The sequence below is a fragment of the Pinus tabuliformis genome, chromosome 9 (assembly GCF_031772625.1).
Source record: "Pinus tabuliformis cultivar Carrire ecotype Pingquan chromosome 9, CPIR1, whole genome shotgun sequence".
Lineage (NCBI taxonomy): Eukaryota > Viridiplantae > Streptophyta > Pinopsida > Pinales > Pinaceae > Pinus > Pinus tabuliformis.
In genome coordinates this window covers 1,203,398,023-1,203,686,380 of record NC_142307.1, presented here as the reverse complement: position 1 = coordinate 1,203,686,380, position 288,358 = coordinate 1,203,398,023, and the positions used below count along the sequence as shown (strand labels likewise).

The following is a 288,358-nucleotide window of genomic DNA, read 5'->3' as shown; positions in this document are numbered from 1 at the left end:
ATTGTAATTTGTTCAATCATGATTAAACTATATGATTTGAACATAACTTTTAGTCATTGTGGCATTCAAAAACAACTTGCACACAACATTATTTGATAATGAGCTAAAAAGAACCAACTTATCAGTAGTGGCATTTAGACTTGCAGCGCTTGCTGTATTATTTTGTATTTTTTCTTTTGTCGGGTTCTTATTTCCTTTTTTTTTTTTTTTTATCTTTTTAACATACCCTCTTTTCATTTTCTTTTTTCATATATTTTTGGAAATCATTTGAACATTTGAAAATTTATATACAATATGAGATTAAAAATACAAAATACTCAATCACCTTGAGGTCCTATAATTTATAGGACCCTAACAGGAGATAAGGGGGTATTGCATTTGGGTATAACCCTAGATCAGTCAGACTATAAGATATTTGGGGTGGGAATGGCTCCATTGGGGCTGATATTTTCTCATCCGACTTGGGCTTAGAGCTTCGATTGATTAATGTATATGGCCCTTGCCATAATAGAGCAGCTTTCTGGGAACACCTCCTCAAATCATCTCCTCTACAAGCCGATAATATCATTATGGGTGTTGATCTAAATTTATCCATTAGACACGTTTAATATTGGGGACACAATGCCCAGATTGATCCCTTATCTAATACATTTGAGGCCCTTCTTGAGGATCACCAGTTTATTGACATTCCCATGGCACGACTCCAACCAACTTGGAGGAACAGAAGGATAGGAGAGGCAATGTTGGCTCAAAGGTTGGATCGATTCCTCATTAAGGAGAGACTCATTGGAAACATCCACAATTATAGACAGTGGGTAGGATCAGGGGGATTATCAGATTACTCTCCTATTTATCTCGAGATCAATGGACTAGACTGTAAACCAAAAGATCCTTTCAAATTCAATGCTACTTGGCTGAAGGATCCTGACTATATTCGATTAGTCTTTGACTATTGGAAGGCATCCTCCTGGTTCGAGTCAATCTATTTCAGAAGGGTTCTCTAATAACCTTCTTAATCTCAAATGATTAACTATGGGATGGGCCCATAATAAGCGACTGCAAGATGAAAACACCCTTCACACTATTGAGCTTGAGATTGCTAGTCTAGAGGATGAACATGGAAGGGGGTTCCTGTCTGCTGATGCAAAGACACACCTCATCACCTTAGAGATTGAACGAGACAAAATATTAAAGGATAAAGAGGAATCTTGGAGGCTCTGGAGCAGAGCAATCTAGTTGAAAGAGGGAGATGACAATACCAAATTTTACCATAAATTTGCCAATGGGCATCGTGCAATCAACACCATTTGGCAGATGACAAATGAAGATGGTCAGAGAGTTCACACCTTTCATCACTTGGCCTCTCTCGGCTCATCTCACTTCAGAAATATTTATCGAGCTCCTCGTGAAGTTACATTGGCAGAAATCATAAGGGTGGCAGGCCTATTTCCTCGCTTTGTGGAATAGGAGGACGCTGTAGAAATTTTTAAGATGATTTTGATGGGGGAGCTGGAGAACACTCTCAAATGGTTCAAGAAGGAAAAAAGTCCTGGTCTAGATGGCTGGATGATTGAGTTCTATCTAGCTTTCTTTGACATATTGGGGGAGGATTTACTTCGTATCATTGAAGAATTTTGTACCAATGGGTGCATGTATGAGGCCTTCAACTCCACCTTCATAGCTCTCATCCCGAAATTTGACTTCCCTGAATCCTTTAACGATTTTCGACCTATCTCCCTCTGCAACTGCATCTATAAAATCATTGCCAAGATCATTTCCAATCGGCTTAGACCCATACTCTCTGCTCACATCTCTCCTGAACAATTTGCCTTCCTTAATAATCGCCAGATACACGATGCCATTGGTATGGCCCAAGAAGTTCTACACTCTATCAAAACAAAGAAATTGAAAGGCATGATCCTCAAGATAGATCTCACAAAGGCCTTTGATCACACTAGTTGGCTATATCTGCATATGCTATTAACTCATTTGGGTTTTCCTCTAGAGTTTGTGTTAGGTAAACTTGACTCAGGATAGAGTCAAAGTTGACTAGGTTAAACAGTGATGGTTTTGGGGCACATGGTATTGTGCACCCATAGTATTCTGCCCGTGGTATTATATGTAATGGAGCTTATAAAAGGCTGGAAGGACTTCATTGTAATGCAAGACATGGAAGTGAGCGGTGAAGGCTCACTTGGTCAGGTTAGCTAGGGTTTTAGCCAAGGATAATGAAATTTCATTATGGTTGGGTTTTTCCCCTGATTTGGGGTTTTCCGGGATAAACTTATGTGTTTATATGTTTATGGTTGTTGCTGGTTATTTTTTATATTTATTCCTCTCAGTAATTATTTATGTTATGTAGTAAATGTCTTAACAACTGGTATCAGAGCTAGATATTGGCTTCAAAGGGATTCTTTGATGCCATGGTTTTATAGTGTCTGATGAGATCAATGCTGCCTTTTTCCAGATCTGGGTCTGGAAAATAATGGTGGAACAATTGTACGCGGAAGAACCTCGAGGAGAATGTGCGGAAGATAGTGTCGTAACTGCCAGGGATCGCAGTGCATTTGCGATATTTACCGGTTTGGAACATGCTGATGAATTGTTCAGGATTCATGCGGCTATTTAAAGAAGGTTGAGAGATACCTTTGGTAATATTAAAATTCAAGGCTGATTTTGTTCAGAGCTTTTTTCATAGGGAATCGATAAGGGATATTTCCTGTGTGTTCTATGCCATGTTGAAAGATGGAGTAGGCGTGGGCTACATGCAGGTCAACAGAAGAAAATTGTTCATGCGACTTCGAAAATTGTTCATTTTTTGCTACGTGAGGCCACCGGTGCTGGAATCTATGAGGTTCTTGACGGGCTCGCAGTTGGAGCAGTTTGATAGAAGTTTTTGAGCAAATCAAATTGAAAGAGGATGGATCCGAATCGCAACAGCAATAAACAAAAAAAAAATTAATGAAGTCAAAATTATTGCATGTAAATGGGCATGCTACTGTAAGACCTGGTAACGCATGTGTACCCCTCGGTGATCACCGGCAAAGTCTGGGTTAGACCTAGGTGATAGGGGGGATGTCCCGTTAACAATACCCCAGGTAAAAACTCTAAGGGGGATAGGAGCTAGAGTAAGCGGGATTGTCTAACTTAGCAGGTTTGGCTGGAGTTAGTCAAGGAACCCCAAGTCAAGTTTAAGGGGGGAATTGTTACGTAAACTTGACTTAGGATAGAGTCAAAGTTGACCAGGTTAAACAGTGATGGTTTTGGGGCACATGGTATTGTACACCCATAGTATTCTGCCTGTGGTATTATATGTAATGGAGCTTATAAAAGGCTGGAAGGACTTCATTGTAATGCAAGACATGGAAGTGAGCGATGAAGGCTCACGTGGTCAGGTTGGCCAAGGTTTTGGCCAAGGATAATGAAATTTCATTATGGTTGGGTTTTTCCCTGGATTTGGGGTTTTCCGGGATAAAATTATGTGTTTATATGTTTATGGTTGTTGCTGGTTATTTTTTATATTTATTCCTCCTAGTAATTATTTATGTTATGTAGTAAATTTCTTAACAGTTTGTCAATTGGATTATGTGCTACATCACCAAGGTATCTTAAAGTGTTCTCATCAATGGATCCACATCCCCCTTTTTTCATGTTGAAAGGGGTCTTCGACAGGGTTGTCCCCTCTCTCCTCTCCTATTCCTGCTCATAATGGAAGGCCTTAGTTGGCTCATCTCCGAAGATCGCAGACTAGGACGGCTACAGGGCATCAAGATCACCAATAATTCTATTTTATCGCATTTACTATTTGTAGATGATGTCTTAATATTCCTCAATGGAGGTATTGGGGACCTAACTTCCCTACATTATGCTATGCTCCTTTTTTGTACAACAACAGGAATGGAGTGCAATGCTCGAAAGTCTACCATTACATCTTCTGGATGCTCACCTCATGAGATCCAATTTTCTCTTCATAGATTCCCCTATTCTCTTCTATCCTTGGATTTAGGATTAAGCCCCTTCATTACAGGATTGCATATTGGACTTGGTTGGTTGAAAATATCGAACACAGACTTAATATTTGGCATCATAAATACCTCTCCAGGGTTGGAAGAATGGTATTAATTAAATATGTTTTGGAAGCGACTCCAGTTTACTAGATGTCCATGGCCTGGATCCCAAAGGGCATTCTTGCATGAATACAACAACTGTGTTGCATATTTTTATGGAAGGGGAGACAGGATGGTCATATTTATGCATGGGTTCACTGGGATTTGATATCTCTCCTGAAGAAATGGGGAGGATGGGGACTAAAAAATATTGAATCTTTTTCCATTGCTCTGGCCGCCAAAATGGGCTAGAAAATCCTCACGGCTCATAGTCTGTGGACAGAAGTTGTATTTCATAAATACATTTGGCCCCTTCGTACACTTGAATGGATCCGGCTTCCCTCTTGGAACAGGACAAGAATATCAACTATATGGAGAGCGGTATTAAATTCAATTCCATATGTTCGTGACAGACTGACTTGGAGGATTAGGTTGGGCTCCTCAGTGCGTGTGGGTATGGATCCATGGTCCGGCAGTGGTAATGCCTTTAGAATTCCACCTGATTTGATCAACTTTTTATCTAATGCTGGTATCACATATCTTGATCATATTGCAGATCCAGGGAATACTAATATTTTTTCTCAAGCTTGGAAATCAACAATACAACTTGGTATCCCTAACATATGGCACCAAGATTGGCTCAGATATACAAATGCTCTTACTGAATCACATGTCAGGATTATTGATGGTGAAGACGAACTAATTTGGGCACAGGAAAAGCATGGCCAATACACTCCCAAGGATGGATACCCTGTCATTTTCTCTACCCACAAGCCACCAATCCTTGACTGGTGGTGGAGCTTACTATGGAAGCTGAAAGACCCCCCTCACACTAGACTCTTCATGTGGGCAGTCCTTCGTCATAAAGCACCCACTGGGGAAAACCTTATGAAGCGATATTTCCATGGACCCACATGGTGTTGTTTATGTCGACAAGCCTCTGAATCTATTGAGCATCTCTTTCTCCATTGTCCCATCATAAAGGATTTTTGGGCCCAGATCCTCTCCACCCTCTCCTTATCTATCAAATGGCAAGGCAATACCATCCTCGAGGCTTGGAAATCATGGTGGACATCGGTTAGGCCACATAAAGCTAGGAATCTCCCATTACTGGTCTGTTGGGCTATCTGGCTCGCTCAGAACAAATTCATATTCTGTAATACCATACCCCTCTGGCATCAAGCATCTGCCCGTGTCTTGTCCATTTACTCCTATATACCTGATGATGATAGACCTACCCCCCATCGTACCATCACCCCTGAAGTCATTAACAAAAAAATCCCATGAGCATATTTTGACGGATCTTCCCAAGCTATGTGCTGTTGGGGGAGCCTTATTACACCTAATCTTGATTAATTAACCACTTTTCCTATGTTAGACTTAGGAAAATAATTAAAATAGCTAATTGTGATGTCCCTTAGCTTAATGATTTGATTGTAATTAAATGTGTATATGTTTATTTTCTATTAAGTATGCTACTTTGAAAGACATGTTAACATTTTAACTATCAATAATTTATCATTGATAATAGCCAGTTGTAAAGTTACAATTATGTTTCATTTTTGTGAATAAAGAAAATATGGGAAATTAATGGTGAAGTAAAAATAGTTGAAAGAGAAAAAGGTTGCAATTTAATTGTGGAAAGTTATTATCCATCAATAATTCCTAGACATCCAATCTGGGAGATTGGATTTAATTAAAGAATTATGATATTGGCCAATGAATTGTTTCCTAGAAGACAAGAAGTTGTCCTCAAATATGGTAAATAGGAGCTCATAAATGAGCTAACAACTACTTGCCACTTCTTCGTGAGGTGGAGGCAGTTATTAGCCACCAAAAGAGTGGTAGATGGATAATATATGTTGGTTTTTACTTGTTTTCTAGTCTCATTATTATGAGAACATAATTTGCAGAGACTGAAAGAAAATAAGAATTGAGGAGATGTAAGAGGAATTGTAGGCTTGGTATTGCTCGGGGGGACACTAGCAAATACTTGTGTCAAGGTTAGGAAGAACCAAGTACTTGACTCTTAATTTCTCAGAAAATATTACAAGTCAGTGCTTCTAACCCATGCGTGTTAGTATTTATTTAATTTATGAGGAAGATAAATAATTGTTGTTGAAATTGTTTTATTGTTAACTTATTTTTATACAGAATGATGAAAGGATGTTCATTTATATTCTGAATAACGATAATTACTGTACAAAATAAAGTGTTATCATATTTTGTTATGAAGGGAAATTTTAGTTGTTAATAAAATATTTTTATAACTGAATGATATAAAAATAAAGTCTTACGAGAGCTAGACGGATATCATAGAAGTACTCCAAGTGATCATAGATCTCCGAATGATATATATATATATATATAAAAGAGAATTATTTGTATTCTATGAATAAATCATTAAGGAAAATTAGATAAGGTATTGGGCTTTAAACCAGGGAATCCTTTGATATGGGAAAACCGCAATATACATATGATTACATATATAAACCAAGCAGAAGTTACTCGTAGCCACAAGGAAAAATTTAAATGAGAGAACCTTTGCCTCAAATGGAAAAAAAGATTAGAGAAATTATAACATAAAAGTTTAATATATTCCCTAACCCTTTATATATTACAAAAGATATAACGAAAATATATCATAAAAATTAGCGATTCTACACATATAAATAAATAACACAAAGAAAATAGAACCCAGTTACTTTTGAATAAATAGGGTAGAACAAAAATTTTAGAAGAAATCTTGTAAACGATATACGTAGAGTGGCTATACAATATGATAATAATTAATCAGAAATAAAATTATATATTTTTTTTTGAATAAAAAAGTCAAATCATCAAATTTGAGAAGTCATGTTTGGAAAAAGTAATCACATATATAAAAAAATCATTATGATAATTGTTATAGTACAGTGAAATTTTTTACTCATATAAGTGTACATGATTCAACTCCTCTAAATAAAAACTTTAGAATTCTTATAAATATACATTCAGAATAATGAAAGAACGAATATAATCCTCAATGGAGGTTTTATAAAAAAATGTAAGATTATGTCTAACATTGATATATACACACACAGTGAAGGCTTAAAGCTTGCAAAGAAATAACTTTCTATAACTGAATCTTATGAGAGTTTAGAAAATAAATTAAAAAATAAACTACTTTAGAATCTGTTGACGGTGCTAGAAATTTGTCAACCAAGGGGATCTCCTCAATATGAAGTCCCAATTAGACCTCACATTGTTTGATGTGGGAGTCCTATCCGGTATAAATGTCTGATTGCGAAATCCTCAAAGATCTGCCTTGGCTCTAGCTGCCAACACAGGAGAGTGATGCAATGGTATCTTCGAACAACAAGGTAATGTGTATGGTGAGTGTGTAGCACAAATGTGTCTAGGTTATCTTACTACAAAAGGGGGGAGAAAAGTGAGCCTCTAAGTGAGAGGTAATAGTACTACCCAGGAAGAGAGACACATGAACCATAAGGACTTGTCTAACATCCAACAGAATAGTCCACAGCGGATGCGACAGTCGTTACAACCAATGAACAAGGGAAGATCCATCTAACATCCAGAAAAATAATCCACAGTGGATGTGATAGTCGTTATAACTGATAAACAAGGAAAGGCCTATCTAGTATCCCATGGAATATTCCACAAGGAGGAGACAACAATAACAACACTTATTCGCACAACACTTATTCACACTGTTATCACTCTGATATTTCTTTTGAAGTTAACGAAGAAAGAAAAATCAAAGGTAACCACAAACCACTTTTGGAGATCAGGATCTAGCCTTCCTAATGCTCAGAGAGGGCTCTCTCTTTATGATTTAACTTTGTTTTAGTTAAGATGATTTTAGGCTAGTTATTGCTTGCACTTGGGGTTTTGTTTTGAAATTTTGGTGGTGGGATCACTTTACTTAGATGGGCAGAGGTTTGATTTCTACCATTGAGCTATGGAGTCAGATGTCTGGCAAACAAGACCGGATTCAGTTCTAAAAACAGTGTATACAAGGCAAGATAGATGAGTTACTGCAAATCTCAAAGGATAAATGGTGAATGGCTTCAAATTGGATCCAGGGAGCAATTAAGGGTTCCTTAGGCTGGACTTCGGAAGGAATGAAAGAAGTCAACTAGGATGGGAGAGAAATTAAGGGTTCTCAAATCTGGGTATCAGAGGAAACCATGTAAATGACTAACTGTGCAAAACAAAGTGTAATTAAACAAATTCTGAGTGATATTTCCAGTTAATTCATTAAGATTTTAGAACACATTTAAAATTATGAAAACACATAGGAAATGTAACAAAATCACACAAATAAAGTACTTCACTGCAAATGGCTCATCTCATGAATCCTGTAGAGAAATGCTTTTATTACTTGCTCTAGTCTATTGACTTGAAAATGGTACAATCACCCTTAGGTCCAAGATCAAAATAACTCTACAAATGTAAAATAATCCACCCTAATACTTCGAAATTTGAAGTATTTATACAAAAGGAATTACAAAATATTTGAAACTAATTTTAGAACTAATCTAGGAAAAAATGAATATCTTCTTGCAAGAAGATAGAGACAGTTATTGAACTATTGCTTACTATCCCTCTTATTAAGGTTCAGTTGGCCTTTGCTCTTTGATCTTTTCCCCTTTATGCTGCTTGGCTGTTTAGTCTTCACGCTAGATGTTCTGTTTTTCTTTAACCTTTCACCTAATACTCTTTCATCTGATACACTTTAACCTTGCTGACCTATCAATATCTTTTTACCTTGTTGTTTCACTTTTTACCAGAGATTTATAATTTACTCTCCTTTTAAAGTAAATCATTCAATTTTTCCCATCTTTCTTCATCTGGTAATTGGATATTGGTCATTTTTCTATATATCTCATATGCGTCTGTATATTTGGCAAAAGTGGGCTTATTAATAAACAGTTGTTTTACCTCATGCTGGAGGTAAAACAAGTTTTCAAAAGTTTGGTACAAGACTTTTCCTATTGGCATGCCCTTCATAGATGAAGTGATCACCTGTTCTTTGGCCACTTCCCTGATCTTCTTGTTGTAATCTGCCTGTGTCATTAACTTGTCATTTATAACTAAGGGATTAGGTAATCCCTTTTCCTTCAACAACTCAAACTTAGCCATGAACCTATCAATGGCTAGCTACATGTTTTGACACTTATCTTCTAAATTCAACATCAAATTCCTCTTGGTGAGGACTCTTTTGACTTCCAAAATTGTACCTGTCCTATTAGGTATCTCAAGCTCTTGCAGTTCATATTTATTCTTGGAGTTGAGGAAGTGGATGATTCTTACTACTTCCTCTAGCATATCTCCAAGTTCTGTTTTAACCCTTTCAATGGCTTCTGTTGCCTTCTTAATCAAATCAAACTACTAAAAAATGACATGGATAGATGGCCAAATATCATTGACAGAGTCAATGATATTGGCCCATAGTTTATCTTTAGCCTTTCCTATTGGTTCAGTCAAGGTGATTTCTTTCTCCAGGCCTTTTATCCTTTCATTCATCCTTGCAACTTTTTGTTGTTCTTCCTTATGCATGATCTGGGAAAGCTTGCAATCTGTCCCAAGGCTGCTGAGTTTCTCCTTCAGTTTGTTCATGTCATTGGTCTAAATTGACATTTCTTCCATTGCTTTGACTAGACTGTTTTCTTCCTCACTTGTGGACGCCGTTGTTGTTGATCCTGTTGCTGATGTAGTCTGTGTAGATGTTGGAAGTGCAGTGGCCATTGGAGCAGTGGGAGCTAATGTTGGTACCAGAGTAGAAGGTACAACTATGGTCACTGTTGGAATGACAGTTGCAGGAGCATTATCAATGCTAGCTTGTTTGAGCTGGATTAAGGTATCCAACTCCTTCTCCATCTCCTTCAACTGGTCATTTAGTTGCAGCACCAAGTCCATCATCTCCTCATGATTGGTCTGGCTTTCTAGGACTTCTTTTGTCTGTGGATGCTGCAAGTGAGGCAATTTGAGCTGTTTCTTGAGGGCTGCTATGTCCTCATTTTTCTTCTTGATCAGTTTCTTTGTGGCCTTCAAATCATTTAGGTCATGGCCCAGTTCAATAACCAAGTCCTCCAAGGAATTTATCCTAGTTTCTTTAGCCTGTGAAGAGGCTCTCTCCAACTTGAATTGCACTATCACATTGTCTAATGAATCCTGTAACTTGTAGGCAACCATGGCCTTTTCTGTGATGGTGGAGTAGATAATTTCTCCAGCCTACTTGTGAAATTTGATTTGATCAATGGGATGAACATCCCTGGCCAAGACCTCAAAATTGGTCTTCTTGTAGTCTGCTAAGGTCTTCAGCTGTTGTACATTGGGCTGTAGGAATGAGACCTACATTTTTCCTTCTTTGATGTCAAAGGCTGAAATTAGTCTAGTTTGGTTTGGTGGTGTGAAATCAGTCTGGTTTGGTTTGGTGGTGTGAAATCTGTCTTTGATGTATTTTTCCTTGTTAGTTGGCCTGACATAGGAAGAAATCTCCATACTGGGTTGTCTATCTACCAACTGTGTGTTGGATGTTGAGGGTTGTTGTGTCTCCTCTGATGTAGCTGCTTCTTTTCCTTTCTGTCTCATTGCCTCAGTGTCAATTATTTCTTCTGATGCAATTTTATCCTCTTGTTCAAAGACATGATTCAATTTGGGCCTCTTGCTTGGCTCCATCAGCTCATTAGTGGTCTCCATGGTAAAGCTAGATGCCTCATCCCTACTCCTCTTAGGATTCTTCTCCTCATTTACTGGGGTCTGTATGATAGGAGGAATGTTCATTGGCCCTCCCTGTTCTAGAACCTGCAGGAAAGAGTTATGATCAAATTGTCTCTCCAAATCAATAAGTGTATTCTCTATGTCCACAACAGTGTTGTCCATGTCAATCAAGGTGTTCTCCACCCACTCATCCTGGTTAGCATACTGTTCAATGTCAGGCCTTGGGTGGTGTATGTAGGCTGCCAACTTGACCTTGAGTCTGAGCTTGTTTATGACCCCATGAGGGTCATAGTGCCAGATGAAACTATTTTTGAACTTCATTAATTGAAGTAACTTGTCGGCCTCTAGTCCAACTTCTCTGTTGTTGCAAATAAATGGGCCCATCTGGTTCTTCACTTTGAACTGGGTTTTCTTCCTATAAGCTAGGAAGTTGATGTCATCAGAGTTGATCATCTGCCTAAAGTACTTAAGAGCAAATATCCTCATTCTAAGGTACTTGGGTAACTTGTAGGGGGCTAGCTCATATCCATAAATATTGATCTCTGTGTGGTTTTGGTACAAGTACCAATCTCCCACCTTGTTGTTTTTGGCCAATTGCAGTACTCTTTTAATCTCTGGGCTAATTTTAGGCTGAGTCTTAGAAGTCAGCATGTTCATAACTGGGTATACAAAAGAGTCTATGAAGTCTTTGTAAGTGAAAGAGGTGGAAAACTTGTGGACCAAGGGTGTCCAGTAGATAATTGATCTCTCCTTTCCCTTGGTGTCCAATTTCTGAATCTTTAAAGGGAACTTATCTGTCTGGTAATACAGGAACATATGAAACAACACTGAAGAGTATTTGAAGACTCTTTCAGTGGTAAATCTAGTGAATTGTTCATGCATTTTGTCTGCAATGAACTGAGCATAATCATACATGACAACAAGAGACTTGCCTAGAGTGTAAATGGATAAGATGGCCACGATGACCTCATCCACATATTCATCTGATGTGAATCCTAGGATGCATGAAAGCATGGTGATTATTCTCCTGCCAGTCTTTGAAAAAATAGTGGCAACATAGGGTGGAATGTCTTTAGGAGTATGGCACTCCTCAATGATGAAATTCTGAAATATTTGTTTGATCTTGGTTGGGTCCAATGTGATGTACAGGTCCAATAGGTTTCCAATGGACAAAGGAGTCAAATTGGGACTAGGCTGGATTTGCAACATCTAGTTGATGGATTCAATAGTATTGGTGAATAATATATCATGGTTTGGTGCCTCAATAGCTCTATGGCCTTGAACATAATAGACATGAAAAAAAATGTACTATGTTTGGGAATGGGTTGACTTCTGGGAATGTATACTTGGGAAAATTGGATTCCCAAAGGTTTATATCATCAACATGGTTTAAGAACCAATCCTTGGCCCAACAGTGGATTCTCAGAAGGTGTACTGGGGTGGCTGTGTCTTTAATTTGAAAATACATGTCTGCCAGGGCCAAATGGTCAATGTCTAAATGAGGGGTTGTCACTGGTCTGACATTCAAAGAGGTTGGGGCAGTCATCTTTGTAACAAGTCATGGAAATTGGGTTTATACTATGTGTGGGAATGAAGTCTTGATAACTCTGGTACAGGGGTAGGGTATTGATAGTTTGCAGGGAGGAGTTTTGGTATTTTACGAGAGGGAATACTCTCAATTTAAGTGAATTCAATTAAATTCAATCAATTATTTCATGAATTTTACTGTACGTTTTATACTAAGAGGGTAGTTTTGGTTTTATGTCGAAATACCTGGAAATTATGGTCGGGCTGCAAACTGGTCTCTGAATGGTGATTGCAGAGGTTTTTTGTGGCTTCAGGTTTGTTGTGAATGGCTAAAATAGGTCTCTGGAGCTTCTTCGGGCTACAATTGGTAATCGGAACTGGTCGCAAAAGCTCGGGGGCGCATGCGGGCTTAGAACTCTTTCGTAGAGAAAATGTGTGAAAAAGGGTCAAAATGGGGGTCTGTGGGCTTTTAACGGGCAATGTTGTGAAATTGGCATGGAAAATGCTTTCATGAACAGTGATGGTTTTGCTATACAACGGGAAGGCAGTATTAGGGGTATATCGCAACGCTTATGGGGGTCGGGCGGTATTTTCTTGAGAGCACGCGACTTAGCGCAGTGCCACCACGTAACCCAAGGGGGCCTGAGCAATACCACCCATATCGCGTGCTCTCGGGCCAATAAAGGTTGGGCAGTGAGCGGGCGTGATATGGGCGAGGCCCATTGGATCTCGGGGTAGATGATCCAATGGTGATCGCGTGGCGGAGATGCACAGCGGGAGATGGGGGCAGGATTTAGCGGGCCCCATGGTTAATTACGATTAAGTGTAATATATCACTGTATATGTGCGGGGTTAATAAAGTAATGTAGGTTTATGGAACATAACAAACAAAAGTGAAATTTTGGGATTAATGAAGTAAAGCGGGAGGGGAAAATTAGTTAGGATATGAGGTTTAATGGGTTTTTCTGGGTTTCTAGGGAAATTAATGAAAGGGAAAGTGATTTTTCCTAGGGGAAAGGGATTTTTTGGGAAGGGGATGAATTTAGAAGGTAAATTGGCTAGGGAATGTATGAAACAAAGGGGTAGGAGTCAAAATGAATGGAAATGGTGTCTTCACAAGCCATGAAGGGGTAAAAGGGAAATTAGTAAGTATATAGTGTGGGGTGAAATACAATGGTGGAAAATTAGGCAAATCAGCTTATGTGCATCCTTTTTCATTCACAATTGCTCTTGCACATTGAAACACATGATTAAACATGATAGATGTGCTTATGCCTCAAATAGCTTGTATTTCTGCAACTTTCTTCTACTTACCCTAACATTTTTTCTTCACTTTGTTGGGTGCACTTAAGCTAGCAAACCCTTTTCTTTCCTTTTTCTTTTATGAAACAAACTATCTACTTCTAACCTTATATCTTCCAAGGGCTCAGATTAAACTGATGAGCTCCTTTTATTTCTCTACCTATCTACTAATATGTTAAGATTAAACTGTTTGGTCATATTTTTATTCTCTAACTATAAACATGAAATTCAAAGCATGAAGTAGTCAAGATTAAACAGTTTGACTATCATGGGTTGTGGCATGTATGACAAGCTGCACACAACCATTATTTAAGACAGTAAAGTAAAGAGTAGTGGCACTTGGACTTGCACACTTTCATGATCTGTTTTTGTTTGGGGTTCATATTTTTTCATTTTTTGATCTTTTCTTATTTTTCTTGTCCTTTGATATTTCTTTTAGGACATACCCTCTTTACATTTTTTAATTTTAATATGGAAAAAATTTACAGAAAGCAAAGGTATGTACAATATTACAAGAGTTGACCTCAACCAATTCAAAAATTATGAATCCTATCACTATAGGACTCTAACAGTGGCTCCACATGGGGATGGCATTTCCTGGTGAAATGTCAAGAACTCTAAAGACCAATAGCCCTTGAATTGTGACTGTAGTTACCTTGTAAACTGTCCTTCTGTGATTCTTCTTTATTGATACTTATGATAATGAATCCTTCAAAGCTCAGGGCCTTCTCTCCGGGCTTCAACTTCAAAGGATTACCATCCAATCCAATCTACACTCTGCAATGTTATGTACAATGATGCAAATTAAAGTTAACTATTATAAATCGTGCAAAAATAATGCTTCAGCATCCTACCATTAATAGGTCCTCTTGGTAGATCTTATCCATCTATCTCTCTCAAGAAAAAGGCATTATTGCCTCTGTAGCCATAAATGACATAAGGCCCCTGCCACAAAAAATCAAATTTTCCATGCTTGCCTTTGTCTTCTCTCCTTGAATCCTACTTAAGTACTTTATCTCCTATGTAAAAATCATGTGCTTTAGTCTTTTTATCAAAGAATTTCTTGATTTTTTCCTGGATTACCTGTGATTTTACATATATTTCTTCTCTGGTTTGTTGCAGGTGTATGGTCTGATTTATTCTTCTATGAATATCATTTGGTTCCACCTGTAATACTTGAATGATCTTCATCACTGACACTCCCAAGGATGATGGGAAAACTACATCCATCCGATAAACTAGCTGATAGGGTGATGTTCCAATGGACTTCTTAGTAGTCAGTCTATCTGCCCATAAGGCATTGACTAACTTCTTGTTCCATGTCTTTTTGTTATCTTCTAGCAATTTTTTAATGATATTGACTAGGCTTTTGTTAGATGACTCTGCTAGTCCATTACCTTGAGGGTAATAGGTTGTGGAATGGCCAAGGGTGATGTGGTACTTGTTAAAGAAATCTATCGTTCTCTTGGATTTATAGGCAGCTGCATTATCAGTAATGAGCTTCTGGGAACATCCAAATCTTGACAGGATATTACTCTCTAGGAAGGAGATTATGACAGTGTATGTGGCTTGCCTAGAAGGTATGGCCTCTATCCATTTGGTAAAATAGTCAGTGGATGTCAAAATCCACTTGTGCTGAGCTGAGGAGGTTGGGTGTATTTCTCCAATGAAGTCTAACCCCCATTGTTGAAATGGAATTTCAATGGAAATTGGTTTAAGAGGCAAGGGTAAAAGTTTTCTTTTTCCCTCAAATATCTGACATTGATTACAGGAGGTCACATGTTTCTTAACATCTGCAAACAATGTAGGCCAGTAGAAATCAGCCCTCAGGATTTTGTCAGCAGCAGTCTTCCAGTGCAAATTTCCTCCACAATCCCATGCATGAAACTCTTGCATGATTTTATCAGCTTCATTTTTCAACAAACAATTCAAAAGAATACCACTATTATCTTTCCAAAACAATGCATTATATATCATACAATATTTTAATGACTTCATCTTTAAAAATCTAGCTTTAGTTCTTCTCAAACTAGGAGGAGCTTGTAAATTTTGTAATACAAATATAATATCTGCATACCAGGGTGAATCAGTAAAAGGTTCATTGGTCGGTGGAGTCACCATATCTTCCTGATCATCAAGGGCACTAATGAAGTTTATATCAAGGGCCTGACAGTTCGATTTAGCCATGAGTTTGGCTAAACCTTGGCCTTTGATAAGCTTAGTTGGCTTTATCTCTATGTCATATTCCAATATTGTGGCAATCCACTTGCCTCTTTTCCCTTCAGGTCCATTTTGTGTCAAAATGTCCTTAACTACAGAATTTGGAACATAAGCAATAATGTGAGAATATAAAATGTATACTCTGAAGTCTTTGATAGCCTTTACTAAAGCTAATGCTTGTTTTTCCATGATATTGTATTTGAGTGTGGCATCTCTTAAGGATTTACTAAAAAATGCAATTGGTTGTTCATATCCTTGGTTGTTCTTTTGCAGCAAGACTACTGCAATGGTGTGTTTTGAAGCAAAAGAAAAAATTATAAAATCCTTGTTAAAATCAGGACTTATTAGGACCGGAGTCTTAGTTAAGGCTTCCTTGATGGCTTAAAAGGATTGTTTGGCCTCCACTGTCCATTTAAATGCTAAGTCCTTTCTTAGCATGTTATTTAACTCTCTAATCAGTTCTGCTAGATTTGAAATGAATCTCCTAAGAAAGTTTATCTTGCTTAGAAATGACTGTAACTCTCTAATGTTTCTAGGATGGGTAATGATCAAAATGGCCTCTATTCTAGCGGGATCTATTCTAATCCCATCTTTAGATATGATATGTCCCAATAGTTTTCCCTCTTCTAGAAAAAAGTGTCTTTTTTGGATTTAAAGAAATCCCAAATTTTCTACATTTGATAAATACTCTTCTCAAGTGGTCTAAATGTTCATTGTCAGATTTAGAGAAGATTGTGATGTCATCTTCGTATACTACTAGGAAATCATGGATATCCTTGGAAAAATCTATATCCATAGCTCTTTGAAATGTGGCACCTGCATCTATTAATCCGAAAGGAATCTTCAAATACATGAAGGTACCCCATGAAGTAGTAAATGCAGTTTTTGCTTCATCCTCAGGTTGGACTAAGATCTAGTTATACCAAGAGAATCCATATAATAGTGAAATCCTAGATGAGCCTACTACCCTCTGCAGTATATGGTCCAATTTTGGTAGAGGATAGTTATCTTTTAGTGAGACCTTGTTTAAATTTCTAAAAACTACACAAAGTCTAATTTCACCTATCTTTTTCCTAGTTGTGACTAAGTTTGAAATCCAATCTGAGTATCTAATGGGGGCTATTATTTGGGCATCAAACATTCTTTTAACTTCCTTCTCAATAGAGGGCATAAGAACTGGGTTTATTCTCCTAAGTTTCTGTTTGAAAGGTTTATGATATTCTTTTAGAGGTATTTTGTGTTGGATTATGCTAGTGTCATAATATTTTAAGTCTTCATAACTCTACGCAAATACATCCTGAAACTCTTTAAACAGATTGATGTATTTAACCTTTTCCTCTGGAGGTAAGGCTTTTGATATTTTAATGAGTTTTGGTTTATCCTCAGTTCCTATGTTAACCTCTTCTATGTCAGCTCTCAGAGGTTCCATCTTGGGTTTCCTAGCTACATCATTAGAGTCAAACAAATCTTCTAAAGGGACTAATCCCTTAGGAAAAAAAATTATTCTTCAAATTAAGAATCTTAGGATCATCATTCATTATTTCTTCAATCTCTATATTCTCTAAACTATCTATTTCTACTCTAGTAAATTTAGTTGGTTTAGCTATATCTAAAATATTTACATCTATGCTATTTTATATATTATTGTCTATTATACAGTCAGTATCTATCTTGCAATTATGAAACTCACCTTCATTGTTCATGAAATCGTAAATCTTAGAATCCTGGGAGAAAATCTGCTAATACTTCAAGTTATCTGGTATAATAGGCCTATGTCTGACTTCTGCAGTGTACTGATGGTTGGGTTGAAATGGAAATTTACAAGTACTAGCAAAAGTGGCCAAACTGTGGGCCTGCATATTTTGTTTTCTGGGAATGGCAACAAAGTTTGATTCCAAGAGGTCTTTGATCAAGTCTAGAACAATATCCCTATATCGACCAAGTCTAGGATTGTTCACAAATTATTCACCATTAATCTGTTTAATAATCAGCTCTAAGTCTCCCATGATGGAAACTCTTTTGGCTCCCAGTTTCCTAACCAATTGTAACCCTAGAATTAGGGCTTCATATTCGGCCATGTTATTGGTACACTTGAATTTCAATCTGAAAGCATGTCCCTCAGCATGATTATTCTCCATATTATGGATCCACACTCCTGCACCAGCCCCTAACCTATTGATAGACCCATCAAAGTCTAGATGCCATAGTGATTCATGGAATATGTTCTCACTGTCAACTGTTCTGTATTTCAGGTCTTTAGTTGTGATTTCCTTATTATCATTTTCTGCATTATATAAGATAAAAGAGTCCATATCTGAATGCATGGAGTATATGGGAAAGTTTTGTGGTTTTTCCTCACTACTCACCATGTATTTCATCAAGGTCTCCCTATACAGTTTTCTCGGTTGGCCAAAAATAGATATGATGGCATAAGACATATCCAACTGCAAGGATCCCTACAGTTTTGCTCCTCATGAACAAGATAGCAACATCCCATATTTTGGTGGGATGTATGCAACTACAATGTCCATTAGAATGCTCTTTGCAAGGCACTAGACAAGAATCACACATATGTCTTTGATCAGACCAAGGCATTTAACTTGGCTGGAATCAAAAGAAAATAAATCCTTATATGGCCTGGTAATGTCTAGGTTTAGTCTTTCCATTATTGCCTTAAGCATCAAATTGTGGGATGCCCCTGAGTCCAACATAGGGTTATGCAATATTTTGTCATGAATGTTTAGGCTAACGTAAAAAGGAGGAAATCCCCCTTGCTGATGAATACCATTGGCCTCAAGGCCAAACAATAATTCAGGCTGGTCATCATTGAAATTTATAGAATCCTATCCCTCTCCTAAGTTCAAAGTTTCAGTTATCTGTGACCTATAAGATTCATTCTTCACTAGTTCAGTCAAAGGAACTAATATATTTAATTTTGCTATTTCATTTTTGATGTTGAAAGGGAGATGAGGTTTGTTTGTTTGATTTAGATCTTCCTTAATTTCTGCAATTTGCGTGTCCTTATTTTGTTTCTCATTATTAGGCATTTCAATCTGTGTTTCTACTGTTTTGCCTTGATTTCTCTTATTTTGATTGTTTTCAGTAATTGTCTCTATTTGGGTTTCAGTGGAGGTTATATCTACAATCTTAGGGGTAGAAGTCTCCGGTGTTCCCCTAGGGAGGATTTGTAACACTTTGTTAAATGGAGCTTCTTTTATTATCTTAGTTTGGGTTTGGATGGATCTTTTAATGGGAGTCTCGTTATTCTTTTTACTTCTCAAGCTATATTGTTTGTGCATCTCATATATAGTTGACTCATATCCCTGTTTAAAATCAAAGGATTCACCAAATTCTAACTGTAACTGCTGCAACATATATAACTCCTATTCTTATTGAGTAAGAAAAATAGTGTCTTCCTCTTTGGTTTCTAGTAAGTTAATCTAGGTATCATCCTCTCCTTCTTGGTTCTGTGAATCCTCAACATAATTCTCTTGGAAGGGGGGCCTAATTTGTTGATTTGGTGTAGCATTCTTTCCAGCATTAGGGTTCTTCCTAAAATTGGGGTTTCTTATTGGGGGTTGTTGTTGTTGATTCTCCCATTGATTTTTCCTCTCCATGTTTTCTAACCTATCCATGATTCTTTCTAAACTCTTAGCTAAAATATCTACTTTTCCATCTGAAGTGGAAGCTTCCTCTTTAAATACAACTTTCTTTTCATTTCTCATTCGTGCTTTCTTAGCTAATAAGTTGGCCTCTACACTAACATCATTGCTTTGCATTTGTTCAAGTGTTTCAGGGTTCCTTTCCCTTAGCTGGTATGACATGTCAGCGTCAAAACCATCAGGGAACTTAATTAATGCTAGGTCAGGTGGAGGCTTAATATTGGCTGGAATTGCATTGTAGATACTATTAAACCTAGTGCAATAGTCCTGAACTAACTCATTTGGAGCTCTTTTAATGTTTCATATTCAGAAAGTATTTTCAATGGGTTTTTCTTTCTCTCCCATCTATCAATGAATAACCTATGAAAATTGGATAAGTCTGCAATATGGTTGGCAGGAAAGGCTTTGAACCATTTCTTGACATCCCCAATTAAAGTTCAGGAACACAATCTCATTTGGACATCTGCTTCATCTATTTCATGCAACTCAAAAAAGTCAGACACCTTGTTTACATGCTACTGGGCAGTGTAATGACGAGTAGCATCAAACAAGAAAATCTTACTCTAATAATCTGCATGCATGGCATGGAGTTGTGCAGGTAAAAAAAGAGGTGCATATTGGTTTGCCATTGTTGTGATTAATGTTGGCATTATGACATAGGTTTGGCGTTATGACACAAGTGTTGTCCTTAATGGCAACTCACTCAGATGTTATATATTAGTTTAGGCTCTCAGAATGAAGGAAAAAGAGATATACGCAGGTTCCCCTTGACCAAGCTGCGTATACATGCAGGTTCGTCGCCGACCAAGAGGCACGTATGCGTATACACGCACTTTCACAGAAGGAAAGGCGCGTACATGTTGGAGAACTTGGTTTTGGTCCGTGGTATTTGGTCCATGGTATTGAGATCCATGGTATTGGTCCAAGGTATCTTGTCCGACGTGTTGACCCCAGGTATTTGTTCCAAGGTATTGGTTCTAAGTGGTTTTGGACCATGGTATTGAGTAAGGCCTAAGCACTCAAGTATTGAATATCTAATGAAGGGCAAGATCTAGAATACTGGTCATTGGGTTATGGTGCATAGTTGGATCTAAATCAAGGAGGAACTTGAGCACTTGAAGAAGGATAAGTTCTATTGATGGGTCAAGATCTTAAGGCTTGAAGAGAAGTATCTTTGTGTGGTTTTGATCATTTATTGGCGCATGTCGTAATCTGTAAATCTAATGATTGAGTATAACTAATGTTTGAATAGTTGTAAAGGTTAAATCATATTTTACAGATCTGTACGCAGGTTCAGATAGCAAAGGCACATATACACGCTGGTTCGGCAATTCAAAACAGCGTATACGCAGGTTTGCCTTCATATAACAGCATATGAACGCAAGTTCAACACATTGAAGTAGTGTACGTCTCATAAAATATGTTTTAGCTACTTATATCTGTTGTTGCAGTGTTCTGGGTTCTGGATTGGGTTGTAGTTATTGTTACTGTATTCTGGTTACAGCATTCAGAAAAGTGATTGTTTGATTCAGTTTTGGTTGGTGCAAAGGAGATTGGTTAATGCAGATATATTTGATGTTTTATTGATGTTATTGATGGATCCAGTCTGAAAATTTTTGAAACGTGGTCCCTGGAAGAAAAGAGAAGGTTGTAGCCTTTTGTAGGTCAGCACCTACATACTAGTAAACACATCAGCTAGTACAAGAGCTAAGGGGGTTGTAGCTCCCTTCCAAGAAAAGCTGGAGAACGAGAGAAGATTGTAGCCTTCTACAAGAAGAAGCCTGCGTACTGGTATAAGGCTGCACCAGTACAAAACTTGTAAAAAGAAGTTTCTTATTAAAGAAAGATAGAGACGATTGCAGCAGGTGGTTTCCACCCACATTGAGTTTCCACCTTATATCTTGTGTTCATGTGTGTGATTGCCTGTTCTATTTACTGCATCTGATTAATGGTTATATGGTTCTGATACACGGATTAAATATCAACTAACTAAATTATAAGTTTGCAATGTATACGTTGGTTTCTCTAAACACAGTTGCATATACACGCAAGTTTCATTAACAGAAGTAGTGTATATAAATCTGTTTAGGGAAATGAAATATTGTTAAATTGCTAATACTGATTCACTCCCCCCTTTCAGTATTATTTCCAACAATTGGTATCAGAGCAGGTCCTTCAGAAGAAGCTTGATCGCTTGAAGGAAGATCTATCATCATGGGCAACTACAAAAGAGAGGGATCCATTAGACCACCAATCTTTGATGGGAGCAACTTTTTCTATTGGAAGGTAAGAACCACAACCTATCTTTAATCTCTTGGAAGAGATTTTTGGGAAATCGTGGAAGGAGGATATACATTTCCATCAGCAATTCGTACAGATACGGCAGGTAAAAAGCAGTATGAAACAAATGCCAAGGCTGTCAATACACTATTAGGGAGTCTATCACAATCAGAATTTGTCAAGTTATGCAGCTCAAAACTGCCAAAGAAATATGGGACAAGATCATTCAAGCTATGAAGGAGACAAAGGTAAAACGTGCAAAACAACAATCCCTCATAATTCAATATGAAACTATCAAAATGCACAATGATGAAAGTATAGATCATTACTTCCTATGTATAGATGAGATTGTTAATCGCATGAAAAACTTGGGTGAAGAGATAAAAGAAGTAACTTTATTTGAAAAGGTTTTAAGATCCTTGTCTTCTAAGTTTGAATAAAAAGTTTCTACCATAGAAGAAAAGCAGGATCTTCAAAGTATGACTATGACACAGCTGCACGAAATCCTAACTACTCTTGAAATGAGAAAAGGAGGTCCATCAGATATGAGAGAAGCTGCATTCAAGGCTTCAAGAAGAGAAGAGCTAAATGAATCGGGACACATTTCAGAAGGAGAGTAAGAAGTAAACTTTGTCAAAAACCTTCAATGAGGTTCTAGAAGATTCAGAGGTAAACTACCTTTCAAATGATTTGCTTGTGGAAGAGTCGGTCATTATGCCTCCAAATGTCCTCATAAAGATAAGCTTGATAAAGGTAAGGAACCGGAAAAATGGAATAGAAAATAGAATGTAAGTAAAAAGAGCTACTATATGCATGAAGATAGTGATGGTCTATCAAATAGTGATGAAGATGAATATGGTAATGATTATAGACTTTTGATGGCTTTTGAAGATGATGATTTCTTGGATGCTTTAGATGAAGATGGTCTCTATGAAGAAATTTCTAAACTTAAAATCTCTTTAGAAGAAAAAAGTATGATTCTAGATACTCTGACATTCCAACTTGCTGAAAGGGAAAAACACAATGAAAAGTTAGAATGTGAAATTGTGGGTCTAAGAAAAGATATTGAGAAAACAAAAGCTCTCGATCTTAGATTTGCGAATGGATCAGAAGCTTTAGATGAAATTATCAAAGTGGAACGTTCTCCTCTGATAAAGACAGGTCTTGGATATCCTGAAGAAGCATCTCAAGCACAGAAGCCATCAACCTCCAAAAGCTATCTTGATGCAGCAAGGAGAAGTGAACAGGTTGACAATCGTCAGCAAAGGCATAAAGCAGATCATCAAGTAAATCAGGTTCAATCTACTTCAAGGATGAACAGAAGCTATAACCAACCACAGGTAAATCAGTCTCAATTTTCTTCAAGAATGAATGTCAATGAAAACTACAATCATCAGGTCAGTAGATTCGATAATCACAGGAATTTCTTTAATGGCCAATGTTTTTCATGTCATAACTTTGGACACAAAGCTTCTCAATGTGTTGCTTACAAAACCATCATGACTAGAGAAGCACGAAATCAAAGGAATGTGACTGGGATCATGAAAAGGACCTACAATAACCTTTTTGCTCTTGAAAATGAAATAGAATGCTCTATCTGTAACAACTTCGGTCATGAAGATTTTGAATGCAGGAGTAAATTTCGGAAAACATCTCAGAAGGAGCAAGCTTCATTGGGTCCCAAAACATGGAGAAAGAAAGAACCGCAACCAGAAAGATGTGGAATAGCCTTGTATGCAGAAGGACAAGAAAATCAGTGGTATATCGACAGTGGATGCTCGAAACACATGATAGTTGATAAAGAAAAACCTCAGTCATATAATGCCTTAGAAAAGGAAAAGAAGGTCTCATTTGGTAATGACACTCTTGCAGTCATAAAATGTAAAGGCTCTGTTCTCTTAAAAGAAAAGGTTAAAGTTGGGAATGTTATGTATGTTGATGGTCTAAAGCGTAACCTATTAAGTGTCAGTCAAATGTGTGATCAAGGAAATGAAGTAGTATTTTGATCAAATGGATGTGTTGTTCGTGAGCTAGATACAGGAGAAATAGTGATCAAAGGTGTAAGAACCCCAAACAACTTGTATATACTCAAGGGAGGACAACAACAGTGTTATCTAAGAAAAAATGATGAACATTGGCTATGGCACAGAAGACTGGGGCATCTAAGCTTCCCTCAAATAAGAAAAGCATGCAGATACCAGGCGGTTCGTGATCTTCCAAATATTTGCATTCCAGAAAATACAATATGAAAATCATGTCAATTTGGTAAGCAAACCAGAACACATTTCCCTGAAAAGGAAGGATCAGCTAGTAAGCCTCTTGAACTTGTTCATACTGACTTATGTGGACCATTAAGGAAAAATTCACCTAATGGAGAAGAATATTTTATATTTTTCATTGACAATTTTTCAAGAATGTGTTGGATAGAACTTCTAAAGCATAAAGACGAAGCATTCGAAAAGTTCAAAGCTTTCAAAGCTTTGGTTGAAAATGAATCAGATCACAAAATCAAATGCCTCAGGTCTGATCGAGGAGGGGAATTTACCTCGGATGAATTCTTCGACTTCTGTGAAGAACATGGAATAAGAAGGGAATTCTCTACCGCAAGAACTCCTCAACAACATGGAGTGGTAGAAAGGATGAACATAACTATTCAATAAATGGCTCGTGCTATGCTAGATGAGTCTGGAACTCCTACAACCTTCTGGGGTGAAGCTGCATTTTCCACCGTCACTATTCTCAACAAAACAAATGTCTGGGTAAATAGCACTCAAACTCCACATGAAATTTGGTATGGTAAGACTCCTATTGTAAAATACTTCAAAGTTTTTGGAAGCAAATGTTACATCAAAAGGACTGATGAAAAACTTGGCAAGTTTGAACCTAGAGCAAATGAAGGCATTCTCCTTGGTTACTCTTCCCGAAGTAAAGGATATAAGTGTTATAATAAAAGACTTGGGAAAATTGTTGAAAGTATTGATGTTGTGGTTGATGAAGCAGGAAAAAATCCAAAGCAGGTAAAAACCAAAGATTATGAAGAAGATGAGGTCTATCCTTCCACATCAAATCAAACTAATTCTGAAGAAGAAACCAGTGAGGCACCAAAAGAACAGATAAGGGTAGAAGAAAAGACTCCATCTAGGTATATTCATAAGAATCATCCAGAGACTCAAATTTATGGGTAGAAAGAGGCAGGTGTGCAAAAAAGAAGAACTATTACATAAGCTTCAAGCTATCTAGCATTGCTTTCCTCCGTCGAACCGCAAAATGTAAATGAAGCATGTAAAGATGAATGTTGGGTCAAGGCCATGAATGAAGAACTTGAGCAGATTGAAAAGAACAATACTTGGGAATTGATTCCTAGACCTAATGATAAGAATGTCATATGAACCAAATGGATATTCAAAAACACGCTGAATGAAAATGGAGAAGTTATTAGAAACAAGGCCAAACTTGTTTGTAAAGGGTATGCTCAACAAGAAGGTATAAACTTTGAAGAAACTTTTGCATCTTTTGCTAGACTTGAAGCCATAAGAATGTTCCTTGCTCTTTCTAGCTTTCAGAAGTTCAAAGTATATCAAATGGATGTGAAATCTGCCTTTCTTAATGGAGACCTAGAAGAAGAAGTATATATTGAGCAACCAAACGAATTCATCCTTGGAAATGATCCAAAACTTGTATGCAGACTCAGAAAGGCTCTCTATGGTATAAAACAAGCTCCAAGGGCCTAGTATTATCGTCTTGACAAATACCTTCATCAACAAGGTTTTTCAAAAGGATGAGCTGATAGAAATCTATATATAAAAATTGGCAATGATAAATTCCTAATACTTGTTGTGTATGTTGATGATATCATTTTTGGTAGCAATGAAGAAGCCATAAATCAAAACTTTGCTTTGGTAATGCAGAAATAATTTGAAATGTCCCTTCTTGGTGAGCTCACATATTTCCTTGGTTTACAAGTTCAACAAAATAAAGATGGTATTTTTCTATCACAAACCAAGTACCTCAAGAAGATCTTGAAGAAATATGGCATGGAAGATTCTAAACTAGTATGTACCCCTATGGTAACAAGATGCAGCCTCAGCGCAAATGATGAAGCAGCAGTACATCAACCAACCTACAGATCCATGATTGGTAGTCTGCTCTATCTAACAGGTACCCGACCAGACATCATGCATGCAGTGGGAATAGTTGGAAGATTCCAAGCCAATCCAAAGGAAACACACCTTCAGGCAGTCAAAAGGATTTTCAAATATCTTCAAGGAACACAAAACTGTGGTTTATGGTATCCTAGAGATATAGATCTTACACTTAATGCATATACAAATGCAGATTGGGCAGGAAGCGTGGATGACAGAAAAAGCAATAGTGGTGGTGCATTCTACATGGGTTCCAGATTAATGTCTTGGTTCAGCAAGAAACAAAGTTCAATTGCATTCTCTATGTCATGTATATCTTTTAATATCAAGGTCATGTAACGACCTATTTTGTTTCCCCACTATGCCTGGGATGGATGATGTAATGTTCTTGTTTTATCATGTATAAACTTTTGGTGTATCCCCACTTGGTTGGGTGGATGAGTCAATCTTGGTATATCCCCACTTGGTTGGGAGATGGATGTATGTATGAGTCTTTGGTGATAGGAAGGTCATTTATGATGTATAGAGTCATGTTCTTCTTATAGAACATCTTTTTGAGACCTTTCTTATAGTCAGGGGGAGCATGAAACACACTTCAACATATCATAGAATTCAGCATGTACTCAGGGGGAGCATAACCCTTTGCCCTTGATGACAAAGGGGGAGAGTGACTTGGGGTTGCCATCAAGTCCAAAGGGGGAGATTGTTGGCATTATGACACAGGTTTGGTGCTATGACACAGGTGTTGTCCTTGATGGAAACTCACTCAAATGACAGATCTCAGTTCAAGCTCTCAGAATGAAGGAAAAAGAGATATACGCAGGTTCCCCTTGACCAAGCCGCGTATACACAAGGGTTTGCCGACAAAAAGGCATGTATGCGTATACATGCACTTTCATGCAAGGAAAGGCACGTACATGTTGGAGAACTTGGTTTTGGTCCATGGTATTGGTCCAAGGTATCTTGTCCGACGTGTTGACCCCAGGTATTTGGTCCAAGGTATTGGTTCTAAGTGGTTTTGGACCATGGTATTGAGTAAGGCCTAAGACTATAAAAGGAGAAGGAGATCATTAGGCAAAAGCACTCAAGTATTGAATATCTAATGAAGAGCAAGATCTAGAATACTGATCATTGGGTTATGGTGCATAGCTAGATCTGAATCAAGGAGGAACCTGAGCACTTGAAGAAGGATAAGTTCTATTGATGGGTCAAGATCTTAAGGCTTAAAGAGAAGTATCTTTGTGTGGTTTTGATATTTTATTGGCACATGCCGTAATATGTAAATCTGATGATCTGGGTATAATTGATGTCTGAATAGTTGTAAAGGTTAAATCCTCTTTTACAGATATGTACGCAGGTTTAGGATAGCAAAGGCACATATACACGCTGGTTCGGCAATTCAAAACAGCATATACGCATGTTTGCCTTCATATAACAACGTATGAACACAGGTTCGACACACTGAAGTAGTGTATGTCTCACAAAATATGTTTTAGCTACTTCTGTTTGTTGTTGTAGTGTTTTGGGTTCTGGTTACTGTTACTGTATTCTGGTTACAACATTCAAAAAAGTGATTGTTTGATTCAGTTTTGGTTGGTGCAAAGGAGATTGGTTAATGCAGATATATTTGATGTTTGATTGATGTTATTGATGGATCCAATTTGAAAATTTATGAAACGTGGTCCCTAGAAGAAAAGAGAAGGTTGTAGCCTTCTGTAGGTCAGCACCTATGTACTAGTAAACACATCAGCTAATACAAGAGCTAAGGGGGTTGTAGCTCCCTTCCAGGAAAATCTAGAGAATGAGAGAAGGTTGTAGCCTTCTACAGGAAGAAGCCTGCGTACTGGTATAAGGCTGCACCAGTAAAAAACTTGTAAAAAGAATTTTCTTATTAAAGAAAGATAGAGACAATTGCAGTAGGTGCTTTTCACCCACATTGGGTTTCCACCTTATATCTTGTGTTCATGTGAGTGATTTCCTGTTCTGTTTACTACATCTGATTAATGGTTATATGGTTCTAATACACAGATTAAAGATCAACTAACTAAATTATAAGTTTGCAAGGTATATGTTGGTTGCTCTAAACACAGTTGCATATACACGCAAGTTTCATTAACAGAAGTAGCGTATATGAATCTGTTTATGGAAATGAAATATTGTTAAATTGCTAATACTGATTCACCCCCCCCCCCCAATATTATTTCCAACAATTATGGCTTGACTAGGGGGTAAAGTTGTGGTGTTTGAGAAAGGACTTGAAACTGATGGAGGTGAACTAGATGATGATGAAGGTGGTTGATTAACAACTGGTTTAGGTGATTGGATGGTAGATACAATTGGTGAATTTGTGGTAAAGGAAGGGGTATTTACAGTGAGTGAAGTTTGTGCAGAAACTCCAGGGGAAGCAGTAGTAAGGGCAGTTGTTTCAACGGATTGTTCAATGTAAGAATCACCTATATTACTTATCAATATATGTAGGAATTTACAGGGTAAGTTCCTCAGAAAGAACACCAAAAGTACACCGCTCACAACCAGATCTCAAATCAATACACCAGTATTTTTGACGTGGTTAAAACCCTCAAAGTGCAAGGAGGGAAATAGTCCACGGCCTGTCCCAACGTGGGTACTACAGGCAATTTATTAATCAAAGAATGAAAATTTACATAAGCTTCTCTCATGCACGGATTACCCGAACAAAGACCCTCCATGCGCTTTAAATAGAACTCATGGACCAATCGGGTGTCAAGCCACGGATCAAGTGTCGGTAATACCGAGGAGAGAATGAACCGTCGGATCACTACATATCGTGACCGTCGGATTGTAAGTTACAAAATGTACAACGGTAAAGAAACACACTTTACCTAACTCTACACTAGACCAAGTTGAACTTAACTATATCCTATGTGTCGGAATATCCTAACATCCCCCCTTAAGAACAACTTGGGATAGGATTGAAGGATTTACAAATATGACACAATAGGAGAAGGAAGGAGGCACTAGAGCCTATCCCCCCTTAGTGACAACTTCCTGAACTCCAAGCATATATCGAAGTTTAGTGAACTTCGCCTCTGTGAGAGCCTTTGTGAAGATGTCTGCAACCTGATCATCTGTTGGACAATATTGCACTTCAAGAACATGGTCATGAATGAGCTTTCTGATGAAGTGCATGTGTAGTTCAATGTGTTTGCTGCGTTGATGCTGGATTGGATCTTTGCATAGCTGAATGGCACTTTGATTATCACACCAAAGTGTGGTTGGATGTTGCTGCTCAAAGCCAAACTTTGATAGGATCTGACGAAGCCACAAGGCTTCCTTACTAGCTTCCACGGCACCACGATACTCTGCTTCTGTTGACGAAAGAGAAATGGCAGCCTATTTTTTACAAGCCCATGTAATAGGTCCTGAACCAAGAGTGAAGACATAACCGGCAGTAGACTTCCGATCATCAGGGTCACCAGCCCAATCAGAATCAGTGAAACCAACTAATAGAGGAGCTGCTTTGGCACTGTAATGAATCCCAAACTGAACTGTACCTCGAACATAACGAAGTATTCTTTTAGCTGCTTTCCAATGACTTTCACGGGGGTTTTGCATAAAACGAGCAACAAGGCCAACAGTAAAGGAAAGATCAGGACGAGTATGGGTTAAATACAAGAGTTTTCCTACAAGTTGACGGTATAAGGTAGCATCAACTTCAGGAGAAGTACAAGAGACTGAAAGTTTGACTCCAGACTGAAAGGGAGAAGGGGCTGGCTTACAGTCTTCCATGTGAAAATGACGAAGAATATCACAAGCATACTTGGACTGGGAAAGGAAAATACCCTCCGTGGATTGCAAGACTTGAAGACCGAGAAAATAGTGTAAGTGTCCTAAGTCTGTCATTTCAAATTTCTTTTTAAGGCTGGTTTTCACATGGTTTATAAGGTTGGGATCACTACCAGTAAGAATAAGATCATCAACATAAAGAACAAGGATGATGAGATAGTTGCCCACTTTCTTGGTGTAGACAGTATTGTCAGAATGACACCTAGAAAAGCCAGATTCTAAAAGAAAGCTATCCATTTTGGCATACCAAGCCCGAGGAGCTTGCTTGAGGCCATAAAGGGATTTCTTAAGTCGACAAACAAGGCTGGAGTCTGGTTGTATGAAGCCAATGGGTTGTTCCATATAGATTTCTTCCTGCAAGTCCCCATGCAAGAAGGCAGATTTAACATCCATCTGATGGACTTCCCATTTTAAAGAGGCAGCAAGGGAAAGAACAAGGCGGATAGAGTTCATTTTGGCAACAGGGGAGAAGGTTTCAGTGTAGTCAATGCCTTCAACCTGTGAAAAGCCCTTAGCAACGAGACGAGCTTTATGTTTATCAACTTTCCCATCTGGTCCATACTTGGTTCTGTAAACCCATTTACATCTAACAAGTTTGCGTCCCTTTGGTAGAGGAACAAGATCCCATGTATCATTTGTCATCAATGAATGATATTCTTCATTCATAGCTGCTTCCCAATGTGGATGGCCTGAAGCTTCTGCAAAAGTGTCAGGATCATGATTTACTGGAGCTTGAGCCAGTAAAGAAGAGGCTCTTTCAAACTGAGAGCGTGTACGTCGCTGATCTGTAGGATCACCGGCAAGATCACCTGCTGCATCCCGAGTAGCACGGACCCATCTTGGAAGTTGAGGATCCTGAGAAGGTGGGGGAGGATTATCATCCTCGCTTTCATCATCTGAAGAAGAAATGTTTTCAAAAGTAGAAGAGATAGGAAGAGGTGGCACATCCGCCGGACTAGGCTCGCAGGCCGATTTATTTTCATCAAATTTTACATCTCTTCTAATGATAACATTTTTGGACTTAAATGGAATAAGTCTATAACCTTTTACATCTTCAGAATATCCAACAAAAGTACATTTCTCACTCTTAGGTTCTAAAGCTTTATGCTTTTCATCTGGAATATGGGCCCATGCTTCACTTCCAAACACACGAAAGTGACTTACATCTGGTTTAATGGAACTCCAAGCTTCTTCTGGAGTGATATTCTCTAGAACCTTAGTAGGAGTGCGATTGATTATATAATTTGGACAATTAATTGCTTCGGCCCAAAAACTAAGACTGAGTCCTTTAGATTGCAGCATACAATTAGCCATTTCCTTTAAGGTGCGATTTTTCCTTTCAGCTACACCATTTTGTTGTGGAGTGTATGGAACAGTATGTTGCATTTGAATTCCATTTTCGGTGCAAAAGTTGATGAATGTGTTTTTAACATATTCTCCACCATTATCAGTTCTTAGCTTAAGAATTTGATGTCCAGATTGTTTTTCAACAAAGGCTTTGAAGGCCAAAAATGTGTTAAATACTTCGCTCTTGAGTTTTAAGAAGTATACCCAAGTGCGTCTGGAGAAATCATCAATGAAAGTTAAGAAGTACTTGCAGCTAGAGAATGAAGCAACAGGAAGAGGACCACATAAATCACTGTGCAGAAGCTGTAAAGGGGCTGAGGCGTGCCAAGAGGCACGTTTGTCAAAACTGTCCCGATGATGTTTTCCGAGTACACATCCGGAACAAACACCATCTCTGCAAGATACCATAGGAAGACCTATCACCATATTTTCTTTACATAGATGCTGAAGGGAGCGATAGTTTAAGTGACCAAATCGCTCATGCCAAAGTTTGCTCACTTCATCATTATGAGCAACAAATACTGAGGGAAGATTTGATGACCCAAAGTTGTGAAACTTATACAACCTTGTGGAATCATCAGCAAGACCAGTAGCTAGAATCTGTTTAGGATCTTTTAGATCCTTGATTACAACATCATGAGGTGAAAACTCAACAATTTTACCTTCACCTGAATGAGTTATCTGATAGACAGATAGAAGGTTGCAGGATAAGGTTGGAACACATAATACATCATTAAACTGACCATTGTCTAGATGAACAGTTCCAGTCCCTACAACATTAAGAGATCTATCATCACCAACATATATATTTTTGGTGTTACAATCATTTAAAGAAGAAAACATGGCTTGGTTTTTGGCCATGTGATAAGAGGCTCCAGAATCAATGAGCCACTCATGAGAATGAGAAGAAGAAGAAGATACATTTAATGCATAACCAGACTGAGATGATTGACAACGACATGCAAAAAGTGCCATTCCGGAAGTTGAAGTTGAAGTAGGCTCCACATGGATGTTATGTTTCTTCATTGCGGCTTCCAAGGCTTCCATCTTCTTAAAGCATTTAGATTCTAAGTGGCCATCTCGATTACAAAAGTTACAATGTCTATCAGTCTTCTTCCATTTGTTTTTATTGGTCTTATCATTTTGCTGAAATGATCTTTCATTTTGAGGCTGAGTTGGTTTAGGACCATTCTTTTGAGGATATGACTTCTTAGGATTCTTTGAATTTGGTTGCTGCTGGGCGGCTAACGCTTTCATGGAAGAGTTTCCAAGATTAAGAAGACCAAGGTGTAAGAGTTTTTCTTGTTCTCTTATTAAGGAATCACAAAAGGAGTCAAAGGAAGGGGCCTTGTAGTCTTTTCCTTGACAAATGAAAGCTTCCCTTGTAGAATGGAAAGTGGAAACAAATACAGAGTAGGCTGGTCCCAACTTAGTAAGGATGGAATAAATAAGGTTACCATCTTCTTTCTTAACTTTAACACCTTCCAAGAGATATCTAAGGGTCTTGAATTTGGACAAGAAATCTTCAATGCAAGAAAAATTATTAGGATCCAAAGTAAGCAACTCATTTTCAAGTTGATGGGCTCTAATTTCATTTTTAATCCCAAAAACTTTAGCGAGTTTTTCTAATGCTTCATGAGGAGTCTCAAGGTCTGCAATGTGGAATCTAAGATCAGGAGAAATAGACATCCCTATCAAACCACATGCTTGATCTTGTCTATTTTCCCATTTTGCAACCTTGTCTTCATCTTTTGGTTTCTTCTCTTGGTCTGTGGCTATTCTGAAGAGACCTTTACTTCTAAGTAAATCTTCCATGTAGGCTACCCATTGGAAGTAGTTAGTGCTGTCAAGAATGACTTGGCATGGACTTTCCATTTTAAAAAAAAACTGAAGCTGAAGATGCTGAAAGTAAGTGTTCCAATGGATAGAGCTCGAAAAAATAGGCGGTTTTAAAAAAAACGGCTCTGAAAAAGGCTTCCGGATGAAGAATTTATGGCTTTTAAAAAAAAAATTGTTGAAGTTGCCGGCAAAGTGCGCGAATGTGCGGGAATGAAAAAATCCGCCCCCACAAAATGGAGACTTGAACCCAAGACCTCTACTCTCTTAAAATAGCTTTGAACCAATTGATCTATACAAAAAATTTGAGAGAGAGAGAGAGAGGGGGGGGGGGGGCCTTGGTTTGCGTGCTTGCCTTGAGAAAGCTCTTTTTCCCTACAAAACACAAAACACAAAACCCAACACGAATATGCAAAGAAAAACGAACCTTGCGGCTCGAAGTTAGCTTTAGCCAAAAAACTAGAAATTTTTAAAAAAAATCTCAAAGTTAGCTTTAGCCGAAAAACTAAATATTTTTCTCAATGTTTCTGATTTTCCGAGATCACACTAAGGTGCAGGGAAAAGAGCATACGTATGAGAAAAATCCTTCCTTTCTGTTTCTGATTTGCCCAGATCGCACAGAGTCGCAGGGCAAAGAGCATACGCAGAAATGAAAGGTATAGATCCGGTTAAAAAAAGGGCTAAATAAACCGAAACCGAAATAAGCAGAGAGAAAATAACAGTAAACTGCAAAAAAACACTATATACCTCCCGATCTGAAAAAATGACGCAGCTAGGTACCGGAAACCTTTTCGCGTGAAACGAAAGGGGTTCCTCACTGGAACAGATGCTCCGAACGCAACAGAGCAGTCCTCTCGGCCCGAAAGCTGTCAGAAACAGCAGATCTAGGAAACGACAGCCGCATGCAGTTCTACCGGCTTCAGATTTGGATCACCAACGGACGCGGCCCTCAAATAGCTCTGATACCATGTAGGAATTTATAGGGTAAGTTCCTCAGAAAGAACACCAAAAGGACACCGCTCACAACCAGATCTCAAATCAATACACCAGTATTTTTGACGTGGTTAAAACCCTCAAAGTGCAAGGAGGGAAACAGTCCACGGCCTGTCCCAACGTGGGTACTACAGGCAATTTATTAATCAAAGAATGAAAATTTACATAAGCTTCTCTCATGCACGGATTACCCGAACAAAGACCCTCCATGCGCTTTAAATAGAACTCATGGACCAATCGGGTGTCAAGCCACGGATCAAGTGTCGGTAATACCGAGGAGAGAATGAACCATCGGATCACTACATATCGTGACCGTCGGATTGTAAGTTACAAAATGTACAACGGTAAAGAAACACACTTTACCTAACTCTATACCTAACTCTACACTAGACCGAGTTGAAATTAACTATATCCTATGTGTCGGAATATCCTAACAATATAGAGGCCCAAGCTTCTATCTTGTCAAAAGTCTCAACGAAAAATTTATCTAAATCTGAATGAATAATCCTTTTTTATTCAATGAGTTGAAGAAAGTCAGGGTCTAAGACTGTTTCATGGATTGCATTCTCAAATTTACTTCTAAATAATGAGAGGTCAAATGAAAAATCAAAAGGGATGTCCTCTAAAGTTGAAAATTCCTCAGGGAGTGAATTGGATCTAACTAACCTGCTACTACTGGCTTGAGTTTTTGTTGTTTTAGGTTATCTTAAAATTATCTCTGGGTCATCAACTATAGTTGTAGGGTTTGGATCTGGGTTTTCCCTGGTATAGTGAATCTTCTTAGGAGCCAAAATTTTAATTTTTTAAACTGTTTTTATGAAATTTTTTGAGAATTTACTTCAGAAAATTACCTTAAGGGGCTCAATATTAAATTTAAGGTTTCCTTAATGTTTTATGAGATTGAGGATCGAAGTCCCCAGTATGGTCGCTAGAAAATGTTATCACTCTGATATTTCTTTTGAAGTTAATGAAGAAAGAAAATCAAAGGTAACCACAAACCACTTTTGGAGATCAGGACCTAGCCTTCCTAATGCTCAAAGAGGGCTCTCTCTTTATGATTTAACTTTGTTTTAGTTAAGATGATTTTAGGCTAGTTATTGCTTGCACTTGGGGTTTTGTTTTGAAATTTTGGTGGTGGGATCACTTTACTTAGATGGGTAGAGGTTTGACTTCTACCATTGGGTTATGGAGTAAGATGTCTGGAAAACAAGACTGGATTCAGTTATAAAAACAGTGTCTACATGGCAAGATAGATGAGTTACTGCAGATCTCAAAGGCTAAATGGTGAATGGCTTCAAATCAGATCCAGGGAGCAATTAAGGGTTCCCTAGGCTAGACTTTGGAAGGAATGAAAGAAGTAAACCGGGATGGGAGAGAAATTAAGGGTTCTCAAATCCGGGTATCAGAGGAAAACATGTAAATGACTAACTGTGAAAAACAGAGTGTAATTAAACAAATTTTGAGTGATATTTCCATTTAATTCATTAAGATTTTAGAACACATTTAAAATTATGAAAACACATAAGGTAGGTAACAAAATCACACAAAGAAAGTACTTCACTGCAAATGGATCATCTCATGAATCCTGTAGCGAAATGCTTTTATTACTTGCTCCATTCCGTTGAATTGAAAATGGTACAATCACCCTTAGGCTCAAGATCAAAATAACCCTACAAATGTAGAATAATCCACCCTAATACTTCGAATTTTGAAATATTTATACAAAAGGAACTACAAAATATCTGAAACTGCTTTCAGAACTAATCTAGGAAAAAATGAATATCTTCTTGCAAGAAGATAGAGACAGCTATTGAATTGTTGCTTGCTGTCCCTGTTATTAAGGTTTTGCTGGCCTTTGCTCTTTGATCTTTTTCCCTTTATGCTGCTTGGTTGTTTAGTCTTCATGCTGGATGTTCTATTTTACTTTAACCTTTCACTTGATACTCTTTCATCTGATACACTTTAACCCTGCTGACCTGTCAATATCTTTTTACCTTGTTGTTTCACTTTTTACCAGAGATTTATAATTTACTGTCCTTTTACTACAGTAAATCATTCAATTTTTCCCATCTTTCTTCATCTGGTAATTGGATATTGATCATTTTTCTGTATATCTCATCTGCCTCTGTATATTTGGCAAAAGTGGGCTTATTAATAAACAGGTGTTTTACCTCATGCTGGAGGTAAAACAAGTTTTCAAAAGTTTGGTACAAGACTTTGCCTGTTGGCATGCCCTTCATAGATGAAGTGATCACATGTTCTTTGGCCACTTCCCTGATCTTCTTGTTGTAATTTTCCTGTGTCATTAACTTGTCATTTATAACTAAGGGATTAGGTAATCCATTTTCCTTCAACAACTCAAACTTAGCCATGAACCTGTCAATGGCTAGCTGCATGTTTTGACACTTATCTTCTAAATTCAACATCAAATTCCTCTTGGTGAGGACTCTTTTGACTTCTAAAATTGTACTTGTCCTATTAGGTATCTCAAGCTCTTGCAGTTCATATTTATTCTTGGAGTTGAGGAAGTGGATGATTCTTGCTGCTTCCTCTGGCATATCTCCAAGTTCTGTTTTAACCCTTTCAATGGCTTCTGTTGCCTACTTAATCAAATCAATCTGCTAAAAAATGACTTGGATAGATGGCCAAATATCATTGACAAAGTCAATGATATTGGCCCACAGTTGCTCTTTAGCCTTTCCTATTGGTTCAGTCAAGGTCAATTCTTTCTCCAGGCCTTTTATCCTTTCATTAATCCTTGCAGCCTTTTGTTGTTCTTCCTTATGCATGATTTGGGCAAGCTTGCAATCTGTCTCAACACTGCTGAGTTTCTCCTTCAGTTTGTTCATCTCATTGGTCTGAATGGACATTTTTTCCATTGCTTTGACCAGCCTGTTTTCTTCCTCACTTGTGGAGGCTATTGTTGTTGATCCTATTGCTGATGTAGTTTGTGCAGATGTTGGAAGTGAAAGGGCCATTGGAGTAGTGGGAGCTAATGTTGCTGCCAGAGTAGAAGGTACAGTTGTGGTCACTGTTGGAATGACTGTTGCAGGAGCATTATCAATGCTAGCTTGTTTGAGCTGGATTAAGGTATCCAACTCCTTCAATTGGTCATTCAGTTGCAGCACCAAGTTCCATCATCTCCTCATGATTGGTGTAGATTTCTAAGACTTCTCTTGTCTGTGGATGCTTCAAGTGAGGCAATTTAAGTTGTTTCTTGAGGGCTCCTATGTCCTCATTTTTCTTCTTGATCAGTTTCTCTGTGGCCTTCACATCACTTGGGTCATGGCCTAGTTCAATAACCAAGTCCTCCAAGGACTTTATCCTGGTGTCTTTAGCCTATGAAGAGGCTCTCTCCAGCTTGAATTGAGTTGTCACATTGTCTAATGAATCCTGTAACTTGTAAGCAGCCATGGCCTTTGTTGTGAGGGTGGAGTAGATCATTTCTCTAGCCTACTTGTGAAATTCGATCTGATCAATGGGATGAACATCCCTGGCCAAGACCTCAAAATTGGTCTTCTTGTAGTCTGTTGAGGTCTTTGGTTGCTGTACAGTGGGTTGTAGGAATGAGACCTACATTTTTCCTTCTTTGATGTCAAAGGCTGACATCAGTCTAGTTTGGTTTGGTGGTGTGAGCTTGAGGTACTGTGCATATGTTTCTGCCTTCAGTCTTTCATTCCTCATTTTGATTTCTTTAAATCTGTCTTTGATGTCTTTTTCCTTGTCAACTGGCCTGACATAGGAAGAAATCTCCATACTGGGCTGTCTATCTACCAACTGTGTGTTGGATGTTGAGGGCTATTGTGTCTCCTCTAATGCAACTGCTTCTTTGCTTGTCTGTCTCATAGCGTCAGTGTCAATTATTTCTTCTGATGCAATGTTATCCTCCTGTTCAAAGACAGGATTCAATTTGGGCCTCTTGCTTGGCTCCATCAACTCATCAGTGGTCTCCATGGCAGAGCTAGATGCCTCATCCCTGCTCCTCTTAGGATTCTTCTCCTCATTTACTAGGGTTTGTATGACTGGAGGAATGTTCATTGGCCCTCCCTGTTCTGGAACATGTAGGAAAGAGTTATGATCAAATTGTCTCTCCAAATAAATAAGTGTATTCTCTATGTCCACAACAGTGTTTTCCATGTCAATCAAGGTGTTCTCCACTCACTCATCCTGGTTAGCTTAATGTTCAATGTTAGACCTTGGGTGGTGTATGTAGGCTGCCAACTTGACCTTGAGTCTGAGCTTGTTTATGACCCCATGAGGGTCATAGTGCCAGATGAAACTGTTTTTGAACTTCATTAATTGAAGTAACTTGTCGGCCTCTGGTCCAGCTTCTCTGTTGTTGCAAATAAATGGGCCCATCTAGTTCTTCACTTTGAACTAGGTTTTCTTCCTATAAGCTAGGAAGTTGATGTCATCAGAGTTGATCATCTGCCTAAAGTACTCAAGAGCAAATATCCTCATTGGGAGGTACTTAGGCAACTTGTAGGGGCTAGCTCACAACCATAAATCTTGATCTCTGTGTGGTTTTGGTACAAGTACCAATCTCTCACCTTGTTATTTTTGTCCAATTGCAGTACTCTTTTAATCTCTGGGCTGATTCTAGGCCGAGTCTTAGAAGTCAGCATGTTCATAACTGGGTATACAAAAGAGTCTATGAAGTCTTTGTAAGTGAAAGAGGTGGAAAACTTGTGGACCAAGGGTGTCCAGTAGATGACTGATCTCTCCTTTCCCTTGGTGTCTAATTTCTGAATCTTCAAAGGGAACTTATCTATCTGGTAATACAGGAACATATGAAACAACACTGAAGAGTATTTGAAGACTCTTTCAGTGGGCAATCTAGTGAATTGTTCATGCATTCTGTCTGCAATGAACTGGGCATAATCATACATGACAGCAGGAGGCTTGCTTGGAGTGAAAATGGATAAGAAGGCCATGATGACCTCATCCACATACTCATCTGATGTGAATCCTAGGATGCATGAAAGCATGGTGATTATTCTCCTGCTAGTCTCTGAAAAAATAGTGGCAACATAGGGTGGAATGTCTTTAGGAGTATGGCACTCCTCAATGATGAAATTCTGAAATATTTGTTTGATCTTGGTTGGGTCCAATGTGATGTAAAAGTCCAACAGGTTTCCAATGGGCAAAGGAGTCAAATTGGGACTAGGCTAGATTTGCAACATCTGGTTGATGGATTTGGCAGTAATGGTGAATAATATCTCATGGTTTGGTGCCTCAATAGCCCTATGGCTTGGAACATAACAGGCATGAAAAAAATGTACTATGTTTGGGAATGGGTGGACTTCTGGGAATGTATACTTGGGCAAATTAGATTCTCAAAGGTTTATATCATCAACATGGTTTAGGAACCCATCCTTGGCCCAACAGTGGATTCTCAGAAGGTGGCATGGTGTGGCTGTGTCTTTAATTTGAAAATCCTTGTCTACCAGGGCCAAATGGTCAATGTCTAAATGAGGGGTTGTCACTGGTCTAACATCCAAAGAGGTTTGGGCAGCCATCTTTGTAACAAGTTTTGGAAATTGGGTTTATACTGTCTGTGGGAATGAAGTCTTGATAACTCTAGTATAGGGGTAGGGTATTGATAGTTTGCAGGGAGGAGTTTTGGTATTTTAGGAGAGGGAATACTCTCAATTTAAGGGAATTCAATTAAATTCAATAAATTATTTCACGAATTTTACTGTAGGTTTTAAACTGAGAGGGTCGTTTTGGTTTTATGTTGAAATACCTAGAAATTATTGTCGGGGCTACAAACTGGTCTTTTAATGGTGGTTGCAGAGGTTTTTTGTGGCTTTAGGTGTGCTGTGAATGGCTGAAATAAGTGTCTGAAGCTTCTTTGGGCTGCAATTGGTAGTCAGAACTGGTCACAAAAGCTCAGGGGCGTAGGAGGGCTTAGAACTCTTTCGCAGAGAAAATGTGTGAAAAAGGGTCAAAATGGGGGTCTGTGGGCTTTTAACGGGCAATGTTGTGAAATTGGTGGGGAAAATGCTTTTATGAACAGTGATGGTTTTGCTATATGGCGAGGAGGTGGTATTAAGGGGATATCGCAATGCTTATGGGGGTCGGGCGGTATTTTCCCGAGAGCACGCGACTTAGCGTGGTGCTGCCACGTAACCCAAGGGGGCCTGAGCAAAGCCGCCCATATCGCGTGCTCTCGGGCTAGTAAAGGTTGGGCAGTGAGTGGGCGCGATATGGGCAAGGGTCATTGGATCTGGGGTGGATGATCCAATGGTCATCGTGTGGCGGAGATGCACGGCGGGAGATGGGGGCAGGATTTAGCGGGGCCCATGGTTGATTACACTTTAAGTGTAATTAATCATTGTATATGTGCGGCGTTAATAAAGTAATGTGGGTTTATGGAACATAACGGACAAAAGCGAATTTTCGGGATTAATAAAGTAAAGCGGGAGGGGAAAAATAGTTAGGATAAGAGGTTTAGTGGGTTTTTTGGGGTTTTTAGGGAAATTAATGAAAGGGAAAGTGATTTTTCCAAGGGGAAAAGGGTTTCACACTAGGGGAAAGGGATTTTGGGGAAAGGGGATGAATTTAGAAGGTAAATTGGCTAGGGAATGTGTGAAACTGAGGGGTAGGAGTCAAAATGAATGGAAATGGTGTCTTCACAAGCCATGAAGGGGTAAAAGGGAAATTAGTAAGTATATAAAGTGGGGTGAAATGCGATGGGAGGAAATTAGGCAAATCAGCTTATGAGAATCCTTTTTCATTCACAATGTCTCCTACACATTGAAACACATGATTAAACATGATAGATGTGCTTATGCCTCAAATAGCTTGTATTTCTGCAACCTTTCTTCTACTTACCCTAACATTTTTTCTTCACTTTGTTGGGTGCACTTAAGCTAGCAAACCCTTTTCTTTCCTTTTTCTTTTATGAAACAAACTATCTACTTCTAACCTTATATCTTCCAAGGGCTCAGATTAAACTGATGAGCTCCTTTTATTTCTCTACCTATCTACTAATCTGCCAAGATTAAACTGTTTGGTCATATTTTTATTCTCTAACTATAAACATGAAATTCAAAGCATGAAGTAGTCAAGATTAAACAGTTTGATCATCATGGGTTGTGGCATGTATGACAAAATGCACACAACCATTATTTAAGACAGTAAAGTAAAGACTAGTGGCACTTGGACTTGCACACTTTCATGATCTATTTTTGTTTGGGGTTCATATTTTTTCATTTTTTGATATTTTCTTATTTTTCTTGTCCTTTGATATTTGTTTTGGGACATACCCTCTTTACATTTTTTAATTTTAATATGGAAAACATTTGCAGAAAGCAAAGGTATGTACAATATTACAAGAGTTAACCTCATCCAATTCAAAAATTATGAATCCTATCACTATAGGATTCTAACACGCATGATGAAAACAAAATGGAAACACTCAAAAAGAAAGAAAGCAAGACAAAAGAAAGAAAACATAGAACCAGGAAATAAAACCAAAAGACAAGAGAACAAAATGGCTAAATCAAACATGGCGTAGAACCAGAATACGAAAACGAGGACAGACTACAAGGGATGAGTGCAAGAAGAGTGCAAGAAAGGGAAAACTAAGTTGTAGCTAATCCTACTACTAACCTAACAGCTAAAAGGTTGGGTCATGTGTAATGAAATTTCTAGTGAAGCCAGCATAATTGTGCCTGACATACATCCACGGAGATACGAACAATTAAGACTGATATAAAGCACTATACAATGAAAGAGAAAAAAACTTGAATAACTTGCATAAGGAAAGGAAGGTCTTGCCTGTGGGCAGAAAGGTGTGTCACAACCAATACTTCCATCCAATCCACATGCTTACCTTTTTTATGAATACCACTTTTCAACAAACCTCGGAAGCCTCTTGCGGATGTGTCTTCATTTACACTGAGCTCCTTAGCAAGCATGAGGAAAGGTTTAAACTTGTTGTTTGCTATAGAGCTTTCCATTCAGTGATTGGATCATAAAATCCATGATGGCCCTCTTGAAAACTTTGAAAAGATGAGTTTTCAATTAAAAGCATGGGATTATGTTGAGAATCTTGTAGGGGAAAATAGATCTGATCATACTCGATAGTCATGTCAAGGCAGTGAGGACCTACCATAACCATCAGCAAAGGCTAAAGTGCCTCACCTACTTGACAAAAATCTGAATAGAGAGATATTGAAAAATGAATATCAAGGGGGGTGGAATAACTGTCATTGGATGTGCTGATGAGAAAATGATAAGCTGGATGACAATCACCAAAGACAAAGAAATGATCAGATGAGCTAATTGAAGCATCAAATTCCCAGTTTTCAATAAATGAAGAAAAATCAATTTGAACAATATTGTGAATGCTCTAAACAATTGAACCAAGTTCCTTGCGAACCAGATATGACAGGCCACCTTCCTATAACTGGGAACAAATTGTACAAGCATCGTATTCATTGAAAGAGTTTAAGAAGGATGCTAGCATCACAAATGTATGAGACCGGTTGGGACATGGTGAATAAAAAATAACTTGATTCATGTGACAACTTGTGCATTCATTATCACTCAAGAATATTTCTAGTGCGATGAGAGGACAAATTAGCAATAAAAAAATTGCAAGAAGACTAAGGAGCTGACCATTAAGGGAAAAAATTGATAAGTATGATTCTTTCGGGAAAAGATAGTCCTTGAGATAATCCACTTCACAGTTCCATGAATCTATGAGAGATGCACATTCCCAACTCGAGTTTGTTGTGAGAGATTTGCATGAAGACAAATGAACTGCGACAGATTCACGAATTTGGTCATAAGTAAGATCTTGAAAGTTTAATAGGTCACACCCAAAATACCAAACATGTTTTATACAGGAACTCACATCTAGTGAAACCGTGCAGATAGATGGATTGTGAGAGAGAAACCAGATCTGACTTAGTTTGGGGGGCTTACCAGAGTCGTGAGATCTTGACATAACCATTAACAAAAGTTGAAGTGCCTCGACTCCCTAGCAGGTCCCAGAAATTTCCAGGATTGCAGAATTGTGTTTTGAAGCTTGATCCAGATCATGCATGGTTTGATGATATTTGTTATTGCTGGTTTCAGTATGACCACTTCTCATTGGATAACAGCCATCTCTGTCACATATTTTACCAGATTTTTCAATTTCAACAACCAGATTGCTCAATTGGAGAGGCTCTTCTGATCACAAATTAAAAGATAAATGAATCGGTGAGATGTCATGAGCAAGCTGATTTGAAGATTTTTCTTGATGCGGGATAATAGATGACGAGGGATGGGAAGGGTACTCGATGATTTGACTATTTTCAATTTCATCATGGACAACCTCACTGCCTTGTGTCAATCGAGGGGATAACTCATCGGATGAAGAAACTAAAGAGCATGGAGTATCTTCGTCGCAAGTAGATGTGTTGCAAATGGTAGGAAACAAGGGATAGTGAGGTGAAGGGGAAGTTTCGATATGATCATCTTATTTAACCGAACCAGATCCTAGATCTAAATTAAAATCTTCATGAGAAACCAAAAGATCATATGATGTGCTCGGGCATTCGTCATGGCATATGGAAACGGAATGATCACTGCCCAAGGTTGGTGATTGATTAAAAGAATTGATTGTATTGGATTTTCCACCGAGATTAACAAATTGAGAATCATTCAAGAATGGAAACTCATTGTTTTGACATGGAAAATTCTGAAATAGAGAGGAAAGATTGGAAGAATCTTCACCTTGCTACTCCTCTACATGGGTACTATGATTGCTTTATACTTGATCGCAATATGGGCCAACCACTTGAGAATCAAGAGAATGTGAAGAACTAGCTGGTGAAGCAGATTAACCAAGTGGATCATGGTATGAAGAGTCAGGATATGTAGATGGTAAAGGACAACATAAATCTGGATTAGCTTTGAGACCGGAGTTGTGAACGATGACATCATCTTTCAGAATGGAGTGAGTCTCCACCTTGGCTTCATAAGCTATTCTGAAATTTCCTCCATTAAAGCAGAAGAAGAGTGAGAAGATGGACTGGAGATTTGATTCACAAATTTCCCAATTTTACAATCACCGCAAGGAGGCACCCTCATCGGGACCAGAAAAGGAGGAGGACAAAGAACAAAAGGGGTAGTAAGTTCCTCCTCTGATATTTGAGGTGGCACATGATTTGTAAGAGTTGGGGAAGAAGGAAAATCAAGAGGTTCAGGCTCACCATATGAAGAGACATGAACCAAGCGCTCAAACTCTTGTTTCAAGAAATCCCAGTTCAAATGTTTTTCAGGAATTTCACAACAGAGGTGAAGGAACTGATCAGAAAAATCCTCAACTGATTCATCGGGATTCATTCTTAAATAATTGGTTCTTCCGCAAACATATCGGTAGTTATACTTATCAAAGGCTTGATGACACTCCCTAAGGAAATGATGAAGGGAATGGACAAAAGCACGTGGCAAGGTATGCCACCACCGATTAGCATGACCTTCAAGGGTGAGGAAGAAAAGAACACAAGAAAACTCTTCATCATCGATTTCGTAAGATCCGCAAAATTTAAGAAAATCATAAATGTGCTCAGTTATGGATGTTCGATCCTCACCATCAAACGTTAACTGGGACAAGTGATCGAGACTCTCATTAGGGAGTGAAAATTGATAAAGGAAAAAATTGGAGAAACATCCTGGGAGTACGATTTGTGTATGATCCATTTTAGATAAGAGATTCAAACTAGATGCAATGGGCTTAAATTGTCATGTGGCCCTCCTTCTAGCACCATTTTGTTGATGGTGCTCGAAATTTGTCAAACAAGGGGATCTCCCCAATATTAAGTCCCAATTATACCTCACACCATTTTATGTGGGAGTCCCATATGGTATAAAGGACCGATTTCCAAATCTTCAAAGATATGCCTTGGCTCTAGCTGTCAGGACATGAGAGTGATGCAATGGTATCCTAGAATAGCAAGGTGAGTGATGCAGCGCAACTATGTCTAGGTTCTCTTACTGCAAAAAGGGGGAGAAAAGTGATCCTCTAAGTGAGAGATAATAGTACCACCTAGGAAGAGACACACATGAACCAAAAGGACTTGTCAAACATCCAATGGAATAGTCCAAAGCAGATGCGACAGTCGTTACAACCAATGAACAAGGGAAGATCCGTCTAACATCCAACAAAATAGTCCACAGTGGATGTGGAAATAGTTATAACCGATAAGCAAGGAAAGGCTTGTCTAGTATCCCACGGAATAGTCCACAAGGATGAGACAATAATAACAACCATTACAACACATTCTAAACAAGGTAAGCACTAAAATAACCAAAATAGTTCAACTATCTTAGTACATGTGAAAGAAAACATGAAATACAAACATTTATATAATAGTCTTACAAAGATCCATAAGGCATGCATGAATAGAATAGTCTTACAAAGATCCAAGACACATATTTACATTGTACATCACTAGGCCTAGTAGTGAGACATTGGAGCCACTCCTTGCTCGTCAAAGAACTAACTGATCTCTCTAATTCTTTGCGGGAGGAGCCAATGTGAAAAGTCCTTTACTCATACAATGAGGGGGTATATATAACCAAGGGTGATGCTTCCCCCTTGTAACTCTTTGACTACCCTCGTGATTGTTCAAATTCCTATGACTTTTCAACTTACATGACTCTTCATATTCATGTGTGTCCATTGGACTTTCATTTTATAATACATTTGATTTACAATATACATGGCCCACAATAGTGATGTGGCATATCACAACTTGTGACATGACTTGACATGACATTGATGACATGGACTTACTTGATGATGTGCCAATGGCAAGTCACTATGTTTTCTAAGTGAAAGATGTGTTCTTGGATATTATTTCTTTTCTCCTCCACATAGCTTGATAATGCGGGATCTTCAATGATCATAGGTCTTGGAAAGTGGTTACACACTTGTGTTCCCTCGATTTATCTTGGTAGGTTCACTTGTTCATTCAGCTACAAGTGAGTCTTTAGACATGCCTCCCTCCTTCTTCTCCTTTTTCATCATATCGCCATGGCCTGATAGTGTACCCGTTCCTGTAATTCACTCATGATGGGATGACATCAATCCAAGAAATACCTAGTCTAAGATGATGCATTACTATCCATGAACTTAACCCAGGACAAGTGACAAGCTGGGAGATAGCGCCTAATGACTGCACATTGCGTAGTTCTAGGTGATAGGTAGATGGCTTGATTACTGAGACTGCACAGAGTGCAACTTAGGCTTGATTGAGGAACCTTTCAGCATAGTCCCCACTGGGGAGAAAAATTGTGCAGTCGCCACTGGGAGTTAGAATTATGGAGTTCAAGCCAATAGTAGCTGAAGCGGGATGAGCCATGAGGGGTCAATTCTTTGTAGTTTTCAAAGGCAAGGAGGACTGGCAACACATAAGCCTAGAGGACAAATCTGCATAGTTCTTGAGGGTAGTGAGCTCCGACTGAGGGAGGACACTAGGAGACACCTCTGCACAGTTATGGAGGCCAAGGGAGGATAGGTTCTTTGCACATTTCAGGGTTCCAATAGGCAAGGGGAAGCGAAGTGTATAGTTTAAGTCAGAATGGGAAGAATTGTTGCTCAATTTTGGGAGTTAAGGAAGGGTGTTGAGCTATGGAATTGTGAAATACAACTGCACTAGAGGACAGTAAATGTGCACAGCACAATTCCAGGAAGCAAGGTAAAAACATTGAGGGCTGAGACTACAAAGTGCATAGTTCAGTCAGGGTTCAGTGCAGCTAAGTTGCCCGGTCGAGGAGATTTTTTAAGAAAAATGGCTAATTGTGGGAGGATGATAGACATGTGATGAAATTCAATTTGTGATCGCACACTCAGCATACTTCGTCAACATGGGAACGTAGAACATTGGAGTAATGAGAAAGCATTTCCCTCTATGTTGTTGTCTCATAACAAGAAGCGACAAGTGCGACACTTGAGATAGAATTTAGGACGATCGTGACGACACTTCTGCGACAATGTTCAAGATTTTTTCCATTAGTGCAACAGATGTTTACATGGTTAGGAAAACTCATATACACAAAGGTGGACCTTTGAAACCACCAGAAAAGGCTCACAAACATGACATAACATCCAAACATGCCAAAAGTCGATAGTTTATCCAACAAGCGAACGGGAGAAAAACACTTAGAGGAAACACATGGAATGACTTTGAGTGTTTGCAACCATACATGTCATTGAAGACATAATGATATGACAATAATAAGCTACCATTCATCCTACGCTAAGAGGTGTATTTCAACTTTATGAAAGATGTGCTTTGTTTTTCATACCTACCCTCCAAAGGGTTGTGAATCAAATGGAGTCATCATGCAGTCCTGATCTTCTATCATACCCTGGGTTCCTTGGTCTTCTTATCTGATAGTTATATTTTTTCCTTAGCTCATTATTGTGATCTATCATGTCCTCGTTCATTATCATCTTTCCATAGCCTGGTAGTATTATCGTATCTGTAATCTACTCATAACAATACGACATCAATTTGATAAACCCCTAGTCTAAGATGTTGCATGATAATCCACTGACTGCGCTAAAACTCGTGTAAGGTAGGGGGGAGAAGGCTTAGTGATTTGGTTAGATTGAGGGATACAACTGCACAGTGCCTACTGAGGGAAAGATTTGCAAAGTGACTACTGAGGGATAGAATTGCATAGTTCAAGTAGGCAGTGGCTGCTACGGGATGAGGCCGTGGAGGAAAAATCTGCACAGTTTTTAGAGGCAAGGGGGACAGGGCAGCAGGGAAGCCTGGACGACAAATCTACGCAGTTCTTGAGGGAAGTGAGCTTCGGCTGAGGGAAGGTCACTAGAGGAAGCATATGTGCATTTTTGGATTCCAATGGATGATTGACTTTCCGTGCATTGTGCAGTTATAGAAGGAAAGGAAAAAGCTTGAGGGTTGTAGATGCGAAGTACAGTTTAGGTAGGTTGGATGAGGATAGGTTGCTAGGAATCCTTCGAAATTTGGCTAAGTGTGGGATCAGTGGAACTGATGTGAAAATTGATAGAAATTGAATGTGACCACACACTTGGATACTTAGTGATACAACATAGATCATCCAGAGCAGATGAAAACATACGTCGCTTAATACAACACCCTTTGTGGTAGCTTACGACAAGTGTGGCACTGACGATAGACTTTGTGAGGATAATGACGACATTTGTGTAATAGTGCGTGAAACTTTAGAAATGAGTGTGAAACATGTCTATATGCTGAGAACAACTCATTTTCACAAAGATTTCCCCTTGAAGCAAACAAAACTTCCCTTTGCATGTCAAGCGATAACTCCCAAGCCTGAAGATGACACTTGCTATATAAAGAAAAAACATGAACGACTCTTGAGATCAAAGAAGGGAGATTGAAATCATCAACTTGCCAATAAGTGACTAAGGAACGACCAAGCACAGGATCAACAATAGGCTCCAAAATCTGAGTGTAGGCCAAAATTTTGAGGGTGATGCAGCCGCTACAACAAAATCATGAGTTCTACAAGTTGTCTTCAAAAGAGAAGCAAATTGCCCTTGTAAAGAAGGAACCAAAGGGTGTGAATAAATTTCTCCGACCTAGTAAAAATAATAATCCTTCGATTAACAACGAGGCTTCATATAAGCCAGTGAGTGACATTAAAAAGGGAATAACTCGTTTTAGAGATAACCCAGAAAAACTAGTACCTAGCACCAAGAAAAAGTAATGAACATGAGTCAATGTACAGTGATAGAGTGATAAGTGATAAGTTGAAAATCTTGGATGTAAGGAGATATTTATACCTTATAAGAAACCATAACTCTGGGGCGACCTTCTGCACAACAAGAACAATAGTTAGGCCTGGTAAACAATATATATATATGTGCAATAAGTATAGTAATCAACGTTGATAACTTAAAGAAATTATATCAATTAAACAAATGCTATGAGAGTGAATTCAACGCTTTGACATTGGTCTATTATGGGGTTACTGTCGAAAATAAAAATAAAAAACCAGTAAAAAATTAACAAATTGTTCTAACATAGAAGTGAGGAAAAACCTCATTAAGGCTATATAATGGTGCAAGAAATCAAGTATGGAAATAAGAATCCATGGAGAGACTGATACCTCAATTGTATCAACAATGGAAAGTAATATTTTAAAAATGAAAAGACATAGAAATAAATCGAGTGGGATTACCCTAAAAAAATAAATTACAAAAATTGTTCCAAACCCTAGTTTTTCAACCGAAACAAAGTTTAAAGGAAACATAAATTCCTACATAGGAAATTTGTAATAGCCATGAAAGAAAATCGAGAGGGAAAACCTTTCTGAGAGACAGAACAAAAAATATTGTGATAATAATATATAAACCCTAAGGGTTTGGATAGGTGAAAAAACCTCCAAAACATTAGTAGTTCTTTATTGGTTTGAAAAACAAAATTGACAGAACGACAAATGAAAGCACTTAAAAACTAGACTTCTAGAGAAGGGAATAACAAACCAAAATGTGTACCATATAGTTTTCCAATTAATTTAAGGGAAATATGTAGGCAAAACGTTGTGTTAAGAATAGCTAGTGCCGAATTTTAGAGGAAAAAATTAAATGAATTACTCTGAGCGAAAACCCTCTGTGATAACTTGCAAAACAGTGAAGAGAATATTTTTACATTCCAATTATCTAACAAGGGATTTATAACTGTTGAAAATTTCAAATGGCAAGGGAATTATAAATAGAACTTGCCTTTGCCAACAAAATTCGACACATTGAAGAGGATAAATAGTTTTACATGAAAAAGCATGAGGTCAATAGGGTTTATTGAACAAATGTTGAGAAATTACGTTGTTAAAAGGATGTGACAAAACACCTAGTAAAGAAATCGTTAACAAAACCCTAGCCACATAGTGACTCTACTAGTAGGAAACCCCAGAGGAATGAATGTGGTAAAATGAAAAACTTAATGATGCCATTAATATGACCATAAAACCCTAAGAAAAGCTATATCGTCAATCAAACAACAGTAAATTCACTCCACGAATTCACTCCATGTGGAGGTGTAGAACCTTCCTATTATGTGGAAAATTCACTTCTGTGGAAAAAAAAATGAAATCCCTAGATCTAGTGCTATAATCTAGAAACAGCGTTGGAAAAAATATATATTCTTTCCTTAGAGACATTTGAATATGGAAAAGAGGCCTACCTAGAATCTATAGTAAGCCCTCCTCTTTTCCTTGCTTGTAAGCTCCAACTCTAGATCCAAGTGCTATAAATGGAACTTGCAAAATGACTAAAATAAGCAAGAGAACTACAATATTCTCATAACATAAACTAATATCTCTAATCATTGAGTCAATTGGCATTGAAATACATAAGCATCAACATGACACAAGTATAGGAAAATAGAGTGCTTTTTGTATTAATAAATGAAGGAGAGAGTTAAAACAATTTATAGATGCTTGACTTTGTGGATGTCTCCCCAGTTGTCTTGTATTTCCTTTCCACAAAGCAAACCTTCAACCTCAACCCTAATGCATCAATGGCTTATGATTCCTTAGGCTCAAAATAGCAGCATAAGGGCACTATTAATCTCCAAAAGCCAACCGATACTCTATGGGAGGCAGTGAATTTATATGGTAAAAGTGGTAGTTTAGGATTTACAAATTTAGGCTTTAGATCCACATATGAAGGAGGATAAGCTTCAAGGATAAGAGATAAGACATATAGAGTAGGAATTCACGATCTCTATCAATGGTTAAAACAACCTTAAAAGCTTTTGGAAGGAGAAGTTTCGTGAAAAAAAAAAAAAAAATTCTAAAATTCTAGAACCATTGCACCTATAAAAGAGAGCAACCTACATTGGCCAGTGTAGGTTCTCAGTTATGCAACATGTAACCATTGTAGGTGGATTGAAGTTTAGGGCGTGTTGGGGCCAAAAACATAGTTTTTGAGCTGATTGACCCAAAAACTGAGACATTTTGTAGAGATAATGATTAGGGATTTGTAAAGGGATAATGATAAGGTGTTAAGGATGTTGATTGATCTAGTTTTCGGGCATTTTGAGTGAATGTGAAAAAATGACATGTAACATATTGCCCCCTAAAGGACAAAGTCAGAAGCAGTGGTTGAGGTTTGAAGTGATTTACTTTGTGACAAGTCCGGATCAAGAATAGATTGGTCGATATCATCATCTATTAAAATACATATTATCATCATGATAACATAGTTGAGGGAGGCATACCCATACTCAACATATAAGCCAATATACATGTACAATGATCAAATGTTTCCTCCACCGATGATAGAGTGCGGACTCATGCTTGGATGACTGTCTGAATGATCATAGCCATCATACTTTGTAATTTTGTATGAATCTTGAAATTGCAATCGGGATGGATGGAATGTGATTCAGGGTCTTCTACCTCGTTACTCAATAGTACAAAACTATCCATGCAAATAAATGAGTTGGATTTCAACATAGTAGAAACCATATGATTAATGGTCAATGAGGTAAGTCTTTAACAAATGTGAGAGGAAGTACCAATAATGATAATTTCCCTCAAGGAACTATAGTACAATCTATGTGGTGTGAATAAATGAGTGTTGAGTCTTGAAAATGTCATTCATTTCCATTACACTTTCACTATTATCTCCATTATATCACCTCCATTTCACTACTATGTCACCACATTCATCCCACTTTCATTATCATTGGGCCACCTTTATGTTTTTCCAATATTTATTATTTCTAAGCCTTTTAAGTGAATTTGTGGTTAAAAATTAGAAAATAATGTGCATATGCTTATACCTAACAAATGGGTTGAGGTTGTTGACATGTGTAGGTTGAAAGGAGACTTCTAGAAGACCCTTATGTGGCACCCCAAGGCCAAATTCGAATTTGAGTGGAAAGAATCATGGGATCATGAGGATATGTGTCACATCTCCTAATTGTATTGTAACTCTAAGAAGACATGTGTCTTATCAGTTCCTATTTTGATTAGGACTCTAGAGGTAGAGGGAGAGATTCATGGACTATCATTAATGAGATGGCTCTCATATTTTTGTATAAATAGGAGATCTCTCTCCTTCATTAGTTAGTCTTTTTAGTCCTTTTTTTTAGTCTTTCTTAGTCCCTAGTTCTTAAGTTTGTAGTTCTTCCTTGATGGCTTTTGAAAGCTTTGGAGAACTTTGTTGTACTTTGCACTTTTGACGAAAATGAATAAAGCTTTGATGTTCTCAACATGGAAGGAGATGTGAAGTAGATGTCATGGAGCATATTAGGATGTAAGGTAGAGTAGATTTCATTTTGTAAATATTGCTTTGTAGAATGTAAGGTAGATTAGATTTTTCATTCATGCAATTTTAATTCATGCAAGTGTGTTCAATTTTGCTTTGATTTCATGACTAGTGGCATGTGTGATCATCTTGTCTATGTTGCTGACCTTTATTTTTCTGTAGTTTGATTTTCATTAGTATCATTTATTTAACTTGCACTTTACTTTCTGCTCTTAGATATCAAGTTGTTCATCTATTGATGGTTCTTTTTCCATAATCAAATAACTTTATTGGAGCCAAAATATCACTTAGTACAGCTTGGTTTAGTTTGCTTTAAGACTCACATTGCTGACTTGTTCATAACTGTTCTCACATGATAAATCTAGCTGAAAGGCAAAAAGGTTAAGAAAAGGTTAAAGTAGTGTGATTTGTCTCCTTTATGTAGTGTCACTTAGATTTCATATTGCTTAGATTAAGTTTTCATTTTCATTTTAATCAGCAGCAGAGATACTGGGCCGATGTCATTAGTCCTTTATTTGATGTCTTTATTTTCCTTTAAGCATTTGATTTCATAGGTAGTAGGAGGCCCCTGCCTTGTATAGTTGTCATTTTATTTTGCATTTTATTTTTCTCATGTATATTAGCTGTACATAACAAAGTTGTTTTGATTACTGTTGTTTTACATTTTTCTCATGTATATTAGCTGTACATAAATTACTTTCAAGTTGATTGTAGATTAGTGATGCACATAGCCTTTTAATGAACTAATGACGTGATAGAATCATCTTGTCCTTTTGTTGAAGTAGCAAGGATACTGGGTCTCATAGTCATTCTCTCATTATTTGATTATTGCATTTTAGAACAAAACCCCAAAAACAACATAAACTATAAAACAACGAAGTAAGAGAAAGGTTAACTAAGCACATATAGTGCACCACACTTCATCAGTTTACGATACCCGGATTGATAATTTATGTAGAGCAATTTAAGACATTAAATTGACTAGACATTTTGGCGCCGTTGCTGGGGAAGTGTAATTAGGAGACCTTATTTCTTACATCTGAAAAAAAAAAAGGTTAATAATTCTTGAGTATGCTCTCCTCTTGCACTTTGTGTGATCTGGAGGATCAGAAAAAGGATTGTTAAGTAAAAAAAAATAATAATAATTCTTGAGTATGCTCTCCTACTGCACTTTGTGTGATTTGGAGGATCAGAAAAAGAATTGTTAAGAAAAAATAGGAGACAAAATAAACTTCATCACTTCAATTGATTCAAGAAAAAAAAAAAGAGAGAGAAAAAAGAAAAAAAAAAAAAAAAAACACAATCTATGGCTATCTCCATTCCTAGTTTTCGCTATGGCTTCAATAAAAAATCTGCCTCCCTGATCAAGCTTTGGCCTTAAAACGAACCTGCAAAAGCATTACGTCTCCTTTAGTTGTTTTCATGTCTCTTGTAAACAACAGACGCTTAACAGGCAAGTACTTGGACTCTTTTGAGGAATTCGCTCTTCTTCTTAAAGAATGAAAAAAATTGAGAGTAGTGTTGTAAGGTCAAATCTGATAACTTGTTTGCAAAACAGAATTTTATTTTCTTCATTCGAATGTGCATAGACCTCACCAATGAGAAGAAATCCCACTGCCCTTCTCTAATTACCCAATGTCCAGGCTTGGGGAGCCTTATATGCTACAGGAATTCGTGCAAGCAAAAGAGTTGCAGCAGAATTAAGGACATATTGCTATAGAATACTGCTACAAAAAATTAAATAGTGTGCTGTCCAAGCCACATGGGTGTCACCATGGAGTTTTCCCTCAATTGCAAACTAGTTTATGAAGAGGGGCCTACCTTCTGGTCACAAATGAAAACAAAAGTGCAATGGTTTTAGACTGCCTCCAGTTGAGAACTCGCATTGAAACCAGAAAAAATAGATTATTGAAGAAATTGATGGAAGTTGTGGATTTCATCATCCATCTTGTCGAGAACTGGTTGCAAGGCGGTGTGTTGGTGGGCATATGGGAGAACAGATAGAATCACCATTGTCAAAAGCCTTACCATAAGATATTTTTACAAGCTACAGGAAACACAATGAGAGCTTGACATGTATGAGAATGCAAATTCATAAAAGGCAAAACAGTGAGAACAGTAAAACTCAGAAAAAACGTAAACACAGAAAAAACGTCAAACTTCAAACGTTCGATTTGACCAAACAGAGACGAATTTAGAAAAACTAAAACATGGGTTTTTTTCCAGGTGGGTTAATTAGATAACCCAGAAACCGTTTGAAGAAATTTGTGGCGGTCTGGGAGAAATCTTCGGTTCTTTGGAGCCTCTTTTTTGCCGCCGCGTGAAGAAAAACGTGAGTTAACTGATAGTTTGATGTGTTCGGCGTGCCTGAAGAAGGGGAATTCAAATTTGGTTCTATGCTGCCACCTCTACCACGTCCTCTGCCCATATGCCACCCATTGCAATTCATTAAAACCCGTTAAACAACAGTTTCAATCCAACACGGCTCTCCATTACGTGATCTGGTTGGATACGGCTCTTCACAGCCGATTGATAGACGTGGCGTGAACCAAGTGACCTAGGTAGCAGGAGTTTCAACTTTAGATTCTCTTTGTTATCTCAAAGCCTAATGCCTTCAGAAGTCCTGCATCAAATACCTACATAGTGTTTGGCGAAGCTAAGATTGAGGACTTGAGTTCAGTTGCAGACAAAAGTAGCTGAGAAGTTCAAGGCGCCTGATATGAGTCATGCAATGCTAAAAAAAAAAGAAAAAGAACATCTACAGCTGCACAGGAGGAAGATGAGGAATTAGATGACACTGGAGTGGAGCCCAAAGACATTAAACTGGTAATGACCCAAGCTGGAGTATCGAGAGTTAAGGCAGTTAAACCTCTAAAAGCTGCTAGTGGAGATATTGTTAGTGTGATCATGGACCTTACAACATAGGTGTATGAACTGATATAGGCAACGAGAATGGAAAAGGCTATCATATGGAAGATCAGTTCATTTACACCTTAACTTTCTTTTGGCTGATGCTATAAACTATTAATGTCACACAGCGTTTCCGCAGCTGAAAATTGTTTCTGCAGCTCGCACCAGTTTCCGCAGCTCGCACCAGTTTCCGCAGCTGATCCCAGTTTCCACAGCCAATCCCAGATTCCGCAGTTGTTTTCTTAAATGCTATGTTCCAGGTGTCCTCCGGGTAGAAGAGCCACATGGGCAAGTTTGTGGGATCAAGGACATGGTGTGTGTCCTTCCAGCTCATCCAAACCGGTCATCAAAACCCGTGGTCAACAAGGAGGCAAATACGGTCAAACTGAACTAAAGGCATAACCGGAAGGGCTTAAGTCTATGAAAGGGTCAAATAGTCATGATAATGGTTATAGACTGTGTTTTTTTCATCAATAAAACTATTTTGCTCTGCAGACCAAAAAAAAAAAAAAAAATTTGATCAAACTGCTTTCCGCAGCCAGCTCAAACTTTCCGCAGCTGTTTTGTTAAACTCTAGGTTGCAGGTGTCATCAAGCAAAACAAGTTACATGGGTAGCTGGGGGAATGTTGGTACATGGATGGTTTCCTATTCATTCGATCAAATTTGATGAAAAAGACCCCGGTCAAAGGGAAGTCAAATTGTGTGTTATCACAAAGTCGCCACACTGAGTCGCTGCATGTCAAGAAAAAAAATAATAATTTTGAATCAATGAAATGAACAAGTTATTTTCTCACTTTTCTGAAGGTATTGATTAATTTTGGATTGATGATGAAAAATGAATGGCTAACTTTGTATCCAAGATTTTTAGCTACAGAACTGTGCACATTCCGCAGCTAAAGTCCAATTCCGCAGCCAGAAAAACCTCATTGTTCAAATCAGCCTATCTTTCTCATACAAAATCAGATTTTGATGATTTAAGTATCATTGGAAAGATCTCAACAAGATCTATACAATGAGAAATCTATCATTAGAGTTTTAAATGGCAAATAATGAAATAAATTGCTGAAAAGAAGCAACATCAACTTGAGGCACTAATTCCAAAGCAGGTATAAATTCTTTTGATTTTTCCTTTGAGAACTTGTTTCATTAATACAAATTCTTAGTTTTGTGTGTAAATATCATAACTAGAGAGATTGATCACCTCTCTCCTTTGATAATCTTACATTCCATTGCAGAAGAAGTATTAGTTTTTTTTGCAGGTTTCAGGAGGAAGGACAAATGACTACAAGAGAATGGTGTCTCTCTAAGAGACCAATTTGTTTCATAAGAGGATGATCAACAACAAAGAGGAAATATGCTGATGCAAAATCAGATCCAAACATTTGAAAAACTTTCAGATGCTATTGTCTCCATCACATCCATCCATCACATCCATACTTCATAATAAACCATTCATCTCATTTCACTCCATATTTTCCATTCACATACACTTTCCATCTCTTTTTGTCCATTCATAACCCACAAATAAAAGCAAGAGGCTCATTCATATGCTTATTGCCCATTGCCATTTCTACTCTCCATTGCCATCTTCCATTTTCATCTTCCATTTCTTGTTATTTTCATTCCGCAAATAAGCCCTGCTTCAATGCAAATTATTGAGTCCATAGTCCTTTGAGTCTAATTTCTTTGTAAAAACACCTTGAGGCTTGCATGCCTTAATGGCAAGTCCTCATGCTGACAAACAATGGGAATACATTAATGTCCCTTGTTCGTTAGATCTTCTAGGTGACTCGACATCAACAAATTCATTCGTACCTAGCAAGATGTGTTTGGGCATCTTGACTCTCATTGTCATCAATGGTGAGAGTTCTCGTGTTGACTAGTGGCATCCATTAATGGCCACTAAGCCAACAATTTCCTACTATGTTCGACATCAGAACATCTTTTCACATAGTAGGAATTGTGCCAATGAGTTTTGAAGACATGAAGACTATTATTTTCAACATTTTGGAGCAGATTCAGCAAGTTTTAGTAGAAGCAATAAAAAGTCATCTTATCTCTCTATCCATGACTCCTCTTGTTCAGCCACTTAAAGAAGAATATGATCAGAAATTTTCAGCCACTACACATACAACTCATCCATTCCAAAGGGTAAGTGAAGGTACGGCATTTTCTAACTTTTGACCATAGAATTCCATAAAAAGCTAGAATGATAATTGTTGGAAAAACATTTCTCTTCCTCATTTCATAAAATTGCCAATACCATCAGTTGGGGGGGGGGGGAATACATTCATATTCATATCTTGCCATGTCCATATCATATTCAGGAGCTCACATACTTCCAACATATATTAATTATTACATTGCTATTATGAGCATACAATGGCTTTTGAAAAAGTGCTTAAAGGATAAATTGGATACAAACAAAATCATGGTTGTCACACAAGAACCAACCATCATGCAATCCAATAAAGATATACTTTGCAACAATAATCAAAATATCATTATGCAAAGTTCAAAGATAAAAATAGAAGGCAACAATAAAAAAAAAAAATGGTTGTAACACAAGAACCAACCATGTTGCAATTCAAGTGAAACACTTTGCAGAAATATGAAGTTATCAAATGATATCATACAAAGTTAAGCCAAAGCTCAAGGATCAAAGGAGTTAATGTAATATATATTGCATGAGGACATGCAATAGCTTCAGTTGGGGGGTATGTTGAGTCTTGAAAATGTCATTCATTTCCATTACACTTTCACTATTATGTCCATTATATCACCTCCATTTCACCTCCATTTCACTACTATGTCACCACATTCATCCCACTTTCATTATCATTGGGCCACCTTTATGTTTTTCCAATATTTATTATTTCTAAGCCTTTTAAGTGAATTTGTGGTTAAAAATTAGAAAATAATGTGCATATGCTTATACCTAACAAATGGGTTGAGGTTGTTGACATGTGTAGGTTGAAAGGAGACTTCTAGAAGACCCTTATGTGGCACCCCAAGGCCAAATTCGAATTTGAGTGGAAAGAATCATGGGATCATGAGGATATGTGTCACATCTCCTAATTGTATTGTAACTCTAAGAAGACATGTGTCTTATCAGTTCCTATTTTGATTAGGACTCTAGAGGTAGAGGGAGAGATTCATGGACTATCATTAATGAGATGGCTCTCATATTTTTGTATAAATAGGAGATCTCTCTCCTTCATTAGTTAGTCTTTTTAGTCTTTTTTTTTAGTCTTTCTTAGTCCCTAGTTCTTAAGTTTGTAGTTCTTCCTTGATGGCTTTTGAAAGCTTTAGAGAACTTTGTTGTACTTTGCACTTTTGAAGAAATTGAATAAAGCTTTGATGTTCTCAACATGGAAGGAGATGTGAAGTAGATGTCATGGAGCATATTAGGATGTAAGGTAGAGTAGATTTCATTTTGTAAATATTGCTTTGTAGAATGTAAGGTAGATTAGATTTTTCATTCATGCAATTTTAATTCATGCAAGTGTGTTCAATTTTGCTTTGATTTCATGACTAGTGGCATGTGTGATCATCTTGTCTATGTTGCTGACCTTTATTTTTCTGTAGTTTGATTTTCATTAGTATCATTTATTTAACTTGCACTTTACTTTCTGCTCTTAGATATCAAGTTGTTCATCTATTGATGGTTCTTTTTCCATAATCAAATAACTTTATTGGAGCCAAAATATCACTTAGTACAGCTTGGTTTAGTTTGCTTTAAGACTCACATTGTTGACTTGTTCATAACTGTTCTCACATGATAAATCTAGCTGAAAGGCAAAAAGGTTAAGAAAAGGTTAAAGTAGTGTGATTTGTCTCCTTTATGTAGTGTCACTTAGATTTCATATTGCTTAGATTAAGTTTTCATTTTCATTTTAATCAACAGCAGAGATACTGGGCCGATGTCATTAGTCCTTTATTTGATGTCTTTATTTTCCTTTAAGCATTTGATTTCATAGGTAGTAGGGGGGCCCTGCCTTGTATAGTTGTCATTTAATTTTGCATTTTATTTTTCTCATGTATATTAGCTGTACATAACAAAGTTGTTTTGATTACTGTTGTTTTACATTTTTCTCATGTATATTAGCTGTACATAAATTGCTTTCAAGTTGATTGTAGATTGGTGATGCACATAGCCTTTTAATGAACTAATGACGTGATAGAATCATCTTGTCTTTTTGCTAAAGCAGCAAGGATACTGGGTCTCATAGTCATTCTCTCATTATTTGATTATTGCATTTTAGAACAAAACCCCAAAAACAACATAAACTATAAAACAACGAAGTAAGAGAAAGGTTAACTAAGCACATATAGTGCACCACACTTCATCAGTTTACGATACTCGGATTGATAATTTATGTAGAGCAATTTAAGACATTAAATTGACTAAACAATGAGTCGAAGTCGAACACCACACAAAATCTTCCAGTCGAAATAAAATGATGAGAACCTATTGTCTAAAGTAAGGAAACTTGCCATTGAAGTATGCAAGTTCCAAGGAATGGAAGGGAGTCTGGATAATGTGTTGATATCCACAGGAAATGACCCGTCGCAGGAGGGCCTTGATGTATCCCTCATCAAATTCATGAAATAGATATTAAGATTTAATGATATTGATGTAGAGTTGGTTCAGGAATGACAAACATGAAAGAAGGATTAAGAGTATTGTAGCATATGTCAACTAAAGGAATTCTCTTAAACATATCGGTGACACTTTATGGAATTGGCAACATTGATTCAAAATCGATTACGAAGGCTTTTGATATGGTGTGATTAACTAAGGAGGAAAGCATATTTCCCAACCCAATAGTCACAAAGATGAAATGAAAGAGTGTCATGTTCAATAGAAACTCACTACCATTAATGGGTTTAGTACCCTATTTTCCAAATTTCCCAACCATCTCTGGACAATACCTCTTTATTTTTGAAAATCTTGAGGAGGATAACATATGCTTGATCTATAATCTCACCCTTTGGATGAATCCTTCTGATTATTTTTAATGAACCCTGAGAAGGAGTGGTTCGGTCCCATCATGCTTAATGAGTCCATCACTATTTAATAATTTTACGAGTCCAGTGAAGGTGTAACTCAACCCTTTTTCATGTTTAGAGAGTTTGAAAAAGGGGCGAAAAGGAAAACTTTGAAGGTTCATTTTCGTAAATTTAGGCTCTTGAGTCCGAAAAGGCATAAAATGATACTCATGAGAACCTTTTAGTCATGTTTGAATAAAGTATTCGTTTTTCATAAATAGTTTATCCTAGTCCAGAAAAGGGTTAAACTTACACTGGGTAGACGTCTTTTCATTTAATTTAACGAGTTCAAAAAGATGAGTGCTCGACAATATTTTCATATTTTGGGAGTCTGAAAAGAGTTGAAAGAGGACTCCAAGGGGTTCCTTTTTTTGTAATTTTACAGAGCCCGAAAAAGCGATAAAAGTGTGCTCTTTCATCAAAATGACCTGTATTCAACTTAAAATTTGCATTACATCCTTCAATTAATTATTAACCTACTTAGAACACCACAAAAGGATTAAAAATATATGACATATGGTAAAAATTAGGTCAAAATATTAAAAATATATTAAAATAATGACTAATTGACCATAAATAGTAAAAAGTAAAAACAGTTCTTTTACATTTTCATTTTTACCTCTTGTGAGCGATCTCTAAATGCATTTTACCCTCAAACTTTAGTAGACGATTGCAACCAATCCGATGGACCATTTTCAGTGCCTTCGTTTCTAGGTAGAATATCTATCCTTTCTCTCCTTTTCACGGTTTTTATTTTTCATTTGATGCAAATTATTGAGATTTCTCAGTGATTTAGGGTCTAAAATTTCTCCCTATGCCCATCGCACCCGCTGTGTATGCCTGATACACTGGGAAGAGTAGATCATCGCACCTTCCAGGGAGGCAAAGTGCATTGGGTATGCCTGATCTACACTGGGAAGAGTAGATCATCGCACCTTCCAGGGAGGCAAAGTGCATTGGGTCTCTCTGTCCATTGAAAGGCAGGTGTGATGGGCGTAATTTGAGAAAAAAGTGTATGCTTCTGAGTTAAATTTCTCTCAAAGTTTTGCATAAGGTTGATTCTAAGTGTTTTACTTGTGATTTTGTAGTTATTCGCCGGAGAAAAAATGTATTTAAGTTGGAGAGAAATAAAACATGAATCTTAAGATTTGGATGCTACAAATGACCCTACAACAATACGAGCCTTAAGTAACTATGAGCTCCTTAAGTTCTTCTAGATTCTGGGCATGAGAGCTCAACTTGATTTATTGGAATATTTTGTTAGGGCATGGGATATTTAGGGACAATTTTTCAAGTTCAGAGCACATACTATCACAATAGAGATGGAGAATATATATTTCTTGACAGGGTTATCCTGGAGAGGAGCTCCTATCTCACTATCTGGCATGAAAAGAGGTGGTGCAACTGTGAAGGACTACATAGTCGCCAATTGTAGCCCTCCTTCTCAATCAAAAAAGGATGGGAAGATAGAGATCGAATATGTCATTCAACTTCCTCCCAGGATGATCCTCTTCACTATCACTCGACTGGCTCACAGTGCTTCTTTGCACTTGGCTACCAAGTCCCAAATGAAATATGCATTGGAATGCATAGAACCTACTGCCTTCAACTAGAGTGAAGGGGTATTGGCTAACTTGAAGGAAACACTCAAAAAAGAAAAGGATGGGTGCTTGAAGAACTTTGGGTATGGTTCTATTATGATTTCTTTTGTTCTGGAGAGGATACCATTTCTCCATGCTCAACGGATTTCTTGTGAGCTTTTGGGACCTAGGGTTCCACAGATGAGGAAATGGGTAGATCTCATGTCTCATCATGGGGGTGCACCACTGATGAGATTTACCCCTACTTTCTTTCAATGGATGCGGGTACAATTTATCATGATTGAAGGCTATCCATATGTCGGGGTTGATTTCCGAGGAGACCCAAAGCTTGTTTTACCTTAAAGCAAGCAATGGGTTGATTTAGGTAAAACAATGTCATTTTGAATGTTTTTTGGTTTTTTGCATTTTGTCATTTTTTTATGTTTTTAATGTATTAAAGACTAACTATTTGTTTCACATGTAGTTATTGGACCTGTATGACCAATAGGTTCGTCATATCTTTAAAAATGGGGACAACCACAACTTGCACAGATTGTAGTTGCATTAGGGGCAAAGGAAGAGAAAGAAGATCCCAACATAGTTAATATTCTTTCCTAGTTTGAGCATCATGTTTAGGGTTTAACCCATAGCATGCTAGATATTAGGATCAATGAGATCCCTATGCGACTGTAGCAGTACACTATTGGAGTGTCAAATCACATCAGTTTGTTGTTGTGCAATGTTCCCGCACGGTTATGTGTTATTGCGATCATCATTGGGATTAATTTAATAGGAGGCCTTTGAGCCATATTTTGGCTACGTGCATTTTGATATTATAGGTCATGTGGCCATATGTGGCTCAAACAAAGTTTTTGTAGAACCAAACTCTATATATATTTATCTATCAATGTTTCATATTCGCTCTATTTTCTTGTTCAATGTTTGGTGTTGATTGAATTATTTACATATGTTGCAAATGTTTGTCTAAAAAATAATTGGCTAATGCATCAATTGCAATCAGAAATGACCATAATCTTCCGAAGCATAATATAGTTGCAAAATATCTAGACAGCTTGCACAGTTGCCAAAGCTAACTTTTTGATGTGAGAGTATTTGATTTGAGTATCATTTAAGTTTGACTCAAATAATATATAGGATGTTCGTCTCCTAGGTCATCTTCTTGGACCAACACCATAACGATGGTGGTAATAGTTGCAATGAGATATAGGAAATAGTCTCATTAATAGCCAAGAGGATACAATAATGATGCTCAAACTAGGACATCTTTCAAGGCATCAAAATCCTTTTGGGTTGTATCATCCCAATGGAAGGGAACCCATTTTTTCAATAAGAAAGTAAATCCTTTCATAAGTCGTGCATAGTTTGAGACGAAACTCTGTAGAAAGTTAGCCTTCCCTTAGAGGCATTATAATCGAACAAGTGAGGAAGGTCCAAGAAAATCAAGAATCTCTTGTACTTTGAGGGGATCAATGCAGATTCCATGTTTTGACACAATGAGCCCGAGAAGTCTACCGAATTGGACACAAAATACACACTTGTGTGGATTTAATCTTATATTATAATGTCAAAAATGTAATTAAATCTCCCCGGGATGCATTGGGTGATCTTCACGATGTTTGGAGTGGGCAGACAAATCATCCAAATAAGGTTGTACTATGTTCTTAATATCATAGAAGGCATAATTCATATCCCTTTGGAAAGTTGCACCAATGCTCTTCAAACCGAAAGGGAGTTTACGATAGGCAAACGTGCCCCATGGAAAAATAAATGTAGTCTTATGTTGGTTAGTAGGGAGTATGTCGATTTGAATGTAACCGGAAAATGCATCCATAAATGAAAATATTTTGCTTCCAACATAGTCATCAATAATTTGGTCAATGAACGAGGTTGGGTAGTCGTCTTTAGGACAAGAACGGTTAATATCCCGATAGTCGATGCATGATTGAATTGATTATTTTTTCTTCATTATATGGACTATGTTTGAAACCCAATCAATGAGAGAAACCGAGTAAATAAAACCATCACGCAAATTTTTTTTCAACTTCTGCTTTGATTGCAATAGCTTTTTTAGTGTGAACTGGACATAGGCATTGTCGAACTAGCTTAACATTCGAATAAGTTTTAATCTCATGTACCACGATATTCAGATCAATACCTAACATCTCTTCATATGTCCAAGAAAAAACATCATAGAATTATTGAAAAAGGGCTTTATAAATCTCAATTTCATTAGGAGAACAAGATGCGCCAATATGGAAATTTTCAATAACTTCGAGTTTAACTGAAATATCGAGAGGATTGGTCTCCTTAAAATTTTCTAAATTCTTCTCGAAATTTATGTCATGAATGGATATGGAATATTTAAATGTCTCAGTAATATTGGGTGAATAAACATCTCCAAGATTATTCTCAAGAGTTTCAGGTAATGAGGAGCGATGATGATTATCGTCCCATGGTGCTTCATCTGACATCATGATTTCCATGATGCTTTCGCCATTGGAGAATGTACCGATGAAAGGGTCTGAACATTAACCAAAATCTTGGGAATTATTGATCCAATTTATTGAGGAATTGACATCATAATTTGTCGAACATGATAAATTTCTTCATATTCAAGTTGAACGGTACTAAGCGGCATATAGTCGCCGAATGTATCAATGTTAGAGATGTTATGTACTATCCAGGGATCGGATGGAATAGTACAAGAGGAAATAATACTAAAAAAGACAACCAAATTGGGAATGTTAGGAGGAGGGAGCGAAAAGGTACCCATTAAGGGGGAATCTTTAAGCAATCCTACCCCAACATGTTGATAAAGTTGTGGGGATTCACCCACTAGTGGATTGTTTTTAGTAGTTTGAGAATCATTATCAAAAAAGGCAAGCTGATCGATGGCCACGATGCCTCCCTAGTGAGGGAAACTAATCATCCCAAAATAGGTTGAGCCCATGGTTGTTGTTAGCTCTCTATAATTTCCCTAGGATGAGGAAAGAAATTCAAAGGCAACCACAAACCACCTGGAAGTTGGAATCTAGCCCTTCCAAATTCAGAGAGGGCTCTCTCTGTTTGATCACTTAGATCTTAGTCTAGGTATGATGCTTAGTGGGTATGAGTTTTAAAGATCTACTGGTAGGAAAGAAGAGAGATCCATTGGGCAATACAGTCAATAAAGTTGATAATTTCCAGTGCGAGGATGAAGAGAGAGATGGATCTTCTAAAGGGGAAATGTATCTAGTATTTTTGGAGTTTTTTAGTCAAAATCATTGTAGAAGGGTGAGTGAATTATAAATGGAAAATGACATATAGAACATCAAACAACATGATTCATTCTAAATTTCATTTTAGCAGAAAACATATATGTTTAGCAAACTAAAATATAGCACTATTTTGAAGTGAATTTTGAGTTAATATATTTGTTTAACTAAACAAGAAGATACATTTAAAAGCATGATTGATACATAAGATAGCTTACAAAACCAAGAAGCACATCTTCAAAGCAACTATCACAAGAATTCCTGTAAAATTCGGCCTTTGTCCTTTCATTCACTGGAAAAATCAAGAAAATACAATGCACACAGTGTTCTTCCTTATCTAACATGAACAACCCCTTGCTAAATTGAAATTACATCATAAAAATATGAAAACAAATCATTTCCCACCTCTAGGGACCGAATTCCTCAATAGGCTTTCAATTTCTACCTAATGCAATGAAAATAGAATTGATTTACGAAAATTAGGGACTATTTGACTAAATATTTTCCAAGTACATTTTCATTAAATTCTCTGTCCAAATCAAGCATATGAGTCCTAGGATGCTTCATAATATTTACCATAATCATAAAAACAAAATACAAGATGCTTTGACTTGAAAAACTCGGTCAAAATGAAGACTGTGTGGAAGTGTGGTGCCAAAACGCAATGTAAAAGTGCAACAACTGTATTTTTTGAATATCTCCTAAACAGGAAGCTCGTTTAAGAAGATTTATTAACAGTAAGTTAATACCATTATAACCCTGCTCCACACAAATTTTGAGTCAAATCTGACTCACATATCTCGCGAAAATCCAAAAGTGGTTTTACATGATGTTGCCTCGTTTCTAAAAAAACATGAAGAATTTTGACTTGAACTTAAGTGGGTTTATTCATATCACCCCCATGCATCTCCTATAACAATTTCATGGAAAAATGGTCCAGGGTTTAAGAAATATGTTGAAAATATGGTGATTGTGTGAAAGCACAGTGCTCCAAGATTATACTATCTTTGACCATCATCTGACATGCTGAGGGTACTAGGATGGCATGGAATGGTCCATACAACATTTCAAACCCATGAGAAAACTTCTAGGCTGATCACAAACTTTCAAACCCCAAACCTTATTCTTGGAGCAAAAGCGTAGCTTAGTTGCGCAACGCACCTCCATCTTCATGACTTGACCAAAAATTGATCTTCTCAGTGATTAAAATGATTTGGAGCTGATCCAAATATTCACAAAAAACCTCCTACATGGAAAAAAGTGCCAAAAACCCCGATTCCTCATCAAAATTTGATGCCTTGGTAGAAATGCAGCATAAAAGCGCAATGAACCATGGTTGATGTAGCTTCGGTCACTCCCTGAGTTGCTTGATGACTGGTACACATGTGAAATGGTTTGGACATCATCAAATCCCCCACTATAAACCTTCTTTCATCATACCAAGCTACCAACTCTCAAAATTTCACCCTATGGCAAAAGTGCAACGCAACCTGTCCACCATGAGTCTCGACTAACACTGATATTTCTGAACCAGATAAACATCTTATGTATGATGTCAACATTATTGATACTTATTTTTCAAACCTCCACTCACTAGAAAGATGGAAAATTCTTGATTTCCATCAAAAAGCTAAGTTTAACGCTTGACCAAATACAAAAAATGTTACTTAAGTTGTCATTTAAACAAAGTTTCATTGTTTCTTGAGTTTAATTGATTGCACTCTCAAGAAAGATTTAAACAACACAGAACCCCCGTATACAACCTCTTTCAACCAAAAATGATCTCTCAATCCCAAAACAACAACTGAAATGTTGCTTAGTCACAATGGAAAAATTAAAAACACAAGCGCAGTGCCTCCCCTACCTCCTTTGTGCAACGAACTCCAATCACCATATAGAAATCTTTCGATGGAGAAATGAAAGGGCTCTGAGGTATTTATGAAGAGTAACCATGCATTTGAACTCCCAAGGTGGTTGCATGTGAATTTTATGGGCGATAGTTATGATCTTAAACTTGAATGATGAAAGTGCAACACTTGGCAAAAGCGCAATGTTGTCCTCTTGACCATTGTACCGATGATGATGTCATGACTGATAATGATTTAACACTCTAACTGACCCAAGGGACCCTACAAATATGTGCCCATGATGACAAGACATGAAAACATGACCTCGCTCATGATCTTTTGATGAAACATGACCCTCGACCCACTTAACTCAACCTCTAAAGGAACCAATGACTATTTTCATGGATTTTCACGCACTTTGACATAATTACATTGAATAAGGAAAAAATTATTCTAAACTAAGACCCATAGCTTGATCTTCTACAAGATCATAGCCAAACCTTTATACATTTGTCAAAATTTGAAAGATAAAACTTTTTTTTCTAACTACTATGGCTATAGGATACTAACAACTTCCATGGCATAAATCCATGTCTAGCCTCGTAGAAGGTTATAATCCAAAGGTCCATCTATGACTTCAACCTCTACTGAGATAGTTTTTCCAACTAATTCGACTTGTAATGAATTCAAAATCCCATAAGGTTTGAAACCTCTTCCATCAAAAGCCTTAATAGAGGTGGGTTAATAATTAATTTGTGGAGAACCGATAGCTTTCCAACATGAAAGCGACATGATACAAGTCGAGGCACCTTCATCTACAATTGTTCGATGGGTAGTTTTACTTCTAACGCAACTTGGATCATGAATTCCAGTTGGGAGTGGAAGTTTAGGAGTATTGTTCTCATGATTAAAGATGACAATATTAAAATCCAAAGGATCTATCCCTCCAATTTCTATAAGTAAAGATTTATTTTGAGAAGGACAATTATGCCATACCTTGAGATTTAACATAACAGAAGGATCTTGAGCTAAGTCTTCAAATATATTATAATTGTGTAAATCTCTTGCATGAGGATTAAATGTTGACTTATGAATTACTCATTTAGGAGGTTTAATGGTTAACAATTCAATTGGTATTACACCTGGAGGATGATCCAAAGTAGATTGAGAAGAGATGGAAGGTTGATCATTGGCCTTATGAGTCGATTAATTTGGGTTACCATAGTCTTTATTTCTGGTAGCCACCAACACATCATTATTTTGTTTGGTGGAAGATAACATCATTCCCTGGGAAGAGGAAGCTTAATCTCGTGCAACCATATCTGTCTCTTGGTTGGGAAAGTGATATATTAATACGTCGAGACCATTAGATGACGCCTTTAGGAATTGATTAACTTTTGCTTGATGTGGACAATCCCTAGTAAAATGTTCCTCATTACAAATAAGGCAAGGATAACAAGGCTTACATTTTTCATTAGGAGACTGATTATTTTGTTTTTCCTACGCTGATTTTATTTCTTCTTCTTTCCTTTACCTTCTTACTTCCAAGTTTCTAAGAATTGATTTTCGTAGATTGAACAACATTAATCTCAGAAGTAGTCGTAGGAGTCGCAGAGGATGGGTTTTGAGTAGGCACAGCAGGATATGAACCAGATATTTTAGTCATTACCTCTTGACTAGCAGAACAAATAACACCATCAGTGGCATATGATTCTTTAGTGGGAGTGGGTGGAATAGTATGCTGAGGTCGCAAAGCATTAGGTATATTGTCATGGAGCGTGCTGGATTGAGTATAAATCAAATCTAGATATTGGGCACGAGCAATAACTTTCTCTTCAATAACCACGCAACCTCTAGCAACATCTTCAGTTATAGACAAAAATAAATATTTGATAACCCATTATGCCAATAACTGATCAGGAATGAAAGTTTTGACCAACCGATGCCGACGCCTCCACTCATGAATCCGATGGGTAAATGAAAATGGGTTAGAAAAAGAGTTTGCAAGGCATTGAAGTTGTTAAATGAAGCTCGTGGAAATTCAACATACCACTTAGCTATCGTACCAGTGAGAGTTCTATGGAAAATCCACAAACAAATGGAATCATCATTTAAGTTGTTGGATGAACACCATAAATGATAAGTCAGGGTCTTCTCCAGGATTTTCGTTCAATTTTTGAATGTCACTTGGAAATTTGGTAGGAATGGTTAACCACCAAGGAGCATAACAAATGGGATCATTCATTAACCGAGATAAATCTGATAACTCAAGCATCGCAACAAACGAAAATTTCCTATTAAAGTCCACCTGTTGAGGTTGACCTTGTGGGTAAAGATTAACCTATGGTGGAGGATATCCTGGGTATGATGGAATGGGTTGAGAAACCGATATTTGCATTCCAGGATAAGGAGGATTTTGATAACCAGGAGAAGTGTAACCAGGTTGTCCAGTTCCATGAAAACCTTGATAAGGTTGAAAAGTTTGTGGCTGAATTTGTTGACCTTAATAAGGAATTTGCAGAATAGTAGTTTGGCCAACAAGTATTTGTGGAATATCTTGGAATGGTTTCCAAGAGGGATTTTGCATCATCCATACATTGGGTTGACTAGTTGGTACCTATGCCATGCCATGCACGAGTTGATTTACTTGCATATGAGATACATATTGAGCAAGTGGTGGAGTTTATAACGCACCCTGAAGAGGTTGGGTAGATGGGATTTGAGAGATCCCAGATACCGATGGAGTAGGTCATGTTTGAGATACACCCTGGACACTTGAGGTGAAACTTGGGTAGGTTGGGGTATAGATTGAATAGGTTGGCAAGTAGGAACCTAGGGTGTAGCCAAGATAGGTTGAGAAGTTGGAAGTTGATTTAAAACCAAACCATGTTGAACGGGAAACGTAGGATACCAAGGACTAGTAGTCATTCCTAGAAATGGAGGACCCGTAGGAAGAAGACTCGAATATGAGGGAGCACCAACTTGTGGCATTTGATTAGCATATGAGAAAATTCTAGCAACAGGTTTCCAACATGTTGAGGGATAAGGAGTATATGGAGGCAGCTACCCCCAGGAGGAGGGTACCTAGTATGACATGGAGTAGGTTGTTGTAGATGTCCCAATCCATTAATAAATGGCACGTATTGCTGCTCCAAAGAAGGATGGGGCACAATAGGATGAATAGGTTGTGAGGTGCTCATTAAAGAGGTACCAAATAGTATTCTAGATTAATATTACAAGGGAGAAGTCCATGGACTAATCAACGCACCAGAAAAGGTTCTAGACAGTGACTAGTAGTCAGGCGGTACTGATGGACCACCATACAAATGGGTTTCTAGCGAAGTTACAAACATAAAAGTGGTTGCAACTTCAGTTGACTTAGTCATGATAGAAAACATAGGTTGAGAAATCGTCGCTGGCTCATTCATGATTAAACTTCTTAAAGGGGTTTGTCGAGGGAAATTCAAATGTGAATTGAAACAAGGAGTCCTAGGTGAAGGAGCTTGTACTTGAGTATGAGGAGTAAGAAAAGGATGGGCTTGATAAAGAGGAGTCCCTCTTAAATGGATAGGAGATGAAGGTTAAGACTAGTCTTCTTCAGTAATTTCCCTAATACTAAAAAGATCATGTGGAAGTTGTTCTCCGTCAAGGCCAAAATATACAAGTTGGGGTTAAGACAAAGGAAAAGGAAGAGAATAATACGGCATTTGTCAGGCCAGGTAGTAACTCCACAAAAATTCAATTCATATTATTCCTTTAGGTTGGTATTTATTATATACATGAGGGAGACTGTTCACTTCATCTCTCGATGACTGTTCATATTACTTATTTATTTATTGACATTATATTCACCCAATCCTAATGATTAGGTGTCAACATTCCCCCCCTTAATCTGAAGGGATGTTGGTGAGTCTAAGAATCATTCTGAATCGTTCAAGCTTTTCTCTTCCAAGTGCTTCGGTGAAGATGTCAGCAATTTTCTCATCAGTGGAACAATGATGGAGATGGATTGTTTTGGCCTCAACATGATGTCGAATCAGATGATATTTGGTATTGATGTGCTTCGTTCGATCATGGAACTTTGGGTTCTTGGCCAACTTTATTGCAAAGGTATTGTCAATCATGAGTGGAGTTGATTGTACTTGTTTTACCTGCAAATATTCAAGAATTTTCCTGAGCCACACAATTTCTTTTGTTGCTTCAGTTGTTGCCACGTATTCTGCTTCTGTTGTGGAATCTGCTAGAACTAATTATTTGCGTGATCTCCAGGAGATAGCTCCTGATCCAAGACTCATAGCATATCCTGAAGTAGATACCCCAGTTTCTTTGTCTCCATCGAAGTCTAAATCAGAGTATCCAATCAAACTGAAGTTGTCCACCTATGTATACTTGATTCCAAAGTCTTGAGTTCCCTTCAAGTACTTTAGAACTCTTTTTGCAGCAGACCAATGTCCCTCACAAGGCTTTTGCATAAACCTAGAGAGGATTCCAACAGCAAACGAAATGTCTGGTCTGCTAGTAGTTAGGTAGTTGAGACTTCCTACAAGTTGTATATATTTTGTTACATCCTCAAATTCTTTTCCTTTAATAGATGTAAGCTTTAAGTTTTGTTCCATTGGAGTAGTAAGAGGATTGCATTCTGTCATGTCAAACCTGTTCAACAGATCTCCAATGTATTTCTTTTGAGAAAGAAATATGGAATTCAAATGTTGGGTTACTTCAATACCAAGATAGTAATGAACATAGCCCAAATCAGTCATCTCAAAACTTTTCCCCAATTCCTTCTTTATGGATGCAATGTAGCTTTCAATGTTCCTTGTCATCAAAAGATCATCTACATATACTACAAGATATACAACTATTTTTCCAACTTTCTTAACAAATAAATTTGCATCATCAAGATCATAATGTTTGAAATTCAGATTCAGAAGATGCTCAGTTAGTTTTTCATACCAGGCTCACGGTGCTTGTTTGAGGCCATACAAGGACTTCACAAGTTTGCATACTTTATGTTCATGTCCTTTCACAGCAAGTCGTTCAGGCTGGGACATAAAAACATTCTCTTTTAGATCTCCATTCAAGAAAGCAGTTTTTACATCCATTTGATGGACTTTCCAACCGTTCTAAGCTGCTAGGGCAAAGAGTGTCCGGATGGTAGCACATTTTGCTGTGGGGGCAAAAGTCTCCTCATAATCGACCCCTTCCTTCTGTGCAAAACCTTTTGCCACAAGCCTAGCTTTGTGCTTGTCAAGTGAGACATCAGCTTTATACTTGTTCTTGTAGACCCACTTGCATCCAATTGGTTTGGTTCCTAATGGAGGATCAACCAGCTTCCAAGTGTCGTTCTTTATGAGGGCATCATACTCCTTTTGCATCGCTTCTTTCCATTCATCATGAGAAGCAACTTCTTTGAAGGAACTTGGTTCAAAATCTGTAGACAAGTTCAATTCACAATCATAAGAAACATCCATATCAACAAGTGAATTAGAGTCATCTACATCACCTCCATTTTGTCGGTTTGAATTTCTAGTTCCTGTCTTTCCAACCTCATCAGGATGAACACGTTCAAGTGTCTTTGTCAGCCACTTTGGGGGACCTTTCTCAGATGGTCCAGGCTGCTTCATTGATCGAGTTGGGACTGAATCAAGATTGAGTCTCCCAATTCTATCAATCACATCACTTAAAGCATCATCTGTTGTTGGAGTTTCATGCGGGGGAGACTGTTCTTCAGAAGAAGATTCCACATGTTGATCTAGTATAGGAATCCCCCCTTCAAGATGTGGAATCTGATTATCAAATTCTTGAATGATTTTTCTTTTGCGAATCTATCCAACCGATCAAGTTGCCACTCAACAACATTCTCAGTTTTGGATGATTTAAGAAAAATTACATCTCTAAATATAACAAACTTTTTATTTACTTCATCATAGAGACGATATGCTTTGGAGGTGTTTGAATACCCCAGGGAGATACACTTACAACTTCTTGCACTAAGTTTGTTTCTATGTACCTTTGGTATCAAGGCATAACAAGTGGAACCAAAGACCCTGAGATGCTTTACCGAAGGAACATGCCCATACCACATTTCATATGGAGTCTTGTTTCTAATAGCATTAGATGGACATCTATTTTTTATATATGCAACACATAGAACAGCATCAGCCCAAAACCTTATCTTTACATTTTTGAAGAAGAGCATGGATCGTACCATATTTAAGATTGTCCTATTCATTCTTTCAGCTACACCATTCTGTTGGGGATTATAAGGTACAATTGTTTGATGTTTGATCCATGTTGGCGAAGATAGTTTTCAAATTCATTTGATGTGTATTCTTTTCCATTATCAGTGCGAAAAGACCCAATATGAGATTGTGCATAATTTTCAATCCATTTATGAAAGTTAGTGAATGTTTGAAAAGCATCAGATTTGTTGTTCAATAAATAAACCCAACAAATTCTGGTGTAGTCATCAATAAATGTCATCATATATTTATTTCCATTTTCAGAAGGAATAGGCATTGGACCACATAAATCTGAATGAATGACTTCAAGTTTTCTATGTGCTCTTGAATGTGAATCATGAAAAGACTGTTTGTTATGCTTTCCTAGAATACAAGCATCATATTGCTTAAATTTCCTAGGAATTGTAGGCAAACCAACAACACCATTTTTCTTCAACAAGTGGAGGCTGTCATAGTTCAAATGTCCAAATCTAGCATGCCATCATAAACTTTATGGAAGTGTACCTTCTTCATAATGAGAATTGTATGAAAAATGTTGTGTGCAAGCAGAGGTACCTTGTAGCTTGATAAGCCTTTCTTCTTCTATTCCCCTCATGACAAGTGAGTGGTTAGATGCTTTTCTCACCTCAAGCTTGCCATCAAACATATGAATGGAGTGACCTTGTTGGCGGATGTGAACCAAGGACAGCAAGTTTCTCTTCAGCTGTGGGAGATATAAAACATGGTGCAGAAGAAATTCTGGAAGACTAGGCAATTTAAGCCTGATTGTTCCAAGCCCTGATGGCTTAATTTTTTATTGGTCTGTAAAGTATACTGCTCCATCAACATTGTCAGTAAATTCTTCAAAAAAATCTTTTCTATGAGTCATGTGGCAAGTTGCTTCTGAGTCAAGCAACCAATCATTTTTCCAAGAAGCAAGTGAAGCATTAAAAAAATCTTCATTTACTCCAATATTACATTGTGCCACAACATAGTGAGCGGATTCAGGTGCTTTACCTTTGTCTGTATCATCAGTTTTACCTTTATGTTGGTTTCATTGCTGCTCAATTTTGTCCCATGGTAGCTTGCATGTAGAGGCATCATGTGATCCATTTCTTTTGCAGCGTATGCAGTGTAAATCTGCCTTTTCTCCTTGAGAGTGTCTGCCCCCCTGCTTTTGAAATATCTTCCTCTTCCTCTTCGACCACCTCTTCCTCTGGAAGAATCTTTAGCAGGATTCTTTTCTTTATGAGCAAGGCACACAGCCTCTTCAGAAGATTCAAGGGTTGTCTTCTTTCCAAAAGCATTCTCTCTTTCAGCAAACTCTTCATTTACAGATGCTGCGATTAATGCATAAGCTTTGTTGTTCTTGTTTTCCCAAATGACGAGCTCTTTGTCTGATGTAGGCTGTTCTGGCTCTTTGTCTCCGTCTCCAACACACACTGCTTTCCACAACTCATTGAAAATGTGCGTGTGTTTTATCATCCGGGACCACTCAGGATAGTTCTCTTTGCCAGTGAGAATTATTCCCACAATGGATATGATTGAATGCATACTGTAACAAAAACTTCTACTACAATTTTTTACTCCTAATGGGAAAAAATGTATTTCTGATACGACTGGACAGAAAATTCAAATGTTAATACGCAAGACTACAAATACACAAAACTATATAGCACATTCAACTGGACAGCGCTCTGAATTGGACAGCGTAAATACAAAACTTTATAGCGCATTCAAAAGAGATATATACAACACTCTAACAGATGTACGTTTTTTTTTTTAGCTCTCGGAGTGTAGCATCCCTCCATGTGTAGATCTGCACTTCATCTTTTGGCTCTTTGCCTTTAACTGAAATTCCTCTGCAATATGATGATTTCCACATTATGGAGGTGGAGACCTAGGCTCGAATCAGCGCAACACTTTACCAATACACCACCATGGGCTCGAATCAACGCAGCACTTTACCAATACACCACTGTGGGCTCAAATCAGCGCAGCACTTTACCAATATACCACCTGGGCTCGAATCAGCGCAGCACTTTACCAATACACCACCGTGGGAGGACTCGTATCCCAGCAGCCACACCATTCATGAGACAGAGACAGTGTTAACTTACAGGTCAACTAATACCATAGACAGCGTTAACTTACAGGTCAACTAATACCATAGACAGCATTAACTTACAGGTCAACTAATACCATAGACAGCGTTAACTTATAGGTCAACTAACAGAGAGCATCATTCGAGCAAGGTATCACAATGAAAATATATACAGCGTTGTCCTTTTTCCTTTATTGAGATCCAAATGTGAAATATATGTCAAAAACAACCGAAACAAACACTCTCCAGGTCTTTTAGCAGTAAGCTCACTAAATCAGAAATATGGAAGACACAAACATGAATATGAATATAGATATTGGAAGACCAGAATCTGAAAAGCCAGTGATAACTAGTACGGAAGCTCAATTTCAAGAAGTGGAGGCCGGAGTGGACCGAGCAATAAAGAGGCGCTCTGATATCAAGATAGTAAAAAATACCACTAAATTTCCAGCGATTCCAGCTAGACCACCGAGAAGAACTGTTAGAGGGCGGACTGGTCTATGCGCAGAAGATGGTAGAAGATGATTATGGCAGAAGCCACGCAGATAATGCAGTGTTTAGACAGTGGCAGTGACTGTGGAGGGGACAGAGAGCGCAACAGTGGACAAACTGCAAGAAACTAGCAGAAGGGAGTTACAAGACTATGCCAAAAATGGAGTTGGCTATGATACCATGTCAGGCTAGGTAGTAACTCCACAAAATTCAATTCATATTATTCCTTTAGGTTGGTCTTTATTATATACATGAGGGAGACTGTTCACTTCATCTCCCGAAGACTGTTCATATTACTTATTTATTTATTTACATTATATTCACCCAATCCTAATGATTAGGTGTCAACAGGATCCTTGGGTTGTATAAACTCAGGTTGTAAACTATATGAATCTGGAAATTCAGGTTCAATGACCTCAGTTTGCAACATTTCAAGGGATTTAGTTTCGATTGCCTTAAACTCACTCACTGGTAAGGATGTAATTTTGGGTTCAGTACTTATAAGAAGTGACGATTATGGTTGATTGATTTTAGTTGTAGTTCTAAAAGGGGAAGTTTTTGAAGTACCGGTTTCATTAGTTTTCATCTTTTTATTCTTACGTCGTCTAGGTGTTGCCTCTAGAGGTAAAGGAGACAATATTTACATTCTACACGAATGACAGGGTTGTTGAGGGAGTCCTTCCACGATGGATTAATCAATTTTAGAAGCTAACAACATCAATAAATCAAAACATGGGTAACTAAGCAAAATGGTTTACCAGGTAATTGTGAATTTCAATATACGATTTCCAGTACATGTAGGAAATCTCCCTAAATGTTGTGTTCGGTGTATCACAGTAGACAAAGCCTCTGACTCGATTACCTATGACAAGATAGCAACCTATAAGGGACTTTCAAAATATACAAAGAGGTACGTGCAAGCACAGTATGTGGTAGTGTTTTCTAATGCGTCATGTATAATATAAAGTATTATGATATACTTTTCATACGTGGAGCGCCATCCAATATACCCGAGGGTACGTGGAGAACAATATGCTATACTTATGTACGTGGAATACCGAATACCCCCAAAATGTAACATAGTTAAGTAATGACAACTCCTATGTTTAAAGACGTCCGAACATGTCTCTTGCCTAGATCTCTATGTGTGTCATTAATGTTCCAAATGCTCCTTAGGTTAATTGAGTAAAATTTTAAAGTTGATATTCAAGTATGTTTCAATTTTAAGGCTCATGGTATGAATTCAACTAAATTCCCCATGATGCAACTGGTATGATAACAAGAGCTCTTTCACTTTTCAATGAAGATCTATCTATGACAAGGAGGAGATAAACAATAATGCAATAATCAATGATGCAATGAACAAAAATTCCTAATCATATATTTTAATGCAACTACTCCAATGTAATTTAAAACCCTATATGTAATGCAAGTAATGAAAATTTTCTTTTCGTTTCTTTTCAATTTTCAAATGTAATGAAAATGAAATGCAGCTAGATTCTTGATCAAATAATTCACACATATTAGGACTCCAATATGGAAATTATTTTTATCGAATCAACAATCAAGCCAAGTGTTCACAAGAAAGCCTAATTGATAAGAAGAAAGAAGAAAAATCAAAGAAACTCTCATCAAAGGCAATCAAAATAAAATGTAGACACAATTATGGCTTTACAAAGACAGACACAAATTCAGAGACTCAAGAAAACCTTTTGGATCAAAGCAAAACTAAGAGCAAGGTAAATAAATGCAAATTTTTGCATTCTACGGGACCATTGCACTTCTAGAGATGAGAGACTTTGTTGGGTCGCTCTGTCTTAGAACAGAGAGTGTGCTAGGACTACTTTTGCTCAAAATAAAGCACAAAAACCCTACCAAGATCATAATTCTATTTTCTTAAGGCTAATTATTGTTTAAACAAGTCAATTTGGGTCACTTTGAAAGGTAAAAAATGACTAGGCCAAGGAAACCACTAAGGGAAATCTCGATCCCCAGTATAGTTTCCAATTTGTTATGTGGAAAATTCACTTCTACGGACAAAAATGAACGGGCCTAGATCTAGTATCCTGATCTAGAAACAACAATGGAAAAAATATGTATGTTTTCCTTAGAGAGATTAGAATATGGAAAAGAGACCTACCTGGAATCTATAGTACTCCCTCCTCTTCTCCTTGTTTGTAAGCTCCAACTCTAGTTCCAAGTGTTATAAATGGAACATGCAAAATGACTAAAACAAGCAAGAGAACTACAATATCCACATAGCATAAACTAATATCTCTAATAATTGATTCAAATGGAATTGAAATACATAAGCATCAACATGACACAAGTATAAGAAAACATAGTGATCAGGGAAAATTTTAAGAACCCCCCCAAATTTATAAATATAATAAATGGGCGAATCTCCATGGTATATAGGAAAAATGGAAGGCGATTTTAACAATAATATAATATGTATATATAATTTTTTGGCGAATCTCTCACCAGACATGGCGAATATTTTACTCAATTATAAAATCTTGTAAGATCTTGGCGAGTCTTTCACTAAATAATAAAACTTTGTAAAGTCTTAGTGAATCTTAGCATAGTCTACATGCTGGTTTAATTCCCCCATTTAAATAGGCTACATTCCAGGTGAATACCATGGGTCAATACCATGTGCCATTTTGATGAATACCATAGGTCAATACCATGTGCCATTTTTATTTTTATTAATTCTAATATTAGGGTTAATAATGGTTTTTTGCATGGTATTAATAACAATCTAGTCCATGGTATTTGTCCCATAGTATTTTGGCCATAGGTTTCACCTAAATATAACCCATTTTTTGAGTGTTTGTAAATATAAGGTGACTTATGGAGTAAATATAAAAAATGTTTTATTTCTTTACCATACCTCTCATTTATTTATATTTTTATTAATTTACCATACCTCTTTTACAAATATGGTATTTGGCCCATAGGATTCACTTACATAAAACCTATTCTTGAAAATGGGCGAATGGATTCACTTAAATAAAACCTATTCTTGAAAATGGGCGAATGGAAGGTTGTAAGTCCTAATTTCAAGGGCTAAATTTACCTTTTTTACCCTCTCCCTTAAAATAAGGTGGGCTATTTGAGGTGATTTGTAGAAATGTAATATGATACAAAATATTCGCCCACTAAAAATTTAAAACCCCTGAATTTCGCCAAAGGGCGCCCCTAAAATTATCCTTGATAGTGATTTTAGTATCAATAAATGAAGGAGAGAGTTAACACCATTTATAGATGCTTGAATTTGTAGATGTCTCCCCAATTGTCTTGTCCTTCCTTCCCATAAAGCAAACCTTCAATGTCAACCCTAATGCATCAATGGATGATGATTCCTTAAGCTCAAACTAATAGCATGAGGGCACTAGTAATCTCCAAAATCCAACCCAGACTCTATCAGAGGTAGTGAATTTGTAGGGTAAAATTGGTAGTTTAGGATTTACTAATCTAGGCTTGTGATCCACATATGAAGGAGGATAAGCTTTAAGGATAAGAGATAAAACCTCTTGAGTAGGAATTTTGATATATATATCAATGGTAAAAGGTTCAAACCACCTTAGAAGCTTCTAGAAGGAGAATTTTCGTAAACATTTTTTATTTTTCCGGAAATTCTAGAACCATCACTCCTGTAAGGGAGAGCAACTTGCACTGGTCAGTGCAAGTGCTCAATTATGCAACACGCAACCATTGCAAATGGACTGAAGTGCAGGGTGTATTGGGGCCAAAAAGATAGTTTTTGAGTTGATTGACCCAGAAACTCGACTTTTGGGAGAGACAATGCTTAAGGATTTGCAAAGGGATAATGACAAGGTGTTAAGGATGTTGATTGATCTGGTTTTCAGGCCTTTTGAGTGAATGTGACAAAATTACTTGTAACACTTCCAGATACAACACATTATCGCATGGCAATTTTGAAATGAAGGGTTAATGCAGTTGCAAACCAAAATAATACCACATTCAAAGAAACATTAAGAGTAGCACCATATATATAGCCATCATTTATTTATTACATTACAAAATGACATCTCCTTTAAGCACAATCAACCTTCTTTTTTGGCCCTTGGCCTGCCTGTCCTGGTTGTGGATCACCTTCAGGTTGCCCTTTAACCCCTCAACCATCTATTGTAGCATTCTCAGGCCCTCAACATTCTTCCTTATGTTGAAAAGTGTAACTAGGTTCGGTCTTCATAATGACATGTAATTATGATTTTATGTAATGTGATATAAAGAAGAAAAATAAATTTATTGTATTGCTTGCTTCATGGGTTTCATGAGCGAGAGATTTTATTTTTGAGTCAAGACTCCCATTGAGAGTCTTTAGGAATTATTTGTCATCTAGCCATAGAATATTAGAGTCATTGTCATGTAATGAAGTCATGTTACACTTTATAAAAGGTCAAATTTGTCTATGTAAAATATCCTCCAAGACCTTGTCACTTATCCTCTTCAAGTCAGCCTACAACGATGGAAGAACATGCTAAAAGAAATCGACCTAACCACAAGTGATAATGTCAGCCTAAATGACATGATGAAAGGTGTATATATAAGCCACACTCGACCTCACTTAGAGCAAACAAATCGACAAGCATTCGATCAAGAAGAAGTGCGAAGTAGAGTCCAACAAAAGAAGTGTGAAGAAGGATTAGCGAATGAGATTTTTCTGGGTATTGCGAAGTAGGGTTTCTTTTGGGATCATCAAAGGGAGATTCTTCTGGGTATAGCGAAGAGAGATTCTTTTGGATCAACGAAGGAGGTATTCTTCTAGGACAGTGAAGAAGGGTTTCTTCTAGGGCAACGAAGAAAGGTTTCTTTTGGGCAAGCGAAGGAAAGATTCTTCTGGGCTACCGAAATAGAGATCTAGAGACCAAGTTTCTCTAGAAGACCAGTAAAAGCCTAGAGACCGAGATTCTCTAGAGGAAGTCGAGAAGAAGCAGTTTGAAGGATAGAGATCGAGCTTCTCTAGGAGCCGAGGAGAGCAGTTCGAGATCAAAAAGAAAGTCGAGAAAGAGAACAGGCCGAGCATCAAGGTTGGTGACAAGGTTCTTGGGAGGATACTAGAGTCAAGGGTTTGTGTCATGGTCTTGGTACTCGTCAATTGAAGATCTAGAAGAAGAATTTTGATCGGGTTTTCCTCTCAAGAGGTGAGAGGTTTTGGCCCTGACTGACAAGCCTACATACCGTGTCACTTATCTTTTCTTATGCATATTGGTAATTGTCTTGATGAAAAGAACACAATAATAACATAACGAAGAAAAGACTATAAGTTAAGAAGTAAAAGTATATCACAAGAAATTATCAAGCAGAGAAATCTTTTAACTATTCATGCCCTAGATTTCTCAACATGGTATCAAAGCTTAGGTGTTGAAGTTAAGAAGGGGCATTCAAGCAAGTAGACACACGAGAATCAAGCTTCAAATATCGTAGCAAATCCAAGGGCTACCAAGGGCAAGATCTTCAAAACCCTAGGTCGAAGAAATCTACACCAACAAAAGTCTTGAAATTATCTTCAAGAAGGAAACAAGGAGAAAGACCGAAACCCAAGAAGCACTCTAGAAATCATACATCACCAAGGAAGTGGAAGCTCTTCAAATCTAAGGAAGGATAGATCGAAAGGCAATCTTTTCTCTATTGAAGCAAGGATCTCATTTGAAAAATGATCATCTGAAGCAACAAGTTCGTCATCATGTTGAAGATTCTATCTTCACAAGTACCTTTATTATAATCTAATCTAGTAAAAATGACTTCATGTTTCAAGGAGAACCATAAGCTGGTTGGGATATCAAACATCCTTGCATGGAAAAGAAGGATAGACATAGCCCTCGAAGTAAATGAAGTCATTGATCATGTCGATGGAAAGGTCTCCAAGCCATCCGAAGAACAAGAATTATCTAAATACATGGAAAAGGATCTCAAGGCTCAAAATATTCTTAAAAGATCCTTTAAAGATTCTCTCATTTCCTATGTAGCTGAGCTAGAGACATCTAAAGAAATATATGATAAGCTGGCAGAACATTTCTTCTGAAAGCACGATAGGAAAGATCATATCACTTAGATCTGATCTATATAAATTGAAGGTATCAAAGGATGAAGGGATATCATCATACTATAGTCAATTGGGAAACATCTTCCAAGTGCAAGAAGTAGAGGTCGTCATCCACTGGGATCATCATACTATAGTCAATAAGGAAACATCTTCCAGGTGAGGATATGAAAGATCCTCAAGTTTTTTTTTTATGGAATCCTCGTCAAAGGATTCACTGATCTAAAAGGAAGGCAAGAGTTTCATCAAGAATTTCAACTCGTGGGATTCAAGGGATGATGGTATGATGACATAACGAAGACGCAGGTCTAAAGGATAAAGTTCTTTCGTTCAAATGAAGTTGCTACAAGAACTCTGGATGACCGAAATAAAAGATGAGGTATGTATGTGTACATAGGATATTATGAAAGTCATGTCATATGGTTTGCAGATAATATGGATCACTATTTCAATCTTCGGAAATATGATCAAAAAAGGATCTCCTCCTCCGAAAGGTTGCAGAAAAGCATAAGTCGCACTAAATGAAATCAACATAATATTTCTCATATGAATCATGAGGAAGCTGACTACAATTAAAGAGCTTTGATTAGAAGCTCCTAGGAATGAAGTATGTGAAAAGAAAGGAAGAGATCGTAAAATATGCAACAAAGGTAGAAGGCATTCAACATCTGAAGTCCAAGAAGATTTGACTACAACATCTCCCGGAAAGATATGAAGACTCTAATGGAAGTCGGAAAAAGATGGAGACCCTTGACAATGGATATCTTTGGGAAATTTGTCAATCTGCATGCAGGATGTTGATACCTACAGGAAGATGTCATGATGAAAGACCATAACAAAGGTAATGTTTGATTTAAGTGTTCATTTGTCATTTTTGAACTAATATTTGGATGGGCTTATGTAGAACTGCCAAAGAGAAGATCTATGGATGACTTCCAAGAGGACCATATTGAAGATGTAAGATCCTTCCGGAAAATATGGCATTAAAGAAAAATGACATGAAGCAAAGCCAAATGGAAAAACTGATGGATCACTTTTTGATGAAATGAGGACATGACTAACTCGGAGATGAAAGTGATGGATGGTCTGTGCCCTATGAAGAAGTCCCCAAAAGATGAAGACTCCATGACAAAAGAAATTGATGACATCGAAGAAGAGAGGAGTTCTTCAGACAGCTTGTTGTTCCACATGAGTAGTTGTTGTAGATCCCTAATTAAGAGGGAGCTTGAAAAGAAGTTTCCTACTTGGAAGAAACTTGAAAATTCCTAAGCCAAGAGGGAGCTTAGGTACATTTCTTTTTCGATAGGAATGAGTACATTCCTTTATTGGAATATGTCCTCCCTATTTGAGAGGGAGAGATAGACATGTCATTCTAGTCTTCACCTGGGAAGACAGAATGGAAGATTGGGTAATCATTTGGCACTTGATACTCTTTGGGGATGAGATAGGGCATCAAATGGAAGAGTAGTCGTGGAGGACCGATATTCTTTGAGGACCGGGGAGTCCAAGATAAGAATAGTCCTCATGAAACACACCCTGAGTACTCGGGCAGGGATGTTTAGAGAGAGACAATGACGAGGGTGTCTATAAATCATTAGTCTCACCAACATTATATAAAGAGTTGCTAGTCAATGCCTTGCTATGTAACAATGTTGGTTGATATGATACTATACAAATGAGTTACCAATCTGAATTCTTCTTATGAGAAATTCTTCATATTGAGAAAGTCCAAGTACCATTATGAATACCTCCCTAGTTAAGAGGGAGTGTTGAAAAGTGTAACTATGTTTGATCTTCACAAGGACATGTAATTATGATTTTATGTAATGTGATGTAAAGAAGAAAAATAAATTTATTGTATTGCTTGCTTTATGGGTTTCATGAGCAAGAGATTTTATTTTTTAGTCAAGACTCCCATTGAGAGTCTTTAGGAATTATTTGTCATCTAGTCATAAAATGTTAGAGTCGTTGTCATGTAATGAAGTCATGTTACACTTTGTAAAAGGTCAAATTTGTCTATGTAAAGTATCCTCCAAGACCTTGTCACTTATCCTCTTCAAGTCGGCCTACAACAATGGAAAAATGTGTTGGAAGAAGTCGGCCCAACCACAAATTATCATGTTGGCCTAAAGGACATGATGAAAGTGTATATACAAGCCAAACTCGCCCTCACTTAGAGCAAGCAACTCGACAAGCATTTGATCAAGAAGAAGTGCGATGTAGAGTCCAACAAAAGAAGTGCGAAGAAGGATTAGCGAAGGAGATTCTTCTGGGTATTGCGAAGTAGGGTTTCTTATGGGATCAACTAAGGAGAGATTCTTATGGGTATAGTAAAGAGAGATTCTTCTAGATCAATGAAGGAGGTATTCTTCTGGGACAGTGAAGAAGGGTTTCTTCTGGAGCAGCGAAGAAAGGTTTCTTCTGGGAAAGCGAAGGAAAGGTTTCTTCTGGGGCAGCGAAGGAAGGATTCTTCTGGGTTACCGAAATAGAGATCTAGAGACTGAGTTTCTCTAGAAGAGACCAGTAAAAGCCTAGAGATCGTGATTCTCTAAAGGAAGTCGAGAAGAAGCAGTGTGAAGGATATAAACTGAGTTTCTCTAGAAGGAGCCGAGGAGAGCAGTTCAGGATCAAAAAAAAAGTCGAGAAAGAGAAGAGGCAACGCATCAAGGTTAGTGACAAGGTTCTTAGGAGGATACTAGAGTCAAGGGTCTATGTCATGGTCTTGGTACTCATCAATTGAAGATCTAGAAGAAGAATTTTGATTGGGTTTTCCTCTCAAGAGGTGAGAGGTTTTGGCCTTGGCTGACAAGCCTTCATACTGTGTCACTTGTCTTTTATTGTGCATATTGGTAATTGTCTTTATGAAAAGAACACAATAATAACATAACAAAGAAAAGACTATAACCTAAGAAGTAAAAGTATATCACAAACAATTATCAAGCAGAGAAATCTTTTAACTATTCATGCCCTAGATTTCTCAACACCTTAGACCTCGCATCCTACTCCTTGACTTTTGTCTGGCCTCGACCTCCTCTAACCAAGCCTCCCTTTTCCCTGCTCAACTTCCCTGTTCTACCCTTCGTCTATTGTTTTGGCTGTGACTTGTCCTAACACACTTGTCACCAAAAGCTTCGGTCCTCCTGCAACTCTTGTTTCTTGGGCTTGCAGCCCCTTCAACTAGTTCTAACTAGTCCTTGACGCTTCCTTAGGCCCTAAATCCTCCCTTGTCTATGGTCAATTTAAGACACAGTCCAACCCTCAAACTAGGGCTCGGATCCCTTCTTTATGCCAACCACTGTCTTCCTTGTCACGAGTGATCTAGCATAGCCAATGGCCTTCTCGGCCCTCCAAAACAATGTTGTGGCCCTATGGCCTCCTTAGAACAGTGTCGCGACACTGCGGCGTCCTCAAAATAGTGTTGCAGCCCTACGGCCTCCTCCATAAGCCCACGTCTACTCCTTTAGACCTTTCCTTAGAGCTCCACACATCCTCTTTGGTGGCATGCCTTGCCACATATATATATATATATATATATATATATATATATATATATATATATATAGACATGAGGGATGCAAAGGGGTGCGAGTAGTCCAACATGTCTCTTCAGTTCCTAGTTGACTCTTCATATGCTTAAGTTGACCTATGATTTCCTATCCGACCCAAAAATACCTTTCGATTAAGCAACATATCTTTAGCAATCCACTTTAGGATTGACTTGGGTACACAAATAAGGAAAGTTAGAATAAAAAATATTTGACTAAGTTGCACTTCAAAAAGACGTAGTCTAAAAGAACTTGGCCAAACAAACATTATGAAAACACCCCTTCACTATCTAATTAGCAGGGAATACAATAATAACAATAATAACACTAATATGAAGACAGTAAGCTGCAAACAAGCTTGCAATAGAGAATCCTTAAATTTGCCAAAATAAACATTAATATAATGCTCCCTACTCCCTTTATATTTAATTGGTAGGGAATACAGTAGTATCCCACACTAACAATAATACCATGACCTTGAGGGCCATGATGAGGTACAAACTTGCAATAGGTAGTCCTTCAAAACAGTAACCTCTAAGAAATCAAAACATCTTCACACATACATCTTCAATATAGGAAAAATAGGCATATACACAAGCACTTGAGAAGAAGCAACCAAATCCCACACTGTTGTCAAAGAATAGTCTACAAAAATGATATAGAAAATAGCAAAGTGAAGATTAAAGTTGAAAGATCTCGGAGGACATTGCATACAAGTGTTCAAAGATCAACAAAAGCACTTCAATCATCAAACCAAATAAAGTAGAGTCTATACACATATTGCACATCATCACACTTAAACAGGACAAGGGAATTATAGTGGAGAAACCCTCATGGGGTAGAAAATATTACTCTAGACAAACATTGGTATTTTCTTGTGTCACATGGTGTATCATGGTGCCACATCCGATGTCCTGGCAATGGGGGCTTGAAGATTCTACAATATTCAATATGATGGGAAAAGGATTGCAAAATCTTTGTTTAAGACACAAAAAGTGCAAGGGCCCCTGTGAATTAACCTTAGGAGGAAATTTCCCACTTCAAGGTAAAAAAAGAAAATAACCATCCAAAGGATTTGATTTATTATACTGAAAAATAACTATTTTTCATTAAATCACCAGAAAAAATAAACTTCATAAATGATGCAGGATATCCTTTATCGAAAACAACGTCTTTCCAGCAAAGTTTGAGGTGATAAATCCTGCAGAATTTAGATACTCCCTTAGTTTAATGGATCAAAGTTCCAGGGGCATAGTCTCTCCATGCCCCTAGGAATTATTAGGGCATCTTAATCATCCTCGAACCTTGGGAAATCCATAAACGATCTAAAACTATGCTTTCTCTAGCTTATTTTTTTTCTTGAAATATTCCAATGATATGGTGCTTTCCAAGTTGTTTTGGACAAACCCCTATTAACATGTCAAAAAACTGCAAAGAAACCACTATTAAAAAATTTCAGTGTCATCACACAAGATTGCTCGTGTTGAAAAAATAAAGGCCGGCCCAATGTAAACAAGGAAACTGTGTTGGAAGCAGCACAAACAAATCATTCACATGTTAGCTAAAATGATGCACAGCATGGTGGCTTCAAGCTCAAAGAACACTGTGCAAAGTCCAGCTCTTGCAAAAAACCGAAGTACATTGGACCTGCATTTATTAAAACAATGATATTAATTTATGTTGCATGCTTCCACAACAGCCTCCCACAAAGCCATGCTAAGGAAAGAAATCTACACAATAGAGGTTTGCTTCTATGAGATTGCTTAGAAAATGCACAAACAAGCACCCCCTAGAAAAGATGTTTTGCTGATGTTGCTTTTACCAAGAACTCAGGTTATATCCTAGCTTGTGGGCATGCCACTCGAACTCTTTGTTGAACCCAATATCCTCACCCCATGTTGCTGCTGTAACAACCTCAAGATTCACAAATTTCCAAGTCCATGAGACGATGGATGAGGCTACAACACTGAAGCAATCATGTTGCATCAAAGAGATAAAGAGATAAATACTTTTGTTATGGATATGTTCCACAAGCATACTTGGGATAAAGAGCTAGGGAGAAAGAGAAAGTACTATATTGAAGAGTTTAATCCCACTCGTAATCATCATCAAAAAGAGTACATAGGGGCCCATATCTCATGGAGAGCCAAAATTCTTATCGGTTAAGAACTAATTCACATCAACCCTGTTGTGAAACAGGGTGACGGAAAAGGCCGAAATAAGTTTGCAAAGAAAGAGTGTACTTTTTGCACTGCCGGAAAGGTGGAAACAGAAAAGCATATCATTCTAGAATGTGAGGCCTTCAAATACAGCAGGGACAGTTATGTAAATATCCTGACAGCTAGCTCTTGGGATAATTTATTCAGCGAAAGGACTGTTAAGAAATTGGGAGCACTCATTGTCACGCTGCATAGGAAAAGGATGGAATGCAGAAATCAGATGGCAAGGCAGTCTGTCCCATAGGCTATCTTTAGCCTCGTGGATGTTAAAATTTCTTCTTCTTCTTCTTCGAAGGCACGAATCAAGATGGGGCACTGAAGTGTTGTGTGCAATAGCATTGTTGGAAAGGAAATGAAGGTTGACCAGAAAACTATAGAAAATGTTGCAAGAAGGCCATGCTGAAGCGTAAAAATGCACATCTTGAACATTGCGATGTGCAGCTCAACCCACATAGAAATCTATGATTGTATGGAAAATGTAGTAGAGGTGGAAGGCAAATATGATTGTTATTGAGAAGTACAAAAGAACTAGACCGATGCCCAAAAACACATCGAAAATGTGAGCAACGAGCTATACATCACAGATTCATTTTCAAGCGTCTCAAGATTGACCCTAACTCGAGTATTAGGAGGCCAAAAACAATAGGGAAAGGACCAAAACATGCCACAAAAGGAACCAAAAAACTCTAGCTCTAGAGAACCAAAAATCCCACAGAATTTGATCCAAAAGCAATACAAACACTAGCCAATGCTTAATCATGCATAGAAAAGAAGTTCAAACTTCAAATCACTAACGTGAAAAAAACTTGACCAAAATAAAATGTTGAAACCAAAATCAAAATTAAAGACTTTAGGAGATCCGAGCAATGGTTCACTTGCTCTTTCGGTGGATGAAACCATGGAGATTTATAGCAAGCTTGAAATGAACAATGGTTAGATGTAAGTGAGGCTCGGTGCTATAGCCCTGATACCATGTTAAATTTAGAACATAAACACCACAAGGAAATTACACTCCACATGTATTGCCCCTCATCACAAAAAAATACCATAACAGAAATATAGTGGAGAAACCGTCTCACCAGGTAGTAAACTCGTTAATCGACCATGAACAACTTTATTCTTGAGTCACATGTATCAATGTCAAAGCCCATGTCCATACAATGGGGGTGAATACCTCTTTAAATACTGATTCGTTTATGCCAACTACCACATTAATTATGGATCATTAGGCAACCCCCCAACCACCATATTAATAATGAACCACTAAAACCACCTCCTAACCACCACATTAATTATAAACCATTAGGGTCTTACATCAATGGTACTTAATGTCCACTAACTGAATATTAGCCAACAAATCTCCAACAAATTCATTCACCAAAACCATTTGTATTTAATCTGAAAATGTACATAATGTCATAATATATTGCAAAAGAATTTTTCTTCTTCTACGACATTCAAATTCACAATCATTATTAACATTTCTGAAGTCTGTTTTTGGAAGCTGAACATAATCACAATCGGAGCAATCCCATTGAAAAAGAAACAGGGAAAAGAATATACAATTATTCACGCATCACGTCATATGAAATTGTGCTAGTTCTTAGCACAGACTTCCATGTTTTTAAGTTATTATTGCAGCATTTCTGCCATCATAGTGATACTTCAGTGCATAGCGATGTCAATAAACAAAGGATAAATTGTCATATTATCAAGCATCATCCACATCACTCCCAGCTGGATGTGAATCAAGGTAGAAGTTAGTCCCATCAGAATCCATCACTTTGGCAGAATCCATCACTTTGGCTCTGTACAAAAATTAGAGAGCCAGGCATTAGCATAAAACCAACCAATTGTTTTATTAGTTTTGAAAATAACAGCATGCCTCCATTGACACATAAAACAACTATGGTAGGTAAAACCATTTTTATTTACCTCTCTAAAATGAATTTTCCTTCCTTGTACTTTTGACTCTTTTCATGTGCAGACTCCTGTAAAGAGTAGAGTAAGTTGAAACAAACCAACTGAAACAGAAACCTTTAAGCTCAAAATGCCTCTTGAAATTAGTGCCGATATGAGATTAAAATGTATCTTACATATTTCCAGCCAACAATCTGTCCACAACAATTACAGAATATATCTGCAACCATGTGCATTCCTGTTGTCATCATCCTCTCCTCTTGAGGCCCCACACAAACATTCACACTGCAAAAAATGCAACATAGCAGTTAGACATACGGTATTACCATCTAAGAAAATTGCTTGTACCTCTGATATGGCCAAGACAAGAATGAAAACCACTCGAGACTTCTAATTGTTTATCTGAGAGTTCAGTTTGAAAAGGATATATACAGACATTGCACTGAAGCTTTAGGCTGCCAGAGCTGATCTGGCAATCATCAATGAAAGAAAAATGGTAATGAAAACTTATCCAAAGACCATTAACAGAAATTAGGTCGAGAAAATAACCTTCCACGAACAAACTAGAACATACACAAATCCATAAGACAGCTTAGTTTAGAAGTCATCCTGGGCATGTGCAATACAGGAGTGGACAACAGCATCAAAATGGAACTTCTATGGTAGAGAAAAGACTCCATTTGCAAACTTGGACTAGCAAACTAATCTTGATTCTTCACATCAAATTTAATAATTTCCTTGCTTGTGTGGAGACTATCTATGATCAAACGGAGCTTCTATGTTCAAAAGAAGTATTATTATTTCTCAAAAGTATGGAAATTTCATAAAATCTGTGCTTCAGGAAAACTCAGAAATCTTGATTCTTCACATCAAATTTAATAATTTCCTTGCTTGTGTGGAGACTATCTATGATCAAACAGAGCTTCTATGTTCAAAAGAAGTACTATTATTTTTCAAAAGCGTGGAAACTTCATAAAATCTGTGCTTCAGGCAAACTCAGAATTTTTACCTCAAAACTCGAGGTTCCCTGGATCTATTTTCTATGAGCTTTCAGTGTTATCATTGAATTTAAAAATAAATTATAGTGGCTTATATTACACTTCTGTCCAACCAAAATAAATAGGGAAGGCCAAGAAAATAAACACCGAAACAATCTATTTCATAGGAGAGAAGAATCACAGCCCTACAGGAAAAATCCCCAACACATCTTAAAATTACTTATGAATGGCAGATCTGTTACAGCCACAAATATGCCCTCTTAACTTCTGTTTCTTGTCAAATTACGCAACAAAGTCAACCCATTGTTTTGTTAAATCAACATACATAACCAGCACTAGAAACTACTTGATCACCATGAGAACATAAGCTGAAAATTTGATCCACAAGTACACAAGTTTGGATAGCAAGGTACACTTCATATATACATCAAATGAAGTTACAAGTACATACCAATCAGCTTATCACATAGCAATAAAACATATCCTTCAAGCTTATGGCAAGCTAGGACATTCCAAATGCTTCCAAACCCTATCATCCACCATCAGCAATAGACCCTAAACATCAATCATGACCTAGCAAGGCATCACACAAAGCTACTCCTAGCCACCTTAAAGGCTCAACAACAAAGCTAACATCGACACCAATGTGTTCCCTTTGATCTCCCACTTGTATCATGCAGATGCTAAGGAGATTCTTCAAATTTGCACCACACAAGTTCTCTAAGCAAAGCACTCCAAGTCTCTTCTAGGTATTCTTTGCCACAAACCCTAAACCTCACACAAGGGCGTTAAACCCTAACACATCATGCCTTCTTTAAGTTTTGACTCTCGCATGTAGAACTTTGGAAAATCACAGAATTAATGCAACTTTCAAAATTTCATCCCAATAATGAAATTTCCTGTATCTGTTCTCTGAGAACTTTCAGCCTTAGAGCTGATCTGAAATATTAGATTACAGTGGACCCAAGAGAATAAATACTCTGTAAGTTTTAAGAATACTTCAATACCACAATGCTATAGCCCTTAGGCCATACCTTTCTATGCATATAACAGATCTGAAATGTCCTGTTACAGCGAATTATAACTGCAGCAAATCTGCTGCTTTATCTTCTTGATGTGTGTTAAATCACTTAAGCAATCCAGCTAATTCAACAATATGTTATTTGAAAACAGAATGAAAAACAAAGGCTGAAATCTATTCAACCGTGAAGATAACATAAGTTGACAATCATCCCAGGGGGGCAGCTCAATTGGCGATTACCGTGATATGAAGTATTGTGTAATTTAAGAGATCCAAGGTTCAAATCCTCCTGGAGTAACCCAGCCTATGAAGTGGAGGACTGTCATAGGCCCCAAAGGTATAGTGGTAGCGGCCGGAATCGACGCTATGTCATGCGAGTACGAGCCCAACCTAGCTGTCAATTCCTTTGATACCAAAAAAAACATAAGTAGAAAATCAAATATGCAAGTACACAAAATTTGGATAGCCGAAAACAGCATATATGTATTAAAGATAAAGTACGAATACATATCATAGGTTTATCACAAGTTGGTACAAGTCAAGATCTCCAAAGTCCAAGCCATAGCTACCAACTCCTAGCTTAAAATCATTCTCAACCAAAGTTGGTCACTCCACCAAAGATCCTCTACATGCTAAGCATCAACACTAGCATGTCCTCCTTGACACACACAACAAGCTTGTATCACACAATCTCTCCACACTAGCACGGTTGTCATTCTTAGGATTTACAAACCCTAGCTATGTTACATCACACAATTACATGGCAAGACAACTCTAGCTCTAGCCTCCATATCTACATGCCCATCCTAGGGTTTGAATCCTCAAAGCCTAGGTCTTCAATTCTTGCATCAATATAAGCACCAAGACCTCCATAGAATGTCAAGGATACATTCACTAAGTCTTCTTCCAACAAGGCATCACACGAAGCTCAAAACCCATCAAGTTATTCTCTCCATGATCTTGCCCTAGGCTCATATTCCACAAGAATAAGGCTCCAAAATCATACAATGCATTCATTCCAGTATCCATGTCTTCTATTAGGGTAAAAACCATGGCGCTACAACAAGAGCCATAATAACTATCATCGTCACCAATGTCATGTTCTTCTCTAGGGTGTAATGTCCCCATTTTTATTTTTCTGCATAGTACAACCAAGGTGGATTTCCAGGGTAGGGGATGGCCAGGTCAGTGGAGCAAGTTTATGTCATCAAGGGTCCCGATGGAGTTTTGAGGACTTTTTATGGGGTCCAGTCGCATTCGCTTGGCATATTCATTATCATGAGCAGTTCCCAATGTTTTAAAAACCGGAACCGGTGACCAGATCAGTCCACCTAATGAACTGGGTTTCGAACCGAGACTGGTTAGGTCTAAAGTTTAAACGAACCAATTTTAAAAAAATACATTAAATAATTAATTTTTAATGAAAAAAACTATTTTTAAGATTTAAAACCATGATTCCAAGCCAATAGAAACAAAATATGCAAGGTTTGCTCATCTGTATACCATGTAAAGGTGAATATATCAAAATGGCATCGAGTGCAATACATATCCGCAACAAAATACATAATCAATGAGGCTCTAAATGGCCTCTAGAGTCCGAAAACAATGCTCTAAGCTATGGGGTCACTGACCTACTACAAGTCTACATATCAGTGATCAACAACATGATCACTCATCATGATCAAACTCATCACCACTACTAGACAAGAGATCATCAACATGAGCTACATAAATAATATGGCTCAGAATTTGAGGACTCCTAAAACTCCTCTACAACTTTAGTAGTAGTAGCAAAAATTGACATCAAAACTACAAATCACTGAGCAACATGGTCACTCATGAAACTCATCATTGATTCAACGCTACTTGAAATACATAAACATCATCAACAAGAGATACATAAACATCATCTAGCTCAAAGTCTTTAGACTTGGATTCCTCAACCTTATAACATGATAGAAATTGAAAAGGTTTAACATGCCTAACAAATGATTTTGGTTTGAGTGAAGGGTTCATCTCCTCATGTTATGCTCTTGACCTGCGAGAAGATACCAGAATACCAAATATGCAAAGAAATATACCCAGAACACAAAACAATAAGAAATAACAGCATGTATTTTATTATTTAGAAAGGAAAGCAATGTTCACTTGCCTCTTTGAGGGGACAACCTCCAATAGAGCTGGGCTCAATTACAAAATACGACACGACGCTCCTCAAGGGGAGTCTCTATCCTTTATATAGGATTCATACATGCAATACCATGGGTCAGTACCATGGTTCTTATTAATACCATCTGTCTAATACCATGGCCCATTTGCAACTAACTGTGGTCCCTTCCTTAAATGCGGGTCAACCACTTACAATTATTAATATGGGCTTTATTGACTCTTTAACTAAATATAACTATGACTCGACCCTATTACATAAATAAGGGGGTTAGGGTTGGACCCTAACATGCCCTCCCCCATAAAAATAGCCTTGTCCTCAAGGCTGAAGCTGCGGAAACTGCTGAAGAACAGTGGCTGGTTCCCAGGTTGCATCTTCTGGAGAGGTGTCTTTCCACTTGACGAGGACTTCCTTGATCGTGCGGCCGCGCAGGTGTCGTTCTCGCATGTCAAGAACCTGTTCAGGTTGGAGCCAGATTGAACCTTCTTCATCCAATTCCGGTAGACTGGTTTGAATTCTGCAATGGTTCCCAACCACTTTCTTAAGGCATGAGACATGGAAGACGGGATGGATTTTTGTAGTGGGTGGCAAGGCTAGCTTGTAGGCTACTTCTCCGATGCGTTGAAGTATTTGATACAGTCCGTAGAATTTTGGAGATAATTTCTGACAACCCTTGTCTTTGAGTGATGTTTGCTTATATGGTTGCAGCCTCAAGAATACCTGATCCCCTTCTTGAAATTTGCGCTCTGAACGATGTTGGTCTACCTGTTGCTTCATGTGATTTTGAGCTTGATGGAGATTCTCTTTGAGGTGGGCCAGCATGGTTGCACGGTTCTGTAGGACTTGATCCACTGCTTGTACCTTCGAGCATCCCTGGATATAAGCAGTAGGTGAAGGAGGGAGTTGACCATAAACCGCTTCATACGGAGTCATTTTGGTGGTGGCATGATAGTTAGTATTATACCACCATTCGGCTAGAGGTAACCATTGTACCCATAGATGTTGCTTTTCTAACGTAAAACACCTGAGGTAGGTCTCCAAACATTTGTTGACTGCTTCAGTTTGACCATCAATTTGGGGATGATAGGAAGTACTGAGTTGTAGTTGGGTACCTTGTAGCCTGAAGAGTTCCCGCCAAAAGTTACTGGTGAAGATCGAGTCACAATCAAACACAATGGAAGTGGGCATGCCATGCAATTTGAAGATCTGGTCCATGAAAGATTGAGCCACCAAAGTTGGTGTAAAAGGGTGGGGTAGGGCGCAAAAATGAGCATACTTAGAAAGTCTGTCCACAACCACCATGATGACTGACTTGTTGCCTGACTTCGGAAGACCCGTAATGAAATCCATAGAAACCTCCGTCCATATTGAGGCAGGGATGGGCAATGGTTGTAATGTGCTTGGGGATTTGACTGTTTCTCCTTTGTGGCGCTAAAACACATCACACTCAGCTACAAAAGTAAGAATGTCCTTTTTCATGCCTGTCCAAAAGAATGAACGTTGAGTGCGAGCATAAGTCTTCTGAAAGCCTGAATGGCCTACAGTGGGAGATGAGTGCAACTCTGCCAAAATGCAACTTTTGAGGGTGGATGTTGGTGATATCACTACTTTGTCCTTGTAGCAAAGAATCTCATCCTGCCAAGAGTAGCCTGCTGTGGAATTTGGATCCGCCTGCAATTTATTAATGAGTTGGGAGAGCAAAGGATGTGAAAACCATTCCTTGCGAGCCTCTTCAATCCACTCTAGAATGGGAAGAGAGATTGCTAGCAGAGTGCTTTCCTCCTCATATTGGCGTGATAAAGCATCTGTTACAACATTTTCACGCCCTTTCTTGTAAATTATCTCATAATCATATCCCAACATTTTGGCTAGCCATTTATTTTGTTGTGGCGAGGATAGGCGATGCTCCAAAAAATATTTAAGGCTTTGATGGTCTGTGCGGATTTGGAATGCCGCTGCATTAAGTATGGTCGCCAGGTATCCACTGCATGTAAGATGGCCAGCATCTCCTTCTCATAGGTAGATTGTCCCAGATTTGAGCCACTTGGTTGTTGGCTAGTGAAGGCCAAGGGTCGACCTTCTACATTAAGACAACCCCAATACCCATACCTGAAGCATCACATTCAATCACAAAAGATTTGGTGAAGTCAGGTAGTGCCAATACGGGAGTGGAGCACATGGCATGTTTAAGAGCTATAAATGCCTGTTTCGCTTCACCATTCCATAGGAATGAATTTTTCTTGAGAAGGTGAGTGAGGGGTCTAGCAATGTGACCATAATTGCAGACAAATTTGCGATAGTAGCCGGTGAGACCCCAAAATCCTCTCAAGCTCTTCAAGGTCTTTGGTTGAGGCCAATCCTGCATTGCCTGGATCTTTTTGGGATCCACCCTGACACCTTCACGCCCCACAATGTGGCCCAAATACTCAACTTCTTCCATGCCAAAAGAGCACTTGGACAATTTGACAAATAATTTATGTTTCCGGAGCAGTTGCAAAAGCAGTTCTACATGCTGAAGATGTTTTTCCCAGGTGAGGCTGTAGATGAGGATGTCATCAAAGAAAACAAGGACAAATTTTCTGAGATATGGTTTGAGCAGGTGATTCATGAGGCTCTGAAAAGTGGATGGGGCATTACAGAGACCAAATGGCATGACCAGGAATTCATAATGGCCTTCGTGAGTTCGGAAAGCCATCTTTGGAATGTCTACTTCTTTCATGCGAATTTGGTGATAGCCTGAGCGAAGGTCGAGCTTAGTAAAGAATTGAGCCCCATTTAGTTCATCCAGCAAATCATCAACAACCGGGATGGGAAATTTATCTTTGACCGTCAGCTTGTTGAGGGCCCTGAAGTCTGGACACATACGCCATTCCCCATCTTTCTTGAGCACCATGACCACAGGCGATGAATAAGGACTAATGCTAGGACGAATGACACCGGCTTCTAGGAGTTCCTTGATGATTTTTTCAATTTCATTCTTTTGGGTGAAAGGATATCTATATGGGTGCACATTTGGTGGTTGTGCCCCTGGGACCAAAGTAATGCTATGATCATGTTCCCCTCTCGAGGGTGGAAGCTCATGAGGCTTGTCAAAGACCTGCAGATGGTTGTTTAAGACCTGTTGCATCTCAGGATGAATATGAAGAGAAGTGGGTTCAAAGGCTTGGATGGCATTAAATTGGGCTATAACTCCATGGTGGCCCTTTTTTAACAATTTTTCCATCCTATGCGAGCTGATGATAGAAGGAGCACCTGCCTGGAGTCCGTGGAGGGTATGTGTGTGGTTATTCTGCTTAAAGCTCATATATAACTCCTGGAAATCCATTGTGATTGGGTCGAGTGTGCGGAGCCATTCAGCACCCAAGACAATGTCACACCCACCCATGTTGATGGCAAACATGTGGGTCTTTAGGTGATAATCCCCCATTTGAAGTTTGACATTTTCATAGCGGCCTTCACATTTCATTGTCCCCCCATCAGCAATCAGACTGCTCTGACAAAACAATGCATTGCTTCAGCGACTCTTTGATGGATAAAGTTATGCGTACTGCCACTATCAATCAAGACTACTACAGGGCAATGCTTAATAAAACCTCTAATTTTGAGAGTTTGGGGAGAAGAAATTCTTGCCAAAGCATGAAGCGAGATAATTGGTTCTTCAGGTGTAGCTGGGAGCTCATTGTCCGGCTGGTTGTCCTCATCTTCCTCCTTTGGTCCCTCAAACGGTGGGGCTTCCTCAGATGAACTGTGATCAGTAGCATCAATTTGGAAGAATTTGGGTTCCTTGCATTTATGCCTTGGGGAGTATTTCTCATCACAGAGGTAACACAATCCTTGCTTTCTTCTTTCTGCCATTTCCACTAGTGACACCTTTTGAACCTTAAGTGTTTGGGTAGTGCTTGGAGCTTGGGTGGGGCGTCCCTTGGCTATGAAATTTGGACGAGTCGACTGGGCCGCTAACGCGCGTTCTACTTCACAAGCTATCTTGCAAGATGCTATCCATGAGACTGAGTGTTGCAGTCAGACGTGGGCTTGTATGGCGTCTTTGAGACCACTAACAAAACATTCCAAGTAGAATTCATCTACTAGACCTCCTATGCGGAAGGCTAATGCTTCAAAGGCTTTAATATATTCTTGCATTGTGCCTGTCTTTCGGAGCTTAATAAGACGACCCAAAAAGTTAGATTCATGGTCAAAGCAATCAGAAAGGGCTTTTGAGAATATTTGCCAAGTCATTGGCCTTGCATAGCAGTGTTGATGCCACTGCCACCATTGCCATCTTTCTTGGTCCAAGTACAGGCTTCCCACACTTAGCTTAGTCGCATCATCTCTAATGTGATTCAATGTGAAATATTGCTCCATTTGTGCTAGCCATATGGCCAGATGGCTGACAGCCATCAAATTTATACATGTCCAGCTTGGGTGGTCGAGGCTGGGACTGTTGGTGGTTTCCATAGAAGTGAAGAGAATGGCTAGACTCGCCCTCAAGGTTTTCATTAAAATCATATGCCTCTGATTGTTCCCCCGACTTGCCCTTTGTGATTGTGTCATTTAAGGTCTGGATCTGCTTCGTTAATGTCTCCAACTTTTGTTCAAGGGTGTCTATCTTCTCATTGGCCATAGCTTGAGCTCTGGTTTGTACCATGCACAGATCCGGTGCACTTGTCGTTACTGTGAAAAAAAAATTGGGGCCACCCAAAATTTTGACGCTGCCAAGTGAATGGTACCACTGTTATGAAACCAGCTCAAGAAAAGATAGAAAAGATAGATCAACGCCTTAGAATTCAGCCTCTTTGAGGGGGCAACCTCCTTTACATTACATAAATGAACAATTCTTGGATGATACAAATGAAAAGACCTCCTTTCTATATATAGGAGTCTAAGGGGTCATAACATAATCAGAGCCGACATAACAATAATAATGTAAGGGCACAATAATAACAATAGTGGGCTTCTATGGGGCACAATAGTAACAATATGGGCACTACATGGGTACATCAATATAATAAGTGGGTTATACTAATAACGATAAGGGGTTACACTAGTAGTATAGGGGCCTAACATGCCCCTCTCCTTCAAAAAGCGTTGTCCTCAATGCTTGAGTAGTTCTTGATGCTTCTGTATAAAATTCTTGTCCTCCCATGTGGAATATTCAGCTGGTAAGTTCTTCCACTTGATGAGATACTCTGAAATTGATCGATTTCGTACCTGTCGGGTTCTTGTTTCTCTGACTGCTCCAGGTTCCAATATGATTTTTCCTTCCTTTTTAATTTCTGGCAATATTGTTTGAATTGGGATCTTTTGCAACTTTTGAATAAGTGGCCATACTTCTTCGTCCTTCTTCCATTCATCCCTTGCTTCGTTTATCCAATCTGGTTGGATAATATAAATAGCACAAAACAATGCTTCCACATCCTCATCCTTGAAGAGTCTTCCCATTCGGTAAGGTCGCCATTTTTTAAGTGCCTGTTGTTTCGTTTGATTTTGCACCGAAGTGGCGTTATCCTTTAAAAGTTGGAGAACTTGTTGTTGATGCTCGATGTGATCTTTCACTGCTTGAACCTTTTTCTTCTTGATATGTCCTTCTATCTCTAGAGTTTGAGGAGTGGTAATTTCTTCCAATCCTTTACAAGATATGGTCGGATTTATTTCTTGATGCTCGATGTGATCTTTCACTTCTTGAACATTTTTCTTCTTTATATGTCCTTCTATCTTGATAGTTTGAAGAGTGGTAATCTCGAACAATGAATTACAAGATATGGTTGGATTCATTTCTTCTTTCTCGATGTGATCTTTCACTTCTTGCACCTTTTTCTTCTTGATATGTCCTTCTATCTTGAGAGTTTGAGGAGTGGTAATTCTTGCCAATGCTTTATAAGATATGGTCTGATTCATTTCTTCTTTCTCTGGGGTGGGGTCCTGGCATATATCTTCTTCTTTTGTTGTTTCTTGATCATTTTCTTCCTCCTCTTCATATTCTATGTAAAATAATTTCTTCTCAGCACACTTATGACCTTTAGTGCATTTGCTATCACAATTGTAACAAAGCCCTTTTTCTCTTTTTTCTTCCAATTGTTGTGGTGTAACCCTTGTAGGTTGTGGAAGGCTAGGAGAAACAACACTTCCATCTTTATAGTTGTGAGGGGTACACTTCCTGGTTTCCATAATTTTGCTTTCCACTATGTCACAAAGCCCTTTTACTCTTTCCAATTGTTGTGGTGTTGCTCTTTGTATCCTCATAATGTGCTATCATTTCCTCCGTGAAAATTGACCACGTAACAAGTTGTTTATGAGAACAAAGCCCTTTGTACCATAAAAATTGATCTGGTTCTAAATATGAAGATGCAATACATACCTTTTGTAACAGTTGTACACCATGTATATCAAAATATTGCTCCATCTGAAGTATCCAATTTACCGGATCCTTGCCATCAAACTTCCTCATCTTGCTTTTTCTTGATTTTAGGAGCTCTTCTTTGAAACGACTGTAACTCTGTACTTTCGAATCTTTAAATTCTGAAATTGTGACCTGTAGTAGCCCTCTGTGTCCTCTTTCCAATGCCACCAGTCTGATCCAAATTGGATTCTCCAAGAAAGAGTTATGCACAATCTCCCAAGATGGCCTGATTATAGACTAGTTCAGTAGAGAGAACTTGTACGACGTGCCACGAGTCACTGTTTCAACCTTTGGATCTGAAAAATGCATACAAGAAACTACAGTCCGTCCTCTTTCTGTACCTTCTTACGAAATTTCAATCCGATCCCCAGAGAGAAAGTTATGACGATTTTCCCCAGGTCACCTGTTTTGAATGTAATTCAGGAGTCTGGAAAAAAACCAACTTCCTCAGATCATATCTCCACAAATATCGCAAAAGGCTCTAAAATTCGGACCCAAGGTTCAGCGCGATTTCTTCTCAAATGGGTTTTTTTTGCAACTTCTGAAACATCACAGAAAAAAAGTTATAGCGAAAATGCCACGATGACCTGTTTGGAGCAGCGAAACCCTAGAATCCAAAGCTCTGATACCAAATGTTATGAAACCAGCTCAAGGAAAAATAGAAAAGATAGATCAACGCCTTAGAATTCAGCCTCTTCGAGGGGGCAACCTCCTTTACATTACATAAATGAACAATTCTTGGATGATACAAATGAAAAGACCTCCTTTCTATATATAGGAGTCTAAGGGGTCATAACATAATCAGAGCCGACATAACAATAATAATGTAAGGGCACAATAATAACAATAGTGGGCTTCTATGGGGCACAATAGTAACAATATGGGCACTACATGGGTACATCAATATAATAAGTGGGTTATATTAATAACGATAAGGGGTTACACTAGTAGTATAAGGGCCTAACAACCACCTTGCTCAGCCTGTCGACCTGATTCTTATGGGCTAAGTCTCCTATAAGCGTCCTGGGAGGGTCTCAGACTCTTTTACTCTGAAAGGAGTTTTACTTCTCGCTTAGGAATACTGCAGTAGCCGATTCCCAGAAAAGTTAATTCTGCCCAATGTCCTGCGAGAATCACGCCCAAGTATAGGAGCCACATAAATAGTCAAATCTGTCGGCGAAACCCTCAACTGCAGAGTATGAGTTGGAATGTGGCAATGATCGAACCCCTGTTGCTATATATGAATAGCGGATCTGAGTGTTGTGACTGCTACAAAACCCAAATTGCTGGATCTAAATGGCTGATCTGATAGATCTGATTGGCGGATCTGATATATCTGAATGGCAGATCTGATAGATTTGAATGGCGGACTGATTGTTACGGTTACGATAGAACCCAACCTGCTAGATCTGATCTGGCAATGATGATGCATGATCTAGAGAGAGACAAGGGAACTATGGTCTCAAGGAGTGTCAGGTGCTACAGATTGCAATATACATAAGGGTCCGACAGTAGTACTCAGCCCAATCTTTTAGGGCACTAACCAAGGAAGATCAACTGTACCCTTAGCCGTACAACCCGACTACCATATCGTACGCACGAGTAATCTCCCAGAGTGTTGTTCTCAGTGTATTGCAGCAACAAGACGGCCGACAGTTTATCTATGGCGAGGTTTCAAGAGAGCCTAGGGAGCTTTCGATATACCTAGAGGGTACTTGGAAGACAGTCCGTGCACGGCTCTGTCTAATGTGCTACTACTCGAAGGGGTACCCACAAGGATTACAAGGGAGTCCAACAAGCATGACCACCTCTTGTATTTCCTGCATGCATGCCTCCCCAAATCCGCAGGTTTATGCACTCAACGACAGATCTCGTGGTTTAAAAGCGCTAGAACACGTCTCTAGCCAAAAAAAAATCTACTAAAAATGGAGATCCCACCAACCCTGGAAAGTGCTCTGATACCACTTGTTATGCTCTTGACCTGCGAGAAGATACCAGAATACCAAATATGCGAAGAAATATACCCAGAACACAGAACAATAAGAAATAACAGCATGTATTTTATTATTCAGAAAGGAAAGCAATGTTCACTTCCCTCTTCGAGGGGGAAACCTCCAATAGAGCTGGGCTCAATTACAAAATACGACACAACGCTCCTCAAGGGGAGTCTCTATCCTTTATATAGGATTCATACATGCAATACCATGGGTCAGTACCATAGTTCTTATTAATACCATCTATCTAATACCATGGCCCATTTGCAACTCACTGTGGTCCCTTCTTTAAATGCAGGTCAACTACTTACAATTATTAATATGGGCTTTATTGACTCTTTAACTAACTATAGCTATGACTCGACCCTATTACATAAATAAGGGGGTTAGGGTTGGACCCTAACACCTCAACCTTATAATGTGGTAGAAAAAGATTAGCATGCCTAACTTGTTGTTTTCCTTTGAGTGACGGGTGCATTCTTGTTAAGGACATGGTAGAGGAGTTCAACAATCAATACCATCAACATCAACAAAGTTCAACAATCAATGCCACCAACATCAAGGTTCTTAAAGGGCTTCATGCTCTTGATCAAATGCCAATATCATACCCTCACGTATGATAGAATAAAATGGAAACATTGCAAACCCCCAAACCATGAAATCCTGAAAACCATTAAGTCTGTTGAATTTTGAGTGAAATCTAAAATTCTAGTTTCTGCATATGAAATCCAATGTGGTCGAAACCACTCTCAAACATCCTGAGTCATTTCATGGTAATGTTAAAAATTTAAGTAAAAAGATGAAAATGAAAAATAAAGGAGAATGTCACTTTTACTTTAAGAATTTAACATTACCATTAATTCCCAACATTGCTAGGGTTGAGATATGTCAAGAAAATGAGAGGGTAGGCATGTTTTTCTTGGAGGGACAATTTTTGGAGGAAAACAACCCCAAATTTCCCTCAAAATAGCTTCAAAACTCACAAAAATGCATTATGTGGAGTTTATGGTTGCCCTGGCAATAAATCGGTCGGTTTATGATGGAACAAGTCGGTTTGACCATAAACTGGTCTGTTCCATCCTAAACCGGCCGGTTAGGACCGTTTTTTCTAATTTTTTGGCGAAAGGAGGGGTCAAACCAGGTTTTTCTGTCGGTTTGACCCGGTGGACTAGCGAACCGGCTGGTTTGACTGGTTACCGATTCAAACCGGCTGGTTTTTAAAACATTGGTAGTTCCGCAAATCTTGTTTTTGGTTCCGTGGCTTTCTGATGATTCCCGTAAAACAACGTTATTATTGGGCATAACTTAATTAATTAAGCTTAAGGTGGCGTTCCGAGAGGAATATTTTATAGAACACCTTAGTGTAATAGCTTGTTGGAACCGGAATGAGAAGATCTACAAGTTGGGACGCTGAGAAGTGATTTTCGATCGTCAGAGAGAGTATGGTGGGGTGATTTACCATTTTCCTTGATTAAAAATTACTTTAATTAGTCATTTAATTAAGGAAAAATAATTAATTGGAGGAAATGGGCCAAAAGTGACTTAAGTGAAATAAAATAAAATTAAAAGGTCACTTAAGATAAAGTCAATGGAGTAGCTTCTATAATAATAAAATAATAAAATAAGATGCTTGTAGAGGTTTGGAGATCTATCCATCAGATCTATAAAAAGAAAAGGAAGAGGTCATTTGGAGACATCTTGGATTTGTGTATTATCTTTGTGGTTAGGTTTCGAGAACTCAATTCTCTACTTCAACCGTAGCCCCAAGACGGAAACCCTCGAGTGATTTAGTGAGAGTGGGCGAGCACCCATCTCTTCCCTTGGTGGAGCCATTCAGGGTTCACAGGTTGCAGTTTATTGATTTTCAGTTTGTTTTGAAGGCCAATTGCAGCATTATTGTAGATCTATTTGGGGCCATCGTCTCAGTCATATTCCTGCTCTTGTACTAGCTTATTTACATATTAATAAAATAAGGTTGGGATCTTCTGCATGTTTATATTGTCTATTATTCTTGTAGATTCTATTTCATGTTTTTGCCTTAAATTTTGTGGTTTAATTTGTGCAAATTGTTTATGGCATTGACGGCTTAAATTTCTAAAGTATTTCTGAGTTGGAATTTCAATAAAACCCCAAATTGTACCATTTGGGACATTACAGTGGTATCAGAGTTGGTTTCCATGCCAACCTGAGGGTTTTAATTGCAGATTATTCGAGGGTTTTGTAATGTTCCAAACTTAAATAAATATTGATATGCAAAGCAAAAGCGATTTACAGCACAAAAATTTCAAACAATTAGCAAATGCTCATAAAAACTCTGGAATTAAGAACCAATTGAGCCATTTTATTAATCAATGGAGCAAGTACAATAGTATGGAGGAATGCACCTGGGTTTGCCTCAATGGCAAGCGTGACAAAACCCAAGTGATAATACAATGATCGCAAATGCCGGAAATGACAGCTTCTCTAATGCTTTGCGCTGCCTAGAAAACTTCACTGCCGCCTGGAAAGGAACTGCAAGAATCTCCTCTTATGCTCAGAAAATTATGAAACTTCAGCCACAGACTCCTTGGCCAAAACCCACAAAAACCCATAAATGGTTTGGCCCGATTTGAACTTCCGAAAATCGACCTCCAAAGGCATTATTCAATCCCCAATAATTCTACACTGTCTGCTGCAAAGATACAACTGAAAACCCCACCTCTGGTGCTCAGAAAATTATGAAACTTTATATTTGGGATCCTTGTCAAAAACCTAGAAAACTCAAAAATGGTTTGGCCAGATTTTGACCTCCAAAATTCGACCTCTTCTATGGCCCATGCCCTCCAAACAGCTCCAGAAATATGGCCTGCAAGGAATGACCACAAAGTCCTCCAAGCTCTGAAATGGAAGCAAACACCACTCCAAATATCTCCTCTAACCTCCACAGCAAAGCTCAGCCTCAAGGATTGATACTCTACCCACCAAATGAGTTCCCATACACTGCCTCTACACTTAGCCTAGGTAGTGCGAAAGTCACACTGCCAAGCCAGAAGCTCAATCAACTCCCAAATTCTCCTAAATACTGACAATCCTCCCTAGCCTCCTCTCCGGAAAATCTCACGTCAAATCTCCACTACTAAGCACCACCAATGAACTCGGCCTCCTCTCCACTGCGTCCCCCAATAATACGCACAACCTACGAAGGAATGCTATTGTTGGGAATCACAATGTGATCCTCCTCCTGAAGAAATGAAGAAAACCTCCCTACGGTGGCACTCGAAGTCCCTTGAAGAAAGGGTGAGCTCTTAGCCTAAAGAACTCATGCTAAACAGCCAGTGACTTAGCTAAGCAGCTCGAGCAACCAAAGAGAAATTAATATACTCCAATAAGATAAATGAAATGAGAAGAGCCTCCTCCTCCTGAAGAAATGAAGAAAACCTCCCTAGGGTGGCACTCGAAGTCCCTCGAAGAAAGGGTGAGCTCTTAGCCTAAAGAACTCATGCTAAACAGCCAGTGACTTAGCTAAGCAGCTCGAGCAACCAAAGAGAAATCAATATACTCCAATAAGATAAATGAAATGAGGAGAGCTATCTTCCTTATATAGATTTCGTGGAGCACTTTTCCCTCCAATTTTACCTCCATCGTGGGCCCTCGCTTAACCACCTACATGCAAAACGTAACCACCTTCATGCAAACCGAACTAGGGAGTGCGGATTTCCCTAGTGTGGGCGGCCCCCATGTGTAATTTAACCACGACAAAATAACTTCTCCTAAGTCTAAACTCCTAATAAAAATCGAATAGGCCCCACTATCTCCAAAATTGGCCCCAAAATGCAATAATTAGTCTTGTTCGAAATTAATTTAGGAAGGGACATGACAAGTTTATATTGGAGGTGCTGAAAGAAAATTATTCCCAGATGAAGCAAGATTAAATTCTTCTATTAGTCGAAGCTGTGATTTTGCTACAATAAAATATGTTTTGTTGGAGAAACAAGTTATTATTGTTCGTGGATTAAAATTGCTAATCTATTTGCCGAAGGATAATTGTTGCAAGTATGTCAAAAAAAAACTGTTGGACCAGATTTATTGCAGGGCTGAAATTATTCTACTAGGCCGAATTCATTTTGGAAGGCCAAAATTATTTTGCTAGATCGACTTTATATTTCTAGACCAAGGTTATTTTGCTGGGTCGAATTTATCTTTCTATACCAAGATTATTTTGTTGGGCCAAATTTATCTTGTAGGGCCAAAATTATTCTATTGTGGGGAATTTCTCTTGGTGAGCCAAAATTATTTGTTGGACTGAGTTTATTTGTTGGAGCCCAATTTATTTGCCTGAGACTAGTTTATTTTCCAAAGCCAAATTTATCTATTGGGGCTAAGTTTATTTGTTACACCCAATTTATCTTCCATATCCCACTTTATTTACCGAAGGTTTTGCAAGAGACTTCTCTCATTTGAGTCAGCGATTTTGTAGTAAATTTGCAAGATTAAAGAGTTGGAGCATTGTGGTACAAATTTCTCTTATTTGGAGTAGTGTGCAGATTTGGGCAAATTGGGAAACTCACACTAAATTGGGACTTTCTAGGTCAACTAGAATTTGCCCAAAAATTTCTGGGTTTTTATGGTCTTGGTGTGAGGAGCTCCAGGTTATATTTTCAAAATTTTCTGAGCATTTTAAGGGCAAAAACTTTGGTCCTTCATCAGTAGCAGCAATAGTATTTTCTGGGCAATGCATGCTACTAGCTTGAGCCATTTCCAACACTTGGGTCTACTTCTGGGTTTTGCATGCATGCATTATGGTATCGAATTCATTCGAGCATAATAAATCTCTCAAGCATTTTCCTCTCATACTTATTTATGTTGCAAGTGTTTCCACTTTATCTGCAAAGTGTTTGACAAAAGCACTACTTGCTAACTGTTTGTTAAAATTTCTCAAAGAAAATTTTTTATTTGTTGAGTTAGTGAGAGAGTATGGTGGGTCTACATGAGGTGTTCATATTATATTTGGACCTCTCTGTAATTGTTGAGTGTGACATGTGAAGGAATGTTGTACTATTATTGTTGTATTATCATGTACTTGTCCTCATTAAGCCATGGAGAAACTCACAAAACTCCTAAATAAATTGGAAAATTAAACAATGACCCTTGGAACCACCATGCATCATTGGACCAAAAACCCAAGCAAGACAACAAACCTTTATCAAGAGGGATCTATGCCATTCTTCAAAAAGAACAACCAAAGGATGTGCAGAAGGGGCAGGAAATAGGGCACAAAATATTTGCACTAGGGACAGATTTGAAGCACATGAGGGTCACATGGAAAGTCCTTTTCAAACTGGATGAACTGGATGCACTCACTTCTGAAGTGAACCAGTTAGAAGGGAAGAAACTCATTTGGGCTCTAAGACCAGCTATGCTTGCTCTCATACAACCCAAGTTCTTGGAGGAACCTTGTGAAGGGGTTAGACTTCCAGTTGCATCTTGTCTTAGTAACATCATGAGACTAACCACCCCTATAGCTCCTTACAATGATGATGTTATGAGGAGAGTTTTCAAGCTAATAGTAGATACTTTTTAAGACTTGGACAACAATGTAGGTTCTACCTTTGGGAAGAAGCTTGAGATTTTAGAAGTTATGGCTATGACTAGGACTTATGAAATCATGTTTGATCTAGAGTGTGATGGTTTGATCCTACAGATGTTCCAATGCTTCTTCAACATTAGGAAACATCATCCTGACACAGTCATAGCACACATGCAGTCCATCTTGTCATCATGTATGAGAGGTTGTGATGCCATTTGTCGGGAGTTACAATCTCGATTGTTGTCTGTTTGGAGGAGAAAGCAGTTGGTGTCACCTGCTGCTCATGAGCTAGCCGAAAGGTTGGTTGAGCAGAACATCGGGCTATTCAGGAGAGAGTTGACCAAAGAGGAGCTACTCAAGTTTGGGGGAGCATGCAGTAGGAATGAGCTGAGGAGGAAGGGACTTTGCTTCATCTGTAGGGGACCTTGGGGACATAACCACTCATGCTTGAGTGACACTGAGGAGATGACAGAGGTAGAGCAGGTGGAGATTCCTTCTGACCTTCAGGGCAAGGATTCTTCTTTGGACAAGTCCATGGGTTCATACGAGGACGCCTCCGAGGAGCATGAGTCATGTAGAGTCGTTGATAGCAGACCAGATTCATATGATGAGCAATCAGTGGACCCTATGGGAGACATTTGAGATGACGAGTCACCAGTGGTGATTCAGCATGAGCAGCGTATGGTGGAGCATGAGTCAACTGAGGAGGATGATGTGCGCAGTATGCATGATGAGCCTTCTAGGGAGAGCCAGTTGGAGGTTCATATTGAGCCCGTGATGGTGGAGGATGAGCAACCACCCTTGGGGTCAGCCATTGATGAGGAGCAGGCAGATGTACAGACAGCTAGCAGGGTGGCAGTATTTGCAGACACATGTCTTTAGGAGATGCTGGAGTATGACAAGACAGTTTTGCATGAGATTGGTGGACTGGAGGAGCATAGAGTTTCCTATCAAACAAGGGAGTTGGCAGTGCATCCATATTTGGGTCTACCCATTGATGAGGTGCAAATAGATGTAGTGGCAACCGACAAAGGTGCAGCATTTTCAGGCAGCAACATAGTTTGGTGACTCGTACCCATTGTAGGGAGAGAGGTAGGGTTCTCTTAGTAGATGTTATCGATTGATTAGGTAGAGCAGCACGAGTTGAGCGTGGACCAACATCAGCATAGTAGACTTGTTCCTTACACCGGAGTCCATGCCTTAGATTGGCGGGAGATCATGAGTTGGTATCCTTTTGATGGAGTATCAACCTTAGTTCGGGGCATAGTACAGCAGGGGCACTTAGATGAGGGGGTTACTATATGTTTCAATGGGTAGTGGGATGTGGACCAACAGTTCATCAGTATTTCAGTAGCACTAGCCCAGCATCAGCAGAGTGGGGTTGACCTCAGCCTATGCCCGAGGTTGGATTGGAGAGAGGTGATGAGTTGGTATTCGCTTGATGGAGCAGCAGCTATAGCCAGAGACATAGCACAATCTGAGCCAAGGGACTTGGGCGATGATTGGCCACGGTGGCATTGGGATCCAAGTGGATCTACTAGAAGCAAGTTGAGTCAGGGATGGGCATGGGATCCAAGTTTTAGGGGATCCAGTCATGTTTGGATTGCTTGGAGGCATGATGTGGACCAATGGTTCATATGGGATCCTGGTATCAGTTTGCAGATGCCTTTACAATGGACAGGTGTGGATTGCTTGACAGCAAGCAATCTTGGGGCGGGAGGATTTGTAATGTCCCCATTTTATGTTTCTGCATAGTACAACCAGTGTGGATTTCTAGGGAAGGGGACGGCCAAGTCAATGGAGTAGGTTTATGTCAACAAGGGTCCCGATGGAGTTTTGAGAAGTTTTTATGGGTCTGATGGCATTCGCTTGGCATATTCATCATCATGAGCAGTTTTGCACATCTTTTTTTTGGTTTCGTGACTTTCTGATAATTCCCGTAAAACGGGGTTATTATTGAGCATAACTTAATTAATTACGCTCAAGGTGGCATTCTGAGAGGAATATTTGATAGAACACCTTAGTGTAATAGCTCGTTGGAACCAGAATGAGAAGATCTACAGAATGGGATGCTGAGAAGTGATTTCTGGTGGTCGGAGAGAGTATGGTGGGCGATTTACCATTTTCCTTGATTAAAAATGACTTTAATTAGTCATTTAATTAAGAAAAAATAATTAATTGGAGGAAATGGGCCAAAAGTGCCTTTAGTGAAATAAAATTAAATTAAAAGGTCACTTGAGATAAATTCAATGGAGTAGCTTCTAGAATAATAATAGAATAATAATAAAATAATAAAATAAGATGCAACTAGAGGCTTGGAGATCTATCCATCAGATCTATAAAAGAGGAGGAGGTCATTAGGAGACATCTTGGATTTGTGTATTGTCTTTGTGGTGAGTTTTCGAGAACCCAATTCTCTACTTCAACAGTAGCCCCAAGACGGAAACCCTCGGGTGATTCAGTGAGAGTGGGTGAGCACCCATCTCTTCCCTTGGTGGATCCATTCAAGGTTCACAGGTTGCAGTTTATTGATTTTCAGTTTGTTTTGGAGGCCAATTGCAGCATTATTGTAGATCTATTTGGGGCCATCATCTCAGCCATATTCCTGCTCTTGTACTAGCTTATTTACATATTAATAAAATAAGGCTGAGATCTTTTGCATGTTTATATTGTCTATTATTTAGTTGCAGATTCTATTTCCCATTTTTGCCGTAAATTTTGTGGTTTAATTTGTGCAAATTGTTTATGGTATTGACGGCTTAAATTTCTGAAGTATTTCTGAGTTGGAATTTCAAGAAAACCCCAAATTGTACCATTTGGGACATTACATAGGGTCTACACACATGGCACAAACCCAAGCATCACAAGATTAGAACCCTAGAATCACACAATGGAAATCTCTACAAGAACATGCAAGGCATCTCTCCCTCTCTCCCTCCTTGTCTTCTCATCATGAATCCTAATGTTTTCTCCCTCCAAGGCTTCTCCAACAAGTAAGTTTTATGCAATAAGCAATGCACATAGATTCTTTATCAAACAAAAACATAAACAATAACATCCATACATAATATTCAAATATTTACCCTAAAAACCCTTACCCAAAAAACTAGCAAATGTTTAAAGCCGCACTTCTAATTCATTGTATTAAGTTTTAACTTCACCCTTTACAATACAATATATAGGATCCCATGGCATCTAAAACACTAACCCATTGACCTAGATTAAATTACAACCTCAATTCCTTAACCAAAATTAGAAAATCGTGGGATAAAAACACCTATGCCAATAACTTCCAACAAACCATCCAAAAACCACCAAAAAATACATGTGGGGTTAATCATGCAAAGAATATAATGCATACCCAACATTCTCCCACTTGCTCATTTTCTTTGCATATAGGGGGCCCAGGATTACATGATCAATAATCCAAGGTGGAAATGCCCATTTTTACTCTACACCAAGAAATATTCTCAATGTTAATTGACTTGGTCAATGAATCTACAACATTCTTCAAGTTTCCACCTTCACCAACAACACTTTCTTATCTTCAACCACGTCTCTCACAAAGTGACACTAAACATCAATATGCTTTGTCTTAGAATGATAAGTTGTATTTTTTACCAAAAAGATTGCACTCTCACTATCACAATCTAGCTTTACAGCTTGCTATACAAACCCAATACATGAACATAATATTTTTAACCATACAACTTCTGACTTGCATGAGTGGCTACCATGTATTCAACCTCTATAGTTGACAGTGCAACTACAAATCGTCTCTTGCTCATCCAACTTATTGCTCTTCCAAATAGGTTAAACACAATCATTTGTAGATCTTATTCAATCCAAATCTAGAGCCTGGTTTGTGTCAATAAAGTAATGTATGTCCAACACTTTGTTTTCTCTAGGTCTTCCTTGCTCTTAAATTCCATAATCTGCAGTGCCATGCAAAAAACTGAAACACTCTTTACAATTTTTCAATGCTCCTTCCTTGGTTTTGACATGTACTTACTCAAAACTGCCACTCCATATACCTCAGTACCCTCCCTCGGGGATGCCCTGATTTTGAGCAACTTCATTGCTTTAACTAAGACATTGCAAACACACATCATGATAATTTTGAGAATGGCCCTTGTCTAGAAAAGTTCGACCACAATATAGTAGGCCATCAGAGGAGGTTCAACAAATGCAATCCGTCCTATCATTGCTTATGGAAGACATCTTTTTCAATTAGGTGAAGCCCGTGACCTACTTTTCAATGGTCTACGAAGTTATCCAAATTTCAATAATTTCACTTTTTTCCCTCACAACAGTAGTGCTAACATGGTGGATTATTTACTACCACATCCATCTCTTCTTCTCCCTATGGCTAACCATGATTATATCACTTTCTCTGTCCTTGAATACCCCATCTTTCCAATCCCATCATTTTCCCAACAACTCCCTTCACATTACAATATACTTTGACTCCAAGTAGCCAACTCTTATGCTTCCCACCTCTCTCATTTAATCCCTCACACTAATTAGTTCTCACTTCCCACACCTGAAGCCAAATATGACCCTCTATCCATGATCCTTTGGGAGGCCACTCTCAATTCTTTTCCTCACACCATTTGTTTCACCCTCATATCCCCCACTCTATCGGTTTCTGCACCATGGATTTCCAATATAATGATGAGTGCAACCTTCTATATAAATATCCATGATCCTCCCCCTACCCCATCTAGGAGGAGAAAGTACAAATACCTCCTTCATCATAAAAAACATATTTTTATGTCCACGAGAGGTGAGTTCCTCTCATCTCTCTATCACTCCTCCAAAGCTTTATGGTGCACTCTCCTTTATAAGAAACCCAACTCTTTCTTCCATATTGATCCAAACACCTTGTTCCAACATACCACTTCATTGTATGATTTCATGAGCCAATCTCCTACCATTATCCACTCCCCTCCCTCTTCTTGCTAGCTCTTCTCACCTAGTAATATCAAGAGAGCCATCCAAATTCTCAACACCTATAAAGAAATAAATTGAGGAATGTTTCGAAGCCAACTTTTCCAAGCATGTCCGTCATTCCCTTTTTTTCATGTTGTGATCTTTTGTTGCTTGCATGGGTTTTCCTTCTTCATGGTCTCAATATATTATCCTCCCATATTCACTTCAGGGGACACTTCAAATCCTAATAACTACACAACCATCATGATTTGGAAAGCCTTTAGACAAACCCTATTCCATGAATCTCAACAAATTGCTATATGACACTTACAAAGGTTAACATTCAAGGCTAAGGTGCATTTTTTGTATAAAGAATTAAATTGTTAACCATATATTCACTCTCCAACTTATCATCGAAGAGGTGAGACAATGTTCTTCAAAGGATTTTTGTTGCATTATTGTCTTCAGGAAAGATTTTCACTCAAATTCGAGGGCAATACAATTTTAGAGGATGTAGGACATTCATATTTTTGAGACCTCCTTAGATGTTATCATGATATTATGAGTTTACCATCAGTAGACTTCACACCTCTCACGACCTATCCAATTTTATTTGAAGCACCATCGAGGACAAACAAGGTTGTCCCCATTCCCTGACCACAACTGGGTTCTATGTTGATGAGCCTAAGTTGATGTCAGAAAGCATATCCAAGAGGAGCAAGTATGTTTATTGCATCATGTCTTGATTTCCATTCATTTTACTGATCATGTGATCCTTTTGGCCTCTTCCATTGAGGGAATCTATAAAGAAATTGGTGCCTTAGCTACCTTGAGACGTTAGACACTTAACATTGAACCTTAGTAAAACTAAGGTTATGGTTCTCAATTGCCCCATGCTCTCCTAAGCAAATTACCACCTTCTCTTTATAGGTAATGGCATTGAGGTGACCACCTCATATACATACTTGGGGGAACAATGCATGGCCCCAATGTTTAGTTTGAAATAGTCAAATAGTCTTTGTCACCCAAGCTCAGTAAAGGCTATATATCCCTTTTTGTGCTTCCAAAAAGTTCTTTCAAAAACACTTTCAAGATACTTATGCCACAAATTACACCTTTTTAATGCCATTTTTAAGCCCACAATATGATGTAACTCTGAGGTTTGGGGACCTAGCCTCCTCTCACCTAACTAGACCATGTTAAATCTCCTAATACCAGCCCAAATTTTCTTGCAACAATTTTATTCCCAATAATTTATTTTATTAACCATATAAATTATGAATTTTTGAAAAAATTAAATCACTGGTATTTTAACTGTTGAATTTTCTATGCAAGAGTGCAGTGGATACAATTTTCTGCCAAATAATTATTTCCTAATGATTTTTCACATAGTATTTATGCCATTGTTATCATTGAATAATTACACTTGGAAAATTTCAACAATAAATGCAGCGAAAACAATAAAGATCATAGAAAGGCAGCCATGCACAATAGAGACAATAATTTTACCTTGGAAACCCAACCTTGGGAGAAAACCCAACAAATTTTCTTAGGATAAATTATTCTTCAGTAAGGTTTACAAATCAGCAATTTGTCTAGAAACATGTGCCAATATCCAAGTCAAAATCCCAGTCAAACTTGGCCAACCTATTGTCCTTTGAGGTCAGCCCTTTAGCCCTTCTTTAGCCCTGTTTCACCTATAGCCAACGGCCTTCCTACGGATCTTGCGGCCTTCCTGCAGCTCCTACAGCCTTCCTGCTACTCCTGCAACCTTCTTGCTCCACAAGTGCGGTTGTCCAAGAGGGATAAGAGAAATGATGAAGAGAGAGAAGAAACATGCTCTTGCGTGGTGGAGAAATTGAGACATCACACCCTTTATTTATACTTGTCCAATCACGTGAAATAACCCAAGTGACACACCCCTTCATAGGTTGGGCCGACTTGTCACTTCAAATATTAAAATTTTTCATAATTCTTCTAGGCCAACTTGAAAACCAATTAGCCATATGGGAATACCTCTTGATGCTACACAAAAATCAACACTCCCTCTTAGCGGGGAGGTATTCTCCTTAGCTAAAAACATATTTACTCTTAGTTGAAATTCTCCTCCATAAGAAAATTTCATGAGTTTGTTATGTTGATGTAGTGTCTCCTCAGATGCACGCTTAGAGATTTAGATCACTCCATCTTGGAGCAGGAAATGTGAGTAACGCGGCCCATTTACCCTTGGCCAAATCAACATGGCCCAGCCAAATCAGCATGGCTTCTCAGGTAAATGTATCCATCTCCCGTTGTCAAATCATCATGACCCAGTGAAATCAACATGGCTTCTCAAGGGAAGTTCTACCCTTGGGCCATTCACCCCTGGCCAAATCATCATGGCCCCACCAAATCAGCATGGCTTCTTAGGTGAATGTATCATTCTTCCCTTGGCCAAATCAACATGACCCTGTGGATGCCAAATCAACATGGCTCTAATCGAAGAATGTCTGCCCTATGCTGCAATTGCCCTAGGCCATTCAACCCTAGCCAAATTGGTATTGCTCATTGGTTAAATGTGTCAATCTTCCCTAGTCAAATCAAAATGGCCTTAGCCAAATCAACATGGTCCACTGGGTGAATGTATCACTCTCCCCTAATCAAATCGGCATGACCACGTGGGAGAATGTCTACCCTATTCTACAAGCTGTAAAAAAATCAACACTCCCTCTCTAAGAGGGCGATTTTTGCATCACGCCAAGCTTGTCTCTGAAATATACAAACTTCGCTCTAGACAGAGGCTTGGTGAGAATGTCCGCAATCTGATCGCCTGTGGATATGTACTAGAGCTTGATTGCTCCTTTCTACACCATGTCCAACTCCATGTAGCTACCGCAACACATGCTTTGCCGCATGCCTCAGCTCAACCATAAACTGGCTAGCTTCCTTCACTGGATCCATCACCACAGTTGCTTTCTAGTCACCCTGACTGGATGCTCCCTCTGACACTGAAGCAGATCTTCTTGTAGCAATCTTGGTTGTTCCCTTTGTCATGGAAGCACCCACCACTATTGCTCCCTTTGTTACTGAAGCATACCCTGTTGTTTGGCATGGTCCCCTCATAGAAGGCATACTACTTCTAGAGACCTCCCATCTCTGAGCTACTAGTCTAACAATCTCAACCCATGACATCCTCTTCGAAGGTTGCTTCTTCCACTCTGCCTGACTGTTTGCTCCCTATGAACTGGAAGCTCTTCTAGTCATCTAGCATAGTTTTGTACATCCTAACAAATTGTACAATCATCCCTCTCGAACACCAATCACTCCTGCTAAGTCTAATGTTTGAGCCCTAGGCCATACAAGAACCTGACCATTTGGCGACTGGAGCAAAAATTATCCTCGTAGTCCACTCCCTCTTTCGAGGAGAACCCTCTTTCCACAAACCTCGCTTTGTACTTATCAATGTTGCCATTTGCTACATGAATCATTGTCTTGGAAGCCTCTGCAATGGACTTGTTCTTCCTTTTCGCAAAACCCATTCAGGAGGTCATGGAAAAGGAAAAATCATAAGCAAGCAATCATTTTTTGATATCTAAAGTATACAAAATAAAAGGACATGAAGCTGACCAAAAAATCAAAGAAGAAACTATATGATTGGAAGTACTTATCTCTTGATCAAGAAAGAAATCATTGAGGGTTGTAGGGAACTGTCAACTCCCTCCTAATCCTTGCCTCTTAGCAGAAAATCACTGAAGTCCTTGGAAGTATACCCTCCTCCATTATCTGACCTCAAAACCTTGATATTCTTCCCCATCAATTCTACCTAAACCCTGAACTTTTGGATCCTATTGAAGACCTCATCCTTGGCCTTCATGGGAAAAAAAATCATTAATGAATATCAAAAGAAGTATTCTTTCTGAAGTCCGTCTACAATATGTTGATTTGGGGTAGCATCGGATGTGCTCTAGTCACAAAAATTGGTGGAGAGGCTAAAGCACATGAGATCTCCAAGACCTAGAAATGATTTGGGCAGAATCTAACCAGTTTGAGAGATATTAAAATAGTTAATATTTTTAATGGAGTTCCTAAGTCTAAACTTAGGGAAAATAAAATATTAATGTGAATTAATATAAAACTGAGTTAGAATGGCCCAAAAGTCATGGATCAAGCCAGATTTAATCTTAGTCGTTGATTAGAGACTTAATCTCGGTCGTTGAATCGTCAACGAGAAAAGTATAAGAGGAGGCTTGAGGGTTAGTTGGAGAACACACCGAGTTGATCATGAATTTGATTTTCTGGGGCAGGGTTTACTGAGGAAATCGAAGGAGTGATCAGAGTTGCAGCTGAGGGGCAGTGAATGTAGTAGCAGAGAACCAGAGATAGTACCGGGAGCATCAGCGCAGAAGCCGAGAGAGGGTTGACGCAGAGCCAGCCAAAGGTCATGCAGAGGCAGCCAGGAGTTGACGCAGAGCCTCGAGAGGCTGACGCTGGGCCAAAAAGGCTGACGCTGGGCCAGAAAGGTTGACGCTGGGCTAGAGAGGCTGACGCAGACCCTAAAGGCTGACTCTGGGAGATTTCGTGGGGCAGATTGGTGCTGGATAGGGTGACGCAGTCCCTATCAGGGTGACAAAGAGCAGCAGAAGTGCCGCAGTGTCGCTGTGGGATCATTCATCTGGAGATTTAGCCAGAATATCTGTCTCCGATTGAGAGGTACTACTGCCGAGGACATTCTCTGTTGGGTGAGCCATTTCTGGCACCCAGATTGTATTTTGAAACTGCTTAATAATAAAACCCTCAAATAGCTGCACTAGTTTTCCCGCATTGGGTTTTTTCGGGGACATTAGTCCAAAAATAACAGTGTCACTTGTGTGCTTGTTTTCCTTCAGTTGATGATCTAAATGTGTTGATACTGTACTTGTATTTATTTTCAGTATTTACATGGTAAATAACTTGTTAAGTAAATGAACAAGTAGGAAGAAATAAATCAAATAGTACAGGAAGAACTTCTAATGGGTAAAACTTAGAAATTCCAACATGGTATCAGAGCAAGGTTGCAGATCACAAGATAACTAAAGGCATCAGCCGAGCAGAGCAACAGCAACAGAAACAGTTGTCCCGAGTGACAGAAGGTGTTCCTAGCGGAAAGCAACAAGGAAAGGGTGACACAGTGCCCGCTTCATCAGTTCGAGCCAGGAGTTGGATCAGCGCAGTGGCAGAGGAGCAGATCTGACCTACGCAGTGCCTGGTCATCTTTCTCAATCGTGAAGGATTGACGCTTGTGGCCAGGAGGTGCGGATTTTGCTGGTGTCAGGATTGCGCAGAGCCTAAAGGCTCTAACCTTCAGATTGATGGGGCATAGGAGGCTGTGGGTAAGTTGCGGAGCGAAGCTGGTGAGGTACTGTGGTCATAACAGTACCTAACAGGGCAAGACCAAGGAGGAGGGAGTTGCTACCAAGGATTTCTAGCCAAGGAATCTGGATTAGCAGTGCAGCTACACTAACGACCGGAGTAGGGCATCTCGATATTGGCAGAAGGGTTTCCAAGAGGGAAATCGAGGCTCAAAGGGAGTCACACCGAGAACTTCCAGGAGGGAAGTAGAGAGACTCAAAAGAGTCGAAAGAGGAGCAGCGAAATGGAAGTGAATGGGATGAGAGATCAAGATAGACTGGACGGAGCTTCGAACTTCATAGTCTGAAAGGCCACGATCTTGTCCATTCTAGACAGGCATCGTCTCAAGCACTTCGCCTTGAAAACAATAGTGATCCCAGTTGACTCGGCTGATAATGAGAAGTACGAGGATGCAATGGTGAGGGCTAAGTGCATCATCCTTGACGAGGTCAAGGATCATGTGGTGACACATATTGCCAAGAAGAATATGGTAAATGAGATGTGGGATGCCCTAAAGAAATTGTACCAGCATACTTCCGTGCAGAGGAAGATGTTACTAGAAAATCAGATGAGGTCATACCAGATGCAGAAGGGTGAGCAAATACATCATTTCCTCTGTCGACTGACGGAGATCCGGGATCAGTTGACTTCCATAGGGGCCACGCCGGATGAGGAGATGTTGGTGAGGACCGCGTTGAATGTAGTCTCAGAGGATTGGGAGGTATTTGTCCAGAGCTTACTGGTCAGGTCGGACCTTCTAGATTAGGAGGAGCTGTGGGTGGCTCTTCGTCAAGAAGAGATCAGAAGGCTAACCAAGGCGGGAGGCAGCAACAAGGGGGTCAAAGTCAAGAATGAGGAAGAGGAGGATGCTGCCCTAGCATCTACGGGAAAGCAGGAGAAACGGAAGAAGAAGGACCTCTCCAAGGTCAAATGCTTCCACTGTGGGGAACTGAGTCACTATGTGAGCCAGTGTCCAAGGACGAAGAGCAAGGGAAAGGCTTCAGAGACCAAGGCTACACCAGCAAGGGCAGAGAAAGAGGTGGAGACAGATGATGACTGTGCCATGAGTGCTCATGCACCACTTGAGAGGAAGTAGGGAGACATCCAGCTGTAGTCAGACGGACTAAAGACGATGAGGGGCAAGATCTTTGAGGCACCCAACCTCTTGGATTATACCTTGCTACAGGAGCCTCGAAGAGGAGTAGCAAGACTGGCAAATGTCGGTAGAGACGAATGCGGATGGAGCGACAGAGAGTGCTACAATGCAGGAGTCCCAAGACAGCGTGAGGCAGCAGTGTGAGATGCATGGAGTTGTTGCAGCAGCGCAAAGGTCAGTAGAGGGAGCACTTGTCAGCGACAGAGGGAGCTTCAGCATCGGGAGTGTCTCTAGCCTGACAAAGATGTCAGAGTTGGGAGGATCAGTTACTTACTTCTCAATAACTGAGTTGTAGTTCAACAGTTAACAGTGGCAGTGCTATGGGCAGCACGATGCAGCATGATGAGAGGGGATGCAATGCAGATGCAGAAGTGGCAGTGGCAGGGCCATGGGCAGCAGCTTCGATGCAGAGGGAGTTGTCGTATAGATGCAGCAGTGGCAGTGGCTGGGCCACGAGCAACAGTACAGGATGCAATAGTGTAGAGGATGTTGGGTAGGGAGGCCTAGCATCAGCACAGAGACCGATGTTGGATGATCAGGGTGATACTCAGTGAGGAGTATTACAAGAGCACAGTGCTCGCTAAGAGGGAGTGTTGATTTGGGGTAGCATCGGATGTGCTCTAGCCACGAAAATTGGTGGAGAGGCTAAAGCGCATGAGATCTCCAAGACCCAGAAATGGTTTGGGCAGAATCTAACCAGTTTGAGAGATATTAAAATAATTAATATTTTTAATGGAGTCCCTAAGTCTAAACTTAGGAAAATAAAATATTAATGTTAATTAATATAAAACTGAGTTAGAATGGTCCAAAAGTCATGGATCAAGCCAAATTTAATCTTAGTTGTTGATTAGAGACCTAATCTCAGTCGTTGAATCATCAACGAGAAAAGTATAAGAGGAGACTTGAGGATCAGTTGGAGAATGCACCGAGTTGATCAAGAATTCGATTTTCTGGGGCAGGGTTTGCTAAGGAAATCGAAGGAGTGATTAGAGTTGAAGCTGAGGGGCAATGAATGCAGTAGCAGAGAGGCAGAGATAGTATCGGAAGCATCAGCGCAGAAGCCGGGATAGGGTTAACGCAGAGCCAGCCAGAGGTTACGCAGAGCCAGCCAGGAGTTGCGCAGAGCCTAAGGAGGGCCAGTTTGGGAGATGCAAAGGCTCCAAAGGCTGACGCAGAGCCCCGAGAGGTTGACGCTGGGCCAGAGAGGCTGACGCTGGGAGATTTCGTGGGGAAGATTGGTGTTGGAGAGCTGGATAGGGTGACACAGTCCCTATTAGGGTGATAGAGAGCAGCAGAAGTGTTGCAGTGTTTTTGTGGGATCATTCATCTGGAGATTTAGCCGGAATATATGTCTCCGACTGAGAGGTACTACTGCCGAGGACATTCTCTGTTGGGTGAGCCATTTCTAGCACCCAGATTGTATTCTGAAACTGCTTAATAATAGAACCCTCAAATAGTTGCACCGGTTTTCCCACATTGGGTTTTTCCCGGGACATTAGTCCAAAAATAATGGTGTCACTTGTGTGCTTGTTTTCCTTCAGTTGATGATTTGTATGTGTTGATACTGTACTTGTATTTATTTTCAATATTTACATAGTAAATAACTTGTTAAGTAAATGAACAAGTAGGAAGAAATAAATCAGATAGTACAGGAAGAACTTCTAAAGGGTAAAACTTAGAAATTCCAACACAATCTTCTTTTGAGGTTGATGTTCATCATCATCATCGACATCAGTTTCCTTCCTTTTCTTCTGAGGACACTCAAAGGCATAGTGTTTAAAGTCATAACAATTGAAGCACCTGATCTTTGACATATCCATCTTCTTTTAGTCTTGAACTGGAGTGGGTCTTCTACCTGTATTCTTCTTATCAAACTTTCCAAAATTTCTTCTTCCTTTTCCTTTCCCTGTATGAGCTACAAGGGCTTGAGTTTCTTCATCCTATGGACTCTACAAGCTATTTTTAGACAACAATCTGGTCTCCTCTTGGACACAATCAGTCCATAGCTTATCAAACTTGGACAAATTTTCTCATGCGCAAATTCCCTGAACAAATGGCTCCCATGAGGATGGAAAACCATTTAGAGTCACTGTAACAACTTTTGAATCATTAATAGTATCTCCAATGGCTCTAAGCTCATCTCTCAATTGCAAGATTCTCATAAGAGACAACAAAATTTGCTTTAGTCATCATAACACTACGGAGTCAAAATTTCAAGGTTAACTTATTGTTATTGTTGTTGCTCTCATATAATCCCACCAAGGCATCATACATCTCTTTGGCAGTCTTCAATTCAGCAACATGTGGAATGATGTGGTCCTTTATAGAAACTATCATGATTCTCCTCTCTTTGGCATCATTCTTCATATGCTTGCCTTTCTCCTCAACTCCCTCTGGCTTTGGAATAACTTCCTTCACATAATTCTGAATCTTAGTTTCTTCCAAGACAAGGAGTATCATGGTCTTCCAAGATCTGAAGTTAGGAGCACCATCCAACCTGTCTTCAACTCTAAGACTTGGTGCCATTTTGACAAGAGATCAAAAAGATCAATCAATTTGTTGAATACTTGGTCTCTAAGGCTGACTTCAGTGGTTGATCTTTCAACAAAGCTCCGATCCCATGTTGAATTTTCTATGCAAGAGGCAATAGATACAATTTTCTTCCAAATAATAATTTATTAATGATTTTTCACACAGTGTTTTTGCCATTGTTATCATTGAATAATTACATTTATAAATGCAGTAAAGATCATAGAAAGACAACCATGCACAATAGAGACAATAATTTTACCATGGGAAACACAACCTTGGAGGAGAACCCAACAACTTTTCTTAAAATAAATAAACCCTCAGCAAGTATTACAAATCAGCAATTTGTCTATAAATCTATGCCAATATCCAAGTCAGAATACCAGTCAAACTTGTCCAACCTGCTATCCTTTGAGGTCAACCCCTTTAGCCACGTTTCACCTACAGTCAATGGCCTTCCTGTGGCTCCTGCGACCTTCCTTATCCACATGTGCAATTGTCCAAGAGGGATAAGCAAAATGATGAAGAGAGAGAAGAAACTTTCTCTTGCTTGGTGGAGAAAATGAGCCATCGCACGCTCAATTTATACTTGTTGAATGAGGAGAAATAACCCAAGGGAGACACCGCTTCATAGGCTAGGCCAACTTGTCACTTCAAATATTAAATTTTTCACAAGTCTTCTAGGCCGACTTGAAAACCATTTAGCCATATGGGAATACTTCCCGATGCTACACAAAAATCAACATTAACTTCCATAAATTAATATGCAATGGAAATAAACACCCACAACATTTCTCCTTCATTAATTAATCTCAAGAAAATCAAGGTTTTGACCCACAAAGAAATTACAAACAAATGTGCATTGATTAGAACCTACAACTCAGACCCATTGGATGAATTCGGTCCTAGGAATTTTAGCCCACTAGAAATTAGACGCAAAAGAAATTCGGCCTGGAGAGTTCAGCCCACCTCTTCACCAACAACTTGGACCTGTGCCTTCCCCTCACACAACCTCTATGCCTCAAGAAATTTGGCCTCTCCAACAAATCAACATCCTTCTCGCTTCAACAATTCAGCCCTGCAATCTCCAACAATTCAAACTTCTAGAAACGCTCTTGAATTCACATGCACTCTTCCTCCTTTGTGCTAAAGTCTAGTTGAGCCACTAGCACTAGAGAAAAAATTCCTCTCTCCTTGTTGTGTCTTCACCTCTCCCTTAAGCTTATTTTATAATCTCCATCAAGCCCAAATCCCTAACCCTAATCTCCCTTATAAAAGGTCTAGGAGATCAATGATTGAGATCATTTCTAAGTCACTTAAATAATTAAGTTATTTGTCCTTAGAAATTGACTAAATAGTCCACAATAATTAATTGACTTTAATTCTTGTACTTTTCCTAAGTTAGGTTTAGGAAAGAAGACATAAATCACTTACTCCACCAAGCAAGTACCTAAAGAGGCAATAATCATCCTCTACATGCTAAGACACCAACCCTATGTAGAAAAGATTTTGAAACTACCATAAGCTTCAACACTCTCTCCTAGCAAGGAAGGGATTCTCCACTACCCCTAGCTTGTTTCTATACTTCACAAACTTTCTTTTCATTAAAAGCTTAGTGAGAATATTTGTCACCTCCTCCTCTGTGGAAATGTAATGCAATCTACAACAACTCTCTAGACTCTACTTCTAACGAAGTGATATATGATCTCGATATGCTTGGATTAATCATGAAACATAGGATTCTCAGAGAGCTTAATGCAACTCTAATTGTCACAGTGAATCATTGTTGGCCCCATCTCCAGACCAAATAATCTTGCAAGCATCTTGTGAAGCCATACTGCCTCACAACTTGCCATACTCGTTGCCATGTCTTCTCCCTCTAATGAAGTAAGTGCCACTGACTATTGCTTCTTTTTGTACCATGAGATCACGACTAATCCCAAACAGAAACAACATCCAAACAAGGATTTTCTATCCACAACACTCCCAACCCAATCAGAATCTATGTATCCCTGTAGCTCCACTCCACCATCTCCAACATATCTGAGCCCAAAGTCCATTGTTCCTCGCAAGTATCTCAGCACATGCTTCGCTGCCACCCAATGAACTTGTCTCGGCTCCACCATGGACTAGCTAAGCGTGTTCACAGCAAAATAGATATCCGACCTAGTGTTGATCAGATACATTAAGGAACCTATCAACTTACCTATATAGTGTGGCATCCACCAACTCGCCTTCATAAGCACTCACTTCTTCGAGTTAGTGATCATAGGTGCAGACATAGGCCTGCAATCCTCAATCCTAAACCTCCTCAAAATTTCAACTGCATACTACCCAAGGAAAATCTCTCTTGGCAACTACCACACCTCCAATCCCAAAATGTAGTGGATCAAGCTGATGTTCGTCATATCAAACTCAAAAGTAAGGTCCTCCTTGCACATCCCTATGAGCTTCTTTGATCGCGTCAAGAAAAGATCAACATAAAGTACCAAGATGAACGGTTCACCTTCAACAAGTACATAATACAAGTTGGTTTCTGCCTCACTCTTAGTGAAGCCCAAACCAAGAAGATATTCAGCGATCCCGACATACCATGTGCATGGAACCTGTGTCAACCCAAAAAGGGTCTTTTTTAAACTACACACATGAGATTATTTTCCATGAACCTCAAAGCCCTGAGGTTGCTCAATATACACCTCCTCTTCAATCACCACATTGAGGAAAGCAGTCTTGACCTCCATCCGCTGAATCCTCCACCCCATCTCTAAAGCAATAGATATAATTGATCTAATGGATGCATATCTAGCAACAAGTGTGAATGTCTCCTCATAGTCTACTCCCTCATGCTGGGAGAAGCCTCTCGCCACAAACCTCGATTTGTACTTCTTGACACCGCCATTAGTTGCATTTTGATCTTATAGATCCATCAAGAAGTGACCACAAACTTCTCTCTAGTCTCAGCACAATGCCCCACACATCATTCCTCATGATGGAGCTACATTCCACCATTGCATCACTCCAGAACTGCACATTTGCAGCCTCCTCAAAAGTATAAGGCTCAAACTCACTGATGCTACTCGACAAGGCCAAATAACTAGAAAATATTACTGGTGGTTTGCTCCGCGTAAAGAGATGCTCAGAGCCTCCACATGCGGCTCAACATCCCTCAAGGTATGCTCAGCCCATCCTGGCCACCTCCTGGTAATGCTCAAAGGAACATCTCACTCCTCCTCCAGATCTAAAGGTTTTGTCCATGTTGCTTGTATTGTTGGTCCATGCTCAACCTTAGGAGCCTTTTGATCCCAACCCTCTACCCCTTCCAACACTCTCTTATGAGACCTCCCAAAGGTCCTGCCATCATCGAATTTGACATCCTAACTGACTATAACTTTCCCTTTTCTTGGAATGTAGACTCGGTAGACCTTTGAGACTTCACTCTAGCCCACAAATATGCCCCTTTCTGACAAGGGATCCACTTTAATCCTTTTCTCCATATGAGTGTGAACATAAACTGGACTACCAAAGACACGCAAATGATGCAGACAAGGGAATGACCCTTTCATATTGATGTCAAAGGGGGAGAGAATGCAAACAAGGGGAGTAGTTGACAAGAAGTATGGAGAGAATGCAGACATGTGATATTCCCACTTAGCACTATTGCTAAGGGAAATATCAATTTTGTCAAATTCTGGATTACTACTTAGGAAAAGTGGGTTGTGGGACCCCCCCTTAAAGTTTTGCACTAAAATAAGGGCCCAACATAGGAGAAAAGAGGAAAGCGAATGGTTAATGCATGGTGGGGCCACCCCAAGGAAGGAATACGCTCCCCTCTTGGTAGTACGCACTCTTGGGGGGAAAGAGAGTGGGAAAATCAAAGGATGGGACCCAATGGGGAAATTGGAGGCTCAATGACAAAATAGGAGGGAGTGCTCATTTTGGGGCATGTTTTGATCATTTGAACATTCATCGTTGACTAGCACACTTGAGTCGGCACCCAAGTCTGCATGTGTTGTTGAGCATGCGATATTTTCAAGCGAGAATCTCACCCTACCTTCGGTGGACTTCGAGTGCCAGCCCAAGGAGGTAACCTTCATCACATTCGATCTAATCTGGGAGTCTATTCAGCGTATTTGAGGAGTTGGTTCAGCAGGTGGGATGCAAGAAGGGAAACACATAGTTATTGGAGGAGTTGTTTGTGGAGCAAGGGATTTGTTGGGCTTTCCAGGAAAATCTATGGCCATCATTTGTTGAAGATTTGGAGGGATTCCAGAGCTCCATTTTGAGTGAGTTGGCTGGGCAAAGACCATCATCAGCAGGGACTACGTGGGCTTGCGTAGTGGTACTTCGTGCCACACATGGGGCATTGGGAGAAGGAGGAGTTAGGAGCTGAGTTTTGTGGGGAAATTCTTGGAGGGGAATTGCTGAGTATTGCAGTCATTTTGGGGACCTTCAGCAGTGATATTTACAGGTGGACCAAAGTTCCAAGAAGCTAGAGGAGTGAGTAGAAATTGGGCCAAAATTCCAGGTTCAACATTTGGCCAAACCCTTTCTGGGTTTTGGTGGGTTATTGGAGGAGAGACTAGGGTTAATTTCCCGAAATTTCCTGAGAACAGAAGAAGGACCTCGCAGCCATTTCTTGAAACACAACACGTCAACACAACACGTCACAAAATAGCCTTACAAACTCAACTCTATCAATCAAAGGTGACAAAAGAAGACACTATAGCATCATATTTCATAAAGATGTCAAAGATTAAACACCAACTTCATGAAGTCGGTGATCAAATATCTAATTCAGAAATGATTACCATTGTAATTAATGCTTTATCTAAAGAATGGGACAATTTGCAAGTAGCATCTATGTTAGAAAAGAAACACCATCATTTGAAGAATTATGGGCTCAATGTACACTAGAAGATGTTAAAAAATGTGTAACTAGGTTCGGCCTTCATTAGTATGAAATGTATTCTTGTATAGATAAAATGAAAAAGAAATATTATTATTATTGGAGCATGGGTTTCATGCTCAAGTTCTTCTATTTTGTAGGTCAATCACCCATTGAGTGCTTCTAGGGTTCGTCTTAGGTATAAGAGTCATTTTCATATATGGAAGACCCTATGGGCACATTGTAAACTGTAAAAGAAAAATTATTTTGTCTTGAGAGTGTCAAAATACCTCCAAGATCAAGTCGACTTAATGAGCTGTCAAGTCGGCCTACATGAAGAGCCACGTCCACCCTTGAAGGAGCCTATATATAAGAGGAACTCGTCCTCCATTTGGATCATTCATTCACTCATCTCTTATGCGAAGAAGGCAGAAGAAGAAAGTCGAAGAAGGAAGTGCGAAGAAGAGAAGGACGAAGAAGTCGAAGTGTTTGGGTCTCTCTCCATTCTTCTGGAAGTGCGAAGTTAGGGTTTCTATGTTGGGCTAGTCTGAGGTTCGAATTTGGAAACCAACGAGAAGAAAGGCAAGTGAAGGTCTCTTAGGGCATCTTACTAGCCCTAGGACTCAAGTCAAGGCAAGTGAGGTCTAGCGGAAGGCAATTAGAGGAAGATAGAAGTCTCCTAGAGAAGCAACAGCAATTGTAGCAACTGCTCGGAAGCAAAATTTCGGATCTCCTGGGAGGTCAGAGATATTTTAGCAAGAGGCCAAGGAAGACATGATCTTGGAGGGTATTTTTCTGAGTCTAGATCATGGTATTCGTCAATTGAAAGATATGAAAGATAAGAAGAGATTTTATGGGTTTTCCCCTCAAGAGGAGGGATTTTTGCCCTGGCTTGCAGCGCATACACTGTGTCATTGTTCTTACTATTTTGGTAATTGTTTGATGTAATGCACTTTGGAACAAGAAAGATCAAAGCTAATAAGTAAAAAGGTAACACAAAGAGTTATCAAGTTAAGAGAATTAACATATACATTACCCTATTGAATTCTCAACATGGTATCAAAGCTTTGGTTCTCTAAGGGCATCATGAAGATCTCCTCTACAATGAGAAAAGTCATCAAGAAGATTGCAAGCCATCTCAAGAAAGGTATCAAAGAAGTATGGAGTCTCATATTCTCTTCAAAGAAGGTATCACTCAAAGAAAGGGATGAGGGACTCTTCTCGGCTCTCTCTGGGACATTCCAAGACGAAGACATCTAGGTGATTGATAGCGGTGCATCAAGGCACATGATTGGTCACTCCCACCAATTGAAGACCTTGTCAAAAGGAAAATCTGCATACTCTGTGGAACTTGGAGACAACAAAAGCTATCCAGTGAAAGGAATTGGATCATCATCCATAAAGCTCGAAGATGGAAGCAACATCCACCTCAACAACATTCTATTTGTTCTAGGTTTGCACAAAATATACTTTCTATTTCAAGCTTAGGAGATAAAGAAGATAGAGTAGCCTTCATTGATGGTAAAGTAGTTGTATGGGCAAAAGGCTCAAGCATAGAACAAGAAAAAGTGATTGGTATCCGAGAAGGAAGGCTCTACAGAGTAATATATCCAATAAACCATGCCCTACTTCACACTGAGATTAGTCCATGTGAACTTTGGCACCGAAGGTTTGGTCATCTACATTTCAAAATACTTCCAACTCTAAATTCCATAGTAGATGGAATACCAAATCTAAAGGAGGATCATGAAGGTGTTTGCAAAGGATATGCATTGGACAAGAATACCAAGAGACCATTTGGAAGTAGTCCTTCACGGTCAAAAGAAATCTTGGATCTCATTCATTGTTATGTATGTGGCCCTATGACTCCAAAATCACTTGGAGGACATCTTTATTATGTCACATTCATAGATGATCACTCAAGAAAGACCTGGGTTTACTTAATGAAAACCAAGGATGAAGTATTTACTAAATTTCAAGAATTCAAAGCTGAAGTGGAGAACCTTACAGAAAGAAGAATCAAGATACTAAGATCTGATAATGGAGGAGAATATACATCCAAAGAGATTATAGCATTTTGTAAGGAATCTGGGATTAAGAGGGAGTTGATAGTTCCATACAATCCCGAACAAAATGGAGTTGCAAAAAGAAAGAACAGATCCATTGAAGAAAGTGTAAAAGCAATGTTACACGATCAAGATCTACCTAAGTTTCTGTGGGGTGAGGAAACAAAGACAACAATCTACATACAAAATCGATGTCCTCACAGATCTCTAGACAACAAGACTCTGGAAGAAGTGTTCATTGGGAAAAAGCCATCCGTAGATCATCTTCGAATCTTTGGATGTCTTGTGTATATTCATATACCAAAGGACAAAAGAAAGAAGTTGGATCCTTCTAGTGTGAAGGGTATATTTGTTGGATATAGTAACTCATCAAAAACCCATAGAATCTATATGAAAGATGGACATCACATTGAAGTTAGTCGTGATGTCATATTTGATGAGAGCATAGCATTCAAGAAATCAAAAGAACTTTCTATATATTCTGATGACGAAGAACTTCTTATATTTAAGGAAGGAGAAGGATCTCACCATGAAGAAGAAGGACCTCGTGAACCTGTTCAACTCATGGTCATTCAAGAAACAAGGAAAATACCTAATTGGTTGAAGACTACACTACTTGATGCAGAAGGTCATGGGGCAGCGCAAGGATCACTTAGAGAAAGTAAAAGACCCAAGAAATAATCTGGGTATGCTGCATACATGACAAAATTAATAGAAGCAGAACCATCCACCTTTGAAGACGTTGTAGAACATCGAGAATGGAAGGATGACATGAATGAAGAATATCAATCTATAATGAAGAATGGAGTCTGGGATATCGTACCTAGGCCTGAAGACAAATCTATGGTTACTTCCAAATGGATCTATAAGATCAAGTATGCAGCAGATGGAAGTATATATAAATATAAAGCAAGATTTGTGGCTAGAGGGTTCTCACAACTTGAAGGCATCGACTATGAAGAAACATTTGCTCCAACAACAAGATATACAACAATTAGATCATTAGTTTCTTTGGCAGCATTGATAGGATGGAACATCGTTAAATTTGGCAAATAGGGCCAAACTTCACATTGGACGGCTCATATTTTTCTTGGATTCCTCTCTCCGAGAGATGTAGGATTAATCTAAAGATCATCCCATTCTGACATGTACAAATGAAGTTATGAATTTATTTTGATTATGGACAAATTGTCAAGGTCGGCCAGCAAACTCATGTAGGGTCAAAAGCCCAACAGTCACGTCTATTCATCCTCAACGTTTGCCTATAAATACATGATGCCTCTTCCTCATTTGGACACACTTCACTCACTCACATCTTCTCTCTCCTTCATTGGTTGGGTACGAAAATCAGAAGTTGCTCTCCATACGTGCGAAAAAAAGGAAGGGTTTTTCTGTTCTAGTCGTTGACCAAATTTGACCGAAAATTGCAGAAATTGTTTTGACTTGCATTGACCAAGCATTGACCTGTTTTGCTGGGGTTTTGGGTGGAGGAATTTTGTCCTAGCAGGCAGCAGTTTTGGGCATGAAAATCGAGGCAAACTAACCTCCTATTTGACAAGCGTTGACTATACTAGGGTTGGCTGTAGCATTGACTTTTATTGACCAGTTTAGACAAGACGTTTTCGGACAGTTTTGGCCTGATTAGACTCGCTGTTGGAGGCCAAAGTTGACAGGATTTGACCTAGCTGAATTGAGGAAGAAATCTGCCCTATTGACCAGCGTTGACTTTCTAGTTAGGGCTTTTTATTTCTGTTGTCTGACTGATTAGATTTTGTTAAAATTGGCAACTAGGGCCAAACTCCACGTGGGTCATCTTATTTATGGCAGCTCATATTTTTCTTGGATCCCTCTCATCAAGAGGTGTAGGATTGATCTAAAGATCATCCAATTTTGATAAGTATTCATGGAGTTATGAATTTGTTTGTGTTATGGGACAATTTGTCAAGGTCGGCCAGCAACCAAATAAAGTTATAAACCCCACATGTGCTCAACATCTTAGCATAAAAGGAGATGACTTGAGAGTCATTTCACACACAGTTCTATCTTGATTTCTCTCCACTTGTCTTGGGTTTTAGTGGAAGAGAAATCTAGGAGTGAAAGCCCTAGATGTTGGAGGAAAAGAGGCTGCCCTAGCCGCAGCAAAGAAGGCAGGCCAGCGAAGTGATGGAAGGGTTCTATGCGTTGACCTAAAGAAGCTCAAGGAAGGGCCCTAAACATTGTTCTAAGGCAGCCCTAAACGTTGTCCTAAGGAAGCCCTAAAACGATGTCCTAAAGGTAGCCCTAAACGTTGTTCTAAGGCAGCCCTAACGCAGTCCAAGAAGGCAGCCCTATCGATATCCTAAGGCAGCCCTAACCTACACTATCTCAAGGGTATCCTAGCCGCTGTTAAGATGAAGATAGACGTTGCCCTAAACATACCAATGGTGCCCTAGCCGTAGGTATATGGTTCCCTAGATGCAAGCCTAATGCGGCTGAAAGGGAGGACTTTTTTAAGGCCTAAAACAAGGCACCGAGTTGCTGAAAGGAGGTCGGGGGTAGGCCGAGTTGAAGAAGGGTTGTTTGGGGCAGCGAAAAGGTGGGTTGTAGGTGACAATGTGGGTCTGTGGTAGGCCACAATCCTAACCACCTCAAAACAGGGACAACATGGAGAGTTTGAAGGCTCAAACATGCCCAGGATAGCAGTGCTAGTAATTGGGACAGCTGGGCCACATGGTGCTGCTAAGACACATGGGACAGCAGCAAGGTAGGGCAAGGCTAAGGGGACAGCAGCGAGGGGACAGCAACAAGGTATAGCATGATTGTTAGGGACAGTAGCTACAACAATATATCTAGGCAGCAGTGGCAAGGGACAGTTGCATAGTAAATGGGACAGTAAAGGAATGCTAAGGCAAACATGGGGCAGCAGCAAGCATGGCAAGCATGGTGCTGCAAGCACATGAGACATGTTGTATGTCAACACGGTTCAGCATACCACATGGGACAGCAGTGTGGCAACATGATGCAGCTATGGCACATGGGACAACTGTGGTAGCATGGGACAACAATGGCACATGGGACAACAGTGTAGCATAAGGTTCAGCAATATGATGTGTACAGCATGGTCATGAGGTCCAACATTATAATGATGGGTGCAGCATGGTGCAACACAGTGAGGTGCAGCATGGTGCAGCACAGTGAGATGCAGCACAATGATAGGTGAAGGAGTCAACTTGGAGAATCAGTTGAAACAGCATGTCTTCAACTGATCTCATGTATCATCTTTTTAGAGATGATCTATGCTCTTATCTAGATAAGTCAAAGTGTTGACTTCTGTTGTAAATGTACTCTCTCTCTCTCTCTTTGCTAAACTATTGAAGAACATATAAGAAGAATTGATCAAGGGTTTCCCCACATTGGGGTTTGTCCCTGGCTAGCGCCACATCTTGTGTCCTCTTGTCTTGGCTTGTCTTCTGCAATTTATGTTTATGTTCTATCTGCAGTATACTTTAATGTTGATGTGATTGCTATTCTGGAAAAGATATTCAGTTAACTGTGAAAATTGAAATAAATTTCTCTAAGCATAGAACATACCTAAAATTGACATGGGATTAGAGCTGAGGTGAAGACAAAGCCCAAGCAAGAGTGAAAGAGCAATCACTGAAGACAGTTGGGAAAGGACAAAAGGATCAATGGATTCCTCATCCCTCTTCAAATTCACCAAGGGTGAAGTCGAAGCAGAGAATATTATCAGAATGGCGCAGTGGAAGCTTCTGATGACCTACCTAAAGATCACTTCAATGGGAAGTACGAATCTAAGGGTGGAAGGAAAGGCAGATGCCTTGTTTGTGATAAGTTCGGCCATTATGCGAAGGAATGTCCGAATGGTAGGGACACATCACTTGATGATGATAACAATCATTCCAAGGACATCTTCAATGATCAAAGGAATGACAGGTAATGCAAGTCATCAAGGAAATGGTCGACTCTTCAATAAAGCAAGGAACCCTAGGTATGAAGAATCAAATGTTGTTTCTGATAAGATAAAGAAGTGTTATCTTGTATTGGCCCTCTCCTTCAGATTCTTTAGGAATCTGGCTTATTGATTGTAGTGCTTCAAGGCACTTCATCAGATAGAAGGGTGCTCTCTCTCTAATTTGGTAGAGATGGAAACAATCGTGGGATTATACTTGAAGACGATGCCACCTATCCCGGAAAGGGTGTAGGGAATGTTACCCCTCAATTGAATGAGGGTAACTCAATTCATTTACAAGAATCTCTTTTATGTACCTAATTGTAGGAAGAACCTGGTGTCCATTTCGGCAATGGAAGTCAAAGGTTTCAGGGTGGCATTCATCGATGGAAAGGTACGTGTTTGAAAATAGAATTTTCAAAGATGCTTTTACTCATGGGTTCAGAGTTGGCAATTTGTATCAAGTTGCAGGATGGTCCATTAGGGACCATGTCAGTTGTCACATCTCATCTATAGCACCAAAGGTCTACTTATTATGGGACCCTACCCGATGTGAGTCAGATGATGACATGGATGCCTAAATCCAAGAAGAGCATGAAGGTACATGTTCGAGATGTACCGAAGGAAAATCTTACAAGGGGACCATTCCCCTCATGTCGCAAGTCCACAGGTTTGGAACAACCCGAGGGGTTTGAGATTCATGATCGGGAATCTCATGTATGCAGGTGGAAGAAAGCCCTCTATGGCTTGAAGCAAAACTCCCCGGGCTTAGTATGAGAGGATTGATAGTTGCCTGATGAAGCTGAGATTCACTAGGAGTGAAGCCGATCCAAACCATTGCTCGAAGGTTGTGAACGATAGACCTCTCATACCGGCACCTTCTATGGACGACCTATTTCTAACAGGTGCAGACCCTCTCATTTGCAGAAGTAAGAGGGAGTTGGATTTCGGATGTGGAATGGTAAACTGCAAGCACGTGACTACCTCGAGGATCTTAACTTTCAGAAGTTATATGGTGGTGATGCCGGACCAGATTTGGGAAATGCCTTTGAGTTTCATAAAGTCATTCGCATTGATGTTCTTGGTGAACTTCCGTCTGGATATATGTTTTGCAATTAGCACGTTGGGCTCATATTTGGTTGAGCCTCACTGGATTGGTGCCAAGAATCTTCTGAGATATCTTCGGGGAACTACCTCTCATGGATTGAGATACACTGCTGGAAATGTGAAGCTGCATGACTATTCGAAAGCTGACTGGGCAGGCACTGTGGTGTATCGCAAGAACACTTCTAGGTGCTGGTTCTCTTTGGGTTCTGCTTGATATCCTGGATGAGCAGGAAGCAGAAGACGGTTTCCATGAGCACCGCTGACACTGAATACATAGCTACGAGTATCATCTCGTGTGAAGCTGCCTGGTTGTGGAAGCTCCTCAGTGAGTTGTTTGTACACATGATGGATACCACCGTGATCTTCTGTGTCAACCAGGGGGGATTCGATTGTTGAGGAATCTCGTATTCTACGATTGCTCCAGTATATAGACATCAGATACTACCTTATATGGGATATGGTACGTCGATGAGCGAGGAGGCTCTGTCGCATTGAGACTGATGTACAGGTCGCAGAAATTCTATCAAAGCCCCGAGGAAAGGTCAAATTTGTGATTTTCCTGAACGATTTGAAGCCGTTGAGAGACCTTCTTATGAGGGTCCTGCATGTTGCATGCATTGAGCTCTGGGAGCTCCAAGGGGGCTTGGGGTACTTATTGGAGCAACAAGTGACCATAGGGCGACTCACCCTCCCCTAATGGTGCGTTATGTACAAGGTGAATGGCTCAGCCTTCCCCTGTGATACCCCGTGGTGACTTAGGGACAGGATGAGTGGTTCTACTGTCGAGGCATCCTACCCATGCAATCTGGGACTCATGGGAAGTACCTCTCATCTAGCCAATGAGCAGGGAAATCGGATTAGGGACCATAGTAGTACTATTGATGGACGCATCGTTGTATCTAGCATACTCCCTATGCTAGGATGACCTCCATTGATCAGGGATCAATGAAACTGACCTGGGATCAGTATGAGTGGTTTGAGACACTCTCTTTTGATATTGATCTAGGATCAATGAAACTAACTTCGAGTTAGTAAGAGTGGTATCACACACTCTCTTCATATGGAACTGACTTCGGGTCGGAAGAGAATGGTATGAGACATTCAGAATCAATTCTTCTTCTTCATGGTTGAGCAAAGCAAAGCAGAGCAGAGCACTGATGGCAGAGATAGTACAGTCAGACAGATGGATTAGCACATGGAGTTCTCCCTAGTTGAGAGGGAGTGTTAAAATTGGAAACTAGGGCCAAACACCATGTGGGTCATCTTATTTATGGTAGCTGATATTTTTTTTAGATCCCTCTCATTGAGAGGTGTAGGATTGATCTAAAGATCATCCGATTCCGATGAGTATTCATGGAGTTATGAATTTATTTGTGTTATGGGACAATTCGTCAAGGTCGGCCAGCAACCAAATAAACCCCACATGTGCTCAACGTCTTAGTATAAAAGGAGATGACTTGAGAGTCATTTCACACACACTTCTATCTTGATTTCTCTCCACTTGTCTTGGGTTTTAGTGGAAGAGAAATCTAGGAGTGGAAGCCCTAGACGTTGGAGGAAAAGACGTTGCCCTAGCCACAGCAAAGAAGGCAGGCCAGCAAAGCGATGGAAGGGTTCTATGCATTACCCTAAAGGACCTCAAGGAAGGGCCCTAAACGCTATTCTAAGGCAGCCCTAAACGTTGTCCTAAGGCAGCCCTAAAACGTTGTCCTAAAGGCAGACCTAAACGTTGTTCTAAGGCAGCCCTAAACGTTGTCCTAAAGGAAGCCCTAACGCAGTCCAAGAAGGCAGCCCTAACAATATCCTAAGGTAGCCCTAACCTGCGCTATCTCAAGGGTATCCTAGCCGCTTTTAAGATGAAGATAGATGTTGTCCTAAACATACCAATGGTGCCCTAGTCGCAGGTATATGGTGCCCTAGACGCAGGGCTAATGCGGCTAAAAGGGAGGATTATTTTAAGGCATAAAACAAGGCACCGAGCTGCTGAAAGGAGGCCGAGGGTAGGCCGAGTTGAAGAAGGGTTGTTTGGGTCAGCGAAAAGGTGGGTTGTAGGTGACAACGTGGGACTGTGGTAGGCCGCAGTCCTAACCACCTCAAAACAGTGACAGCATGGAGAGTTTGAGGGCTCAAACATGCCCAGGACTGCAGTGCTAGTAAATGGGACTGCTGGGCTACATGGTGCTGCTAAGACACATGGGACAGCAACAAGGTAGGGCAAGGCTAAGGGGACAACAGCAAGGTATAGCATGACTGTTAAGGACAGTAGCTACAACAAAATATCTAGGCAGCAGTGGCAAGGGACAGTTGCATAGTAAATGGGACAACAAAGGAATGTTAAGGCAAACATGGGACAGCAGCAAGCATGGCAAGCATCAACAGCATGGCAAGCATGGTGCTGCAAGCACGTGAGACATGTTGTATGTCAACATGGTTTAACATACCACATGGGACAACAGTGTGGCAACATGATGCAGCTATGGCACATGGGGCAACTGTGGTAGCATGGTACAACAATGGCACATGGGACAGCAGTGCAGCATAAGGTGTAGTAGTATGATGTGTACAGCGTGGTCATGAGGTCCAGCATTATGATGATGGGTGCAGCATGGTGCAGCACGGTGAGGTGCAGCATGATGACGAGATGCAGCACAATGATAGGTGAAGGAGTCACCTTGGAGAATCAGTTGAAGCAGCATGTCTTCAACTAATCTCATGTATCATCTTTTTAGAGATGATCTATGCTCTTATCTAGATAAGTCAAAGTGTTGACTTCTGTTGTAAATGTACTATCTCTCTCTCTCTGTTGAACTATTGAAGAACATCTAAGAAGAATTGATCAAGGGTTTCCCCACATTGGGGTTTGTCCTTGGCTAGCGCCACATCTTGCATCCTCTTATCTTGGTTTGTCTTCTGCGATTTATGTTTATGTTCTATCTGCAATTTACTTTAATGCTGATGTGATTGCTAATCTCGAAAAGATATTGAGCTAGCTGTGAAAATTGAAATAAATTGCTCTAAGCATAGAACATACCTAAAATTAATAGATTTTCACTGTAATTGGACAAGTGAATATTATACATTGTACTCTCTCTCTCTGCTGAACTTTTGAAGAATTGATCAAGGGTTTCCCCACATTGGGGTTTGTCCCTGGCTGGTGTCATATCTTGTGTCCTCTTGTCTTGGCTAGTCTTCTATTGTTATTGTTTATGTTCTATTTGCATTTTACTATCATGTTGATGTGATTGCTAAACTGATATTGATATTGGGCTAATAAAGAAATTGAAGTAAAATTGCTCTAAGCATAAAACATACCATTGTTATCCTAAATTTAACAAACATCCACCAAATAGATGTCAAGACTATGTTCCTGAATGGCATAATAAATGAAGAAGACTACATAGAACAACCATTGAGATTCAAAAGCAATATATGGCCTCAAGCAAGCACTGAGGGCATGGTAAGCTAGAATGGATGCATACCTTCAGAGATTAGGCTTCATAAAATGTTCTGCTAACTCAAACCTCGACATTAAGATAGTAAACAATGAACTTGAAATTACTCTTCCATATGTAGATGATCTTCTCTTGACAAGCATAGAAGGTCGAATTGAAGAATGTAAGAAGCAATTGGAAGCAGAATTTGACATGAAGGATCTTGGGCTAATGCATTACTATCTGGGACTACAAGTCTGGCAAGACCTAATGAAGTCTATTTAGGTCAGGGAAAGTATGTGATCGAGATACTGAAGAAGCTCGACATGACGGATTGTAAAACTATGACCACTCCGATGATCACAAACTTGAAAAGACTGAGTTCCGAATCAAGCCCTATAGATCCTTCTAGATATAAAAAATTGATTGGCTCATTGATGTATTTGGTGAATACTCGACCGAACATATGTTTTGCAGTAAATGTACTCAGTCAATTCCAAGTGGAGCCGAAGCATGATCATTGGATAGCAGCAAAACATATTCTAAGATATCTGCGAGGAACCATCAACTATTGCCTGAAATATGATAGAAGGAATGATGTTCAATTGACTAGTTATACAAATTCCGACTGGGGAGCGAGTGAACAAGATGGAAGAAGCACTACAGGAGGATGTTTTAGTCTAGGATCCTCTATGGTCTCATGGATGAGCAGAAAGCAAGACACCGTTGCTTTGAGTAGTGTTGAAGTTGAATATGTTGCAACATGCGAAGTTAGCAGGGAAGCAGTTTGGTTAAGGAAGTTGCTATCTGACTTGTTTGAAGGACTGATGAACCCTACAGTGATACGTTGTGATAACACCAGTTGTATTCGTTTGTCTGAGGACCCAGTGTTTCATGGGAAGACAAAGCATATCAACAACAAGTATCACTATATATGAGAGCTAGTACAAAATGGTGTGGTACAGCTATGGTATATCTCCATTGATGAGCAGGTAGCTGACATATTGACGAAATCACTTCCAAACAAGAAGCTTGTATACTTAAGGGACAAGCTTGGTTTGGGGGATTTGTCCCACCCAATTGAGAGGGAGAGATAGACACAACATTCTTGCCTTCACTTGGGAAGAAAGAATGGAGGATTGGGTAACCACCTAGCATTCGATACTCTTTGAGAATGTGGTAGGGCATTCAAGATAAGAGTAGTCGTGGACCGATATTCTTTGAGGATTAGCTACCCAAGATAAGAATAGTCCAATGGGAGGTCATACTCTGTGAACACCCGAGTGGGGTATGTACCTTGGAGAGACAATGATGATGGTGTCTATACATCATTGGTCTCCCCAACATTTTGCTCTGATCTTGTGGCAAGATAGAGTTGTTAGTCAAGCCCTTGTTATGTGACAACGTTGGTTATTATGATGCTAGATAGATGGGTTACCAATTCGGCTCTTCTTATGAGATCTCTTTAGATTGAGAATGACCATGTACCTTTTATGAATACATCGCTAGATAGAGGGAGTGTTGAAAAATGTGTAACTAGGTTTGGTCTTCATTAGTATGAAATGTATTCTTGTATATATAAAATGAAAAAGAAATTATTATTATTATTGGAGCGTGGGTTTCATGCTCAAGTTCTTTTATTTTATAGGTCAAGCACCCATTGAGTGCTCCTAGGGTTTGGCCTAGGTATAAGAGTCATTGTCATATACAGAAGACCCTATGGGCACATTGTAAACTGTAAAAGAAAAATTATTTTGTCTTAAAAGTGTCAAAATACCTCCAAGATCAAGTCGGCCTAATGAGTTGTCAAGTCGGCCTACATGAAGAGCCACTTCCACCCTTTAAGGGAGCCTATATATAAGAGGTACTCGTCCTCCATTTGGATTATTCATTCACTCATCTCTCATGCGAAGAAGGCAGAAGAAGAAAGTCTGAGGAAGTGCGAAGAAGAGAAGGACGAAGAAGTCGAAGTGTTTGGGTCTCTCTCCATTCTTCCGGAAGTGCGAAGTTAGGGTTTCTACGCTGGGCTAGTCTGAGATTCGATTTTGGAAACCAAAGAGAAGAAAGGCAAGCGAAGGTCTCTTAGGGCATCTTACTAGCCCTAGGACTCAAGTCAAGGCAAGTGACATCTAGCGGAAGGTAGTTAGAGGGAGATCGAAGTCTTCTAGAGAAGCAACAGCAGTTGTAGCAACTGCTCGGAAGCAAAATTTCGGATCTCCTGGGAGGTGGGACATATTTTAGCTAGAGGCCAAGGAAGACATGATCTTGGAGGGTATTTTTCTGAGTCTAGATCATGGTATTCGACAATTGAAAGATATGAAAGATAAGAAGAGATTTTATCGGTTTCCCCTCAAGAGGAGGGATTTTGGCCCTGACTTGCAGCCCATATACTGTGTCATTGTTCTTACTATTTTGGTAGTTGTTTGATGTAATGCACCTTGGAACAAGAAAGATCAAAGCTAATAAGTAAAAAGGTAACACAAAGAGTTATCAAGTTAAGAGAATTAACATATACATTGCCCTATTGAATTCTCAACATGGTATCAAAGCTTTGGTTCTCTAAGGGCATCATGAAGACCTCCTCTACAATGAAAAAAGTCATCAAGAAGATTGCAAGCCATCTCAAGAAAGGTATCAAAGAAGTATGGCGTCTCATATTCTCTTCAAAGAAGGTATCACTCAAAGAAAGGGATGAGGGACTCTTCTCGCCTCTCTCTGGGACATTCCAAGACGAAGACATCTAGGTGATTGATAGCGGTGCATCAAGGCATAGTGTTGGTCACTCCCACCAATTGAAGACCTTGCCAAAAGGAAAATCTGCATACTCTATGGAACTTGGAGACAACAAATGTTATCCAGTGAAAGGAATTGGATCATCATCCATAAATCTCAAAGATGGAAGCAAAATCCACCTCAACAATATTCTATTTGTTCCAAGTTTGCACAAAAATATACTTTCTATTTCAAGCTTAGAAGATAAAGAAGATAGAGTAGCCTTCATTGATGGTAAAGTAGTTGTATGGGCAAAAGACTCAAGCATAGAACAAGCAAAAGTGTTTGGTATCCGAGAAGGAAGGCTCTACAGATTAATATATCCAGTAAACTATGCCCTACTTCACACTGAGATTAGTCCATGTGAACTTTGGCACCGAAGGTTTGGTCATCTACATTTCAAAATACTTCCAACTCTAAATTCCATAGTAGATGGAATACCAAATCTAAAGGAGGATCATGAAGGTGTCTGCAAAGGATATGAATTGGACAAAAATAATAAGAGACCATTTGGAAGTAGTGCTTCACGGTTGAAAGAAATCTTGGATCTCATTCACTGTAATGTATGTGGCTCTATGACTCCAAAATCACTTGGAGGACATCTTTAGTATGTCACATTCATAGATGATCACTCAAGAAAGACTTGGGTTTACTAAATGAAAACCAAGGATGAAGTATTTACTAAATTTCAAGAATTCAAAGCTGAAGTGGAGAACCTTAAAGAAAGAAGAATCAAGATACTAAGATCTGATAATGGAGGAAAATATCCATCCAAAGAGATTATAGCATTCTATAAGGAATCTGGGATTAAGAGGCAGCTCATAGTTCCATACAATCCCGAACAAAATGGAGTTGCAAAAAGAAAGAACATATCCATTGAAGAAAGTGTAAAGGCAATGTTACACAATCAAGATCTACCTAAGTTTCTGTGGGGTGAGGCAACAAAGACAATAGTCTACATACAAAATCAATCTCCTCAGAGATTTGTAGACAATAAGACTGTGGAAGAAGTGTTCACTGGGAAGAAGCCATCCATAGATCATCTTCGAATCTTTGGATGTCCTGTGTATTATTCATATACCAAAGGACAAAATAAAGAAGTTGGATCCTTCTAGTGTGAAGGTTATATTTGTTGGATATAGTAACTCATCGAAATCTTATAGAATCTATATGAAAGATGGACATCACATTGAAGTTAGTCGTGATGTCATATTTGATGAGAGCATAGCATTCAAGAAATCAAAAGAACTTTCTATAGATTCTGATGACAAAGAACTTCCTATATTTGAGGAAGAAGTTGACAAGGAAGGAGAAGGATCTCACCATGAAGAAGAAGGACCTAGTGAACCTGTTCAACCCGTGGTCATTCAAGAAACAAGGAAAAGACCTAATTGGTTGAAGTCTACACTACTTGATGTAGAAGGTCATGGGGCAGCTCAAGGATCATTTAGAGAAAGTAAAAGACCCAAGAAATATTTTGGGTATGCTGCATACATGACAAAATTAATAGAAGCAGAACCATCCACCTTTGAAGAGGTTGTAGAACATCGAGAATGGAAGGATGCCATGAATGAAGAATATCAATCTATAATGAAGAATGGAGTCTGGGAGATCATACCTAGGCCTAAAGACAAATTTGTGGTTACTTCCAAATGGATCTATAAGATCAAGCATGCAGCTGATGGAAGTATAGATAAATCTGAAGCAAGATTTGTGGCTAGAGAGTTCTCACAACTTGAAGGCATCGAATATGAAGAAACATTTTCTCCAACAGCAGATATACAACAATTCGATCATTAGTTTCTTTGGCAGCATCAATGGGATGGAACATCCACCAAATGGATGTCAAGACTATGTTTTTGAATGGCACTATAGGTGAAGAAGTCTACATAGAACGACCCTTGGGAGTCGAAATCAAAGATAGGAAGCCATATGTTTGCAGATTGAAGAAAGCATTATATGGCCTCAAGCAAGCACCGAGGGCATGGTATGCTAGAATGGATGCATACCTTCAGAGATTAGGCTTCACGAAAAGTTCTGCTAACTCAAACCTCTATATTAAGGTTGTAAACAATGCACCTGTAATTATTCTTCTCTATGTAGTTGATCTTCTCTTGACAGGTATAGAAGGTCGAATTGAAGAATGTAAGAAGCAATTGGCAACAGAATTTCACATGAAGGATCTTGGGCTGATGCAATACTATCTAGGACTAGAAGTCTGGCAGGAACCTGATGAAGTCTATTTAGGTCAAGGAAAGTATGTAATCGAGATACTGAAGAAGTACGACATCATGGATTGTAAAACTATGACCACTCCGATGATCACATACTTGAAAACACTAAGGAGTTATGAATCAAGCCCTGTGGATCCTTCCAAATATAGACAATTGATTGGCTCATTAATGCAATGTTCCACCAAGTCTCCGGGACGGGGAGACGCGGGTGCGGGGAGACGCACAAAGGGGACGTGTGGGAGAACCCTGAAATTTTAGGGAAATTTAGGGGAGACGGGGAGACGTCGAGGTATATATAATATAATTTTTAATTATATATATTATAAATTTATATATATGTATATAATTTTGAAATTTTCATGTTCATATTCACTGTTCAATAATGCTAATTCATCAAGATTCAATACCATAAGATTCAATAATAAAATTCAATATGAAATTCAAATATTCAAATACAATGTACATTGATCCATATCAATTATCATTCATCAATCATCATTCTATAATTTACATTGAAAACCAAAATAATAACTGAAACTAACATATATTCCAAACAGTTGTTTCTATATGATTAAATCGAAAAGTTATAAATAAATTAACTTCTAATATATCTGACCAACCTCTGCTATTTCGCTTTGGTTTTCACTAAAAGAATGACAATAGATGAACCACATACCTGTAATCTTACAATGCTCTTAATTTGTTCACGGTCTAGAGGTTGGAAAACAATATACTCATCAATGCGATTCATGAACTCAGGGCGGAATGTCGTTTGAGCCACTTCCATAACCCTGTTCTTCATTCTCTCATACAGTTCCTCTTTTGAGCCAGGTTCATCATCAAGCCTACTTAGAATGTACTGAGAACCAATGTTTGAAGTCATAATAATGACAGTGTTGGTGAAGCTTACAGTTCGACCCTGAGAATCAGTGACCCTTCCGTCATCTAAAATCTGAAGTAGAATATTGAAGGCATCTGTATGTGCCTTCTCAATTTCATCAAACAAAATAACTGCATAAGGCCTTCTACGTATAGACTCAGTCAACTGTCCCCCTTCTTCATAACCCACATACCCTGGTGGTGCTCCAATCAGCCCTGAAACTGCATGCTTCTCCATGTATTCACTCATGTCAATCCTCACTAGAGCTTCATCAGTATTAAATAAATAGGATGCAAGAGCCTTAGCTAATTCTGTTTTGCCAACACCTGTTGGGAAACCACTGCTAAGTGCTAATAGCAAGCCGCTGCGTGGAGAAGAGTGAGGATGCGCTGAAGCTCTCGTGGGCGCAGTGAGAGCAGATGGAAGAAAAAAATGCGTTGAGGTAAGAGCATAATGAATGGCGGCAGAATGAAAACTTGAAAAGTGGAGTTAACCCTAACTTGTTCATGTAATTTTTTATTTGTAATCGTTAATTTAGTTTAATTTTATTTTTTATGTTTTTTTAATAAATTAATTTTCATTTTTTTAAATTTTTTTTGGTTTATAAAGGGTAATTAGACAAAAATGAAGGGGGGACGCCCAGAAGAACCCCATTTTCGGGGGGACGCCCAGAAGAACCCCATTTTCGGGGGGACGCCCAAAAGAACCCCATTTTTGGGGGGGACGCCCAGAAGTACCCCTTTCGGGGAGTCGAGTCTCCCACATTGGGGAAACGCACCCCCTTGCGTCTCCCCGAGTCTCCCCAAAAGGGGGACGTGGGGAAACGCACCCCCGCGAGTCTCCCCGTCCCGGGTGCGTGGGGTGCGAGGGGTGCGCGCACCCCACCCTGGGGGATGCGTCCCCGTGGAACACTGCATTAATGTACTTGGTGAATACTCGACCGAACATATGTTTCGCAGTAAATGTACTCAGTCAATACCAAGTGGAGCCGCAGAATGATCACTGGATAGCATCAAAACATTTTCTAAGATATTTGCGAGGAACCATCAACTACTGCCTGAAATATGATAGAAGGAATGATGTTCAATTGACTAGTTATACAGATTCTGACTGGGGAGGCAGTGAACAAGATGGAAGAAGCACTACGGGAGGATGTTTTAGTCTAGGATCCTCTATGGTCTCATGGATGAGCAGAAAGCAAGACACCGTTGCTTTGAGTAGTGTTGAAGTTGAATATGTTGCAGCATGCGAAGTTAGTAGGGAAGCAGTTTGGTTAAGGAAGTTGCTATCTGACTTGTTTGAAGGACTGATGAACCCTACAGTGATACATTGTGATAACACCAGTTGTATTCGTTTGTCTGAGGACCCAGTGTTTCATGGGAAGACAAAGCATATCAACAACAAGTATCACTATATACAAGAGCTAGTACAAAATGGTGTGGTGCAGCTATGGTATATCTCCATTGATGAGTAGGTAGCTGACATATTGACAAAATCACTTCCAAACAAGAAGCTTGTATACTTAAGGGACAAGCTTGGTTTGGTGGATTTGTCCTCCCTAATTGAATGGAAGAGATAGACACAACATTCTTGTCTTCACTTGGGAAGAAAGAATGGAGAATTGGGTAACCATCTAGCATTCGATACTCTTTGAGAATGTGGTAGGGCATTCAAGATAAGAGTAGTCGTGGACCGATATTCTTTGAGGATTAGCTACCCAAGATAAGAATAGTCCAATGGGAGGTCATACTCTGTGAACACCTGGGTGGGGTATGTACCTTGGAGAGACAATGATGATGGTGTCTATACATCATTGGTCTCGCTAGCATTGTGCTCTAATCTTGTGGAGAGATAGAGTTGTTAGTCAAGTTCTTTCTATGTCACAATGCTGGTTATTATGATGCTAGACAGATGGGTTACCAATCCGAATCTTCTTCTGAGATCTCTTCAGATTGAGAACAACCATGTACCTTTTATGAATACCTCCCTAGTTAAGAGGGAGTGTTGAAAAATGTGTAACTAGGTTCGGTCTTCATTAGTATGAAATGTATTCTTGTATATATAAAATGAAAAATAAATTATTATTATTATTGGAGCATGGGTTTCATGCTCAAGTTCTTTTATTTTATAGGTCAAACACCCATTGAGTGCTTCTAGGGTTTGTCCTAGGTATAAGAGTCATTGTCATATATGGAAGACCCTATGGGCACATTGTAAATTGTAAAAGAAAATTTATTTTGTCTTGAAAGTGTCAAAATACCTCCAAGATCAAGTCGACCTAATGAGTTGTCAAGTCAGCCTACATGAAGAGCCACGTCCACCCTTGAAGGAGCCTATTTATAAGAGGAACTCATCCTCCATTTGGATTATTCATTCATTCATCTCTTATGCGAAGAATGCAAAAGAAGAAAGTCGAAGAAGGAAGTGCAAAGAACAGAAGGACGAAGAAGTTGAAGTGTTTGGGTCTCTCTCCATTCTTCTGGAAGTGTGAAGTTAGGGTTTTTGCGCTGGACTAGTATGAGGTTCGATTTTGGAAGCAAAAGAGAAGAAAGGCAAGCGAAGGTCTCTTAGGGCATCTTACTAACCCTAGGACTCAAGTCAAGGCAATCGAAGTCAGGGGGAAGGCAGTTAGAGGGAGATCAAAGTCTCCTAGAGAAGCAGCAGCAGTTTCAGCAATTGTTGGGAAGCAAAATTTCGGAGCTACTAGGAGGTTGAAGATATTTCAGCAAGAGGCCAAGGAAGACTTGATCTTGGAGGGTATTTGTTTAAGTCTAGGTCATGGTATTCGTCAATTGAAAGATCTGAAAGATAAGAAGATATTTTACGGGTTTTCCTCTCAAGAGGAGGGGTTTTGGCCCTAGCTTGCAACCTATATATTGTGTCATTGTTCTTACTATTTTGGTAGTTGTTTGATGTATTGCACATTGTAACAAGAAAGATCAAAGCTCATAAGTAAAAAAGTAACACAAACAGTTATCAAGTTAAGAGAATTAACATATATATTTCCCTACTGGATTCTCAACAAAAAAAACCAAACTAAAGGCTAGAAGCAATACTCACCCTATCAATGAGGACTTTCAAGCCTATAGAGCTGGATCAAAGAAGAAATTTGAAAAGAAGAAGAAAAACAAAAATGCCAGTAGCAATAATAAAGACATGTCCAAAATCCAATGTTTTGGTTGTTATGAATATGGAAACTACAATGCAAATTGTCCTAAGAATCCTAAGAACAACAAAAGGAAGGAAAGACCTGAAGCGTTAACTGTTGAAGATGAGGAAGCTTCATAGAAACAGAAGGAAGATCCGAATGATATATTGACAACAGATGAAGAATTATATTGTATGTAGCATAGAGACCTTTTAAGTCTAGAATGTAGGAAGGAGCAGATAGCCTGAAACATTTCTTATTCAAGTGCATTCATCCAAGTGAAGACTGATCTAGAGAGCCACAGCCTATTGGAGCCTAGCAGAAGTAAAGAAGAGGATTGTTTTGCGTTTTTTTTTGTGGTTGGTTTAGGTCAAGTTAAGTATAGAGCTGGCTGAGTAGAAGGTGGAGGTCAATGAGTAAGGTGGGGTTGATGTCCATTTTAAGGTTTTTCAGTTGAGTGACCAGTGTGTTAAGGAAGGGTGATTCATTAACACTGATTTGGATCTGAAGACTACAAGGTTGAAGAAGGATGTGGTGATCCTTGGGAAGGATACCAGGAGTGATGATAATGATTTATTTTTAGCGTTGTTACTACATCCTAATGGAAGCTGAGACTTGATGATGCTTGCTCTAGCAGTATTATACTTTGAGGAAGGATTTATGTTGAACACCCAAACCAAGTTGAAAAGACAAGTCAAGTTGGAGAGCTAAGCCAAGTTCAAGAATCAAGCCAAGTTAAGAGCAGAGAATTAAAGAATATAGGAAGGACAAGTGGCTGCGATCAAGAATTGTTGTAGACAGGTCCAAGAACAAATTGAAGTAGGTTGGTGCCTAAAAAAATGTTGAGTTGGTGCCTACAAAATCACTGAGTTAGTGCTCAGCTAGGGGACTGAAATCTCATGTGTTGATTTTTGGTAGCATCGGATGTGTTCTAACCATAAAATTTGGTGGAGAGGCTAAGGCACATGAGATCTCCAAAACCCAGAAATCGTTTGGAGAAATTCCACCCAAATGAAGAGTTATTAAAATAATTAATATTTTTAATGAGTTCCTGAATGTAAATTTAGGAAAATTAAAATATTAATGTGTATTAATATAATATGGGTGAGAAAGTTCTAAGAGACGAGAATCAAGCTAGTTCTAATCTTAGCCGTTGATTAGGGACTTAATCTGGCCATTGAATCGTCAACAGGAAAAGTATAAGAGGAGGCTTGAGGGTCAATTGGAGACACAACAAAAGAGATCAGTCAGTTCGATTTTCTAGAGCGAGGTTTGCTGAGGAAATCGAGCAAGTGATCAATTGCAATGAGGAGCAGTTCAGCAAGAGGCTGAAGAATACATAACAGAGAGGCAGCGCAATGCCAGAGAGACAGCGCAAGCCCTAGAAGGGCTGACGCAGAGGATGCAGGAGGCCATAGAGGCTGACGTAGAAGCCATAGAGGCTGACGCAGGCAACATAGAGGGCTGTAGACACTGACGTTGGGCTTCAGAGGCAGCGCTGGGGAAATTTTGTGGGCCAGACTGAGAGCAATTCAACCGAGAGAGGGTGACGCAGTTTCTGAAGAGTGACGCAGTTCCAAAGCAGTGCTTGGAGCAGCTTTCAATGTCCAGCACAAGGAACAGTGAGAGTCACTGTGGGGTTGATCATCCGGTTGCTGATTTGCCAAAATATTTCTCTCCGGATAGAGATATTATTGCCTAGGACATTCTCTGTTGGGTGAGCCATTTCAGGCACCTCAGTTGTATTCAGAAATTTGCTTAATAATAAAACCCTCATATATACTGCACCGATTTTCCTGAATTGGGTTTTTCCTGGGACGATTGTCCAAAAATAACGATGTCCCTTGTGTTATTGTTTCTATTTACTTTAGTGCATGATCTATATATCTATGAAGGTTTCATTTTTGTTTACTTCGATGTTTATGCAATTAAATAACTTGTTAATGTAAAGAACAAGTAGGAGGTAGTAAACCAAAAATTGCAGTAAGGGTTTCCGATGTGTTAGATTTAGAAATTTTCACATGGTATCAGAGTGATTGCAGATCAAAGGCGACTAAAGACAGCAGCCGAGAAAACCTGAGAATTTGCAACAGAAACGCAGTTGTGCTTGCAACAGCATAGTGGCAGCAGAGGGAGCACAGGATAGCAGTTGAGGTAGCTTCAGCATCATGAGGCTTCCAAACTGACCGAGATGTCAGTGTTTAGGTGAAGTCAATTACTTACTTCTCGGTAACTGAGTTGCAGTGCAGCACTTAACAGTGGCAGTGTTATAGGCAGCATGATGCAGCATGTTGAGAGGGAGTTGCAGTACAGATGTAGCAATGGCAGCGGCAGTGTCATGGGCAGCAGTACAGGAAGCAACAGTGCAGTGGATGTAATGCAGCAGGCCTAGCATCAGCATAGAGGACCGATGCGGAGGATCAGTGTGATGCTTCTATGATGAAGCATTGCTAGAGCACATTCCTCGTTAAGAGGGAATGTTGATTTTTGGTAGCATCGGATGTGCTCTAGCCATAAAATTTGGTGGAGAGGCTAAGACACATGAGATCTCCAAGACCCAGAAATGGTTTAGAGAAATTCCACCCAAATGAAGAGATATTAAAATAATTACTAATTTTAATGAGTTCCTAGGACTAAACTTAGGAAAATTAAAATAATAATGTGTATTAATATAATATGGGTGATAAAGTTCTAAGAGACAAGAATCAAGCGAGTTCTAATCTTAGCCATTGATTAGGGACTTAATCTCGGCCGTTGATTAGGGACTTAATCTCGGCCGTTAAATCGTCAATAGGAAAAGTATAAGAGGGAGCTTGAGGGTCAGTTGGAGACACACCAAGAGAGATCAGTCAGTTTGATTTTCAAGGGCGAGGTTTGCTGAGGAAATCGAGCAAGCAATCAATTGTTGTGAGGGGCAGTTCAGCAAGAGGCTGAAGAATACATAACAGAGAGGCAGCGCAGTGCCGGAGAGACAGCGCAAGCCCCACAAGGGTTGACGCAGAGGCAACAGGAGTTGACGCAGAGGCAACAGGAGTTGACGCAGAGGCAGCAGTAGCTGACGCAAAGGACATAGGAGGTCGTAGAGGCTGACGCAGAGGCAGCAGTAGCTGACGCAGAGGACATAGGAGGCCGTAGAGGCTGACGCAGAAGCCATAGAGGTTGACGCAAAATCCATAGAGGCTGACACAGGCAGCGCAGAGGGCCGTAGAGACTGACGTTGGGCTTCAGAGGCAACGCTAGGGAAATTTTGTGGGGCGGACTGAGAGCAGATCAACTAGGAGAGGGTGACGCAGTTCCAGAGCAGTGCTTGGAGCAACTCTCACTGTCCAGCACAAGGAACGGTGAGAGTCACTGTGGGGTTGATCATCCGGTTGCTGATTTTCCGAAATATCTGTCTCCAGATAGAGGTACTACTACTGAGGACATTCTCTGTTAGGTGAGCCATTTCTAGCACCCTAGTTGTATTCAGAAATCTAGTTAATAATAAAACACTCATACATACTGCACTGGTTTTCCCGAATTGGGTTTTTGAGGGGACGATTGTCCAAAAATAACGACGTCCCTTGTGTTATTGTTTCTGTTTACTTCAGTGCATGATATGTATATCTGTGAAGGTTACATTTGTGTTTACTTCGATGTTTATGCAATTAACTAACTTGTTAATGTAAAGAACAAGTAGGAGATAGTAAACCAAAAATTGCAATAGGGGTTTCTGATGTGTTAGATTCAGAAATTTTCACATCATGAAGATGGTGCCTACAAAAGTTGTAGGTTGGTGCTTACTTTGTATGAGGAAGTTTACAAAATATTTACAAAAATTGTATGTGTTTCTTATATGGGAACAAATTGAAATAGGTTGGTGCCTACAAAATTGCTAAGTTGGTGCTCAGCTAAGGAATTGAAGTCTCCTCTAGGATGGTTCCTACGAAGTTGTTGAGTTGGTGCTCAGCTAGGGGACTGAAATCTCATGTAGGTTGGTGTCTGTTGACCACTACATGTCAATGACCCATAGCAGTGCACCCCCTTTTTTTCGCAAAAGGGATAGCGCCTGATCAATGTGTTCGTGCCATTCAACTATCATCATCAGCTTGATTTCCAAGATGTTATAATGTAAACCCATTCTGCATGTATATGATGTAAATAATCTCAGCAGATTCCTGTCATATATGTAATGGCCTAAGTAAACCTACTTTTCTGGTGACGACCTACATTCTGGGAGGTTTTTTGTCTCACAGATCCATTCTCGGATGGTCAATAGAGTTTCCTTCAGTCTTACCCCAAAGCCGGAATGGATTTTGTTACTGGGATCTTAGGCGAATCCTAGTGTTCTAGATTGAGTCCATGTAAAAGTGATTTGGGAATAATCCTAACTATTTGGTTAGATTATTTTATTACAAATTGCTTGGTCTGTTGGATTGTATTTGTGTCGCAGAAATGGGTAGTCTGTGAGGGTCTATTACAAATGGGTTTTCCTCCTTATGATGTAAAAAATATGAAAATCATGATGTAAAGTATCTTGAGGGTTGGAAAAATAATTTATCCCCTCATAGGTTAATTAATTAAATTTTCTGGCCAAAAATTAATTAAAATCCTAAGCCATAAATTTAATTAATTCTAGGTCCTAGGTAAATTTAAATTCTCCAAAGGCAAAATTCGTCGGTCTTTAAAAATTAAGAAGTCCAGGGACTAAGGTAAATTAATTATTTTGATAAATTTTAAACCTTTGGTCCCTGAGGTTAAGTCAAAGTCAAAAATTTTGGGAAATTAACTCAAAAATTTAATTTTTGATTTAATTAAAATACATTTAATTGAAAAATCGAATTTCCTCAAAAATTAAATATTTCCACAGATGAAATTAAAAGAAATTTTAATCTTCATCAACAGTCGAGATTGCTTTGACGAGGATCACTCGAACTAGCCATTGGAGGATTTATCTTTAAATAGGAAGTCATTTGTCAGTCGATCTATCCAATCTTTGAGTCGTGTGCTAAGAAAAAAGCTCTTGTATAATCTTTTTCCGAATAATAAAGAAAGACTTTGGGATTAAATTTCGCTAATGTTACTCTTCATGGGAATACTGTAAGATGTGTTGTTTTCATGCATAAAATTTTTCTAAAGCCATTAATAATAGCTTCTGAAGAGTGATTTGAGTACAGGTATCTTGCTCAGTCGTTGGGGTTTAAATGATAATTTAAATTTTGAATGTAATAGCAAGTATCTCTATTTGTTTGAATTTTATTATCATTTTCTCGCTCTATTTTGATGGCTGGATTGAGTTTTGCAGGAAAATCTTGATTTTTAGATCCTCAGGCGTTAGAGAAAGTTTTCAGTTGGACCAGCAACTCCCGATCTGTGTTTTCTGAAGAGCCCAACTAAATTAGCTTCAGGCTTATCATAAGATTTTATGTGTGATATATGAAGGGTTTTGAGTTAAGCATCTCCTTTAAAATTTAAAAATTTAATTTTTGTATGGGAAATTGATAGATCTGGCTGTTGAGAGCCTTAGATTATCAGATCTAGGAGTGGAGTTGGACTCATACTCCTCAGATCTGATAGATCTACCATTCTTGTGCATAGACCTGTAAAAAAAATGGTTTTCTGACTTGGGTTTCTGGGGTTTTATTTATTTTTTTATATATGTAAGTTCTGGGTGTTTTTGTTTTCAGGTACAGGTTGCAGAGCTGAAAAAGATGTTTGATTTGAAGCCAGATCTAGGCCCTGGAGGGTAAGATCTGAGCTTAAATCATTTTCGCAAGGATATTATCCAACTTTTTACAGTCCAAGGGTTTTAAAATTTTAATCAGGAAATTTTACAAGGGTTTCACTGCCAAATGTGAAACATAAAAAATGTATTGATGTAATATTCTCTTTTCTGGGTTTATTTTGGGTTTTTTAAAAGCTACCATTGGCTACCTAGAGCTGTTGTCTAGGTTCTTTCTTCTTGCTGTAAAAAATTCTCGAATTTTATCTATTGTCAGAGGTCTTCATTTTCTTATTTTTTTTCCTGTTTACTTGTGTTTTTCTTTTGGCTGCATCATCCCTCCTACGTTTTCTACTCCCTTATCCCTCCATTCCTCTCCTTTCTCTGCGGTTCCTATTTCTCTGTGACTTCCTCATCAACGCTCCTCGTTGCTCCCTCGCTCTCCATTTCTCTTGATGCATTAAGCCTCTCCCTCACCCGTAGCACCCTCTTGGCTCCATCCAAACCCTTCCATCGTTTCTCCTTCCCCTCCCTTACGCTGTTGTCATCGTGCTCCATTCTACCTGAGTCCAGCTCCTCACACTGCTCACTTTTTCAACCATCAAAACCGCAGTCTAATCTCCTTTGAAACCCTTCTCTGTGGCCCCCTTTTCCCTGCGATTTTCTCTCCGCCCATCTCCCTCCTTCGAAACCCAACAGATCCCTCAAATTCACGGCTTCTCCTTTCCCATTGCTCCTCCTTTGCCATCTGTCTGCAGCCCTCCTCTCCATTTGAGTGTTTCCTCTCCCTTCCACGCAAACCCACAAACCTTCTCTCGTAGTCATTCCCTCCTCTGTCGAAGCCTGCTCGCTGCCTCTTCGAGGTCCTCTCCTTGTCGCTACCAATCATAACCTGCATAGCATTCAAGCATTCGACTTTGTTTCCTTTTGTTTTATATTTTATGCATTAGGGTTAGTTTCTTTGGAGTTCGATTTCATTTTATTCATTTCTTTTGTTTTGCTTTTGTCTGTTTTGATTCTTCTTTTCTTTTTTTTTCTTACTTTGATTATTTTTTTACTTAGCCATTTTAGTTTAAAATTCGATTTTTTTTTGTTATTGTTTTTCGATTTTTTATTTATTTGATTTTACTTTTGTTTTACATATTTTATTTTTTTTCATTTGAAAAACATTTAAAAAACATTAAAAACTAATAATAAAAAAATGATTTGGTGACTTTAGAATTACTAGAGAAATAAATTAAAAGAGGACTTGTGCTTTCACATTAAAAAAATTTTAATGTGGCCTATGGCCCATTAGAATTTTTTTAACCCTTTGATTTGTTTTACTTCTGTCACATTAAAAAAAAAATTGACTTCTTCATTTATCACATTAAAGCAATTGACTAAGAAATAATTAAAATGCCAATCTAAAGTTCCTTGGTGTCTTTGGTGTTAAGTGCAAAATCTTAATTTTTGTAATTTCTCTATTGTCAAGGTTCACTAAAATGTTTTTAAAAAATTAATATTTACTGTTGGAGAAAGATAAATTTTGCTAGATTATCCTGCACGCTAAAGTTTCGAGCATCTTACATTTAATTGTTCATGATCGTCACTTTGCTACATTTATAAATTTGCTCTAGATAGCTTGTTTTTAATTAGTCTATGGTTAATTCAATATAAAGGCACTGGTCTATAATCAATTTTATCTTTGTAGTTGTGTCTTATTTTAATCTATCCATCTCAATTGACCAAGACTTGTCAAGTTGTTCATCCTTAAAATCTCCTAGAGCCTGTGTTCCACAAACTATTTTCATCCATTCACCTTAGGGACTACCCCCCTTGACTTGTCTAGGAGAGTGTCTAAATGGAGTAAGGATTAGAATGACAGCCCTTACTCTGAGCGTTGTCGCAGTGCCCAGACACTTTGTGTGACAACAATGCCTACAAAAGTTGTAAGTTGGTGCTTATTTTGTATGAAAAAGTTTACAAAATATTTACAAAAATTGTATGTGTGTTTCTTATATAAAGATCTGTATTTCATGATTTATGTGCATCAAATGTTTTAGAAGTTGAAAAATTGTTAAAAGTAATGAAATACTGAATTACCCCCCAGTATCTCTAACAGTTGCATAGATAAAATCATGGATGGATGTAATACTAGGCTGACCCGGGTTTTTTTTGTTTGAAAGAGCACAGTGTACATACTGAAATCCATAGACTGAGATAGATCAATATTTCTGTTAGACATGCAAAAAACATAACTATCAATGGTTTCTATTGTGTCGGCAGCATTTAAATATCTAGAACAGAAATATAAGTAGCTAACAAAAGGTTTTCATAGATTTAATACAAGATTTATATTTTCTTTGGTTGAAAGTTGAAACAATGCAGAGTATACATATATACATGACAACTTACAAGTATAGGTAACTTACACAGTATTGAAGAGGTAAGCACTCCCATTTCTGCAATGAAATGCCTGATTATAGAAGATACACAAAATTCGTCAGTGAATCTAACTGATATATCATCAGAAAAATCCTCAAGCTAGTATCACATTCAAGACTAAATACACATATGTTAACTGTCAGCAACAAGCATGCACAGAGTTCATTTACAACCTAATACATCAATTTGTTAGCAAGCATTACCTCTGTAATGAACACGATAATAATTTGATACCCATGATCTGATTCATAAACATTTTCAATAACCAGAAGGGATAACATTTTCAATCAACAATTTTCTCCATAAGATGTGCCTACACTCTCTCCATCAGCTCCATTCATCATATGAATCCTAGCAGCATTACTGTTCAGAAAGAAGATATGGCTAAAGCAAGCATTGTAATAATTAAAAGCTCATGCATCGTAGATTGAACCCACCAAAATCACCCAGAAAATGTCAGCAAGAACTTTATATATCGAGCAAAGATTTAACAAAGACAATCCATAAAATAAGCCTTCCCAAGAATTGAATTGAATCCTTACACTCTTGGCCATATCACCACCCCAACTCTTTTAATTGTACTCATTTTAAGCACAAATCATGGTTATTTATCAGAGTATAATAACTAAATGAACAAAACAAGAAAAGGAAACAATATAAAAGGAAACCACTAGCTAATCCAAAATTTTCTAATAAAAACATAAAAGTGGTGTAATTTTCAGAGCTTAAATCAACATTTGCACATCTCCATCTTAACAAGACAATTCAATAATAAATGAAAATGTACACAACACCCGTGACCCCATAGGTGTGTGGTGACTGGTCTAGCGGGATACAGCAAGGTGATCAGGCTTGTATTAACATAGAGACCTGGGTTCAAAAAGCCCAAGTGTGTGTGGATAAGGCCAGGTGCAATTCTTGGGTGGTTTTGGCAGCATAGAAACACCCCTCATAGTGCAGCAGCTTAGCCAAAGGACAGCTGTTAAGATTTGTTTGATAAATAAGGAGGAGCTTATATTAACAGTATAATAGGGTCATAGTTACCAAGCAGGATGCAATCAGCAATGGTGTGATTTGACCCTACAGGATTGGGCCTTTCAAACTACAAACAGAATTAAATATGCTTCCCAAAAGATCATAGTTCTGCAAATTGACAGTTCATAATGGCAGTAGATAAGATAAGTTTATTAATTTCCAACAAATAACCAAAAGTAGGTCAATGGGACTGCTCAGTACAAATGTGTTGATACAAAGTCGGAGTGCTAAGGCCGCTCGAATAAAAGCAAAAGCATAGCTAATCTACAAGATTGAAGCTCTATTGGCTCAAGTCAAAGTGAAATTCAATATTCTGGAAGAGGGTACAAGGGAAAGAGACTCATGGCTCCAAGTTCATTCCCCCTGAAGGAGGGTAGAGGTTGTCCTCCTCTTAAGTGTCCGCTGTCAAATATTCACCTCCTACAGTCCAGTCCAAAGAGAAGAAACTCTGGATAGAGGACTGGCTGGAAGTCTCGGAGTTGATTGGAGAAATGTCACTCTGTCTAGAAGAGGTGGGCCATTGTTGGGATCTAGAGATAGACTGACTGCTGGTTTGGTGTAAACTGTCTCAGGATCTAAATTGTCAACTCCACAAGAGCCTCACTAGCAAGGTTGGACAACACCTTGAGCACTGACAGATCTAGGAACTGGAGTGGTACTACTCTCAACCTACCTCTTTGTGTCCTGCCCCTATGCACTAAGAGAACCAAAAGGAAAATGTGATCCTCTAAGTAGCGTCCAGCCAAGAGGATGTAAGTAACTAAAGGATGTAAGCTATAAGTTGAAGGGCCTCTCCACATCTGCTCCTAGCGAACCTGCCACGAGTGTTCCTGGTGAAGTCCATGAAACCATGAATTAGAGTCATATCCATAAAAAGTAACAAAACCAAAGATGTGCCTGCTCTCCACAGCTCAGGGAAACAGATTACATAAACAACCAAAGAGCTTCAGATTGGAGTTGAAAATTTCATCGAAGTCGCATAAAAAGATAAAAACAAAAAAAAAAAGACACATAAAAAACAAGCAGGCCTAATCACTGAAGTGATTAGCTTCTCTCAAAATTGTCACCCACAAATATGTGCTAGAGCCCATCTAGGGTAGTCTGAATCCTATGAATATCCAACTTAATCTATGCATTGGCCACAAACTCCTTTATACTCCAAAAAAGGGTGGAGTTCTAGGTGAAGAGAGTTGTTTGCCTTCTAGTGTGACCCATAGTTTTAAAAACCAGCCGGTCCGAACTGGCATCGGTCAAAACCGGTCGGTCAGATAGGCCACAGGCTTGGGTAATGAACCAGTAGAAAAAACCGGTCTGAGGGCTGGTTTATACCGGTTAGGCACCAAACCAACAAAGACGTAAAAAACAAGCAGGCCTAATCACTGAAGTGATTAGCTCGTCAAAATTGTCACCCACAAATATGTGCCACATCCTGTTACCCGCCACCATTGGGTGACCCCATAGGAAAATTTTTCAACTAGATTTGTCTTCACCCAGTAGCCAGCATCCCCCGACAGCCACCAGTGTAGCCAATATATTGTGTCATTTGATCTCCGCTCCCTGAGCCAGTCATATGTCCCCTTGCCCATTTGTCGAGAGCATATGTTTGAAGGTGGGCCATCCAACCCTAAAGGTATGTCTTTTATTATGCAATCAGGTGTTTATGCTTGCTTTTCCTTGGGCACACTTGGGTATGGATTATTGCATGACTTGGAAGGAGAAAGGGTTTCGACTGTAGTCCTGTTCCCTCACCTTAAATGGGGGGTTAATCCTCAACCCTAGTCCCGTGGGATCTCCCCTATTGGCTTATAGCTTCAAGATGGGCACTGCTTGGGAAACCACGATTTTGGTAGCACTGTCTTGTTTCCCCGTATAATGTTTTTCACTCCCCTCCGCACATTACATGCCCTATTTCATCATCCTCCCTCTCTAAGTCCACATGTCCACTAGGTCCACAAGGCTTTGGTCCCCCCTCCCCTTGTCCACATGTCCGGGTCGAACCTGGAACGTCGCCCCAAAGGTTGATGCAGCTAAAAAAAAACAAATAAAAGCATATATGGCCACATACAAAATGAAATAATACCACAAAATGCAAATTATGGCGGGGGCATTATAATAGCGCGTGGGCAAAAGCCAAACATTAGATCTACCGCTTATTATTATGGCCATCACCCTGGTTCCTAAGGCCCCTTGAGTGCCCCCTACATCATTAAGGAACCCATGCATGTCCCAACCTTGGTGGGCAATGCGCTGCCCTACCTTAAAGGGATAATCACTGCTTCTATCATACACAACATGCTCTCATCTCCTGGAGCCCCGAGCAGTATAATAAAATAAAAATCAATAAAATGCAAAAGGCAAATGAAGAAGGGTGAAAAAACAAAGGTCGAGGTAACTCATGTACCACGAGAGCTCCCTCCTACATTTCTACACCCAAGTATGTGGACATCTCTCGTTATTACCACCCTTGGACCCATGAAATTTGGCCTTGAGACCCTTGTGTCCCAAACCACCTCATCATTATCCTCATGGCCCCTGTCACCTGAAGGATGTACTTTGGACATGTATTTCCCTTTAGGGCTTGGTAACACCTAATAAGGTTGTTTATTAGCCACTCCTACATAGGAAGGCAACACTATTACATGATCAAGGTCCCAAATTTGGAAGGGAAACCAATTATGAAGTCTCATTTGTGCCCTGGATTAACAAGCTTGGTTCTCTTAGATGCCCTAATGAATTATTGTACCTAATGGTGAGGAGATGCATTAGATCTTACGAATAATTGATAAGTGGTTCATCATGGGTTAGGCAACTTAATTGGGGCTCAAGCCCACCAGAGGATCATATTGACACTTGTAGGGGATGTGTTGAGATCCATGGGTTTCCATCATCTGATAGAGAATTATCTCATGCCATGGGCAGCCTCATGACCTTCAGCAACTTGTTCATTGCCCCACGTTATCCACGAGATGTTGCACTTGGACTAGCACTGCCCCCAATTGGCCTAGCAATGATTACCGGGTTTGGCAGCTGATCCGAGGCCCAGACGAGGTTTGTCTCACCCTTGACATGGGAGGGAAAGCACCATCTTCAGAGCCCTCATTTGGAGCAGTCTATAGGCTTATATTTCATTAAGAGACCCATCAGGACGGTACTTGTGTCCCAAAGCCACTTGGGAGCATCACATGATGATTTGCATGGACGTTAAGGGACCATCCCCTTATGAATCATTCATGGAGCCCTCTCTCTCATCTTCGCACATAGAGTGTTGAAATATGTAACTAGGTTTTGTCTTCATAATGACATATGTAATCATGTTTTTATGTATTCGATGTAAAAAGAAAAATAAATTTGTTTTTGTTTTCTTGAGGCATGGGTTTCATGCTCAAGAGGAATTTATTTTATAGGCCTGTTGATTTGTGGTAGCATCGGATGTGCTCTAGCCATGAAAATTGGTGGAGAGGCTAAAGCACATGAGATCTCCAAGACCCAGAAATCGTTTGGGGAAATTCCACCCGGATGGAGAGATATTAAAATAATTAATATTTTTAATGGGGTTCCTAAGTATAAACTTAGGAAAATTAAAATATTAATGTGTATTAATATAAAATGGGTGAGAAAGTTCTAAATGACGAGGATCAAGCCAAATCTAATCTTAGTCGTTGATTAGGGACTTAATCTCAATCGTTGAATTGTCAACAAGAAAAGCATAAGAGGAGGCTTGAGGGTCAGTTGGAGATACACCAAGTTGATCAGTCAATTCGATTTTCTGGGGCAGGGTTTGCTAAAAAATCGAGTTAGTGATCTGTTGCAGCGAGGGGCAATTTGGCAGAAAGCCGAGAATACATATCAAAGAGGCGGAGAAAGTATCGGAGAGATAGTGCAAAGACTAGGAAGGTTAACGCAGAGACAGCCAGGACTGACGCGGAGGTTGAGGAGGCCAACGGAGGTGACGCAGAGGGCCAAGAGGCTAACGTAGAGGGCCAAGAGGCTGACGCAGAAGCAACAAAGGTTGCACAGAGGCTAGCAGAGCTGACGTTTGGCCGTAGAGGCAGCGCTGAGGTATTTTCGTGAGGCAAACTGGGAGCTGAGAGGCAGACACAAAGCAGAAGAGGGTGACGCAGTTCCAGAGGGAAGCTTGGAGCGTCGTTCATTGTCCAGCTAAGGAACTGTCGAAGTTGCTATGGGATCAATCAGTCGGAATATTTGTCTCCTAGGAGAGGTACTTCTGCCAAGGAAATTCTCTTAAGGGTGAGTCATTTCTGGCACCCTAGTTGTATTCAGAAAACTCCATAATAGTAAAACCCTCATATTTGTTGCACCCAGTTTTCCCGCATTGGGTTTTTTCCAGGGACGATTGTCCAAAAATAACGGTGTCCCTTGTGTGATTGTCTCAGTTATTTCAATTGTTGATCTGTATATGTGTTGAGGCTGCACTTGTGTTTATTCCGATATTTATATAAATAACTTGTTAATGGAAAGAACAAGTAGGAGATAATAAACCAGATAATGCAGTAGGGATTTCTAATGTGTCAGACTTAGAAATTTCAACAAGGTCAAGCTCTCATTGAGAGCTTCTAGGGTTTATGAGTCATTATCATGTATGAATGACCTGTTGTCGCCCAGATTGTACAGCACCGTGACAATGCTCAAGGCGGGGGTTGTCACTCTGATCCTTGCCCACTCCATTCTAGTTGTCTCCCAACAGCAGGCTATGGGGAGTAGTCGCTATGAAATGAGATGAAGGAAAACAAGTTGGAAACCAACTTGTTTGGGGGACAGGAATGAGTGGCCTAGCCAATTGGTTAAATTCAAGCAAAATCATTAATTAGATTACATTTTAAAGTACAAGACCAGTGCCTTAATGGAGTCACAAATTCTTTCTTATAGTAAATTGGAACCAAATGATCGGATGGACACCCGATGCTTAAGATGATTGACTAACCTGAATGATATGCAAACCTATGACCTATGTGTGATGCAGATATCTTGGTTACTTTTAGTTAAATGCCTAATCTAGATGTAACCTTCCCTTAGCTATTTGAAGTTGGGCCCAAGGTAGGTTGTGGGAAGGAGGCCAATAGGAAGCAAGCTAGGGCCTGATTAACAATACCTTTTGTTGTGCTCCTATCACCCGATGCCTCCGGCGCTGCAGAGACTATGGCTGGCGACTGCAAGGTCACCGTGTTAACCACCAAAGAGTTGTCGAAGCCCCTCAAGCCAAGTGAGAAGGGTTGTCCTATGTTGCTATCAACCTAGCTTATGCTAAGAGGTAAATTATTAGTGCAATCTAGACTTAGTATGCTAATGCAAGAGATTATGAGTGAGATTTGTCTTGAGTTATTTAAGTACTTAGTGAGAATACTCTTATAACACGAGTACTCAACAATATTAAAATGACAATCCTTAAACAAGACAAGTATAAACTTCAACAATATTCCACAAGATTCTTAATCAATTTAATCAACTTATCCACTTATTGATCAAGATGCCAATCACAGTTCAACAAGATTATACGCGATAATGCCAAAGAGATGTGAAAATTAAATTCTCAAGAAACCAACAATGTTAGTCACTTTAATCATGTAAATGCTAGGAACAAATAACAAGATATGAAGCCCCAAGTGTTAGCTCAACTGGTCAAATAAGTGCCTCGTCATTCGGGAGGTCACAGGGTCAATTCTCCCCGAAGCCCTTGGGGTTAGGCCTAGCTATTGGCCGCGGAGCTTGATACCCTTGATCAAGCTCAAATATTTCCGTGGACGTAGCGGCCACCCAATGACCGCAGGTGTCCGTGAACCACACATGTAAAAAAAAAAAAAAAAAGTAACAAGATATGAAAACACTTAGGCACTTTATGTTCCAAACTTCCAATGATCTTTTTTATGAGCAATAAGTGACTAATATGACAGAAGTAAACAATTTATGACAACACTAAATAAATGCTACTTCAATGATGCATATGCTTACTCAATGCTGCAAAATGTGCCCAATTGCCAAGTAAACAGAGAAATCAGATGTATTAGGGCCGTTAAGGTATGTTTTCAACGAATTTCAAATCTGAAATATTTACAACAGCAGTAAATAAATCACAGATTAGCAAGCGAATGAGGCCCAAGACAATGCCCAAGATGTCCAAAAATAGTAAAATTTCGCCAAACTTGAAAAAATCAATTTTTGGAGCTATTTAGAGGATGTGATTCAGAAATTTCAGAACTGATATATTTATTACAGTAGTGCAACAGTGACAAATCAGCAACCCAGTGATACTTAAAACAATCCCTAATATATCCAAAAATAATAAAAAAATTCCAAAAATTGAAATTTTGAAATTTTTGGCCCTCTTTAAGTGTTTGACTCAAAAAAATTTTGTAGACCTGATTCAACAATTTACACAGAAAATTCCAGCAAGCAAAAAGTTAGATCTAGGCCAAATTCAAGATGCCCAAGTGGCCAAAACTTGTGAAAATTTAGATTTTGCAATTCTAAGTGATTTTGACCATTTAAAATGTGATTTTAGGGCTTAAAGATTATTGATTTGACTGTTGTAGTAAAACTGAAGCAAAACCCAAGGCTAAGGCTTTGGAGATCCCATGGTTGAAATTCGTTGGAACTTTGGAATCAAATTGCCGCTTGAAAAATATGAATTTTGAGACCTTAAGCCTGCAAAACCACCAAGTATTTACCATTAAAACTTCAGATTAGGGTTTCAAGTTAATTTAGGGCAAAAGAGGCCAAGAAAAGGGAGAACAAGGCTAAGGAAGACAAATTTGCGGGGATAAAAGGGCTAGGATGATAGATCGGGGCCCAAGGATGAAGGATATGGCCACAAAGGGCCAACGCTATGCCTAATGAGGCTAACGTTGGGGATGAAGAGGGATTAGAGACCTAGGGAAAGGCCTAAAGGCCAAAAAAGGGAGAGTCGCAAGCCCTTAGAGGGTTGCAGCTTAGGAAAAGAGGGAGGAAGGCCTAACAGAGGAGTCAAGGGAAGAGGAAGGCCGAAAATAGAGGGAGCGGAGGAGGATGGAGGGCAGAGGGGAGCTAGATGGAGGAAGGCCGAGGGGATGGAGGGCTAAGGAGGAGAGGAGGAGGGAGGCTGAGGCCTCAAAACCCCACGGCAAGGCCAAAAAATGGCCCTAAACCAAGACGCAAAGGGCAGAAGGAGGGACGTTGAGGCTTAGGAGGGAGAAACCGAGGCTAGAAGCCCTAAAAAGTTTGAAACTCTTGTTCAAAAATTTTATGCTTCAGCTCTTTGATTTTCCGAAAATTTCTCCGTGGGAAACCCTGCAACAAATTGCAAGAGACTAGATCTTACCCTCAAGGGCCTAGATCTAGTTGTTCTCCCACTTGATTTCTTGATCCAACATGCAAAAATGAAAATTAAAAAACACCCAAACCCCAAATATATACAAATCTAAAAACCCCAACCCAAGTTAAAAGAATAATTTACAAATAAAATTACAAAATATACAAAGGTTTTTAAAATAGATTTTGAGAAAATAATTTTTTATAATATTTTTCCCTTGAAAGAATAGCTAAAACGCTTCAGAAAAAATCATGCTCACTATTGTCGTAGAGATGATTCAATCCACCATATAAAAACTAACGATCCAAGCAAAGTAACCCTTGCCCACAGTCTGTGAACTTAGAGACCAAGGATTGAGTACCCACAAACACTATGTATGATCTCAAACTGGAAGCTCATAGTCAATACATACCACAGATCAGCGAACAAGAACACCTCTAGTTGCACCCCAAAGTCTTTTATTATAGTAGAAAAAATAGTTCCCAGCGGGACAATAGTTTACAAAATGCTTCAACAACAATTCTAGCCAGAGATCAAGATGATTAGAGACTCAACTGACTCTCTAATTTATAGATAAATCCTCCAAATGGAAAAATAACGGCTAGTTTCTTTGATCCTTGTCAAAATAATCTTGGCCGTTGATAAACACTTCAAGATCTTTTAATCTTGGCCCTTGATTGTTTAATTTTGAGAAATTTTCGAGTTTATCATTTAGTTCCATTTTAATTAGCACAAAATTAATTATTTAGAGCTAATTTCCTCGAAATTTTGACTTTGACTTAACCACCAAAGTCCAAGGGTCCAAATTTTCTTGAAATATACAATATTCCCTTGGTGGAGGACCTTTAAAAATTGATCCTTTCAAGACCCACGAATTTTTCCATTTGAATAATTTATTTTCCTAAGACAATTTAATTTGACTCTAATTAATTAATTTTCTGACTTAGAATTTAATTTTATTTTGACAAAATAATTAATTAATTTACACATGAGGGTATTTAGTTATTTTTCCAACCCTCTAACACATAATTTTTCATTTACAAGACTCAAAAAAAGAATACACATTTGGATTAGACCCTCAAGACACATAACCCATTGCGAAACAATATGATCTAGTAAACCAAGTGATTTGTAATAGAATAATTTAGCCAGTTAGCTTAAATTATTCCCAAACCACTTTTACGTCAAACTCTACTAAAAAACTAGGACTCACCTAGTAATTCGACAATAAATTTCACCCTTGCTTTGGGGTTTACGCTAGAGGGAAATAACTCTTCTGATTAGCCGTGTCTAAAAACACAAGTAATCAGCGAGGTTAAAAAACCTCCTAGGATGGAATTCGTCATCAAATTCTAGATTTACCTAGGTTGTTACATAGGCTCAAGGTTTTACGAAGATCATTTACAATATATAACTTGTAGAATGGGATGACCATGACATACGGACCGTTGATATGTGATTCGATCCTTGTTGAAAAATTTGGTACTTCCGCTTCCTCGGAACTTTGACAATTTGAGTGCAACATGACCCATTTGGGCATGTTACATATTGTAAGAAAATTCTTTGAGTCCAAAGATTGTCAAGGATACCCCTCCAAGACCAAATACACAAGCTACAAGTCAAGTCGGCCTATATTCATTATCAAGTGGCCTATCAGTGAAGTCGGCCTATTTTGGAGCCCAACAACGCCTATATAAAGGAGTACTCGGCCTCTCTCAAAAGGACTCACTCAAGCATCACAGAAGTTCGATCTAGAGACAAGGAGTAACCTAATACCCAGCGAACGAGGAAGAAGGAAGAGCGAAGATTTTTCTGGTTTGTTTTAGGGCAAAATTTCTTTCACATGTGCTAATATTAGGGCATCTCATTGTAGCGAGAAGACCAAAAATTACAGTCACTCTAAAAGGACCGAATTTGGGTGACAAAGAGTTCATATTGCAGGCCGAATTGTTGAAGAGGAAGTATCTTACCAAGCGAAGAAGAAAAGAGGACAATTTCTCCATATTCTCACTCACACGTGTGGCCTAGGGTTTTTGTAGTAAGGCCAAGTTGCAGTCAAGAAGTTGCAGGTCCAAGAAAGAGGTTGAAGGAGCAACTACTGCCATTAGAAAGCGAGCTTGACTAAAGCTGACTTTGTGAAAGTTAAGCACATCAAGGAGAAAGCTTTGACTTGGTCTTGGAGGGGATATTGTTCAATGTTCTAGGTCTTGGAATTTGTCAATTGAAGATTCTATAAGAATAAGAATTCATGTGGGTTTTCCTCTCAAGTTGGACAGGTTTTGGCCCTGGCTGATAGCCTACATACTGTGTCCTATTGTCTCAGTGTTCTATATGTTTTGGTAATTGTTTGATGATAGAAAACATCAATAATAATAAGTACAAGAAGAAGCTAAATGAGTAAAATTAAAAACACATCACAAGCAGTTATCAAGAAGAGAAATCACCCCTCATTGCCCCTATATTTCTCAACATAGAGGACTCAACTCAGCCTTCCAACGGCCGCATTCCACCATGACTTCATCATTTTCGGCCTACTATTGGATGGTTATTCATTAATTTTGAAGCTACTTGGTGGGGCTTGTCACCAAGTACTTGTTTTAGCACATTAAAATAATGTTAGGGGCTTAGATTAGGAATTTGACCTCCTAAAGGTTTCATATAAATAGAACTCTCTCCCATTGTGAGAGAGCATCATCACTAGGGATTTTCACACTCTTTGAATAATATAGACCAGCAAGTTTGGGATTGTTTTGGATGTGTATAAATGCACTTTGACATTTGGAGTTGGTTTGGCATCATTTTGGAGCTTCTTTTTCATGGTTTAATGGATGGATATACTCCATATTTTCTAGTAAGTGCCTCCTTTGTTAAATATCTCTATGTAAATGTCTAATGCATGGAATTTGTTCTCATGGTGAAGATTTGTGCCAGCTTTATTGAATATGGTTCAAAATTTTGATCTTGGGAAATTTTGCATGTGTTACTCCTAGTTTAGAATTATTGTAATTTGTCCATGAAACTCCATTGACTTTGCTTAAAGAAGGTAATTGTTGAAAGTGGTAGTTAGGGCTTCTACTTTTGGCCTCCTTAACGACCAAATTAGCTCATCTAAAGCATCTATGACTCCATATACCCAATGGCATAGGCACTAATCACATCCCTTGACGGTCATCTTTAACCTCTCCCCACAAATTTCTTCTTTTTTCTCTCTTCTAAATCTTCGTCCCCTCTCCTTGAGACAACTAGCTAGGGCATCCTGCAAATTACATTCGAGGAGGAGTTTTGGGAATCCACTTAGATAGAAACCTACACTAATGTAACTAGTATCAGTCTTCATAATTGTATTTGAGTCGTGATGTAATGCGTTTGTCAAAAGAAAGAAAATAAAATTTATTGTAGAAGAAAATTTATTTATAAGCATGGGTTCCATGCTTCATTTATTTTATTTCCAGGTCAAAATCACCCATTGAGTGCTTCTAGGTTTTATGTCATGAGTCATAGTTCTTGTCATTATTATCTAGACCCTTCTTGGGTTTTGTATGTCAAGAAAGAAATTTATTTTTTAGTCAAAATTGTATTTTATGCCTCCCCCACCAAGTCCGCCTGCCCTCCAGTCAAGTCAGTCTCATTGAAGGAATTCGACCTCAAATAAAGACTATAAAAGCAGTTCCATTCAACCTGTTTGAGTCTCCAATCAATCAGCAAGTTCGATTTGCAATTTGAAGTGAAGAAAGAAATGTGAAATACCTAGAAATGAAGGAGAAACCCTAGTGAAGAAGGAGACACTTGCCAAGCAAAAGGAAGCCGAAATTCTCTCTTTTCTGCCAAACGTGCAAGTTTCTAGGTTGTTGCATGAGGGCCGAAGTTGTAGATTTGTAGTAGGGCTGAAATTTTGTTGTAGAAGGACGAAGTCTGGGTTTTATGCAATGTTGAAGAAGGCTAACTATTGTTGACTAGAAGTTGATCTTGATCATCGTGGAAGGACTATCTTGGAGGGGATGACTTGGTGGATTGGAGGAGATCTTTGTCTTGGTCAAAAGGTCTTAGTTATCTCATTTTGATTTGGTTATAAAGGAGAAGAGGAGAATTTTTGGGTTTTCCCCTAAGAAGAGGGGTTTTAGCCCTGGCTGAGAGCCTACATCTTGTGTCTTTGTTGTGTTGGTCTTCATGTACTTATATTTCACTGCGTCACCTCTTTTCTTCCCGCTTCAGCTCTGAAACAGCGTTGTCTCTCAGGACAGCTGCTTCTGCTGCAAATTTTTCAGATTTCTTCTATTGGCATCTTCAGTGCTCCTGTGATATGCAATCGCTCTAATACCATGTGAAAATTTCTGAATCTACACATCAGAAACCCCTATTGCAATATCTGGTTTATTATCTCCTACTAGTCATTTACATTAACAAGTTATTTAATAATATAAACATCGAAATAAACATAATTGCAGTGTTCACAACCATACAGATTAGCAAATGAAATAAAATGAGACAACACAAGGGACATCGTTATTTTTGGACAATCGTCCCTGGAAAAACCCAATGCGAGAAAACCAGTGCAGCATATAGAGGGTTTTATTATTAAGCAGATTCTGAATACAACTAGGGTGCCAGAAATGGCTCACTCTTCAAAGAATTTCCTTGGCGAGCAATACCTCTATCCGGAGATAGATATTCCGGTTGATCAACAACCAAATGAACGATCCCACAGTGACTCTGGCTATTCCTTGTGTTGGACAACGAACGCTGCTCCACGCACTCTCTGGAACTGCGTCACCCTCTCTGGCTCTACGTCAGCCAATCAGCTCTTAGTCTATCCCACTGATTCACCTTAGCGCAGCCTCTGAAGCCCTTTGCGTCAACTGCGTCAGCCTCTTGGCCCTCTGCGTCCTCTGCACTGGCCTCCTCAGCCTTTGCGTCAGCCCTCCAAGGCTCTACGCTGCCACTTCCAACACTCTGCTGCCTCTCTGATATGTATTCCTCGGCCTCTTGTCGAGCTACCCCTCACTGCAACTAATTACTTGTTCGATTTCCCCAACGAACCACACCCCAGAAAATCGAACTAACTGACCTCTCAAGTTTCTTGGTGTATCTCCAACTGACCCTCAAGCCTCCTCTTATACTTTTCATGTTGATGATTCAATGGTCGAGATTAAGTCCCTAATCAACGACTAAGATTAGATTTGGCTTGATTCTCGTTATTTAGAACTTTCTCACCCATATTATATTAATACAGATTAATATTTTAGTTTTCCTAAGTTTAGAGTTAGGAACCCCATTAAAAATATTAATTATTTTACTATCTCTTCATCCGGGTGGAATTTCTCCAAACGATTTATGGGTCTTGGAGATATCATGTGCCTTAGCCTCTCCACCTATTTTCATGGCTAGAGCACATCCAATGCAACCAAAAATCAACATAATGTCCCTTCTTAAATTAATTTGTCCCAAGTTTAATTTTCCACAATTTTGACATTTTTGGTAACCATGGGACCCATGAAATTTTGGGAGAAAGACTTAGGAGAAAAGGGAGGCCAAAAGACTTGGTTAGTGGAGCGTGGGGGCCACCCACACAAGGGAAAAACGCACTTGCCTAAGAAGAAATTTGAATAGCCAAGGATGGGAGGTCGAAAAGCTAGATGGGGCGACCCACGTGGGAAAAGTAAGCTCACTAATTATAAATAGGAGAAGCTTAGCCTCATTTGGGGTCTTTTGTTAATTTAACTCACTCTTGTTGCTCCAGTTGATTAGCCGACTCACTTGTTGTTTAGCACCAAGTTTTCCAAGCGGAGAACTCACCCTTTCTTCAAGGGACCTCGAGTGGCACCCTAGGGAGGTTAAATCGTACCACATTGGAGAAGAGCTGGAGAGGATTCAGAGCTTATCATTCAACCATTTGCTCAGCTAGTGCGTGTTCCAGGAGGACGCGAGAAGGGAATACGTTGGTGTCTTTTCAGGGGTCTTCCGAGTAGCAATTGCCGGGAGAATTTTGGCATAGAAGCTTCAGTGGGATATCAGCCTTTTGGAGGAGTTTTGGAGCAGGAGGTTGTTGCTTGAAGGCAGCACGAATTGCAGCATCCAGGGCTAGTGCAGAAGCCTCTCACTGGGCACACGTGGAACTTTTGAGTCGATATGTGGAGTTGAAGTTTGCCTGGGGAAACAAAGAGAACCTTTGGGGAGTGTAACTGAAGCGTTTTGGAGTGATTTGGAGGGCTTTCTTTGGGAGTTGCAGGTAGGCCGTATTTCCCAGCAACTGGAGGAGGACGTGTTATTTGGGGGCCAAATTTTGGGGTTCAAAACAAGACCAAACCCTTTCTGGGTTTTGGTGGGTTATTTGTGAGGAGCTTGGAATTAATTTTGCAAAATTTTCTGAGCACCGGAAGTGGGGTTTCCAGCAGCTTCTTTCCAGCAAACAGTGCAGTTTTTTGGGGCCGCACAGGGCATCATTGGAGCAGTTGATTCAATCATCTAGGCTTGTTATTTTATCACATGGGTTTTGTCACGCTTGCCAATGAGGCAAGCTCACATGCACTCCTTCCACAATACGTTGATTTCAAGTAGCATCGGATGTGCTGTAAGTCTCAAAATTTGCAGGGAGGGACGCATGTATTCCACAACACCCAGAAATCATTTTGGGAAATTCCACCTGTTGACAGTTTTATTAAAATAATTAATTATTTTTAATGGGTCCCTAAGTCTAAACTTAGGAAATTAAAATAATTAATGGGTATTAACCTAAACTGTGGGTGTAACTTCTAGAAGAAGACGAAGATTGAGTCCAGATGATCTGAGCCATTGATTAGAATCTAATTTGGGTCGTTGGTTCTCAACTGGAGGATTAAAAGAAGGACATCAATGGGCATCTGGAAAAGACACCAGAGGCAAATACTCAGTTACCCGAGTAAGTTCGATTTTCTCACTAGTCGAAGTTCGGCAAGAGAAAATCAAATCAGAGGGAGACTTACAGGTGAGAAGGAGAAAGAGAGGGTATCAACATCAGTCTGGAGGTCAAGAGCAGAAGACATAGAGCAGAAGGAGGACAGCGCAGAGGTTGTGACGCGGAGGACAATGTAGAGGCAGTGTGACGCTGGGATAGCGTAGTTCTCACGTAGGGGCTGATGCAGTGAGACGCAGAGGGGGCAGAAGGTCCTCTCCTGGATCATAAATTCGTCGATAAGTGTCTGTAAAAATTCTCACAGAGAATCCTCCTCTATTCTGCTAGTTGTATCTTGTACATGAGATTTTTGCTGAAGACTAATAAAGAAACCCTCATCTGCTGCACTAGTTTTCCCGCATTGGATTTTCGAGAACATTTGTCCAAAAATAATTGTGTCATTGTTTTATATCTTTTTCTTGTTCAGTTTCTTGCTTCGACATATTATTTTTAAATAGTGAATGTTGCAGTTGTATTTACTTTGATATTTACCGTAGAACACAGTAAATAACTTCTATGGTTTAACAAGTAGGAGAAGTAATATCAGTTGCTGCAGTAGGGATTCTAAGTTTAGGAATTTTCACGCACTATTGTACTATTGCCCCAATTGCTTAATAAAATGGCTCAAATGGTTATTATTTCTGGAGTTTACATGGGTGTTTACTAAGTGTTTGAAATTTCTGGTGTTGTATTTATTGTTTGCTTTGCATATCATTGTTTTTCCTAATTAGGAACATTACAGTGGTATTAGAGCTCAGATCTTGGCTCAGCCGTGGGGAAAATTTCCTATGAACGAGGAGGATAAGCAGAACATGACTTACCGGAGACAGAGGTATAGGAGCAGGGAAAGGGAGTTGGAGATTACACCTAATACAGAGGCACGTGGGAAGGCAATAGTTGTAGCAGAGATGGGAGAGCCAAAGAGTAAGGAAGAAGCAACATTCGATAGCCTCTTGAAGGCCCTCAATGATTTGGCTAAGGGACAGAAGGAGATGTTGGAGGAGATCAAACAGCAAAATAGGGACAAGGGCCTTCATCGTGAGTTCCTATTTGGAGAGACTTCAGGGGCCTCACAACAGTATGACCACCCTTCACCTGCCACTCACCCACCAGCTTTCAGTGGGCCATCCAGAACCACGCTGCCTACTTTTCTACCATCAGCACCTAGTGAGCAGGGAGGACTGGATGACCAGATGCCCATGGGAGATTTCTTCAAGGAGTGGCAATCCATGGGGGAAGATTTCAAAGCAGCTCTGTCATTTAGAGACTATTGCCAACTCAAACAGAATGAGAAGGGCAGGTATAGTGGGGGACCGAGTACACAGAACTCAAAGTTGCAGCATACTATTGGGAGGATGTACTTCCCCACATATGATGGCTCTGCCAAGGGTACAACTCGAGCTTGGGTGGAGAAGTTGGATACTTATTTCCAGCTTAATCAGATGACAAAGGTGGAAGCCATCAAAATGGCTACCTTACACTTGGAGGGGGAAGCACATGAGTGGTGGTTTCACGGCTTGTCCACATTGGGGCATGCCAGCGTGACCTCTTATGAGGATTTCACATGGAGAGTGGTGGAGCATTTTGATAGGAGGGACCCAGAGGCTCACTTCAAGGAGTTGACCCAACTTAGACAGACTAGCCACCCTAAGCATTACATATCGGAGTTTTTGAGGGTTTCAGTTATGGTGCCAGACCTATCCGATGCTAGGAGGGTGTACACATTTATAGAGGGGTTACTTGAGCCATTGCGTGGACTGGTGAAGTCACACAGGCCCTCTACCTTACAGGAGGTGATGACTTGTGCTATAGATTTGCAGGGGGCAATCCCCAAGACCAGAGCACCCATTCCATCACGGACTCCCTACCCACAAAAGAGAGGTGACACTAGACCCCCACCACTACGAGCAGCCCAAGGGCGTGGGCTGTTAAATGAGGAGACCAGGAGATCTCCGGAGGAAGAAACTATGTTTTACTTGTCGAGAGGCATGGGCACCAGGCTACCGGTGCACAGCAAGCAAGGCCCACTACATCGAAGTCTTCTCAGATAGTGATCAAGAGGATGATGTGGAGCTGGAGTTTGGCAAAGGAGATAGCGAGGGTCAGGCAGAGAGGGGACCACCACCACCACCACCACCTTGGGGAGCCTCTTTTGCACCATCTAGGGGAGTCCTCGCTTCTTTGCGTGGAATTCCCAAATTCTTGATTTTGAGGATACGAGGCACAGTGCAAGGGCAGCGTATCTCAGTTTTGGTAGACAGTGGGATCAACCACAATTTCATTGATGCCCAAATGGTTCAGAGGCGGGGCATCACTACAGAGGAGTTGGAGGGGTTCTCAGTTCTGGTGTCGGGGGACAGGACTATGCAATGCACCTGATATGTTCCGCTTTGACAGTGACCATGGGGAACTACTCAGTGATAGATCATTTCCTTGTTGTGGATGTGTTGGACACCAACGTGGTAATGGGTGTCCTATGGCTCTACTCCCTTGGTCGGGTCACCACTGATTGGAGGAAACTGGAGATGGAGTTCACAGAGTCGGATTGCAAGCTGGTAGTTCTTCGGGGCATGCATTCGTACCCTCCACAAATAGTTTTAGCGCACAGGATGGAGGTTGACTTGAGGCATGGAGACATAACATGGGTAGTGTAGATGAGGATTTCGGAGGTAGGGGGACAGCCCAAGCCACCTCACCCAGACATACAAGCCATCTTGGACAGATACCCGATAGTGTTTGGGGACATACCACCAAGGCAACCATGTGACAAGGGATTTGAGCACACCATTTGTTGACAATTCAAAAGGGCAGTGAATATGTTAATTCCTTTTAACTTGATAACTGTTTGTGTTACCTTTTACATTATTAGCTTTGTTCCTTATTATTAGTGTGAGATACATCAAACAACTACCAAAACAATAAGAACAGTGACACAGTATATAGGCTGCAAGCCAGGGCCAAAACCCCTCCTCTTGAGGGGAAAACCCTTAAATCTCCTCTTCTTATAGATCCTTCAATTGACGAATACCATGACCTAGTGACTCAAACAAATACCCTCCAAGATCAAGATCAACTTGGCCTCCTACTGCAAGAATTTCAACCTCCTACTGCAAATCTGAAATTTTGTCTCCCGACAACTACTACAATTGTTGTTGCTCCTCTTGAAGACTTCGATCTTCTTCGTATGGCCTCCTCTTCCCTTCACTTGCCTTTCCTTGAGACTTAGGGCTAGTGAGACACCCTAAGTGACCTTCGCTTGACTTCCTTTCTCTCTTTCCTCCAAGATCAAACCAAAGATAACCCCAACGCAAAAACCCTAGCTTCGACTTGCACGTGGGAGAGAGAGAACTAGCCCAAGCACTTCGACTTCCTTCGACTTCTTCTTCATCCTTCTTCTTCGACCTCTCCTTGTCCTCTTCTTCGCATAGAATGAGATGTGAGTGAGTGTGTCTAATGGAGGACGAGTTCCTCTCTATATATAGGCTTCTTCAAGGGTAGACGTGGCTCTTCATGTAGGCCAACTTAACAGCTTCTACGTTGACTTGATCTTGGAGGGAATTTCGACACTTTAAAGACAAACAAATTTTTATTTACAAGATACAATGTGCCCATGGGGTCTTCAATATATGACAATGACTCTTAAACGTAAGACAAACCCTAGAAGCACTCAATGGGTGCTTGACCTATAAACTAAAAGAACTTGAACATGAAACCCATGTTCCAATAATAATTTCTTTTCATTTTATAATTTACAAGAATACATTTCATACTTATGAAGACCAAACCTAGTTACACATTTTTCAACACCATCAAATTGGAGCCTAGGGTGCAGGCAGTTATCACTACTCCTTATAGGCATCCCAAGGCCTACAAGGATGAGATTGAGCGTGCCATCAAGGAGTTGCAGGCGTTGGGGCACATTAAGCCAAGTTCTAGCCCCTTCGCTCTATTAGTTGTTCTAGTGAAGAAGAAGGATGGGACATTGCGCATGTGCATTGATTACAGGACGCTCAACAAGAAGACCTTGAAGAACAGATACCCCATCGCGCGCATTGATGAGCTTATGGATGAGCTTAGAGGGGCCAAGTACCTCTCTAAGATTTGCACTCGAGGTACCATCAGATCAGGGTAAGGGATCAGGACATCCTAAGACGGCTTTCAGGGGCCACTATGGGCATTTTGAGTTATTGGTCATGCCCTTTGGGTTGACCAACGCACCTGCCACCTTTCAATCATGCATGAATCTTGTATTCCTTGGGCAGTTGCAGAAGTTTGTTTGGTGTTCTTCGATGATATCTTGATTTACAATCAGACGTGGGATGAGTATTTGCAACACTTGGAGATGGAGTTGTGTATCTTAAAGGAGTAGCAGTTTTACACCAAGTTGTCCAAGTCTGAGTTTGGGCTGAAAGAGATGCTCTACTTGGGACATATCATTGGCGCAAATGGAGTGAGGCTGCATGAGGAGAAGATTAGGGCCATCCGAGATTGGCCTGTCCAAGTCTGAGTTTGGGCTGAAAGAGATGCTCTACTTGGGACATATCATTGGCGCAAATGGAGTGAGGCTGCATGAGGAGAAGATTAGGGCCATCCGAGATTGGCCTGAGCCCCTAAATGTGACCGAGTTAAGGGGATTCATAAGCATATGCACATACTACAGGAAGTTCGTAAAGGGCTTCTCACAGCTAGCGGATCCCCTCATAGATCTGACAAAAAAGGGGGCTTTTACATGGACGGATAGGGCACAATCGGCATTCGATCGCCTCAAGGAGGTGATGAGTCGTTGCCCAGTTTTGGCACTCCCGGACTTCACACAGCCATTCACAATGGAGTGTGATGCATCAGGGGAGGGGGTGGCACAATATTGTCTCAGGATAGACACCCCATTTCTTTTGAGAGCTGGAAAATCCTTCCACATGAGAGGTCGTATTTTATTTACGACAAGGAGACGTTGGCCATCTTGCATGCATTGACCAAATTTCAGCAGTACCTAATGGGCAACAGATTTCGGGTGAAGACTGACCACAAAAGTCTTCGCCATTTTATGGGGCAGCAAGGCCTCAGTGACAGGCAACAGAGGTGGGTCAGCAAAGTGCAAGCCTACGACTTCGATATTGAGTATGTCAAGGGCAAGCACAATATAGTAGTAGATGTATTATATAGGTGGCCCGCAACACTCTCACTCATGAGCATTTGCCATTATTGGAAGGCGCAGTTGTTGGTGGAGTACTCCAAGGACCAGCGGGCATGTGAGATTTTGGATGGTACTCATGCTAATGAGCTCTATAGGGTGATGGATGAGGTCATTTACTACAAGGGGTGATAGGAAGGTGCAGTTGTTGGTGGAGTACTCCAAGGATCGACGGGCATGTGAGATTTTGGAGGGTATTCATGCTGATGAGTGCTATAGGGTGATGGTTGAGGTCATTTACTACAAGGGGTGCATATTCTTGGTGTCGGGTTCGCAGTTGAAGGAGAGGATTCTCCATGCAGCTCATGACTCACCACTCTCTGGACACCAAGGCATGACAGTTAGGAAGTGCTTCACTTGGAAAGGCCTCAAGGGGAACGTATTGATATATGTGTAGGAGTGTGAGGCTTGCGGGGAGTTGACCCATCCAGCTGGGTTGTTGCAACCATTTCCCATTCGTGAGGGGAAATGGTAGAGTATCTCCATGGACTTTATCATAGGGCTCCCTATGGTGCAGGGTAGACATTGAATTTATGTGGTGGTGAATCAGTTGACCAAATATGACCACTTCTTCACTATCCCGACACGGTATTCAACATCACAGGTGGCCGAGTTGTTCTTCAGGGAGGTCTTTTGCTTGCATGGGTTTCCTAAGACCATAGTCAGTGACAGAGACAGTCGGTTCATGGGGGCATTTTGGCAAGAGCTTTTCAGGTTAGTGGGTACTGAGCTCACCCCCAACACTAGTTACCATCCACAGACCGACGGTCAAACAAAGAGGGTCAACAAATGGTTGGAGGGCTACCTATGGAACTATGTGACCAGGCAACAGAGAGCATGGATTCAGTGGTTACATCTGGGCGAGTACTGCTACAACACCACCCATCACATGTCCATTGGTATGTCACCTTTTCGTGCCTTGTATGGTTATGATGCTTTGTCTTTTGTTGACATTGTTTTTGGAGACAGTCGGGCCCCAAAGGCCAAAGATTGGATCCAAGAGAGCCAGGATATCCTCAAGGCTCTCAAGGATAACTTATTGACGGCCTAGAATCAACGAAATATGTATGCAGATAAGCACAGGATTGAACAGCAATTAGAGGAGGGGGACTTGAATTTTCTGCGGCTACAGCCACATCGGCAGTCTACATTGAAACAGAAGGAGGCCAAGAAGCTACAACCACGTTTCTATGGGCTGTACAGGGTGACTAGGAGAGTTGGGGAGGTGGCCTATGAGTTGGAGCTCCCACCAGGGAGCAAGATTCACAACGTCTTTCATGTCTCATGCCTCAAGAAGGTGTTGGGGCAACAGGTGACAGCAGCTACGGAGTTGCCTCCACTTGATGATGAGGGACATCTGGTTCTGGAACCAGAAGCCATTTTGGAGACCAGGGAGAGGAAGCTGAGGAGCAAAACTATCAAGGAGTATTTAGTACGCTAGAGGAGCTTGCCGGAAGAGGATGCCACCTGGGAAGGTGAACATACTTGAGCATCCAGCTCTGAAGTGAGCTGGAAGTTGTGTAGGGACAAGCCACATTTGGGAGGGGAGGACTAAAATGTCCCTTCCTAAATTAATTTGTCCCAAGTTTAATTTTCCACAATTTTGACATTTTTGGTAACCATGGGATCCACGAATTTTTGGGAGAAGGGCTTAGGAGAAAAGGGAGGCCAAAATACTTGGTTAGTGGAGCGTGGGGGCCACCCACACAAGGAAAAACGCACTTGCCTAAGGAGAAATTTGAATAGCCAAGGAAGGGAGGTCAAAAAGCTAGATGGAGGGGCCCACGTGGGAAAAGGAAGCTCACTAATTATAAATAGGAGAAGCTCAACCTCATTTGGGGTCTTTTGTCAATTGAACTCTCTTGTTGCTCAAGCTGCTTAGCCGGGTCACTTGTTGTTTAGCACCAAGTTTTCCAAGCGGAGAACTCACCCTTTCTTTGGGGGACTTCGAGTGCCACCCTAGGGAGGTCAAATCATACCACATTGGAGAAGAGATGGAGGGGATTCAGAGCTTATCACTCAGCCATTTGCTCAACTAGTGCATGTTCCAGGAGGACGCAGGAAGGGAATACGCTGGAGTCTTTTCAGGGGTCTTCTGGGTAGCAATTGCCAGGAGAATTTTGGTATAGAAGCTTCAGTGGGATATCAACCTTTTGGAGGAGTTTTGGAGCAGGAGGTTGTTGCTTGAAGGCAACACGAATTACAGCATCCAGGGCCAACGCAGAAGCCTCTCACTGGGCACACGTGGGAGCTTGTGGGTCGAGTTGTGGAGCTGGAGTTTGTCAGGGGAAATAAGGAGAACCTTTGGGGAGTGTAACTCAGCCTTTTTGGAGTGATTTGGAGGGCTTTCTCTAGGAGTTGCAGGCAGGTCATATTTCCCAGCAGCTAGAGGAGGACGTGGTATTTGGGGCCAAATTTCGGGGGTCAAAACTAGACCAAACCCTTTCTGGGTTTTGGTGGGTTATTTGTGAGGAGCTTGGGATTAATTTTGCAGAATTTTCTGAGCACTGGAGGTGGGGTTTTCAGCAGCTTCTTTCCAACAGACAGTGCAGTTTTCTAGGGTGGCGCAGGGCATCATTGGAGCAACTGATTTTATCATCTGGGCTTATTATTGTATCACCTAGGTTTTGTCACACTTTCCATTGAGGCAAGCCCAAGTGCACTCCTTCCACACTCTTGTACTATTGCCCAAATTGCTTAATAAAATGGCTCAACTTGTTATTATTTCTAGAGTTTACATGGGTGTTTAATGTGTGTTTGAAATTTCTGGTGTTGTATTTATTGCAATGTCGAAAAAGTCGAAGTCAGGATTAATTCGGCAAGGGTCCAAAAGTCGAAAAACTTGTCAAAGTCAGGAATTTTTTGAAAAAATCGGCAAAATTAAAAAAACACAAAATTATTCATTTTTTATTTTATTTTTTTTAACACCTAGAGTATCCACAACATCAAATAAATGCATTTCCACATAAACATGTAACGAAAGCTAATATATAATATGTATATGAAGTCTAGTGCTACATCACATATCAAAATAGTGAATCAACAACTGAATTTTGAGTCTTGTCTGAGTCTCAACTCTCAAGACTCAAAATATCAACAAAAAATATAATAAATGTAAATCATGAGTCATCTAAAAGTCATCAAGTAATCAGTCACTGAGATCCTCTTCCCTTTTTACGGGAATAGGGAACGACTTTGCCTTTTCCTTTAGAGGAAGAAGGCCCTGCCCCTAGGGATACAAATGGACTCAATCGTCCTCTAGAAGCCGATGGAAGAGGTGGCCTCTGTCCTATGCTGCTATTGCCCATCCTAGATGGTGTCACCTCCTCCTCATCATCCTCAGCCAGCTCTGCCCCCTGACCCTGATGTTGCTCCTCCTCCTCTACCTTTGGCTCTCCCTCCCCTGCAACTGCTACATCCTCTAGATCCACACCTAACCAATCTGGGATCGAGTCCATGATCGGCCTCTCAGTCTCGACTCTCCACGCAGAGGTGGTATCAATATTGTCCAATGAGATGGCTTCCACATCAGTAGGTGTCTGAAGTTGTCTCACCCACAATTGAAGATTAAAGTAGACGTAGACCATGTCATTGAGGCGTTGGGACTCCAATTTGTACTAGGGTCATAGATTGTAAATTAGCACTTAGAAAATTTAAATATTAAAAATAATCAAATGAATTCAAAAAATTTAATTTGAAATTTTTTTACCTGTTGCGCTTTTTGTTGTGTATTTTGTCAAATACACTCCAATTGCGCTCACACCCAAAGGAACTGCATGTTTGGCTGAGCACTCTAATGGCAAGCTTTTGGAGATGGGGTACTTTGGCACCATAGCTTGTCCACCAAGCATCTACAAGTTAAAAGAAAAATGAGAAACATAAAAAAAAAAACATTGAAATTCTAAACTTGAAAGTTTGAAACAAACTGAAGCTTACCTGGCATTTTGGTCGTCCTATTCTTAATAGCCATGGTAAAACCAAATGTGCCACCTCCCATCCTATAGACCTCCATTTCTTTAGAAATATCTTCACAATCTTGCTCAAATGACACCATCCTCTCGACACAAGTGAAGAATCCATCCATCACCTTGGCATCAAATCTAAAACCACAGGCGTAAGAAAATGCAGGGTTGAGGTAGATACCTGCAGCATGAATGGGGCGATGGAGGGTATTGTTCCATCGCTCATCAATCACTCTCTATATGACCTGTTGTTTCTCTAACCCCTCATCTCCCTTATCTTCATAATAAGCACGAATGGCTTCTTTGGCCCTATCCATGGCCTCATACAAGTAGCCCATTGCGAGCTTGTCTCCATCAACCAACCGAAGAACCGTTACCAAAAGTTCTAAAATGGCACACACCTCCTCTACTCCTGCCCAAAAGCTCTGATCATATGAAACTAGTCTGTGTATGCCCTCTCCCTCTGGTTTGCGGCTAATAGATAAAGAACACCAATTCGCTGAAAGAAACATGCTCCTCACATCCCACATAGAACTCAACAGAGACTGAGGAGATATGAAAGTAGTGGCAAATTGTGTAATGGCAGGATGCACCAACACTTTGTTTTTGGTGTATTTTCTCATCAAGCTAAGCACAGATGCATGATTATATATAAATTTTGTTATGCTCCTGGATGATTCAACAATATCCCTAACAATAGGAATCTTACCTATATCCTCCAACATCAAGTCAATGCAATGAGCAGCACAAGGTGTCCAAAACAAGTTAGGATACCTCTCCATAAGCAACTTGCCAGCTGCAACATAATTTGCAACGTTGTCCTTTATGACTTGGACAACATTGCTTGGGCCTCCTTCCTGAATGAAGATGTCCAACAACTCACATAATGTACGTGCATCTTTAATGTGTGCAGATGCATCAACAGATTTCATAAACATTGTCCCCTTGGGACAACTAACCAAGAAGTTAAGAAGGGTCCTACCCTTCTGGTCAGTCCAACCATCTGACATGACTATGCATCCAGTTTGTTCCCACGATGCCCTAAACTCCTCCAATCTAGAAGTGCAATCAGTCTTTTCATCTTGAAGAAGAGGCCCTCTCAATTCTGCAAAGGTGGGGGCTTTGTACCCCGGGCCAATGACAGCAACAGCGTCAAACATAGACTGGTAGAATGGGTTTGTCTTGGCAATATTGAAAGGAACATCACTCCATAGAAGACACTTACTGACCAACCTATCAGCTTCTCCCTTTTCCTTTTCTTTAATTGCTGATTTGATGCCAGGTTGTGCACCAGCTGTGGTTCTAGGAACAAAAAAATATGAGATAGATGAGGGGTTGGGACCTATGTGTGAGGAAGGTGATGCTGAAAAAGCACTACCACTCTCAATTCCCCCCACTCTTGAGGCCCATACAAGTTGGATTTTTAGTGCTGCCCTGGTGTCTTTTCCGTCCTCTTTATCCATAAATGATTGAATGGCCCGTCAAATGATTTCGGGAGTTGTATTTGGGCAAAGGTCAACATTTTGCCCCTGAATTTTCCCCAAATGGAATTTTAATATGTTGATACCTCCTGACATATGCTTGCCACACAACTTGCAAGTCAAATACATTCTATTGATCCCCCCAGATTCGTGTATAGTATTAGGTTCACCATATTCCCACATAGCGTCCAAAAGCCTTGGCATTTTGTTTTAAACTTTGAACTTGAATTTAAACCTGGGCACAAAAAAAAATTGAAACAAATTAAAAATTTCCCATCACATAAAAAGCAAACACAAATGCAATAGTTGATTTTAGATTTTAAATGCCTCTTCTCAATCACTTGAAAACACTCAGATTCAGTAAACAAGGGTTTGAAATTTGAATTTTTGTCATTTTAATCTTGAAAGTTGAAGTTTTGCTTCAATCTAGAATCTAGATTCTAGGCAAAAATAAGACATAAACAAACTAATAGAATTTTAGAGAAGTATAGAAAGATTTAAGAAATCATGTGTAAAAAAAACTATGAGAGAAATTAAAATACATACCTCGCACTGGGCAGCAGCAATTCGACACTTTGAAGTTTGAATCTCCCACGATGAGCAGTAGAAAAATCTCCAAATCTCCACCTCAAAACTCACAAATATTCTCCTCTAAGGCAATGGCAAACCCCTATGAATCTCCACAGCACCAAATGGGAGAGAAAACAGCGAAAAATAAGACAATTTTCACCTTTGCGGCCTCTTTATCCATGGCCTGGGAAGGGAGGCCGAATTTTTGGGTCGACTCCCAATTAAATCAGGAGTTTAACGAAAAAATCGTGATTTTTTCCTTTGTGAAAAAGTCGCCAAAAAGTCGAGGGATTAAAACGTTTAGTTCAAAAAATCGCGTTTTTAGGATTAAATCGCGATTTTTTGTAGACTTTTTCCACACTGATTTATTGTTTGCTTTGCATATCACCGTTTTTCCTAATTAGGAACATTTCAGCAGCTTTGGGGGACTTGTCTTCTTCACTTGGGCGTTGTTAGCTTGCCTTAGGCAAGCCCGGGAGCACACTTTCCAAACATCAGATCATAACCCCATGTACCGCGTGACCTCCCTCTCCGTCGATCTGCATCCTTTGCCGCCGTCAATCCAAACCTACAACCAAACAGTCGACTTCCTTTTTTTATTTGTTTTGTGTGCATTAGGGTTAGTTCCATTTTGTTTTAGAAAATCCGATTTCATTTTTTTTGTTAGACTTTGGTTAAGTTTTTCATGTTTTATTTAAAAAATTCAATTTCCCTTTTTTTTTAGTTTTCATTTTTTTTTTAATTAAAACAAAAAAAAAAAGGAAAAACTCAAAATTCTAATTTCAATTTAAAAAAAAAAATTATTGAGTTTTATTTCTTCTAAAAATTGAATTTCTTTTTTTTTTTTTGCTTTTCCCCTTAGGTTTTGAATTTTTTTAGAAAGCAAAAACTAAACATTTAAAAAACCTAAAAAAATTCAATTTATGTGACTAGAATTTAAATCAAAATATAATTTTTCACATTAAAAGATTTTAAATTTTTTTGTGGGCTTTGACCCATTAAAAAATTTAAAAATTATTATATCTTTTTCATTTGTTTTACTTTGGTCACATTAAAAAAAAATCTTAATTGATCATTTACCACATTAGTCTCGCTTCATAAAACTTAGTACATCGAAGATTTTTTCCTAAGGAATAATTAAATTGTTAATTTAAAGTTTCTTCTTGGTGTCTTTTTGGGCTAAAAGGTAAAATCTATAAAAAGGAAACTTTTGTGGTATTAACATTTTTCATTTCTCTATAGTCAAACACACTTAATTTTTTATCGTATCTGAAGATTGACTATAGGAAAGTGGTAAATTTTCCTAGATTTGGGTCACTAAGGACAAACCATTTTTCTAGGATTGTGAATTGCTTAGCATTTGAATTTCATGGTTTTTCAAAGTATTTAGATCTCCAGAAATTTAATTGCTAGAATATTTTGCATCTACTTGATCGTCATATTAATCGCTTGAATTATTTGATGTTCATTGCATGTTAAATATTTTGCGAATATTTCAAGCACTCTGTCATGAAATTGTAATGAATTGCATATCTTTTGCTAAGTATTTTGTGAGCATCTGTTGGCATTGATATTAAATTGCGAAGATGTTTTTTTTGTTCTCTTTGAGCTATAATTGTATCAAAAAGATTTGAAGAAAGCTTGTGGTTTAATTGTGATATTTCAAGGGGTTATCTTTAAGTCTTCATCCAGTAAAGTGAACATTTCATTTTGGTGATTAAGGGCTTTTGCGACACAAGTGTTTCTAATCCTCGAATCTAATTTCATCTCATCATCTCGTGCATTTGCATATAAGTTAGCTTTGCATAAATAAAATTTACTTCCAAGCATAAGCTTGGTTGATAGAGAGATAGGTATCCATCTATCTTTGCTTGAGAAGCCTACTTTTAATAGTACTTAAAACAGTGACCTTGCAGTCGTCAAAGCCATAGCTCTCTGCAGCGCCGGAGGCACCAGGTATGTTAGATTTTGAGGATAGGTATCGTTAATTACACCTTAATGTGCTTCACCTTATCTTCTCACTGCCAATTACTATGAAATCAGGCTCAAAACAGAAAGGATTGAAGGATTCAAATTCAGATAGGCATTTAACTAAAATTAACCAAGATCCTTGCATCTCACATTAGTTTTAGGATCTGCATTTCATATAATATAGTCATTCATCTAAGCAGCAGTTGCTAATCGATTACTTGGTCCTAATTTCCCTAGCAAGATCATTGACTGCATAAGGCACTGGTATTAATTGTCTAAATCTAATCAAATCCTATAAGTCTTGCTAAATCTTAATCAAGTACTTGGTCGCTTCACTGTGTCTCCCGAACTGGTTGGTTCCCAACTGGTTCCCCTTCATTCCATTTTCCATAGGGTCTACCCCCCTTAGCTTATTGTAGGAAGACAACTTAAATGGAGAGATTGGGGATCAGGGTGACAGCCCCCGATCTGAGCTATTGTCATGGTGCCTAGACATTTTGTGCAACAACATTTTTTGGCTCCATTGCCATGGACCAATTTATTGGACTTTGGCTTTATGACATTCGACATTCATCTCATTTCATTCTTCTCATCCTTTCGTCTCTTGCCAGGATAAGTTCCTTGTCCTTGGTTCCTTGCTTTCGCGTTATTTCGAGTTAGATTTTGTCCGAGTGGTGACTCCACTTCCTTTATCTTCTACAAGAGTGTGTACTAGAAGACATCCAAGCAGCTTGGTTAATCCTGCTACTGATCTTGAAGGGGCTCTCAAAGTACGATTACACAAACCCTCTTCTCGTACCCTTCTTGTTAATCTCTGGCAAGAAGCTCTCTCTGATATCCATTTGATTTTTCCTAACCCGGTTAAGCACGACATCATGGACGTGTTTGCCCCTTGTAACTTTGCTAACATTCAAGGCTATCCCAATGATCTTCCAGACAATGGGACGGATAAATTGCCTTCCATTCAGGTCAATAATGCAATTAGTGTTAATGCTCATCTGAAAGCTTTTGGTTCTTGGTAGTTAAGTATGTGAGGGTTGTTGATTATAATCATGAAGATGTAAAAATGAGCCTTTTTGTTCTTACCTTGGAAGGAGATGCTTTGAATTGGTTTATGGAAAAGCCTGATAATTCATTTGATTCTTTGCAATCAATTATTAATGCCTTTAAGGAAAAGTATGGAGATAAGAGAGAAGAGAGGCATCTCGTAAAAGCTATTAGTGTCATTAAAAAAAAAAAATGAGACCGTAGAAGAATTTAATAAGAGGTTTAATGATATTATCAAGGAATTACCTCAAGATTATAAACCTCATGATAAATCTCTTCGGGACTTATATATTAATGCTTTTAACGTTGATACCTCTTATGAATTAATACGTGCTAAACTTCCTATTTATAAGGATTGTCAAGCCTTAGCGACAGAGCTTGAAAAAGATAAGAAGGCATCTGGGAAGTCTGAAATCTCAGGTTTTGATAGGGCTTCAACAAAATTGAAAGAACCTAAAGGAAAAGAAGTTAAAGAATCTAATGATGACCCTATTCAAAAATTACTACAAAAAATTGAAAGCATGGAGCTTAACCAAGCGAAATTAATCTCTAACCATACTAAGGAGATAACTACTTTGCAGTCTAGGTTGGTTCAAATGGAAAGAGCTCAAACGCAAAATTTCCAGCCTATAAATTATAATAATAATCGAAATAATAATTGGCAGAAGAAAGGTCAATCTAGTGAGCAAACATTGCCTAATCTGCTTGAATCTACTAATTTGGTTGATGAAGCTCCGCCTTATTGTCGGGTTTGTGATGCTCTTCATGAGGAGGCTACTTGCCCCACAGTTAAAAGGATTTTGGATAGTGGAATGTTTGGGGCAAGTAATCTAACAAATGTAGTGGGTAAAGAGTTTTCTTTGTCTATGGAAGATTGGATGGAAGTTAAGGAAAACAATCAAGATGTTAAGCCTTCCACATCATCTTTTAGTATAAATAATTTTGATCATGAAAAGGATGTGATGGTTAAATTATTTGGTGAAAAGCCTTCTCCAGAGCAAGTCATGGAAATTGCTAAAGATAAGGGTTTAACTTATCAAAGAAGGGATAAAGATCAAAGTGGGAATCAAATTCCCCCTCGAAGTTTTAACCCAGGTTCAAACTTTGGATTAGATATCGATTTGGGAAGTTGGTTTAATAATGCAAAAATTTGGGTTCCTGTCGCTGAGATTGCAAAGATTCCTTCCCAAAGAGCTAAGTTACTAAAAGCAATTGAAGCTCCTCAAGTGAATGTTTCTCAACGGAAAGCACCTAAAGCTAACTATCAAGATGCTCCTATATATTTGCAAAGTTTGGATTCAGAAAACAAGGATCATCAGCCTTTCTTTATTACTTTGATGGTTAACGAATATAAATTGAATAATTGTATGTTGGATTCTAGTGCATTAGCTTGTGTCGTGACCAAGAGGGTCATGGAATAGCTTAATTTAAGAGTTTCTAGGCCTTACTACAATATATGTGCCATGGATTCTAAAAAGATTGAAGTTCATGGGTTGATTAAGGACTTACAAGTCCATCTGTCTATTTACCCTGACATTATGATTGTTATGGATATTGTTGTTGTTGATGTGTCTGATGCTTGGGGTATGATTTTGTCTAGGAAATGGACCTCTGATTTAGGAGGAAGGACTCAAATGAATTGGTCATATGCTACAATTCCTTCTCCTAGAGGTGATGGTTTTGTAAGACTTAACAGAGAGCCCGAGAGAAGATTCCATGTTGAAGATCCTAAGAGACCTCATAATGAGATAATTAAAGAACAATCTGACATTGGGAATTATGCTATTTTGTCTAATTCCATAGTTCTTCCTGATGATAAGGCTGATGAAAAGATTGGGGATCTTAAGGATAAAGTTTGGTACATGTATTTTGATGGTGCATCGTCCGAGCATGGTAAAAGTGCAGGAATAGTATTAAAATCTTCCCTTAGTCATGTTTTCAAATTTGCCTATCGATTGGAATTTGAAGCAACCAACAACGTTGCTGAATATGAAGCTTTGTTGTTGAGTCATGAGTTGGCAAAGGCTTTAAGAGTTAAGTTGCTTAGTATCAAGGGAGATTCTGACTTAGTTATCATGAAAATTATCATGCAAATTAAAAATAAATTTACATGTAAAAATCAAAGGTTATGGAATTATCAAAATGTTGTATGGGATACTATGGAATACTTTGATGCCCTTGACCTTGAAGCTATCCCAAGAGAACATAATAGTTTGGCAGATGAGCTTGTCGTAGCTACTTCTACTTTGCAATTATCTGATGGGTTGATCAAGGATAAGATAAAAATGGAAGTTATTTTTAGACCTTCTGTTCCAGATAATTCAAAGCATTGGCAAGTTTTTGATGATGAGAAACAAGTGATTCGTTTTCTTGATAATTTGGATGAGTTTGAAAATTTTCGGATAGATTCTAGGGAGGATGGATCTGATGATCATGAAGATATTATAAATCCTACTCCTAGGAATGTTGTTGCTTTAGAACAACACTTTGATCAGCATGATGCCACAAATATGAAAGAGGAAAATAAAATGGATCCAGGTGAATTCATCGAAGTAAACATTGGTACCTCTAGTGATCCCAAGATTGTCAAAATTGGTAAGGGTACTAATGATGAAGAAAGGAAAAAGTTAACCGATTTACTTCGTGAATATCGGGACGTTTTAGCATTTTCTTATGATGAACTAAAAGGTTATAGCCTATAGGGCAGATGTCATGGAGCACACTATCCCTTTGAAAGATGAAAATGCTAAACCCTTTCATCAAAATCTTAGGCAAATAAATCCTAAGTTAGCCCCTTTGGTTCAAAACGAGCTTTCAAAGATGCTTGCAGCAGGAATTATTTCTCAAACAAGGCATTCAACATGGTGTTCCAACTTGGTGATTGTTAGGAAAAAGAATGGTATGATAAGACTTTGTGTCGATTTTCGAAATCTTAATCTAGCATGTAAGAAAGATAATTACCCTTTGCCAAACATGGAGACTATGTTGCAAAAGGTAACTGATTCTGAAATGATGTCATTGCTAGATGGTTTTTCTGGATATAATCAGGTATGGGTTAATAAGGAGGATCGTCACAAAACTACATTCACCACGCCATGGGGTACTTTCGAATATATTAGAATGCCATTTGGATTAACCAATGCTGGGGCTACTTTTCAAAGGGCTATGGATTATGCCTTGAAGGGTTTAATTGGGAAGATTATCAAAATTTATGAGGATGACCTTACTGTTTTTTCTAAGGATGGTATTAGTCATATAGGTCATCTTAGGCAAGTTTTTGATAAATGTAGAGAGTATGGAATTTCCTTAAATCTAGCTAAGTCTATTTTTGGAGTAACTGAGGGGAAATTACTTCGTCACATCATTTCTAAAGATGGAATCAAGATTGATCTTGAAAAAGTTGAGGCAAACCAAAAGATTCCTCTCCCTCATAATCTTAAATCCCTTTAGTCTTTTCTTGGAAAAACAAATTTTCTTCGAAGATTTATTCCAAATTACACAGAAGTAGCTAAGCCTATTCAAAGTCTTTTAAAGAAGGATGTAAAAATTGTATGGAAAGAAGATGGCAATAAGGCTTTTCAAGAAATCAAAGGTGCTATTGTAAAGCTCCTATTTTAGTTAGTCTCGAGTACTCGAAGGATTTCATGATTTTCCCTTTCCCTTCTGAAGATACCATCGTTAGTGTCTTATTACAAAAAAATCAGGATGGTCACGAGCAGCCTATTGCTTTCATGAGTAGAGCGCTTCAAAATTCTGAATTAAATTACACTACCACGGAAAAGCAAGCCTATGCCTTGGTCAAATCTCTTAAGCATTTCAGAACTTATGTGGGCTATTCCAAAATCATTGCTTTTGTCCCACATTCCGCGGTTAAAGATATATTAACTCAAACTGATTGCTTAGGGACTCGAGCTAGATGTGTTACTAAAATCTAAGAATATGATTTAGAGATTAGACCCACCAAGTTAGTCAAAAGCCAAGGCTTGGCTGAAATGATGACCGAAGGTAATGAGAAAGCTCTTGGTTTGATTTGTCTTAACGATTCATCTTTACCTGAGCTACAAAGATTAGGAGAGCATGAGTGGTACAAGGACATTATTTATTACTTGTTAAATCTTACATGTCCTAACCATTTAGTTGCTCATAAGAGAAGGGCTCTTAGATTAAAAGCCATTAAGTATTGTCTCATGAAGGATCGCCTTGGATCCAAAAAGTTAATTTCCGAGTTTCATTCAAGATTTTGTGGTGGTCATTATGCTGTTAGAACTACTGCCCACAAAATTCTGAGAGCTGGTTATTATTGGCCTTCGATTTTTTCTGATGTGCATAAGTTTGTTAGAAGTTGTCAAACCTGCCAACTGTTCACTGGGAAACAAAAGCTTGTTGTCCTGCCCTTACAACCTATGGTTGTGGAGGCACCTTTTCAGCATTGGGGTCTGGACTTCATTGGGAAGTTTCATGAAAACTCTAGCAATGGCTACTCATGGATTTTCATTGCCACTGATTATTTCACTAAATGGGTAGAAGTCATCCCTGCTAAGAATGCCATTGAAAAGGTCATTATGGATTTCATTGAAAATAATATCATTACTAGATTTGGTGTCCCAGCTAAAATCACTACTGATAATTCCAAGGCTTCTAGTTCTTCAGAGTTTTCATCTTTTTGTTTCAAGTATGGCATTGTCTTATCCCATTCATCTAATTACTATCCTCAGGGTAATGGCCTTGTTGAATCAAGTAATAAAAATCTTATAACCATTATCAAAAAGATAGTAGTAGATAATAAGTGATCATGGGACAGTAAAATCAAGTATGCTTTATGGGCAGATAGAATTACTAAAAAGGAAACTACTGGTAAAAGTCCCTTTGAATTAGTTTATGGCTTGGATGTAACTTTACCAATGCACCTTAAATTGCCAGCTTATCAACTCCTTTAGCATTTTTCTACTGATAAAGATGTTGTTCAAAATAGAATTGATTAAATTGTGGAGTTGGATGAAACTCGTACAAAAGCTTTTGATAATATGTGTAAAAGTCAGTCTAACTTTAAGAAAAGTTTGATAAATCATCTCGATCTAGATCTTTGCAAGTTGGAGATATGGTACTCCTTTGGGATCGCAAGAATGAAAAAACAGAGAAACATAAGAAATTTGACAGTTTGTGGTTGGGACCATACATTATCCGAGACATTGTTGGGCCAAATTCATTCCACTTGAGCAAATTGGATGGGGAACCGCGTGACTTACCTGCAAATGGCCAAATGCTCAAGCTATTCTTCAAAGATGACATTTGATGCCATGGGGCATCCTTTGTATTGTATTTCTAACCCTACACCTTGTAATTTTAGCATTTCATTTATGTTTTAGGATTAGATTTACTTTTCATGTTAATAAAATTGTTAATGAGCTTTTATTTCATGTGCTTAATGTTATATGATGAATTTTGGATCGACGCTACTTATGTTATCTTGTGTGTTGCATGGATGCAAATTTTGGATTCTCACATTCCTCCGATGCAATAATGTGTCCCCAAGTACAGCCAGATGTTGTCCATTACGTGTCAACTACCCATAGCAGTACACTCCCTTTTTTCGCAAAAGGGATAGCGCATGATCAATGCGTCTGTGTCGTCCATTTTTTATCATCAGCTTGATCATCATGATATAATGTAAACCCACTCTACATGTATATGATGTAAATAATCTCAACAGATCTGTGTCATGTATGTAACGACCTAGGTAAACCTACTTTTCTAGTGACAATCTCCATTCTGGGAGGTTTTTTGTCTCACTGATCCATTCTTAGATAGTCGGCAGAGTTTTCCTCCAATCTTAACCCAAAGCTTAAATGGATTTTGTCACTAGGATCTTAGGCGAGTCCTAGTGTTCTAGATCAAGTCTATGTAAAAGTAATTTGGGAATAATCCTGACTATTTGGTTAAGTTATTTTATTACAAATTGCTTAGTCTGTTGGATTATATTTGTGTCGCAGAAACGGGTAGTCTGTGAGGGTCTATTACAATTGGGTTTTCCTCCTTATGATGTAAAAAAATATGAAAATCATTATGTAGAGTGTCTTTAGGGTTGGAAAAATAATTTGTCCCCTCATAGGTTAATTAATTAAATATTCTGGCCCAAAATTAATTAAAATCTTAAGCCAGATATATAACTAATTCTAGGTCCTCGGTAAATTTAAATTCTCCAAAGGCAAAATTCGTCGGTCCTAAAAAAATAAATTTTAAAAGATAGCGGAACTAAGGTAAATTAATTATTTTGCTAAACTTTAAACCTTTGATCCCTGGGAGTTAAGTCAAAGTCAAATTTTTGGGAAATTAACTCAAAAAAATATTTTTGAATTAATTAAAATGCATTTAATTGAAAAAAATTCCCCAAATATTTAAATATTTTGACGGATGAGATTAAAAGAAATTTTAAACTTCATCAACAATCGAGATTGCTTTGTCGAGGATCACTCAAACTAGTCGTTGGAGGATTTATCTTTAAATAGGAAGTCATTTGTCAGTCAATTCATCCGATCTCTGAATCGTGTGCTAAGCAAAAAGCTCGTGTAACCTTTTTTCTGGATAATAAAGAAAGACTTTGGAGTTAAATTCTGTTGGTGTTACTCTTCATGGGAATACTGAAAGATGTGTTGTTTTCATGCATATTTTTTTCTAAAGCCATTGATGATAGTTTCTGAAGAGTGATTTGAGTACAGGTATCTTGCTCAGTTGTTGGAGATTAAATAATAATTTAAATTTTGAACGTAATAGCAAGTATCTCTATTTGTCTAAATTTTATTATTATTTTTTCGCTCTATTTTGATGGTTGGATTGAGTTTTGCAAGGAAATCTTGATTTTTAGATCCTCGAGCGTTAAGGGGAGTTTTCAGTGGGACCAACCAACTCCTGATCCGTGTTTTCTGAAGAGCCCAGCTAAATTAGCTCCGAGCTTATCATAAGATTTTATTAGTGATACATGAAGGGTTTTGATTTAAGCACCTCCTTTAAAACTTAAAAATTTAACTTTTTGTGTGGAAAATTGATAGATCGAGCTACTAAGAGCCTTCAATTATCAAATTTGGGTGCAGAGTTGGACTCATACTCCTCAGATCTGATAGATCTACCATTTTTGTGCATAGATCTATAACTTTTTTTGGTTTTCTGACTTGGGTTTCTAGGGTTTTATTTATTTTTGTATATCTAGGTTCTGAGTTTTTTTTTTTGCAGGAAAAGGGTGCAGATCTGAAGGAGGGTTTTTTACTTGAAGCCAGTTCTAGGCCCTGGAGGGTAAGATCTGGCCTCAAAATCATTTGTAGGGGCATTATTCTAAATTATTTTCAGTTTGAGAATCTCAGAGTTTAGATCTGGGGTTTTTCTGCAAGAATTTCGACGACAAATTTTAAGCAGAAGAATATATCATTTTAATCAGAAATTTTTGAGAAATTTTCTTGGGTTTTTGGCTACCAGTTGTCTCATGTCTATTGCCGTATTGAGCCTCTCTCTTCTGCTGCTGCGTTTCCTCCTTTCAGGAAAATTTTTTATTCTCTTTGCCTGCGTTTTTGGGTTTATTCCTTTCTTTCTGCTGCGTTTTTCTTGCTGCTGGCCTATCCCTTCATCTCTAGCAAACCCTCATCATTTTTTCCTTGCTGCTCGACATCCCTGCCTGCGTTTTTTCTTTTTGTTGCCTGCAAAAAACGCGCCATGTAGCATCTCTCTCATCCTGCAAATCATTGCTCTTTCCTACGTCGCCTCTCCATAGATCCGCATCCTTTCCTCGAGCTCCTTAACCCACAACTTTTTTCTTTCTCCTTCGTCAGCGCTTTTCTCCTCTGTGTCCTCGCTGCCTACATTCTCGAAAACCTTGCCTGAATCCCCTCATCCTCTCGCCCATCGACCTGCCCTCGTTGTCACTGAGCTTCTCCTCTTTGTTGCCATTCACGCGCCCCTCTTCCTGTACCGCATGACCTCCCTATCCCGTTGGCTCACAGCTCCCTCTCCCATCGATCTCCATCCTTCGTCGCTGTCAGTCCAAACTTGTAACCAAACAGTCGACTTCCTTTTTTTTGTGCGTTAGGTTTAGTTCCCTTTTGTTTTACAAAATCCGATTTCATTTTTTTTGTTAGACTTTGGTTAAGTTTTCTGTGTTTTATTTAAAAAATTCGATTTACTTTTTTTTTGTTTAGTTTTCATTTTTTTTTTAAGTTAAAAAATGGAAAAACTCAAAATTCTTATTTCAATTTTAAATTTTTTTATTGAGTTTGATTTCTTCTAAAAATTGAATTTCATTTTTTTTTTTTTGCTTTTCCCCTTGGGTTTTAAATTTTTTTAGAAAGAAAAAAACTAAACATTTAAAATACTTTAAAAAAAATCATTTTATGTGACTAGAAATTAAATCAAAAGATAATTGTTCACATTAAAAGATTTAAAAAAAAAAAATTGGCCTTTGGCCCATTAAAAAATTTAAAAACTATTAAATCCTTTTGATTTGTTTTACTTTGGTCACATTAAAAAAAATCTTAATTGATCATTTACCGCATTAGTCTTGCTTCATAAAACTTAGCACATCGAAGATTTTTTCCTAAGGAATAATTAAATTGTTAATTTAAAGTTTCTTCTTGGTGTCTTTTTGGGCTAGGGGTAAAATCTATAAAAGAAAACTTTTTTGGTATTAACATTTTTCATTTCTCTATAGTCAAACACACTTAATTTTTTATCGTATCTGAAGATTGACTATAGGAAAGTGGTAAATTTTCCTAGATTTGGGTCACTAAGGACAAACCATTTTTCTAGGATTGTGAATTGCTTAGCATTTGAATTTCATGGTTTTTCAAAGTATTTAGATCTCCAGAAATTTAATTGCTAGAATATTTTGCATCTACTTGATCGTCATATTAATCGCTTGAATTATTTGATGTTCATTGCATGTTAAATATTTTGCGAATATTTCAAGCACTCTGTCATGAAATTGTAATGAATTGCATATCTTTTGCTAAGTATTTTGTGAGCATCTGTTGGCATTGATATTAAATTGCGAAGATGTTTTTTTTGTTCTCTTTGAGCTATAATTGTATCAAAAAGATTTGAAGAAAGCTTGTGGTTTAATTGTGATATTTCAAGGGGTTATCTTTAAGTCTTCATCCAGTAAAGTGAACATTTCATTTTGGTGATTAAGGGCTTTTGCGACACAAGTGTTTCTAATCCTCGAATCTAATTTCATCTCATCATCTCGTGCATTTGCATATAAGTTAGCTTTGCATAAATAAAATTTACTTCCAAGCATAAGCTTGGTTGATAGAGAGATAGGTATCCATCTATATTTGCTTGAGAAGCCTACTTTTAATAGTACTTAAAACAGTGACCTTGCAGTCATCAAAGCCGTAGCTCTCTGCAGCGCCGGAGGCACCAGGTATGTTAGATTTTGAGGATAGGTATCGTTAATTACACCTTAGTGTGCTTCACCTTATCTTCTCACTGCCAATTACTATGAAATCAGGCTCAACACAGAAAGGATTGAAGGATTCAAATTCAGATAGGCATTTAACTAAAATTAACCAAGATCCTTGCATCTCACATTAGTTTTAGGATCTGCATTTCATATAATATAGTCATTCATCTAAGCAGCAGTTGCTAATCGATTACTTGGTCCTAATTTCCCTAGCAAGATCATTGACTGCATAAGGCACTGGTATTAATTGTCTAAATCTAATCAAATCCTATAAGTCTTGCTAAATCTTAATCAAGTACTTGGTCGCTTCACTGTGTCTCCAGAACTGGTTGGTTCCCAACTGGTTCCCCTTCATTCCATTTTCCATAGGGTCTACCCCCCTTAGCTTGTTGTAGGAAGACAGCTTAAACAGAGAGATTGAGGATCAGCGTGACAGCCCCCAATCTGAGCCGTTGTTGTGATACCTAGACATTCTATGCGACAACAATGTCAATATCCAAATTTGCTATATAGAGAGATCTATAGTCCAAGACATATCTCAATCATTGAGTCAGAGATCTAGGTCATCATCAAACATCATACAACTCATATATATTAATCAACCAAATCATGTCAAACTCTTATAGCACAAACTTCAAACATAATGACATATCTATATGTATGTCATGGTCACCTGTAAACATTCAAACTTCCCTGCTTTCAAATCTTTCGGATATCTACTACTTATCTGTGGAACTGACATCCTCCAGGTGAACATCTTGATTCAGAGTTCAGACAACTTCAGCAATCTTCAGATGATGGTCAACAGTAGTCAAACCTTTGGTCGCTCTCATCAAGTTGGCATGGAAGCGACTTCAGCTGTCAGGACGCTACATGGGCCTTAGCATGCGCACGTCCAGGGATGAGTATTCCCAGTTCTATGCATGCGTCCGGAACAAAAACCCTAATTTTTGTACAAGCTTCAGATCTGAGACCTTGCTGCAAATCAATAATGTCAGGTGCACATAATTATATTTCAATAGTACAAAATGCAAATTATATTCTCCCTTTGATTGGGAATATACTTCATTCATCTTCTTTCATGTCATCAACCTGTCTTTACTAGATTCATGCAAGAGCAAATCTGTTAGATCAAAAAAATCAAACATATACCCATGATCGTCATAACATGCTCATGTAAGCTACTACGTCATCTCATGACATCAATCTTTCATCAAAGGTTAGATTCACATGATAGGAACAACGGATAGGTGTGACAACATACTTCAAAGATCATGAACACAATATCACTTCTATCAAGTCAATCCATCAGGTTTAGGGCATTCAGTTTTACCATATGCCATAATTACTATCAAAGGCATGACCACAGTTAATAAGAGATCTATAGTATCAATATTTTAGTTCTATTCATCAAGGTTACCATAGGACCAAGTCAAGTCATTCAATAAAACTTTACCAAAACAATAAGAGTGTCAACATACTTTCATCATACTTATCACAAGCATTATCAGTATCAATGAGGTAACCTTCTATAAGAGATCCATCATGTCTTATGCATGTCAAGTGTCAAGAGTATCATTTATTAGAGTCAAGGTACTAGCCTTCTTCACAGAATCAGGATCTCCAAGAACAATAGATGTTAGCCAAACATCAAGTTATGCCACTATATCCAAGATCAGTAATAAGTAACCTCATAGAATCAAGAAGATCAACATGATCAAAATATTCAATACCAGGTGCATCATTTCATCATAGGAAACATAAATCCAAATCTCTTTCATATGCAAGCATGAGCCATTTGCAAAGGAGACATTCTCAACATACCATGAGGCTTACCTAGTCATCCATAGCATTGAAATAATATACCTTTCATACCTTGTAGAGCTCAAATACCTGTGCACCTTCTTATAGGCAGCTTGTAGTGCTTGTCATATTTTCATCAAGTGCCTCTTTACCTCTTTCCTGATCTAGATTTTCTTTCCTGCATCTCAAATGATCCTTAAGAGGGATCCACTAAACACATCTCATCAAGGAGGTTAGATACATCCATATACTCAAATATACATGCAGGAAGTAAAAGCAATGATCAATCAAACCCATAAGTCTAAACAAGATTGAAGACACAAAGAAAATCATAAGTCAAGGAGTACTTATCTTCGATGAGAGGTGATCCTCTCCTTCTTGAACCAACCTTCAAGAGTCATCACTATCCATCGTCCACATAAGATGTTGCCTTCAATCAAATCTATCAACAACCAGCCATCTAGGGCTTCATCAAATCTGTCCAAAGTGCTTGAGCATCTTCACATAGACCATGCTAGAGTTTCAATGATCTCAAGTCTTTGCCATAAACCAGGGTTTCTCTCAAACCCTAACCATCGAATCCTTATGCACTAACTAACTAGGGTTTCCCTCATACCCTAGCATTCTTTTAGGTCTCCACCATCCTTTTCTTGCTTCCATCAAAAGTGTCTCCATGGGGGGTGATCTCCATGGCTTTTCTTCAACCCAGCTCCGATACCATGTTAATTTTTCAAAGGGCTATATTGTTCTTTGCTTTGATAATTGCATTTCTTCATTAATACATTAAGTTCACCCCATAGTATCATAACATTATACAAATTTACATCATTATTCATCAACATATGCAACTATGTAGAAAGAATAATAACATCATCATCAATGCAGCGGGACATAAAGGAACAAATGAAGAAAAGCATGCACACATAGAGACACCAGGATTGGTCGGAGACCAAGGCAAAACATACTATGGGGAAAACCCTTGCAAATCTTTTTCTAACAGATTGTCATTAAATGATTCAGCAAAAGAGTGTACAATGATCCATATCTTCACAACAACTAGAATATCCATGAAATGCATCTAAACATCAAAACTCTGATTCAGATAACTGCAATGCATTGTCACTACCTGTAGCATGTTGCCAAACACTTCTATCATTGAGCAAAATCTTCAGAATACTGAAATCTCATCTTGGAGTCCCAGTCGCAGGGAGGAGTTGTGTGAGTGACTATGACAGACAGGGTCGCTCTCTGTGAACTGCATGATAGTGACTATGGTAGCTTGGTCGCTCCCATACCATTATGTGCGAGCGACCGAGGACCAAACTGACCCAGACTCTCGGTCGCTCTCATGAAGACTCTGTGCCAGCGTCCAAGGGTCCAAAGTCGCTCTCATGACCACTGTGTGCCAGCGTCCAAGGACCCAAATGCTCAGTTCTGTGCCAACGACTTTGAATCAGAAAACCCTAGTTCAATGCAAGCTTCATCCTGAAGTTTCAGACCCTTGAGCAAGCTTCCTCTGTCAGACCTGTGCGAGCCAAGACAAAATATAAGAGGAGAAGAGAGCTTGATGTGTGTCCAAATGAGCTTCAGGTCTCTCCTATTTATAGGCTTCCATGAGGGTCCACTTGACCTGTCCATTGGTACATGTGCATAGGGTCAACCTGATCTAGAATATATGTATGAATAAAATAATTCATAACTCAACTTCCGCTTATCCAAATGAGGTGATCTTTAGGTCGATTTTGGTCCTCTCGAAAAGAGGAATCTGATGCCATCACCATCTCCATCAAATGAGTAGTCTAAAGTGGAATTTGACCGCAATTTCATATTTTTAACATATGATGACATAAGAGATGAAGCAGATCAAGGGGTTGAAGATCTTTTCAATCAAGGAAGTTGTTGAAAGAAGCCTAGATGACCTAAAGGTAAATGAGGTATGTATGCTTGTATTTGCTTTTATAAAGTCATGTTGTATGGTTGCAGGTAACATGGATCACTACTCTATTTTGAGAAGAAATAAATATCCTACTATGAAAGAATGTTGGAAGGCATGGGTCACACTAGATGAAATCAACATAATATGTCCTCATATGGAGTATGAGGTGGATGACTGCAATTTAGAAACTCTGAATGGAAGCTCCTAGGAATATCATGTGTGAAGAAATGAAGGAAGAGGTCATGAGATATGCAACCATGGTAAAGGAAATCAACATCCGAAAGACCAGGAAGATTTGACTAGGAAATCTCCCAGAAGATATGAAGACTCTGATGAAAGTTTGAAAAAGATGGAGACTCTTGACAATGGATATCTTTGGGAAATATGTCAACATGTATGCAGGATGTTGATGCACACTGGAAGATGTCATGATAAAAGACCATCACAAAGGTAATTTTTTTTTTTTGATCAAGTAAGAGTGGAACCTTTTATTAATCTAGAAAAAATACATAACGTACACTTCTTTAACTGAGTTAAGACTGGCAGCACCAGCTCTGTGAAAATTCAACAGACAGCTAGGCTGGCAAAATCCCGAACCTAACTCCAAAATCTGTGAAAATCCCGAACAAGACTACAAAAGAGCTGTTGACAAAACATCCGCCCAACCTAGAGTGCAGAGAATCCAAAAAACACCTATGAACAACCCACTGTCAAGGCATCGCACTGGATAACCAGCGAACTGGAAACGTGCTATCCGAACCCGAAAGGAGAAGTTACAAGATTCTGAAGTTCTTAACTGTCGTGCATCAAATAACCTGAAAGCCTTTGATGTCGAGGGCCTACAGCTCCAAAGGCCCACAAAACTGCAACACGTGACCATCCGAAGGCCCATAAAACTGCATCAAATGACCATCCTTAACCTTCGGTTATCTTGTTAACCCGATGACCGTGCGATCCAACGATCAAGCGCTGATTTCAAGTCGACACCTTGCCCACACTTTATCTCTTCTTACGAACTCGAAGAGAAACATAAGCCGACTCTCTAAATTTTTCAGGTCCGATTGAAGAAATAACAATCGTGCAGTTTTTCCGCCCGAAATCCATAAGGATGAAGGAGATCCAAAGAGGTCTCGGCAACTTGCCCACTCTTTAACTTCCCTTATGGACCCGAAGAATAAATAAGCCACCGCACTATAGTTTTTTGGGTCCATTTGAAGAATTAACTTTCGTGCAGTTTTCCGCCCGAAATCCATAGGATGAAGGAGTTCCAAAGCGATCTCGGCAACTTGCCCACACTTTATCTTTTCTTACGGACCCGAAGAGTAAATAGGCCACCATTCTATATTTTTTGGGTCCATTTGTAGAATTAACCTATGTGCATTTTCCGGCCCGAAATCCATAGGATGATGGAGTTCAGGGCAATCTTTAGTCAGGTGCCTGCCAACCTGCCCGTTGTTTACCACTTGCTTCTTCCCTGTGATTGGTCCACTTTCTTCTGTTTCCATTAGTCTTCTCTCTGCTTATTTCTCATACTTTGAAAGTACTCCCTGTCTTTGGTAGCCTGTCTGTGACAGTCTTCGCGCAATTTCCCTGAGGGAGTCGACATCCAGTCATATCTTCTATTGCTTTTTGAACAGAGTACTCCTTCATTTGCCAAACAATCCGCTAACCTGTTAGTTGTTCTGTGCACATGAACAAATTGAGGGTTCTCAGGGCTCTCAGGTGGGATTGTATATGTTGATAGACCTGCAATAACCGCCAGTGTTTCGACACTCTTTCTGGTGCTGTGCCATTGCATATCTTCTTGACCGAATTAATTATCAATTCAAAGTCAGCTTCAATGATGGTATTATGTAAATTTGATTCAATCAAGATTTCTAGGCATTGCTCTAGGGCCATGAGTTCCGCCATATTATTAGTGGCCTTCCCCAAATGACTATGAAAGATGACTTTTATGTATCCCTGCTCATCTCTTATGACTCCACCATAACCAACCACCCCAGGGTTTCCTTTAGAGGCTCCATCTATATTAAATTTCAAAAAACCATGAGGAGGTTGCCAAAAGTCCTTATTTGCTGTTATATGAATTACAATCTTGCTTATGCCCTGGGGGAAAGGCACCTATAGACCTATTTTCGCACAAAGTGTCTAGGCACCGTGACAACGCTCAGACTGGGGGTTGTCACCCTGATCCTCGATCTCTTCGTTTAAGCCGTCTCCCTATAGTAGGCTAAGGGGGGTAGATCCTTTGGGATAAAGGAGAACTAGCTGGGAATCAGCGGGTTCGGGAGACACAGCGACGCAATCGAATACTAAATTAAGGCCTAGCAAAAATTGAGATCTAATTAGATTTTAAATGATAAATACCAGTGCCTTTAATGATCCTGCTAGGCAAAATGAAAACCCAATAATTGATTAGTCGCTGCTGCTTAGAAAACAGCGATATGAAAATCTTTTAACAATTGCTTGAAAATATTAGCAAAATGTCTAACATGTAATGAACATTAAATAACCCAAGCAAGGACGACAGATTTTCTACAGAAGCACAATGTCTTAGCAATTCAATTTCAAGAGATGTAAATGCTTTAAATAACCACAAAACTTAAATGCTAACCAGTTCAGGTCCTAGAATTATTTACCACTTTCAAATAGTTAATCCTCAAATATAGAAATTTAAGCACATTTAACTATAGTAAAATGATAAATACTGATACCACAATAGCTTTAACACAAAAAGACACCCAGAAGGAGATTTAAATTTGACAGCTTGATTATCCCCTAGGTGAATTTCCCAATATGTGCTAAACTAAAAAAAAAATTTAGGAATTTTTATATTTTTAATTTTAGAATTTTTTATCAAAGTTAAAACAAATAAAATTTAAATGAAACCAAAAATCGAACCTTCATTTTTATTTAAATTTTTTTTTTTAAGAAAATTTTAATGATCAAAATATAAATCAAAATCATAAAGAAAAATGAAATTCTAAAATAAACAAAACTACATAAAATGAATCAAAATCTAACCTCACTATCATAAACAATAAAATTAAACTAAAAATCTATGAAGACCCAACAAATTCAAAACTATATAAACTCTAAACTAATCAAACTTATCCTAATCGAATATGTTAAACAAATAAATCGAAATTTGAGAGCCTCGAATCCTAACTTAACATAAACGATGAAAAAAATCTAACCCTAATCGTATAGCATGTAAAAAAAATCGAACACTTTTCTTTTTAGTTATGTGTTCGCTGGTGTGTGGAGGGGCTCGACAGAGAAGGGAGGAGCAGGTCGGCGGCAGCGTGAAGGAGATGGACGGTGAGAGGGATAGCAGCGCGCTGGTATGGGAGTGAAGCCAAGTGCGATGGAGCTGGAGCAGCGGATGCGTTATGGAGGCTGAGTGAGGATTCGACTGCAAGCTAGGCAACGCGGATTGGAAGTCGACAGGGTTATGGGATGAGTGTGTGATTTTTATGTGTTTTGCAGGTGCAGAAGTGACAGCGAGGAGCAGAAACGCGATTTTGAATGGCTGCAGAATGAGGGGAGAGCGATTACAGGGTTAGAAAGCTGGGCCACTTGAAGAACCGAGGGAGTCCACTGGGATATGGAGATAGCTGAAGGTGACTGCGTGAAGCAGGACAACGACAAAACTGGGGACGCTAGAGGGATGGATAGTTAGGAAAGATAAACTGCAAAGCTCGAAGAGGCAGCGTGATGACTGCGGAAGTGATTGTTCTGAATAGCTGCGATGAGAAGTTTGCTACGAGGAGAGAGATGAGAGATGGCAGTGTGAAGGCTTGGCAGCAATCCAAAAGCTTTACATAGCCTGCCTAAAAAAAAATTCGAAAATTTTCCTGTAAAAAAGATGAAACCCTAGGCAACAGCAAACAAATGCCCTGGAAAACCCTCAAAAATTTTCAAAAACCTTAAAAAATTTTAAACCTTTTTGCTTCAGATTTCCCTAATGAAAACCCCACAAGAAATTTCCAGATCTGAAATAAATACTTCTGCAAGCGCTGATCCTGAGGCCAGATCTTACCCTCCAGGGCCTAGATCTGGCTTCAAACAAATTCTCCTCTTCAGATCTGCAACCTGCAATGGCAAAACACCCAGAAACAATATATGCAAGGATGAAACTAAAAACCCCAAAACTAGCTAAATAATTACAATATTCACAAATTAAAGGCTCTAAGCAGTTAGATCTGTCATTATGCCACACATATTTTTTAAATCTTAAACTTAGGGTGAGGTGCTTCAGAAAACCCTTCATGCGTCCACAACGGAAGTTCTAATGATAAGCCCGGAATCAAAACCAACTGGGCTCTTCAGAAAATGCTATTCGGGAGTTGGCTGGTCCAACTGAAAACTTCCCCGAACGCCCGATGATCTTAAAATCAAGAATTTCCTGCACAACTTAATTCAACCATTAATATAGAGAGACAAAATGACAATAAAATTCAAATCTAATGGAGATACCTGTCATTATATTCAGAATTTAAACTACCATTCAAACCCCAGTGACCAAACAAGATACCTGTGTTTAAATCACTCTTCATAAAGCTATCATCAATGGCTGAAATTAAATCTATGCATGAAAATAAAACATCTTACAGCATTTCCATGAAGAGTAACACCAGCAGAAATTAACCCCAAAGTCTTTCTTTATTGCACATGAAAAAACGATTATAAGAGAGCTTTCCTTAGCACACAACTCAAAGATCGAATCCTCTCAATTGACAACTGACCTCCTATTTAAAGACAAATCTTCCAACGGCTAGTTCGAGTGATCCTTGTCAAAGTGATCTCAACTGTTGATAAGGGTCAAAATTTCTTTTAATCTCATCCGTCGAAATTTTAAATTATTGAGGAAATTTGAAATTATCAATTAAATGCATTTTAATTAATTCAAAAATTAAATTTTTGAATTAATTTCCTCAAAATTTTGACTTTGACTTAACCCTAGGACCAAGGGCATAAAAATTTAGCAAAATAATCAATTAACCTTAGTCCTTGAACCTTTTAAAATGTAATTTTTTAAAGGACCCTCGAATTTAGCCTTTGGAAAATTTAAAATTACCTAGGACCTAGGACTTATGAGGGGATAAATTATTTTTCTAACCCTCAAGACATTTTACATCATGATTTTTACACTTTTACATATCAAGGGGGAAAACCCATTTGACATAGACCCTCATAGACCCTCCAGTTCTGCGACACAAACATAATCTAGTAGATCAAGCAATTTGTAATAAAATAACCTAACCAGATAGTTAGGATTATTCCCAAATCACTTTTACATAGACTCAATCTAGCACACTAGGACTCCCCTAACATTCTAGTGACAAAATTCATTCCGGCTTTGGGGTAAGGCTAAAGGAAAACTCTGCTGATCATGGATTGGTGAGACAAAAAACTTTCCGGAATGTAGATCATCACCAGAAAATTAGGTTTACCTAGGCAATTACATACATGATACAGATCTGCTGAGATTATTTACAATTTACACATGCAGACTGGGTTTGAAATATAACATGATCAGGTTGATGATGATAGTCGAATGGCACAAACACATTGATGAAGCGCTATCCCTTTTGCGAAAAAAAGGGAGTGTACTGCTATGGGTCGTTGACACGTAGTGGTCAACATCTGGCTCTACTTGAGGGCACGTTGCTACACTATAGGAATGTGAGAATCCAGAATCTGCATCCACGCAACACACAACAAAACATAAGTAGCGTCCATCCAAAAATCATCATATAACATTAAGCACAGGAAAGATATAAGCTCTTCATTTATTAACTATCTAGTAACATGAAAAGTAAATCTAATCCTAAAACAGAAATGAAATGCTGAAATGACAAGGTGTAGGGTTAGGAATATAATACAGAGGATGCCCCATGGCATCAGATGTCATCTTTGATGAATAGCTTGAGCATTTGGCCTTTTGCAGATAAGTCAAGTGGTTCGCCATCCAATCTGCTCAAGTGAAATGAATTTGGTCCAACAACGTCTCAGATAATGTATGGTCCCAACCACAAAATGTCAAATTTCTTGTGTTTTCCTAGTTTTTCATTCTTGCGATCTCAAAGGAGCACCATATCTCCAACCTGCAAAGATCTAGATCGAGATGATTTATCAAAGCTTTTCTTAATGTTAGATTGACTTTTACATATATTATCAAAAGTTGTCCTACGAGCTTCATCCAACTCCGCAATTTGATCAATTCTATTTTGAACATCTTTATTAGTGGAAAAATGCTGAAGGAGTTGATAAGCTGGCAATTTCAGGTGCACAGGTAAGGTTGCATCCAAGCCATAAACTAATTCAAAGGGACTTTTACTAGTAACTTTCTTTTTAGTGATCCTATCTGCCCATAACGCATACTTGATTTTGCTATCCCAAGATCACTTATTATCTCCTACTATCTTTTTGATAATGGTTATGAGATTTTTATTACTTGATTCAGCAAGCCCATTACCCTGAGGATAGTAATTTGATGAATGAGATAAGACAATGCCATACTTGAAAAAAAAAGACAAAAATTATGAAGAACTAAAAGCCTTGGCATTATCAGTAGTGATCTTAGTAGGGACACCAAATCTAGTAATGATATTATTTTCAATGAAATCCATAATGACCTTTTCAGTGGCATTCTTAGCAGGGATGGCTTCAACCCATTTAGTGAAATAATCAGTAGCAGTCAAAATCCATGAGTAGCCATTGCTAGAATTTTCATGAAACTTCTCAATGAAGTCTAGACCCCAATGCTGAAAAGGTACCTCCACAACCACAGGTTGTAAGGGCAGGGCAACAAGCTTCTATTTCCCAATGAACAGTTGGTTGGCTTGACAACTTCTAACAAACTTATGCACATCAGAAAAAATCAGAGGCCAATAATAACCAGCTCTCAAAATTTTGTGGGCAGTAGTTCTAGCAACATAATGACCACCACAAAATCCTGAATGAAACTCAAAAACTAACTTCTTGGACTCAATTTCATCAACACACCTAAGTACAATGCCCTCAGGATTTCTCCATCTAAGGCCATCCTTCATGAGGCAATACTTAGTGGCTTTTAATCTAAGAGACCTTCTCTTATGAGCGACTAAATGGTTAGGACATGTAAGATTTATCAGGTAATAAACAATGTCCTTGTACCACTCATGCTCTCCTAATCTTTGCAACTCAGGGGAAGATGAATCATTAAGACAAATCAAACCAAGAGCTTTTTCATTACCTTCGGTCATCATTTGAGCCAAGCCTTGGCCTCTGACTAAATTGGTGGGTCTAATCTCTAAATCATATTATTGTATTTTAGTAACCCACCTAGCACGAGTCCCTAAGCAATTGGTGTGAGTTAATATATCTTTAACTGCAGAATGTGGGACAAAAGAAATGATTTTGGAATAACCCACATAAGTCTTGAAATGCTTAAGAGATTTGACAAAGGCATAGGCTTGCTTTTTCATGGTATTGTATTTTAATTCAGAATTTTGAAGCACGCTCTACTCATGAAAGCAATAGGTTGCTCATGACCATCCTTGTTTTTCTGTAATAATACAGCAGCAATGGTATCTTCAGAAGCGAAAGAGAAAATCATGAAATCCTTAGAGTAATCGGGACTAACTAAAACAGGGGCTCTTGCAATAGCGCCTTTGATTTCCTAAAAAGCCTTTTTGTCGTCTTCTTGCCAAACAAATTTTACATCTTTCTTCAGAAGACTCTGAATAGGCTTAGCTACTTCTGTGTAATTTGGAATAAATCTTCTAAGAAAATTTGTTTTTCCAAGAAAAGACTGAAGGGACTTAAGATTATGGAGAAGAGGAATCTTTTGGATTGCCTCAACTCTTTCAGGATCAATCTTGATTCCATCTTTAGAAATGATGTGACCAAGTAATTTCCCTTCAGTTACTCCAAAAACAGAGTTAGCCGAATTTAAAGAAATCACGTACTCTCTACATCTATCAAAAACTTGCCCAAGATGACTTATATGACTAATACCATCCTTAGAAAAAACAGTAAGGTCATCCTAATAAATTTCGATAAATTTCCCAATTAAACCCTTGAAGGCATAATCCGTAGCCCTCTGAAACGTAGCCCCAGCATTGGTTAATCCAAACGGCATTCTAATATATTCAAAAGTACCCCATGGTGTGGTGAATGTAGTTTTGTGACGATCCTCTTTCTTAACCCATACCTGATTATATCCAGAAAAACCATCTAGCAATGACATCATTCCAGAACCAGTTACTCTTTGCAACATAGTCTCCATGTTTGGCAAAGGGTAATTATCTTTCTTACATGCTAGATTAAGGTTTCGAAAATCGACACAAAGTCTTATTGTACCATTCTTTTTCCTAACAATCACCAGGTTGGAACACCATGTTGAATGCCTCGTCTGAGCAATAATCCCTGCTGCAAGCATCTTTGAAAGCTCCTTTTGAACCAAAGGGGCTAACTTAGGATTAATTTGCCTAAGCTTTTGACGAAAGGGTTTAGCATTTTCATCTTTCAAAGGGATAGTGTGTTCCATGATATCTTCCCTATAACCTTTCAATTCATCATAAAAAAATGCTAAAACATCCTGATATTCACTAAGTAAATTGGTTAACTTTTTTCTTTATTCAACATTAGTACCCTTACCAATTTTAACAATCTTTGGATCCCTAGAAGTACCAATGTTTACCTCGATGTATTCGCCTAGATCCATTTTATTTTCCTCTCTCAACTTTGTGGCATCATGCCGATCAAAGTGTTGCTCTAAAGAAACCACATTCCTAGGAGTAGGATTTATGATATCCTCATGATCATCAGATCCATCCTCCTTAGAATCTATCTGAAAATTTTCAAACTCATCCAAATTGTCAAGAAAACGGATCACCTGTTTCTCATCATCAAAAACTTGCCAATGCTCTGAGTTATCTGGAACAAAAGGCCTAAATATAACTTCCATTTTTATCTTATCCTTAATCAGCCCATCAGATAACTGCAAAGTAGAAGCAGCTACAGCAAGCTCATCCGCCGAACTATTATGCTCTCTTGGGATTGCCTCAAGGTCAAGGGCATCAAAGTATTCCATAGTATCCCATACAACGTTTTGATAATTCTTTAACCTTTGATTTTTGCATGTAAATTTATTTTTAATTTGCATGATAATTAAGTCAGAATCCCCCTTGATGCTAAGCAACTTAACTCTTAAAGCCTTTGCCAACTCAAGACCCAGCAACAAAGCTTCATACTCAGCAACGTTGTTGGTTGCTTCAAATTCCAATCAATAGGCAAACTTGAAAATATGACCAAGGGGTGATTTTAACACTATTCCTACACCTTTACCATGTCTAGACGATGCACCATCAAAATACATGTACCAAACTTTATCATTGAGATCCCTAATATTTTTATCAACCTTATCATTGGGAAGAACTATGAAATTAGACATGATGGCATAATTCCCAATGTCAGATTTTTCTTTAATTATTTCATTATGAGGTCTCTTAGGGTCTTCAACATGGAATCTTCTCTCGAGCTCTCTATTAAGTCTCACAAATCCATCACCTCTAAGAGAAGGAATCATAGCATATGACCAATTCATTTGAATACTCCCTCCTAGATCAAAGGCCCATTTTCTAGATAAAAGCATACCCCAAGCATCAGGCACATCAACAACAACAATGTCTAGAACAATCATGATGTCCGGGTAAACTGATAAATGAACTTGTAAATCCTTGATCAGATCGTGAACTTCAATCTTCTTAGAATCCATGGCACATATATTGTAGTAAGGCCTAGAAACTCTTAAATTAAGCTGTTCCATGACCCTCTTGGTCATGACACAAGCTGACGCACCAGAATCCAGCATGCAATTATTCAATTTATACCCATTTACCATCAAAGCAATAAAGAATGGCTGATGATCCTTGTTATCTGAATCTAAACTTTGCAAATATATAGGAGCATCCTGATAATCAACCTCCGGGGCTTTCTGTTGAGAAACATTTACTTGAGGACCTTCAATAGCTTTTAGTAACTTAGCTCTTTGGGAAGGAATTTTCACAATCTCGGAGACAGGAACCCAGATTTTTGCATTATTAAACCAACTTCCCAAATCGACATCTAATCTAGAGTTTGAACCTGGGTTAAAAATTCGAGGGGGAATCTGATTCCCACTCTGATCTTTATCCCTTCTTTGATAAGTTAAACCCTTATCTTTAGCAATTTCCATGATTTGTTCTGGAGACAGTTTTTCACCATATAATTTTGCCATAATATCATTTTCATTTTCAACATTATTTATACCAAAAGTTGACGAGGGATGCATAACAGCTCGACTGTTTTCCTTAACTTCCATCCAGTCTCTCATAGATAAAGGGAACTCTTTACCTACTACATTTATTTAATTACCTGCCCCAAACATTCCATTATCCAAAATCCTTCTAACTATAGGGCAAGTGGCCTCCTCATGAAAAGCATCACAAGGCCGACAGTAAGGCGGAGCGTCATCAACCAAATTAGTATGTTCAAGCGGACTAGGAGGTCTCTGCTCACTAGATTGAACCTTCTTTTGCCAATTATTATTCCGATTATTATTATTATTTCTAGGCTGGAAATTTTGTGTTTGAGTTCTTTCCATTTGGACCAACCTATTCTGCAAAGTAGCCATTTCCTTAGCATGGTTAGAGTTTAATTTCGCTTGGTTAATCTCCATGCTTTCAATCTTTTGCAGCAATTTCTGGACAAGGTCATTATCAGGTTCTTGAACCTCTTTTCCTTTAGGTTCTTTCAATTTCGTTGAATGCCTATCAAAACGTGGGATTTCAGACTTCCCAGATGCTGCCTTATCTTTCTCAAGTTCTACTGCTAAAGCTTGACAATCCCTATAATCAGGAAGTTTAGCATGTCTTAGCTCATAAGAGGGCTCAGGGCTAAAGGCATCAATATAAAAGTCTTGAAGTGATTTGTCGGTAGGTTTATAATCTTGAGGTAATTCCTTGATAATATCATTAAACCTCTTGTTAAATTCTTCTGCAGTCTCATTCTCTCTCTTTTTAATGATATTGATAGCTTTTACGAGATGCCTTCCTTCTCTCTCATCTCCATACTTTTCCTTAAAGGCATTAACAATCGATTGCAAAGAATCAAACGAATCTTGAGGCTTTTCCGTAAACCAATCTAAATCATCCCCCTCCAAGGTAAGAACAAAAAGGGTCATTTTTACGTCTTCATGATTAAAATCAGCAGCCCTTGCATACTTACCCAGCCATGAACTAAAAGATTTCAGATGAGAGTTAGCACTAATTGCATTATTTCCCTGAAAGATAGGCAATTTCTCCATCCCATGCTTTGGAATATCATTGTCATAACCTTGAATGTTAGAAAAATCACAAGGGGCGAATATGTCCATGATGTCGTGCTCGACCGGGCTAGTAAAAAGCAAGCAGATATCAGAGAGGGCTTCTTGTCTGAGATTAACAAGAAGTGCACGAGAAGAGAGTTTGTGCAATCGTACTCTGAGAGCCCTTTCAGGATCAGGAGCGGGATTAACCAAACTGCTTGGATGTCTTCTAGTATACACTCTTGCAGAGGATAGATGAAGTGGAGTCGCCACCCAGACAAAAAGTGTAGCTCAGAAAAACTCGAAAGGAAGGGGCCAAGGACAAGAAACTTATCCTGGCAAGCAATGAAAGGATGGGAAGAAAGGAATGAGATGAATGTCGAGGAAACCAAGGACAGGAAAAACTCTATCCCCGGCAGCGGCGCCAAAAAATGTTGTCGCACAGAGTGTCTAGGCACCATGACAACGCTCAGACTGGGGGCTGTCACCCTGATCCCCGATCTCTCCATTCATGCAGTCTCCCTCTGCGGCTACGATTCGTTTCCCTCACTCTCCCTTCACCTGTGTGCTGCCACCAGCTCTTCCTCCTCCACGCAGCTCCTGGATCGCTGCCAAACTTCACGCAGCCATCTACACGCTGCCATCCCCTTGTTGTCTGCAATCTCTCCCACGCACTCCTCGTCACTAACCCTCACCATCCAACCTTCAATCGAAGCCTCACTCAACTCCCTCAAGCCTGAGCTACCCACGCCCATTTCCACGCATTGTTCCAGAACCATATCCGCCCCTGTAATCCACTGCTCCATTTTCACATTTCCCCCCAACGCTGCGTCCTTCTATGCGTGCTACCCTCGACGTCTCCTTGCTACCGCTATCCTGCTCTTCTCATCGCAACCTCCACACGTTGTTGTCAACGTTGTTGCTAACCCTGCAAACAACAACACACAAAAGCAAAATTCTTTTTCGATTATATGCGTGTGGTGTTTTAGCTTAGTTCTCCTTTATTTTATTTTTATTTCCAATTTCATTTAGTTTAATTTCGATTTTCATTTTGAAAGTGTTAGGTTTTACATACATGTATATTTTTAGTTTATGAATTTTGTTGGTAAGTCATTTACAGTCTGTAAAAATAATAAATAATAAATAATAAATAATAAATAATAAATAAAAGTTTAGATTTTGGTTAGGTTTGAAAAATTTATTTTCTTTTATTTGAAATCTAAAGAAAATCATAAAAAATTAAAATTTTAAAAAAATTAAAAAAAAAAAATTCAAAGAAGGATTTTGATTTCCCACATTAGGTCTTGCTTAGCATATTAGAGAAGTTTTCCTAAAGACTAATCGAATTTGTCGAGAACAAAATCTAAAGGAGAATTTTGTGGTATTAACGTTTTCATTTCTCTATAGTTAAATGTGCTTAAATTCTTATATCTAGAGATTAACTATTTGAAGGTGGTCAAATTTTCCTTGATTTGGATCTTTAAGCATACATCTTTTAGTTTTAGGATCTGAACTGGTTAGCATTTAAATTTTGTGGTTATTTAAAGCATTTGCATCTCTTGAAATTTAATTGCTAAGACATTGTGCTTCTATAGAAAATCTTTCGTTATTGCTTGAATTATATAATGCTTGTTACATATCAGATATTTTGCAAATTTTTCAAGCAATCATTAATTATTTCATAAGCAGCAGCAGCTAATTGATTACCTTGGATCATTGACTCCATAAGGCACTGGTTGTAATCATTTAAAATTTAATCAAATTCTAAGTCTCGCTAAGCCTTAATCAAGTATTTGATTGCTTCGCTGTGTCTCCCGAACCGGCTGATTCACAACGAGTTCTCTTTTATCCCATAGGGTCTACCCCCCTTAGCCTGCTATAGGGAGACGGCTTAAACGGAGAGATCAGGGATCAGGGTGACAGCCCCCAGTCTGAGCGTTGTTGCGGTGCCTAGACACTCTATGCGACAACAAGACCCAAATGCAATAGCATTTGTGCATCCTGGTCTTGAGGTGGGTTCTCGGGGGGTTTCTTTAGAAGGGTGCCTACAGTCTCTTTGAGCTGTCTAATGATCTGAGCTATGATGCTCTAGGATGAGCCAATTCTGTTCTTGAAAATCCTATTGTTGCGTTCTTTCCAGATATCCCAGATTAGAAAGCCTAGAACCAGAGTCCAAGCTTTGTTGATTATTTCATTTTCAGAGAAGTTTCTCCTCCAATTCTTCAAAGTGCCAGTGATGCTGAAATTGTCCCTATCCGTTTGTCTGAAGATTGAAGCCACCCAATTCCACAAGGTAGAGGTGAATGGGCAGAGGTTGAGTAGGTGTTCCATTGTTTCTTCTTGTAATTCACATAACTGGCATCTAGATGGACTAGCTACACCTCTTTTCTGAAGGTTTTCCCAAGTTAGAATATTTTATGTTGCACCAACCACATGAACAGTTTGATTTTCATCCAGTGTGGGTTCTGCCATAGGTCCTTCCATACCTTATCAGGGTTTGGAAAGTCAAGCCCTAAGGCCATTCTCTTGGCTTCTTTGAGGTTGAAGTTGCCTTCGTTGTTTCTTCCCCATCTCAGTTGGTCTGACGATGTTGATGTCAAAATCTTTCTCTGTTCCAAGATCACTACAAGAGCTTCTACCTGGGCCTTCAAAGGGGTTTCTTCACTATATACCAATTCCTTCCATATTCTCCATTTGCCCTTGTTCCTAGCCTGATCCCAGAAGTCACTTACCCTGAGTAAACCTTTATTGTCAGTGTCATTCTTGAGATTGGCTAGTTCTTCTCTTAACAGGTTAGGTTCTTGTTGCTAATTGTCCTCCCAAAACCAAGCTAGGTTTCCATCTCTGATCTCCCAAAAACTATGTTTCTGAGCGATGGCTTTATTCTCCCATGCTTTGTTCCAAATGTGGGAGCCCTTGATGAGCCCAGACATTCGAATGTGATCCCTTTCTTGCCAATTATTTGCATACTTCTGTTTCCAAACCTTGGCCCAAGGGGTTACCGATTCCTTTAGCCATCTCCACCATAGTTTTGCCCCCAAAACTTTGCTTAGGGTTTCAGGGTCATGAAGTCCCAAACCTCCATGGGTCTTAGGTTTACAAATCTTATCCCATGCTACCAAAGCCCATTTCTTTTTCTCTTCCCCTTTGCCCCAAAGAAAGTCTCTTTGGATATTTCTGATGTGTTGCACAACTCCTTTAGGAGCAGGAAGGGCTGAAAACATGAAGATGGGAACAGTTTGTAGGACAGCTTTTGTTAGCACTAGCCGTCCTACTAAATTCAAAGACCTGCTTGTCCATTTCCGGACTTTGTCTTGGAGTTTATTAGTGACTGGCTCCCAAACTTCCTTGCTCAGAGGTTTGTCCGTTAGAGGTATTCCTAGATATTTGGAGGGTAGTTGTTCTCTTTGAAAGCCGAGAATTTTGGTGAGGTTTCTCTGAATAGCAATGTCAGTATTAAAAAAGAAAATCTTTGATTTGGTAAGGCTTACCTTTGTACCAGCAGCCATAGCAAAGTCGTTCAGGATTTGTTTGAAAGCTTTAGCTTCCTTGACCATGGGTGTACCCTGCAGCATAGTGTCATCCACAAATTGTTGATGAGTCAAGGCATCCCCATTCAGGGTGAGTTTGAGACCCTAGATTTTTCCTTCTACATTGGTTGATTTGATTGCATTGCCTAAACCTTCCATCATGAGAATAAAGAGGAAGGGGGAGAGTAGATCTCCTTGTTTGAGGCCTCTCGAAGGCCTAAAGGTTCTGGATGGTGAGCCATTAAGCAAGATTGAAAAACTAGCTGTGGTGACAAGGGCCATTACCCATCTTATCCAGTTGTGGTCAAAGCCATACGCTTTTAGTACTTCCCTGATGTATGCCCAGCTTAGCTTATCATAAGCTTTCGCTAGGTCAAGTTGTATGATCATACCTGCTTGCTTATTGCTCTTGAGAGAATGTACCACCTCATGAGCTTGAATGATGTTATTTAGAATTTGCCTTCCTTCCACATATCCAGTTTGCTCCTCAGACACAAGAGTTGGAAGAAGGGGCTTGAGCCTGTTTGCAATTACTTTGGATATAATTTTGTACACCACATTGCATAAAGCTATGGGTCTGAATCTATCTGGTGTCATAGCTTTTTCCTGCTTTGGAATCAAAGTTATGAAAGAGGCATTAAGCACCCTCAAAACAGTTTTGTATTTCCTCGAGTCCTCCACCACATCAAGGATATCTTGTTTGACTATTTCCTAGCATGCTTTGAAGAAGTCTACATTGAACCCATCCGAGCTTGGAGCTTTCCCATTTTGCATCTCTTTAATGACTTTGCTGACCTCCTCTTCAGTCACTGGCCTGTTAAGATTGTAATTGTCTTCTCTAGTTACAAGCTTAGGAATGTGCTTTGTGAAGTTATTGATAAATTGTGATCTGTCTATGAGAGGCTCCTCTGCTATGCTTTGGAAATGTTGTACCAGAGCAGATTCTATTTCTTTGTGGGTGCTGAGTTGTTTTCCTTGAGTATCTCTGAGTTTTGAAATCCTGTTATGAGACCTGTGATCCATGGTTGACTTGTGAAAAAAACTTTGTGTTTCTTTCTCCTTCTTTTATCCATTGCACTCTCGATTTCTATCTCCAGAAGATCTCCTCTTGCTTGCATCTGTCTTCCCATTCCTGTTGAAGAGAGTCAGCTTGTATTTTCCTTTCCTCAATAAAGCCATCTATGATGAGGACCTGGTTAATTCCATGTAGTTTCTATTCAACTTCTTTTTTGGCTTTGAAGATATTGCCAAACTCATTTTTGTTCCAATCTTTAAGCCTGAGTTTGATGTGTTTCAATCTCTGATGCAGAAGGATTCGTTTCCTGAACGGGCATATCTTCCACCCACCATTTTCCAATATTGTTGCTGAAGTCAACTGGGTGAACCAAATATTTTCAAACCTAAAAGGTTTGTTTCTTGGAGTGCGTATAAAAGAAGCTTCAAGTTGGATAGGCCATTTATCCAAGCCTCCAAAAGGGAGGATTAACAAACAAGTCAAGGCCTGTGAGAATGAGGTCCTCGGAGATTATGAATCTATCTAGTTTAGAGGCAACTTGAGAAGCCCCTCCCCGCTTATTATTCCAGGTGAAAGTACCATTTTTTGTCTCCGTATCCACTAGCCTCATGTCGTTTAGGAAGTTCTAGAAGGCTATGGAGTCTCTGCCTAGTGTTCTGGTCCCACCTTTTTTTTCTGTAAGAGATCTGATCATATTAAAGTCCCCTCCCAAAATCCAGGGCATAACAGGATATCTTTCTCTTAGCTCCTCCAATGAGATAAGAAGCCTGAGTTTGTCTTCAAGTTTTTGAGGACCATAGAAATTTGTGATCAAATAGACTTCCTTATCACCCAAAGGTTGGATCACCATCGATAGGTAGTTCCTAGATGCTTCAGCATCTAGGATTCCAAATTTCTGGGGGTTCCAAAGTGTGAGAATCCCTCCTGCTGTGTTGTTTGCTTTAACTTCTAGATATTCATACTTGATGAGCCATTTGCTATGTATCTCTCTTATTTTATCTATTGAACATTTTGTTTCTTGGATAAACACCATATCTGGTTTTTCTTCTTTTATTCTATTGCTAAGATTTCTTTGTTTCCTTTTACTTCCTAGACCCCTAATATTCCAGGTTGTAAGCTTCATTAAGAAAGGTTTGTAAATGAGTAACTAGTAAGATCTTTCATCTTACCTGAGTTGATCATGAGTTTCCCACACTCTGTCAGCTGCTCATTCTGTCTTCTTCTTCCTCTTTTCCTGCCTGGGTTCTTGGAAGCGTGTCCCGATGTTACCTCCATCGTTTTGACCCCTCTGTTTTCCTAGCTATCATGGTTTCTTTTAACTCCAGAACCCTTTGCTTGAGATCTCCAAAGGAAGAGTTGTTGTACTCTGTCAAACTCCTCTTATGGTAGAGAATCAACCCCTTTGGTGGTTCCCTGCTCCAAGAACTTTTCTAGATCGAGATTCTCCCTTTCAAGAATTTCCTGCAGATCATGGTCCTCTGTTCCAACCTCGCTTGGGGTCATATCATGGTCCCTATCAAGTTCCATAGTGCTTGGCAGATCCTCCTTTAGTTTGTTGTTTTCAGGTATATCCTCCATGTTGTCATCTTTTTCCTTCTCTGTAGGACTATCCTCCAGTACCTAGTTCGTCCCATTGTTCCCATCTTCTTCTTCTAAAATCTTGAAGCTGTTATGACTTGGTTGCTTCTCCTCGTTGATTTTCTTCTGGTTCTTTTTCCCTCCTTTCCCTCTGCCTCCCACCTTGGTAAAGCCTTCGATGTCTTTGCCTGTGTTGATTTTAATATTGTTCTCTAGTTTGTTTAATGGGAAATCTCTGAAGAGGTGCCTGTGTTCATGACATTTGCGACATCTGAATGGGACATGTTCATAGTCCACCGCCTGCACCCATTCTTCATCATATACTTCTAGAATGATTTCGTCCAAAAGTGCTCCAGATAGGTCCATTTCTACGCATATTCGAGCAAAGGAGGTGTATTTTCCTCGCAGAGTCGCATCTGATATTTTTTTAAAATGACCTAGTTTATTGCCTATGGCTTTTAAGGATTCTGGCAGCCAATAATCTAAAGGTAGGGAGTAGAGTCTTATCCATACTGGCACTGATGTGAATGTCTCTCGTTCCGAGACAAAATTCATCACCCATGGTCGCATGTAGAGGCCTGCAGCAACATAAAAATATGGTCCTCCTTTGAACACTCTATCTTTGTCCTCTAAGTTTGTGAACACCACTGTGAAGAAACCCTTGGACCCAAGGTGAAGATTTATTTCCCCCTTAGGTTTCCAGTGGTTCTTTATCCATGCATGCAAAGCCTTCTCCATTGGCCATATCCCCATAAATTTGCATATTACCGCATAAGCCGCCATGTGATCCCTGTGCACCTGTAGCGCTGGATCACTTAATACAACCCGGGGTGTGATGGTTGACCTAGGTTTACAGAGTCCTGTCATATTCTTGTGCTCAGCTCTCTGACTACCTCCTCCTGTTCTCTTCTCTCTTCTGACTTCCTCATGATTCTCTTCCTGTTCATGTGATCTGATGTTTTTTTGTTTTTCTATGTTGATACTCCCAGTTTCTGCCTCCATTGGTTTCTTGAAGCGGTTCGAAACTGCATGACTGTAGGAGGGAGTGGAACTCCCCCTCCTCGCCCCTCCATGGTTACCAGCACTAATACCCTGTTGCAAACCCTCGCTCAGCTCGCTCTAGTTTTATCGTTCCAAAGAAAAGGTTTTTCATTAAGGGGATTGATCACAAAGGTAATTTTTATTTAAGTGTTCATTTCTTATTTTTGAACAAATATCTGGATGGGTTTATGCAGATCTACCAAGGGAAGCAAAATGACATGAAGCAAGTCCAGATGAAGACAAATGGATCACTTTCTGATGAAAGGAATAATGCCATGACTAGCCCATGGATGAAAGTGATGGTTGGTCTGTGCCCTATGTAGAAGCCGCAAAAGATGAAGACTCCTTGACAAAGAAATTCATGACATAGAAGCAAGAAGCTCTTTAGGCAGTTGCTTGAGGAGTTGTTGTAGGTCCCTAATTAGGAGCGAGAATGAAATTCCTAAGCCAAGAGGGATTTATGTTGATACTCCCAGTTTCTGCCTCCATTGGTTTCTTGAAGCGGTTCGAAACTGCATGACTGTAGGAGGGAGTGGAACTCACCCTCCTCGCCCCTCCATGGTTACCAGCACTAATACCCTGTTGCAAACCCTCGCTCAGCTCGCTCTAGTTTTATCGTTCCAAAGAAAAGGTTTTTCATTAAGGGGACTGATCACAAAGGTAATTTTTATTTAAGTGTTCATTTCTTATTTTTGAACAAATATCTGGATGGGTTTATGCAGATCTGCCAAGGGAAGCAAAATGACATGAAGCAAGTCCAGATGAAGACAAATGGATCACTTTCTGATGAAAGGAATAATGCCATGACTGCCCATGGATGAAAGTGATGGTTGGTCTGTGCCCTATGTAGAAGCCGCAAAAGATGAAGACTCCTTGACAAAGAAATTCATGACATAGAAGCAAGAAGCTCTTTAGGCAGTTGCTTGAGGAGTTGTTGTAGGTCCCTAATTAGGAGCGAGAATGAAATTCCTAAGCCAAGAGGGAGCTTAGGTACATTCCTTGTGTAGGAATGAGTAAATTCCTTTAGTGAAATATATATGTCCTCCCTAATTGAGAGGGAGAGATAGACACATCATTTTGGTCTTCACCTGGGAAGACAGAGTGAGAGGATTGGGTAATCAATTGGCATTTGATACTCTTTGAAGACGAGATAGGGCATCCAATAGAAGAGTAATCTTGAGGACCGATATTCTTTGAGGGCTAGGGAGTCCAATAGAAGAATAGTACTCATGGGACATACCCTGAGTACCTGAGTAGGGTATGTTCCAAGAGAGACAATGATGAGAGTGTCTATAAATCATTGGTCTCGCCAACATTGTGCTCTGATCATGTGGATAGAGTTGTTAGTCAAGGCCTTGCTATGTGACAATGTTGGTTGATATGATGCTAAACAGATGGGTTACCAATCTGAATCTTCTTATGAGAAATTCTTTAGATTGAGAATGACCAAGTACCATTATGAATACCTCCCTAGTTAAGAGGGAGTCTTGTAAAATGTAACTAGTTTCGGTCTTCATAATGACATGTAATTATGATCTTTGTAAATGATGAAATGAAGAGAATAAAATTAATATTGTAATGCCTTGCTTCATGGGTTTCATGAGCAAGAGGTTTATTTAGATGGCTCCCATTGAGAGCCTTAGGATTTGTCATTTCAGTCAAAAGAATTAATGTCATGTATGAAGAGCTCTTCTTGAGCATGTGTCAAATTTATATAAGTCAATAGGATTGTCTAGAAGCCCTCCAATGACAAGCACAAACTCTCCTCTTCATGTCAGCCTTAAGAAGAAATAGAAACTCATGTCGGCTCACTTATTTTGGAGACACATCCCTTCAATACATCATGTCGGCTTATTTATGGAAACAAACCACTATATACAGACGGTTGGGCTCTTCGCATTTTACATAGAGAATTTCGGATACATCTCTGAGTTTTTCGGATGGACTGTTGAAGGGACAAGTGCGGATCTCTCTGGGATTTCGGGTGGCCTAATGCAGAAGCAAGCTTGGATATCAGTGCAAGTGAAGGACGCTCGGATACGGTACAAAACTACAGAGATCAGTTTGGTGTCATCTCGCTGTCAAGGAGTTCAGTCTACCTCTGAAAATTCGAGTGACCATTACAGTGACACAGTTCGGTACAACTCAGTGTTCAAAGGAGATTGCAATTCAATGAAGTATCAAAGGTGAAACTCTGTCTCGGTACAGCAGGAGAAACTTGATGAATTTACAGTGATCAAGTAATAAAGGCTCGATGTAGTGTTATCAAGGACTCACAAAAGTAAGGTCTCAGTTATATGACAGCAAGGAGATCTCACAGTAAAGGAGATCTTAGTGTGAAGACAATAATAAGATCTCGGTGATGCTAAGAAGGTCGAAGTGGAAGAGGAGACAAGAAGAAGAGTGATTGTCAAGAGAACTTGCGTCTTGGTCTTGGAGTGGCAGATAGGTCAAGGGTCTTGGTCTTGGTATTCATCAATTGAAATCTCTATAAGAAGAATTTGTGCGGGTTTTCCTCTCAAAGAGTGAGAAGTTTTGGCCCTGGCTGATAGCCTACATTCTGTGTCTCTTGTGTATTTGTATTCATGCATTGGTCACTATTTGATGAAGAACACTAATAATCTAACATGAAGAAGATCCTAATCTAATCAAGTAAAAAGCATTCACAAGCAGTCACTAATAGAAGAGAAATCACCTAATTCTAATGCCCTAGATTTCTCAACATAGGTAATTGCAAAAGATTTTGGCCCTGGCTGATATCCTACATTCTGTGTCTCTTGTGTATTTATATTCATGCATTGGTTACTGTTTGATGAAGAACATTAATAATCTAACATGAAGAAGATCCCAATCTAATCAAGTAAAACGCATTCACAAACAGTCACCAATATAAGAGAAATCACCTAATTCTAATGCCCTAGATTTCTCAACATAGGTCATTTCGAAAGATTCTGGGACACTATAAATGTTCACTTTAAATCACTCCCAAGTATGCTAATTACCCTTAAATTCTCCTTAGAGACATTTCACCAAACGCTTGGCGAGCATACATTTTAACAAACAGTTTGTCATGCCCTTGTACCAATACTATAACAAAGATAAAGCATTTGCACAACAATACTTCAAGGAAATAAAACTAATTCCCACTTTATTAAGGAAATATTAGTGATTACATGCAGCAGAAGGAACCTGGGGCTATTTCATAAGATTTGTTAGCCCAATTTATGGCTTCTTGTGTTCAAGGCACACTAAGGCTCAGATGGTGATATCAAGAAACACTGATTACATTCAGCAGAAGGAAACTGGTGTTGTTTCATAAGATTTTCTGGCCCAATTTATAGCTTTTGGTGTTTGAGGCACACTAAGGCTCGGCTGGTGGTATCAAGAAACATTGTGGCCCAAAAGATGATTGCCTCGACCTGATCCTTCAACCTATGAGTGTCCTGTACTTTGGCCACCAAAGGTCATTACTGCTATGCTTCACTGATTCTCAGACGCTGCCCTGTTACTGTGAAAATTTGATAAAAATATCACTTATTGCAATCAACCGATAATTATCCAATGCATTTAATTCTGAGCAAAATTATTTTACTGCAAATACTGAATTGATTTGTAGATCAAATGTATAATGTCTCTGATCCGGCAGGGGGGGGAGCTTGAACATACTACACGATTAAATAAATCTGTGATATGGGAATCAAGGGACCAGACACCATGCTTAAAGAATTCGAATTGAAGCCCTCCCTCATCAACTTCTCTATGGTACACATAGCTCTGACTGCTCTCCTAATGTCCCACTAAGAGAAAATGTGGCAAGCTGGGGTGGGAGTGGGGGGGCGAGACGCAAGAGGAAGGTTGTCTACGAATATCGTAAAGGGAGGTGGTGTGGAAGAACATGATTTGGGGGTCAAGGTCATGCAAAATGGTATGGAAGCGAGGAAAAAGGGCACGCCAAAAGGCTTTCCGGGAGTGGCAAACAGCATCACAAAGTTCTTGTCGCCTATGGGAGAGAAATGCTCATCTTTTATAGTGAGGTAGATACAGTATGTTTGCGAATGTGAGGAGGACAATGGGTCGTGAGTGAGGGTAAAACAGAGTTGTTTGTGGAGGGATTTGCATTCACCATCAAACCAGTGGTTCAAGGATTTTCAAGATGGGTATTCCTGTATATAGACGTGATTATTTCTATGTAAGCAAAGTGGTTAAAGCCTAAAGGGATTTCAAAGGGGAATTCCTATGTAAGCAAAGGTATTTTACTTTAAAGAGGCTTTCAAAACATTTTACAGTGACATTATTTGCATTTATTTGAGAAACAGGGCAGACTTGAATGAAAATTAAACTATTGTAACCTAGAAGTACCTTGGAGACAAGTTCATCATAGTGAGCCAGGTGGCTGCCACAGTTACAGCAAGTATAAATCCCTCCATCTAACTGTATCAAGTAAAGCCGTCCCATGTTCCTGTATCTCTCTCAACCTGAACTCAATTCCTCTGTATACAGTCCTCACGCTCTGTTCTATTAAATCAACTAACTGTCCTGACAAACTGGCACAGTCAGATACTTCTCATCTGCATTATTTCAAATTAAATTTCATTAAAACGAGAAAGAGAAATGATCCAATTTTCTCACTGAATAAAGAAATACAAAACCTAATCTTCTCAAAAAATACAGGGAAACAAAGAATTCATTAAGACAAAATGGGGCTATCAATAGCACATATTATTGCCCCACAGATTCATATATTGAGAAAATAGAAACATACTATATTAGAAAACTTTTCCATAAATTTTGCATCTTGCTTGTAAGAGCCAGTATGAACTTTGAATTCCTCCCTTTCCAAAGCAAAAATAACTCCAAATACCAAACTACAGAACCAATATTCAAAACTTTTGAAAGAAAGGAGTGCAGTTGTAGCAGTAAAAATTAATTAAACCAGCAAAAATTTTGACAGAAACTGGACAGAATATATAAATGGAGAAAAGCAACTCAAAAAATTCATCCTTGTAGAGTACATTGAACAAGCCACCATCAAGGGCACTAGAAAGATGGTAAATTCAAATAAGTCATTTGGGGTAACTTCGAAACACCACAGTATCATTCAGCATTTACAGCAAAACAAAGAAGTAAAACAATGCTGAAGTGAAAGAAATTCTCACAACCAAAAATGCAAGTGGAAAGCAGCTCCATGTGAGGAGGAAACAATGACAACCACAATTTAATAACCAAAAGATTCAACAGTATACCACTTCAAAAAGTGAAGATCACTCAAAAATTACTAGAGTGAAAAACCTAGTTTCTACTTCAACTGATAAATTTGCTGGTATGAAACAAGGTTCAGAACCAATGGAATAATCATCAGTAACAGGGAAAGTCCATATTTTAATTCCAATTTTGAAGTTACATAAGCCAAATTCCTAGGTAGTTGCTCTTATCCAGAGGAGCATTCCACAGGCAGCTAGCATGTACCTAACCTAAGATATATATATATATATAAGTCAGCCCAGGCTAGGGCCTAAATGATTAACAACTGAGAAACCTAGTTTCTACTCCAACAGATAAATTTCTGGCACTAAACAAGATTCAGAACCAATGGAACAATCATCAGTAACAGGGAATGTCCATATTTTAATTTCAATTTTGAAAGTTACATAAGCTGAATTCCTAGGCAGATGATATTATCCAGAGGAGCATTCCACAGACAGCTAGCATGTACCTAACCTAACAACTGATAACAACTGATAAATTAGTATATACAGAATATAATCACATTCTTATACACGCAAACGGGTAATGTGGATTGTACCATCAAGCGTAGAATCTAGATATATCGCATACAACTACTAAAGTTAACTGGCATAAGAGAATGGTCACAGTACACTGGTTAAAAGACTTTCCGCATTTAAATTTTATAGGGTAGATAACTGGTTTAGAAAAAATAAATTATTCTTCTAAAAATTAGAAGCCACAATAACATGGGAGCCTAATTCTGGCCTGCTGTACATAATTTGAAACCAAAAAGAAGTAAAATGATGAATACTGTGATACTTGACTGTAATACAATGTATCATATTGAGAAATTCAGGATTAGTTTAGAAAAAATAAATTATTCTCCTAGAAATTAGAAGCCGCAATAACATGGGAGGCTGATTCTGACCTGCTGTACATCAATTAAAACCAAAAACAAGTAAAATGATGAATACAGTGACACTTTGATGAGATCCAATGTATCAAGTTGAGAAATTCAGAATTCATGTTCAGCATTGTGAATTCCAGATATAACTCGTCACAAAAACCCAATGGTCAATTCAAGCCAAAATCATCCCAATTTTCACCTGATTTCTGTGAAAAAGGGGACATGCATGATCAGCTTCAGATAACCGGCCACCATGCCTGAGGACTTGAAGCTTCAGTTCAGATGGAAATTCGGGCAATAATTGCAGAAGAAAATGAGGGCCTTGAGTTTATATTTGACTGACAATGTGTGTGAAATGGTTGGGAGGGTGGGAGGGAGAGTATTAAATGGAGTGACAAAGTTGGCTGGCAGTAATCCACATGATGGTGATAGTGCACGCATGGATGTTGTTTATGAATTATCATACCTACTTGATTGAGTGGGTGACATGAGCATGTTAAGGTCAGCAACCATAGTTTTTTATATGTAGTTGTTAAATATACAATGTTGCAAATTATCTCACAGTGTCATATCCTTTGGTCTTCCAGAATTATACCTGTGTGGATGGCCTATCCTTAGGTTTTCTTAAACAGAAGAAGGGAAGGGGGTGGATTAGGTGTATCTACCATTGAAAGAATGTTTCGTAAATACAGATGAGTGAAGCATGTAGAACATTTTCTAGAATCTTCAAGTGTTAAGAGGGATATTTATAGGTGACTTGGGATGAAATTTATAAGGCATATAAAAGACATTTTGGATTGAACCAATTGAATCATTGTCAATAAAGTTTGTGTCAATACTTCTAAACTGAGGATGGGTGCATCAGTACTTCTACATATATCAGTACTTTGAATTGAGATTTCCATTAGGCCAATTTCCTATATGCTCTCACTACTGCTGTATCGAATCTTATCACCATATTCCCAGGGACTAAAGAATATGTACATCATGCAAGAACAAACCAGCATCAAAAGAGCACTTCATCTTCATCTTGAGATGCTCAAAGTACTATAGGATTTGATGCAGGTGTTAATGCATTTTCACAGAGTCGTGCTTTGTTATTGTTTCTCATTTAGTAAGAAGATCATAAAATGTTTGTCTCTTCTAACAGTCCTTAGAAGATGTTTCATGAGTGAACCCCACATCTAGCTCATAAACTGATTTTTTCAGCCCAGCTCATAGTTCTACATAACAGTCTCACTTCGTCGTGCACCAGAACACACTAGCACATCCTCATACCACAAAACTAACACATGTTACCAAGTCCATTGACCTCGTATGTTAAGAAAGAACTTTGGGAGATCTTGCTCCTTTTCACCATTTATATTCTTACACTAGCACAGCATTGTAGCACAATACTGACACATGTTACCAGATCCATTGGTCTCACATGTTAAGAAAGAAATTTGGGAGATCTTGCCCCTTTTCACCAATTATATTCTTACACTAGCACAACATTGTAGCACAAAACTGACACATGTTACCAGGTCCATTGACCTCGCATGTTAAGAAAGAAAGAACTTTGGGAGATCTTGCCCCTTTCCACCATTCATATCCTTCTTAAAATTTTCTTTTCCATCATGATCCTTATTTGAAATGCTCTTAGATTCTTACCTCTTTTTATATTGTACACCTTTCTCACTCTCATTGACCTGTATTAATTATTTTAGTAGACATAAACATTAGTATATTAATAATTTATTATTATAGGGTATTCCTATGAAGTCCCTTGTCTGTCTTTATTTTCTTCTGTTTATGTCTGTAACCTTTTGTAAAACTACAACGAAAACTATCACTTATTTAATGACTGTATAGTGGCTGTTTTTTGTTGAAACTTGATAAATTGTTGAAGAGAATAGAATTTCACCATTCTACAAACATGGGACCCCACACTCCATAAAGGACCTGTTGCTGCACAAACTAGCAGGCCTTGTACATAGGCAAAAGCTAGGGTGCCCAACAACACTCTGGGACAAAGGCCCACTGTCACCACAGCCTAAGTCCCCTTCTCTTCTCAGATATTCACCAACGAGAGGAGTCCCAGTGTTCCTCACTTGTGATAGATGTATCTGTGATAGTCTTGAAGTGAGGCAAGGTAGCTCATTCAATGGAAAGGTTCAATAAATGTGCGAGCTTTGGGAGAAGCTAGTAAGACATTCCATGAAAACCGCTTGAAAGAAAGGCTACATGAGACAAAGGGTTGAGATATTTGATGAGATAAGAGTTCATCCAAGGTCAAGGTAGACAAGAGAAAAGGTTGCGAATGATATACTTCAACCAATACTAAAGCATAAACCTTCAAAGAATCCCCAAGATGAGGGATTAGCTTCTAGGGTTCCCACTTGTTGTGATAGCTAGGGCATCAATTTAATTGAAATTCCACCGTCCGAATTCGTTCAAAACTTGCATATGCCTAGAGGAGACAGTAAGGAAGAGGTCTCTACAAACCGAATTCAAAACATGCTCCTCAAGAGGATTTCACAGGAATCCCTAGAAAGGCCTCCTTATCCTTAAAGGGACAAAGAAAATGAGGGGAGAAAAAGGTGAAAAGAAAGATGATTCGTTGAGTTGAGAGTGATCACCAAGGATTTAGGACCAGCCTATTGAGAGAATTGGAGTCAAAAATGATCATGATTTGTCAACCTCGCTCTTCAAGGAGACCTAGAACCAGCGTCGCTAGCCCTAATGAAACAGCTACACAACACTTCAAGGTATTTATACTTCGATGGCAATTATTAATGGAGTTCCAAGGATCCAAAATGCAATAGAACCTCTAGGAAAATTCACTCATTCATTATCCATGAATAACACATGCAAAATTCCCTAATTAGGGCACATTAAAAACCATGAGACAACATTCCATGCATTAGACATTAATCAAAAATCAGAACTATAGCATTAAATAGCACTTACAAGACAATGAAGAATATATCCATCCATCAACATGCTAAAGGAAGCTCCAAGAGAAATAGCGAAATTTTTCCAAACATCAAAATGCATTTAATTTGTCCAAATCACTCCACAAATTACTGGTCGAAAATCTCTAATTCAGGTAACCGAAAATCCAAGTGATGATGATTTTCAAATGAGAGAGACACTCCCTTATTTATACAAAACTAATGAATTCGAATTCCTAAAGAATAAGCCCTTAAATTGTCAAATGAGGTAACAAACCCTTGGTTACAAGCCAACCAAGATAGCTTTAACATTAATTATTATTTTATTTTTCCTTTAGCCCATGAAAAATGCTCTCCAATGCTAGCGTTGAGGCCTTATGTGTTGAGGATGAGGGTGAGAGCTTCAAAAGTAATGAATAAGAGGGGAGTGCCCTCCAAATGCTGCAAAACATCTCCAAACCCCAATTTGGGCCCTGTGGGCTCCAAATGGGTCTCATGGGTCTCCAAGTGGCTCAGAATCAAGTCGATGCTCCATCAATGATGGCTAGAAAATGACACATGCCCCCCCATGTCTCCCCGAGAAAGACAAAACCTCCTCTAGGCCCTGGATCAATTGCCAAGTGCCAGGTGCAATGTCTAGTTGGTTGGGCAATGTGGTCCAAGTGCATCATCATCTCTGTATAACTGGGGCACAAATAAGCATGTCGTGGTGCTAAAGAAGCCCATGGCATGGCAATCAATGCTCTGCATGGTTGGAGGTCCGTGACTCTCAACGCTCACCCTACAAGTGCCATTATGACCCTATGGAGGGCTTGGATCTCGTATAGGGAGGACAAGTCCAAGACGAAAACCCATTTGCAATCCTATATAAGATCCAATGTGTCTCCTCACCTTCCAATACAATATTTCATTAGTGCAATTGAGTAAATAAGCTTGCTAATCAAGGGAAGAAGTGGACACTTCATAGTGGCATGCCCTTCCAAATAGGCCTTGAACATGTACCAGTGTTACTTTCCTTGACAAGAGGGGTTAATGAAGGACCCTATTAGGTAGTTTAAGGGAGTGACAGGTCCATGGTACATCCATCAAATGGCAAGGATCATGTAAAATAGTGATGGAGCGGAGTGGAGGCGATAAGGGAGGCTCCAAGCCACATGCCATGCGACAAGGGCAACTACGACGAGGGAAACCCATACCTTAGGTGTATGAATGTACTAGGGAGAAATCGTGGGGCATGAGTTACCCCGGCCTTTGTTATCCACCCTTCTACATATGCATTTTGCATTTGTATTGATTTTTATTCATTTTACTGCTTGAGACTCCAGGGGATGAGAGCATGATGTGTAAGATGTAGCAGTGATTAACCCTTTTAGGTGGGACATTTCATCGCCCACTAGGGATTGGGACAATCATGGGTTCCTTAATGATGCTAGGAGCATTCATAGGGGCCCTAGGAACCAAGGTGGTGGCCATAATGATAAAGGGTAGAGCTCATGTTTTGCTTTTGCCCACATGCTAAATTTTATTATCCTGACCATCTTTAGCATTGTGTGGTACATTTCCTATTGTATGTGGCCATATTATGCCTTTATCTTTCTTTTTAGCTGCATCAACCTCCGTGGCATCATTCCAGACCTGACCCAAGCTATGGACAATGTTAAAATTCGGCAGCTCAGGGATGAATTTCTCCTAGAAGAAATCATATCTTTCAGTTCTGTTTGAACCACCTATAATAAAATTTCATTTCTAACAATTCTAATGTGACTTTCCAAAAATAGAAAGTCGTGTCTAAATGATTAAGGATGATCTCGACATATGGAATCTAATTTAAAATCAAATCAATCATGATTATACAAGTCAAGAATTAATATTTGTATCCTTACTAGTATTATTATTATTATGATACTATTATTTACTATGTTGCACGGGGACCCGTCCCCCCCAAAAATACTCATGTACCTGCGTCCCCGCGTTCCGGGGCCTTTTGGACCCTTAGGAAACGTCCCCAAACTGTTGGGGACTCCATTGAGGACTTAGGGACATGTTAGTCGTCCCCAAGACATTCCGAACAAATTTCAGGGATGTTCTAGACAAATTTCAAGGATGTTTTTCGCAGATTTCAAGGGTTTTCTAAGCAGATTTCAGGGATGTTTTGGGAAGGTTTTAGGGATAATCCAAGCACATAGCTTCAGTTTTGACAATCATGGACATTGATGATTGGACAATATGATCATTTTCCCATTCATTTTTTTGGAATGCATTGAATCTAAAAATTTTGTACAAGTTGCAGAGCAAAACATGGGTTTTGTATGATTGGTCTCATTTTGGATTTCTAGTGATTTAGAAATTGGATTTTCAATGGTAAGATTACAAAAAGCAGCCTCCATGTTAAGAAAACAGAAAATACAACGTTTTAAAAGGATGATCCTTGTCGTTATTTTTCTTGTTCTTTCTTAGGATCATCTCAGCTTTTACATATTGTATGTGGGTTTTGAGGACTCATTCAAGTTCAGTGCTTTCATCATCCCAACCCCAATCATTGTTAAGACAATTAGGTAGTTGTGAATTGCATTGAGTACTAAATGTTTAAATAAATTCTTATTCAATCCCCTTCTTAATTTGAAATCTGAATTTAATATCATTAGAAAACCAAATTATTTTATAGTGGTTTTCAACACAGCTATAAAAGTTTTCAAAACCTATTGAAAAGGGAATGTCTTTTGTGTTTAACATAGTCATCATTAACAAGAAATATGAGAAAAAAAACTAATATAAAGACAAATCTCCTTGACAGATTGTTCATGGACCTTATTACAAATTTAAAGTGTTTACACTTAAGTTTCCTAAAGCTAAAGCTCATGTCTAATGGCTAATAATGGAAAGTCACTCAACCCCTTTTCAAATTGTTTGAGATTTTAGATGGTGAGTGTAAGGGTCGTGCATAATACTAGCTTGAAAAAACTACAAATGTTAATTTTGAATTCTGCATATATATATATATATATATATTGTCGTCCCCAACACCCCCCCCCCCCCCCCGAAAATTTGGGGGTGTGCTCTAGCTGTTCTGGGGACTCGTCCCCCTTCCCCAAAGCCAGTGCAACATAGATTATTTGTAGAATAGTCTAAAGTCATTCACCTTTAATGGATCAATAAAAACGAATTCTCTCATGGAATAAGTAAATTAAATTGAGAATCTCTTAGTTGGCAAATCGAACCTTTCTCTTGGAATAAAATAGTAACTCCACACTTAAGAGAATGTAACTCTCCCTCACTAATTCAATGTATGGAAAAAGTGTAACTCCTCCTGATTAAATGCACCTGTAACTCCTCATTCAATTCAATTTGTAACTCTCACCAAATATTCTCTCATGTCTAAGTGTAGCTCTCTCTCCCTAATTTGAATTGTAACTCCTCAAGACAAGTGTACCTCTCTCTTACTTGGCTTGCACTTTATCTCCAGGAGGCCTTCAGATTTCGGGCCTGTTTTCTTCAGCCCCCCACCAGATCGGACACCACGCAGAAGATCACGGACTTCTTTAGGGTGCTACCATTAGTGCGGGGCACCAAAAGAACCATTGACCGACCCACAGACACTGAGACCAGATCAATGCGGTCCCGGGGGGGGCGACCCACCAGACTACACCAGCGCTCCAGGATTGGATCCACCCCTGGGAGGCGCCCTAGAACCTCTAGGCGACAACAACAACAACCCAGTATGCCCACAGGACAGCAGACTTTGACATGCTTCTCTCAGTTTTCTTCTCTCGACCTCGGATGTTAGGAGTAGGATCTGGATAGGAGACCCCTGCCTTTTCTTCTCCTTCTTCTTCTCCTTCTCTACCCCATCGCAGTGCTTTGTTTCGAGACCGAGAGCTTCTAGCTTCTACATTTACATTTACTTAGATTGTAGATGTATTTCTTGCTTTTTAAAAGAAATGTTAAAGGGGACCGTTTGGTCCACCGGCTTGGCATGATGTAATCATTGTAACCACCAATCCCATTGACCTCTTATGGTCATTTGTTGGACATTAATAAAATTATCTTATCTTATCTTATCTTATCTCTCTCTATTCTTGGGATGAGTTACACTTGTCCTCAAGTAACTCCTCCCTCGTGGAATTTGATTCTCCTATTATTGGCTAAAGGCATGAATTCATTTTGTAACTCTTCTCCTTTCTCATCTATTTAAGCAACAGCAAGTGAAAATTGAGAGTAGCATGTTCATTGTGAAGAAGGAGAGTAAGTGTCGAGTGTGTGCAAGAAAAGTGTGAGAGCTAGTGAAGACCAAGAGCAAGGGAAGAGCTATAGCAAATGTGAAGGACATTATCTGATCAAGAGAAGGAGGAGATCTTCAAGCAAAAAGCAACCGCATTTCAGCTGCAAGTTGATCAAACATTGGTGACTTTAATCATTCTCATTCTCTCTCTCTCTCTCTGTACTCTGTTGAATAATTGAAGAAATCTAATAGAAAATAATCATTTGGGTTTTCCCCCTTGAAGTGTTTTTCCCTAGTCATTGGACCAAAGTCTCAGTGTCTCATATTTGTGCTTGGCTGTCTTCTTATGATGCTTAAGTTTATGTTCTATCTACAATGGCTGGTCTGAAATGTTTTGAAGAAGAAATTTGCATTCTAAGTAATTGTAACAACATAGAACATTCAGTTTTCTGCAAAGTACATTCACTTTTCTGCAAAGTACATTCAACTTTTTGCTAAGTACATTCGGTTACATTCAGTTCCATCCATAATGTATAAAACATACTCTGCTTGATGCAACAACCTTCGCGACAAAATTGCGTGAAGTGAGTGTGAAACATGTCTATGTAATGAAAACAACTCATACGCACAAGATTTCCCTTGAAGCAAAACAACATTCCCTTTGCGTGACAAACAACAATCCTTATGCCCAAAGATGACACATACTGCATAAAGATGAGAACGTGAACAACTCTTAAGATCAAGGAGGAGGCTTGAGATCATCACCTTACCAATAAGTGACCAAGGAACAATCGATCACAGGATCCAAGGTAGGCTCTGAAATTTGCATGCGAGCCAAAATTTTGGAGGGTGGTTGTAGCTACTACACATTGGCGACACATTGGTAGAACTTCAGCTCTCTGTATGAACCTTGTTTCGTGAAAAGCAAGTCTAACCTCTCTGGAAGTATTGTTTGATTCTTTGATCGTGATGGCTTCCGCACTAGCTTGTGTGAAAGATGTAGTCCCTACCATTCTCTTGATTGATCAGCACACATTCCAAGCCAAGTCAACTAAGTTGTTTTGATTGGGGATGAGGAGTATATGGGTGCACAAGTAATATGACTGTGAGAGTTTAAGTTTCATCTTTGGTGTTGCTCCGTTGCTAGCAAGCCTGGATAGTACCTCGGCGGAGTCACACAGGAACACAAGCATTGCTCTGCTGCCAGCGAGCCTGGTCAGTGCCCCGGCGGAGTTACTTGAATCACCTCTCTACGCAGGAAGCCTTTCTCTTCTTTCGCCTTATTTTATTTTTTTCCATTTTTTCAATTTTCATTTTTTTCATTTTCAAAGAACTGTGCATAGGCACTTATTTATTTCAGAGGCAAAGAGGGATCCCGACTTATTGAGAGCAGAAGAGGTTGTTCCTTCAGAGAAGTATGTTATATATACCTCTGACATACTTGTTAAGGTTTTCCCCCTCACCTTACTCTACTTGACTGAGTTGACAAGGGTTAACCCAAAGGACCGAATAGAGTAGGCGATACTAGTTAACAGTGCAAGTGTTGTGTTTTTGACAAAACTCACTCTGAACAGAACGTATTCCATTAGGGTATCATCAACTGAAGACAAGCTCTTCATAAAAAGAGAGGACAACAAATAACCAGATGTTGATAGCTATACAAGTCCTCTTAGATTTGTCCGGCTTGTCTCGAGAGCCAAACACGGTTTCATGTGAGGCTAACCTACGGATACAAGCAAGCAAAGAAAGCAAAAAGCAAAAGTAAAGCAAAAAGCAAAAGTAAAGCAAAAGCAAAGCAAGCAAGCAAACCAAACCAAGTTAGCAAGCAAACCAAACATGCAAACCAGAAAGCAAACACTACTCCTACTCCTACCCTAAACAATCAGGGTTGCGTGAAATAAGATTTCCAGTGAAGCCACTGTGGGCGTTCCCGGCCTACAACCACAAAGATACAAGCAATTAAAACAGATAAAAAATAGTGTGCAACAGAAAATACAAAAACTTGACAATCTTGCACACGAGAGAGGCCTTGCCTATGGGTAGAAAGATGTGTCACAACCACCCAACACACATGCTTACCTTTTCGATGACTACCATTTTTCAACAAACTTCAGAAGCCCCTTGCGAGTGTGTGTTCATCTGCACCAAGTTTCTTGACGAGTGCAAGGAAGGACTGAAGCTTGTTACCTGCAACACGACTCGCCAAGTAAGATTGTTCCAGCGATTCAGCGATTGGGTCATTAAATTCGTGATGGTTGTTTTGAAAGACCCGTGATCTTTGAAAAGATGGATTTCCGATTCGAGAGGGGATCATGATGGGAATCTAGTACGGATAGATAGATCTGATCATTCTCATCGGTCATGTCAAGACAATGAGGACCTGCCATAGCCATCAGCGCAGGCTAAAGTGCCTCACCTGCTTGACAAAAGTTTGAGGAGAAAGATGTTACACAGTGAAGATCATAGTGCGCGAAGCGACTGTCATTGGATGTACTGTTGGGAAAATGATAAACTGCATGACAGTCACCCAAGATAGAAGAAAGATCAGACGAGTTGGTCGAGATGCCAGATTCCCAGTTTGACATGAACAAAGAAAATTTTTGAACAATCTTGCAAACGCTCTGAATGATGGAACCAAGTTCGTTGTGCACTAGATATGACAGAACACCCACTTGCAACTGGTGAAAAATTGCGCAGGCATCATGGTCATCACAGGAATGTAGAAAGGATGCCAGCACTGTGAATGTGTGAAGCCAGTTGGGGTGTGGTGAAATGAGAGGAACTTGATTCGCGTGATAGCTTGTGCGCTCGTCATCACACAGGGAGATTGCTGGTGTGATGAGCAGGTAGATTTGAAGTGCAAGATTTGCAAGAAGACCAAGGAGCTGATCACGAGAGGGAAAATTTGATAAGTATGATTCCAGACAAAGATAGTCTTTGAGATGATCAACTTCACAGTTCCATGATTACATGAGAGACGGACACTCCCAACCCGAATTGGATGTAAGAGAAGTGCATGAAGACGGACACGCTGTAACAGACTTGTGGATTCAGTCATTAGTGAAAATTTGAAATTTTGAAATATCACACCCGAAATAGTAAACATTTTTTACACGGGGATCCATGTCGAGTGCAACCATGCAGATAGATGGATTGTGTGTGAGAAACCAGATCTGATTCGGTTCGAGGGGCTTACCAGAGTTGCGAGGTCCTGACATAACCATCAACGGACGTTGAAGTGCCTCGACTCCTTGGCACGTCCCGGAACTTTCCAAAATTGAAAAATGGCATTTTGAGATGTGAACCAGATCATGCATGGCTTGAGGATGGTTGTTGTTGTTGATTTCAAAACTGCTCTTAGGATGGAAGCCATCTCTATCACAGGCTTCATCAAACTTTTCAGCTTCAACAAGCTGACTTGATGAGTTGTCTTCATGCAACATACAAGATGATGACGAGTGGGAAGAGTCCTGTGCATTGAGACTGTTTTCATCATGGACAACCTCACTGCCTTGTGTCGATCAAGGAGATAACTCATCGGATGAAGAAACAAGAGAACGCGGAGTATCTCCAACGCATGTCGATGTGCTGTGAATGGTAGGACACACGGGCAAGTGGGGTGAAGAGGAAGTTTCGATATGGATGTCTACTTTGACCAGTGCGCATTCCAGATCTGAGTTAGAGTGTACATGAGAGAACAGCAGATCACATGATGTGTTTGGGCATTCATCACAACATACGGAAGCATGGGAGTGATGACAGCCCAAGACTGGAGGTTGATCAAAAGAATTAATTGTGCATGATGTTTCACCAAGATTAGCGGATTGAGAATCGATCAAGAATGGAAGCTCATTGTCTTGATGTGAACCATTTTGAAGCATAGAAGAGGAATTGATTGTGTCTTCACCTTTCTGCTCCTTCGCCTGTGTAATGAGACTGCCTTGCACATGACCGCAATTTGAGCCAGCAACTTGAGAATCAAGAGAATGCGCACAGCTAGCTTGTGAAGCAGATTGATCAAGCGAGTCATGGTACAAGGAGTCATGGCTTGTAGATGATGGAGGATGGCAGAGATGCAGATCAGACTCGAGACTTGGGTTATGAACAATGATGTCCTCTTGCGGAATGGAGGAATGAGTCTTCGCCATAGGCTTTCTGAGCCATTTTGGAATTTCCTCCATTGGAGTGGGAGATGGCTGAGAAGATGGGCTGGGAACATGCTGCGCAGATTTCTCAGCTTTGCGACTGCTGTGAGGGGGCACCCTCTGTGCAGATTTCTCAACTTTGCAATCGCTGCAAGGGGGCACCCACTTCGGGACCAAAAAGGGAGGAGGACAAGGAACAAACGGGGTGTTGGGCTCCTCCTCTACAAACTGAGGGGCCTCATGATCCGCAAGAGTCGAGGAAGAAGGGAAATTAGGAGGTTCACCGTGTCGGGAAACATGAACCAAGCGTTTCAACTCTTGGCTCATGAAGTCAAGGTCCAAAAACTGTTCAGGAATTTCGTGACAAAGGTGAAGGAAGTGGGTAGCAAAGTCCTCAACTGATTCGCTAGGCTTCATTCTTAAACGAGAGATTCTTTCATAGACATCTTGGTGGTTATACTTATCAAAGGCTTGATGGAGCTCCTTGAGGAGAGTAAGAAGGGAATGGACGAAAGCAGGTGGCAGGGTATGACACCACCGATTAGCATGACCTTCAAGGGTGAGGAAGAAAAGTACGCAAACAAGCTCTTCACTATCGATTTCATGAGATTTGCAGAAATGAAGAAAATCATAAATGTGCTTGGTTACGGATGTTTTGTCCTCACCATCAAACTTTAACAAGGACAAGTGATCGAGAAGCTCATCGGGGAGTGATAGTTGATTAAGGGAGAAATGGGAGAAACACCCCGGGAGCATGATTTGTGTATGATCCATTTTGATAAGAGATTCAAACCAGATGCAACGAGCTCAGCTTGTCATCTGGCCCTCCTTCTAGCACCAGAAATGTTGACGGTGCTGGACCTGCCAACATTCAGGGGATCTCCCCGGTATGAAGTCCCAACTAGACCTCACACCGTTTGGTGTAGGAGTCCCATCCAGTACAATGGCCCGGTTGCCATTATCTTAAAGATATGCCTTAGCTCTTGCTTGTCAGCACATGAGAGTGATATACTTGGTCTTCAAAAAGCAAGGTATGTGTGCTTGGTGAGTGCTTAGTGTAACTTGTGTCTAAGTTCCTTCACTGCAGAGGGGGGGATGAAAGTGAGTCTCTGATCGAGAGGGAGTAGTCCCAACTCAGGTAGACACACACACACACACCACAACAGGATCTTCACAGCCTCCGACAGAGTAGTCCACACGGATGCGGCAGTCACAAACACTAAGGTAAATGAATAACACGTACAACACCCAGCGGAGTAGTCCACACGAATGCGACAGTCGTTATAACAAATATACAAGAATGAATCTGTCTAGTGTCTGGCGGAGTAGTCCACACGAATGAGACAACAATAGCAACCATTACAACACATCTTCAACAATATATGCACTAGAATAACCGAAGTAGTTCAACTATCCTAGTACAAGTTAAGAAAACATGCATTACAAGCGTTTAAAGAATAGTCTTACAAACGAATACAATGCATGCATGAAAACGTGCTGGCCTGTGACAGGCTTCTGAATTAAGCGAAAGTTCCAAGACACATTCATACACCATACATCACTAGCCCCAGTAGTGGAGCGTTGGAGCCACTGCTCACTCCTCAAAGAAAAGATTACAGACTCTCAAGGCTATGTGGGAGGAGCCAAGGTGAAAAGTCCTTTGCATGTACAATGAGGGGGTATATATAGCCAAGGGTGAACTGACCCTTGTGACTCTTCGACTTCCCTCATGACTATTCGACTTACATGACTCTTTGACTTACATGACTCTTCAACTTCATCTGTGGGTCTCTTGGACTTCCACGTTACATTACATTGATTACAACAAGTATGGCCCATAGTAGTGATGTGGTCGAGACGACTCATGACACAACTCGACATGACACTGCTAACATGTACATGCTGACTGTGGTGTCTGTGTCGAGCTGCTATGCTGTTGAGTGATGAGTATGCTCTTGGTGTATCATATCTTCACCTCCGCATGACGAAGTGTGTGGGGTCTTTGATGGTCTTGGTGTTTGCTTGATGGTGCATGTGTATGTGTCCCCTTCGCTTGTTGCTTGGTATGCTTCATGTGTTTGTTCAATCACGAGCAAGTCTTCTAGCGTGCGCTCCTTCTTCATCCTGTTTGTCATCGCGCCATGTTCCATTCATGTACCTGTTTCTGCAATCACTCATGATGAGACGACCTCAAATCCAGAAATCTCCTAGTCTACCAAGATGCATTGTTTTCCTTGATCAGTCTAGGTGACCAGGAGGGAGGACAAGGCACTGATACTGCGCAGAGCACAGCTCAAGCCGGGATGCGGGACTATGGATTGTGGTCTGCACTGCGGGGAAAAACTGCGTTGTTGTCACTGGGACGCAAAATCGCGCAGTGAGGGGCGCCAATGACAGCTGCAAGCCGGAACACTGAGAGATTACTGCTCAGATTTTGGAGGGAGAGCCCGACAGGGCAACCGGGAGACTAACAAGCAAAACTACGCAGTTTTCCAGAGTAAGGCCAGGCAAAGTTGCTGGCAAAGTTGCTAAGGATTGCTGACCAAATCTGCGCATTTTTCAAGGACAATGTGGAGCAGGGCAGCGGGGAACTGTTGGTCAAGACTACACAATTTCCAAAGGCAATGCAGAGCAAGCCAGTCGGGGAACAACAAGTCATGACTACGCAATTTTCAGAGTCGATGCAGAGCGGGGCAGCGGGGACCTGACAGACATGACTGCGCAAATTTCTAAGACAGTGCAAGGCAGGCAGTCCGGGGAGCAACTAAGCATGTCTGCATAGTTTTGGGGAACAGTGCAACCTGGGGTCTCGGTGCAATGTAGATTTCCGACAGACCAGAGGGAGGTTTGATGATTGATGATGCGGGAAGCGCAGCTTGGATCACGCTGGGAGACATTTTTTGCGCATTTCTTGGCAACAGCAGGGTCACTGAGGGTTGAGACTGCGCAGTGCAGCTCAGTCGGGGTCCGGTTGAAGGAGGTTGCCTGGTCGACAGATATTTGGGGAAAAATGGTTAAGTGTGGGAGCAAGTGCACTCGTGCACAATGTTGCACGAAGCGGAAGCGTTTTTTGGAAGCGGGGACGCGGAAGCGTCATTTTCCAAAAATCTAGGAAGTGAAGCGTCTGCTAAATATATATATATATATATATTATATTTTTTTGCATTTATACTCAAAACAAACATCCCAAATAGCAAATTAATTGTAGAAGACATGAAAACATGCATATTTTTGCATAAATCAAGATAGATATGGCATCCATGATTCCATTGTAGTTACTAGTATGTACAACAATCATCTATATTCTAGCTATTACAAACATACATCAAATTTTTAAGCATATTATAAAACATAAAACATTTAAGCATATTATAAAACATAATACATAGAGCATATTATGATTTATCTAGCAAGTGAGCAACTGTCAACATTTGTCATGTCCAAAATTCAAATAATAATGTTTACAAAATATGTCACTTGGTCACCGTCAAGACAAAAAAGGTTCAAAATTCAAATTCACAAGCCTACAAGTCTAATGAGTAATCTATGACAAAAAGTAGCAGACTGTGAATATATCTACTAATCTCTCCTCCTTCCACCACGAACAGAACGTGTCGGCTGGCAAAGGCCTCCACGTGGTGGCAATGAAGAAGATGGTGCCGGTGGAAGTTGTGGAAGTGGCACTGAAACTGATGAAGAAGAACCCCCTGCTGTTGGTGTTGAACCATGGAACCCAAGAACCAAGGGACCAGATGGGGGTGGGGGTGGCATATCAACACGATCATCATCATCCTGGAATCGCTCAAAAAAATCATGCAAAAAAAAAAACACTAGTTAACAAAAAAATTAAAAACATGAATTAGAGAAATGCTTTATAAGGAAAAATTGGAAAATTCATACCACAATGGACATACCTGGATAAGAGCATCCTCTAATTGCTCTAATCGCAACACTCCATCCTCCAAATTGGGCTCCTCTGGATTCTTGTCCCAAATCAACAGGTCTTTATTAGACTTTGCATCTTCACAGTAATGGGACAACAATCGCAAGTTGTAATGAACATAAACCAAGCTCTCTGCCCGATCTAAACTCAACCTATTCCTTTTAACACTGTGGATGAAAGAATAAGAGCTCCAACACCTCTCTACAGAAGAAGTGTTTACCACCTGTGATAGCACCCGCAATGCCAAAGCCTGTAGAAGTGGAGTACCCCCTCCATGCATGTTCCACCACTCGAGAGAAGAAAAAGTCTCTCGATCTTTAATTGCATGCATGCTCCCAAATGGACCAGTGTTAAGCGTATAGTTGCTCACCTGTCTCCGTACCAATGCAGCCTCCTCCTCATCAAGGATTAATTTACTCAATGCAGCCATATATTTTCTGCGAACCTCTTGATCTTGGTGTGGTTTTCTCCTGCTTCCCCCCCCCAGGTGCTGGTGTTGAAAGCCATGATGGATGACAGTGTTTAGGTGTCAAAACATATGCTAATGCATGCAATGGAACATTTAGCATTTCCCATCGGTTTTGCACCTCTACACGAATATAATTGTACAAGGTGGTATCTCTAGGCTCAACAATGTCTTTAATGTGCCCCAACATGCTATCCATTTGCTCATACACCTCCCCAATTACTGGTCGATTTGAATCTGCAAACTTGATCATGTAATAAATTGGTCTGGTGAATTGCAAAACATATTTAACCTGTGACCAAAATTAACTGTCATGAACAGTGTCCTTGACTACATTAGCACCATCTATGTCAGTGTTAATTTCATCCCATGTTTCAGCACACACCAGATTAGTTAAAGCTTGTCTCACCTTCACTAGCCGCCTAAAGGTGAGGTAATAACTAGCAAATCTTGTCTTTGCAATTTTAAGCAACTGCAACTTGGAGTAAGTGCCATAGAAGTAGTTTATCCTTGTATGCCCTGTGATGAATTTAATGAGCTGCTTCCCTCTCCTGTAAAGCTCAGTAATCCACCCACATTCTTTGTGCTTCACAATATCATGCATCAAAAGGTTCAATGTGTGAACCAGGCACCCAGACCAAAAGATGTGTGGATGAGTACGCTCAATAATTTTTCCTGCTGCCTTACAATTTGCTGCATTATCTGTGATCACTTGAACCACATTATTCGGACCAACATCTTTGATTGATTTCAATAGGAGATCTGCAATGTTTTGTGCAGATGCAATGATGGAGGAGGAGTCATGACATGTAATAAATACTGCACCACTAGAAGAAACACCAAGAACATTTATCAAATGTTGGTTTCTAATATTTGTCCATCCATCTGATACAATGGATACCCCAGAATCTACCCAATCATTTGTAAAACGTGTCAAAGCTCTTTGAACCTTAGCTTTTTCTCTTTCTAATAACAATGTTCTAGCTTTCTCATAGTTGGGGGCCTTGTATCCTTTTGGGGCTTCATTGATGGCCTTTACCATTTCATGCCAATAGGGAGGGCGAAGCACATTGAATGGTACACCGCAAGCACAAAGAAAACGGACTCTCTTTCCATCCACATCATCCCTCCCAACAACATTAAGGAAATCCCCTATTGTTCTTCTACCTCCAGAGGTTGCACTTGATTCAGAATGAGTTCTTTGTTTCTTGTTTTTTTGTTGTGCAGCCATCTCTCTCTATTTGGATGTATTTTCTTCTTTCTTCAGTTGAAATGTTTGGGCAAATTTGTACCCCCACAGGACCCTTTTTTTCATCACTCTCCAACACCCCACAAAGATGCCTCCTCAAACGGGTATACGAACCACAATATGGTTTTCCTTCATGACAACCATGAGGGCACACAAATTTGTAAGATCCACCACCCTTTCCCCCATCAAGTTTGGTCACATAGTTCCACAAGGGTGTTGATGTAGCTTTCCCATCTTGTGTTTCAGTGTCCTCTTCAGGTTCATCCCCTTCCTCTTCAAACCCTTCCTCCTCATCATACATTGGGTCACTCATATTGGGACCATTGTCCTCTTGTGTTTCTTCCCTTCTATTCCTATTCCCCTTTGCCATCATTAAAACCAAGAGTGGAATGATACATAGAAGCCAAAAGAACACCATCTTGGAATATGGATATAGGTGGTGGACAACCTGTAAGTAAAGGAGCAAGTAGAAACAATGGGAAAGAGTAAGAGAGGGAGGAGAAAAATACAAAAAAATTGTCAAAAAAAAAGGGAGTTTGGGGTTTGAACTTACCTCTTTAGCTCTTGTAGATGAAGTCCTCCAAGCTCTTGCTCCAAGCTCCTCCTCCTTCTAGCTCCTCCTCCTTCATTCCTCCAAGCTCTCCTCTCTTCTCCTCTCCTTTCCTCTCTTCTCTTCTCCTCTCCTCTCTTCTCTTCTCCAACTCTCATAAACTCAAAGTGATAAAATGAGGAATGAATGGGGGCCTTATTCTTTTCATTCCTCACCTTAATCTCACTCTAACCTCACCCTAACCCACCCCCTTTATGTTAAGTTAACATAAATTAAAAAAAAAAATTGTCTTTTTGCCTTGCGCGCGGCCTCCTTTCTGAAACGTATGGAAGCGTACGGGAAGCGTACGCTTCCTCCTCCAAAGCGCCACGCTTCTGAGGCCCGAAGCGCCGTACGAAGTGCGCTTCAGAGGCCTGGAAGCAGCGCTTCAGTACCGCGCTTCCAAATTTCCAGGAAGCAGCGCTTCCAAATTCGAAAGCGCCGCTTCGAGCCACACTTCCTAGGCGCTTCCGTACGGGACGCGCTTCGGGGCTTGGAACCACCCGGGGGGGCGCTTCGTGCAACATTGCTCATGCATACATGACCTTGTGAACGCACACTTAGCATGACTCGACGACAAGACACCTTAAACCAACAAGCCAAACACGGAAAAGCATGATCCTCTGTGAGACTGTCTAATGGTGAAAGCGACAAGTGCAACACTTGGGATGGACCTTCGGACGATCGTGACGACACTTGCGCAACAGTGCTTACAACGTTCTGTGTGAGTGCGAAGGGTGTTTACATAGTCGAAACAACTTATGCACACAAAGACAAACCTTCGATATCACCAGAACAAGGTCGCAAGCATGACATAGCAATCAACATGCCAAAGATGACAGTTGGTCAAACAAGCGAAAAGGAAGCAAGACATGTAGAGGAAACGCATGAAGTGACTTTTGTGTTTGCACACATGCATGTTATTGAAGACGGGATGATATGACAATGACAAGCAGTCCTACAAACTAGACTAAGAGATGTACTTCAAAAGGTGTTCTTTACTTACCATACTTACCCTCAAGATGATCATGCATCCGACAGAGTTTGCATGCGGTCCTGATCTTTTGCCATCACTTAGTCTCTTGATCCTTCTCCTCAACTCCTTGGGAGTGATCTTAGGATGTCACATTTTCCTGTAGTCACTGAGGGATAGATCTGCGCAATTTCAACGGGTAGTGATTGTTGCCAGGATGAGGCCCTGGGAGGCCCATCTGCGCAATTTCTGAGTTCAATCTGGGCAGCTGAGAGGCAATACTGCACAGTTTCTCGATGCAAGGCCCTGCTGCGGGATGGGTTCCGGGTGGACACATCTGCACAGTTTCAGGCTACAAGGCAAACTGAGGGACAATACTGCGCAATTTTTGGAGACAGTGGGTTTCGGCTGGGGGAAGGACACTAGATGAAACCACTACGTAGTTTTGGATGCCAAGGGAGGCTGAGGTCTCTACGCACTGCGCAGTTCTAGCAGGCAAGGGAAAAGCTTAAGGGTTGCAGAAGCAAAGTGCACAGTTTCGGGAATCTGGATGAGGTTGGGTTGCTCGGGCAATTGGCTAAGTGTGAGATTAGTGAAACAGATGCAAACAGTGGTAGGACTCAACTATGATCACACACGAACAATTAGTGATAAAACATAGACCATCCAGAATGTATAAAACATACTCTGCTTGATGCAACAACCTTCGTGACAAGATTGCGTGAAGTGAGTGTGAAACATGTCAACTCATAAGCACAAGATTTCCCTTTAAGCAAAACAACATTCCCTTTCGTGACAAACAACAATCCCTATGCCCAAAGATGACACATACTACATAAAGATGAGAACGTGGACAACTCTTAAGATCAAGGAGGCTTGAGATCATCACCTTAGCAGCAAGTGACCAAGGAACGATCGATGACAGGATCCAAGGTAGGCTCTGAAATTTGCATGCGAGCCAAAATTTTGGAGGGTGCTTGTAGCCGCTACAACAACTTCCATCAGCAACTTCCTTTCCTTGATTGAAAGAACTTCAACCATCTTGACTTGTTGCACTCCTTTGTCACCATACCATCATCCTTCTAAACAATGGATTCCACACAAGGTGAAATGATTAGCGAGACACTTGCTTTTTCCAAGAGAGGTGAACCTTCTAATGAAGATTCCAACAAAGGATCTTAATTATCTTTATCATGCAAATGCTCCTTTCTAATGATGATGATGTATGATGAATTTTATGCTAGATCGCTTTCTTCTACCCATAAGTACTACTTATGCTTTCAACGAGGTTACCAAGAGCTACTTTCTTTCTATGATGACTGCTACATCCATGTAGACTTTTACTTCAGCCATCTTTCAAGGTTCTATAAAGATGCCACGAGCTCTTGCTTCAATCGAATGATGACATCTCCTTAATATGATGCATCCTATCATACTTATAATGCTTTCTACCATGATTGCTATCTTTCATGAAAACTGAAAAAGAACACAATGAAACAGATTCTCACAGTCATAATAGAGATCTTTCACTTCCTCCTTTGATTTCTTCTTTTCAGCTTCTTCGGTGACATGGGCTTCATCTCTTCCTCTTTTGTTGTTGTCCTTCTTGAGTTTAGGACAATTTCTTTTGTAGTGCCCATATTCATGACAGTCATAGCATTAGATCTTTGACATATTGATCTTCTTCTTTTTCCCAAATTTTCCTTTCCCCTTGGCCATGGCAGCAAATGCTTGAATTTGTTCGCTTGGGCCCACATCATTCTTTGTTTTTAACCTAGTTTCTTCAATCTTATGCAATGACCAAAGTTCACTGAATGAGGCGGCTTCCTTCTTTCCATAAATGCTTGATATGAAGTTGCCCCATTCATCAAGTAGTGCATTTAGCACCATGGTGATCATTTCTTTATTGGACATTATTTCTCCCAACTCTTGCAGTTGGTCTCTTATTTCTAACACCTTCATGACATATGTGGCTATCCTTTCTTCTTTTGATACTTTCATCTTATACAGCTCGGTTCTCAGAGATATGACTTCTCCAGCGGTGCTTACGGAAAACAATTCTACTAACTTCTCATAGATTTCTTTTGATGTCTCCAACTTTGATACATAAGGTATGAGGGGATCCTTGATGGATTCTATAAGGATCCTTTGAGCCCTTACTTCCCCTTTCATGTACTTAGCTAGAGCTTGAGCTTCTTCCTTTGGAGGCTTAGTGATTGAACCTGTAACATGTCCAACGAATTCATTTTCTATGAGGATCAAATTTGCCGCCTTCTTCCAGGCAAGAAAGTTTAATGACCCAACCAATTTGTTGCTCTCTTTGCAAAATGAAGTCATTTTGATAGATTCAGACATAGATATAAAGATATTTACTTGTCAAGTGAAGATACTCTTTGATGATGAAATCTTCAACTTGATGTCTTTCTTGATGATGTTGATAAGAGATGTGTTCTTGATGAAGATGTCTTCCTTGAAGTATGCCTTGATAGCGATCCTTAACTCAAGAAGAGGGAGATCACCTTGATTTCTTGATGATGATGGCAGTGCTTCTTCCTGCTTCCCTTGGATGTAGAGACTTCAAGATGCTTCAATGTGTAGTCCTTCTTTGAGTGGAGGTAGGGTCCTTGAGATCTTCTTTGTGTGAGCTTCTCAAGAATTCTTCAAGTGTAGAACCTTTCTTCGGATGATCTAGGGTTTTGAGGTCTTCTCTTTGATATGAATGGCCCTGCTTGTTTAGATTGCTTGTCCCTTATGAATCTTTTTGATGGTTCAATGTCTTCTTTGATGTCTCGATCTTCGATATTCCTTTTGATGGTCCTTCCACAAGTTGCCTTTCCTTATCTTGTCACCTTAGCTCTAATACCATGTTGAGAAATCTAGAGGCAGCGAGTTAGGTGATTTCTCTTTCTTGAAAACTGCTTGTGATGTCTTATTACTTATCTTGATTAGTTTATTCTTCAACTTAATTATTATTGTGTTCTTATCATCAAACAACTACCAAACAATAAAACAAGAGAACACAAGATATAGGCAATCAGCTAGGGCCAAAACCTCTCCAGTTGATAGGAAAACCCACAAGAATTCTTCTCTTCTTATAGAACTTCAATTGATAATTTCCAAGACCTGTGACCCTTAACCAAGACCCTCCAAGACCAAGTCAAATCTTTCCTTCTTAACGAGCTTTCCTTCCAACAATTCCTTAGCAACTTCTGCAATTTCGACCTCCAGCAAATTCTTTTGCAACTTTGGCTCCCCAGCAGATTCTTCCACAACTTCGACCCCTAGCAGATTCTTCTGCAACTTCGATCTCCAATAGTTTGATCTGCAAAAACCCTAGCCCTTGCACGTGTAGAAAATAATGGTAGATTCTTCCTCCTTTTCTCTTCCCTTGAATTGATTCTCTCTCCTTAAGAACACGACTTGCAAAGTGTCCTTTTGGAATCCCTAACACAATTTCTGCAACTCGACCTTGTCTACTGCAATAGGTGCCTTAATTCCTTCACACGTGTGGAGAATAATAGCCCAAAAATCTCACTTTTCTTTCCTTCTCCTCATCCTTCTTTTCTTCGCAAGTTTTCCTCTTTCTTGATCGAACTTATGTGAAGTGAGTGAATGTCATAAGTGAGGTCCAAGTCTCCCTTATATATAGGTCTCCCACTAGGTCAAATTGCTCCTTTTAGGCTGACTTGTTCACTTGAGGAGGCTGACTTGATCTTTGCATCATGACGAGGTCTTGGACTTCCTTTTGTCTCAACTTTGACTCAAAAAAAAATTCTTTACAATATGTAACATGCCCCAATGGGTCTTCAATACATGGCAATGACTCAATTGACTTGTAAACTAAATAACAAGCTCTAGAAGCACTCAGTGGGTGCTTTACCTAAAAATAAATTTCTCTTGAGCATGAAATCCATGCCTCAAGAACAACAATAATAAATTTATTTTTCTCTTTTCATTAAACACATCAAATCATGTTTACATATGTCATTATGAAGACCGAACCTGCTTACATATTTCAACAGGGGGAGGCTAACACCTTGTGGACCCAATGGACAAATGTGGACCCAGATGGGGAAAATGTGAAAAGGGTTTGTAATGAGTAGAGGGCAATGAGATATATGGTATCGGGAAGTGGGACCACGCAACCAAAATCAAGATTTCCCATGTAGTGTCACTCCTAAAGCTAGTAGTCAATAAAGGAGATCCCATGAGACTAGGATACAAGATTAACCCCCAAGTTAAGGCAAGGGAACAAGAGTACAGTCAAACCTTTCTTTCCACTAAATCCCCCCACAAATCCATGCCCAAATGTGCCCAAGAAAAACAAGCATAAACACTCAATTACATAATGAAAAATACCTTCGGGGTTGGAAGGCCCATCTTCAAACATACAATCATAACAGATGAGAGAGGGCACAAAATGGCTAGCTCAGGTGGCGGCGAATAGTAGCACATTGAGCTATCATGAAACTGCAAGGGGTCACCCACTGGCGGTGGGTAACAGGACCATAATTGCTTCTGTAAAGATTGTGAATTTGCGCCAATGAATGTAGTATAATTTTTCTTTAGAACATAGTTACCACGTAAAGCTTATTAATTTCTAATCCCAAAAATAAAAGTGTGCTCATGCAAGTAACATGCTATCAATCCACAATTTAGAAAAGTGGACATAGTAGAGCAAGTTAAGTTGATTGTATTTTTTGTTTCCTTATACACATCATAAAAAAGACTAGCAGGAACACTACTACCACCAATGAGGGTTTTAAGTTAAAATACTGTAGTAATAGAATAAGTGTAGAGGATTCCCAGGATTGGTTCAACTGGTGGATGTTTTTGTGTTAAGTTCACAAAGGTCTCACAATCAAATCTCATCAGGTTTGATGGGGTTACCAGCCACCTATTCAGCTAGTGCTCAAACCTCCTTTATGATAGCAGTCGATCTACCTTCCATCCAAAAAATCTAGGGAAGAAAGGAGAGAGCTCTACTAGCACTGGCATGTTACAAGCACCCCCATTATGTACTTTTAGTGTGCAATAGCGATAGAGATATTCAGTGATTAAAATTTCCATTATTTATTTTGTGTGAAAATCAACATGGAACAAATATTATCATAAGTTGTCAACAGTTTTCCTATCCTTGTGGTTGTCTAAAATGTTAACTTTACCCAATCTATTATTGTAATTGTTAGAGCGAAATCTAACACATAGTGCAAAGCCTCACTAGGTGGCCTAAACAATGTGCAACATACAGGAGTGTTACCATTGTCACCTCAACAACTACTCCCCTCTATAGTGAAGGAAACAATCCAACACGAGGAAGGCTTCCCTTGTAGGGTTTAGGGATCATGTAACCCAAGGATTTTAAGTTAAGTACCCCCTAAGGATCCTAGAAAAGCAATCCACCAAGTATAAATATGATAAATTAGGGTTTGGGGTGGATGGAGTAAATTCCAAATTTGGGTTGAATGGAAGTTATGGGTCAATTTAAAAGCTAAGGTCAGCCTAAAGAGTCTCAAATAGGTTTCTCGAGCACACCAAATCAAGAAAATACACAACAATGCTATAAACTAGGGTTTTAAAATAGCAAATTGCAGAAAAACAATAGTTTATAACAGCTGCAATTTTAGCCGTGAAAATAGTGATTAAAGTTTTAAACTATGAGAAATGAGGATTAAATTAAAGACTAAACTAAGGACCAAGTTACAACAATTTTTGATGGTTAATAAGGCATATAACAACAATAAAACCTTCACATCAGCCTTAGAAAATGGCTGAAAATGCATGAAAAACTTCAATTTTGCTTCTAATGCACTTTAAAACAATGTTTAACCCTAGGGCATACATAAACAAGTAAATAAACAATGAAAGTACAAGATATTGTTGTAAATTAACCCTAATTTACTATGAAATAAAAGGAAAAACGATTTTTTATATTTTAGAAGAATGCCACAAGAGAAATGGACTAGTGCCTTCTCAATTTAAGGCATATGGAGTCTAGGATATAAACAATTCTAGGGTTTCCTTGGGGCGATTCTAAATCTAAACAAACTAGGACAAGTAAATTAACTTACCTAGGGATTGAGATTTAGGTTTTCAATTTTCCAGATGATTAAGGGAGAGAAAAACCTATCTCTGTTCCTCAAATACTTGGAGGAAGAGTTTCACTCAAGAAATGACAATAAAACCAAATACCAAATAAACTAACCTAGCATAAAAACATTAATCCCATGGAACATAATACCAAGATAAAGCAAATAAACTAACTTACTTCACCATGGAAAATCCAAGATCCACCATAAGCACCCATGAAAAGAGATCATATCACATCACAAATCCACCCAATAGTAAGCCGCTCAACTAGGCCTCCATAATGCATAAAAGAGAGAAATAACTAATCAAGAGTTGTTATGATCCAAGTGTGACAATGTATCCAAGATGTAAATTGACCCTCTTTATGTGAGAACAATTAGGTCGATTTATCCTCAAATTAGGCTAAAAGCTCTAAAAATGCTAAATCCATGATACAACGTGGATAGGTCATCAGGCTTACCCCCAAAAGTAGCCAAAACAATAAAATAACATGACAAAAAGCCTTAATTAACCCACACATGTGAGTTTAAAAGCCTCCAAGGGTGATGTCATCTCCCAAAATGCATGCCTCTCCATCAAAAGGTTCATGAGATGACCGAAGGGGTTTGTCTCCTCCCAAAAGTCATGTCTCCTCACCAAAATAGTGCTCATCACCAAAGAAAACCTTCTTTATACCAAAGTCCTCTCTAGAAAGCCAATGCCATCACCAAATGGATGAGTGACATTATCATGCTAGGGGATGACATCACTAGGGAAGGAGTGAAATCCCCTCCAAAACTATACCAAGTCATCATCGTCCACAATGTCCATCAAGAAGGTATAATGGCAACCTAGGGGCATCCAATCATCTCCTAGGCACTCCTAATCTCCAAGCAATGTCCTAGTCTGTATCACCAATGTCCAAGGTCCTCAGGCTAAGGGAGGGTCTCATCAATTGTGCCAAGTCACGCTCAAGGTCAACATCCCTCAAAAGGTGCCCAACGTCATCTGTCAAAGTGTTATGCATCATCATCAAAGTGGCTAGACATCATCCATGAAGAGTTCGATAAACATCATATCATCACATAAGGGATCCTATCTGCACCTGGAAGAATCATCTAACACATACTCAAAGAATCAAGTGAGATCAACATCATGGGTACAAGATGTTGATTTTGGGTAGCATCGAATGTGATCTAACTCCGAAATTTTGTGGAGGGGCTAGAATACATGAGATCTCCAAGACCCAGAAATCGTTTGGAGAAATTCCACCCGGATGATGAGTTATTAAAATAATTAATATTTTTAATGGGGTTCCTAAGTCTAAATTTAGGAAAATAAAAATATTAATAAAGATAAGGGTGAGAAGCTTCTAAGAGACGAGGATTAAGTATGTTTTAATCTTAGCCGTTAATTAGGGACTTAATCTCGGTCTTTGATTCATCAACAGGAAAAGTATAAGAGAAGACTTGAGAGTCATTTGGAGACACACCAAGCAAATACTCAGTAACCCGAGAGAAATCGATTCTCAAGGAGAAGAGGTTCGATTTCAGAGGGAGAGTTGTAGGGTGAAGGAAGAGGAGGGCATCAGCATTAGTCAGACACTGAGGAAGAGGTGACGCAGCGCATCTGAGAGACAACGCAGAGGGAAGATCAGAGAGACCACGCAGCTACAGACGCAGTCCTCACGCAAGCCTCACGCAGAAGTGACGCAGAGAAGGATAGAGGGTCTCTGGGGTGTCAGAACTTCTCCAGGTAGAGATGGGAAATTGTCTCGGGTGTTTCTCTCAAAAGTGTCTCAATATTCTGTAGAATCATTCCTTGTAAAGAGATTGTTGTTGAAGATTAATGAATAAACCCTTATCTATCGCACCGGTTTTCCCACATTGGGTTTTTCCGGGGACAATTGTCCAAAAATAACTGCGTTGATGTGATTGATTCTTGTGCTTGTATATCACTGTTATATTTTCTATGCCATTATGTGATAATTGCAGTAGAATTTATTTTAATGTTTACTAAAGGGTTCTGTAAATAACTTATTGTGGAAGATAAGTAGGAGAAATAAATCAGTTACTGCAGTAGAATTTTGTGTAAGGAATTTTCACACAAGAACCATAAGCACATCAAGGTGGACTATATTCAATGTCAAAGCCTTCAAAGTACTTCACACAAGAATCATCTTCAAATGTCTTACTAGCTTGTGATTGTACATAATTTACCATACTTGGGTATGGGATGTGGTTGTCACATGACCTTATTAGATGCTTCCAACCCAAAGGGAAGGCCTCGTTCCCAGACTGAGCCTTTTAAATGATACATGCAAGTGATAGGAGTTATGGCTCAGCGTTTGCTTCAATAAAGGTGTCGTACTCTTATTCTAAGCTATATAAAACCATTGTCCATGAGCATTTTTGTAGAGGGAGTACTTCACTACTTGAGTTACCTAAGATTCTTTAGGCCAAGCTTAGACTTTAGATTGACCCATAGCTTCCCTTGAAAACAAATGTGGAATTTTCTCCTTCATCCACCTCAAACCTTAATTTGTCATATTTATATCCGGTCAATTGGTTTCGTAGGATCCTTAGTGGAAACATAGCTTACGATCCTTGGGTTATTTGATCCCTAAGCCCTACAAAGAAGCCTCCCTTGTGTTGGATAATGCCCTTCACTAAAGAAGGGGAATCGTTGCTAAGGTGACAGTGGTAACATTCCCATGTGTTGCACATTGTCTAGGTCACCTAGTGAGGCTTTGCACTAGGTACTATATTTTGTTGTAACATTTTTGGTGTCGTTATCTAGGAGGAGTTGAGTCCTCCTTGAAATCCGAAGTCTATGCTTCAACCTTTTTCCTTGATAAGTATATTTCAAAGCTTTATTTAGTGTGCTTATTTGGTGACTCCATTGGAGAAATGAAGTCCTTGTTCCTCAATAGGTCTTTGAAGATTTTGTGCTTGTGGGGTGAAACAAGCATCTTTTAAAACACATTTAAGATTCACCCTAGCAACTCTGCAACCCTATATTGTGAAAATTGAATGGGATGCAAAATGATTCCTTGAGAGTTACATGTGTTATACCCTACTTCGAATGTCGAGGATGTTCCAAGATACCCAAATCGCTATTGTCCAAGTTGCTACATAAATTGTCCAAACTTTGATGGTGATCCTTCTTTGGCTATTACTCTTGTGGTGAGATTCCTAAGTTACATTTCAAAAATTAATATGGTACACGATGATGCACGTATGAGATTGTTAATTAGTTCTCCAGATGCAAAACATTTAGATTGGATTAAATGTTCCTATATTTCGAAGAGAACATCTTCTGTTACACGACTTATTGAAGAATTTCCTAAGCATTCAAGTCCGAGATTCCAAAAGTGTGAGGATTTTGGGACTTGCCCAATCTCTTCAAAAGGAAGCTCTTCTAGATCTTCCCCAAGAAGATGATGCATTTATAGAAGAGGAAGAGTTTCCTTTTAAAGACAGTGAAGACATCCTTGAAGAAGAAGAAACTAATAAGGAAAGTTTCCAAGAATAGGAAGAAGAAACCTTGGTTGATCCAATCAAAGATGAAAGCATTGATGAAGGTCATCATGAAGGTTGTGATCCTATGGGAGATGAAGGTACTCATATTAAGGAACATGTCCATGAAGGATAGCTTATTGAAGACTTTGTCATGAAGACAAGAATGAGGCGAGTCATTTTCCTTTCAAAGCTTTTGAGTTGTAGGATAGATCTTTTGAAGACTTTGAAATGGAATATCATATGGAAGTCTTTGAAATTGAAGATTTTATACAAGTTGGAAGATGTGAGTGGGATATGAGTTATTGTTATTCTAATGAAAATCATGTTTATGATACTAATGATGATGATAGACAAATAATAGGGCAGCCATCTTTTACAAGTGAAATTTTGGAAAGCCCTTGTAACAATTTCCTTAAGTCGGTTCCTTGTGCTTGTACTATCATCTCAGATCCTTAATATATCTTGATCAACGAGTGTAAGAATATATTTCTTCATTGTTTCGACCTTACACATACCAATGACCATAGCAATGCTTCAACCCTTAAACATGTTAGTACTTCGATCATACACCACTGAGACCAAAATATCCTTCACCAAACCTTGCTCTCTGAAATGATTCGACTTCTTCATCAAGGTGTCTTGATATGGTGAATAAAGACTGAACTAGCTCTTTGTGATCTTAGTTCTATTAGCCCAGAGATGTCCTTCTTAAGCTATGATCTAACTATCATGTTCTTAAATGCAGACAGAACCTTTCACTGAGAATACTTCAAAGATGTATAAGTGATCTTCAAACTGCCTTTGATCACGACCTTAGCTCTAATACCATGTTGAGAAATCCAAAGAGTGGCAGTTAATCAATTTCTCTTATTATGACATTATCTTGTAATGTTTTCATTATTATTACTAGTTCTTTCGATTTATCTTTTCTTATCATCAAGACTAATGCCAAGCAACAAATAGAAGAGAACACAAAATGTAGGCACGCTACTAGGGCAAAACCCCACTCTAGGGGAAAACCCGGTCAAAATTCTTCCTTCAGTAGATTCAAGATGAGACGACCAAGACCCTCACAACTTAGACCCAAGACTTCCTCCATCAAGTCAACCTTGCATCAACTGAGCAGTAGCTTATACTTCAATGTCGTCCTTGCACTAATGAAATGCTATGTTCCTTCAATAAGATTTTGTTTCGATCTGAGGCAACATTCTTATCATACTTTGATGCAATACGAACTGTGGCCCTCCTTCATTATGATCAGACTGTATTCCTTCTTCAAAGAGTACACTTAGACTGTGTTTACACTAAGACTATGGCACACCGACACTGTGGTTACACCAAAATTGTGGTACACCGAGACTGTGGTAGCACTGAAGTTTGCCCACTGTAATAGCACTAAAATGTAGGCACTGTGATAGTACCAAAACTTAGCCACTGTGATTTTCGAACATGTCTGCAACTAACCCGAGCTTTCTCACTGTAACAATACCGAACAGTGTTACTTGGGAGCGGGAGCGAAAGCGGAGAGCGGGAGCGAAAACGGGAGCGGGAGCAACATTTTCAGAAGCTCCCGGTTTGGGAGCGAATCCCGGAGCATTTTTTATATATATATATATATTATTTTTTATTTTATATTTTGATACATATATGTCAACAGAAACATGTAGAATAATGAATTAGATATAAAAAACATAAAAAAAAACATAGATTAAACCATATAACAACAATCATCTAGAAGTTATAATCTTCATCAACCACGTCCACAAGTTAGTAACATAGTAACATACAACATATTGAGTCTCATGATTCATCAATTTTAAAGTTTCAAGCTTTCAAAATTCAATATATAACATTTATCATCATTGATCACCAAAGTTGTACTTGTAAGCTAGGTGTAACCATTACAACAAATAATATCTAACATGAAATGAAATGTTATAAAATGAAATGAAATGAAACCAAGGAAAATTTTAAGAACCACCCTAAATTTATATGTATAATAAATGGGCTAATCCCCATGATACATGGGAAAAATGGGAGGCGATTTTATCAATAATATGATATGTATATATAAATTTTTTGGCGAATCTCTCACCAAATTATATTATCTTGTACAGTGATGGAGAATCTTTCATTGAATTATAAAATATTGTAAGATCTTGGCAAATATTTTACTGAATAATAAAACATTGTGAAGTCTTGGCGAATGTTTTGTTAAAGTATGAAACCATATATGATAATAAGAAAACATATTCATTAAACTGTAATATACTAACATACATGTTTGGAAAAAGAAACATAATTTTCTCTTCCTACAAACAATGTTCCAAGTTTCAGTGGCCATGTTTGTCAAGGTTCTTACAATACACACTTTCATATCCTTCTATTAGTTTTGATAATATTCCACAACAAAGTTCTTGTAGGTGTTGATATTGACAACGAGTTCTGTGAAGGTAGGAAAGATTAATCTTTCCCTACAACTTTTGTCAAGCTACCACTTTTTTCAAGTTATCAAATTTCTTTCTTATTCCATAGACTCCAACTGCGAGATAAAAAAAAACACATCAAATTTGTTTACCCCAACACGCCAACAAGTAGCAAGCCCCAACTATATTATATAAGAAAGTATTAGGTATCCCAAGGGCTTGAAGGGGATCTAATTGAAAGAAGTGACCATTGTGAGAATGCTTCCAATCAATATATGAATATATAAATGTAGATTTATTATTATTTTAATTGGAAATCTTCAATTAAATAATAAAATTTAATTACGTCTCTCCCAATCTAAATTGCTTATTAGCATAATTCACTACCCTCATAGGTCTCGCATTTTTTAACAGCGTTGTAACATGTAGATTAATTTCCTTTTTGGTGAACAATCTCCACCTTTTAGAAAAATATGGTGCAGTGGCTCCAACCCCTACAGATCATTAGGACAAACTAAGAATAGCATAGAAGATGAAAGGTTGTACAAACCAACTTATTTTTCAAACAACTAATCCAACATCAATACCTAAACTTTTTCATGAAGATATCACATTGAGAATGTTTGAAAAACGATGAGAAATCTTCTGCGAGGGTGATGTGGAAAGAGTGATAAGGTTTCATTGTTTTGAATTTTTTTTGTTAAATCAGAAAAAGTTAAAAACCAATATTAATGGAGATATTGGTATTTTTTACTAAATTTTGTGAAGTGACTAAATGTAGCTTTAACCATTCACCTTAAGATGTTTTTACAATATAATTTCCTAAGTTTATTTAATATCTTCATTATCATAAAAACCAACCTATATCCATCTTAACTCCACTTCTACCACTCTTAGGGGGATGAAATCTATTTATCCCTCTGAGCACTTGGTAGACCCAGAATTAAGATGGATCTAAGATGATAGAATTTCCCCTTTAAATAGTCTATGCTCACATGAATACCATGGTATTACCATGGGTCAATACCATGGGTTATTATAAACCTGGAGCTTAAAAATTACTATTAGTAATTTATAAAAATTAATAAAATTAATACTTGATTTTTATTTTATTGTTTATTTTAACCAAGTTAAAATGTTTAACATACATTAAATTACAACATCCATTTTTACTCTTGATCCACCAAGCCCCGAGAGGGATCAAATATTTTTTCACTCTATGCTAGTTTGCATATCACGATATTTGATACCTCTCGGGGCTTAGTAGATCCAGAGTAAAGATGGATCTATGCTGGTTTAATTCCCCCATTTAAATAGGTTACATTCCACGTGAATACCATGGGTCAATACCATGTGCCATTTTTATTTTTATTAATACTAATATTAGGGTTAATAATGTTTTTTTGCATGGTATTAATAATAATCTAGCCCATGGTATTTGGCCCATAGTATTTTGCCCATAGGTTTCACCTAAATATAACGCATTTTTTGAGTGTTCGTAAATATAAGGTGACTTATGGAGTAAATATAATTTGTTTACCATACCTCTCGTTTATTTATATTTTTATTATTTTACCATACCTCTTTTACAAATATGGTATTTGGCCCATAGGATTCACTTAAATAAAACCTCTTTTTTGAGCCTTCATAAATAGAAAGAGGGTTATGGACTAAATATAAAAAGAGGTTTTATTTATTTACCATACGTCTAGTTTATTTATATTTTTATTTATTTACCATACCTTTTGAGTAAGTATAAAAAAAGGTTTTATTTATTTACCATACCTCCACTTTATTTATATTTTTATTTGTTTACACCCTTGCATGTATATAAGGTGACTTATGGAATAAATATAAAAAATGTATACCTCTCATTTATTTATATTTTTATTAATTTACCATACCTCTTTTATAAATATGGTATTTGGTCGGATATAGTAGTTTGAACGGATTTTTAATTTATAAATGAGAGTGGAGACGGCGATGAGGAGAAAAACGCGCAGCTAGGGTTTCTAAGAGTTGCAGTGCTTGATCCCAATGGAGGGACGCAGAGGAGGGAGCTCCACTCCCTCCTACAAGGAGGTTGTAGCCAGCAGAGGCAAGTCCCCACTGGGTAATGTCAGAGGTTTTGTGGAAAAGGAAGAAAAAAATAATAATGAAAAGGAGACAGATGGGGTCAGGCCCAAGGAAAATGTCAGCACTAAAGACAAGGAGGAAGAAGACAAAAACCAGAGAACAAGGGACAATAAACAAAAGGGACCATGTAGACCCAAAACGGAGACTACTCCTAGAGTAGTGCTAAACGATCCTGCACTGCAGGCACACAGGGAACATATGGGAACTTACGCTATAATCTGCAAATTCATGGGACTATGGCCCACAGAAAAGGCTTTACAGATATGGATCAAGTACCACTGGAAACCCAAAGGAAGCATCGATCTGCATCTTGGGTCAAAGGGATTCTTCACTGTGGTGTTCACAAGCATTGAAGACAAAGACAAAATATTCGAAGGAGGACCCTACTTTTATGCAGCAGCTGGCCTCTATATGCAGCCTTGGATGATGAACTTTGTTCCAGAGCGAGAGACTTTCACTTCGGTACCTGTCTGGGTAAGGCTCTATTCTCTACCTCTTGATTACTGGCAAACGGAATCGCTCAGCCTTGGATGATGAACTTTGTTCCAGAGCGAGAGACTTTCACTTCGGTACCTGTCTGGGTAAGGCTCTATTCTCTACCTCTTGATTACTGGCAAACTGAATCGCTTGCTGCCATTGGCAATAAACTAGGTCATTTTGTCAAAGCTTCAGAAGCCACAAGAAGGGGCAAATACACTTCCTATGCAAGAATCTGTGTAGAAATGGATCTATCAGGAGCCCTTCCGGATGAAGTCATCCTGGAAGTTTTTGATGAGGATTGGGTGCAAACAGTGGACTATGAGCATATCCCATTCAGATGTCATAAATGCCACGAGCATGGACACTTGTTCAGAGATTGCCCTCTTAGTAGAGAAGACAACAGAAGCAAACAAAATGCAATGAAGGACACAGAAAGCTTTCAGAAGGTGGCAAGTAGAGGAAAAGGAGGCAAAAAAGGACCAAAGCACCTTCATAATGAGGGTCAAAAAGCCAGTCAAAATAGGTATCAAGCACTGGAAGAGAATGAAGAAATGGCAAATGAAAACCAATCTATGGAGGAAGGCCCTAATGAAAAGGAAAAGGAAGTAAACTTCAACCCAACACAAGAGATTGATAATAAGAAAGAAACTATGATGAGTGAAACAGAACTAGAGATGGATCAGGAAATGACCCAGAGTGAAACAGATCTGGAGGACCATGAACTTCAAGAAATTCTAGATAAGGAACACCTAGATCTGGAGGGTTCTTGATGCAAGGAACATCGGGAGGGATAGATTCACTACCCTAAGAAGATTGCAACAGAATTCAACAGTCGTTTTTATGGAAAACTCAGGAAAGGGGGTTAGATAAAGGAAAAACCATTAACAAGCAGGAGTACAGAGGTGTGAAAACAATTAAATCAACTCCAGGATTAGCTACCAGAAATGCAGGAAAGAAAAGGGGTAGGAAAAAGCAGAAGGACCTCTTGATGGAATGTGGAAAGTTAATGATAGACTCAGGTAAGATGAAAGACCTAACCAGTTACTCCTTTACAAATCTTGAATCATGAAGTTCACATCCTGGAATATTAGAGGTCTAGGTAGTAAAAGAAAACAAAGAATGCTAAGTTATAGAATGAAACAAGATATGCTGGATATGATCTTCATCCAGGAAACCAAATGTTCCATTCAGAAAATAAAGCAAATTCATAGCAAATGGCTCAATAGATTTGAGTTTCTAGAGGTTAAAGCTGAAAGCACAGCGGGGGGAATTCTAACTCTTTGGAATCCCCAAAAAATCAGCATAATAGATGCTGAAGCATCCAGAAATTACTTATCAGTGGTCATGCAACCAATGGGAGTTTCGGAAGCCTTCCTAGTCACAAATGTTTATGGTCCTCAAAAAATAGATGACAAACTCAAATTACTAAAATCATTTATAGATCTCAGGAACAGACAGGTTGGGATTCCTTGGATTATGGGAGGTGATTTCAATATGATCAAGTCTCTTTCAGAAAAAAAGGAGGAACCAGAGCACTAACCAAAGACTCTTTAGCGTTCCAATTATTCACAGATGATATGAAATTGGTTGATTCAGAATTGAGCAATGGCCTTTTTACTTGGAACAACAAAAGAGGAGGTGAGGCACAGGTAGCCTCTAAATTAGATAGGTTCATGATTTCAGAGGAGCTGATGATAACAGATAAAGAAATAACAGCAATAGTCCTTCCCTTCGGAGGGTCAGATCACTGGCCGATTCAATTGGAAATCAAGGGTATGGTTTCTCCCAGAAATAGGCCCTTCAGATTCGAGAATATTTGGCTCTCCCACCCGGATTTCATTAGTAACATTGAAAAATGGTGGTCTGAAGACTTACAATTACAAGGATCACAAATGTACCTCCTTCATAAAAGACTAAAGTATGTCAAGTTCAGGCCCAAAGAATGGAACAAGAAGGATTTTGGAAGCATTTTTGTGAACAAAAAATCATTGGAAATCAAAATGCAAGAACTCAACCAGGCATTGATTCAAGGTGGCTTTGACAAGAGGAAATATTTTGGAGGCAAAGTCTAGAGTTCAATGGCTCAAGGAAGGAGAGCGGAACACGAGATTTTTCCACAGATCCACCATAGCTAATAGAGCATACAACAAAATCTCTACGATAAAGAACGAGAATGGGGAGCTTCAAAATACTCATAAGAATATTGAAGCTGTGCTTGTTAAGCATTTTCGAAACATCACTCGGGAAAACAATCCAGACAGGGAACAATCCATCAGGGAAATTATAAGGCATATCCCTAAGTTGGTGTCTAGAGAGGACAATTTTAACCTCAATAGACCTGTTACTGAAGAGGAAGTAAGCGAGGTTCTCAAAGACATGCAGAATTGCAAAGCACCAGGCCCGGATGGTTTCAATGTGGATTTTTTAAAGCTTGTTGGCATATTGTCAAACAGGATATTCTGAATGTGGTGGAGGATTCCAGGTGTAGCAAAACCATCCTGAAAGCCCTCAACACCTCCTTCATTTCCTTGATCCCCAAACAGGATTCAGCTCAAACTGCAGATAAGTTTAGACCCATAGCTTTATGTAATGTAGTATACAAGATAATATCCAAGGTTGTTGCTAACAGACTAAGACCTCTCCTTCCTCACTTAGTGTCAGAGGAACAGGCAGGTTATGTGGAGGGCAGACAAATTTTAAATAACATTATTCAAGCACATGAGGTGGTTCATACGCTTACTAGTAAAAAGCAGGCAGGGATGATCATGCAATTGGATATTGCCAAAGCTTATGACAAGGTGAATTGGATTTACATCAAGAAGGTTCTCACTGCTTTTGGTTTCGATCACAACTGGGTCAAATGGGTCATGGCCCTAGTGACTTCTTCCAGCTTTTCAATTTTGGTGAATGGCTCTCCCTCAGAGATTTTCATTCCTTCTAGAGGCCTCAGGCAGGGAGACCCACTCTCTCCCTTTCTTTTTATACTCATGATGGAAGAACTTGGCAGATCCATTAAGCATGCCAAGGAAACGAGCAAAATCAAAGGTCTTAAATTATCTGAGAATGATCAAGCTCTAACGCACCAACAATTTGTTAATGACACCATGCTGCAAGGAATCCCCACAGTCAAAGAAGCTTCGGCCTACAATCAAATCCTGAAGGAATTTGCCATGGCTACAAGTATGGAAGTCAATCTTTCTAAATCAAAAATCTTCTTCTTAAACACTAACATTGCTATTCAGAGAAATATTTCAAGAATTCTTGGATTCCAAAGGGATTCCCTCCCCACAAAGTATTTGGGAATCCCTCTCACAGCCAGACCTATGCACAAGAGTATATGGGAACCGGTGCTTAGTAAGTTGCAGGACAGAGTCAATAATTGGACCTTCAGAGTCTTGAACCTAGCAGGTAGGCCGGTTCTGACAAAGGCAATTTTGCAATCTATCCTGGTTTTCATGTTATCAGCCCTCCCAGCTCCCAAGGGGGTTTTAGAGCAATTCAAGAATATACAAAGAGATTTCCTCTGGGGTAAGGAAAAAACAAAGAAGAAGTGGGCCCTAGTCTCTTGGGATAAAATTTGTAAACCCAAGAGTCATGGGGGTCTAGGCTTGGATGATCAGGAGATTCTTAGTAAAGTGCTAGGAGCCAAGCTTTGGTGGCGATGGGTTCAGGAGCCAATTGCCCAGTGGGCAAGGATCTGGAAAGAGAAATATGCCAGCTCTTGGCACACTAATGATCTCATAAGAATGTCTGGAAATTTAAAAGGATCTCACATCTAGAACAGAGCCTGGGAAAATAGAAGCCTAGTTCAAAAAAACAGTTTTTGGGAAATTAGAGCAGGGGATCTTGCACTCTTTTGGGAGGACAAATGGCAACAAGAACCAATGCTGTTAACAGAGGATTTTTTAAGCCTCAAGCAGGAAACAGATTCCCAAGGGTTAAACAAAGTCAAGGACTTCTGGGATCCTGCTCAGAACTCAGGAAAGTGGAGAAGCTGGAGAAAAATTGACTGCAGAGATAATAGCCCCATTAAAATTAAAGCAGAGGCTCTTGGGAGCCTGCTTAAACAAAGAATGATCTTAGTTACAAAGGGGCAGGATCAATTGAGATGGGGCAATAACAATAAAGGCACCTTTAATCTTAAGGAAGCCAAAGGTATTCTCCTTGAGCTTGATTCCAATGTTCCAGAAAATACCTGGCAGCACCTCTCGAAGCACCAAGGTTGGATGAAGATCAAGCTTTTCATGTGGTTGGTTCATCATAAGAAAATTTTAACTTGGGACAACATTAGGAAAAGGGGGATTATGGGGCCTTCTAGATGCCAGCTCTGTGAAAATAGGAGGAGACCATGGAGCACATTCTTAACAACTGCTCTTACACCACCTGGTTGTGGGATTATTTCTCTACCATTTTCCAACGGTCAGATAGAGACAGAAGTAGTATCACAAATACCCTAAACAATTGGAGAGGAAACTATTCGGAGAATGAGTTCCTTAATTTGGCCTGGGCCTTCACGCCAGGTTTCATTATCTGGAATGTTTGGAAAGAAAGAAATAAAAGAATTTTTAAGAATGAAAAGGTTATTCCTCATAGACTTTTTGATCTGATCCTAAAACAACTCAGGGAGACAGTTAGTATCACAGTTCGCAATCTCCCTAAAAATCCCCCCTCTGAGACTGAGCTGAGAATTCTTGGACAATTGGGAATGAAAGGGATTATTCCCCAAGGACTAATCAGGAAGGACATAACTATGGATACAGAGAAGGATTTCTGGCAACCACCACCGAAAGGCTATCTGAAATACAACATTGATGGGGCTTCAAAAGGCAACCCGGGAACAGCTGGTTTTGGAGGAGTTTTAAGAGATGAAAAGGGCAGTATCATCTTTATCTTCCACTGCCATTTGGGAAGAGCCACAAATAATATGGCAGAATTAATGGCTCTGGAACAATGTCTAGAGTTTTTGATCCAAAACCATGGCTCAAATGTCATTGTAGAAGCGGACTCAGAGATTACCATTAACTCTGTGAAAAGAATTAACTGCAGTACTCGGCCGGAGAAAGTTTCTACTCACTGGAAACTAATCCAGGTCTACCAAAGAATCCACGTTCACCTCCAGGAACTTCGAACGGTTAGTTTCAACCATGTTCGAAGATCTGCCAATAAACTAGCGGACCTTCTGGCCAACCAAGGGGTGAACAATGCTGATGGCGGAATGGCGAAAAAGTGGCAGGAGATACCTCAAAACCGTTTAAAGGTTCTCTGCGAAGATCAAGCCGCAGAAGACAGAGAAGTGTTTAACTATCGAACCAGGTTGACAAGCATGAATTGATTTTTCCGGTAAGAACTTATACAACCTTTCAGTATGTACTTGGTAGAAAGGCAAGCTAAAGTATGTCTTATTTTATCCCGGAGTCAATTGAACGAGGTTCTCAGTTCATCGGAAGACAAGTGGCCGAGTCTTTTCCCAAACAAGCATAGTATCGGACTCCGGTTCTGTAGCAGGAATAAATAGAACGCGTGGTTAGTTTTTCCGGCAGTCGGAATTCCCCATTCTACTTTCGGGCTAGAAATCCACGGCATGGTCGGTTTTCTGGTGATCGCGCGATTCATGAACTGTTTATGGTTTTGCAATTTCGAGAGCGATCCCATAGAGATTATAACACGTGGCAGGTTGGTTGACTTTGAAACCGCCTTCGATCGCACACTATCTCTCAGTCGTGTTAGGTCGCGCAATATGATTGCTGACCGTTGGATCCAGTAGCCAAGATCAACGGTCAAGATAGATCGTGTTGTTTATGTGGGGCCAACTAGGCTCTATCCATGCATCCGGTTTGGCGCTTTTTTCCCTCTTTCGTGGTTTGTGGTTTTTGCGCGGTCGGGGATGTCTATGGTCGTATGTTTGCTCTGGGAAGTGTGTTTTCGGAATTTCCCTAGTGGGTGGGGGCTCTTGTAGCCTTTCCATGTTTTTTTCTCATAAGTTCGGTGATCAATGTAATAGCTTGGGGGGTCTTGGTCATGGGCAGGGACTCCTTTTTCCCGATTTCCTGTAAAGGATCGAGTTTTATGTACAATATGTATTTTTCCTTTTGAATTAATGAATCAGAAGGTTCGGTGCTTGCTTCAGCAAAAAATAAATATGGTATTTGGCCCATAGGATTCACTTAAATAAAACCTATTCTTGAAAATTAGGGCGAATGGAAGGTTGTAACTCCTAATTTCAAGGGCTAAATTTACCTTTTCTACCCTCTCCCTTAAAATAAGGTGGTCTATTTGAGGCGATTTGTAAAAATGTACTATGATACAAAATATTCGCCCACTAAAAATTTAAAACCCCTTAATTTCGCCAAAGGGCGAACATTCGCCCCTAAAATTTTCCATGAATGAAACAACTTTCAACTTTCATGAAGCATCATATTCATAATTCATTACTAACGAGTTATAATTGCCAACTTCAAACTTAAATTGTCATATATTTTTTTTTTTAAATATCATAATAAATATGAAAGAGTCAATAGTTATAAAAACTACTAGAAACTATAAAAGAGAAGTAAATCTATTATCTATTTTCTTATGCTTGGGCCTCTTGCCACCACGAGAAATGTCTAGTTTTTTAGTCTTGTTGGAAAATCAGGATCTTTGTCATTAATATCACCGTCTAAGCATTAATATCCAGAGGTATCTTTGTCATTACCTCTATATCTGTATAGGGATCTTTGTCATTAATATCACCCTCTAAGCATTAACATAAGATAGAAAAAGCATAGCATGTCAAGTCAAGATTTTGTTTGAGTGATGCATACATTTTTAGGAGGGTCATGATAGAGGAGTTTGACAACTAATGTCACTAACATCAAGGTACATAGAGGGATTGTTGCTCTTGATTAAATATGAGTTCCATACCCTAATACATGACAAAATTCAATGGAAACATTGCAATCCCCCAATCCTAAAATCCTGAAAAACTGATAAGTCTACTAGATTTTGAATGAAATCTAAAATTCTACTTTCTCCATATGAAATCCAATGAGGTCGGAACCACTCTCAAACACCTCGCGTCATTTCATGGTAATGTTAAAAATTTAAGTAAATTCCTTAACCTTCATTTTCATCCTTTTACTTTAAGAATTTGACATTACCATGAATAGCATATCAATACTAGGGCCATAGACTTGATCATTAAGCTGCCCCACTCAAAAATTATTTGTTTCTTCCAAAAAAAATTGCATTTCGAACATTACTACAAAAAAAAAATTGCAAAAAAGGCAAAACGCTCCCGAAAAGGCAGGTAGTGAAAAAAATTTTAGGGAGCGCGCTCCTGAGTCGCTCCCACCTGGAGCGCGGATTGGGAGCAAGATCGAAGGAGGGGAGGCGCTCCCCCGCAACATTGATATCGAAATATATCCACTGTGATAACACTGAAATGTATCTCTGTGATTTGCGAGTTCATCTCTGTAATTAACCCAAACTTTTGTGGTAGTACCGAAATGTATCTTTGAAATTTCTGTGAGTTACTCTTCTGTGATAGTTGAGCGAAGTTTACCTTCCTTTAGATAGTTGTTTCCACATTGAAATGAGCTAACTTGAGTTCATGAAGAGAAGTATCTTTAGGCTGACTAGATGAGGATGCTAACTTAATTCTGATTGCAAGGAGACTTTGATGGAGGAGGAGTTTAACATAACAAGATAGTCTTTGACTCAAACAAACAATCCTAAAGCCTACAATGGAGGCTTGACCTATGATAATTGACCCAAGCATGAAACCCATGCTTTAACAAGTCAATTCAATTTAATAATAAAATTATTTTTGCTTTCTTTTAACAAGTATATTACATTTTGACTTCAAGTACAATTTATGAAGACCGAACCTAGTTACATGCTTCAACAAATCCATGCAAGCGAGCCATAGCCCTCGCAGAAAAAGCGTTGGTCAACATGTTTATGGGCTTGTGGCCGAACCCAAAATTTGTGGAATCCTGGATCGCAGAACAATGGGCCCCTAAGCTTCAAGGTCAGGTAACTTTCCTTGCAGTAGGAAGGAGCTCTTTGTCTTTTCATTTCTCAATAAATTGGAAAGAGATTTGATTTTTACATCAAGCCTATTTCAAGGGGTCTAGAGGCCTCTTTATTACTCCATGGACTTTGGATTTCAACCCAGATTCTGAGATTATTGTTGTGCCAAAGTGGGTTCAACTGCCACACCTTCCTCTTCATCTTTGGGGCCCTGATGCACTAAAAGACATCGGAAACAAGTTGGGCCACTATCTGGATAAAGAAGAACGAAAAGGAGGTCAATTTTCTTGCGCTGTATATGTGTGGAAGTTAACTTCAACGAAGGTTTACCAGAGGCCCTAAAGATAAATCTAGGGGAATGAAGTCATATACAAGAATTGGACTATGAGCAGATGCCAAAAACTGCCCCCAACGGAAAAAAGATGAGGAGGCCCAAGCCCCTGTCTCTAAAGAAGCTAGTTTCCAGCTAGCACAAAAGCGAAGAAAAAAAATCAGCAAAACAAGGCTGCAGCTCCAAAGAAACTTGTTGAAGCAGATCCATCACAAAACCTTCCATCAGCAAAAACTCTTTTGAGGCTCTCCAAGATAAGCGAAGAAAAAAATTAGCAAAACAAGGCTGCAGCTCCAAAGAAACTTGCTGAAGCAGATCCATCACAAAACCTTCCATCAGCAAAATCTCTTTTGAGGCTCTCCAAGATCCAGAACAAGAAGAAGATTCCCCTATGAATGAAACCCCAAACCCCATATGCGTTTGAGTTAATTCAGTCAGCTGGAAATTGGTACGACCCTCATTTAATTCAGTCACTCACTAAAGAGAAATTGTATGATTCTGCCGTCATTTTTTTAGCTATATCCACCCACCAAAAATTGCGCTCTTTAAAATCAGTTTTATTATTTATTTATTTTTAAACTTTGGAAATCATATATCGAAGTCAGCTTATATTTACAATACATTTTCATAAAGTTGATTTCATAACTATATATTAAACTTTTTATACATAGGATTATAAAGTTAATTCGATGGACAACTTGACCTCCACTAGTTCTTCTGACAGTTAGAACTAGTTAAACTGACAATAACTCAAATTAACTGAAATAGATTGCTACAAATTAGCAATCAATCATGTAGAACTGAACTCAAGTGTCTCCAACTCAAATTTACTGAGTTAATTGAGTGACAAGAGCCATGTCACCTCAGTTAACTACCTCCAAGTATTCTATTGAAATAGAAATTCAAATTTTAATCTAGTTTGACCAAGGCAAAGTCAAAACTAGATTTTCTTGCTGCATTTTCAATGCACACCTCAAAAATGACAATAATATATTTTTTTCCTCTTTACATCAAATACATAAAATCATGACATATGTCATTATGAAGACCAAACCTAGTTACATATTTCAACAGTTTGCATGAAGCCTATACTTTTGAAAGTAATCTTTGCGGAACAATTTGGGTTCCTAAGAGGAAGGCTGATACATGAAGCAATCAGGTTAGCAAAAGAGGGGCTATCAAATCAGAGGAAAGACCCATTGTTGTGTTAAAGTTGGATCTTTCTAAAGCAAATGATCCTGTATTCTAGACTTTCTTAAAAAATTTGTTTCTGCATATTGGGTTTAATCTTCAGGTGGTGGATTAGATAATGGGGTGCGTTATGTCTTCCTCACTTGTAGTATTAATCAATGGTGTTGGGTTGACGTTTTTTTGGCCTTCCAGAGGCCTCCGACAGGGGACATCCTTTCCCCTTATTTGTTTTTACTTGTTGTCAAGAGTCTTATCAATCTTATAATCAATGTCAGACATTCACGACTTATTCGTGGGATCTCGATGGGTCAAGCCATCTCACTTACACATCTACTTTTTGTGGATGATGCGCTTATTTTCTATTGTTGTACATTTTTAAAGGAGAATGTCTTAATGAAATTATTAAAACCTTTTGTAGCACGAAAAGGAAGTTAATATATTTGGAGAGAACAGCCATCTATATTCCTAATTTTGTTGATAGGAACAGTTGACAAGTTGTGGAAATATTTGGCTTTCAATCTCAGTCCTTAAACAAAGGGTTCAACTATCAAAGCTATAATATTAAGCCCAACAGATATGGCATAAGGGTTCAAGTATCAAAGCTATAATATTAAGCCCAACAGATATGGCATCAAGGACTAGAGATGGTTGTAGACAAGAGTGGATAATAGGATTTATTTTTGGTGTAATTGTTTCCCTTCATGCGGTGGTCAACTCATTCTCATAAAGTCTGTTCTAGAGGCTATACCAGTTTATTGGCATCTAATGGCACTTATTCCAAAACATACTTTGGACAAGATGCGAAAAATGACTTTCAATTATTTATGGAAGGGCTCATCGGGCTATATGGGGTCACATCTAGTTAGCTAGTCGTGCATAGCAGTCCCCAAGGAGCAAGGTGTATGGGGACTGAAAAATATTTCTGATATTGGGAAGGCTTTGGCAGGAAAATCTTTGTGGGTCCTTTTAACAAGAAACAGCTTATGGAAAGATATTCTGATAGCCAAATACATATCTCCAGGGTCTCTCTAGGATTGGTTTAGATCCGGACATAAGACTCCTTTTAATTCATCTAATAAATGGAAGGCGACCTCTTCGGCTTTCTCAGTGGTAGGGCCGCATCATGCTTGGCAAGTTAGATCTAGTAACAGGACAAGTATTGAAAAGATCCAATAGCTGGAAGCAACCATGATACTTTTCTTCCGGATGCATTGGTTGTGTCCCTTCAAGAGAGGGGGTTCTGCTTAATAAATAGTATAGCAAGGTAGGATGGTACCAAAATCTGGCATCAAGGTTGGGCATCTGTGGATGATCTACAGTTTGATCCTGATCCCTGGACTAAGTTTATTACACAATTTAAACATTGTGCACATCAAAAACAGGGTTGGTGATGATGAACTGATATGGGCATACAATTCCTCCAGGGGAAATTATTCTGTAAAATTTCGTTGGTGGCACGCAACAAGAATATTTTCGAGGGCAAGTATATAGCTTCTTCTATGGTGGCCATTCAAGGTTTGTCACGGATCAATCCCCATAAAGGTAGTATTATTATTTTTTGGTTGGACGCAACTCTAAAGGTCGAACCATTGACCATTCTCGTCCTTGGGAATTCGTTGATGGAGCCAGCCAAGGGGCAGCTCATCATTGCTGGGTCGGATTTGCATTATTTTTCTCTATCAATCATAGTATTTGAGGCAAAGCAAATATTGGAACAGGCTCGAATAACATGGCTGAACTCAACACTTTACTTTCTCTAATTAAAATTGCTAACTTACAGAATAGCTGATGTCTTCAAGTTTTTGGAGATTCTCACCTGGTCATACAATGGATGCAGGGTACAGTTTTGGTAACTGAATTTGGGTCTTGAGGCATTAGCAAGTCAACTTAGGGAAGTCATAAATGTCTTTCAAGAAATCTCATTTACCCATGTGTATGGAGAGCACAATCTCTTGGAGGATTCTCTCTCGAAAGAAGCTCTCAATCTTCCTGAGAATTACGCTCGAATAACATGGCTGAACTCAACACTTTACTTTCTCTAATTAAAATTGCTAACTTACAGAATAGCTGATGTCTTCATGTTTTTGGAGATTCTCACCTGGTCATACAATGGATGCAGGGTACAGTTTTGGTAACTGAATTTGGGTATTGAGGCATTAGCAAGTCAACTTAGGGAAGTCATAAATGTCTTTCAAGAAATCTCATTTACCCATGTGTATGGAGAGCACAATCTCTTGGAGGATTCTCTCTCGAAAGAAGCTCTCAATCTTCCCGAGAATTACGTTGTGGTGGAAAAATTCCAGGAGGATTCCCTTGTAGCCCGTCAATCCACGACTTGCATTTTAGGTTTCTGTACTTTTGGATCCTGGATAGGTCTCTTTTTTGGCCTCGTTTAAAGTAAGATCACTGTTTTTTGTAACTGATATATTTTGGAATACCGGTCTGATTTTTTATATTTTTTACTGAAATAGAAAGTACAATTTTTTTTCTTGGAAAAAAATTGAAGCTAATGATATTTTTGGTACTCCTTCATCAAGAAAATTTAGGTATTTGGCCAACTAGTTTTACCCAAATTTCTTTCCTGAATTGTAGTCGACAATTTGAACTTACTGGTAGATTTCCATAAGACAGTGTTGTACCACTAACTGATCTAATCTTTCAGTTAATCGATCAGTCCTTTCTCTATACTCATTAGTTATCCTTGATGCTTTGTCCTTATCATTGTTTCCCATTCTTATTAAATCTATGCCATCATATTTCCTAATCTTCTATTAGCTTGTCAATTCCATTGCCCAATTCCTTTTATATATCTCCTCTTAATTTATCAAATTTATTTATCCCCTAGTTCTTTTTGTGACTTCTTAATCTTATCCATAAGTTGCATGGCACTATTAACTTCATCTTCATATTGACGAACTTCGATATATGATTTCCAAAGTTTAAAAAAAATAAATAATAAAACTGATTTTAAAGAGCGCAATTTTTGGCGGGTGGATATAGCTAAAAGAATGACAGCAGAATCATACAATTTCTTTTTAGTGAGTGGCTGAATTAAATGAGGGTCGTACCAATTTCCAGCTGACTGAATTAACTCAGACGCATATGGATTTGGACATGTATCGATGACAATTGCCTGCAGATTGGCAGTTGTACAACGTTAAATGGACCGAAGAAAGTTGTTGTATGGGCGGATGATGGAAGGAAGAAAGCAATGACCACTGTACAAAATAATTCATGGCTGCACAGTAGCAGCCGTAAGGTGAAAGGCAACAGCAGATGTATGGAATAATTTGGCAGCCGTGTGTATGAATAAGTTGGTGGCTGAGTACAGTTTATTTTTAGCAGCTTGGTGTACAGTTGACCCAATGCCCAGAATTTAGCTCTACCAAATGGAATAATCAGTTCTTATTTATTACAAAATTTACAGAATATATCTGCAAAGGAGTTGTTTTACTATTATATATTTTTGAATTTTTGGCCGTAATTTAGCGAAATAATTTTTGGTCAAATTGTGATGTTTTGTTGTTTAAAATGTTTTTTTGACTGTATATATGAATTCAGCACCCTGAAAAACCACTAAGGCACTCAGATTGTGGAGAGTTCACAACTCAAACTTGTGATGCCAACAAATCGGTGGCAGATTCTGGGCAAAATTCGACCGGAAAATAAGCCCAGAAAAAACTCCAAAAAAATAACAAGTAAACTAAGGCTATCTGCAAATATGTAATCTAAAATTGAAGAATGAATGATGATTGCAATGGGCCTCATAGAGGTGCATAAATATAAATTGACTGGTCACAAACAGAAGGGATGTGCGATCCTTAATGGTTCATTAACCTGATTGTTATAACTATTTTTTAATGTTACTAACTATTATGTTTGTTGCGTTATTCAAGGGTTTTAGGCGATACCAATTTCAGCAATTTTCTTTATTCTGCAGAGAGTAGGTTTTGAGGCTACAAGTGTGTCCTGGTGCCTACAAACATGGAGATCTGTCGATCAACAATGTAGGACGCCCTTTTACACCTATGTTGGCACCCAGCAAGTAGTGCCCTATTACACAAAATCTGTTTATAAATTATAGGTTTAATCTTCATACCCTAAGATATAATGGAAATCCCATAAGCATACCTGGGACCGTAATTAGATCACCATTAGGCTGTTTGTATCTATGGTATACAGGGCATATTAAAGAGTTATTTAAGAAGTGGGAATTGGGTAGTATGACTAAGGGTACAATCCATCCTCTTTAGTCAATGCCATGAAAGACCAGCCAAGTACTACGGCTGGAAGTCAATAACACATTGTAAAGCTACAGAGTAACTCCAAATACCAACCTCCCAAACCAATATTCAAAACTTTGGAGAAAAAAGAAGTGCAGTTATAGCAATAACCGTTACCTTGACCATCGACAATTTTTGACAGAAACAGAACAAACGACGGACTAAATGGATGGGGAAATGGAGATAAGCAACTCACCAATTAGGGGATAAAGTTGTTTTGACACCACTTCAAAATTAAGGATCATTCAAAAACTAATACACTCAAAAACCTAGTTTCTACTTCGACCGAAAAGTTTTCTGATTCAAAACAAGATTGCACGTGGGAGAATCCACGGACCAATCATCAGTATCAGGGAATGCCCGTCTTTTAATTTCAACTTGAAAAATAAGCCGAGGTCCTGGGCAGTTGCTCTGATCTGGCGTGTACCAACCTAGTATGTGAATTATATAAGTCGGCCCAGGCTAGGGCCTGCAAGAGGAATGGCTCAGAAATTAGTATATAGAGAATATAATTGCGTTCTTATATACGCAGATGGATAATGTGGCTTGTAGCAACAGCGTACATACATTGCTTACAACCACTAAAGCCAACTGACAAAAGAGTAAGGTCTCAGTATTGATTGACGCATTTGAAAGGGTATATACCTGGTTTAGAAGAACTGTCATGTCGATGGTTTTGCCCCTTTTTGCTCCTATTTCAAGGCTGTAGATTGGTTGAATAGTGGTCATTTGTTGATTTTCTTTTTTGGCTACAGAGAGCTAGTTGCTCTGGTTCTTCCTATGCTATTTAAAGGGACTAATCAGTTTATCATAGAAATGAAGTTGGTGTAGTAGTTGTCAAGTACAAATGGTCTGGACTTATGTTCTTGTAAAAACATATCATTTTTAATGAAATTGTTTCTGTTTTTTTCTCCCGAAAAAGAAATACCTGGTTTAGAAGGAAGAAATTCTTCTCCCAGAAATTATAAGCCACAATACCTAGGAAGGCCAGTTCTAGCCTGCTGTAAGTCAATTAAAACCAAAAAGAAGAGAAATGGTAAATACCATGATTCTTGATTGCAATTTAGCGCATCAAATTGACAAATTCTCTTGAGCGTCCCGATCTCCAGACATAATTCGTCGCCAAAACCCAGCTTCCACCATATTCTACCCAAAATTTAGCCCAAACTTCGCTTGATTTCTGCGAAAAAGGGGACGGGCGTGATCTGTTTCGGATAACCGACCGCCATGCCTGATGACTAGAAGCTTCAGTGTACGTATCCAACTCCAATTTGTCGATACTCGCACAAGCAAATGAGGGCCTTGAGTTTATATTTGACCAGCAATATGTGTGAAATGGAGAGAGGGCCGGTATCAAATGAAGTGAAAAAGTTGGCTGGCAGTGACCCAGATGCATGTGACCCAGATGCTGGTGAGAGTGTATGCATGGATATAGTTCATGATTTCATAGGATTGATGGGTACTGTCAGCGTTTTCAGGTACCTGCTCATTGTTTTCGACATGCAGCTCTTAAAAATTTAATATTGCAAATTATCTCACATAGGCATTTCCTTTGGATTTCGAGCATAATTCCCTTGTGCGGTTGGTCCATCATTCCCTCATGTCATAGAGAAGAATGGGAGGAGTTGATATAGGTTAGGTGTATCTACCCTTTGGGATAATCTTATCTAAATATAGGTGATGGATACATCAAATTGGAGTTGGAGTCGTTTAGGGAGGCGTAGGAGTTGCATGGATGGTTAAAAGTGGTCGGAATTTGGGTAAAAAAAATTCATAATATTTTATAGTCTAACAATTTTTAGTTGGATTTACAAAAATTTATTCCGGATATTTTTCAAAATATGACTATAATTTCTATAACTTTTAGAGAAAAAACATAATTGTTAGATTATAGCTATCAAATTTTCTAGGACATAAGTGTTTAGAGAGATATTTACACGGAATTTGTGATGTGTATAATGCTATTTAAATATAGATATGGGAAAGGCATAGCACATTTTCTAGGACCCAAGTGTTGAGAGGAGTATTTGCTTGGAATTTGTGATGTGTATACCTTTGGAATAATGTTATTTTTTAAATGGTGAAGTATATAGCACATTTTTTAGGAGGACTATAAGCGTTGAGAGGGTTTTGTGATGAAGTGTATATGTATAGAGGAGTATTTGCTTGGAATTTGTGATGTGTATACTTTTGGAATAATGTTATTTTTTTTATGGTGAAGTATATAACACATATTTTTAGGAGGATTATAAGGATTGAGAGGGTTTTGTGATGAAATATATATATATATAAGAATATATGTTTTTTTTTATTGTATAATGCTAATAGAAATAAAGATGAGAAGCATTGTGTCTATTTATTGTATATATAATCAAAAGAATACATATGGATACAAATAGGTAATGGGATTATTGTTTTGGAGTTTTTAGTCAAAATGTGGCCAAAAAAATTGGTCAAATCTTGATTTTTGATGTTTAAAATGGGTTTTTGATTGCATATATAGATACACCACCCTGAAAAACTTATGGGGCACTCGAATATGGGGAATTCACAACTCAAACATGTGATTCCAACAAATCCTTATTTAGTTTTAGGCAAATTAGATTGAAAATGTGCCGAAAAAAACTCCAAAATGTATAACAAATAGATTATGGCATAGGTAATTCAATAAAATAATTTATGATGTATAGATCATTTGGTTTGTGTGGGGTTTTGTCCTTGTCATTTTTTAGGTTCAAACCTCGTGGGGAGGGATTGAGGGTGGGAGCTACCTTGGGAATAATAAACTATACAATGGGTTTTTTAAGCTTAATCAGTTCTCACATAATCTTAGTGATAACATCCCACTGGTGGATATATTATTCTTCCATTCAACATTTGGGTTGTCCCTTGCAACTAGGTGTATGTTATTTGCAGATTTTGGAATTTTTTGAAAATTGAATAAGCGTGAGTAAAGTCAAATAGTTGACTTTGCTCATGCCCATTTGATTTCTAGGATATTTTGGAATTGCAATCGACATAAGTATGGTTGTCCCTAGCCTAGGTTTTGCCTAGATGGTAAAAAAACCAAAGGTAACTCGAAAAAATAAAGATGGCATCTCAAGATAAAGGTTGGTAATGTGGTGAGATAAATTGGATCAAAAATGGGGAAGTAAAGAAGAAAATTTGTCGAATGAATCATTATTTACTTGGTGGAAAAGAAGATAATAGGAAAGATTTGGCAATAACTGTGAGGGCAAATGAGATTCTTTCAACATGAGATCAACCCAATAATTACTTACGCATAATAATAATACTTTAAAGAAAATTGCTATGAATATTAAAATAAATAAATAAAGTACTTTGTGAATTCAACCTAAACTAAGACTAAACTAAAAGAAAGTAAGTAAGCAAATACCACAACATCCACACAATGAACACAAGATGTGTTTGGGGAGAAGCTAATGTCAGACCAGGCAGTAACTCCATAAGGCAAAAATGATTCGTGTGTTCTATTCCATCAGGTAGGTCTTCATTATATACATGAGGGAGGGACTGTTCAGTTCATCTCCCGATGACTGTTCATATTTCTTATTTATCCATTTACAGAAATTCACCCAATCACAAGGATTAGGTGTCAACATTCCCCCCTTAATCTGAAGGGATGTTGGTGAGTCCAAGCATCATTCTGAATCGTTCAAGCTTTTCTCTTCCAAGCGCTTTGGTGAAGATGTCTACAATTTGCTCATTTGTGGAACAATGACGGAAATGGATTGTTTTGGCCTCAACATGATGTCGAATCAGATGATATTTAGTATTGATGTGCTTCGTTCGATCATGGAACTTTGGGTTCTTGGCCAACTTTATTGCAAAGGTATTGTCAATCATGAGTGGAGTTTATTGTACTTGTTTTACCTGCCACACAATTTCTTTTGTTGCTTCAGCTGCTGCCACGTATTCTGCTTCTGTTGTGGAATCTGTCGGAACTAATTGTTTGTGTGATCTCCAGGAAATAGCTCCTAATCCAAGACTCATAGCATATCCTGAAGTTGATACCTCAGTTTCTTTGTCTCCATTGAAGTCTGAATCAGAGTATCTAATCAAGCTGAAGTCGTCCACCTGTGTATATTTGATTCCAAAGTCTTGAGTTCCCTTCAAGTACCTTATAACTCTTTTTGTAGCAGACCAATGTCCCTCACAAGGATTTTGCATAAACCTGGAGAGGATTCAAACAGCAAACGAAATGTCTGGTCTGGTAGTAGTTAGGTAGTTGAGACTTCCCACAAGTTGTCTATACTTTGTTGCATCCTCAAATTCTTTTCCTTCAATAGATGTGAGCTTTAAGTTTTCTTCCATTGGAGTAGTAAGAGGATTGCACTCTGTCATGCCAAACCTGTTCAACAAATCTCCAATGTACTTCTTTTGAGAAAGAAATATGGACTTCGGATGTTGAGTTACTTCAATACCAAGATAGTAATGAACATAGCCCAAATCAGTCATTTCAAAACTTTTCCCCAATTCCTTCTTTATGGATGCAATGTAGCTTTCATTGTTCCCTGTCATCAAAAGATCATCTACATATACCACAAGATATACAGCTGTTTTGCCAACTTTCTTGACAAATAAAGTTGCATCATCAAGATCATAATGTTTGAAATTGAGTTTCAGAAGATGCTCAGTTAGTTTTTCATACCAGGCTCACGGTGCTTGTTTGAGGCCATACAAGGACTTCACCAGTTTGCATACTTTATGTTCATGTCCTTTCACAGCAAATCCTTCAGGCTGGGACATAAAAACATTCTCTTTTAGATCTCCATTTGAGAAAGCAGTTTTTACATCCATTTGGTGGACATTCCAACTGTTCTAAGCTGCTAGTGTAAAGAGTGTCCGGATGGTAGCCCATTTTGCTGTGGGGGCAAAAGTCTCCGCATAATCGACCCCTTCCTTCTGTGCAAAACCTTTTGCCACAAGCCTAGCTTTGTGCTTGTCAAGTGAGCCATCAGCTTTATACTTGTTCTTGTAGACCCACTTGCATCCAATTGGTTTGGTTCCTAATGGAGGATCAACCAGCTTCCAAGTGTTGTTCTTTATGAGGGCATCATACTCCTTTTGCATTGCTTCTTTCCATTCATCATGAGAAGCAGCTTCTTTGAAGGAAGTTGGTTCAAAATCTGTAGACAAGTTCAATTCACAATCATAAGAAACATCCATATCAACAGGTGAATTAGAGTCATCCACATCACCTCCATTTTGCCGGTTTGAATTTCTAGTTCCTGTCTTTCCAACTTCATCAGGATGAACACTTTCAAGTGTCTTTTTCAGCCACTTTGGGGGACCTTTCTCAGATGGTCTAGGCTACTCCGTTGATTGAGTTGGGACTGAATCAAGATTGAGTCTCCCAATTCTATCAATCACATCACTTAAAGCATCATCCGTTGTTGGAGTTTCATGCGGGGGAGAGTGTTCTTCAGAAGAAGATTCCACATGTTGATCTAGTATAGGAATCCCCCCTTCAAGATGTGGAATCTGATTATCAAATTCTTGAAATGGTTTTGCTTTTGTGAATCTATCCAACCGATCAAGTTGCCGCTCAACAACATTGTCAGTTTTGGATGATTCAAGAAAAATTACATCTCTGGATACAACAAACAAGAAAAATTACATCTCTAGATACAACAAACTTCTTATTTACTTCATCATAGAGGCGGTATGCTTTGGAGGTGTTTGAATACCCTAGAAAGATACACTTACGACTTCTAGCACCAAGTTTGTTTCTATGTACCTTTGGTATCAAGGCATAACAGGTGGAACCAAAGACCCTGAGATGCTTTACCGAAGGAACATGTCCATACCACATTTCATATGGAGTCTTGTTTCTTATAGCATTAGATGGACATCTATTCTTTATATATGCAGCACATAGAACAGCATCAACCCAAAACATTATCTTTACATTTTTGAAGAAGAGCATGGATTGTACCATATTTAAGATTGTCCTATTCATTCTTTCAGCTACACCATTCTGTTGGGGATTATAAGGCACAGTTGTTTGATGTTTGATCCCATGTTGGCGAAGATAGTTTTCAAATTCATTTGATGCGTATTCTTTTCCATTATCAGCACGAATAGACCCAATATGAGATTGTGCATAATTTTCAATCCATTTATGAAATTTCTTGAATGTTTGAAAAGCATTAGATTTGTTCTTCAATAAATAAACCCAACACATTCTGGTGTAGTCATCAATAAATGTCATGATATATTTATTTCCATTTGCAGAAGGAACAGGCATTGGACCACATAAATCTGAATGAATGAGTTCAAGTTTTCTATGTGCTCTTGAATGTGAATCATGAAAATACTGTTTGTTATGCTTTCCTAGAATGCAAGCATCACATTGCTTAAGTTTCCTAGGAATTGTAGGCAAACCAACAACACCATTTTTCTTCAACAAGCGGAGACTGTCATAGTTTAAATGTCCAAATCTAGCATGCCACAATAAACTTGATAGAAGTGTACCTTCTTCATGATGACAATTGTATGAGAAATGTTGTGCACGAGCAGAGGTTCCTTGCAGCTTGAAAAGCCTTTCTTCTTCTATTCCACTCATGACAAGTGAGTGGTCAGATGCTTTTCTAACCTCAAGCTTGCCATCAAACATATGAATGGAGTGACCATGCTGGTGGATGTGGACCAATGACAACAAGTTTCTCTTGAGCTGTGGGAGATATAGAACATGATGCAGAAGAAAGTCTGGAAGACCAAGCAGTTTAAGCCTGATTGTGCCAAGCCCTGATGGCTTGATTTTTGATTGGTATGCAAAGTATACTGCTCCATCAACATTGTCAGTGAATTCTTCAAAAAAATATTTTCTATGAGTCATGTGGCAGGTTGCTCCTGAATCAAGCAACCAATCATTTTTCCAAGAAGCAAGTGAAGCATTAAATAAATCTTCATTTACTCCAATGTTACATTGTGCCACAACATAGTGAGCGGATTCAGGTGCTTTACCTTTGTCTATATCATCAGTTTTACCTTTCTGTTGGTTTCTTTTCTTCTCAATTTTGTCCCATGGTAGCTTGCATGTAGAGGCATCATGTGATCCATTTCTTTTGCAGCGTATGCAATGCAAATCTGCCTTTTCTCCTTGAGAATGTCTGCCCCCCCTGCCTCTGAAATATCTTCCTCTTCCTCTTCGACCACCTCTTCCTCTTGTAGAATCTTGAGCAGGATGCTTTTCTTTATGAGCAAGGCACACAACCTCTTCAGAAGATTCAGGGGTTGTCTTCTTTCCAAAAGCTTTCTCTCTTTCAGCAAACTTTTTCACAAGAGAGTCAAAGGTTATATCTTTGAGATTTCCATTTGCTTGCAATGACTCAAGATAATTGGAGTAAGTAGGATAAAATGCCTTGAGAAAAGCGATAAGAGGAATATCCAATTCCACCTCAGTGGATTTGATATCATGCATTATAGATTTTACTTCGGATGCAAGAGCAAGAGGATCATTATTTTGTAATTCAAGAGTGAAGAGTTTAATCATGAGTTGAACAACTTCAAGTGCAGAATGTGACTCATAGAGTTCTTTCAGCTTTTGTAAGGCTTCGAAAGCAGTTGAAAATGGCGAAATATGGCGACTCACCTCTTCATTTACAGATGTTGCGATTAATGCATAAGCTTTGCTATTCTTATTTTCCCAAATGGCAAGCTCTTTGTCTGAGGTAGGTTGTTCTGGTTCTTTGTCTCCGTCTCCAATACACACTCCTTTCCACAACTCGTTGAAAATGAGAGTGTGTTTTATCATCTGGGACCACTCAAGATAGTTCTCTTTGCCAATGAGAACTATTCCCACAATAGATATGATTGAATGCATTGTAAAATCTGTGTACTGTAAAAAAAATACTTCTGCTAGCAAGAAAAAATCTATGTACTATAAAAAAATACTTCTGCTGGCAAAAAAAATCTGTGTACTGTAAAAAAATACTTCTGCTGGCAAAGAGAAAAACTATATTTTATCCATATAGAATATCACCATTTGTATTTTCAACCTTATTTCATACGATATATCAAGCATCCATGCCCTTGACAAAAAGGAACTGCTCACTGCACCATTATCAATATATTGTATTCCATAAACCCAAAATGACTAATAAAATAAGGAAAAAATCTTGAGCAAAGTTGTTTCTTTCCAATATATTATCATGCTCAACACCTTTTTTTTTCTTTAGTGATACCGAGGCTTACAACAGTGATACGGAGGCTTTCGGGCAATATATTATCACGCAATATAAAATATTATCTCTATTACCATCTTTGATGTGTTCCTCCGAAATAGTTATGACCTGCAATTGCTTCACACGAGCGGCTCCTTCTCGAAAATGCTCCTCAGACGTGCCTCTGTTTTGCACCTCCTCAAGAAATGTGGCTTGTTCTCGCAAATGCTGCTCAATGGCTCTCTCTAGCAACCACCGCTCCCCAGTTGCGCCTCTCTCTCACGACGGCTCTGACAGACGTTCAGACCTGTGGCAATGATACCAGCAATAGCAATGATATCAGCAATAGCAATGATATCATGTCAGCGCGCTGATAACAGCTGCGTAGTAGAGCAGGTAGGCGAGATGTGAGAGGATATGGAGGGGAATCCGGTAAAACTATTGGCACGCTGATGTTGAGAAACAAAATCGCCATAGGTTCCACATGCATTTAACAACTATTGCATAAAATCGCCATAGGTTCAGATGTTTAGCACAGAAAATCTGATGAAGAGATGGCATTGAGGCTTGCTGGTGGTATGTGTAGTAATGAAAACGCAGTGGGTATTCAACCTTGCAGAATACAATGGTCGGAGAATAGAATGGCGTTTTCAATACATTGATAGCGTTTCAACACAGTACAAGGAGCAGCGAGAATAATGGTGAATAGCAGGTGGAGCAGGCTTCAGGGAACTGACACCACAGATGGGCAGGTGTGAATTCTGAAAAATAAGTAGAACATAGGCATAAACTAACACCAGGAGTTACACAAAACTTAATTTTGGGAGCTAGCTCTGATACCATGTCAGACCAGGCAGTAACTCCATAAGGCAAAAATGATTCGTGTGTTCTATTCCATCAGGTAGGTCTTCATTATATACATGAGGGAGAGACTGTTTAGTTCATCTCCCGATGACTGTTCATATTTCTTATTATCTTTTTACATAAATTCACCCAATCACAAGGATTAGGCGTCAACAGCTAATATATGAAAACCCCAACTAGAAAGTGGGTGTCATACCTTTCGCTTTTCTTCTTAATTATAAAATGCAAATACAAAAGAAAATTGCACTCACTATGGACTTGCAATTGACATTTTGGCTTATATGGTTGCTACGTGGACTTTTAATTCCTTTGTTCTACTTCAACATATTGCTCCCAATTCTTTATTATACAATGGAACAATAAATAATATCATAAGAATGGAACCCCTTCCTATCCTAGCAACCTAATATTTCACAATGTCGTGATAATTGTCTAGGCTTAAGGTCAAGGAATTTTGTATGCAGAAACTCCTCATTGGGGTTAGGGTTTTAGAATCTCTAAATTCTTTTAGAAATCCCATGCATTACTAGCTCCACATGTTTCAATAGTGGATACTAATGCAACGTCCACTTGGTACCATGGTGGTCAACATGATAGGTCCACTTGTGGGAGGCATAACTTCCTCATATGAACTTTGATTAAGGTGATATTTATGCTATGGAAATTTCTTCATGTGTAGAACAATGTTGAGTAGCTAAGAAATTTGCTCACAAATTATTGGCCCCAAAAACCACAATCTAATGCCTTAAACGAGCTCTAAAATTTTCTAGACACCAAATCATCAAATTGGGTCTTTCCCTTAAAATTGTCTCTACAAGATAATAGTTTTCATTTTCCCACCCAAAAAGTACCAAAGTAGATTAAAGTTATATAATGATCCATTTAGGGTTGTACATCCCCATTTAGGGAGGTTTTGGTCCCTAAAAGATAATACTGAAGGAGATGAGGAAATTTTTCCCCCACATTCTCCATAGGGTATCATTTGGCCTTGCCTAGAAGTTGTCCTTTCAACCCAACTTGCTAAGGTTCATGTTATGCCCACATGGTTGTTTAGGAATGTTGAAGAATCAAGGGCTAGTGTGTATATTAGGATTCTTCTCTATTTGATTACAATTTGTGAGGCACTTTTACAATTATCTTAGCTTAATCTTCTTCTTCTTATTAGTGTGTGTGTGTTTCATCAAACTGCTACCAAAACCATAAATACAAGAACATAGATGTTGGCTCTCTGCCAGGGTCAAAACCTCTCTCTCTTAGAGAGGAAAACCCTTCGATAAGATTCTCTTATTGAAGCTTCTTATTGATCAATGCCAAACCCTAGACCCTTGACAAGAATATCCTCCAAGCACAAGTCAAGCCCTTTCAAGATTACTTCTTCTTGCAGCACTTCGTCCTCCTTCTTCCAGCACTTTGTCTTTCTTCCTTCGGCACTTCTTCCGGCAACTGTAGAGACCTTCTATTGTACACTCTAAAATGTGCCTTGACCTTTTATTCGTTGGGTTTTGATGGAGCCTTTCTAACTTAAGGAGATGACCTTTTTTCCTCCCAACCAAGCCTTCTTCTCTTTCACAAATATTGCATACTTAGAGCAGCAGTAATGCAGCCCTAGTTCTTCGCACATGTGAGGGAATCTCCTCACAAGAACTATGTTAAACTTCTCCTTCTCCCTTCGCTTGTATAGCCTTCTTCCACACTTGAGTGAGAGGCCTTGTAGGCCTAGTTTCAACCCTAAACAATGAGATATGGTTGACTGTAGGTTACTGTTGTCATAACCATAGAGACAACTCTCCTTTCCTCGCACGTGTGGCTGTAACTGGCCCTTTAACACTTCAGTTTGCTTCCTCCTTTCTTCGCTGCCTTGGAGACCCTTTTCTTGTCTTCTTATTACCCTTTACTCAGCTTCCTACCTTCATTGATTTCAAAGGTGATAGCTTGACGTTATAGTGGAGTGGACAACCTCTATATATAGAGGATTGTCCCTCCTTTTAGGCTGACTAGAAGGCCGACTAGAAGACTGTTGGCTGACTTGACATATATAGCTCAGATTGCTTCTTTGGAGGTGTCTTTGCTTTGGAGGAGGCTTGACTTTGCTTGGAGGGTTATTCTTTGACTCTTATACAAACATATACATGGAGTAACATGCCCTTAAGGTCTTCAATCAATTTCTTTTGACTCCTTGACTCACCTATAGCACTTAAAATGTGCTAGACCTATTTCAATGAGCAAGAAACTCATTGACATATATTATAAAAATAATATTTCTTTTATTGAATAAGTACAAATATCAAAAGTACCTTTATGAAGACTAAACCTAGTTACGTTTCCTTCAACAAGGAATTCTTTTGTAAGGTTACATCTTTTGTAAGGCTTCAGAGGGGAGGAGGTTGAGATCACTAACGCGTATACTTACTTGGGGGTGAAATTCTCAGGTCCCCGCTTAAGTTTGCGACTAGCGCTTTAGCCTCATATTAACAAAGGATATGGATTTTTATCACTTCTCGAGAGACTGTGCTTTCGACATCACTTCTAGGACATCTCATCCAAAATGAGCCTCATGGAAACCTTGATCCATCCCACTGTTCTATATGGCTCAGAGATTTGGGGACCATCTTTACTTGAGTTAAAGTGGGCTTTAGCTGAGAGAGTCTAGATTCTTCTTCTTTGTTGCATCATTAGATTCAAACATATAGTACCTCAACACATCATCCTTGTATAGTTTGGATATTAGCCCTTTCGGCTTGAGATGGTCTTTAGATTGGTTTCATTCTTGCATCATGTCTAGGGATTTGCAAACTCGATAAAGAGTAGGGACCAATATCCTTACTTGGCATATTTCTGTTCCGAGATTGTTGCTCGTTCTACTCCCTTGGGTCAAGCCAGATGTTGGTTTATAGGAGTTTCAGATCTCTTAAAGTTAGTGGGCATTCAGTTGGATGGTCTCCCCCCATTATGATATTCCTTAGATGTTCTCAGTCACCTTTTACCTACTAGATAGGAGCTAAATAAGATCATTAGAGAGGACATATACAGGAATTTTGTATAGGTCACCTAGGTCAATCCTTTGGGGGTTTGCGCCCAAAGATGGCCTTCTACGTTGAGCACTTCTTGGAGTTGAGAGATGAGCTCATTGTTTGACCCCAGTGTACGATTCCCCACTGGATGCATGCTCTTCTCATTCCTTTAGGCCAATTCAAGGTAGGTTCTCATAGACTTTAGGTAGAGACAAACCACCAGATTGATAGACCAGACAAAATCTGTCAGGTATGTCATTTATAGGAAGTGGATACCGAGGTGCACTTCATTTTTGGATTCCCTATCTACTATGAGATCAGAGGAAGGTTCCATTGCTTGTTTAGAGATTCTCAGACCCTTGCTGAATTTTTTAGGTATCCTGATCAAGGATGTTTGGCCCTATATATGCAAGAGGCTCTCAGGTTTTGAGCGCATATTCTTCAGCCTCCCATCAGACCAAACCCCACACAGAGTATCACGACATTTTTTAGGGTACTACCTTCAGATAGGGGCACCAAGAGACTGATTGATACCAGTACATATCCAGACTTTAGATTAGTGAGGACCCATGGAACCTCACCCCACCACATGAAATCTAAGCAACAAATCTGTCTCATATCCATTCCTAGGAGACGGAGTAGGTCCTCCAGACCTCAACAGTGTGCAAACTCTCCCAGGCAACGATTCAGTAGATAGTCCGCACTTTCCACCATCTGGTCAACAGACTTTGTTGAGTTTTCTTCAATGTTCTTCTTTCAGCCTCGGATGTAGGAGAGATGGGTTTGGTCCTTAGACCCATTAGCTCTTAGATCTTCTTAGCCAGGGCATTTCATGCATTGTATCTTTTATCTTCATGCATTATATCTTTTATACTTCATGCATTGTATCTTTGATATTCATGTATTATATCTTTTATAGGAGACGGTTTGGTTCTCCCACATTGTACGAACATCATTGTAATAAACAGTCCCTTTGACCTACTTTGTGGTCAATAGTTGGATATAAATATAAATAAAATATATTATCTTATCTACCCATCAACTTCCTAGCCTAACATGGAAGGCTTTTAGAGCTTTAGATTCTCTACATTCACCACTATGTAAATATGCATATGGGGGTATACTGACCCTATAGGAATTATCACCCCTATTCTCCAACAATTCAAAAGCACCATACCGCGGAGCCTTGTTCTTCTTACAAAGACCTTATAAACTTTCATTGTTTAGATGCAACCAAACAATGTCTCCCTCTTTGAATGTTTTTCTTGTTTTTGTGCTAATCATGCTAACCTTGTACTTTTTTTTATATCTTCTTCAATGTTTAATGTACATGCAATTGGATGTGCATAATCTTGTCAACAAAATTTTCATCCTTCCATGCTTATTTCTATGTTGTGTTCCCTCGATCCTCCTCATTGTCCATATACAACATATAAGAGAAAAGGTGGCAAATACCCAAAGTAATTTGTTGTAACATACCCCCTACTATCCCTAGCCCTAACTAAGAGTAGAAGGAGGCAGTTGCTAAGCTGACCCAACCTCCAAGGTCCATTTATGGATATGGGGTCTAAATTTTTTGACCTTTTTCGACTTTCTTAAAACTTAAAATGGATGATGTCTTATGTTTGTCTCACGAGACATTTCCAACGATATAAAATTTACTCCAATATGAATTTCATATCAAAAGATATGGCCATTTAAAACTAACTTATCAGGTGGTGCCATGTCATTTAATTTGCCACGTGGTCCCCATGTGGTGCCCATGTTGCTAGCCAAGTCATGCGCCATGCCATGCCAAGTGGCAGCTGCCGACTTGCTCATGATTGGCCATGTTATGCCACTTCCACAACTCGCGAAGCAAGTGCATACATTATACACAAGGGTTACACTCCTTCCAACTATATACATATTGGACGAGCCCCCCATATGCCACCTTATCTTGAAGATTAAATCTCGAGAATTCCTCTTGCAGTCTCCTGTCAAATCTTTCGGGGTGAACCTTTTGGGATTGTGTGGATCCTCATGGACCATGCTACCAAGACATCCCAATACCTTCGTTACAGTTGCGCACTCGACTCCAACCTTCCACATCACCCTAGTCATTCCCTTACGATGCATTCAATAATGTTAGGATGACCTAGCCCACTTAAATTTATGGTGTGACACAAAAAACCTACAAGGCTTACCTTCCCCAATACGATGTTTCCATTGGCCCACTTGTCATGCCCTCCCAAAAATAAAATCACAGGAGTTTCCATAGTTCCTCCACTCAAAACCTTTGAGATCCAGGACGCTTAGGCGATGTCATCAAAATAAATCGTCGGGTGATGTCGTACCATCCACGTGGCCTCCTACAAGAGTGTCATGTGTCATGTGATTTGAGCCCCCTTGGACCCATGAAAAGGCTAAAACAAGGTTGCATGTGGCACACCTCAAGGGCACCACGTCACCTCTCTACCATGTCATGAACCTCATCACCCAGGGTCCCACCACAAGTTCCAACCCTTCACAACATAGAGGTTTCTCGTATTATTTAACTAGGGTTTTCCCTTCGTCACTTTGTGTCGAGGCTTTCAGCCAACCCCATTGTGCCAAGTCACCCTAGGAATAAAATACTGGGAGTTTCCCTTGGGACTCCCTTTGAAACCTCTAAGGAGAAAGTTTTGAGTTTGTCCAATGACCATGAGTGCTTGCCCATCGACAATCCAGATCCACCTCTTATTTAAGCACTTGATCATTACACCTGGTCATAAGTTCGAAGAGGTTTTAAGCCATTTCCTTCTGCACTCATGCGCTCTAGACTCAAGGATTCCATCCCTGCGCTTAGCAACATTTGATGCACGTATAAGGGCCTTCGCCCAAGCCTCATATGCATGGTTTATAAATATACAAGGGTGTATGCAATCTCTTCTGCCTACCCCTCGTGAGCTTTATGTAAGTACTCAATCCAATTAGGCTTGTGGCTTGCAAAACAAATATATAATATACATATTTATACATATACAAATGTTATCCTTCTTGAGCTTATGCTACTTTGGCCCAAACTTAGCCTACAAATGCATGAATTAAACGCTCATTTACTTGTATGTATATGTTCAAGGCTAGCCCTCCTGAGCTTATGGGTAGATGTCGGTCTGATAACCAAGTCATTTTAATGTAGACATCCATTTAATTAGCAAATATTTGTCTATCTCCTCTATACTTAGCCATTTAGACCCATTATAAATACTCATAATGAACACATGAGTAACCCACTCCTAGGTATTAACTTAGGCGATTATCAACTTTGTTGCCAACAAATAATAATAATATAGAGAGCATGAACCAACACTAATATATCAACATTCAGGGAAAAACCATCCTCATCATTCACACGACATTTAACATTATTCATTCACATAGGATTTACGTATTCCTCATCCACGGCACAGGACTTGGCAATACACATGAATTCATTTTCCTCAACATATCACAGGCACTAAACCAACACATTACCCTATGCAAAAATCCCTAACCTTCCTAGGCTTATAGGTTAGAAACAAAACCTACTAGCCATTCTTTTAACAAAGTATAATCATTGCAAAGATTCACCCATCTCTTTGATACCCAGGCACATGAACCATAGTTCTAAATCAAGAACTTACAATATTCACATAATCATTCCTTAAACATAATTATCATTCATATAGGAATGCCTCATTCCTCAGCATTACAAGCTATGATAGATAAGTACATTAAACAAACATAACACATTCAGAACATAAAAGTCATAAGTAGACACTTATCTTTGATAGATTGAACCAGACAACTTAGATTGGGCCTTCAACTCTCCACCCAACTTTAGACACGTTGCAACCAAGTCTTCCTTACAGGAGTCACCCCTGAGCCAGATTCTAGAGGTTGAGGAAGAGTGCTTAAGGAATTAAACCAAATCTATCAGCTAAAATAGGGAATCCAGAGGACCATCCACCTCCACCCACCAATTGCTTCATGCAATCAATATCTCACAAGGAATGCAAAGGTCCACTACCTCCACCCTCAAATCAATAAGGGAATCCAGGCTATACCTCCACACTCAAATCAACAAGGGAATCTAGAGGCTATACCTCCACCATCAAATAAGTAAAGTGTTGTCGTCCCATCAACCCCCTTTTATTTTGATCAAAAGTGAAGGGTCCCTCATAAAATTTTGGAAATATTGCCTTGTTTTGCATTTGGATTCCTATTTTTAGTGATTTTTGGCTTAGATATCATTTTTTGAGATTCAAGTTTATTTTTCCATTTTTTTATATTCCCATCATCTTTGTCTCATCAATACCTTTCCAAGATCAAAAGTTATAGTTGTTTGAAGTATTGTGTTTTTGAATTGTTTTGATGACATGCCATGTCAACCAATATGTGACATGTTAGTAATTCCATCCAAGATCAAAAGTTATAGTTGTTTGAAGTACTGTGTTTTTGAATTGTTTTAATGACATGCCATGTCAACCAATATGTGACATGTTAGTAATTCCACATGGCAAATCTCATTGTTATACATGTATATTTTATTCCAAATTTGTTTTATTTTCATATACATTTTATAATTTTGTTATATTTTTTATTTAAATTTTGAATTATTTATTTATTATTTGTTTGATTTATTTATTACTATTATTATTATTTTTATATTTTAATCCATATAGGGTCAGATGTCAGGATGATTTATTCAATTTTCATTTTTCTCCTCCCAACCTCTTCATCCCCAACTTACCCGATTTTGTACATTATTTATTTATTTGAATGGGGGCTTTAGTGAGTAGAGTTATTCAGAGGTTTGTCTTCTGGATTCATCACATAAATATTTTAAATTATTGACGCATTTTGAAACAGCGAATGTGGTTCATCTTTAAGACGATGAGATGAAGAAAATTTGATCTAATAGGAAGAATAGAAATGGGGAAGAATTCCTACAAGCTCAAAGGTTAGGTCAAAGGTCATAGAAAATAGTCCTTAGGAAAATATAAAATAAAAATAAATGACTAAGTGAGATAAAATAGCCCTTACAAAATAAATAAAAATAATAATAAATGATTATAATCAATATTAACGTATTTTTGACGGTATGAACAAAAAAAATATATATTTTTTTGTTTTATTTTATGTGTTTATTTTATTATTTTATTAATTTCATTTTTAGGACAAGAGGAGATTTAAATTTCATTTTGTTCCGCTCACACTCCATCCATACATTATTTAATTTTTATATTATTTAATTTAATTTAATTTTTGTATTATTCTATTTTAATTTAGATTTTTATTGTCATATTGGTATATTGGTTTATTCATTTTCAAATTTATTTTTGTTATTCACGATTCCCAAATTAATGTTTACTTTAAGGATAATCTATACATTATTTAATTTTTAATTTTAATTTATTTTATTATTATTATTTTGGTAGAATGGTTTATTCATTTTCAATTTTCATTTTTGCTTACCTAATGGGATGAACTGTACATTATTTTATTTTATATTTATATATATATATATATATATATATATTATAATTTTAATTTATTTATTATTATTATTTTGGTATAATGGTTTATTCATTTTGATAGTGGAGATTTTCATAGTTGGTCATATTCGTTGAATTTTTCAGATATGAATTGTATAGGGGTTTTTCTTGTCTATGTTTCAAGTGGACACTCCACCCATCATTAGGGACTAGAAAGCAAAGAATGTATGCGTGAGAGCATAATTAGAAGGTAAGGAGAGGAAAAATTATATAATTAGAAAAAATTTATTAAATTTTATTGTTAAATAAATAAGTCAAAAAGTATTAAAATATAAGAATGAATGAAAATAAACCAGTGTAGATCCATCTTAAATCCAGATCTATCAAGAGTTGAGAGAGATCAAATCTTTCAAGGTTCAAGCCCCTTTCTTGAGTGCAAAACTTGAGGAAAATTTTGCACCTTGAGAGATTTGATCCCTCTCGAGGCTTGATAGATCCGGATTTAAGATGGATCTACACATAGATATGCTAGTATGTATTGTGATCCATCTTAACTCGAGATCTACCAAGCTCAGAGAAGGATCAAATCTATTTTCAGTTATATATATATATATATATATATATATATATCCCTTTTCATATTATAATTTTAAAGTAAATAAAAACATAAAATCAAACAAATCAAACAAATTACAAATAATCCTTTGTTTTATGTTTCTCTCTATCTTCATTAAACACAACTCATCACACTACATACTCACAAATGTAATAGATATAAAGTAAATCAACTTCGTTCATAATAACTTAGTTATGATTAAATTTACAACATTATTGTTTAAAAATGTCAAACTATGTAAAACAATATCTCGAAATGGCTCTATGTGATCTCAAACTATTAAAACTAAATTTATGCCCTATATTTTAATTTATATATATATATATATATATAAATAATAATTTAAAGGTAAACAAAAGTAAAAAAACTATATAATTTTTTTTGAAAAGATAAAAAAAACAGATATATATATATATATATATATATATAATTTAAAGGTAAACAAAAACAAAACTTAGTGAAAGGGTGTCATTTTAATATGAAAATGTACCAAAGATAAAGTACAGGCAAACTAAATTTCATAATAGAAAATCTAGCTTTTCATTATCTAGACATAAAATAACTAATTTTCACACCAGAAAATTTAACTTCCTATTATCTAGATAGTATATTTCAATGGAACACAAATCTACTTGATATTTGGTCAAAGCAAGGTTTCCAAACTAGAATCATTTTTAAAATTTGAATATAATAAATCAAAAAGATAAAATAGAAATGCCTCTACACATGCCTATTAGCCTTCATTATATCAACGCTGGTAATCTTTCAATAAAATTACCATTTACTTTGCAAAGCAAATGGGTTCTATGTGATTGATCTTATAGGATAATCACAAACAAATTCTTATAATAATATAAGCAATATTATTCTTGCAAGCACATAGAACATTTTATAATTATGTAAAAAATCGGTAGAATATGCCTTTATAAGATTTTAAACTTTTAAAATTAAATTATTTATAACATTATTAATTAAATATGTTCAAACTGTAAAAAAAAAAAATACATGGAAATGACTTTATGAGATCTAAAAAAAGAGAGAGCATAAAATCAAACAAATTATAAATAACCCTTTGTTTCATGTTTCTCCCTACCTTCATCAAACACAACTTATCACACTACATACACACAGACACAAACAAAACAATAGATATAAAGTAAACGGCCAAAAAAATGAGACTTTGGAGTCTCCACATATCAACTAGGTTCATAATAACTCAATGAAATAGTCTATAACGCGACTTTTTGAAGGCCTTTCCGGCGGATTTTTCCGGTCGAAATCCGGCAAGAATTTATGGAATGGTAAGTTTGATAGCTAGTTTCTGCACAATGAAAGTGTCACAGGGGTTTTTCAGGGTGCTGAATCCAAATATGCAGTTAAAAAACCATTTTAACTGCAAGAAATCAAGATTTGACCTCAATTTCTTCCGCCGGATTCCGTCACCGGAATCTTCAAAAAGTCGCATTATAGACAACTCCTAACTCAATTATGATCAAATTTATAACATTATTAATTTAAGACGTCAAATAATGTAAAAATTCTTGGAAATGCCTTTATAATATCTCAAACTATTAAAACTAAATTCTTACTATATATTTTACATTTTTATGTATAACAATTTAAAAATAAACAATAACAAAAACAACTATTAAAAAATAATTAGAAAGCTCAATTTTTTT

At 38.9% G+C, this 288,358-nt stretch overlaps 1 protein-coding gene and 1 pseudogene across 3 annotated transcripts; both read right to left on the bottom strand.

Annotated features, from left to right (window-relative positions):
• Nucleotides 1-88,940: 88,940 nt before the first annotated feature.
• On the bottom strand, nucleotides 88,941-270,105 carry LOC149152861 (protein yippee-like At5g53940). 3 transcript variants are annotated; one of them, XM_089439301.1, is made up of 6 exons: nucleotides 269,546-270,105; nucleotides 219,758-219,929; nucleotides 154,215-154,258; nucleotides 89,677-89,785; nucleotides 89,516-89,571; nucleotides 88,941-89,388 (listed from the first exon to the last, which is right to left on the bottom strand). In XM_089439301.1, the coding sequence occupies exons 2-6, from the start codon at nucleotides 219,851-219,853 to the stop codon at nucleotides 89,292-89,294; spliced, it is 402 nt and encodes a 133-aa protein (XP_089295427.1). In that variant the 5' UTR covers nucleotides 219,854-219,929; nucleotides 269,546-270,105; the 3' UTR covers nucleotides 88,941-89,291. The 3 variants fall into 3 exon arrangements, with proteins under 3 accessions (XP_089295427.1, XP_089295426.1, XP_089295429.1); XM_089439300.1 differs by having other exon boundaries at nucleotides 219,758-219,966; nucleotides 269,546-270,102; XM_089439303.1 differs by lacking the exon at nucleotides 269,546-270,105 and adding an exon at nucleotides 154,431-154,590 and having other exon boundaries at nucleotides 219,758-219,940.
• LOC149152862 (chaperone protein ClpB3, chloroplastic pseudogene) lies at nucleotides 142,693-143,510 on the bottom strand (annotated as a pseudogene).
• Nucleotides 270,106-288,358: the final 18,253 nt, after the last annotated feature.

What these genes read in the sequence shown, in the direction of transcription:
- LOC149152861 (XM_089439301.1), bottom strand. Translation starts at nt 219,853, where the DNA reads ATGGGACGGCTTTACTTGATACAGTTAGATGGAGGGATTTATACTTGC. An exon ending in GCTTACCTCTTCAATACTGT is followed by an intron (nt 89,786 to 154,214) that starts GTAAGTTACCTA and finishes CATTTTTTGCAG; the next exon opens with TGTGAATGTTTGTGTGGGGC. An exon ending in GGAAAATTCATTTTAGAGAG is followed by an intron (nt 89,389 to 89,515) that starts GTAAATAAAAAT and finishes ATTTTTGTACAG; the next exon opens with AGCCAAAGTGATGGATTCTG.